General features: G+C 47.4%; 2 protein-coding genes across 3 annotated transcripts in view; both read right to left on the bottom strand.

Moving 5' to 3' along the window:
• Positions 1-2074, bottom strand: part of LOC115091454 (tachylectin-2-like) — a 29992-nt gene extending 27918 nt beyond the window's left edge. Inside the window, exon 1 of the mRNA XM_029601674.1 lies at positions 1965-2074. Coding sequence (XP_029457534.1) covers positions 1965-1977 — 13 coding nt within the window. The 5' untranslated portion in view covers positions 1978-2074. The remainder of the gene's footprint in view (positions 1-1964) is intronic.
• A 50128-nt stretch (positions 2075-52202) lies between these two features.
• On the bottom strand, positions 52203-264081 carry FAM160A2 (family with sequence similarity 160 member A2). Of its 2 annotated transcripts, none has more exons than XM_029601916.1 (13): positions 264012-264081; positions 227859-228239; positions 204392-204782; positions 200558-201172; positions 138032-138190; positions 121622-121708; positions 119863-120030; positions 112848-112927; positions 112154-112323; positions 95989-97269; positions 79488-79666; positions 68040-68202; positions 52203-58783 (listed from the first exon to the last, which is right to left on the bottom strand). In XM_029601916.1, exons 3-13 carry the CDS (start codon positions 204527-204529, stop codon positions 58488-58490), a joined length of 3336 nt encoding a protein of 1111 aa, XP_029457776.1. In that variant the 5' UTR covers positions 204530-204782; positions 227859-228239; positions 264012-264081; the 3' UTR covers positions 52203-58487. The 2 variants fall into 2 exon arrangements, with proteins under 2 accessions (XP_029457776.1, XP_029457777.1); XM_029601917.1 differs by lacking the exon at positions 264012-264081 and adding an exon at positions 262348-263285.
• Between the last annotated feature and the right edge of the window lie 19799 nt (positions 264082-283880).

Below are 283880 nucleotides of genomic sequence, written 5' to 3'. Positions count from 1 at the left end.
AGACGTTTACTTCTACCAGATAAGTGTTTTTATCTGCAAGATATTAAAATATGATTATACAATTAGAAACATATTACTTGAACATAAGAAGATAAGATATGACATACTGGGTCAGACCAAGGGTCCATCAAGCCCAGCATCCTGTTTCCAACAGTGGCCAATCCAGGCCATAAGAACCTGGCAAGTACCCAAAAACTAAGTCTATCCCATGCTACTAATGTGGGCAACAATCAGTGGCTATTCCCTATTGATTAATAGTTTATGGACTTCTCCTCCAGGAACTTATCCAGACCCCTTTTAAAGCCAGCTACATTAACTTCCTTAATCACATCCTCTGGAAATGAATTCCAGAGCCTAATTGTGCATTGAGTGAAAAATAATTTTTTCCAATTTGTTTTAAATGTGCTACTTGCTAACTTCATGGAGTGCCCCCTAGTCCTTATCAGAACAAGTAAATAACCGATTCACATCTACCCGTTCAAGTCCTTTCATCATTTTATAGACCTCTATCATAAGCTCCCCTCAGCCGTCTCTTCTCCAAGTTGAAAAGTCCTAACCATTTCTGGAAGATTGGTGTGACAAGCTCAGGCGTCTTCAATCCATAAATTACCTTAAGCGCTATCTCTTGCAGGAGTTGTAATTTATTTAGATCGAGTTAATGGATACCAATAAGAAATTAATTACAGTAATCAGTTCTGGACATATTACTGAGTGCATGAAACAGAAGCCATAAGTCATAAGATTTTAAGAAAGGATGAATTGCAAACAGATATATCTGAGAAAAAACAAGATTCATTTTATATAATGAATGAGATATGAGAGACCATCGATAGTTTAGATTCCAAGTAAAATCCCTTGATTTCCCTACCTGCACAAAATCTGCACCAAACCTCACACAGTGATATCAGTTGTACACACAGTGAGAGGGTAGAAGATCACAGCAAGCACCCAGAGAGAGCCAGGGATCTCCTGCCTGCCTGTGCCCACATATCAGATTGTGCCATGCTGCTCCTGCCACTCCTCTCCAGTTATAGCCTGCGACAGAGAGTGCTGGGGTCTGTTAATACGTCGTGTCAGGAGGAAACTTATATACCTCACACAGTGAGAGGATAGAAGATCACAGCAAGCACCCAGGGACACCCAGGGATCTCCTGCCTGCCTGTGCCCACATACCAGATTGTGCCATGCTGCTCCTGCCACTCCTCTCCAGTTATAGCCTGCGACAGAGAGTGCTGGGGTCTGTTAATACGTCGTGTCAGGAGGAAACTTATATACCTCACACAGTGAGAGGATAGAAGATCACAGCAAGCACCCAGAGAGAGCCAGGGATCTCCTGCCTGCCTGTGCCCACATACCAGATTGTGCCATGCTGCTCCTGCCACTCCTCTCCAGTTATAGCCTGCGACAGAGAGTGCTGGGGTCTGTTAATACCTCGTGTCAGGAGGAAACTTATAAACCTCACACAGTGATATCAGTTGTACACACAGTGAGAGGGTAGAAGATCACAGCAAGCACCCAGGGACAGCCAGGGATCTCCTGCCTGCCTGTGCCCACATACCAGATTGTGCCATGCTGCTCCTGCCACTCCTCTCCAGTTATAGCCTGCGACAGAGAGTGCTGGGGTCTGTTAATACGTCGTGTCAGGAGGAAACTTATAAACCTCACACAGTGATATCAGTTGTACACACAGTGAGAGGATAGAAGATCACAGCAAGCACCCAGGGACAGCCAGGGATCTCCTGCCTGCCTGTGCCCACGTACCAGATTGTGCCATGCTGCTCCTGCCACTCCTCTCCAGTTGTAGCCTGCGACAGAGAGTGCTGGGGTCTGTTAATACGTCGTGTCAGGAGGAAACCTATATACCTCACACAGTGATATCAGTTGTACACACAGTGAGAGGATAGAAGATCACAGCAAGCACCCAGAGAGAGCCAGGGATCTCCTGCCTGCCTGTGCCCACTTACCAGATTGTGCCATGCTGCTGCCACTCCTCTCCAGTTGTAGCCTGCGACAGAGAGTGCTGGGGTCTGTTAATACGTCCTGTCAGGAGGAAACTTATATACCTCACACAGTGATGAAATACGCCTCCTTCCAGTTCTCGGAAACTGCTCACTGACCTCTGATTAGTGTGCAGCAGCAGCAGCCAAGAGAGCAAATAGAAAGCTGGGGATTATTAGGAAAGGAATGGAGAATAAACAGAGAATATCCTAACACCTCCTGGTGCACAAGAAATTAGGTCGGGCAAAGTCTAATCTGATTTCCTAGGAATTTCTAGAGGATTGGCTCCGAGCCTACCAAAGTTATCTTCCTGGCTAGCATACGGGCTGATACAGTACAGTGCGCTCCGACGGTGCGCACTGTTAATCCGCCATTGGATGCGCGTTTTCCCTTACCCGCAACATGCAAATGCATGTTCATGGTCCTATTAGGTATTCCCGTGTGATTCAGAAAACAAAATGTGCAGCTAAGCCGCACATTTTGCTTTCAGAAATTAGTGCCTACCCAAAGGTAGGCACTAATTTCTTCGGACACCGGGAAAGTGCATAGAAAAGCAGTAAAAACTGCTTTTCTGTGCACCCTCCGAGTTAATATCATGGCGATATTAACTCGGAGGTCCCGAAGGCGGCTGTCGGGTCGAAAACCGGATGCTCAATTTTGCCAGCGTCCAGTTTCCGAGCCCATGGCTGTTAGCGGGTTCGAGAACCGACTCCGGCAAAATTGAGCGTCGGCTGTCAAACCCGCTGACAGCCGACGCTCCGGGCCAAAAGGAGGCGCTAGGGACGCGCTAGTGTCCCTAGCGCCTCCTTTTGCCTGTTTCTACTGCCGGACCTAATTTAAATACTGAATCGCGCACACAGGCGAGTGGCCTGTGCGTGTGCCGGGAGAGCGGGTGTTTGCCCGCGGACTTTACTGAATCGGCCCGATAGTAATGATGACAAATGATCCATCCAGCCTTCCCAGTAATTTGTTTAAAGTAAACTGGCATCCCATGCAGATTACCCCCATGTTTCTGTTAAGGGCAGTAACTGCCGCTCCGTGCAGGTCACCCCCATGTTTCTGTTAAGGGTAGTAACTGCCGCTCCGTGCAGGTCACCCTCATGTTTCTGTTAAGGGCAGTAACTGCCGCTCCGTGCAGGTTACCCCCATGTTTCTGTTAAGGGCAGTAACTGCCGCTCCGTGCAGGTTACCCCCATGTTTCTGTTAAGGGCAGTAACTGCCGCTCCGTGCAGGTTACCCCCATGTTTCTGTTAAGGGCAGTAACTGCCGCTCCGTGCAGGTTACCCCCATGATTCTGTTAAGGGCAGTAACTGCCGCTCCGTGCAGGTTACCCCCATGTTTCTGTTAAGGGCAGTAACTGCCGCTCCGTGCAGGTTACCCCCATGTTTCTGTTAAGGGCAGTAACTGCCGCTCCGTGCAGGTTACCCCCATGATTCTGTTAAGGGCAGTAACTGCCGCTCCGTGCAGGTTACCCCCATGTTTCTGTTAAGGGCAGTAACTGCCGCTCCGTGCAGGTTACCCCCATGTTTCTGTTAAGGGCAGTAACTGCCGCACCGTGCAGGTTACCCCCATGTTTCTGTTAAGGGCAGTAACTGCCGCTCCGTGCAGGTTACCCCCATGTTTCTGTTAAGGGCAGTAACTGCCGCTCCGTGCAGGTTACCCCCATGTTTCTGTTAAGGGCAGTAACTGCCGCTCCGTGCAGGTTACCCCCATGTTTCTGTTAAGGGCAGTAACTGCCGCTCCGTGCAGGTTACCCCCAAGTTTCTGTTAAGGGCAGTAACTGCCGCTCCGTGCAGGTTACCCCCATGTTTCTGTTAAGGGAGGTCTGCCTATGAATTGGAACCCCTTGCTCAGGGGCTTGCAGGATGTTTAAAGGTATGTGTGTGTGTAAGCACAAGCGTATGTGAGACAGGAAAGCTGGAATAATGTTAAGAAAAGCACAAACAACACCCGAGTTAGACAACAGAGAGGGGGAAAAGAAGTACAACTCCCAAGCTCTTAGGGCCGAGCTTGACCCATGGGAGGGGGAAGAAACAGAGCAGCCCGCTGTGCACAACAATAGTGAACCCATGGTAATGGCAGAGGAGGGTGTACCCCAGTGCTGGGGGTGCATGGAGACGCCTGCTCTTCAGGGGAGGAAGGGGATGGCCTGGACATAGAGGAGTTAAAACACTAAGAGGAATGTTTTTTTTCTCTGTGTAAAGAGTAGGTTCTTGTGTGTTTGGCTAGGGAAGGCTGCTACTTACAGCACAACGGAGGAGAGTTGTGCAACCCCAAGCAAGGCGGCTATTGGGGTTGTAACCTTATATTAATAAGGAATTTTGCAGAGCTATTGCAAACTGCTGATCAAGGAACTGGATAAGGGAAACTATTGCTTTTGTGTCTCATCTGGGGGACGGTACTTGGCGGGACTGGGAGTCAGGCAGTCCTGGAGCATAAAGAGGTCAAGAGACCTGAGGCCAGGCTGGGCTGAAGTAAAAAGGCTGCTAGGAACAGCAGCCAAGGTTACCAGAAAGGAGACGACTTCCAGTGCTAATTCCAGGCCTTACCCCTCACTCCCCCACAGCTAAGGATCCTCTGTGCTTATCCCAGGCTTTACCCCTCACTCCCCCACAGCTAAGGATCCTCTGTGCTTATCCCAGGCTTTACCCCTCACTCCCTCACAGCTAAGGATCCTCTGTGCTTATCCCAGGCTTTACCTCTCACTCCCCCACAGCTAAGGATCCTCTGTGCTTATCCCAGGCTTTACCTCTCACTCCCCCACAGCTAAGGATCCTCTGTGCTTATCCCAGGCTTTACCCCTCACTCCCCCACAGCTCAGGATCCTCTGTGCTTATCCCAGGCTTTACCTCTCACTCCCTCACAGCTAAGGATCCTCTGTGCTTATCCCAGGCTTTACCTCTCACTCCCTCACAGCTAAGGATCCTCTGTGCTTATCCCAGGCTTTACCTCTCACTCCCTCACAGCTAAGGATCCTCTGTGCTTATCCCAGGCTTTACCTCTCACTCCCCCACAGCTAAGGATCCTCTGTGCTTATCCCAGGCTTTACCTCTCACTCCCCCACAGCTAAGGATCCTCTGTGCTTATCCCAGGCTTTACCCCTCACTCCCTCACAGCTAAGGATCCTCTGTGCTTATCCCAGGCTTTACCCCTCACTCCCTCACAGCTAAGGATCCTCTGTGCTTATCCCAGGCTTTACCTCTCACTCCCCCACAGCTAAGGATCCTCTGTGCTTATCCCAGGCTTTACCTCTCACTCCCCCACAGCTAAGGATCCTCTGTGCTTATCCCAGGCTTTACCTCTCACTCCCTCACAGCTAAGGATCCTCTGTGCTTATCCCAGGCTTTACCCCTCACTCCCCCACAGCTAAGGATCCTCTGTGCTTATCCCAGGCTTTACCTCTCACCCCCCACAGCTAAGGATCCTCTGTGCTTATCCCAGGCTTTACCCCTCACTCCCTCACAGCTAAGGATCCTCTGTGCTTATCCCAGGCTTTACCCCTCTGTCCCTCACAGCTAAGGATCCTCTGTGCTTATCCCAGGCTTTACCTCTCACTCCCTCACAGCTAAGGATCCTCTGTGCTTATCCCAGGCTTTACCCCTCACTCCCACACAGCTAAGGATTCTCTGTGCTTATCCCAGGCTTTACCTCTCACTCCCTCACAGCTAAGGATCCTCTGTGCTTATCCCAGGCTTTACCTCTCACTCCCCCACAGCTAAGGATCCTCTGTGCTTATCCCAGGCTTTACCCCTCACTCCTCACAGCTAAGGATCCTCTGTGCTTATCCCAGGCTTTACCCCTCACTCCTCACAGCTAAGGATCCTCTGTGCTTATCCCAGGCTTTACCCCTCACTCCCTCACAGCTAAGGATCCTCTGTGCTTATCCCAGGCTTTACCCCTCACTCCCTCACAGCTAAGGATCCTCTGTGCTTATCCCAGGCTTTACCCCTCACTCCCTCACAGCTAAGGATCCTCTGTGCTTATCCCAGGCTTTACCCCTCACTCCCTCACAGCTAAGGATCCTCTGTGCTTATCCCAGGCTTTATCCCTCACTCCCTCACAGCTAAGGATCCTCTGTGCTTATCCCAGGCTTTACCCCTCACTCCCTCACAGCTAAGGATCCTCTGTGCTTATCCCAGGCTTTATCCCTCACTCCCTCACAGCTAAGGATCCTCTGTGCTTATCCCAGGCTTTACCTCTCACTCCCTCACAGCTAAGGATCCTCTGTGCTTATCCCAGGCTTTACCTCTCACTCCCTCACAGCTAAGGATCCTCTGTGCTTATCCCAGGCTTTACCTCTCACTCCCTCACAGCTAAGGATCCTCTGTGCTTATCCCAGGCTTTATCCCTCACTCCCTCACAGCTAAGGATCCTCTGTGCTTATCCCAGGCTTTACCCCTCACTCCCTCACAGCTAAGGATCCTCTGTGCTTATCCCAGGCTTTATCCCTCACTCCCTCACAGCTAAGGATCCTCTGTGCTTATCCCAGGCTTTACCTCTCACTCCCTCACAGCTAAGGATCCTCTGTGCTTATCCCAGGCTTTACCCCTCACTGCCCCACAGCTAAGGATCCTCTGTGCTTATCCCAGGCTTTACCCCTCACTCCCTCACAGCTAAGGATCCTCTGTGCTTATCCCAGGCTTTACCTCTCACTTCCTCACAGCTAAGGATCCTCTGTGCTTATCCCAGGCTTTACCCCTCACTCCCTCACAGCTAAGGATCCTCTGTGCTTATCCCAGGCTTTACCTCTCACTCCCCCACAGCTAAGGATCCACTGTGCTTATCCCAGGCTTTACCCCTCACTCCCCCACAGCTAAGGATCCTCTGTGCTTATCCCAGGCTTTACCCCTCACTCCCTCACAGCTAAGGATCCTCTGTGCTTATCCCAGGCTTTACCCCTCACTCCCTCACAGCTAAGGATCCTCTGTGCTTATCCCAGGCTTTACCCCTCACTCCCTCACAGCTAAGGATCCTCTGTGCTTATCCCAGTCTTTACCTCTCACTCCCCCACAGCTAAGGATCCTCTGTGCTTATCCCAGGCTTTACCCCTCACTCCCTCACAGCTAAGGATCCTCTGTGCTTATCCCAGGCTTTACCCCTCACTCCCTCACAGCTAAGGATCCTCTGTGCTTATCCCAGGCTTTACCCCTCATTCCCCCACAGCTAAGGATCCTCTGTGCTTATCCCAGGCTTTACCCCTCACTCCCCCACAGCTAAGGATCCTCTGTGCTTATCCCAGGCTTTACCTCTCACTCCCCCACAGCTCAGGATCCTCTGTGCTTATCCCAGGCTTTACCCCTCACTCCCCCACAGCTAAGGATCCTCTGTGCTTATCCCAGGCTTTACCTCTCACTCCCTCACAGCTAAGGATCCTCTGTGCTTATCCCAGGCTTTATCCCTCACTCCCCCACAGCAAGGATCCTCTGTGCTTATCCCAGGCTTTACCTCTCACTCCCCCACAGCTAAGGATCCTCTGTGCTTATCCCAGGCTTTACCCCTCACTCCCTCACAGCTAAGGATCCTCTGTGCTTATCCCAGGCTTTACCTCTCACTCCCCCACAGCTAAGGATCCTCTGTGCTTATCCCAGGCTTTACCCCTCACTCCCTCACAGCTAAGGATCCTCTGTGCTTATCCCAGGCTTTACCCCTCACTCCCTCACAGCTAAGGATCCTCTGTGCTTATCCCAGGCTTTATCCCTCACTCCCCCACAGCTAAGGATCCTCTGTGCTTATCCCAGGCTTTACCCCTCACTCCCCCACAGCTAAGGATCCTCTGTGCTTATCCCAGGCTTTACCTCTCACTCCCCCACAGCTCAGGATCCTCTGTGCTTATCCCAGGCTTTATCCCTCACTCCCCCACAGCAAGGATCCTCTGTGCTTATCCCAGGCTTTACCTCTCACTCCCCCACAGCTAAGGATCCTCTGTGCTTATCCCAGGCTTTACCTCTCACTCCCTCACAGCTAAGGATCCTCTGTGCTTATCCCAGGCTTTACCCCTCACTCCCTCACAGCTAAGGATCCTCTGTGCTTATCCCAGGCTTTACCTCTCACTCCCCCACAGCTCAGGATCCTCTGTGCTTATCCCAGGCTTTACCCCTCACTCCCTCACAGCTAAGGATCCTCTGTGCTTATCCCAGGCTCTACCCCTCCCTCCCTCACAGCTAAGGATCCTCTGTGCTTATCCCAGGCTTTACCCCTCACTCCCTCACAGCTAAGGATCCTCTGTGCTTATCCCAGCTTTACCTCTCACTCCCTCACAGCTAAGGATCCTCTGTGCTTATCCCAGGCTTTACCTCTCACTCCCTCACAGCTAAGGATCCTCTGTGCTTATCCCAGGCTTTACCTCTCACTCCCTCACAGCTAAGGATCCTCTGTGCTTATCCCAGGCTTTACCTCTCACTCCCCTACAGCTAAGGATCCTCTGTGCTTATCCCAGGCTTTACCTCTCACTCCCCCACAGCTAAGGATCCTCTGTGCTTATCCCAGGCTTTACCTCTCACTCCCCCACAGCTAAGGATCCTCTGTGCTTATCCCAGGCTTTACTCCTCACTCCCCCACAGATAAAGATCCTCTGTGCTTATCCCAGGCTTTACCTCTCACTCCCTCACAGCTAAGGATCCTCTGTGCTTATCACAGGCTTTACCTCTCACTCCCCCACAGCTAAGGATCCTCTGTGCTTATCCCAGGCTTTACTCCTCACTCCCCCACAGCTAAGGATCCTCTGTGCTTATCCCAGGCTTTACCTCTCACTCCCTCACAGCTAAGGATCCTCTGTGCTTATCCCAGGCTTTACCTCTCACTCCCCCACAGCTAAGGATCCTCTGTGCTTATCCCAGGCTTTACCCCTCAATCCCCCACAGCTAAGGATCCTCTGTGCTTATCCCAGGCTTTACCTCTCAGTCCCCCACAGCTAAGGATCCTCTGTGCCTATCCCAGGCTTTACCTCTCACTCCCTCACAGCTAAGGATCCTCTGTGCTTATCCCAGGCTTTACCTCTCACTCCCTCACAGCTAAGGATCCTCTGTGCTTATCCCAGGCTTTACCCCTCACTCCCTCTCAGCTAAGGATCCTCTGTGCTTATCCCAGGCTTTACCCCTCACTCCCCCACAGCTAAGGATCCTCTGTGCTTATCCCAGGCTTTACCCCTCACTCCCTCACAGCTAAGGATCCTCTGTGCTTATCCCAGGCTTTACCTCTCACTCCCTCACAGCTAAGGATCCTCTGTGCTTATCCCAGGCTTTACCCCTCACTCCCCCACAGCTAAGGATCCTCTGTGCTTATCCCAGGCTTTACCCCTCACTCCCTCACAACTAAGGATCCTCTGTGCTTATCCCAGGCTTTACCCCTCACACCCCCACAGCTAAGGATCCTCTGTGCTTATCCCAGACTTTACCCCTCACTCCCCCACCCCCCACAGCTAAGGATCCTCTGTGCTTATCCCAGGCTTTACCCCTCACTCCCTCACAGCTAAGGATCCTCTGTGCTTATCCCAGGCTTTACCTCTCACTCCCCCACAGCTAAGGATCCTCTGTGCTTATCCCAGGCTTTACCCCTCACTCCCCCACAGCTAAGGATCCTCTGTGCTTATCCCAGGCTTTACCCCTCACTCCCCCACAGCTAAGAATCCTCTGTGCTTATCCCAGGCTTTACCCCTCACTCCCCCACAGCTAAGGATCCTCTGTGCTTATCCCAGGCTTTACCCCTCACTCCCCCACAGCTAAGGATCCTCTGTGCTTATCCCAGGCTTTACCCCTCACTGCCCCACAGCTAAGGATCCTCTGTGCTTATCCCAGGCTTTACCCCTCACTCCCTCACAGCTAAGGATCCTCTGTGCTTACCCCAGGCTTTACCCCTCACTCCCCCACAGCTAAGGATCCTCTGTGCTTATCCCAGGCTTTACCCCTCACTCCCTCACAGCTAAGGATCCTCTGTGCTTATCCCAGGCTTTACCTCTCACTCCCCCACAGCTAAGGATCCTCTGTGCTTATCCCAGGCTTTACCTCTCACTCCCTCACAGCTAAGGATCCTCTGTGCTTATCCCAGGCTTTACCCCTCACTCCCTCACAGCTAAGGATCCTCTGTGCTTATCCCAGGCTTTACCCCTCACTCCCTCACAGCTAAGGATCCTCTGTGCTTATCCCAGGCTTTACCCCTCACTCCCCCACAGCTAAGGATCCTCTGTGCTTATCCCAGGCTTTACCCCTCACTCCCTCACAGCTAAGGATCCTCTGTGCTTATCCCAGGCTTTACCCCTCACTCCCTCACAGCTAAGGATCCTCTGTGCTTATCCCAGGCTTTACCCCTCACTCCCCCACAGCTAAGGATCCTCTGTGCTTATCCCAGGCTTTACCTCTCACTCCCTCACAGCTAAGGATCCTCTGTGCTTATCCCAGGCTTTACCCCTCACTCCCCCACAGCTAAGGATCCTCTGTGCTTATCCCAGGCTTTACCCCTCACTCCCTCACAGCTAAGGATCCTCTGTGCTTATCCCAGGCTTTACCCCTCACTCCCTCACAGCTAAGGATCCTCTGTGCTTATCCCAGGCTTTACCTCTCACTCCCTCACAGCTAAGGATCCTCTGTGCTTATCCCAGGCTTTACCCCTCACTCCCTCACAGCTAAGGATCCTCTGTGCTTATCCCAGCTTTACCTCTCACTCCCTCACAGCTAAGGATCCTCTGTGCTTATCCCAGGCTTTACCTCTCACTCCCTCACAGCTAAGGATCCTCTGTGCTTATCCCAGGCTTTACCTCTCACTCCCCCACAGCTAAGGATCCTCTGTGCTTATCCCAGGCTTTACCTCTCACTCCCCCACAGCTAAGGATCCTCTGTGCTTATCCCAGGCTTTACTCCTCACTCCCCCACAGATAAAGATCCTCTGTGCTTATCCCAGGCTTTACCTCTCACTCCCTCACAGCTAAGGATCCTCTGTGCTTATCCCAGGCTTTACCTCTCACTCCCCCACAGCTAAGGATCCTCTGTGCTTATCCCAGGCTTTACTCCTCACTCCCCCACAGCTAAGGATCCTCTGTGCTTATCCCAGGCTTTACCTCTCACTCTCTCACAGCTAAGGATCCTCTGTGCTTATCCCAGGCTTTACCTCTCACTCCCCCACAGCTAAGGATACTCTGTGCTTATCCCAGGCTTTACCCCTCACTCCCCCACAGCTAAGGATCCTCTGTGCTTATCCCAGGCTTTACCTCTCACTCCCCCACAGCTAAGGATCCTCTGTGCTTATCCCAGGCTTTACCTCTCACTCCCTCACAGCTAAGGATCCTCTGTGCTTATCCCAGGCTTTACCTCTCACTCCCTCACAGCTAAGGATCCTCTGTGCTTATCCCAGGCTTTACCCCTCACTCCCTCCCAGCTAAGGATCCTCTGTGCTTATCCCAGGCTTTACCCCTCACTCCCCCACAGCTAAGGATCCTCTGTGCTTATCCCAGGCTTTACCCCTCACTCCCTCACAGCTAAGGATCCTCTGTGCTTATCCCAGGCTTTACCTCTCACTCCCCTCACAGCTAAGGATCCTCTGTGCTTATCCCAGGCTTTACCCCTCACTCCCCCACAGCTAAGGATCCTCTGTGCTTATCCCAGGCTTTACCCCTCACTCCCTCACAACTAAGGATCCTCTGTGCTTATCCCAGGCTTTACCCCTCACACCCCCACAGCTAAGGATCCTCTGTGCTTATCCCAGACTTTACCCCTCACTCCCCCACCCCCCACAGCTAAGGATCCTCTGTGCTTATCCCAGGCTTTACCCCTCCCTCCCTCACAGCTAAGGATCCTCTGTGCTTATCCCAGGCTTTACCTCTCACTCCCCCACAGCTAAGGATCCTCTGTGCTTATCCCAGGCTTTACCCCTCACTCCCCCACAGCTAAGGATCCTCTGTGCTTATCCCAGGCTTTACCTCTCACTCCCCCACAGCTAAGGATCCTCTGTGCTTATCCCAGGCTTTATCTCTCACTCCCCTCACAGCTAAGGATCCTCTGTGCTTATCCCAGGCTTTACCCCTCACTCCCTCCCACAGCTAAGGATCCCCTGTGCTTATCCCAGGCTTTACCTCTCACTCCCCCACAGCTAAGGATCCTCTGTGCTTATCCCAGGCTTTACCTCTCACTCCCTCACAGCTAAGGATCCCCTGTGCTTATCCCAGGCTTTACCTCTCACTCCCCCACAGCTAAGGATCCTCTGTGCTTCTCCCAGTCTTTACCCCTCACTCCCTCACAGCTAAGGATCCTCTGTGCTTATCCCAGGCTTTACCCCTCACTCCCCCACAGCTAAGGATCCTCTGTGCTTATCCCAGGCTTTACCCCTCACTCCCCCACAGCTAAGGATCCTCTGTGCTTATCCCAGGCTTTACCCCTCACTCCCTCACAGCTAAGGATCCTCTGTGCTTATCCCAGGCTTTACCCCTCACTCCCCCACAGCTAAGGATCCTCTGTGCTTATCCCAGGCTTTACCCCTCACTCCCCCACAGCTAAGGATCCTCTGTGCTTATCCCAGGCTTTACCCCTCACTGCCCCACAGCTAAGGATCCTCTGTGCTTATCCCAGCCTTTACCCCTCACTCCCTCACAGCTAAGGATCCTCTGTGCTTATCCCAGGCTTTACCTCTCACTCCCTCACAGCTAAGGATCCTCTGTGCTTATCCCAGGCTTTACCTCTCACTCCCTCACAGCTAAGGATCCTCTGTGCTTATCCCAGGCTTTACCCCTCACTCCCTCACAGCTAAGGATCCTCTGTGCTTATCCCAGGCTTTACCCCTCACTCCCCCACAGCTAAGGATCCTCTGTGCTTATCCCAGGCTTTACCCCTCACTCCCCCACAGCTAAGGATCCTCTGTGCTTATCCCAGGCTTTACCCCTCACTCCCTCACAGCTAAGGATCCTCTGTGCTTATCCCAGGCTTTACCCCTCACTCCCCCACAGCTAAGGATCCTCTGTGCTTATCCCAGGCTTTACCCCTCACTCCCCCACAGCTAAGGATCCTCTGTGCTTATCCCAGGCTTTACCCCTCACTCCCCCACAGCTAAGGATCCTCTGTGCTTATCCCAGGCTTTACCCCTCACTCCCCCACAGCTAAGGATCCTCTGTGCTTATCCCAGGCTTTACCCCTCACTCCCCCACAGCTAAGGATCCTCTGTGCTTATCCCAGGCTTTACCCCTCACTCCCCCACAGCTAAGGATCCTCTGTGCTTATCCCAGGCTTTACCCCTCACTCCCTCACAGCTAAGGATCCTCTGTGCTTATCCCAGGCTTTACCCCTCACTCCCTCACAGCTAAGGATCCTCTGTGCTTATCCCAGGCTTTACCCCTCACTCCCCCACAGCTAAGGATCCTCTGTGCTTATCCCAGGCTTTACCCCTCACTCCCTCACAGCTAAGGATCCTCTGTGCTTACCCCAGGCTTTACCCCTCACTCCCCCACAGCTAAGGATCCTCTGTGCTTATCCCAGGCTTTACCCCTCACTCCCTCACAGCTAAGGATCCTCTGTGCTTATCCCAGGCTTTACCTCTCACTCCCCCACAGCTAAGGATCCTCTGTGCTTATCCCAGGCTTTACCCCTCACTCCCTCACAGCTAAGGATCCTCTGTGCTTATCCCAGGCTTTACCTCTCACTCCCCCACAGCTAAGGATCCTCTGTGCTTATCCCAGGCTTTACCCCTCACTCCCCCACAGCTAAGGATCCTCTGTGCTTATCCCAGGCTTTACCCCTCACTCCCTCACAGCTAAGGATCCTCTGTGCTTACCCCAGGCTTTACCCCTCACTCCCCCACAGCTAAGGATCCTCTGTGCTTATCCCAGGCTTTACCCCTCACTCCCTCACAGCTAAGGATCCTCTGTGCTTATCCCAGGCTTTACCTCTCACTCCCCCACAGCTAAGGATCCTCTGTGCTTATCCCAGGCTTTACCCCTCACTCCCTCACAGCTAAGGATCCTCTGTGCTTATCCCAGGCTTTACACCTCTCACTCCCCCACTCGGACAAGGAGTGATATCCTACAGCTGTGATACATACTTACTAGTGTAGACAGGAAAAACTGGGCAGAGGATATTTCTAGCTCTTCTGGGGCATTTCTTACAGTCTTGTATGTTGCTCTTCTCTATAGGTTGTGGAGAAATTGTTTGGCGCAGATATCATTCCCTTTACATACCAGGATCAGTCCAGACTGCTGGGTTATGCCTCCAGTCCAGCAGATGGAGTCAGAGAGAAACTGAAAAGGCACCACCCATATACCCTTGTGCGCCCCCTGCGATCCTTCAGTATATCTCTGACTCCAGCAGATGAGAGAGCATAACCTGCGGTTCTGATCTCCTGGAAAAAAAAAAAAGACAAAGAGTGAAGTGAGGTTTCCTCTTCCAGGTTTGGTTTAAGTTATCTGGGGAACTCCTGTGACTAGAACAAGGTAGAATCTGACGCAAGGAGCCGTAGCAGGCAAGGCAGGGCTTTGCCCTGGAGCCTTTTCCCGGAGTGCATTCCTGCCCTGCCCAGTGAGAGGAGGGGGAGGATTCATCGGTGGGCCAGTCACTCTCCCCCTCCGCCTCCAGAGACGTTTGATTCCTCGGAGAAGTTTGGCAGAAGGAGCTCCTCCTCTCTGCAGGCTCCAAAAGTAAAAAAACAAAAACAAAAAAAAACAACCCACTTGTGCTGCATTTATTAGCTGCCGGTGGCAGCGCTGTTGAGACTCTAAAAAAAATAAAAATAAAAACACGAGGTGCTTTTTTCTAGTTCCCCCTGCCTGCTGTCCTCCCTGGGCCTCCGGAGGGGGTGGCCTGCCACCCGTCCCCGTTTCGCGCCTTTTTTACTTTCAGGGGGAGTGGTTTGCACCGCGTGCGGGGAGTCGGGGCTCCAGCTCTCGCGCGAAGGCCTCTGCTCCCGGTGCATCCTTGGGGACGAGGGGCCTTCGCGGAGAGCAGCCACGGCCGAGAAGTCCCTCCCTTTGAGGTAGAATGACTCGGGCAGGCTGGTTCATGGCTCGCTCCCAATTTCAGGAGCGGCGGACATTTTGAATCATGTGGCGGCCATTTTAGAACGGCCCGATCGAGAAGCAGATTCTTCAGGGGAGGGAGAGGATGACGATCCTCTGTCTCCACCAGATTTGAGCCCACACAGGCCCCGCGTTTCATTTGGGAATGTCGGTTTGCCGCCTCTGGGTGCCAAGGGGGATCCTTGGAAGAGGCCACACCCCTTCTCCTCTCAATTTGTGCTGTTACTTCACAAAGCTTATCTGGAAGCTGAAGCAGATTGGGAGCAGGAGGCTCCGTCTCCCGATAAGCAGGGGAAAGTTTCTACAGGTCTCGAGGGACTGGGGTTAGGAAACTCTGGTCCAGTCCTGGCTCCTAAGCCTCCGCAGCACACTCCGGTGGATCCTGTCCCCCAGGATCCCCACGCCCCGGACTCAGGGGCAGACATGGGGGGCACGGATTTCGTGGAAGGGGATGATCTGCTGGTCCTCCGGTTGTTCCACAAGGAGGAGTTGGACCCCTTGATCTCGCATGTCCTTCAGGAACTGGGGATTCCAGTTCCGCAGATTGACTCAGATTCCTTACCAGGTGACTTAGAGTTGGCGGGGCTCTGTGCGCCTTCCCACGCGTTTCCTTATTATAACAAACTTTCTCAAATCGTGTCCCGGGAGTGGGATGCTCCGGAGGCTACCTTGAGAGTTAGCCGAGCTATGGATAAGCTTTACCCGCTCCCTCTTGAGGCATTGGAGCTGCTTAAGGTGCCTAAAGTGGATTCGGCGGTTACGGCCATCGCTAAGCATACCACCATCCCAGTTACGGGTGGCATGGCCCTTAAGGATCTCCAAGATAGGAAATTGGAAGTGTTGCTCAAGCAAATTTTTGAGGTGTCAGCCCTGGGGGTGCGGTGGCGGTTTGCAGCTGCATGGTACAGAGGGCTACTCTCCACTGAGTGCAGCAAATGTTAACATCTCAAGATCTGCCTCCAGGAGAAGCAGAAGAGGCAAACCGAATGGAATCTGCAGTAGCCTATGCGGCGGACGCCTTGTATGATCTTCTCCGTACTTCAGCCCACTCCATGGCGTCAGCGGTTTCCACGCGACGCCTCCTATGGCTCCGCCATTGGGCAGCGGATTTGTCTTCCAAAGCGCAACTTGGTTCCTTCCCTTTTCGGGGTAAACTTCTATTTGGGGACGAGTTGGAGCAGCTTATTAGGTCCTTGGGAGAGAACAAGTTGCCGGAAGACAAGCCAAAATCGTTCCGTTCTTCGAGCTCCTTTTGTGGTTGTTTTCGTGGACAGCGCCGGTATCGCTCCGGAAGAGGTGCTTCGTCCTATGCCCCATGGCAACTGCCCGCACGCTCTCAAGGATGTTCTCATTCCTTTTGTGGCCGGCGACAATCACACACGGGGGCAGGTCATGCCTTCGCCAACAATAAGACGACCCAATGAGGGGATGCTGGTCCATCCCTCCGTTCCCGAAGTTGGAGGTCGACTTTTTCACTTTCGGGAGGAATGGGCCAGAATAACCTCAGACCAGTGGGTCCTCGACATTATAAACCATGGCTACGCTTTGGAGTTTGCACGACCCCTGCGCGATTTCTTCCTGATTTCTCCCTGCGGGTCGCGGGACAAACAAAAGGTGATTTCGCAAACGCTAGTGCGGTTACAGGCTCTGGGGCCTATAGTTCCAGTACTGCTAGCCGAGCAGGGCACAGGTCGCTACTCCATCTATTTCATCGTCCCAAAGAAGGAGGGCACCTTTCGACCCATTCTGGATCTAAAACAGGTCAACAGAGCTCTAAGAATCCCGCGCTTTCGGATGGAGACTCTGCGTTCCGTCATTGCGGCGGTCCACAAAGGCGAATTTTTGGCTTCTTTGGATCTCACAGAGGCTTCCCTGCACATAGGGATACAGGAATTTCATCAGCGGTTCCTACGATTCATGATCCTGGGATCTCATTACCAGTTCTGTGCTCTTCCGTTTGGTCTCGCTACAGCCCCAAGGGTCTTCACCAAGGTAACGGTAGTCGTCACCGCGAGCCTCCGGAGAGAAGGAGTGCTCATACATCCATACTTGGACGACTGGCTCATTTGGGCAAAATCAAGACGGCTTTGCGAGGAGGCAGTGCAGACGGTCCTATACCGTCTGAGCTCTCTTGGTTGGGTCGTCAACCACCCCAAGAGCCAGCTGATTCCCTCCCAGAGCCTGGAGTTTCTGGGAGACTTGTCCGACACCGAGTTGGGCAAGGTTTTCCTGCCACAGGCAAGGATGGAGCGTCTGATGGCGCAGGTTCGTCTATTAGCTCTGCCTTTGCCGGTGGTATGGGATTATTTGCAGGTTCTTGGATATATGGCGTCCACCCTGGAGTTGGTTCCTTGGGCTTTTGCGCATATGCGACCCTTACAGAGAGCGCTATTATCTCGGTGGGACCCCAAATCGGAGGAAGTCCGGGTGCCTTTACCACTCCTAGACCCGGCCAGGGCCAGTCTGCAATGGTGGTTGCAGCCAACCCATTTGCTCCAGGGAGTCGATTTGGAGCCCCCGCAATGTATCATCGTCACGACGGATGCCAGTCTGTCAGGTTGGGGGGCGGTCTGCCACTCTCAGTCTGCGCAGGGGCGTTGGACGCCTCCACAGACCAAGTGGTCCATCAATCGTCTGGAGACCAGGGCGGTTCACTTGGCGCTGCAGCGTTTTCTCCCTCTGATTCGACGTCAAGCAGTTCGGGTTTTGTCAGACAATGCGACTATGGTGGCTTATATAAATTGCCAAGGGGGCACCAGGAGTCATTTGGTTGCGTCCGAGGCGAGCAAGTTAATGGATTGGGTGGAAAAGCATCTGTCTCGCATAGCGGCATCCCACATAGCCGGAGTCGACAACATTCTGGCGGACTCTCTCAGCCACCAGTAATTAGATCCGGGGGAGTGGGAACTGTCAAGAGGCACTCAAACTCATCGTTCAAAGATGGGGAATGCCCCGAGTGGATCTCATGGTGATGCACCTAAATGCAAAGGCAGCTCACTTCTTCAGCCGCAGACGAGAGCACGGAGCGGAAGGCGTGGACGCCCTGGTTCTTCCATGGTCCGAGCATGTTCTGTACGTGTTCCCTCCATGGCCACTGGTAGGCAAAGTGTTGCATCGGATAGAATCCCACAAGGGTCCGGTCATTCTCGTGGCGCCAGAGTGGCCAAGGAGGCCGTGGTTCGCCGATCTGATCAACCTAGCGGTGGACGGTCCCTTGCGTCTCGATCACCTGCTTCGCCTCTTGTGGCAGGGTCCAGTGTTTTTCAACCAGGCCGATCGCTTCTGTCTAGCGGCTTGGCTTATGAGAGGCATCAATTGAGGAAGAAGGGATATTCTGATTCGGTCATCACTACTCTTCTTCAAGCTCGTAAACCGTCTACCTCGGTTACCTATGTGCATGTATGGAAGGTGTTCGACTCTTGGTGTCACGGATTCTTCATGTCTCCGAGGCAGGCTACAGTGTCTCAGGTCCTACAATTCTGCAGGAGGGCCTAAAGAAGGGCTTATCCTATAATTCCCTTCGCGTGCAGGTGGCGGCCTTAGTCTATTTTCGTGGCAAAATTGACGGAGTTTCCATTGCCATGCACCCCGATGTAGCCAGATTTTTGAAGGAGGTCAAGCATTTGCGACCGCCAGTGAGACCTACCTGTCCCGCTTGGAGTCTGAATTTGATTCTTCGTGGCCTTTGTACTTCTCCTTTTGAACCGCTGAAGCGGTCTACACTCAAGGATCTCACTCTCAAGACGGTTTTCTTGGTGGCTATTTGTTCTGCGAGGCGCATTTCAGAGCTTCAAGCGTTGTCATGCAGGGAACCTTTCCTCCGTATATCAGACTTGGGAGTTTTGCTTCGAACTGTCCCTTCCTTCTTGCCAAAGGTAGTTTCGGCTTTTCATGTGAATCAAACGGTAGAACTACCAGCCTTTTCTGCAGATGGCAGTGAGGCATCGGAACTTAAGAGGTTGGATGTTCGGGCATTATTACGATACTTGGAAGTCACCAATCCTTTTCGATTGTCTGATCACCTTTTCGTTTTATGGAGTGGCCCTAAGAAGGGGTTCAAAGCTTCTAAAATGACTATAGCCCGCTGGCTGAAGGACGCTATTGCTTCAGCTTACATTTGTTGGGGGCGTGCCATTCCGGAAGGTCTTAAGGCTCATTCTCTGCGTTCCCAGGCGGCGTCTTGGGCGGAGAGTGCCTTTGTTTCTTCTCAGGAAATTTGCCGGGCGGCGACTTGGAAATCCTTGCACACTTTTGCTAAACATTACCGTTTGGACGTGCAAGATCCGGCGGTACCTTCGTTTGGCAGTGGCGTGCTTCGAGCAGGACTGTCGAGATCCCACCCCTTTTAGGGCAGCTTGGGTACTTCCCAGCAGTCTGGACTGATCCTGGTACGTACAGGGAAAGGAAAATTAGTGCTTACCTGATAATTTTCGTTCCTGTAGTACCAAGGATCAGTCCAGACGCCCACCCATGTTAGAAGCAGTACCGTCAGTGTATACTTGTATTTCAGAATTCCTTTATGGAGAGCTTACACAGGTATCTTATCGTTTAGTTCAGTGGCATTTTCAGCCGGGGTTTTTCCTCGTTTTTTTTTCACTTGTTCTAGTCGCGGGTTTTTTTTCACTTGTTCTTGCCTAAGATTTCTTCTATCATTCTGCTTTGTTATCGATTTATACTGAAGGATCGCAGGAGGCGCACCAGGGTATATGGGTGGTGCCTTTTCAGTTTCTCTCTGACTCCATCTGCTGGACGGGAGGCATAACCCAGCAGTCTGGACTGATCCTTGGTACTACAGGAACGAAAATTATCAGGTAAGCACTAATTTTCCTTTCCTGGAAGATGCAGCCAGTTATGGCCTACTCCATGTTGTTATAAAGCAGTCTCGCACCTCTGGATGGTGAGGAGTCTGATCCCTGTGGGATCCCTGAAGAGCCTGGTGGAGGCCAGCCAGGGTGATCAATTGAACTTTGTTCACAGTGTAGACCACATCTCCAAGCTGAGCTCAGACTTTCAACATGAGGAGGCATGCCTCATGAATGGCTTCAGCAAATACATCCAAGTGGCCATCAGAGACATCAATAAGAAGATTGTTCTTTTTGTTTTGAATCCAGGAGACATCACCTTGCGGCATGACCTGCCCTGGCTGCCTGTGAAAAACATCTCTGTAATCTATGAGGTCTTCCAGTGCTGTTTCTTTCAGCTCATGGTGACAGAAGGGAAAGAGCGCAAGGAACTCAAGCTGGACCAGCCCACCCCAATAGCCTTCTCTTACCTAAAGTTCTCTGTAAACTCTAAAGGTGTGGTTGGTCAGCAAAAGAACATGGGAAAGGCTAAGCTACCGAGAGGAGCATTGTGGGTAAAGAGGTCCACATTGATTGCCATGCCACAGTCCACCTTAAGTCCACCGAGAAAAAGTAAATCCTCAGAGCCTGCATACAAAGAACACAATCCCTTCTCAAACCGCAATAAATCATTCAAAGGTAAAGAGGTTCGATTCTAGCTTGGATTGATGCAAACCTTTCTAGTTTCAAAATAAAAAGATGCATAGAAATTGCTTTATCATGATAAACTGTGGGATGCTGTTAACTAATATAAGAACTGTACTCAAAGCTTCATAATGTCTCTTTAAAAGGCTCCCAAGACTCCCTAGAACTGAAGGATATGAGTCTAAGGCTCCCTGGAGCTGAGTTATAGATGGTTAAATTGGTCACCATGGCACCTACATACAGCATCACCTCACTGAGATCTGGAGACTGAAAAGTCATACCAACATAGAATATGAGGGCAGAGAAGGACCGTACGGCACATCTAGTCTGCCCAGTGTCATTCCTGGAGCAATGCAGCAGAACCCAGTTGATCTCTGGCTTTCACTTCTTCACAAATAGGTATCCTCTGTGCTTCTTCTATGCATCCTTGAGTTCCATTAGCCTTCCATGAAGAAATATTTTCTGATGTTGCTCCTATATCTATCCCCATGGAGCCTCATCGCGTGAGCTCTTGATCTAAAAGTCATTGTATTTAGTGTTGAGAGTGGGTCCCACATGGATACGTCTGGGTCCCAGCCACTAGAATGGAACCTCCTGCCGGCTTCTTCTCCCTTTCAGTAACTGATGCTCAGGGGCAGGATTGGGAATGGAAATCATTGGAATGAGCCAGTGTAACTGTAGGGTCATTGTAAGTCACTGCAGATAATCCTACATTATATCAGACACTTGCTGCCATCTCCCTGAGTCCCCTTCCCTCTTTTGTCTCCCATGATCTAATGAACTGGCCGTTTCGCAGCTCTTCCGATCCCGACACCTCTGAATCCACCTACGTGAAACAGGACAAGTACTCCATGTCTCTGCCCCTGCTGCCCAGCGCTTCCAGTGACACTAAAGAGGAGACTTCCTGAGAGTGACCACAGGGCCCGTAGCTCCCACTCTCCATTATGTAAAGCATCCATAGTAAAATGAAAATAAAGATCTGATTTTCCCATTCAGTAATTTTTGTTGCATTGATAATGGTTACTGGTACTCAGATCTCAGAAGGTTGTCCAAGAGTACGACATGCAGGGATTAGGCAGGAAACAATCTGTAGCAGGGACCTGCCCTTAAGGTGATTTAGTATTCTCTCGCACCAAGGATATGTCTCCAGGGGCACGTGCCAGGAGGGAAGAGTTAGGACAGCTATTATAGTTGATGATTTTATTATTAGAAATGTAGATACATGGGTAGCTGGTGGACATTAGGATCACTTTGTAACTTGTCTGCCTGGCGTGAAGGTGGCGAACCTTCATGTGTAATAAAGATAGGATTTTAGAGACTGCTGGGGTGAAGCCGGCTGTCTTGATATATGTGAGTCCCAATGATATAAGAAACTGCAGGAGGGATGTTCTGGAAACCAAATTTAGGATTTAGGTAGAAATTTGAAATCCAGAACCTCCAGGGTGGCATTCTCTGAAATGTTCCTCGTTCCACGTGCAGGTCCCCAGAAGCAGGCAGAGCTCCGGAGTCTCAATGCGTGGATGAGATGATGGTGCAAGGAAGAGGATTTTAGGTTTGTTAGGAACTGGGCTTCATATTGGGGGAGGGGAGGCATTTTCTAAAAGGATGAGCTCCACGTTAACCAGAGAAGAACCAGGCAGCTGGCATTAACCTTTAAAAAGGAGATGGTACAGTTTTTAAACTGCATCAGCTTGATGAGGCAGGAAGCAATCCTGTAGCTAGGACCTGCTCTCTAGGTACTGTAGTATCCTCTTCCACCAAGGATAGGTCTCTCCAAGGGCACATGCCCAGGAGCGAAGGGTTAGGACGGCTGATATAGTTGGTGATTCAATTATTAGAAAGGTTGATAGCTGGCTGGCTGGCAGACATGAGGATCGCTTGGTAAGATGCCTGCCTGATGCAAAGGTGGCAGACCTTATGCACATGTGGTTATCAATAACATAAGAAACTGCAGGAGGGATGTTCTGGAAGCCAAATTTAGGCTCTTAGGTAGCTTAGATCCAGAACCTCCAGGGTAGCATTCTCTGAAATGCTCCCTGTTCCACGCGCAGGTCACCAGAGGCAGGCAGAGCTCCGGAGTCTCAATGCGTGGATGAGACGATGGTGCAAGGAAGAGGGATTCAGTTTTGTTAGGAACTGGGGAACCTTTTGGGGAAGGGGGAGTCTCTTCCGAAGGGATGGGCTCCACCTTAACCAGAGTGGATCCAGGCTGCTGGCATTAACCTTTAAAAAGGAGATAGTGATACATTTAAAGTAGTTGATGGGGAAAAGCCAATAGTCACTTAGAAGCGCATGGTTCGGAATGATGATTCTTTGAAGGATACTAAGAGAACAGGGAAAACAGGGCAGCCCAGTACAGAAGTTGCAATAAATGCCAAAATGGCCCAGATGTCTAAGTAAAATGGAGAAAGATTCCAAATTACTCCATCATCTGATGAGCAAGTTGATAATACAAAGAAGAAACATACTTTGAAATATCTGTATGCAAATGCTGGAAGTCTAAGAAATAAGATGGGAGAATTAGAGTGCCCAGCAGTGGATGAAGAGGAAGATATAATTGGCATCTCAGAGACCTGGTGGAAGGAAGATAACCAATGGGACACTGAGATACCAGGGTACATAATATAGAGAATTGATAGGATGGATCAAATTGCTGGAGGGTGGCACTATCTGTTAAAGAGAGCATTGAGTCAAACAGGATAAAAGCTCTGCAGGACACAAATTGCAATGTTGAATATTTATGGATAGAAATTCCACGTAAAAAAAAGAATAAAATAGCAATGGGGGTGTATTACCATCCAACTGGCCAGAATGAACTAGCAAACAATGAAATGCTAAAAGAAAGTAGGGAAGATAAACTCAGCAGCACAGTAATAATGGGGGATTTCAGTTACCCCGGTATAGATTGGGTGAATGTTACATCACGGCATGCTAGAGAGGTAAAGTTCCTGGATGAAATAAATGACGGCTTCATGGAACAACTGGTGCAGGAACCAACAGGAGAGGAAACTATTTCAGACCCAGTCCTTAGTGGAAAACAGGATTTGATGCGAGAAGTAACAGAGTTGGAGCCACTTTGCAATAGTGATCATAACATTATCAAATTTGACTTAATAACTGGAGGGAGAGCACTAAAGAAATCTACTAATATAGAATTTAACTTTCAAAAAGATGACTATGATAAAATGAGGAAAATGGTAAGGAAAAAACTGAAAGGAGCAACTGCAAAGGTTAAGAGTTCAGCTCAGGCATGGATGTTGTTTAAAAATATGATCTTGGAAGCCCATGCATTAGAAAAGGAAGAAGGAAGTCTAAACGACTACTGGCATGGTTAAAAGGTGAGGTGAGAGAGGCTATCATAGCTAAGAGAAAACCTTTCAAGAAATGGAAAAAGGATCCGAATGAAGACAACAGGAAATAGCATAAGCCCTGGCAAGGCAGATGCAAAGCATTGATAAGGAAGGCAAGAGAGAATTTGAAAAGAAGCTTGGCGTGGAAGCAAAAACGCATTATAAAAACTTTTTCAGGTACATTCAATGGAGTCAGTTGGAATATTAGATGATCAAGGGATAAAAGGAGCACTTAGGGATGACAAGGCCATAGCAGAGAGACTAAATGAATTCTTTACTTTGTCTTCACTGAGGAAGATATGAGAGATATGCATACCAGAAATGATATCCAAAAGTGATGATTCACAGAACTGAAACAAATCTCAGTGTACCTGGAAGGTGTTATAGGACAAATTGAGAAACTCAAGAGTAGCAAATCACCTGGACCCGATGGTACACATTCCAGAGTGCTGAAAGAACTGCAAAATGAAGTGAATCTGATATGTGTGCCAGGAAAAATGGTAAAAACACCCTGAAGTAGAAAAAATGATTAGGCAATTAAACCCTGCTACCCACAAAAGCGACACCATACCCATTACAGAACTTAAAAAAATAGCCGACACAATAACCCCAACCTTAACTAAAATCATCAACCTCTCACTAGATGAAGGAGTAATGCCGGATACCTTGAAAGGAGCCATAATCAAGCCAATTATTAAGAAAAAGAACCTTGACCCCTTAAATCTTAGCAACTACAGACCAGTCTCCAACTTACCCCTAATAGCCAAACTAATCGAAAAATCAGTTCAAAAATAACTATCGAAGCACCTTGAAAATAACAACATACTATATCCAGCACAACATGGATTCCGCAAACACTACAGTACAGAAATGTTGCTATTAGCTCTATCAGATAATATCTTAAGAGGATTCGACACAGGAACACACTACATTCTGGTTCTATTAGATCTCTCTGCAGCATTTGACACTGTAAATCACAGAATACTAATTAATAGACTGAAAGAAATAGGACTCACTAACAAAACACTAAAATGGTTCGAGTCATACTTAAACAATAGATTTTTTCAGGTACAAATAAAAAATGCTCTTTCAGACAAAGTCAAACTGCTAACTGGTGTCCCACAGGGATCAGCCCTATCTGCAACACTCTTTAACATCTACCTCCTCCCAGTATGTCACTTACTAGCAGGACTGGGAATCTTACATTACATTTATGCAGATGATATACAATTAGTGTTACCCATTCCAAACACCATTGAAGAAACAATGAAACTAGCCAATATGTACCTAGAAATAATCAAACAGCTCCTAAACCAGATGGAATTGGTAATAAACATTGACAAAACTGAATTCTTACACCTTGAACGTAAAAACACTCACCACACACAACCAACATTCACAATCAAAAATATTCAAACCACCGAGTTAGCAACAAAAGTTAGGAATCTAGGAGTAATAATTGACCCTGAACTAAACATGAAACAACACATCTCACAGAAAATAAAAGAAGGTTATGCAAAACTAATGATCCTAAGAAGACTAAAACCTCTATTAACGATTAACAATTTTCGCACAGTTCTACAAGCAATGATATTCGCTAGCACAGATTATTGTAACTCCCTGCTGTTAGGACTACCTCAATCTACAATTCGACCTCTGCAAATATTGCAAAATTCCGCTGCCAGAGTTTTGACAGGCAAAAAAAAGAGTGACCATATTACAGGAACACTTGCTGAACTCCACTGGCTTCCAATTGAACAAAGAATACAATATAAGGCACTTTGTATAATCCATAAACTAATCCACGATGATAAAGCCAACTGGCTTAACACGGCACTGCGTGTGCACGTACCACAAAGAAACCTGAGATCTGCAAATAAAGCTCTACTAACTGTCCCCTCTGTCAAATCAGCACATCTCACGCAAGTAAGGGAAAGAGCACCGTCACTGGCTGGTCCTGTACTCTGGAATACCATGCCACTCGAAATAAGACTACAGACAAATCTGAAATTATTCAAAACTAATCTGAAAACCTGGCTTTTTAAACAAGCATTTTATAAAGATAAAGAAAAGGAGAAAAATAGTTGAGCAATAAGGATGCACCAAGCTAGAAGTTATTAGTAACCTACATAAGCATATTAATGTTAAAATCAAACTGCCTAATTTGTTCTTAACAATCAGGTTTAACTTACACATCTAGTTTATTATTTTAAATTGTTACTGTACTATGATGGCACACGAGCAATTTGTAATCTATACCACCCATATTTCTCTTTATCGTGCCCTTCTGTAAACCATTGGATTGGTTATTTAACTTAACGACGGTATAGAAAATTTTTAAATAAATAAATAAATAAAACTATCACAAAGAACAAAATTACTGAACATATAGATAATCATAGTTTAAAAAGACAAAGCTAACATGGATTTAGCCAAGGCAAGTCTTGCCTCACAAATTTGCTACATTTTTTTTAAGGGCGTAAATAAACGTGGATAAAGGTGAGCCAGCGGATACAGTGTATCTGGATTTCCAGAAAGCATTTGACAAAATCTCTCACGAGAGACTTCCTAGCAAATTCAAAAATCAGGGATAGGTGGTGGTGTCCTATTGTGGATTGCCAACTGGTTAAAAGATAGAAAACAGAGAGTAGAGTTAAATGGTACATTTTCCCAATGGAGAAAGATGAATAGTGGAGGCCCCAGGGATCTGTGCTGGGACCGGTGCTTTTCAATCTACTAGATAAATGAAGCTTGACCGACGTGCTGCAAATGCGCAGTAGAGAGCAACTCTACCGCGCATGCGCGGGCAGCACATCGGTCGGAGCTTGCCTGTAACAAAAATGGCGCAGCGAGGAGCAGTAGCGGCGGCGGCGCGCGCGAGGAAGGGAGGGACCTCCCCCGGATATCTTCCATCGGCACCATCCAAAGGGGTTGTGAATGAGCTGAGAAAGGGGGAGCGACTAAGGGGAGGGAGGAGGGAGTGACTGAGGGGAGGGAGGAGGGAGTGACTGAGGGGAGGGAGGAGGGGGGAGAGAGTGACTGAGGGGAGGGGGTGGAGGAGAGAGTGAGGGGAGGGAGGAGAGAGTGAGGGGAGGAGAGGGGGAGGGGGAAGAGTGGGGGTGGGAGGACAGAGGGAGGGGAGGGGGGAGGGAGACTAGAGGGGGAGGGGGAGAATGAGGGGAGGGAGGGAAGAATGAGGGGTAAGGAAATGTACTGAAAAAAAATGTTAATGTAGCCTGTTGTTATGGGCTTAACGGCTAGTATATTTATAAATAACCTGAAAATAGAACAATGAGTGAGGTGACCAAATTTGCGATTATTCAACTTATTCAAAGTTGTTAAATCCAAAGAGGATTGTGAGAAATTGCAAGAGGACCTTGCAAAACTGGGAGACTGGGCATGCAAATGGCAAATGAAAATTAATGTGGACAAGTGCAAAGTGATACAGTTAGGGAAGGCTAACCCTAATTATAGCTTCAAAATGCAAGGGTCCACATTAGGAGTCACCACTCAGGAAAAGGATCGAGGCGTCATCACTGATAATACATTGAAATCTCCTGCTCAGTGTTCAGCAGCAGCCAAGAAAGCAAAGAGAACGCTAGGGATTATTAGGAAAGGAATGGAGAATAAAACAGAGAATATCATAATGCCTCTGTATCACTCCATGGTGCATCCTCATCTTGTGTTCATATATCATACACACACAGAATGCTGGGGATTATTAGGAAAGGAATGGAGAATAAAACAGGGAATATCATAATGTCTCTGTATCACTCCATGGTGCATCCTCATCTTCTGTTCATATATCATACACAAACAGAATGCTGGGGATTATTAGGAAAGGAATGGAGAATAAAACAGAGAATATCATAATGCCTCTGTATCACTCCATGGTGTGACCTCATCTTGTGTTCATATATCATACACAAACAGAATGCTGGGGATTATTAGGAAAGGAATGGGGAATAAAACAGAGAATATCATAATGCCTCTGTATCACTCCATGGTGCATCCTCATCTTGTGTTCATATATCATACACAAACAGAATGCTGGGGATTATTAGGAAAGGAATGGAGAATACAACAGAGAATATCATAATGCCTCTGTATCACTCCATGGTGTGACCTCATCTTGTGTTCATATATCATACACAAACAGAATGCTGGGGATTATTAGGAAAGGAATGGAGAATAAAACAGAGAATATCCTAATGCCTCTGTATCGCTCCATGGTGCATCCTCATCTTGTGTTCATATATCATACACAAACAGAATGCTGGGGATTATTAGGAAAGGAATGGAGAATAAAACAGAGAATATCCTAATGCCTCTGTATCACTCCATGGTGCATCCTCATCTTGTGTTCATATATCATACACACACAGAATGCTGGGGATTATTAGGAAAGGAATGGAGAATAAAACAGAGAATATCCTAATGTCTCTGTATCACTCCATGGTGCATCCTCATCTTGTGTTCATATATCATACACAAACAGAATGCTGGGGATTATTAGGAAAGGAATGGAGAATAAAACAGAGAATATCCTAATGCCTCTGTATCACTCCATGATGAGACCTCATCTTGTGTTCATATATCATACACAAACAGAATGCTGGGGATTATTAGGGAAGGAATGGAGAATAAAACAGAGAATATCCTAATGTCTCTGTATCACTCCATGGTGCATCCTCATCTTGTGTTCATATATCATACACAAACAGAATGCTGGGGATTATTAGGAAAGGAATGGAGAATAAAACAGAGAATATCCTAATGTCCTCTGTATCACTCCATGGTGCATCCTCATCTTGTGTTCATATATCATACACAAACAGAATGCTGGGGATTATTAGGAAAGGAATGGAGAATAAAACAGAGAATATCATAATGTCTCTGTATCACTCCATGGTGCATCCTCATCTTGTGTTCATATATCATACACAAACAGAATGCTGGGGATTATTAGGAAAGGAATGGAGAATAAAACAGAGAATATCATAATGCCTCTGTATTACTCCATGGTGCATCCTCATCTTGTGTTCATATATCATACACAAACAGAATGCTGGGGATTATTAGGAAAGGAATGGAGAATAAAACAGAGAATATCCTAATGTCCTCTGTATCACTCCATGGTGCATCCTCATCTTGTGTTCATATATCATACACAAACAGAATGCTGGGGATTATTAGGAAAGGAATGGAGAATAAAACAGAGAATATCATAATGCCTCTGTATCACTCCATGGTGCATCCTCATCTTGTGTTCATATATCATACACAAACAGAGTGCTGGGGATTATTAGGAAAGGAATGGAGAATAAAACAGAGAATATCATAATGCCTCTGTATCACTCCATGGTGCATCCTCATCTTGTGTTCATATATCATACACAAACAGAATGCTGGGGATTATTAGGAAAGGAATGGAGAATAAAACAGAGAATATCCTAATGCCTCTGTATCGCTCCATGGTGCATCCTCATCTTGTGTTCATATATCATACACAAACAGAATGCTAGGGATTATTAGGAAAGGAATGGAGAATAAAACAGAGAATATCATAATGTCTCTGTATCACTCCATGGTGCATCCTCATCTTGTGTTCATATATCATACACAAACAGAATGCTGGGGATTATTAGGAAAGGAATGGAGAATAAAACAGAGAATATCATAATGCCTCTGTATCACTCCATGGTGCATCCTCATCTTGTGTTCATATATCATACACACACAGAATGCTGGGGATTATTAGGAAAGGAATGGAGAATAAAACAGAGAATATCCTAATGCCTCTGTATCACTCCATGGTGCATCCTCATCTTGTGTTCATATATCATACACACACAGAATGCTGGGGATTATTAGGAAAGGAATGGAGAATAAACAGAGAATATCATAATGCCTCTGTATCACTCCATGGTGCATCCTCATCTTGTGTTCATATATCATACACAAACAGAATGCTGGGGATTATTAGGAAAGGAATGGAGAATAAAACAGAGAATATCCTAATGCCTCTGTATCACTCCATGGTGCATCCTCATCTTGTGTTCATATATCATACACAAACAGAATGCTGGGGATTATTAGGAAAGGACTGGAGAATAAAGCAGAGAATATCCTAATGCCTCTGTATCGCTCCATGGTGTATCCTCACCTTGAGTATTGTGTGCAGTTCTGGTCACCACATCTCAAGAAAGATAGAGCAGAATCAGAAAAGGTGCAGAGAAGGGAGACTAAAGTGACAAAGGGGATGGAACAATTCCCCTATGAGGAAAGGTTAAAGAGGTTAGGACTCTTCAGCTAGGAGAAGAGACAACTGAGGAGGGATATGATAGAGGTTTATAAAATAATGAGTGGAATGGAATGAGTAAACGTTAATCAGTTGTTTCAAAAAGTACAAAGACCAGGGAACGCACAATGAAAACTACTGAGAAAATATTTTTTTTTACTCAATGCATAATTAAGCTCTGGAATTCATTGCTAGAAGATGTGGTGAAAGCTATCACTGTAGTTGTATTTAAAAAAGTTTTGGACAAGTTCCTGGAATGAAAATCCATAAATTATTATTAGGTTTGAGTTGCAGAAATCTCCTGCTGATTCCTGGGATAAGCAGCTTGGAATCTATTGACCTTTTGGGATCCTACCAGGTACTTGTGCCCTGGATTGGCCACTGTTGGAAACAGATACTGGGCTTGATGGACCTTTGATCTGATCCAGTTCGGTAAACCGTGTGTTCTTATTTTCTTAAGGAACTAGATATTGCAAGTTATGGTAGAGGGAGGAAATGCAATTGGGGTAAATTTTCAAACATACGCGCGGGTGTACGTGCGCATGTTATAAAATGGTGGGTTGGCGCGGGTAAGGGGGTGCACACTAGTGCTCCTTGCGCGTGCCGACACTCGCGGCCTTCCATTCCCACGGAGCGGGCTGGGAGGGAACTTCCCTTCCCCCTATTCTAACCTTCGCATCCCTTCCCCCTTCCCTAAACCCCCCCACCGACCTGTCTTACCTTTTGCGCCTGGTCTGGGCAGGCGCCGGCACGCGATCCTCTGACACAGAGGCAAATGGCCGCTGTGCCGGAGGCCTCTGGCCCCGCCCCCTCCCCACCCCTTTTGAAGGGCCCTGGGACTTAAACATGTCCCAGGGCTTTAGGCCCTGTGCACGCAAGGCTTTTAAAATCCGCCCCTTAGCATTTATATTTGTGTCATCTACTGATCTTCAGTTCAGACAGAGGAGCTGGATAAAGATTCAGTTGGTGACACACAAAAGACTTTGCTGAAGGGGAAGGTGGTGTTGGTGGGAGATCTGCAGTATTGGTTAGAAGCAGACAGATCCTGGATCATACAAACCGTCACAGAACTCATGAGGGAAGGGATGATACTGGCCCTGTTAACTAATGTCCAGGCAAGTGGTCACCTGAGCTCCAGCAGTTTAAGAGTAAAGGCAGAGAGGAGTTACCTACAGGTCAGGGTTCTGGAGTTGTAGGAAGTTTTAATTTGCAACGTACACAGACACTTTCAGCCCATGGACACTGTAGTCGATTTTCAAAATTAGCTACCACAAAGTATGTGTGAAAGTGTCCAGCTACGTTGCACGTGCTGAGAGGGGCCTGTGTCCCCCAGACACAAAGACATCCTGGGATTGCCTCTACATAACCTGACTGAAAGCATGCTCACTGGCGGAGGAGGAGATTAACCCAGGTGAATGGCTTTGGAAGTTGCCTCCCTGAGGAGGGTGGGAGAAGCTTTCTGAAGCAGAAGTCCAGTAGGCAAAAGTGAAAGGAGCTATAGGAAGGGAAGGAAATCTTTAACATTATGAAGTAAAGAAAAGTAAGAGGGAAAAAAAATGTGATTTCCAAGAGAAGTGGCCAAAAAGGTAAAGCAAAAAATGATCGGCATGCAAAAGGTGGAAGGGACGTGAGAAAGCGGCAGACAGGGAAGAGTATCTGGAAACGCGGCAGAAAAGGTCACAGACACAGGGAAGGTAGTCAGGAAGGTAGCTGGCTCTCTGGATGGCCTGAGGGCTAGCAAAGATGATAAGACCATTGCAGGTGGGGAAGATGTTGGGGCGATTCCTTAAGTAGTGTGGAGAGAGAACATGTGAGAAGTGTTCTGTCTTTGCTCCACCTCTTCTTTTCCCACAGATAATCTGGGATCCAACTTTACATAAGAACATAAGAAAATGCCATACTGGGTCAGACCAAGGGTCCATCAAGCTCAGCATCCTGTTTCCAACAGTGGCCAATCCAGCCCATAAGAACCTGGCAAGTACCCAAAAACTAAGTCTATCCCATGTTACTGTTGCTAGTAATAGCAGTGGCTATTTTCTAAGTCAACTTAATAGCAGGTAATGGACTTCTCCTCCAAGAACTTATCCAATCCTTTTTTAAACACAGCTATACTAACTGCACTAACCACATTCTCTGGCAACAAATTCCAGAGTTTAATTGTGCGTTGAGTAAAAAAGAACTTTCTCCGATTAGTTTTAAATGTGCCCCATGCTAACTTCATGGAGTGCCCCCTAGTCTTTCTACTATCCGAAAGAGTAAATACCGATTCACATCCACCCGTTCTAGACCTCTCGTGATTTTAAACACCTCTATCATATCCCCCCTCAGTCGTCTCTTCTCCAAGCTGAAAAGTCCTAACCTCTTTAGCCTTTCCTCATAGGGGAGTTGTTCCATTCCCCTTATCATTTTGGTAGCCCTTCTCTGTACCTTCTCCATCACAATTATATCTTTTTTGATATGCGGCGACCAGAATTGTACACAGTATTCAAGGTGCGGTCTCACCATGGAGCGATACAGAGGCATTATGACATTTTCCGTTTTATTCACCATTCCCTTTCTAATAATTCCTAACATTCTGTTTGCTTTTTTGACTGCCGCAGCACACTGCACCGACGATTTCAATGTGTTATCCACTATGACGCCTAGATCTCTTTCTTGGGTTGTAGCACCTAATATGGAACCCAACATTGTGTAATTATAGCATGGGTTATTTTTCCCTATATGCATCACCTTGCACTTATCCACATTAAATTTCATCTGCCATTTGGATGCCCAATTTTCCAGTCTCACAAGGTCTTCCTGCAATTTATCACAATCTGCTTGTGATTTAACTACTCTGAACAATTTTGTGTCATCTGCAAATTTGATTATCTCACTCGTCGTATTTCTTTCCAGATCATTTATAAATATATTGAACAGTAAGGGTCCCAATACAGATCCCTGAGGCACTCCACTGTCCACTCCCTTCCACTGAGAAAATTGCCCATTTAATCCTACTCTCTGTTTCCTGTCTTTTAGCCAGTTTGCAATCCATGAAAGGACATCGCCACCTATCCCATGACTTTTTACTTTTCCTAGAAGCCTCTCATGAGGAACTTTTCAAACGCCTTCTGAAAATCCAAGTACACTACATCTACCGGTTCACCTTTATCCACATGTTTATTAACTCCTTCAAAAAAGTGAAGCAGATTTGTGAGGCAAGACTTGCCCTGGGTAAAGCCATGCTGACTTTGTTCCATTAAACCATGTCTTTCTATATGTTCTGTGATTTTGATGTTTAGAACACTTTCCACTATTTTTCCTGGCACTGAAGTCAGGCTAACCGGTCTATAGTTTCCCGGATCGCCCCTGGAGCCCTTTTTAAATATTGGGGTTACATTTGCTATCCTCCAGTCTTCAGGTACAATGGATGATTTTAATGATAAGTTACAAATTTTTACTAATAGGTCTGAAATTTCATTTTTTAGTTCCTTCAGAACTCTGGGGGTATACCATCCCGTCCAGGTGATTTACTACTCTTCAGTTTGTCAATCAGGCATATTCAGTGACTTGCTTTTTAATTTCCAAAACATTTATTTCAGGACAATGAATAAACATCAGACTTAGTGTAAGATGAAATGGAATCAAGACTGTGCCAATTCTCTGGATTGTTACAACTGTAAAGATTTTCTGGAATACTGTAGTAGAAACTAGTGGGATGCAATTGTGAATTGATAAAAAGTTAATGCATCTTTGTGTTATGCATGTCAGTCACAGATGGCTGCGACCGCTCCTGCTTACCTCCTGCTTCACCTCTCCTATCTCAATTGGACGCCTCGCAGCCTTTGGCAGTCATCACTGGTCTGGGTTTGCCTGTTCCCAGGTCTCCCGGGCCTACCTGGATGCTGCTGACCGCCATCTTCTCTCTTGGACACCTTAGGTGCGTGCGCTCGGGCCAGCTATGTGCACATCATGGAGGGAACCTCGGGGGTGTCCCCCTTGGATGACGTCAGACTTTCAGGACATTTAAACCCACTGGTCCTCTCTGCCTACGACTTGGTAAGGTTTCCTCTTGCTGAATCCAACTCGCTTGTACTGCCGTTCCAGTTTCTGCTTCCGGTGCAAGACGCTACAGGTACCCGCTCCTCGGGGGCCTCCTCTCCATCTTGGTTATCTGTTACTCGGAGGGCCCTGCACCCTGCACTTCAGTGTCTCTGCTCTCAGGGCTCCTTCTGGAACCAGCGCTACTTCAGTGAGTACCCCGCTCTGCGGACCTTCGCTGCTTCTTCCTGTGAGAACCTCCCCTCGGTGTACCCCGCTCTGCGGACCATTGCCGAACCTGCTGCTGAGGATCTCCTTTGGTGTACCCCGCTCTACGGACCATTGCCGAACTTGCTATGGAGGACCCTCTCCGTTGTACCCCGTGCTGCGGGCCACTGCCACTTCATCCACCTCTCTGCAGGCCTGTCATACCAACTACTGGAGGTCTTCTCATCGGCGAACCCCACTTCGTGGATCGCTACTCTACTACTACAGACTACCTTTGGGTCTACTCGACCCCTTCCTCTCACCCCACTTCTCAGGGTGCAACACGCTATCCTTGGACAGAGACTGTAAACTCGAGCTGAGTCTTGCCAGTGCTCTGTACTGACTATTTGGCTCCACCCCTTGGAGTCAATCTCCTCAGTTCTCACTATTTTTCTCTGCCTATACCCTCTATCTTTCATTCTCCATTATTGCTGTACAAACGCATACTCCTGCTGAGACCTCGCCTCCCCGACAGTGAGGCTCACTGGGCTCCTCTCCATGGGCAGAGACATCTCTCACTTCGGCCCAGGGGCCCACACACGCTCAGATCCTAACACTTTGGGGCTTGGACAGAGAGAAGGGGTGTTGCTGGTTGAGCTCGTAGCCTTTGTCTAAAATGGAGAATTCTCTGACTGAGAAACAACTGCTCCAGGATGACTTGGGGTCTTCTAGGGGACCAACTGGGGAATAAAATAAAATAATAAACCATAGGAGTAATCCAACTCCGTGGGGTGGTGGGCAGGTTTCATAAGGACTAACATCCTGCTGTCCTAGAAGAATACCTGTTACAGGTAATCAACTCTGCTTTCTCCATTAATCCTAGGACATGTCACAAACTCTATCTCCTGGATTCCATCCTTGCATAGGACAAGCAGGATAGTATCCTCACACAAGGGTGAATCCCTAGCTACAGGCTGTTCCCCAACACAAAAGGGGACCAACATGCACCAACCAGGTGCCAACGGGCATAATAACAACAGTGTTGTTGGGAACAAAGGGGAAGACAGCTTGAACTCAAACAAAGGGCCCTAGGTAGGGAGATTTGGGTTCTACACCTCAAACAGGTTCTGGAGGACAGACTGGCCGAACCTAATGTCACATCGACCATCCCTTTCCAGACAGTAGTGTGATGCGAAAATGTGGAGAGAAATCCATGTCACAGCCCTGTAGATCTCCTCCACGGGAACTACTCACAAGTGGGCCACCAATGTTGCCATGGCTCTGACAAAATGAGCCTTGACATGACCCCCAAGATGCAGTCCTGCCTGAGCATAACAGAGGGAGATGCAATCTACTAGCCAATTGGATAGTGTCTGTTTGGCAACTGCAACTCCCAACCTATTCCTATCAAAAGAAATAAAAAGTTGAGTGGACTGTCTATGGGCTTCTGTCCACTCCAGGTAGAAGGCTAAGGCTCTCTTGCAATCCAAACTGTGCAGTGCTCATTTACCTTGGTGTGAATGGGGCCTAAGAAAGAATGTTGGCAGGATGATTGACTGGTCAAGATGGAAATCTGTCACACCTTAGGCAATAACTTAGGGTGCGTTGCCAAGACCACTCTGTCATGATAAAACTTGGTATAAGGTGGATAAGTCACTAGGGCCTGGAGTTCGCTGACCCTGTGCGCTGAAGTGTCTGCCACAAAAATGTGACCTTCCAGGTCAGGTACTTCATGTCACAGGTGTGAAGTGGCTCAAAAGGAGCTTTCATCAGCTGAGCGAGCACCATGTTGAGGTTCCAAGACACAGCGGGAGGCTTCAACTGAAGCAGACCCAGCATGTAGCATACAACTGTGGGTTGTACAGAGATGGGCATACCATCTACACTGTGGTGGTATGCTCCAATAGCCTCTGATAGGTGCAGAAGGTAGTCAAGCATTTTTTGGGTGGAGCAGGAGAAAACATCTACGGCTTTTTGCTCACACCAGATGGAAAACCTCCTCCAATTTAGACCGTAGGACTTCCTAGGGGAAGGCTTTCTAGAAGCTACCACGACCCGAGACACATCGTGAGACAGATCAAGCGGCTGCAGGATCAGCGTCTCCACATCCAGGCTGTGAGTGACAGAACCTGGAAGTTGGTATGCCGCAGCCTGCCCTGATCATGCGTGATGAGATCTGGGGAAGTCCCCAGACTGATCGGTTTCTGGAAGGACAACTCCCGGTAGGAGTGGGACCCAGACCTGTCTCGGCCAATGTGGGGCTATGAGGATCATGGTCTCCCGGTCCTGTTGGAGCTTCAGAAGAGTCTTCGTGACCAGAGGGAATGCTTCATTTTTTTGAAGAGGTTAATAAACGTGGATAAAGGTGAAACGGTAGATGTAATGTATTTGGATTTTCAGAAGGCGTTTGACAAAGTCCCTCATGAGAGGCTTCTAAGAAAAACTAAAAAGTCATGGGATAGGAGGCGATGTCCTTTCGTGGATTACAAACTGGTTAAAAGACAGGAAACAGAGAGTAGAATTAAATGGTCAATTTTCTCAGTGGAAAAGGGTAAACAGAGGAGTGCCTCAGGATCTGTACTTGGACCAGTGCTTTTCAATATATATATATATATATATATATATATAAAAATGATCTGGAAAAGATTACTACGAGTGAGGTTATCAAATTTGCGGATGATGCAAAATTATTCAGAGTAGTTAAATCACAAGCGGATTGTGATACATTATAGGAGGACCTTGCAAGACTGGAAGATTGGGTATCCAAATGGCAGATGAAATTTAATGTGGACAAGTGCAAGGTGTTGCATATAGGGAAAAATAACCCTTGCTGTAGTTACACGATGTTAGGTTCCATATTAGGTGTCCAAGAGAGAAGATGGCGGTCAGCAGCATCCGGGTAGGCCCGGGAGACCTGGGAACAGGAAAAAGATCTAGGCATCCTAGTGGATGACACTTTAAAGTCGTTGGCTCAGTGTGCTGCAGCAGTCAAAAAAGCAAACAGAGTGTTATGAATTATTAGGAAGGGAATGGTTAATAAAACGGAAAATGTCATAATGCCTCTATATCGCTCCATGGTGAGACCGTACCTTGAATACTATGTACAATTCTGGTCGCCGCATCTCAAAAAAGATATAGTTGCGATGGAGAAGGTACAAAGAAGGGCAACCAAAATGATAAAGGGGATGGAACAGCTCCCCTATGAGGAAAGGCTGAACAGGTTAGGACTTTTCAGCTTGGAGAAGAGACGGCTGAGGGGGGGATATGATAGAGGTCTTTAAGATCATGAGAGGTCTTGAATGAGTAGATGTGAATTGGTTATTTACATTTTTGAATAATAGAAGGACTAGGGGGCATTCCATGAAGTTAGCAAGTAGCACATTTAAGACTAATCGGAGAAAATGCTTTTTCACTCAACGCACAATAAAGCTCTTGAATTTGTTGCCAGAGGATGTGGTTAGTGTAGCTGAGTTCAAAAAAGGTTTGGATAAGTTCTTGGAGGAGAAGTCCATTAACAGCTATTAATCAAGTTTACTTAGGGAATAGCCACTGCTATTAATTGCATCAGTAGCATGGGATCTTCTTAGTGTTTGGGTACTTGCCAGGTTCTTGTGGCCTGGTTTGGCGACTGTTGGAAACAGGATGCTGGGCTCGATGGACCCTTGGTCTGACCCAGCATGGCGTAAGAAGACACTTGCCCCAATGGTGGGCAAAGGCGACTGAGGCTGGTTTGCCATCTGACCTATACAGGGAACAGAACTGAGTCACCTTTCTGTTGCAGGGGGATACGAACAGATCCATGTCTGGGTTCTCCCTAGAGACTGAAGATCCGGTTCTCTAACCCCTGGAGTGACCACTCATGGGGCCTGAAGTTCCATCTCAGTCTGTCCGCTATGCCGTTCTCCATTCTGACCAGGTACATGGCCCGGAGCACCATCCCATGGGACAGAGTCCAGGACGAGATCTGTACCGCTTCCTGACGCAGGAGGTAAGACCTCATGATTCCCTGCTTCTTGACATACCACATGGCAACTTGGTTGTCTGTTTGGATCAGGGCAATTTTATTAGACAGCCGATCCCTGAAAGCCCATAGAGCATACCTGATCGCCTGGAGCTCCAGGAAGTTGATTTGACACTGAACTTCCTGAGCGGACCAGAGACCCTGGGTGTGGAGCCCCTCTACATGGCCATTCCACCCCAGGGTGGATGCTTCTGTGGTAAGGACAATTTGGGTAGGGGAATTTTGGAAAGACATTCCCTGCTCCAAATTGGAAAGAATGCGCCACTAGGACAAGGAGTCCCAGAGGGACGGCCTGATGTGGATGCAGTCCTGATGTGGATGCAGTTCTTAAGGTCCATTGGGCTCTGCGCATGTGCAAATGTGCCAAGGTAGTGACATGGATGGTTGTGGCCATATGGCCCAGCAGCTTCAACATGTGCTGGACCGACACCTGCTGGCTCTGTAGAGACACATCCGCTATGGACGCCAAGGACACCACCCTGGTGCACGGCAGGAAGGCCTTCGCCTGAGTCTTATCGAGCAGGGCTCCTATAAACTCCAACTAAGGTGAAGGGCTGAAGTGAGACTTTGGGTAATTGATGACGAACCCTAGTGACTCCAGCACCCAATGGTCAAGTGCAAGGACCAATCTGCCCCAGCCTGAGAGGCGCTCTTGACCAGATAAGGAAAAACATGCAGTCCCAATCTTCGGAGGTGTGCCTCCACCATGGCCAGACATTTCATAAAGACACATGGGGCTGATGCTAGCTCGAACGGAAACACTGTACTGGAAATGCTGTTTTCCCATAACAAATTTGAGATACTTCCTGTGACCTGGGAAGATCTCTATGTGAGTGAACATGTCCTTTAAATCGAGGGAGCACAGCCAGCCCCCTTTTTTGCAGGAGGGGAATCGGTGCCCTGGGAAACCATCTTGAACTTTTCTTTTCTTAGAAACTTATTCAAGGCCCTCAGGTCTAGGATGGGATGGAGTCCCCCTGTTCTCTTTGGAATCAGGAAGTACAGGGAGTAAATCCCTGCCCTCTTTGCCCTAATGGGACAGGCTTGACCGCTCTGGCCGTTAAGAGGGCAGAGAGCTCCCGAAGCACCTCCTGATGTACTACTGGCCCCCAAAACGGGCAAGGAGGGTTTAGAGGGGCACCCAATAGGTTCAATTAGTATCCCTACTGGACAACTGATAGAACCCACTGGTCTGAAGTTATACTGGGCCACCGATTTGCAAAGAACCATAGCCTGCCCCTGACGGAGTGTCTAGCGTCTCGGGTATGGGCAGCTGGCTGATGATCCCTATGATCCAGTCCAGAACCCCATCCTGGGATTTGGCTGGAGAGCCAGCTGGGGCTTGGGAGCCTACTGCTGCCCTGGACAACCATGAGAGCTCACCTTCTGGGAATGTAAGCGAGGGGCCAAAGGATAGTACTTCCTCTGGTGGTAGAAAGACTTCTTTGGAACTGGCACCGATGAGGCTTCCTCCTCGGAGGAATCGGGACAATCACCGCATCAGTCAGGAAAGGCATTGGTGCTCTACCGGGCATCGATGGTACCCTGAGAACTGGCACTAGATCGATCGGTAACATATTGATGAGCACACTGAGATGCTCTGGCAGTGGTTCCAGCAGGGAGAGCCCAGGCACCGACACCGTCAGTGCCACCGGCTTGATGCCCTGCAACACCCAGTTGATCACTAGCTGGACTCTGTGCTCCAACTCCTCCTCGAAAGTTGCCGATGCCAAAACGGACTGGGAGTTAGGAGGGGTGGCCAGATCTTCCTTGGAACTTCAAGGTAGATTGGCGATGGACACCTGGACCGGTGGAGACCGCCTGGGACTCCTGATATCGATGGAAGATAGGCACTCCTCGCTGCGGGTTTGCTTTAGGGGCATTGCGTAAAGAGCCGATGCCAACCTGCGCCTGGCACCATGCATCGAGGGCGGCCGGTGCCAATGCTTCCTTGACTTCCCTTGGTGCTCGGCCATGTCTTTTCTTGGTGCTGAGGTTGAAGACAACAAACCTGATGTCCTCTACCTGGAAGAGACTGAGAGGGGCCAGTCCCCAGCGCCACTATCCACTGCCTGCATTAATGGAGTGGACGGCCCCGCCGAGGTCAATGGTTCGATGTCCATTGGTGCATTTTTGTGGGCCTTCAGCGTTGATGCCACCGAGGTTGAAGTTGATGGCTTGGACTTCCTCACCCCAAAGAGCTTCTCCATCTTGTCGAAGTGAGTGCGACGTCCATTAAGTGTCATTTGGGCACACATGCCGTACCCCTGAACATCGTGCAATGCCCCCAGGCAGAGGATGCACAGCATGTGTGGGTCCATGATGGACATGGTCCTTGGGCACTGAGGGCATTGACGAAAATCCGACAAGGTCATGATGAGATGAACTGAAGGGGTGAAAAATGAAGTGAATGCTTCGGGTGACTGATGCCAACAGGCACCAAAGCACCACCGCCATGGGACAACGGAGTGAAAGAAAATTTACCGAGCCATCAAAAACCCTGACCTGAAGTGACCGAGATGGACCCACGATTGAGAAAAAACATGCGATACACACCGAAAAAAAGGTGAAAGTTTTCCATAACGTTACTGTAAGAAAATTTACACAAGCTCAAGAACCTCGATGTGATAGCTCCATGGAAAAAGAGAGAATGAAGAGGGACCCCGATTGGACGCTTGGATTAGGGCATGCTGGGCATGCTCAGAGTGCCTAGTCAAAGTTCCAGAAACTTTGACAAAAGTTTTCCGCACCAGGCTCTTTCCGTTGATGTCATCCATGTGTGAGGACTAACATCCTTCTTGCCTAGGAGAAAATAACAAGGCACTGCTGTATAGATAAGAATATAAAAACACAAGACTTGCCATACTGGGTCAGACCAAAGGTCCATCAAGCCCAGTATTTTGTTTCCAACAGTGGCCAAGCTAGGTCACAAGTACCTAGTAGGATCCCAAGAGTAGATAGATTCCAAGCTGTTTATCCCAAGAATAAGCAGTGGGCTTCTCCAATTCTAACTTAATAATGGTTTATGGACTTTTCTTCCAGGAACTTGTCCAAACCTCGTCTCGTCTCGTCTTTGTACTTTTTGAAAGAGTAAACAACCAATTCATGTTTACTCATTCCATTCCACTCTTTATTTAATAGACCTCTAGCATATCTCCTCTCAGCCATCTCTTCTCCAAGCTGGAGTCCTAACCTCTTTAGCCTTTTTTCAAAGGGTAATTGTACATAAGAACATGCCATACTGGGTCAGACCAAGGGTCCATCAAGCCCAGCATCCTGTTTCCAACAGTGGCCAATCTAAGCCATAAGAACCTGGCAAGTATCCAAAAAATAAGTCTATTCCATGTTACCGTTGCTAGTAACAGCAGTGGCTATTTTCTAAGTCAACATAATTAATAGCAGCTAATGGACTTCTCCTCCAAGAACTTATCCAATCCTTTTTTAAACATAACTATACTAATTGCACTAACCACATCCTCTGGCAACAAATTCCAGAGTTTAATTGTGCGTTGAGTGAAAAAGAACTTTTTTCGATTAGTTTTAAATGTGCCACATGCTAACTTCATGGAGTGCCCCCTAGTCTTTCTATTATCTAAAAGAGTAAATAACCGATTCACATTCACCTGTTCTAGACCTCTCATGATTTTAAACACCTCTATCATATCCCCCCTCAACCGTCTCTTCTCCAAGCTGAAAAGTCCTAACCTCTTTAGTCTTTCCTCATAGGGGAGCTGTTCCATTCCCCTTATCATTTTGGTCGCCCTTCTCTGAACCTTCTCCATCTCAATTATATCTTTTTTGAGATGCGGCGACCAGAATTGTACACAGTATTCAAGGTGCGGTCTTCACCATGGAGCGATGCAGAGGCATTATGATATTTTCCATTTTATTCACCATTCCATTTCTAATAATTTCCAACATTCTGTTTGCTTTTTTGACTGCCGCAGCACACTGAACCGATGATTTCAATGTGTTATCCACTATGAAGCCTAGATCTCTTTCTTGGGTAGTAGCACCTAATATGGAACCTAACATTGTGTAACTATAGCATGGGTTATTTATCACAATCTGCCTGTGATTTAACTAATCTGAACAATTTTGTATCATCTGCAAATTTGATTACCTCACTTGTCGTATTTCTTTCCAGATCATTTATAAATATATTGAAAAGTAAGGGTCCCAATACAGATCCCTGAGGCACTCCACTGCCCACACCCTTCCACTGAGAAAATTGTCCATTTAATCCTACTCTCTGTTTCCTGTCTTTTAGCCAGTTTGTAATCCACGAAAGGACATCGCCACCTATCCCATGACTTTTTATTTTTCCTAGAAGCCTCTCATGAGGAACTTTGTCAAATGCCTTCTGAAAATCCAAGTACACTACATCTACAGGTTCACCTTTATCCACATGTTTATTAACTCCTTCAAAAGAAGTGAAGCAGATTTGTGAGGCAAGACTTGCCTTGGGTAAAACCATGCTGACATTGTTGCATTAAACCATGTCTTTCTATATGTTCTGTGATTTTAATGTTTAGAATACTTTCCACTATGTTTCCTAGCACTGAAGTCAGGCTAACCGGTCTATACTTTCCCGGATCGCCCCTGGAGCCCTTTTTAAATATGGGGGTTACATTAGCTATCCTCCAGTCTTCAGGTAGAATGGATGATTTTAATGACAGGTTACAAATTTTTACTAATAGGTCTGAAATTTCATTTTTCAGTTCCTTCAGAACTCTGGGGTATATACCATCTGGTCCAGGTGATTTACTACTCTTAAGTTTGTCAATCAGGTCTACCACATCTTCTAGGTTCACCGTGATTTGGTTCAGTCCATCTGAATCATTACCCATGAAAACCTTCTCCAGTATGGGTACCTCCCCAACATCCTCTTCAGTAAACACCAAAGAAAATAAATCATTTAATCTTTCTGCGATGGCCTTATCTTCTCTAAGTGCCCCTTTAACCTCTCGATCATCTAATGGTCCAACTGACTCCCTCACAGGCTTTCTGCTTCGGATATATTTAAAAAAGTTTTTACTGTGAGTTTTTGCCTCTACGGCCAACTTCTTTTCAAATTCTCTCTTAGCCTGTCTTATCAATGTCTTACATACAATTAATTTATCTGAGATCTTTCACAAGGTTCATGATTTATAGTGTATATAAAATTGTACCAGTTGCCATTGAATTTGATGTGTGTTTACATTTTGGAGGTTTCTGGAATAGAGTTTAGGGCTTATTTAGTGTGATTTAGTGTTACATTTAACTTGCCAACGTTTATGCATTATCCTATTTTCTTCTGTTGGATCCTTCTTCCAATTTTTGAATGAAGATCTTTGGCTAAAATAGCTTCTTTCACCTCCCCTTTTAACCATGCTGGTAATCATTTTGCCTTCTTTCCACCTTTCTTAATGTGGGGAATACATCTGGACTGTGCTTCTGGGATGGTATTTTTTAACAATGACCACACCTCTTGCACACTTTTTACTTTTGTAGCTGCTCCTTTCAGCTTTTTTCTAACTATTTTTCTCATTTTATCAAAGTTTCCCTTTTGAAAGTTTAGCACGAGAGCCATGGATTTGCTTACTGTCCCCCTTCCAGTCATTAAATCAAATTTGATCATATTATGATCACTATTGCCAAGCGGCCCCACCACCGTTACCTCTCTCACCAAATCCTGTTCTCCACTGAGAATTAGATCTAAAATTGCTCCCTCTTTCGTCAGTTCCTGAACCAATTGCTCCATAAAGCTATCATTTATTCCATCCAAGAACTTTCTCTCTCTAGCGTGTCCAGATGATACATTTACCCAGTCAATATTGTGGTAATTGAAGTCTTTGGGTCCGTATGAATCTCGTGATGAATTCCCGTTTCGCGCCTTTCTTCCTCTTTAAATGTCTGTCACCTATGAGGGCGTTCGCGCTCCCTTGAATGTTACAAAAGGTATGTGTTTATACTGTTGTTTGAAATTTAGTAGCTACCCCCTTTTTTGTTCCACTATTTGTATGTGTATTTTCTTGCAGATCATATTGAAATGTGTGGTCCCTCCCGATGCAGCCACAGCGAAACACGGGACCGTGTCGGGGGACTTCTATAAGTTACTTGTTGTTATAAGTGGAGTTGCCAGTTCAACATTTTGAAATAAATATACATTATTTGAAATATTTGGTGGAACCTAGACTTGTCCTTGCACTATTGTTCTCTAGTACTTGCTTATGTGCAAGGTGTCGCTTAGTTGGATTTCTGGATTTGGGCCCTTTGATTGAAGCATTAAATGGCTACTGTTGATGAGCAGACTTTCAGTTACACAGAAGAAGCCGTGAACGCGGTGTTGACAGATACACCATTCTTCTCAGAATCTTCTACAGAGAATATTCCTTCAGTATCATGGATTGATGTGATTAATGTTCAGAAACGTTTGACCCGGGCTGAACTTCATTCCTCAACTTTAATTGAATATTGCCGTGTGAGACGCATACCAAGGCGTCTTCGTATTCAGAAGGAGCCGAGACTACATACGGATAATTCATCTTTCTTGACACGGTGGAACCAAATTTTAAATAAGTGCTCGCTCGACCTTATGGTCCTGATTATTGAGACCACCAAGGAACTACAGGAAACTTTACAGGAGGAGCTGTCACAAAATTGGACATCATTAAACAGTCTTCTTCTCTTGAATCCTTTGATCGACAACTTGGTGAGTTTCAGGAGAACCTCACTAAGTTCCGTAATGACCTAAAATCTGTCAAGTTTAGCAAGTTTCAGCGTGACGAAACGGATTATAAGACTGGGTACGTTTATAAATGGATGTCCAAGAAACCCCAGAAGAAGGTAACTTTTGCACAGGATTCATCTTCCTCAGAAGACTCTTCGGGAGAGGAATTGCAACTGAGTCGAGGACATGGCCGCCGAAATCGCGCAAATGCCGCTCCTGCACAAGATCCCTCAGCAACAACTACAGCACCGGCACCAGCTTCTTTACGTTATTCATCTATTGCTGCCTCTTTTTAGATGCAGGACGAGTACCCCGAGACAACCGCAACACGTGGTCTCGGGGGGCATCAGCAGTACAAACCACACAGAGAACTACTCGAGCGACCCGTTTACAGGCAGACCCCTGGCAGTAATTTCTGAGACTGTATTTAATTTGTCATCTCGTCCTTTAACTGCTTTTGAATCGGGGGCATTACACAAGGGACTTTCTTTGGTACCTACAGTAAAGTGCAATGTATTTGATTTACATGTTAATTTGTACCGGTTTTTCAGACTTCTTAAACTTAAACTGTTTTTTGCAGACTCTCCACCCTCACAAGATGGCTCTGTAGTTTTTAATAAGTCCCGATGGATTCCTCCTGGCCCTACAGATCCATTACTTGGTGCTTTTGAACATTTGGTATGTACGGATGTTCAGACTTTAGTTTCTCGGAAGCAGTGGGGTAGATTTTCAAACCGCGCGAATTGGCGTACTTTTGCTGGCGCATCAGGCGCCAGCAAAAGTACGCGGGATTTTAGTAGATACGCGTGTAGCCGCGTGTATCCGCTAAAATCTGGGATCGGCGCGCGCAAGGCTATCGATTCCGTATAGCCGGTGCGCGCCGAGCCGCGCAGCCTACCTCCGTTCCCTCCAAGGCCGCTCTGAAATCGGAGCGGCCTCGGAGGGAATTCTCTAACTCCCTCCCCTCACCTTCCCCTCCCTTCCTCTACCTAACCCACCCGCCCGGCCCTGTCTAAACCCCCCCTTACCTTTGTCGGGGGATTTACGCCTCCCGGAGGGAGACGTAAATCCCTGCGCGCCAGCGGGCCGCTAGCGCGCCGGGATGCGACCTGGGGGCGGGTCCGGAGGGCATGGCCACGCCCCCGGACTGCCCCGGGCCGTAACCACACCCCCGGGCCCGCCCCGAAAACGCCACGCGGATCGGGCCCGCCCCCTCGACACACCCCCAACACGCCCCCCTTGGACAACCCCGGGACTTACGCGAGTCCCGGGGTCTGCGCGCGCCGGTAGGCCTATTGAACATAGGCGCACCGGCGCGCAGGGCTCTGAAAATCCGCCCCAGTATGTACGCTATAACCTCTCTAAAAAAGAGGAACTAGCAATATGTAGTCTTGCTAAAGATGACTCTATTGTGATTAAACCTGCCGATAAAGGGGGCGGGATTGTGGTCCAGGATAGGGCTGAATATGAGGTCGAGGTGTTGCGACAGTTAAGCGATTCTTCATTCTATGTACCATTGCCGGGGGATCCGACAGAATCACTCATGAAAGATATTAAGTTGTTAGTCCAGCAAGCGGTAGACTGTAGAATGATCACGAATAGGGAGACCAAATTTTTGGTTGCTTCCTCCCCGATTATGCCAGTCTTCTATACTCTTCCTAAAATCCATAAAACACTTACCCCGGCCACCGGGTCGTCCAATAGTATCTGGGATTGGCTCCTTTCTGGAGCCTCTGTCGAAATTTGTGGATGTTTTTTTAAAACCCTTTGTACCGCTGATTCGGTCATATGTCAGAGACTCCTCTCATCTAATTTCTATTCTATCTGATTTAGTGGTGCCAACTGAGAAGTTTTTCTTTGTTACCCTGGATGTGATTTCGCTTTACTCGAACATCCCCCAGGATGCTGCCCTCCGAGTTATAGAGGATGTTTTGAACTCACATCCTGCCCCCCACCATGTCTCCACTGCTTTTTTGGTACAGCTTTCAGAATTAGCCCTTACTAAAAAGTTTTTTCAGTTTGATAAGATTTTTTACCAACAAATAAAAGGCACAGCCACGGGGGCCACTATGGCCCCTAGTTTGGCGTGCCTGTATATGGCTCATTTTGAATCGTCCTTTATTTACCCCTCTGAGTGGTACCACTTCATACATTTATGGCTGCGGTTCATTGATGATGTGTTTATCATTTGAGTGGGTACTGACTTACAATTCTATATGTTTATGGATTGGTTGAATGCATTGAGTTGTCATCTTCAATTTAATTTCTGTATTAATTCATCTCAAATCTCCTTTCTGGACATTTTGATTTCAGTGGAGGGGGATAATTTTGTGACTACATTATTCCAAAAAGACACAGACCGAAATACGTTGTTGTCATACCACAGTTGTCACCCGAAGGCTTTACGGGATAACATTCCAACCGATCAGTTTTTAAGACTCCGCAGTTTGTGCTCATCTCGGTCTGATTTTTTAATTCAAGCTCAGGTGATGACTGCTCGATTCATGGAAAGGGGATATCCGACGCGAGTGATTAAAAGGGCGTTTAAACGAGCCCTGTATACCAATCGTGATTGGCTTTTTCTTCCCCCGCCGGTGTCAGATGAGGAGTGTAAAAACTGTATTCTTCCATTTTCAATTTTGAGCAAATCGGTTGCGGACATGATCCGGAGGCATTGGCACGCGTTATCACTGTCAAACCTATTTCAGGGTCCCCTGCAGTTCACGTTTCGGAGGGGTAGAAATTTTCGTGACCAATTAGTTCATACTGTGTTTCCTAGGATTGTCACACTACCACGTTCAGGAGGGACACATAGACCCTGTGGGCATTGCACGATGTGCAGCCATACAGACACGGTTTCATCGTTTGAACATCCTATCACTAAACGGTATCTTTCAATTACGTTTTGACTCAGATTGTACTACTAAAGGTGTTGTATATGTAGTGAGATGCCCTTGTTCCCTCCTGTACATGGGTAAGACTATTAGGATGGTAAAAACACGCATGATTGAGCACTGTTCCAATATTCGGCATCAGAGAGAGGACGAACCCTTGGTAGCTCATTGGTCTCACAAAGGGCATTCCATCTCTGATCTCTTCTTCTTCTTCGGGCCGTGGTGATGTAAGCTCCACCACTGCCCGCCGATCTTCCTGCTATAGTTCCCTGCTTCCGCCGGCCCTGTGGACCGGGCGACACACCTCCACACTACAGGCGACACACTAATGTGTCCCGACACACACTTTGGAAAGCTCTGACTTAGAGAATAGCCACTGCCATTAGCAATGGTTACATGGAATAGACTTAGTTTTTGGGTACTTGCCAGATTCTTATGGCCTGGATTGGCCACTGTTGGAAACAGGATGCTGGGCTTGATGGACCCTTGGTCTGACCCAGTATGGCATTTTCTTATGTTCTTATGTGGTGGAGGTGGTCACCCGCTCACCCCAGGGGGTGTGCGTGTGTGTGTGATTTCACCGAACTACTGGGTCGAAGGGAACAGAGATGGATACATACCCTAGATACTGTTTGTCCAAAAGGCCTGAACAAAGAGATTGAGTGGTATCTGTTTGTTTGAGTGGGCAGTCCTTTGTTCTGTAGTGATTGGTCCGTATGAATCTCGTGATGAATTCCCGTTTCGCGCCTTTCTTCCTCTTTAAATGTCTGTCACCTATGAGGGCGTTCGCGCTCCCTTGAATGTCATAACAGAAGGTATGTGTTTATACTGTTGTTTGAAATTTAGTAGCTACCCCCTTTTTTGTTCCACTATTTGTATGTGTATTTTCTTGCAGATCATATTGAAATGTGTGGTCCGTCCCGATGCAGCCATAGCGAAACACGGGACCGTGTCGGGGAACTTCTATAAGTTACTTGTTGTTACAAGTGGAGTTGCCAGTTCAACATTTTGAAATAAATATACATTATTTGAAATATTTGGTGGAACCTAGACTTGTCCTTGCACTATTGTTCTCTAGTACTTGCTTATGTGCAAGGTATCGCTTCGTTGGATTTTCGGTAATTGAAGTCTCCCATTATTACCACACTACCAATTTGGTTAGCTTCCCTAATTTCTCTTAGCATTTCACTGTCAGTCTCACCATCTTGACTAGGTGGAGAGTAGTATACTCCTATCACTATACTCTTCCCCGACACACAAGGGATTTCTACCCATAAAGATTCAATTGTGCATTTAGTCTCATGCAGGATGTTTATCCTGTTGGACTCTATGCCATTCCGGACATAAAGCACCACACCACACTATGAGGTAGATTTTAAAAACATATGTGCACGCGAACAAAAGTACGCTGGATTTTATAAGATACGCGCATAGCCGCACATATCTTATAAAATCTGGGGTCGGCGCGCGCAAGGGGGTGCACATTTGTGCAACTTGCGTGCACCGAGCCCTGTGCGCGCTGCCCGTTCCCTCCGAGGTCGCTCCGGAATCGGAATGGCCTCGGAGGGAACTTTTTTTCTATTCCCCCCCGCACTTTCCCTTCCCTTCCCCTACCTAACCCACCCCCCGTCCCTATCTAGACCCCCCCCCTAGCTTTATCAGAGAAGATACTACTGCCTCCGGGCAGTAGTAACTTACACGCGCCGGTGTGGCAGGCCCCGACACAGGCCGCTGTGTCGGGGCACTCGGCCACGCCCCCGGACCACCCACACGCCCCCAATCCCTAACCGTGCTCCCTGGCCATGCCCCCGACCACCCCTTTTTGCGCGTCCCGGGGCTCGGCGTGCGCAGGGGGGGGGTTTGGGGTAGGTTTTCGGGGGTACACGCATATCTTACGCGCATACCCCTTTGAAAATCTACCCCTATATGTCTAGTAGTGGCCTACAGGGGACATGACCAAACTCTCAATAAAGTTTTTTTTTTTTTGTGAAAGTGGCACCTGCCTATTAAATTAAAGGATGAGCTAGGGGTGGATGGGTGAGGGGTGGGAGGGATGGGAAACACAAACAGTCTAACTTCAGTTAGTCAGCCTGAGTGACTCACTGCTCCCTTGATTAACAAATGTTGGCACCTAATCAAACCAAATCACACTACCTCAACACCTTTCCAAGGTGAGTAACTGAACTTTTCAACCTTTTTACTTAGGTATACACTGCTCCTAGCTTATTTCTAGCTTTTGGCTACTTTTATTTTTTTAAATATACAAACACTCTAACATCTACTTACTAGCTGCCTTACAGACTTTTAAAAATAAACACACTAACTACTGCTTACTAGCTGCCTTACTATTTAAAAATACAGTCTAACTTCTGTTTATTTGCTGCCTTACTGACTATTAAAAGCACAAACACACTAAATAATATTACAAAATAGTTAACTTTGCCCCAATACTTTTAAAAAAGACAATGTCCCAAGCAAAAACTTACTGATTCCTTTTACCCACCAGCAAGGTGATCCTCTCCTCTCAGTGCTCCCATCCCCTTTATTATTTTGGTCACCCTTTTCTGTACCTTTTCTAATTCTTCTTTATCTTTTTTGAGATGTAGTGACCAGAACTGCACACAATATTCAAGATGAGGTCGCACCATGGAGTGATACAGAGGCATTAGGATATTCTCTGTTTTATTCTCCATTCCTTTCCTAATAATCCTGAGCATTTTATTTAGTTTATTGGCTGCTGCTGCACACTGAGCAGAAGATTTCAACGTATTTTCAACTATGACACCTCGATCCTTTTCCTGAGTGGTGACTGCTACTGTGGAACTTTGCATTGCGTAGCTATAATTTGGGTTACTCTTCCCTAAGTGCATCACTTTGCACTTGTCCACATTAAATTTCATTTGCCATTTTCATGACATCTTCCAGTTTTGCAAGGTCCTCTTGAAATTTCTCACAATCCTCTTGTGATTTAACAACTTTGAATAATTTTATGTTATTGGCAAATTTGATCATTTCACTTGTTGCTCCTATTTCCAGGTTGTTTATAAGCATATTAAAAAGCAGTGATCCCAGAACAGATCCATGAGGCGCTCCACTATTCACCTTTCTCCACTGGGAAAATTTACCATTTAGCCCTAGTCTCTGATTTCTATCTTTTAAATAGGAGGCAATGACACCAGGACTCTGCCCCTTATTCCATGATTTTCTAATTTCCTAAGATGTCTCTCATGAGGGACTTTGTCAAATGCTCATCTTTATCCACGTTTATTTATGCCCTCAAAAAAACAAATGTAGCAAATTTGTGAGGCAAGACTTCCCTTGGCTAAATCCATTTTGGCTTTATCCCATCAAACTATGCTTATCTATATGTTCAGCAATTTTGTACTTTATGATAGTTTCTACCATTTTGCCTGGCACAGACATCAAACTCATGGGTCTGTAGTTTCCTGGATCACCCCTTAATCCTTTACATTTTTATTTTTTTTTTTTTTAACATGTTTTGTATACCATATATTCGGTTTTGCCATCATAACGGTTTACATTAGGAGAATGACATTAGAGTTTTAACAAATACAATTTAAAGATAAAGTTGGGTAGCAATGGGGGTAAAAGAGGGTTAGATTATACAGGGAAACTTTTTAGATTTCTGTTATAGAGTTCGTGGTTTGATTAGTCTGTCGTAAGTTGATAGGATGGTGTCTTTGTTTTCTTTGGAGTTGTCTGGTTGGGAGTTTGTTGGTTTTGATAGTTGAGATCTTCTGAAAAAGCTCTGGTAAAAAGCCAGGTTTTTAATTCTTTTTTGAAAGTTTTGGTGTCAACTTGGGTTCTTAGATTTAGGGGTAAGGCGTTCCATAGCGATGGGCTGGCGATGGATATAGCTCTCTTTCTCGGGTTGATACCAGGTGCATTATTTTAGCATGAGGAATTTTGAGGTGGCCTTTATTCATTGAGCGAAGATTCCTTTTTGGAGCATGTAGTTCAATGTGTTCAGTTAGCCAATGGTTTTGTTGTCCTGTGATAAATTTATGGAGGATTGATAAAACTTTGTATTCTATTCTGAATGTGTCCATTCATATGTAAGGGTCTGAAAAATCAGGTCGTCTACCCTAGGCTTGTTTCAGTATGGAGAAAACATAAATATGAAAGAAAACAGGGATTAAGTACATGAGAATGGAAGAATAGATTAAATACTGGAGTATGTATAAAATATAAGGAAATGCAGATACTATTGCACATCATAAATGTTTATTTCATCCCTTTTTAGGTTTACAAATGTTTTCATTTTTACAAGATAAAATTCTGACACCCCTGATAGGTGACAATGATAGGCTCTCACCTCCCCAAAATACAAGAAATCAGGTCCATAGTGCATGCTACGAAGAGAATAAAAAGCAAACAGAGCATCAGTGCTCTCTCACCATCTGTATAGCCAGGCAGAGGGAGCATGGAGCCGTGAAATAAGCTGCTCCCACCACAATGAAAACGCACTCAAGCCTGTTAGCTCTGAGGCTGAGGCAGAAAGAGTAGGCAATTATTGCTGTACTGCGCTCTGTGTAGTAAAGAAATCCAATCTGATTATTCCCTTTTGATATAGCAGCTGAAAGAGGCATCTCATCTGCGCCAGGAAATGCAGAAAGCCGTCTTGTCGCCTTCCTCGGGGGTCTCTCACTGAGCAGCAGAGGAAGAGCACACAGGAACCACATTAATCTGGTGCTTCTGACAGGAGAGGATCTACAGAGCTTCACACCAGGTTTGTAGAAAAATCTCCATAAAGGGATGGGGCAGTCCCATCTCCCCAAGCTCTCCTTAGCTTCCAGTAGGGCCTAGATTTCTTCAAAACATTTCCCTTCTTTTTATGATTTAGCAAAATGAAGTTTACAGTGAAAATGGCCATAGTTTCTCCAAACAGAGGCCCAGAGCATGTCTCAGCCATAGAAACCACATTCCTTTTCCTAACTTAAGCCTTCCATTAACACTCTCTATCGCTGGAGACCTTGGTATGAGCACAGGAACCTGTCCATTCATCTCCTCAGAACAGGTGAGGACCAAAGAAGTTTGCCAACAAAACTGGTATGTTTGACAGCTGGGAGATATCCTTGGCAAGAGAAGGGTAGGCGGAGGCAACCAGGCGGGCCAATGAGCTCATGCCTGCTAACATCTACTAAACTATTGTGTACAGGAAGGGTTTGAGGAACAAACCTGCTAAGCCTGAGCTGGCTACCTCTTCCTAGACTATGACCTTTTCCCCTCGTTTAAGAGTCTTCAGCTGGTGGAACGTCACTTTTATCTGGAACGGTTTGAGATGTGTTAATTGGGAGTTGCAGTAAATTTTGAAAAAAAGCATTTTACAAAAGCTGGTAAAAAGAGATGTGCCCAGGATGTGATCAATTGAAACTGGTTTAGATAAATTATTCATTTTAAACTGGCTTTAAGATAACGTAGACAGGGTGTGATCATTTTATACTGGTTTAAACTCCTTGTGCTGTGGACATAGCTGAGACAGTTTAAGTCTCAGGAGCAGAAGGGGCTCTGAAGATGTCCTTCACTGGATGCTCTGTGGTCCAGGCTGGGTTTAATATACTTTTCCAGCAAGATAAGCAATGCAGGGCAGGACATCCGCAGAGGGTGTCACAGTTAAATACAAAACAATGCTATCTACACTGAAACCCGACCAAATTACAAACATTGTGGAGACATTCTCAGAAAGCCGTGGAAGTTCCAAACTATAGCAAGTCAGAAAATTATGGCTCCCTTCCCACTGATCTCCTGTACGGAGTTATGTAGCCGCTACCATCACTGCACTATAATCTCATAGCAGTGCAGTCACCCTTACGGTTATCACCACTGCATTATAGCAATAGTCACATGCTGCAAGCTCTATTTCTCTGCCTTTTTAGTAAAATCAAACGTAAGGTCTGAGCCATGAGCTGAGGACGGCCTTCTCAGCTGAAATTCACAATCTGTAAAACACAGGTTAATACATCGCCATTTCACCCTGCTGGGAGATAAAACAGTTTGGACCCTCTCTTCTGACCCAGGCTCTAAGCAGCCTCTTCCTCCCTCCTTGGCAAGCGTCATGCCATATAAATGATCCTTTTGGGTGCAGCAGCTGTTTACTCATAAAATTCATCATTAGGGACTACGAGGCCAATTTTCAAAGGGTTTCGGCTCCTACATTGCCCCATTTGAAAATTATCTAGGACTGAATGCCTACACTTAGGCTCCTAGTTTCACTAAACACTGGGGGGCTATGGGGTGGAGTTAGGGCAGGGAGAGAAAGTTAGGGGCTTTGCACTGATTTTCAGCTCTAGGAGCCTAAATCTGGGCAAGTGAATAGCAGCCCTAACTTTCAGCTGAAAACTTAGGACCCCTCAGGCCTAGATTCATCATTTTCCTATAATTTTTGCATGAATAGCACCTGTGATAATTTGGGAGAGACTCTATATAAAGCTCTCATACAAGTCAACTATATCACTGTGGGAGGGTCAACTAGGAACTCAGGGTGAGGCTTTGGTGGTGGTCTAGGGTTTTGGGGCCAGATTTACATTCACAGTGAGATGTACAAATCAGTGAAGATTGGTTGTGATTTGGAATGATAAACTCTCTACCCAGGTGCTATCAAACTAGGAAGAGAGTACATCGTAGAAATCTCAACTCTGTGTCCCTTTCCTCGTTCCAAATCACATCAAATCTTCACTGATTTGTACTATGCTGTTCGTACATCTCACTGTGAATGTAAAACTGGCCCCAAAACCTCACCTTGAGATCCTAGTTGACCCTCCTACAGTGGTATAATTAGTTGACTAATATCTCTCCATCTTCATTCCACTCCAATTCACTCGTTCTCCCCTCTCCTGCCCAAAACGGGATTTGCAATAAATATCGCGAAGCCCATTTTGGGTATATCGCACAGCTTAATGACAGGAAAAAAGGTGTACTTATTTCCAGTGTTGAAACGTGCGATAACGTGCGTGACACTATTGCACGTAAAGTTTGATCAACCCTGCCCAAACTCCTTCCCTTTGACTAAAATAAAAAATTTGCATATGCATCTCGCAATGCGATAAATAACGCATGCGTTATGGCCCTAACGCAGTTTGATGAACGACCCTGTAAGTTTGGCTGGAATAGGCGCCTAACTCAGGTGTCTGAATTTAAAAGCTTAGCTTATTTGAATATCAGGAGGGTGTGAATTCAGCTGTCCTGTCAACCAAGCAGATGCTCTGAGCGAGAGCCTCCTCCAGCAGGAGCACTGCATGTCCCTAAGCCTTTGGTAGAATAACAGTCCTGGAGCACCTGCTTTGTGACAGTTTGCTACTTTCTGCCAACGACGCTTCCTCTGTTTTGAGACATCCTATTATTGTGCTTGAAGCACAGACACCCTTATCTCAGCAAAACACCCATGAGGACATCTCCTATGCTAAGAGTAAATATTTCTAATTACAGGTTTGGTTCCATATGACCCAGTTACCGTCACTATTTTGCTCTAGTTGCCACTCAGCCACAAACAAACCACACTCCCACTATTTATATGAAATCAGATATTTCTTTGTTCGCTTCTATGAACTCGAGCGCCTGCCAGTGGCCTGGTGATAGGCCCTGCTTGGCTGTGTGTTTGAGCATCTGAGCCCACGTCTGCTCCTTCAGCCTCACATTAGGGGGCGAGGTGGGGATCTGGGGCAATGCAGGAGAGCCAGAGGCTGTTTGTGCTGTGCATGACTTAGGATTCCTCAGGCTCTCATGGGGCCTCAGTTTCTGACTATTCCCTCCACCCCTTAAAGGCAGGTGAGAAGGGTTGAGACAGGGCTCACATCCAGAGAATAAAACACATGGATACATAAAAGGATATAAAAAGGAAGTCATCTTCACCTCAGTGACCACAAGCCAGGAAGCCCGGCTGTCACTGGACAGTAAGGCTTGTTTGGACAGACTAACAAGGCTTCTATGTCTATTCTTTTTCTGAATGAGGCTGGGCAGCGCATCTTCCACAGAATCCCTAACATGAGCAGTTCAAATCACACGCACGTAAAAATGAGGAGTATTAAGCCAGCCCAGGTGGTGCTTTGCCTGCATATTGCAGCATGAGGTGAGACAGAGCCTGGAGTGCCACCGTTTCAGCTCAGGCCAGAACTAGCAGGTGGGAGTGCGTTTAGGTCAAAACCCCTCTATAAGGCACAACTGTAACAGGATGGTAATGCAAAGCAGCAAGATGGGTCTGTATGTGTAACGTGATGCTGGAGAGTGCTCGAGAGGTACCACCACCATAAGTGAAGGCAGGGCACCTACCAGTCATCTCCTAACTCCTATTATGAAATGGTCAGGCTGCTTTGTGATGTCGCACTGGCCCTTAATGATCAGGTAAAAGCACTGGTGACATAATAACATTTAAAATCAAATGAAGCCCATGCTCCTTATAACAGCACAGTGTCTTTGCTGGCTGTGGCTTACCAGCAAGGTGCAGGAGTTTCCTGGCCAGCTTTGAGCTTTGTGGCACAGCAGGATCTGGAGAGGTTTTTTTTTTTGCTACAATCACATGACAACACTGCTAAGCTAGCATTTACGCACTATTGCATGGAAAAAAATCCTGTGCATCTATCTGGGTACTAAGCAGGGGCAAGAGACGCTTTTATGACGCTTCATAACATCACCAACCTGAAATGTGGCACTCCAGCAGAAAAACCTTACACTCATCATCAATGACCCGACTGGCTGAATGTTCCAACAAGTTGCACACATTACATACACACTCATTTCAATCTGGATTTAGCAAAGACTGCAATCTAACCACGTCAGAAGGGACAGACCAGTTTGGCTGCTCAGAATACACTTGCCAGTTAGAAAACAGCTGAAACAATGACCGATGCCATCACAACACTGCCACACGTCACAGTATCACATTCTGACTGGTCATGGACAGCTCATTTAATAACATCCTCCCCTCTAACGCAGAACGCATCATCATTAATATTCCCCTGCAGAAAGGCTCAGGAGGGGAGAGGCTCATCCCAGGATGAGACCTGCTGTGTGCTCGTCACCTCCCAGCTCAGGCCAACCCAGCATGTCAGGATGGACGGCCGTGCGTACGCCTTCAACAGCACTCTACCCAGCATCTCCCACCCTCTCTAGCTCCCGTTTCAGGGCGATTGCACTGAGAGACTGCACCTCTATCTGGGACATTGATCTGAAGGATGCTCTACAAAATTGTGCTGTGTGGGCAGCAATACGCCACTGTCACTGAAATCCTCTTGCCAAACTGAGAGAGGGGTGGATTCCCTTCTCCCCATAAAAATGATTAAATATCTACAAAGCATGCCAGAAGCTCGGAGCCATGATACATTCTGACTAGCTTTCTATAAGCAAGGGTACCGTCCCATTAGCAAAGAAACGACTTCAGTAAATGGGCTTGGCAGCCATGCATCAGTCTGCAGGACCAGGAGACCCTTTGTGAACAATGGCGTGGGCGCATGGGCTAACGTGGGGCTTGCAGACGGAAGTCACATACACATACGTGGGATGATGCAGCAGATCTGGGAGTGCCAAGCTCTGTGCTGGAGTGTCTGCTTTCAGCTGAGTAATGAGCACTGCAGCTCTTAAAATAAAATTTGCAGTATATACAGATAGTATATATTACATATACAAGTACAGTATAGATTGTACATATATATTGCAGCAAGTTCTCCATAAAACATTCTTTTTTCAATAAATAAGAAAGTTATTTTTACATGATAAAAAGGTCTGGGTGCACAGCACAGAGCCTGTATATGTACAAGGCTGGACGTAGCTGAAGGTTTCCAGTTATAAGGAATAGGCTCTGGAACTCCAGCCTGCAGTGTCCATGGGAGAGGAGTGAGGTCAAGGGGCACACGTCCAGCAGGAACAGGAAGGCAGTACACTGGCAGGAGAGAGAAGGGGACTGATCTGTGTATAATACATGGAAATAAGCAGTTTCCATCACCTCACAGAACAGCAGTAACTTCTCTTTCAGCTCTTGAAATCAGACTTCTTGGGTCCTCTGTGGACGATGTCTGTCTTGTCCATGCTCTTCTTAGTCATTCTGCCATGGCCGCCAGCAGGAAAGGCAAGATGACCACATCCCTCCCTCACTTTTTCATGGACTCTCTCACTGGCCGGTCTCTTTTCCATAGTCTCAATCAATAGGAAAGACGAGGTAACAGTGCTGCTATCCTCTCACAATCACTTCCCACTCCTTCATTCACAGGCAGTCTTTCTTATGGTCTCCAGATATGGCAGATAACATGTCCCTGAGTACGCTTTCTCCCTTTTAGATAATCTCTTCTTCAGGGACTTTAAGCTGGAAATGCAAAGTATCTGTCTGTTCCTAGATAATCATCCTCCCTCTCAGGCAGTTTCTCCTCCATGGCTTTCATCAAGAAAGGCAACGTAACTGCCTCTTCCTACAAATGCATCCTCTCTCTCACTGGGTTGTCACTCTTCCATTGCTCCAGCAGGAAAGGCGAGGTACCCCGCAAACACCTGTGCTCTCGTTGGGCGGTCACTCCTCCATGGTCTCCAGCACAAAAGGGGAAGTCACCGCATGCTCCTGTGTAATAGCCGCAAGCTCTTTCAAGAACTCGGAGAAGATGACTGCACAGTACACGGCATTCTTGACTCTCAGCGCTTCATTCTGCTTCTCAGCCGAGCTCTTGAAGATGGATGTGCCAGAGAGGGCGTGAAGCACCTGGCCATCTCGCATGTGCTGGAAGGCGAGCTGGGCAGCTTGCCGTGCTCGTGTTGGGCTGTTGGTGTGACGCAGGATTAGTTCTCCAATTGATGGCTTCCGACTCTTCACTTCAAAAAAAGGAAAAAAGAATCAGAATGAGAAATAGCAGAAAGGAAGGGATACAGAGAACCAACATGCATACATTAGTTGCACAGTGCTGTTAATTATACGATGTTCCCTTCACCGTTGACAGTACTATGTCCTCACTAGCTTGCTGAGACATGTCTCCCAGAAAAGTAATAAATGATTCACAATTTGTTGCAGAGAATAAATCAACTCATTTTATGCCCTTCCCAATTAACCTCATTCCACTCTCAATTAAGACCCTATGGCAGTACACGTAGAATAACTAACATTATTGGAGAAATTACTTAACTGATAATTTCATTTTCCTTAGTATAGACAGATGGACTCAGGACCAATGGATTGTGCTCCCCTGCCAACAGATGGAGATGGAGTCAGATTTCAAAGCTGACGTCACCCTAGATATACGTCTCATTTTATTTATATGTTGTTAATTTCTGATCTGCCTACTTCCTGGCTACTACAGCCCCCAAGTTCTATGTCCCTGTTATATGTAACTTTGCTTGCTTCAGCCTTCTTGTTCGGTTATACTTGTTATTCCCTAGTTCCATGTAAACCGGCCTGATGTGAATTTTATTCATGAAGTCCGGTATAGAAATATATACTAAATAAATAAATAAAATATAACCCTGCAGTGACCTCAGCCCTTCAGTATTCTCTGCAAAAGCCACTGTGGACATGCTATTGAAAAAACAATTAAAAACCTTGATTAAAAACGGATAACTGTAACTGTACTAAACCAAACATAAACACTGAACCCCTGTAAGATTAAAGATGCCCTGATCTAGGGACTGGATGACTGCATACTCGTAATCTCTTGGAATCGATATCCACTCCATGGGTGAATCCTTGGCACCATTCTTGGGCAGCCGGGGCCGGGATGCTGAGTCCATCTGTCTACACTAAGGAAAACAAAATTATCAGGTAAGTAATTTCTCTATTTCCTAGTGTGTAGCCAGATGGACTCAGGACCAATGGGATGTACAAAATCTACTACCGATCGTGGCAGGAGGCTGCAAGCAGTCCAGTTAATACCGCCCTTGCAAAGGCTGTATCTTCTCGGGCCTATACGTCCAGGCAATAGAACCTGGAGAAAGTGTGCAAAGAGGACCACGTTGCCGCTCGGGAGATATCGATGAGGGACAGCAGTCTAACTTCCTCCTATGAGACTACCTGAGTCCTGGTGGAATGAACTTTAACCTGAGAAGGTAATGGCTTTCCTGCCTCCACAAAGGCTCCCGTGACCACCTCCTTAATCCAGCGAGCTAGGGTAGCCTGCGAAGCTGGTTCTCCCTGCTTCCTTCCACTGTGAAGGACAAACAGGCGGTCTGTCTTTTGGACCAGCTCTGAAACTTCCAGATACCGCATCAGAGGTCTACAGACATTCAAATGACGGAGGAGGCAGTATTCCTCAATGTCCCTGTGCTTATGTAGGGAAGGCAACGAAATGGACTGATTCAAATGAAACTCCAAGATTACCTTGGGCAAGAAGGATGGAACAGTACAAAGCTGTAATGCTCCTGGAGTCATCCGGAGGAACGGTTCCCGACACAATGCCTGCAGTTCAGAGATGCGATGCACCAAGCATATAGCCACCAGAAACACAGTTTTCAAAGTTAATAAATGCAAGGAAAGACTGCGCAGCGGCCAAAAGGAGGGACCTGCCAAAACATTCCAATACTAGATTAAGATTCCACAAGGGAATCGGTCACCGTAGGGGTGGCCGAAGGTTCTTCACTCCTTTCAGAAAATGGGCCACGTCCGGATGAGCCAACAGGGAGGTTCCGTTCATCTCACCCCTGAAACAGGAGAGAGCCGCTACTTGCACTTTCAAAGAGTTAAGGGCCAAACCTTTATTCAAGCCGACTTGCAAAAATTGCAGAATAAGTGGGATTTTGACTGCCCGACGGGAGACACTGCATTCCTCGTACCAGGCCTCAAATACTCTCCAAACCCGCACATACGCTAGGGACATAGAGAACTTCTCAGCTCGGAGTAAGGTGGCAATTACTGCTGCAGAATATCCTCGCTTCATCAGGTAAGCCTTCTCAAGGTCCAGACCATAGACAGAATTGAGTTGGATCCTTGTGAAGGACTGGTCCCTGCTGTAGCAGGTCCTTGTGTGGTGGGAGGCACAGGGGAGTCTCTACCAGGAGTCTCCACATGTTCGCATACCATGGATGCCTGGGTCAATCTGGAGCTACCAATAGGACTAATCCCCTGTGGTGCTTGATTCTGCTAATGATCCTGCCGAGCAGTGGCCATGGAGGGAAAGCATAAGAACATAAGAACATAAGAACATGCCATACTGGGTCAGGCCAAGGGTCCATCAAGCCCAGCATCCTGTTTCCAACAGTGGCCAATCCAGGCCATAAGAACCTGGCAAGTACCCAAAAACTAAGTCTATTCCATGTAACCATTGCTAATGGCAGTGGCTATTCTCTAAGTGAACTTAATAGCAGGTAATGGACTTCTCCTCCAAGAACTTATCCAATCCTTTTTTAAACCCAGCTATACTAACTGCACGAACCACATCCTCTGGCAACAAATTCCAGAGTTTAATTGTGCGTTGAGTAAAAATGAACTTTCTCCGATTAGTTTTAAATGTGCCCCATGCTAACTTCATGGAGTGTCCCCTAGTCTTTCTACTATCCGAAAGAGTAAATAACCGATTCACATCTACCCGTTCTAGACCTCTCATGATTTTAAACACCTCTATCATATCCCCCCTCAGCCGTCTCTTCTCCAAGCTGAAAAGTCCTAACCTCTTTAGTCTTTCCTCATAGGGGAGTTGTTCCATTCCCCTTATCATTTTGGTTGCCCTTCTCTGTACCTTCTCCATCGCAATTATATCTTTTTTTGAGATGCGGCAACCAGAATTGTACACAGTATTCAAGCTGCGGTCTCACCATGGAGCGATACAGAGGCATTATGACATTTTCCGTTTTATTCACCATTCCCTTTCTAATAATTCCCAACATTCAGTTTGCTTTTTTGACTGCCGCAGCACACTGCACCGACGATTTCAATGTGTTATCCACTATGACACCTAGATCTCTTTCTTGGGTTGTAGCACCTAATATGGAACCCAACAGTGTGTAATTATAGCATGGGTTATTTTTCCCTATATGCATCACCTTGCACTTATCCAAATTGCTCCCTCTCTCGTCGGTTCCTGAACCAATTGCTCCATAAAGCTATCATTTATTCCATCCAGGAATATAGCAACTCTTCTTCCGGCCAGGTCTGAACAAGAGCTTCGATCCCCAGGGACCATGGATCTCTTCTGAGACTGAAGAACTGGGGAACTTTTGCATCGTGAGATGCAGCCAGCAGGTCGATGGATGGGAGGCCCCAGTGATCTACTGTCAGTTGAAAGGCTTCGGCTGACAACACCCACTCTCCTGGATCCAGACTCTCCCTGCTTAGAAAGCCTGCTCTGACGTTGTCTTTTCCTGCTATGTGTGAGGCTGAGATCATCTGTAGATATATTTCCACCCATTCAATAAGGAGGTCTATCTCCTGAGACACTTGCTGGCTCTTGGTTCCTCCCTGGCGGTTGATGCAGGCTACCATCGTTGCGTTGTCCGACATTATGCGGACTGCTTGTCCCTGGAGTCTGTGGCTGAATTGCAAGCATGCCAGCCTCTACTTGGGCTTCCAGGTGATTGATGTTCCAATGGGCCTCTTCCTCCATCCAACATCTCTGGGCCGTGAGTTCCTGACAGTGAGCTCCCCAGTCCCGGAGACTCGTGTCCGCTGTAAGAACCAGCCAGTTCGGGGAGGAGAGGGACACCCCCTGCTCAGATGAGTCGCTTGAGGTGACAGCAGACTACCATAGGTAAGTGGAGCCGAATCAAGTAATTTGGAGACTGCGTGTTCCAATGTGACAGCAGCGAACGTTGAAGTGGGTGCATGTGTGCTCTCGCCCATGGCACTACTTCTAAGGTTGCCGCCATCAAACCAAGAACTTTTGAGATAGCTCCACACCATCGGGCATATTTTGTTCATCAAATGACGCACCTGGGACATCAACTTCCGTATCTGTGTGGTTGGGAGGAAGGCCTTGCCCTGCCTGGTGTCTAACCAGGCTCCCAGATACTCCAACGACTGGGAAGGCTTGAGATTGCTCTTGTCCAGGTTTACTACCCAACCAAGGTCCTGAAGCAAGGAGGTCATTCTGTTGGTCACGCAGTCGTCCAAGTATGGGTGTGCCAGGATTCCTTCTCTTCTCAATGCTGCCGCCACGAACACCATAATCTTGGAAAATGTTCTTGGGGTAGTGGCTAGGTCAAAGGGCAGTGCCTGGAACTGATAATGGCGATCCAGTAAGGCAAAGTATAAGAAGCATTGGTGTTGTTTTTTTTTCCTTTATTTTCAAGATTTTGAGCAAATTACAGTCATAATATTGACATTAAAGAATAACGACAATCAATATTCAATTCAAAAAAGAAAAAGAAAAAGTATTATCTAGTGAGATCACAAGAAAGGGGACTGAAACATATAAGAAACAAAATAAAAGAAAGAGCTCTTCAATTTACATTATATCCTCCTATTTAACATAGAGACCCAAGGAATAGCCAACTAAGGAAGTACAGTCGGGGGTCTTTTCCTATTTTGCAAGAAATCTTCCAACTGGCAGGATCAAAGAAAATATACTTAAAAGTACCACGTTTAACAATACACTTACACTATTACATTTTCATTTCATTTCATTTATTAAAATGTATTAATCGCCTAACACTTAACAAGGCCTAAGCGATATACAAGAATACATACATAATAAAAACAAAATAAAATACAAATAACAAATTTCAGCTTCACAGAAACCAAGAAGCAAAATACCAAATATTAATGGTACATTTACTATTTTAGGCATAGAAGCATATTCCAAAAATGGAATATTCAATTATTAAATCATCATATTTACTTTAATAAGCAGATTAAGAACATTCATGCCGCCTCATTTATCATTGAACGCACGCTGGAGCAGATATTCCTTAAATGCCGTTTTGAACTTTTTAACATCTTCTAAAGATCTGAGGTCAAAAGGAAGGACTAGTTGTCTTTTAAGTAAGAATGCTTTCCTTCTCAATTGGGTCGCTCTAGCAACTTCAGGAAAGATAACAAGAGACTGACCTAGGAAATTTTTAATCAGTAACTTTAAAAAACATTTTCATCATCCAAATTCTATCAGATTCAAGGGCAAAGTCAACAAGTAAGGTTGCATAACCTGAAATTTCAATTTGAGAATCTTGAATCAAAGCAGTAAGATTATCTAAGGGATTAATTTGCAAGGAGGAACTACCAGAAGATGGAGATACCTGCCTTGATGACAAATAGAAAGCTTTAGTGATAGGTGGAATAGAAGATTGAGGAAATTTAAGAACCTCGGTATAAAACTTCCTAAGCAACTCAATTGAAGATAAACAGATTTAGGAAAATTTAATATTCTCAGATGCAAAGGTCTAGAATTATTCTCTAAAGCTTCTAATTTATGTTGACAAACTTCTTGACCCTTAACCAAGGTCACATATCTGTTTTACCTAAAGTCTCACATTTCTGTTCCAAAAGGGAAATATGTTGTGTGGTATCGTTTAAAACTTGGTCTTGCCCAGAAATCTGATTTTCAATTTGAGCAACAGTAGCAACTAAATTGTCAAATCTAGTCCCCATCGATTGTTCCAATCCCTTGATGGCAAACCAAAGTGACTCCATTGTGATCTGCGCAGGTCTCCCAGAAGAGTTAACAGTATGTAAATTACCAAAGGTAAGAGATCCAGAAACCATCCGGGAAGACAACAAAGCTGGAACTCCCCCCTCCCCCAAGGAGAATCATTTGGAACATCTTGTATAAGTTCCTGATTCACCTGAAGACCAGATAAAGATGCAGATTCTAAAACAGGTGGTGATCAGAGGTCAGGGCTGAGAGAAATTGAGCTCGTAGAAGTGATGGGATTAGTCCTGCCTAGCTGATCCAGCCCTGAAGGAGTACTCGAGCTCGAAGCTTGAAAAAATCCCAGAATGGTCAATTGGGACATTGAAGAGGAAGCTGGAAGATTAGGTGGGGGACATCGAACAGATCCCTTTCTCTTCTTCCCCATTAGAACTTACGAGAAAACAACCAAAAGAAATAAATGAAATGTAAGGACGAGACCACTTACTTGAAAAAGTTCACAAAAAAGGCAACAAATATTCCAACAATTCAAATATTCCAAACAACAAGGCAAGCCGTGCGGCTTAGGCAGCATGCTGCAACATGTCGAAATTTAAAGCCCCTCCTGATGTCCCGGGGAAATGACGCAGACACCCAGGACAGCCAGGGAACACGATTGAAACAGGCACCTGGCAAGTAAGGGCTCAGGCAACAGAGTGGTAAAGTGCTCTCCTCTCAGTCCCCAAGCGTTGGTGTTCTTGATGGATTGGAATATGTAGGTAGGCCTCGGATAGGTTCAGAGAGGTTAGGAACTCTCCTGGTTGTTCAGCCATTCCCACAGAGCGTAAGGTTTCCATGCAGAAAAGAGTCACTCGTGACAGTTGCCACTCTTGAGGTCCAGGATGGGGCGAAAGGAATCTTCCTTCTTGGGTATGATGAAATAGATGGAATAACATCCTGTATTTTCCTGAGGCATAGGTACTGGGATTACAGCCCTCATCCTGAGGAGCCTTAAAGCGTAATCTCCACTGCCTGCTTTTTGTGATGGGAGTAGCAAGGAGACATCATGAATACGTCCCGAGGAGTGCTGCAAAATTCCAGCGCATATCCTTCTCGTATGACTTCCAGTACCCACTTGTCCGAAGTGATCGCGACCCATCTTTGGTAAAACAAAACAGTCGATCCCCTATCTCCTCAATCCAAAGATGGGTTGGTAACATTTCACTGGGAGGTTCTGCCCTTCTCTTGACTATGAAAAGACTGAGTTCTTCCAAAGGGCCAAGACCTCTGAAATGTCGAGTTTCTGTAGGGGCAAAAACGTTGAAAGCCCTTGTACTGGCCCCTCATAGGCGAGGGGCACTGCAACTGCTTCATCTTCCAGTAGCCGGGGGACTGGAAATTCGCCCCATTTACTGGCCAGTTTTTCCAATTCGTTTCCGAATAGGAGTGATCCTTTAAAAGGCATCTTTGTAAGGTCAGCCTTAGAGGTTGCATTGACTAACCAATTCCGCAGCCATAGCTGTCTTCTGGCCGCTAACACTGAGGCCACTCCTCTGGCTGAAGTACGGACTAAATCCGAGCCCGTGTCTTCTAAAAAGGCGGGGCGGGTTCCATAGCCGCTATGGAGTTCACCCCCGAGTCATCCACCTCCTGAGAGAGAAGTAGACACAAACGCATTACCAGGGCACAACAAGAAGCAATCTGTAAGGTCATTGCTACTGCATCAAAGGCTTGCTTAAGGATAGACTCTAACCATCTGATGTGCGCATCCTTTAAGGCCGCTTCTCCCTCCACTGGGATAGTTCGCTTAGAGACAGAGCAGACCAGTGCATTCACTTTAAGGAAATGCAAATGTTCTCTCTCTGCAGGATCCAGGTACAGAGCTTCTAACGCTTGACCCCCCTTTAAAACTTGCTTCTGGGGCATCCCATTCCAGGTCAATCAACGCCTGGATGGTTTCCAGTACTGGGAAGTAGCAAGAAGCTTTGTGCAAGGAAATCAGAATAGGACTCTTCTTTGGTTCTGTCATAGATTCTGCTCTAGGAACTCCCAGCGTTTTCAGGGTCTAGGAAACCAAGGCTGGCAATTCAACTCTAAGAAAGAACCATAACATGGTTCGACATGGTTCTATTCCTGAGGGAATTTCCCCTTCTTCAAAGGGATCTTGCTCTTCGTCTGTGCCATCAGAGTCCCCACTAGGGAAATCCTTGGTCAGGCAGGGCATGCCTTGAGGTCTGCCAAGACAAATGGGAGAGGGAGAGGGGGCTGGCTGGGGTTCTGTCTGGACAGGGGCAAGCGAGGGAAGTAGACTGCACCTGTACAAAGGCCTGTAGTCCCAGGAAATATTCCACCCAAGAAAAGGCCGTTGGGGTCCATGCCTAGCCCAAGGAGAACTGGGGTGGGCCCAGCCAAGGGGTTACACAGATTCAGGGTACTTCCAGTTGCCAATCCATCACCTGAATGGATTGAGCCAGGCTCAGCAAAATCCGAGGAGGCCAGATACCCTTGGGCTTCCTCACAGTGCTGACACAAGTTGGAATCCAAGCTGAGAAGCACTCAGGGGCGGATTGGCCTATCGGGGCTTCGGGCATGCCCTGGTGGGCCAGTCACCTCAATCACGTGATAGGTGTTGGTCGCGGCAACCTGTGCCTAGGGCACCGAGACTTAGGGGGTGCTGCGGCAGGTGGCAGAATTTTGAGAGAAGTGAGTGTGTGCTTTGGATGTTTATAGTCCATGTGTAGTGTTACTGAGTGCCTCGGGCACAGAACTATATCCCTGTGAGAGAAGTGAGTGTGTGCTTTGGATGTTTATAGCCCCATGTGTAGTGTTACTGAGTGCCTCAGGCACAGACCTATATCCCTGTGAGAGAAGTGAGTGTGTGCTTTGCATGTTTATAGCCCCATGTGTAGTGTTACTGAGTGCCTCAGGCACAGACCTATATCCCTGTGAGAGAAGTGAGTGTGTGCTTTGCATGTTTATAGCCCCATGTGTAGTGTTACTGAGTGCCTCAGGCACAGACCTATATCCCTGTGAGAGAAGTGAGTGTGTGCTTTGCATGTTTATAGTCCATGTGTAGTGTTACTGAGTGCCTCAGGCACAGACCTATATCCCTGTGAGAGAAGTGAGTGTGTGCTTTGCATGTTTATAGTCCATGTGTAGTGTTACTGAGTGCCTCAGGCACAGACCTATATCCCTGTGAGAGAAGTGAGTGTGTGCTTTGCATGTTTATAGTCCATGTGTAGTGTTACTGAGTGCCTCAGGCACAGACCTATATCCCTGTGAGAGAAGTGAGTGTGTGCTTTGCATGTTTATAGTCCATGTGTAGTGTTACTGAGTGCCTCAGGCACAGACCTATATCCCTGTGAGAGAAGTGAATGTGTGCTTTGCATGTTTATAGTCCATGTGTAGTGTTACTGAGTGCCTCAGGCACAGACCTATATCCCTGTGAGAGAAGTGAATGTGTGCTTTGCATGTTTATAGTCCATGTGTAGTGTTACTGAGTGCCTCAGGCACAGACCTATATCCCTGTGAGAGAAGTGAATGTGTGCTTTGCATGTTCATAGGCCCACGTGTTGGGTTCTCACCTAGTGTTTCTGAGCGTCTCAGGGATGGAGCCATATTCTGAGACTCATTCCAGTCCAGTTTCCCTCTAGCAATCAAGTACTTTTTGGCTTTGAACAGCAAGGCAGGAAAATCCTCTTGAGATGCAGCAAAGGTTTCTATTTTATTTTTTACTGATCCTAAGACCTGTGGAAGAAAACAGAAAACATTGTTGGCTCCAGTACAGCTCATTCACAGGTTAACATAACCTAGCTGAGTTTGGACAATGGCATAAACACCAGGATTCAGTTATATCGTGGCCTGAAGATGAGAAGTTAAGCCCACTATTTAGTTAGCTCTTACACGACCATGACTTAGCAGTCTCTGATGCTAATCAGCAGATCAGTAGGCTCCAATGAACTGCAAGGCTTTAAAAGAAAACCCTGCCCTCTGACTACCCTGAAGCACTGCAAGCTGTAATACTCACCCTGTTACTCAAGGTGGGATTAGCAAGTGACATGGTGTCTAGGTCCCCTGTATCTCTAAAAAGCAGAATATTGAAAGACAATAACCTCTGAATCCCAAACATGACTTGTTCTGCCTTCCTATTTTTATTTTTGCTTTCTTTTCACTCTTCCATTGATACGGCACAGCTGGTAGACTGGGAAGATAGCCAATGCTTTGTTAAGGTATGAAGCTGATAATGACACCTTCATCATTAGTGTAGTTTAGCCTGGCAAATCTCCCAGAGCTTGGGTCTTAATTGGCACCAGACTCCAGAGAAACAATTGAGTTTTCAACTTTTAAGATCTGTTACAAACATATGCCTGCTGCAAGCAGTATTTACATATCTAGTCATTAGGAGTTTAAATGCTAAATGCTTATGAGATTATAACATTTCTTTACTTAATCGCTGAAGCTAGAAATATGTAATCAGGTGCTCTTCTGCTAATAAAATGGAGATAAGTGCTTCTAATTCTAATTATATATTTAATTAGTTGAATAATGGTAAAAGGAAAACAAAGCACGCAGCTTGACTAAGCACATATAATGCAATCTATTATGTTCATATATCTGAGATCAATGAATTTTTGTAGCTAAATTCTCCTGGCCATGTAACTTGACTTATATACACTGAATATTGGAAATTATGTGATTTTTAGTAATTAAAATACATGAGGTCATGTGTCTCTGAGATAATAAGACTTGACCTATATTGAAATAAATTCAGTACTTAAATCCTTGGACCATGAGTTCATGAATTGTCAACAAGAAAAAGAGTATATATATATGCAGTGAAGTGTAAGAGCTTGAGGCTGCTATACTATACAGAGTATGGTATGCCCGGAACCTTGGCAATATTAACTTGTATTCGGTAAGAAACAATCTTTTATTTTTTAATTATTTCTGTATCTATGACATGACTTGATCAATTAAATACTTTCCTCATGTAAAATAAAAATCATATTCTTTTTTAAGAATATATCTTAACTTGACTATGACCTTGTTCTTATGACATTATAGTTCACTTGTTGTTTGTTCCTATGCTTCTCTGCTCTCCTATTGGTTTTTTGTACCCCTTACCCTTCCCCTGTTACTTGTAATTTCCGTTGCTTTTGTTCCATGTAAACAGAGGTGATGTTTCGACTAACATCGGTATAGAAAACTCTTTAAATAAATAAATAAATAAATATCTCTGACTGAGTTATCGATGTGGCTCTGATCTCATAATAAAAACAATTAACTGAGCTCAACATAATGCATCAACTCTGAGGAGCACTGATGTGTTAAACTTATGTGATATGGTGTTCTAAGGTAAAGAGGATAACCTTTAAGAGAAGTCCTTATTAACATTTCTCTTACTTAGAACTACCTATCAGAGCAGAACTGAGACACAAGAGACTTAATGAATTATAACACATACAGTGGCTATGATGGCAGAAAAGACATATTACACCCTGCATGATCCGAAACTACATTATTGTGGGTGTGGTAACTTGTGAGACTCCTGCCCAGATGATCCCAGGGACCAGACAATAATATATAATAGGTTGCAAATAACATACGCTGGTACTGCAGTAATTTAGCACAAGGCATCTATGGATCAGTTAATATGAGCTGACATCTTGAGTACCAAAAGTGAAATCTCTTTCTGTACTTTTGGATCTCAGAGAGAAGGAGTAATGTCAGCAGGAGTAAGTAATAGTAACCCGTCTACTTGAATGATGCCACCTTGTGTGACAGTCTGCTCACTAGTCAAAAAAGCTATAGGATGTTTCTGCCTTTCTCAAAATGGAAGCACTTGTACCTGAACAGAGGAACTCACAGCTCCACCTTAAAACATTAACAGATTTGTACTTGCTTTCCAATTAAAATAAAGCTCTCTGTGCTTGCCTTGTGGCTGAGACTCTAGTGCTGTATATTCTGGCATGGGGATTTGGCTTCCAATGTCCCATTAGTTGGGGGGAGAGTAAAATAAGTCCGCCTGTAACTGCTGTACCCAGCGCAGACTGGCTTGCAGCATAAAACTGCTGTACACCGTCGCTCGTATGCCAAGAGCCGAGACCTCAAATATCTTCTTGAGGTGAACTTCTAGCTTCCTATCCTGAAGGTCTTTCAGCGCTGTAGAACCAGCCACAGGAATGGTCATCTTCTTAGTAACAGTTGAAACCGAGGCATCCACCTTTGGAACTTTCAGGAGCTCAAGCGTATCCTCTGGCAAAGAATATAACTTGTCCATGGCTCTGCTAATCTTCAAGCTGGATTCAGGAGTATCCCACTTCCTAAATACCAATGTTTTGACCGATTTGTGGAAGGGAAAGGACTTTGCCGGACCCCGAAGGCCATCTATCACTGGATCCACCTCTTCCTGATCCGATTCCTCTCGCCAAATTTTTATACCTAATTCCTCCGGAACATAGGGTATCAGGGGGACTCGGCTCCTCCTTGTGGAAGAGCCGCACCACTTTAGGATCATCCCCTTCCTCGGCTGTGGCTTTCCCCCACACCTCATCTGGATCGCAATCTAAATCCATGTCCTGTGCTGGCGGATCCCTGAAACCTCAGAAGAACTATCCACTGCGACTGGCAGAACCAGGGCTCCTGGAACGCGCCGAAATCTTGCAGCCCCAGAAAGCTTAACCCTCTTAGAAGGCCCAGGCTGCACCAGTGCCACCTGCTCAGCCCTACGCCACCCCATGGCCTTCCAGGCTGTATAAGCCCTGTGTAAAAACAGGACAAGATTGGCAGAAAATTCAGAAGAGTCATCTGACTCTCCCAGCAGGTCTTCCTCACTGCTTGAGTGAGTTTCCACAGCATATATTCACTGTAAATGCGTTTTACTATGTAAATATTCCTGTCCCTTTTCTCTTTTCTCCTCCTATCCCAGTTGGTAATTTCCTTGTTCATTGTAACTATTATTTTCTGCACCAGTTCAATTACCCTAGTTCTATGTTTATTACACGACTTGTTAAATGTAAACCGACTTGATGCAACCTTTGGTCGTGAAAGCCGGTATAGAAATTAATAAATAAATAAAATAAATAAAATTATGACCTCCCCTGGAAGCCCCAACCACCGGGGACAATGGAGGAGGGAAATCTCCCTCCTCCCCCCCATGGCCCGTGAAACAGCTGTGAAGGAGGACAAAATGGCCACCATTCCCACGCTTAGCAGGAATGGGCAGTCTGCCAGCTGCCTTGCCGTTGAAGTGTCCTCTCCCCCAGAGAGAGACTTAGAGCATTTAACGTCCCGGGAAAGACGCACGCACATGTCTCCACAACTAGAACAGCTCAAGCCACATGGCATTGTAGCAGGGCGCAGAACTGCGATGATTGCATCCGCATCCACATCAGAGTCAGCTCCCTGTAAATCAAGAGGATCTTCCGGCACACCATCAGAGTCCTCTACATCCCTGGGGTTGGCCTCCGAACCTGCTCGACCCAAACCCAGGCGTCGCAACAGGTCCCTGGATCCTCCTGCAGGGGCCACCTTAGGGGTCTTGGAAGCACAAAAGGGCAGCCTCCCCTTCGGACACTTGATCCCCACTCTCTTCTTCGCCAGGAAGGCCTTCTGTAGGACTAGAACGAACTCTGGGGAAAAATCTTCGAGGTCCTCAGCCCCACCACAGGGATGGTGGTACGTTTCGTCACAGCAGTGACAGAAGAATCTACTTTAGGAACATAAGAACATAAGAAATTGCCATGCTGGGTCAGACCAAGGGTCCATCAAGCCCAGCATCCTGTTTCCAACAGAGGCCAAAAACCAGGCCACAAGAACCTGGCAATTACCCAAACACTAAGAAGATCCCATGCTACTGATGCAATTAATAGCAGTGGCTATTCCCTAAGTAAAATTGATTAATAGCCATTAATGGACTTCTCCTCCAAGAACTTATCCAAAGCTTTTTTGAACCCAGCTACACTAACTGCACTAACCACATCCTCTGGCAACAAATTCCAGAGCTTTATTGTGCATTGAGTGAAAAAGAATTTTCTCCGATTAGTCTTAAATGTGCTACTTGCTAACTTCATGGAATGCCCCCTAGTCCTTCTATTATTCGAAAGTGAAAATAAGCGAGTCACATCTACTCGTTCAAGACCTCTCATGATCTTAAAGACCTCTATCATATCTCCTCTCAGCCGTCTCTTCTCCAAGCTGAACAGCCCTAACCTCTTCAGCCTTTCCTCATAGGGAAGCTGTTCCATCCCCTTTATCATTTTGGTTGCCCTTCTCTGTTCCTTCTCCATCGCAACTATATCTTTTTTGAGATGCGGCGACCAGAATTATACACAGTATTCAAGGTGTGGTCTCACCATGGAGCGATATAGAGGCATTATGACATTTTCCGTTCTATTAACCATTCCCTTCCTAATAATTCCTAACATTCTATTTGCTTTTTTGACTGCTGCAGCACACTGAGCTTACGATTTTAAAGTATTATCCACTATGATGCCTAGATCTTTTTCCTGGGTGGTAGCTCCTAATATGGAACCTAACATCGTGTAACTACAGCAACGGTTATTTTTCCCTATATGCAACACCTTGCACTTGTCCACATTAAATTTCATCTGCCATTTGGATGCCCAATCTTCAAGTCTTGCAAGGTCCTCCTGCAATGTATCACAGTCTGCTTGTGATTTAACTACTCTGAATAATTTTGTATCATCTGCAAATTTGATAACCTCACTCATCGTATTCCTTTCCAGATCATTTATATATATATTGAAAAGCACCGGTCCAAGTACAGATCCCTGAGGCACTCCACTGTTTACCCTTTTCCACTGAGAAAATTGACCATTTAATCCTACTCTCTGTTTCCTGTCTTTTAACCAGCTTGTAATCCACGAAAGGACATCGCCTCCTATCCCATGACTTTTTAGTTTTCGTAGAAGCCTCTCATGAGGGACTTTGTCAAACGCCTTCTGAAAATCCAAATACACTACATCTACCGGTTCACCTTTATCCACATGTTTATTAACCCCTTCAAAAAAATGAAGCAGATTTGTTAGGCAAGACTTCCCTTGGGTAAATCCATGTTGACTGTGTCCCATTAAATCAGGTCTTTCTATATGCTCTACGATTTTGTTCTTGAGAATAGTTTCCACTATTTTTCCCGGCACTGAAGTCAAGCTCACTGGTATATAGTTACCCGGATCACCCCTGGAGCCTTTTTTAAATATTGGGGTTACATTGGCCACCCTCCAGTTTTCAGGTACAATGGATGATTTTAATGAGGAATCTTTAACATGTCCAGGCAGTCCTCAGGTAGCGGGTATAGCTTGCATTGGATGAAACGGGAAAGTACACGGTAACACCCTGAGTCCTGCCAGGACCGGGTCCGCGTTTGGTGTCATCGCTGCCGCCACAGAATCATCTGGTGGGGCATCAATTCCCAATTCTTGGAGAATGAAAGGAATAAGGGGCTCCAGTTCCTCTCGCTGGAATAAGTACAAGACACAGGGGTCGTCGCCCTCCAGCGCGGGGGCTTGGGCTGTGGTATCATTATCCCCTACATCAAACGGGTCTAAGGGAGGCGGGGGGGGGGGGGGGGCACCCGGGACCACATGAACCCTAACCGGGTCCTGAGGGTCCGGAACCACATCAGGTGATGGCACAGGAAAAGGAGGAGGATTCGGAAGAAGGGGGAACAACTGGGGGGGGGGTGTACCTCCCTCTGTAAGCTGCCCAAGTAAGATTCATGCAATAAAAGGACAAATTCTGATGAAAAACGGGTCCGGGCCGAAATTTTTTTTTTTGTGTGGGGGAAGGGGGGGGGGGGTGGGAGAGGTGAAGGGGGGGGGTCCGAGCCATGCACACCCCACCCAAGGTTGGATGCGTCTGTTAAGATAATTTGAGGATCTGGAGCCTGAGGCCTTGAATGAGATTGGAGTGGTGCAGGCTAGTGACAGATGGAGCTGTTTGGTAACCTGGATAATGCTGGACATTGGCTGACAAGCTTGAATCCACTGGCATTTTTATGTTTAAATGGTTTTTATTGATTTTTCAAAATTACAGCAACAACAACATTCCTAGGGAGAACAGGGCTCTTGGCTCTCCCCAGCGGCAATCAACACATACAGTTACAAGTATCTCACTAATCCCCTAAACACCTGCCCCCCGCCCCCGGCCCCCCCCCTACGAAGAAGAGAAGCAAGCTGATATACCAGAACATCAAGAGCAGCATGACACTATTACATAAAAGGTGATACATCAATACTGTCATAGAAATTTAGTCGTTAATCGCCAAGCTGCGCGCCCTCGAGGAAAGCGATTGGATATAGGGTTGCCACACCTTCAGAAACCTCTGTCTATGCCGTGGGGAAATCCTGGCCTCCAAATTTTCCATTGTCATCATAAGATGCCAATGATTCCTCCAGGCCCAATAGGACGGGGCCTCCGGCGAGCGCCATACCAAGAGTATCAATTTTTTCCCCACCAGAGTAGCCTTTTGAAAAAGTACTCGAAGACCCGGATCCCTAATTCGGATAGGAGATATACATCCAAAAAGCATCCACATAGGGGTGACTGGGAAAGAAATATCTATCAAGTCCGCTAGATAAGCTGCAATTCTGCGCCAAAAACGTTGTACTAAGGCGCACGCCCAGAACATATGGGAAAGAGTCCCCACAGCCGCGCCACACTTAGGACAGGCCGCTGTGTTTGCTATGGTCGATTGATGGGCCGCCTGCGGCGACATATAGGCACGGCTCAAAAATTTAAACTGGAGTTCACGATAGCTCGTGTTGTTCGAGAGCCCTGCTATTCGTCGAAATGCCCTGCGCAGTATTGTCTGGCTAACTAGAAAGGTCCCATCCCTATTCCAGCGGGCCTCCAACACTATGTACATATCCACCTCCACCATACGAACCAGGGCCTTATAGTATATAGATAATGTTGGAGCATTAACTGCTTCAACCCTGAAGACACGATCAATGGTATGAAAGGTTGAGGGGAGTCTTGTAGCGTCTGGTAATGCATTTATGTAATCCACTGGCATTTTAAGGTCCCCTGCATTATTCTCATGGCTAGGCGAGCCATCGGAGTGACATGCACCGAGGACGTCATGTGACCCAACAGTATGAGGAAGTGACGAGCAGTTGAAGATACTCGAGTCTGTAGTTGATGTGCCAGAGATGTTATGGTGAAAGCGCGATCCTGGGGAAGGAAGGCTTTCGCCTGTATAGTGTTTAGGTCGGCCCCTATAAAGGATAGGGTTTGGGATGGAACTATCTTGGATTTGGGATAGTTGATTAGAAACCCTAAGGAGATCAGGGTGTTGATAGTGAGACACAGGGAGGTTAATACGCCCTGCTGAGTCGGAGTTCTTATCAACCAATCGTCGAGATAAGGGTAGACATGCACACCCTGATTCCTGAGGAAGGCTGCGACTACCACCAGGCACTTGGTGAATACTTGTTGAGCGGACATCAGGCCGAATGGTAGTACCTGGTACTGGAAATGATTAGGGCCAACCAGGAATCGCAGGTACTTGCGATGAGATGGAGCACATTACCACTGGAATTAAGACTAATGAAAGAATTAAAACTCTTTAAAAAAGGCTTAAAAACATGGCTCTTCAAAAAAGCAATTCACAGTGAGGTAGCTGAATAACATCACATAAAAACAGCTGAAAGTCACCTGAAAAAAGCAGAACTACTTATTTTATTATTTTTCTCATATTTAAGTATTAAATTGGAAAGACAGTATAAACATATGATTACTCTAAAAATCATAAATGGTAATCACACCCATTCCCCATTTAGAGTATATTATTGAACTATGTAACTGTATAACACTGGCACCTTTTGGATAATTTAGAAACCAACCCAAACATATTTGTGCCTAGCTGTAAACCGTTGTGATGGTGCTCAACTAAACGACGGTATAGAAAAGTTTTAAATAAAATAAAATAAATAAATAAAATTGAGATGTGTGTGTAAGCGTCTTGGAGATCTAGAGAGCATAGCCAATCTCCTCTTTGTAGAAGAGGAAGTAGAGAGCCCAAGGTTACCATTTTGAATTTTTCTCTGTGCAAAAATTTATTTAGTGCGCGGAGGTCCAGTATCGGGGGTACACCACCTGACTTTTTTGGTATTAGAAAATACCGGGAATAAAACCCCTGCCCCTGCTGGGATAGGGGCACTGGTTCTATTGCTCGGGATTTGAGGAGGGATGAGACCTCCTGTTCGAGCAAGGGAGAGTGGTCGGACATCCCCATGTCAGCCGAGGTGGAGAGTCCGCTGGAACAGTCAGGAAATTTAGGAGGTAACCCTGAGTGACTACTGCAAGTACCCACTGGTCTGTGATGACTGTATGCTAAGCGCTGTTGAAGTGGCAGAGCCGACTGCCGACCGGTATGGATGGAAGAGGAGGTTGGCTTACACTCTCTAGGAAGGAGTCAAAACCCTGACGCTGGTCCAGGCTGAGACTTTTGAGGCCGAGTCTGCCTGGATTGACCTTTTTGGTAAGGTCTGGAAGGGCGTCCTCTAGAAGCCGGAGGATAAAATTTCCTTGGCTTGTAGGTCGGCCGCTTAGAATCACGTCTGAAAGTTCTCTTAGAGGCGGAAGGGAACTCAGACGGCACAGAAGAAAGCTGGCGCAGCGTTTCATGGTGGTCATTCAACTGCGCCACAGTCTCTCAGATCTTTTCCTCAAAGAGATTATCGCCCACACAGGGTAGATCTGCTAACCTGTCTTGGACTTCTGGTCTTAAGTCCAAGGATTTGAGTCAGGCCCATCTTCTTGTACTAATTCCCGCTGCAAACACTCTAGAGGCAGTGTCGAAGATAGCATATGCAGCGCGGACCTCGTGCTTTCCAGCATCTAGACCTTTCTGAGCAAGAATATGAAGTTGAGTCTAGAGTTGCTCTGGTAAAGAATCAGAGAAGTTCTGGATTCTTTTAAAAAGGTCTCTGTTATACTGGATCATGTATAACTGGTAAGAGGCAATGCAAGATATCAGCATTGAGCCATGGAAGACATGCCTGCCAAAAGCATCCAGGGACTTTTGTTCCTCCTTGGAGGTATGGAGGAATGAGGTTTTGAACGTCATGCCTTCTTCTGGGCTGATTCAACAACCACAGAATGATGATCCAACTGTGACTTTTGGAATCCAGGAGCTGACTGCACCAGATAGGTGGCATCTGTCTTGCGATTGACAGGTGGGGCCGAACATGGGTGTTCCCAGTTTCTCTTCAGGAGATCAAGCAGCATTTCATGGATAGGTATAGACATGATTTCCTTAGGAGCATCTAGAAATTGGAGTACTTCCAGCATCTTGTGCCTAGAGTCCTCTTCCATCTGAAGCTGAAAGGGAATGGTTTCAGACATTTCCTTGATGAAAATAATAAAAGACAGATCTTCTGGTGGAGAGCGTCATCTTTCATCTGGGGGAGAGAGCTTTGATGGTAGATCATCCGTATCCTGGGCCGAATCATCAGTCCAAGGATTATAGGGCTGATCTCCAGCACCTAGTGGGTCTCTAGCAGGAAGAAATGGTGCTAATCCTGAAGGACCAGGCCTAGGCATCGACGGCATCAGAGGTGGCACTGACAGCATCAAAGGAGGCATTGATTGAGGCACTCACGGCATCGATAGATGAACCGATGGCAGCACCGAAGGGACCGGTGACATTGATGGACGAGTCAGTGGTAAGATCCCAGATGGTGGAATGGGTATCGGTGTTTCCTCATCACCCGATGATAATGGAATCGGTGTAGAAGGCACTGGACCCACTGGTGCTCTCGGTTCAATTGGAGGCAGGGCACCGATCAATGCATCCAGTCTACCCGGTAGCGGTGCGATCGCTACGGGAATCGGATCGGTGACCGGTTCAGGGACCGGTACCGGCATCTATGGAGGTTGGAAGCCCTGAATTGCTTTACCGATGGCCTCTTGGATCATCCGATCCAATTCCTCACGGAAGCCTGGGGCATGGAACCCCAGAACTGGAATAGGAGGCAGCACTGGCACATCCGGAGGGTCCACCGGTGAAGGTGGAATCGCGGATCCCAGCACCACTGAAGGTGGGGAATGCCTCGGTGACAGGGTCACAGAAGAGGATGGGGCCTTTTCTGGACGGGGCTTCTTTGTCGGTGGCTCTATCGACGTCAATGCCGAGGACTTGCCTGGATCGATGGACTGAGCTTTCCAATGCCAGTGTCAACGCTTTTTGCGATGTTCTCCTCGGTCCTTTTCTTGAGGAGGCAATCGACACCTTTGGAATCGTCGACGCCGGTCGAACAGCAGCGGTGTCCCGGTGCTGGCAAGAAGTCAATGGCACCAGCTAGGACGACGTCGAAGCTATCGATGGAGTCGGGGTTTTTAACTGAAAGAGAAAGTCCATTTTCTCTAATGTGCCATTTGGGCACATTTGGTGCAAGTTAGGACATCGTGGTCGGACCCCAAACACATAACACAGACCCCTTGCGGGTCACTGATGGACACTGTTCAAGTACAGTTGGGACACCGACAAAAACCCAATGCCGAGGCTCCGACAAAAATTTAGCCGCGGTGCGGTCGATGGCCAGTAGACCCCGAAGGGATATCTCGACAGGAATCAACCGCAATAAGGGTAAAACCTTACCTTTCGACCGCGGAGCATGGATATCGATAGGGGGACCTCTATGGGGTACAATTTTTTTTGAAAATTTTGAAAGAAGTTCTGTGAGGAAAATTCCTGTCAGGAATCTCAAGAGAGCTCCTTAACCTGCGTGGCTACTGCTGCGCGGAAAAAAGAAGACTGAAGGGGGACCCCTGCTGGATGCAGGGTCAGTGCATTACTGGGCATGCCCAGTAGGTGCCAGTCAAAGTTCTAGAAACTGACAAAAGTGTTCTGTGATTGGGCTCCATCCTGATGATGTCACCCATATGTGAGGACTACCATCCTGCTTGTCCTGTGAGAAAAGGCCAATGTGGTCTTTTTCTGCCCTCATGCCATTCTAGTCGGATACAGATATAGCAGTGCATGGGCACTAAAAACCTGGTCCTACCTGGATCAGAGACTTCACGCTGGGCTGGAAGACCATGTTGGTGTTGAGTAAGAAGGAACGGAGGAGCGGCTGGGGGTAGCAAGCAAGATGTGCAATGATCCCTGTGAGTAAGACATTGACATACAGCGAGTTCTGTATCATGTTCTCCAGCTTGGCAAACAGAACGGCAACAAAGGGACCTGTGGACATGGAGGGGAAGAGACATTAAAACCTGCGCACCTCATTCTTCATGGATACTGAAGCTTGGGAAACAGCAACCAGAACAATCAGCATTTGGGGTCTTTTCTAAATCTCTCTTGATTGGCAGATTTTCAGACATATGTTTAAGAGATATCGAGGTCCATATTCAAAAGACATTTAGATGGATAACATAATAGTTATCCGTCTAAATAGCTTACCTGGATATATTCAGATTTTATCCGGCTAAATTCTAGTCAGCAAATAAGTCAGGGGGCTATAATTTAGCCAGATAAGTTATTGGCAGTACAGAGGCGTAACTGGGAGGAGCTGACTTAGCTGGCTACCTCTAGTCAAGTCAAAGAGCTGTCCTAAAGTTAGCTGGCTAACTAATTAAAATAGATGGCTATATTCAATAGTGTGGCTGCACTGCTGAATATGCTTCCAAAGTTAGCCAGATAAGTTTATTGGGATAACTCTGCTATCTGGACTGCGTCTGAATATAGACCTTGATGTGTTTATTGACCAGCGGTAGGCAATCCTTGGTCCTTGAGTGCTACATGTCAGTTGGATTTTCAAAGTATCAACACTTAATATTCATGAGATGCATTTGCATGCACTGCTTCCATTGCATGCAAATACATTCTATGCATATCCATTATGGATATTTACCTAAAAGTTCCACTTAATCAATAAAATTATTCTAAGCAGATAACTATTAGCAACATATAGCAATGTAATATCAGAAACAACAAATACAGGCAATGCTATAAAATCAGAGAAATCTGCAAATAAATCCGTATAGTTCATAAAAAACAATTTAAGAGGCAGAGTTAAAAGATTTAGAAACATAAAATGCCTTACGCTGCTTATGCTTAAGTTGCATCTCTTACAGGGAGAGCCACAGAGCTCCAGAAAGGAGGACGTGCCACGGAAAGATGCGCATTCGTGTTTCCTGTAGACAAACCTCCTTAAAAGTGGGACGGATGAGCAACAGAGAATGCAGTGAATGAAGGCCACGGGAGGTAGGTTATCTTTTGGTTAAATTAGTGATAGCCTGAAAACCCAACCTGCTTGTGGCACTCAAGGCCTGGAGTTGCCTACCCCTCCTACAGACAACCCCCAAGAAATACAGTTCATAAATCAAAGCCCTTACATCAGTTTTAACAACCTATTATACAGTGCCCTCCGCCTTCCTTGAGCACTTACATTAGCAGGCTCCATTTTGAATAATCTCACGCACATGTTCAAATACTTCAGTAAAACTGCATAGATACGGAGACCAAGGAGTCATAAAACTCAAGAGAGGTGGCAGTGAGAGGCCCTGACATACCAAGCACTATCCTGAAATGTTTGCAAACGCCGAGGTCCATGTTTAAAGGGGCTTGGCCCCAGGCGAACACACCCTGTGTTTTCAGTGTCCCACCCCAGCAAATGGGTGTTAGCTGGGCTGGGTCATTACCTGGATCAAAAAGAGAGGTCCTGCAGGGGCGTCACGGAGAGCTCACTATTCATCTCTCTGTTGCTTATCTGCATGAGTGACCGTAAAGGGTTTTCTTTTATTATCAAACAAATAAAAATCATCATCTCAATCATTGAGGAGATGCAAATATACAAGCCTGAAGGAGGAGAGACTTTCCAAGGGAAGGACATTTTACCTGTGGACTCCGCACCGATTTTCAGAGGGAAACCTTTCCTTGTGAGCAGGGCACGAGGAACAGCACTGGCACAACTTTGCACCTGCTTTTTGCGTGGCTACTTTTCCATGGGAGTCTGCACGTCTATAGCAGAGTTGCTTGCCTGTAACAGCACACGTGGGAGACATCGTCAGATGGAGCCCAGCACGGAAAATGATGTCAAAGTTTCCAGAACTGAGCACATGGGGAGCCCATAGTCTGCTTATTCAGTTTAACTTGAAAAACCCAACTCCAAGGGGAGGCAGGCGGGTGGGAATCGTGAGGACTGCCACTCTGCTGTCCCGGGAGAACACCTGTTACAGGTAAGCAACTCTGCTTTCTCCAAGGACAAGCAGAAAGGCAGGCCTCACAAGTACAGCTAGCTACAGAAAAGGGAGGACTAAATCAGGGCCAAATGGCACAAAAACAATGTTTTTTCTTAGCAACTGGCCTTTTTTCTTCTATATAGATATATATATATATATTTATAGGGACATAAGAACATAAGAATTGCCATACTGGGTCAGACCAAGGGTCCATCAAGCCCAGCATCCTGTTTCCAACAGAGGCCAAACCAAGCTATAAGAACCTGGCAAGTACCCAAACATTAGATAAATCACAAGCTGCTATTGCTAATTAATTACCGTAACAGCAGGTTATGGATTTAACCTCTAGGAACTTATCCAAAGCTTTTTTAAACCCAGTTACACTAACTGTAGTAACCACATCCTCTGGCAATGAATTCCAGAGCTTAATTATGTGCTGAGTGAAAAAGAATTTGTTGCAACCGTCGCTGCCCGATGGCTTCACTCCGCCTACCTTTCTTTTCTGCGACGACTCCTGCTCCTTGTGGACGTCTGGCTGCCGCGGCGTCTGCCCGCCATCCTCTCCGGCGTCCCCGGACCGGCTTGGGCGCTGCCTCCCGCCATGCTCCGCTGGAACCTTAGGGCGCGTGTGCGCCGCGCGGCCCTCACTCTTATTTCCTACTTGGAGTGAACCTCAGGGACGTCCCCCTGTGATGACGTCACGCTGCCCGGATATTTAAGGCTGTTGTTTATTGCTAGCCGTTGAGTTCGCATGGGGAATTCTTATGGATGGGAGTCACTCTCCGTACCCAGCTACTCTGCCTCTCCAACTTCTATTTGGACTCTTTGCTGTTAACGAGGTACCTGCTCCTCGGGGCTTCTCTGCTTCTTTCAGGTCGCTATCAGGAACCAGTACTCGCTCCTCGAGGGCCCATGTTCCCTGACTCGCTGCCTGTGTCCATCTCCTCTTCTACTTGGAAGAATTCTCTACAGACACCATCAGTGAGTACTACTACCATCCACTCCTCAGAGCTGTCTCCCTGGAACCACAATTCAGCTGTCAAGAATAATTTATTATTATTATTTTTTTTTATCTGACGAACCGGACCCCAGGAGCTGCTCCAAGTAGGGTGAGTGAGCCGGGCCCCCCGGTATCACCCCTGCCAGGAGTGGTTGCTGGGTTCAAAACCTCCCCAACTCCGGCAGCCTCAACTAGGAGGGATAGTCCCCCCAGGACTTGGCAACCTCCCGGGAGGCAGTGAGAACGGCTGTGAAGAAAATAAACCCCCCTTTTTTTTTAAATAACTTAAATGAAAAGAACAGCCTCTCTTCAAGAGAAAAAGAAAGTCTACAAAAAAATGAACTCCTAAACTACCTGACTAAAAAATAACAAACTACCACAGACAGCAGGGCTTAGGGACGTCCACTTCTGCTGGGAGACAGAGAAATACTGAGGGACTGCAGGTGGTGCTCCAGGGTATACGTCAGAGTCAGTCGAACGTTTCTCTGCCTCCCTCTGCTGGATTGGTGACATAACCCAGGGTCTGGACTGATCCAGGTACGTACAGGGAACTGAAATTTTCTCTTTTTAGGTACTTGTTCAAGGCTCTAAGTTCTAGGATGGGATGGGAATCAGGAAGTAGTTGGAATAAAATCCCTACCCTCTTTCGTTTGGTGGAACAGGTTCAACTGCATTGGTCAGTAAGAGGAAAACAAACTCCTTCTGAAGCACATCCTGATGAGGAGGCTTCCCACAAGTAGAATCCAGAGGCCAAAAATGTAATTTGTCTCTTCTTCATATTATACTGAGGAACTATGAGTGTGAAGGTATTCTGGCCAATAGTTTACAAAAACCTAGACTGTCTTTGACTGAAAGGGCCTCTGGCCCAGATACTAGAATTCACACTATGCTCCCTGGTTGTGACTGGGGTGCTGGCTGTGGCTTGGACCCCTCTGCGGCCTCAGATGTTGCATACTGGACCACAGAGGGTGGAAGATAATGCCTCCTCAATTGGAACAAGTGTCATCTCGGCCCTCCACACAGGAATCTCCTGGCAGAGAAGAGTGGACTGGAGAGGCTGTGAAGAGCTGCAAAAGCACTGCACAATGTTTCCTGGACCTCAGGTCAGAACAGGCGAGCCTGTGAATAAGAACATGCCATACTGGGTCAGACCAAGGGTCCATCAAGCCCAGCATCCTGTTTCCAACATTGGCCAATCCAGGCCATAAGAACCTGGCAAGTACCCAAAAACTAAGTCTATTCCATGTAACCATTGCTAATGGCAGTGGCTATTCTCTAAGTGAACTTAATAGCAGGTAATGGACTTCTACTCCAAGAACATATCCAATCCTTTTTTAAACACAGCTATACTAACTGCACTAACCACATCCTCTGGCAACAAATTCCAGAGTTTAATTGTGCGTTGAGTGAAAAAGAACTTTCTCCGATTAGTTTTAAATGTGCCCCATGCTAACTTCATGGAGTGCCCCCTAGTCTTTCTACTATCCGAAAGAGTAAATAACCGATTCACATCTACCCGTTCTAGACCTCTCATGATTTTAAACACCTCTATTAAATTCCCCACACAGCCATCTCTTCTCCAAGCTGAAAAGTCCTAACCTCTTTAGTCTTTCCTCATAGGGGAGTTGTTCCATTCCCCTTATCATTTTGGTTGCCCTTCTCTGTACCTTCTCCATCGCAATTATATCTTTTTTGAGATGCGGCGACCAGAATTGTACACAGTATTCACGGTAGGGTCTCACCATGGAGTGACACAGAAGCATTATGACATTTTCCGTTTTGTTCACCATTTCCTTTCTAATAATTCCCAACATTCAGTTTGCTTTTTTGACTGCTGCAGCACACTGAGCCGACGATTTCAATGTGTTATCCACTATGACGCCAAGATCTCTTTCTTGGGTAGTAGCACCTAATTTGGAACCTAACATTTTGTAATTATAGCATGGGTTGTTTTTCCCTATATGCATAACCTTGCACTTATCCACATTAAATTTCATCTGCCATTTGGATGCCCAATTTTGCAGTCTCATACGGTCCTTCTGCAATTTATCACAATCCGCTTGTGTTTTAACTACTCTGAATAATTTTGTATCATCCACAAATTTGATAACCTCACTCGTCTTATTCCTTTCCAGATCATTTATATATATATATTGAAAAGCACCGGTCCCAATACAGATCCCTGAGGCACTCCACTGTCCACTCCCTTCCACTGAGAAAATTGCCCATTTAATCCTACTCTCTGTTTCCTGTCTTTTAGCCAGTTTGCAATCCACGAAAGGACACCGCCACCTATCCCATGACTTTTTACTTTTCCTAGAAGCCTCTCATGAGGAACTTTGTCAAACGCCTTCTGAAAATCCAAGTATACTATATCTACTGGTTCACCTTTATCCACATGTTTATTAACTCCTTCAAAAAAGTGAAGCAGATTTGTGAGGCAAGACTTGCCTTGGGTAAAGCCATGCTGACTTTGTTCCATTAAACCATGTCTTTCTATATGTTCTGTGATTTTGATGTTTAGAACACTTCCCACTATTTTTCCTGGCACTGAAGTCAGGCTAACCGGTCTGTAGTTTCCCGGATCACCCATGGAGCCCTTTTTAAATATTGGGGTTACATTAGCTATCCTCCAGTCTTCAGGTACAATGGATGATTTTAATGATAGGCTAGAAATTTATACTAATAGGCTGAAATTTCATTTTTTAGTTCCTTCAGAACTCTGGGGTGTATACCATCCGGTCCAGGTGATTTACTACTCTTCAGTTTGTCAATCAGGTCTACCACATCTTCTAGGTTCAACGTGATTTTATTCAGTCCATCTGAATTATTACCCATGAAAACCTTGTCCATTGTGGGTACCTCCCCAACATCCTCTTCAGAAAACACCGAAACAAAGAAATCATTTAATCTTTCCGCGATGGCCTTATCTTCTCTAAGTGCCCCTTTAACCCCTCGATCATCTAATGGTCCAACTGACTCCCTCACAGGCTTTCTGCTTTGGATATATATAAAAAAGTTTTTACTGTGAGTTTTTGCCTCTACGGCCAACTTCTTTTCAAATTTTCTCTTAGCCTGTCTTATCAAACTCTTACATTTAACTTGCCAACGCTTATTCATTATCCTATTTTCTTCTGTAGGATCCTTTTTCCAATTTTTGAATGAAGATCTTTTGGCTAAAATAGCTTCTTTCACCTGCCCTTTTAACCATGCCGGTAATCATTTTGCCTTCTTTCCACCTTTTATTATGTGTGGAATAGATCTGGACTGTGCTTAGAGGATGGTATTTTTTAACAATGACCACGCCTCTTGGACATTTTTTACTTTTGTAGCTGCTCCTTTCAGTTTTTTTCTAACAATGTTTCTCATTTTATCAAAGTTTCCCTTTTGAAAGTTTAGCACGAGAGCCGTGGATTTGCTTACTGTCCCAATTCCAGACATTAATTCAAATTTGCTCATATTATGATCACTATTGCCAAGCGGCTCCACCATTACCGCTCTCACCAAATCCTGTGCTCCACTGAGAATTAGATCTAAAATTGTTCCCTCTCTTGTTGGTTCCTGAACCAATTGCTCCATAAAGCTATCATTTATTCCATCCAGGAACGTTATCTCTCTAGCTTGACCCGATGATACATTTACCCAGTCTATATTGGGGTAATTGAAGTCTCTCATTATTACTGCACTACCAATTTGGTTAACTTCCCTAATTTCTCTTAGCATTTCAGTGTCCGTCTCACCATCTTGACCAGGTGGATGGTAGTATACTCCTATCACTATAGTCTTCCCTGACACACAAGGGTGCCAATTTTCATGGCAGAGACTCTCCATGCCATTTCAAAAAAAATCAAAGCTCAACCTGATTATGTGTTTTTCACATTCTATTCCCTTTTCCACCAGTGACTGAAGGTATAGCACAGGCAGCAGCAGTGCAAGCTTCTCTCTCTCATATACACACTGCCCCAGCTTAGAACAGGAACAGCACAGGCAGCAGCAGTGCAAGCTTCCCTCGCACACACACATGGTGCCTCACCCACAGAGCAGCAGTACAAGCTTCTGTCAGTCTCACATGCATACACACTGCCCCAGCATAGAACAGGAACAGCACAGGCAGCAGCAGTGCAAGCTTCCCTGGAACCCACACCCTGCCCCAACACAGACAGATCTAGCAGTAGCTTCCCCTCACACTGATCTGCCAATGTGCCTTAAACCTGCTGTTGAAGGACCCCCCCCCCCCCCCCACTCTGGCAGCAAGAGGAGTTCAGTTTGCTCGCTCATTCAGTTCTTGCTCTCTCTGCTTAGATTGCTGGAAGGGGTATCAAGTGTTCTTTCACATTCTGCTGTTTTATGATTTCTTCTGAGGCCTTCATGTTTTTTTGTTTTGTTTTAATTTTAAGACCATCTGTAAAAAGATCTGACCCCCTCCCCCAGTTTGTTAGACTGAAGAAAAGGATAGTAGAAGTTTTATGTGGCACAGAGTGAAGACGTTTCTCCCTCTCCTTAAGCACAGGAGGCAGCGGGCTGTGCTGGGATCTGCACTCTCAGGTGAGTAAGGCGCAGCCTGTTCAGTGCCCAGGTAAGCAGGAAGAAGTGAGAGGCAAGCCAGAGATCAGCTGGAGTCTGTGGCACTGCACCAGGGACCAAGCCGTCATATTCTGTGCTTCTGTTTGCCTTTGTCTGGTAAATGAAAAGGTTTGCTACGGACAGGTTGCTCCCCTTGTACCGAGTGGCACAAAAAGTCCTGGTTCAGGCTCTGAGGCGCACACAGAGTCCCTGCCTTGTTTGCTGCCTGGTGTCAGAGGAAGGAACTTGAGCAGTAGGTAGTGATCCTCTCTCGCCTGCTGGGCTGGACATTAAGTGGCCTTGTTTGCTGCCTGGTGTCAGAGGAAGGAACTTGAGCAGTAGGTAGTGATCCTCTCTCGCCTGCTGGACATTAAGTGGCCTTGTTTGCTGCCTGGTGGCAGAGGAAGGAATTTGAGCAGTAGGTAGTGATCCTCTCTCGCCTGCTGGGCTGGACATTAAGTGGCCTTGTTTGCTGCCTGGTGGCAGAGGAAGGAACTTGAGCAGTAGGTAGTGATCCTCTCTCGCCTGCTGGGCTGGACATTAAGTGGCCTTGTTTGCTGCCTGGTGGCAGAGGAAGGAATTTGAGCAGTAGGTTGTGATCCTCTCTCGCCTGCTGGGCTGGACATTAAGTGGCCTTGTGGTTAGCACCATGGGCCCAATGTAATAAGACAGGAGAAACAAACGTGCATGCATCTTCTTAACATGCTGGCTAAAAGCAAAAGTTAACTGCCGATGCAGTAAGCTAATAGTATGCAAGGGAATTAGTCACGGTTGTTATGTTAAAAATGTGTGCAGAAATACGAATAGTGCACATTATGTAGATTTTGTCAGCTTTTCTCTGTACAACCTATGAACACAAATTTTATGCATTTACTTTTTCAGGGCATAATTTGTGCCCCTAACTCATGTTTTGTGTGCCTAACTTTTAGGGGCAGAAATCATGCTTATGCTCTGATGAGTGGGCCTGAACAGAAAACCGACATAGAGAAGGAAATCCCCAGAATCCTCTGCTTTTCTTTAGCCTGCCTGAGCATGACTTTCTGAGAATGACTTGCAGAATTTCCCTGGATATCTATAAAGGCAGACAAGCTGGCACCAGAAAGGTGAGGCCTATTCATAGGGTCACAAAGAAGAAACCAAGGGCTGGAGCTTCAGGCACTCTTCTCAGGAGTTTTTATCAACACAGCCACAGATGTGTTAATTATCTTGACCAGTAAGATTTTAACGGAACAAAGGACTATCTGGAGAGTGAGGGCAAATGGGCCACGCTTGGGGGGAAGTGATCAGGGCAGTTCAGAGATAGTCACATCATGCTGTTGACATGACAACCTATGTAAATGATTCTTTGGGCAGTCACGCAAGTCTAGAAGCTTCCACAATATTGTGTGTTATCTATAAAAGAAGGATCACTTCCTGTATACGAGGAGATGCTGGTGGACAGGTTATCAGAGGCATGGCATCAGCATCTCCCGAGAATACTTACATTGTTCAATGAAAGATTATGTTTTTCACTCAAAATCCAAGTGTTCTTGTCTCCCTGGCCATAAGCGTCATAAAAAATGGCACGGCTCCTAAACAGTTTGATGCGGGCAAAATACAAAGCCATGTTTTGTGCCCCTAAGTCATGTTTCTTAAAGATAAACCTTGGTCTGTTCTCTTTGAGTCTCAGCTTACTGCTGTTGCACTCTCCAGTACTGACATCAAGCCTATGCACCTCTCTGTATGGGGGAGTAATAGCTGATGCCTTCAATCACATGGGATTTGCATGGAGGACTGTATTTTACTCAGGTTTGTGCACAAAACTGCTTGCTAAATCAGAATTAAAGTTCTATGCATGAAAATGTGCGCAGAATCACATGCCAGCATGTGCAGACAGCCTTGCTAATACAGCACACAGCCGCTAGAGGGTGTAATATATCCACCAAATATGGATATGACTCACCAAAACTTCAGATATGCATCGTCTACTCTCCACCAGGAGCACTTGAGAAAAACTGCTCACCTCTAATTGAATTTCTAATAAATAACATCTCCCTCAACAAACCCATCATCTTACTTGGCGACTTCAATATACACTTCAACTTACCCTCCCAATCTAAAACCTGCCAAAATCTTAAACAAATAATCCAACTCACAAAGCAGGCCACACAATTGACCTCATCTTTATCAATACTGAAATTTGGAAATCTTTCTCTACTCACACCAAAGAAATACCTTGGTCTGACCATCACCTAATCCAAGCTGAACTACTCGCCAACCTCAACCTAAAAACGCCTCAAAGCACCCCAAAAGTAATATCTTACCGTCCACCATTTAACACAGATCTCCTACAAAAAACTCTTCAATCAGAACTAATAAACATCAACCTATCTATCGCCGATAATGCTATCTTATCATGGCTAAATTCACAAAAAAAGTAGCAGACAATATTAATCCCACCATTACAAAATATAAACAACAGTCCAAACACAACAACCAATGGTACAATGAAAATATCAGAACTGCCAAACGTCTACTCAGAAAAAAAGAAAGAGAATGGCGGAAAAACAAAAACCCTACCACACTAAATAACTATCGGAACAACCTTACTCAATACAAAAATATCATCAACAATGCAAAAAAGAATTTTTTCTCCAATAAACTCTCCAAATTTCATCATAACCCCAGAATGCTATTCACAATAGTTCAAAAACTTACCAAAACCACCCAAGATTCTACATGCACCAAACATGGAAGTGATGACTTTGCGGACTTCTTCAACAACAAAATAGCTCATCTCATCCAATCCAACATAACCAACAACAACCAGAACATCAAACTCAACAGCATGATAACTTCATCCTGGTCAAACTTTGACATCTCCTCCACTCTTGAAATTAGAACTATAATAAACAAAATGAACCCAGCCAACAATCCATTGGACACCATCCCAATAACCTCCCTCAAAACAATCGAACCAACCATTTCTAAAACCATCACCAAAATCGTCAATTTATCATTGACTGAAGGCTACTACCCCAAATGCCTCAAATCTGCTATCATCAAACCAATCCTCAAAAAGAACAACCTAGATCCAGAAATCCTCACCAACTACCGCCCTATATCAAACCTTTCATTCCTGGCCAAAACCATTGAAAAAGTTGTACACACTCAACTAGATGATTATCTCGAGACAAACAACATCCTACATCCATCCCAATATGGATTTAGAAAAAACCTAAATACAGAATCTCTCCTCATCTCCCTAAATGACATTATCATCAGAGGCTTTGACAAAGGTGAAAAATACCTACTCATACTCCTTGACCTATCAGCCGTTTTTGACACAGTAAACCACAATATACTGTTAGAACGACTGTCAAACATTGGCCTTTCCGGTACTACATTACAATGGTTCTCGTCCTACCTCTCTGATCGTTCATACCAAGTAGTGATCAACAACACCCCATCAAAAATGATTGACCTCAAAACTGGAGTTCCACAAGGTTCAGCCTTATCCGCTACCCTCTTCAACATTTACCTCCTACCCATCTGCCAACTACTAAAAGATCATGGAATCTCACATTTCCTCTAAGCTGATGACATTCAGCTTCTAATTCCCATTCAAAACTCAATTGAAGACGCATACAAAAAAACATCAGATTTACTTATCTCAATCAAGCACTTACTAAACTCCCTGAAACTCATAATCAACTTCGACAAAACTGAAATCATACTCATGGATAAAAAACCCAATCCAACTCTGCCACCCCTGACAATCCTAGATAAACAAATGACAACGATAATCCCTACCACCCATACCAGAAACCTTGGAGTTACCATCGATGCTGAACTCTCTTTCAAACCCCACATTGTAAATAAAATGAAAGAAGGATACCATAAGCTACTAACCCTAAGACACATAAAGCCATTTCTCAACCCTTCTGACTTCAGAACCGTCCTCCAACTGCTTATTTTCTCCACCTTCGATTACTGCAACTCATTACTTATTGGAATCCCTTCATCATCCCTCAAACCACTCCAAATACTGCAGAACTCAGCTGCCAGAATCCTTACCGGAAAAAAAAGAAACGAACACATTACACCCATTTTAACCTCTCTTCACTGGCTTCCTATTTCTGCACGAATTACCTACAAATCTATGACCATCATTCATAAAATCTTAAATGATGATCTTCATGGACTAAAAGGCTTAAACATAACCCCCCAAAACCCACAAAGAAACCTACGCTCCAACAACACAGGATTCCTAAACATCCCCACCTTAAGAGACGCTCATCTTTCAACTAAGCGAGAAAGAGCATTTTCCATTGCTTCCCCCAAAACTTGGAACACCCTACCCATAGAACTGAGGACCCAGCACATCCAAAAAACATTTAAAAAAGACCTAAACTCATTTTTATTCCACAAACTCTATTCTAACTATATGACACCTGATCAACCCAGCACTCAACAGAACTTGCAAGCATAATCCTCCTCCTTCATGCTCTCCTGATGTACCCTCCTTTTCTACCCCTCCCTGCTCACTCCCTTGATCCGTTAAGTTCTTTGAAAATGTTCTCTGCAATATTCTGTTATTCAACGACTAAGAAAATATGTTGATTGTTCACAAAACCCTACTGTTCCCAACTACTATGTTAACTCCATTTGATTGTAAGATAATTGCAGATTTGTAAACAGTTATGATGGCTCTACCGAATAACGGTATATAAAACCCTACAAATAAATAAATAAATAAATCCATACAGCAACATCATGTGCCCACATCTGCTCTCCAGGCAATGTGTGCAGAATCACATGCCGACATGTGCAGACAGCCTTGCGCACCTTTATTACATTGGAGCCGATGTGATGCTCAGTGCTGGTGCTCTGGCTCCTGCTAATACAGCACACAGCCGCTAGAGGGTGTAATATATCCATACAGCAACATCATGTGCCCACATCTGCTCTCCAGGCAATGAGCTGGTACGCTGAAGGAAATGCTGGGGTCTGTATTGGGAGTCACCACCCAGGACGAGGATCTTGGAGGCCTTGAGAGAGTACGTTCAAATCCTCTGCTTAGTGTGCACTGATGCTCATGAGAGCAAACAGAAAGATAGAGATTATTAGGAAAGGAATGGAGAATAAAGCAGAGAATATCCTAATGCCTCTGTATCACTCCATGGTGCGACCTCATCCTGAGTACTGGGTGCAGTTCTGGTCACCACATCTCAAGAAAGATACAGCAGAATTAGAAAAGGTACAGAGAAGGGCGACCAAGATGGTAAAGGGGATGGAACAATTCCCCTATGAGGAAAGACTAAAGAGGTTAGGACTCTTCAAGCTTGGAGAAAATATTGAGTTCAATTTTTTCATTAAAAATAAATAGCGTATCAGCATAGGAAAATATAAGACAGATCAAAAGAAGAAAACATGGGAGTGCTGCATTTCAAGGAATCAAACAGTCCAAAGATAATCGCTTATTGGCTACCAGACTTCCTATATTTTACATTTTCACATGCAACACTCTCAGATCTGTACATTGGTTCATGAGGCTACGATCTTTCCAATTGCTAATAAGAACCGCCATGCTGGGTCAGAACAAGGTCCATGGAGCCGAGTATCCTGTGTCCAACAGTGACCAATCTAGGTCACAAGAACCTGGCAGATCCCATCAAGTGGTCCCCTCACTCCCGGGGATAGCAAGAGCTTTCTTTCTTTCAAAGCCCGCTGTGCTGCTCACCTTGACCACGTCCTCTGGCCACAATTTCCACAGAATGACAAACTCCTTTCTAGGATTTGTTTTAAACCTGGAGTGTCCCCTTGTTTTAGGATTATCTGAAAGGGTAAATAACCTTTATTTACTCGTTCCAGCCCACTCACGATTGTATAAACCTCTATCCTGTCCCCTCTCAGCCGTCTCTCTTCCAGGCTGAAGAGCCCTCGCCTGCGAAGCCCTCTTATCACAGGAGAGACGTTCCCTCCCCTTTATCATTTCTGTCGCTCTCCTCTGCACCTTTTCTAGTTCTGCTAGGTCTTTCTTGAGATGCGGTGACCAGAACTGCACCCAGTACTCACGGCTGGATTCAGAAGCAATATGATAGTATCTGTTTTACTCTCCATTCCTTTTCATATTGTTTCTATAATTCTATTTGCATTTTTGATCACCACCGCACACTGAGCTGAGGATTTCAATGTACTGTCCACAAGGACTCCAAGGTCCTTCTCCTGGGCAGAGACTCCCAACACAGAACCCAGCATCGGATTACGTTTCCCTGTGTTCAACACTTTGCACTTTTCCACATTAAATTCAGTCTCCAGTCACACAAGGACCCTCTGCGGTTCCTCACAATCTGCTGCCATTTTACTAAGTTTGAAAAATTTTGTGTCATCGGCAACTTTGATCACCTCGCCCGTTGTTTCCTTTTGCAGATCATTTATGAATTTGTTAAACAGCAGAGGTCCCAGTGCCGATCCCTGTGATACGTCCCTAATGACCTTTCTCTATGTGGAAAACTGACCATTTGGTCCTACCCTCTCTTTAATCTGTTACCAATCCACCACAGAATACTGATTTCTAATGCAATAGCAATTAAAATATTCAATAATTTACAATGATTTGAGTCAAGATGGTATGGAAAAAGCAAGACCTAAGTATGACAATGTGATACAAGATAGGGGTGCGGGGGTGCCCGCTCTCAGGCTTTGCTTAGTTGCCGCCTGGTAGGCCGCGGCACCGTTTACGCACTTTTCTGCAGCGAAACAGTGTCTGATGTCAGTGTGCACTCGGGTGGGTGCTCAGGTGGAAGCTTAGGGGCGCTCGGGTGAGCCATCAGATGGGTGCCTACCTGAATCACATATTGGGTGCCTACATTTTGGGCATCCGTTGTAAGCAGTTATTGCGAGCACAGCTGGTCACACAGTCACCCCGGCAAGTCGCCATGACTCCAAAAGCTCCTCCGAAGATGGTTTCGGACATCAGATTGACGCGCAGAGCTCAGAGACCAGCAGGGGGATGGAATCCCTAAAATTAACTCCCCTTTTTCTTTACTACTCTTTACCTGAGCTCAGCCCATCCTGGCCGAGTACAGAGTTGATCTCCAGCTGTGGGGAAAGAGGGCAAAGGCCTTCACGGCCGCACTTGGCTCCTGTACCCACTATCTTCTCAGCTAAGTCCATGCTGGAAAACCAGCTACCGGACCGAGGCACTCGTCTGAAGAAGGGATCCACAGATATTACCTCAGGAAAACTCGAATGAGGGAGGGACCGTAAGGTATCACCACAGGAGAGCAAGGCAAATTCATTTCCTTCTTCTTTGCTCCTTCCACAAATTTGTTTTTTTAAGTAATCCCCAATAGGGAGATGACGTCCACCATCTGCTGGAGACGGAGAATACTGGTGAGCTGATGTCAGTGCAGGGGTATGTATATATATACCCTGACATCAGCTTTGCTCTGCCTCCATCTGCTGGTAGATTTGCATAACCCACTGGTCATGGATCCACCTATCTGAATACTACGAAACAGCACCACACATTTTCCAAGATGTCCAATTAGCCTTATAAATCAAAAGGCTGGCTGAAATGGAGCCCTGTATAGAGGAGATCCAATACTTATTCCAGGGGACTGATTGTGCTGCAATTTGCAACTCATTTTCCCAAAATTTCTCCATGAAAAAGTCCAATTGTCTCTTATTTTTCTACAGCAACCATGCCTCATGCCCCAAGGAACAGACTAAGGCAGAAAGTTAGATGCTGCGGATCAACGAGCTGCTGATGCAGGTTTACTACCCTGTGAATGATGCAATGCATCAGTGGTATCCACCAAAATCTCTGGGAGATTGGAACACTAAATTGGGATGCCAGGAAATAATAAGAGAGCATCTTTCTATTTTCAGGGATCTGTCCCATACACCAATAACGTTTGACTGCCACAATGGCCCATAATCACTTCCTTATTTATCAGAAGTGCAGGATTATACTGGAAAGAAGCATTAAACACTTATCAAGCTCCCCTAAAGCCTGGTGAGTAGGAAAAACAGCAGGAATAACCTTCAAGCACGTAGGTAACATCAAAGCTGGTAAGAGATCAATGCATGCTTCAAAGACAACCATTTAGGAATACAAACACTTTTTCTTCATACATAAACCATCTAATGCCATATCTTAATAGGAAAGCCCTATGACTGTTATACAATCTGAGAAGCCTGGGAACCCCACCCCCATACGAGGGGCCTTCCATTCATAAAAACATACTGCGCTGCCTAGCAATTTCCTTATACGATAGCTTAGAGAAGAGGGCACTGAGAGGGGACTTATAGAGGTTTATAAAATCTTGAGTGGGATGGAACAGGTAATTTATCCTTTAAACAGTAGTAGGACTAGAGGACACCCCATGAAGCTAGAAGGTGGCACATTTAAAACAAACTGAAGAAAGTATTTTTTTTCCCTAAATGCATAATCAGGCTGTGGAATTTATTGCTGAAGGCCATGGTCAAGGCATCTAGCACAGTAGGATTTAAAAGGGGTTTGGACCAGCTCTTGGAAAAAATGTCCATAAACAATTTTTAGCAACACTTATCCCTGGGAGTGAGCCATAAGAAAATGGATCCACTCTTTGGGATCCTGCTGGGTACTTATGATCTGAATTGGACAGGACTTTGGCTCTGACCCAACAAGGCACATCTTATATTCCTAAATGTGGGAGGAAAGCAGGACACACAATAAGGATCAAGCAGGAGGCTTGGGAATGAACAAAGAGAAGCTGATTGAGGGAGGTTACCTGTGAAAGGCTGCGAGGGAGGCTGTCCAGGTGTTCGCAGAGGACTCATGAGGATCTGGGACAAGGTGTCCGACTTTGGTAGCCCACGGCTGTTCTCCCCTGTTGGTGACTCATGCTCCGGATGGCTCGCAAACCTCTCATAAGCCTCCTCCTCCTCTCTGGACAAGGCAGGGTCCTGCTGCACAGACGCGTCTTCCTCTCCTGCCTGCCCATTCATCTCGTCCTCAATCTCTCGCAATTCCTCAGTGAACTTCTCAATGTTGATTGCTGCTCCATTGACCTCGGCTGGCGCCTTCTCCAAAAGTTCATCAATCAGGCTGTCCACGGACTTTGGCAGCTGACTGATCAGGGAAGCATTTTCCGCACTAGCTGACAGGCATGCTCCGTTCTCTGTAACTGCTGGTGGTCTCTCTGTGGCGTCGTCCTCTTGGACAGGTATTGACCCTGAGCCGTCACTCATTCCATCCCTCCTAGGCAGTTGCTCCAGTTCGCCCTGGTTCTGCACCTCGGTGGGGGAAGCCGTCTCTTTCCTGTGGCATGGCTCTTCATCTGTGTCCCTTTTTACTTTTTTTACTGCCAAGTCTCCATCGGCCCTGCTAGGTTCAGTCCTGTCTGGGTTTTGTTGGAGAGCAGTGTCAAGGTCATGTGATCCATTTAGTAAAGGGCTGGAATCCGTCCTATCCACTGCAGAATCTGGATTGTTCCTCAGGTTCCCCTCACTCTCCCCTGCTGGCACCCTTTGCTCTATTACCACTTCCTCCTGCAGGCTCCTTTTTTTGTTTCGAGGGGTGATGCTGCTGCTGGTGTTCTTGTTAAACCGATTTCCTTGCCTGTCCCTGCTTTCCGTGCTCTGGCCGGGGGGTCCAGAGTGACAGCAGGAAGTTGAGAAGCCTTTGCGATCTGCACCGAAGTAATCGGTGTTGAGGGTGAGAGAATTCTCATCCGGCGGCAGGAGGCCTGAGTTGCCTGGCTTAGGCTCCTCTCCATCATAGGGCGCAGACCAGGCCTGGGATGCCTGCACACATTGGTCTATTCCAGCCCTGGCCTCCTGCAGGTAATCCAGGTAATTAGATTCCAGTTCAGACACTTCCTCCCACCTGAGGGCTGTGTGTCGAGGGCTTCCCGTTGGGGTATCTGGCGCCATGAACCCTGGGGAGCGGGGTGTGGGGATGCTCTCAGAGCCGACGCTCTGCTGACGCAGGAAGAAGGAGATGCGGGAGGGGGTGGATGGCTTTGGCACGGTTGTGACAGATGAGGTGTCGATGCTTGGGCTTCCATGACCTGAATGTAAGGCAAAAAACAGAAGATGAACATGACTGACACAGAGATTTGTTTCATTCCCTGCATCCTTAACAGCACCAGACTGTACCTGCTAGCTCTCTGCACCCTGTGCCACCTCCACCCCAGCAACCTGCAAGAATGACTCTGGTCACGGGAGCACGGCCGTTTAGCATTATTTCTGAAACAGCTGATTGAGGTCAAGCACTGTAATAAGTTATATGGCATTCAGGCCACTCACCTTCCAGATTATGTCATGGTATCCTCGTGTACTAATTATAATGGTTATAGCACTACTGAACATACACAGCGCTGTGCAAAGGTGATAAGGATTCAGGTAAAACAAAATCCCTGCCACAAAGAGCTTACAATCTACGTGGGTACTGAGGCAACTAGAGAGAACGTAATTTGCCCTAGATCATGGGATTTGAACTCTGGTTCTCACCCATTGCTCTTGGCCTTTGCCATTTTCACAGCATTTTAATGTTCAAAATGTTTTTTGAAATAAAGCAAATATGAACAAAAAACATCCAGTGTACATTGTTCCTTTGCACACCAAACACTGCTGCATAAATCAATTATTTTACAATTCTATCCCTTCATAAAGAAAGATCCAAGCAACATCATATTAATATAAAAACACTGCACCCATCCTCCCTCCCACCTATCTCTACTCTTATCCCAAAAACAGTCAAAGACAAAACGTTCAAAGAAAATATCTAGGGGAGGAAACAACAAAATATTATAATCACATCCAGAGTTTCCAAAAACTCTTACACAAAGGCTTATTTAAATTCTATCCAAGAGAAAACTATTAGTAACATGAAACAACGTTATGGAAAATTAATCACATCACGCCTAGCTCTTGGAGCAAGCATGTTTGCTCACCGTAAACAGTGCTTTCCATAGTTAGCAGGATGAATTAATCAATATATGTGGGTAATGTCACCTGGTGGCAGTGAATGGACTTGTTTCTCCTAGCTTCTAGAGCTTTAGTTCTACTGGGCATGTGCGGGAGTTCCTGTGCGGGTACTGCCTCAAGAGCTTCCTCAGTCCATATCATAGTAGATGTAGATAGGTAATCAACTTTCCAGGGAGGTAGGGGGATATTCCATGGCTAATTCATTCTGTTATTTATGGAAAATACTATTTACGGTGAGGCACAACCCCTCCATTATCTCCCCTCTGAAAGGAGAGATTATGGAGGAGGCTATGGAAACAGAGTGACCTGGAGTAGTGCAAAGGGGAAGAGACAAGAGCCTGCACCCAGGTACAGGAAAAGCTGTTAGTGGGAGGCTGTGGCGGAGCTGAACCTAAACGAGGAAGGAGCAGGAAAACATTCCTGTATGGTCAAGCTCTACCACAGGAGGGAAGTGATAAAACCTGCTCAGGTTGAGAGCGAGGTAAAAGAAACTGTTTCTTTCCTTGTTTAAGAGGACTGTGATTAAATATGGGGCTTTTTTTTGTTTGTTTGTTTGCAAACCCTGGTGCTAAGGAGTGCTCCAATTAAAAAAAAAAAGGTTTTTTAGTCCCCGACGGCACTTGAAGGAGGAGCAGCCTAGCCCAGTTGGCAAAGACGCTAGGAAAAGGAGAGCTCCTTACTTTTACTCTCTCTCTTCAGTGTGATTTGAGGCCTGAACAGAGCCCCGGAGACCTGCAGAGTGGAAGAGGCTTTGGAAGACCTATCCGTGTTCTGCCGGAGAAGGTGTGCCAGGCTGCCGTGGAAATGGAGCAGGAGGTGGATCTGAAGAATATGAGGATTTACTAACCCAGGACCCCAAGGATGAATTGGGGCTGTTCTGGTTGCCTCAAGAGGAAAAACAAAAACCTCTGGGCCTCCAGCTCCGAGTGACCTGACTGCTGCAGCCTTGTTACAAGGTACTGGCGATGCGTTCACCCCAAGGTATGAGGTAGGGCTGCAGCAGTGCTGGAGAAGAGCCACTGGATTAGATAAAATATTAGAGAAATAGATCTCACAAGACCTGCAATCTGGTCGAGTGACTGATGTGTCCCCTGACCTGGGGGAGGCGGTGGAACATCCTCTTCAGGTGCAAGGATAGGTTCCTACACTGCAATAAGAGATTTGTTGTTTTTTGGAGGCAAGCAATGGTAAGAGAGCTGGACTTTCTAATGGAACATAGAGTAAGGATTTCTTTAAATTCTGAGATGTACACATCAGTTGCATTGGAGTAATAGGCGGTGTGCTATTACTGGCTCATCTGGTATGCTTGTTACACGCTTCCTGCATGCTTGCTGCACACTTCCTATGCACTAATGTCATGCTTCTTGCATGCTACCTAAGTGCTACTAGCACAGTTCCCGTGCACACATCGGCACTCTTCCCTTCCAGCCTAAATGCTTCTCGTGCATCATTGCATCAAGTGTTTTGAGACCTTCGACACTTTTGAGTGCTTCGATGTATTCGTCGGCAAACCATGCGATATGTGTTTTGGTGCACTGCACATTAACGGTGCCGATGCTGACTTAGTTCCTTTTATGCCAGCTCTGGTTTGGTGCAGGGCGAATATATTATTTATTATTTATTTATTTATTTATTTACTTACTTTTATATACCGGTGTTCGATTTTACATATCACATATTTACATATTACTTGCTTTGATGTGGTCTGATGGGGAATCCTTGAGGAGATCATGCTCAACTCAAGTCCCTCTGAGGAAGATGATGCTGCACTGCAGGAGGAGGATCTATTGTTGCTTCTGAGACACTTACGTGGTTCTTCAATGCTTTGGAGCATTGAACACACGGGACATCTGTGCACAGACATAAAAGTTTGCCTGTGCATGGTCCAGAGAAAAGCAAGGAGGACAGTCAGTATGGGAATCACCGCACCATGGATGCAGTTCTGGAATCCATCCACTGTGGGCTTCTTCCCATTGGTCATGTTGAGGAAGCAAAAGGGTTTTTTTTTGTTTTCTTTCTGTAGCACTAAATAGTGCTGTCGTGGTTGCTGCAGTGCAGCAAGGCAACTAAAAGTAGAAAAAGTGAATAATGAAAAAGATAGGAAACAGAGAGTAGGATTAAATGGTCAATTTTCTCAGTGGAAAAGGGTAAACAGTGGAGTGCCTCAGGGATCTGTATTGGGACCCTTACTTTTCAATATATTTATAAATGATCTGGAAAGGAATACGTCGAGTGAGGTTATCAAATTTGCAGATGATACAAAATTATTCAGAGTAGTTAAATCACAAGCAGACTGTGATACATTACAGGAGGATCTTGCAAGACTGGAAGATTGGGCATCCAAATGGCAGATGAAATTTAATGTGGACAAGTGCAAGGTGATGCATATAGGGAAAAATAAGCCTTGCTGTAGTCATACGATGTTAGGTTCCATATTAGGAACTACCACCCAGGAAAAAGATCTAGGCGTCATAGTGGATAATACTTTAAAATCGTCAGCTCAGTGTGCTGCAGCATTCAAAAAAGCAAACAGAATGTTAGGAATTATTAGGAAGGGAATGGTTAATAAAATGGAAAATGTCATAATGCCTCTATATCGCTCCATGGTGAGACCGCACCTTGAATACTGTGTACAATTCTGGTTGCCGCATCTAAAAAAAGATATAATTGCGATGGAGAAGATACAGAGAAGGGCTACCAAAATGATAAGGGGGATGTAACAGCTCCCCTATGAGGAAAGGCTGAAGAGGTTAGGACTGTTCAGCTTGGAGAAGAGACGGCTGAGGGGGGATATGATAGAGGTCTTTAAGATCATGAGAGGTCTTGAACGAGTAGATGTGACTCGGTTATTTTCACTTTCACATAATAGAAGGACTAGGGGGCACTCCATGAAGTTAGCAAGTAGCACATTTAAGACTAATCAGAAAAAATTCTTTTTCACTCAACGCACAATAAAGCTCTGGAATTTGTTGCCAGAGGATGTGGTTAGTGCAGTTAGTGTAGCTGGGTTCAAAAAAGGTTTGGATAAGTTCTTGGAGGAGAAGTCCATTAATGGCTATTAATCAATTTTACTTAGGGAATAGCCACTGTTATTAATTGCATCAGTAGCATGGGATCTTCTTAGTGTTTGGGTAATTGCCAGGTTCTTGTGGCCTGGTTTTTGGCCTCTGTTGGAAACAGGATGCTGGGCTTGATGGACCCTTGGTCTGACCCAGCATGGCAATTTCTTATGTTCTTAATGTCTCCCTGTCTTTACTGCATTTCTGGCATTTAACTGTTTCTGAAATATTGGCTCGGAATGCTTGGGCAGGTGCTATATAAGCTCTTCTAAACAATTTGTACTGTGTGCCTTTTAAATTCGCATTACACACCAAACCTGGAAGGTTTTTGAAGGTCCGAGTCATGAAAGATTCAATAAAATTAAGCTGAATGTCTCTTTTGCATTTATCAAAGAATTAAATTCAGTATCTGAACCAAGTCCAGAAAGAGATATATGCATTTTGGAAATTGATATCCTTTCTTGTGTGTCAATATGGAAAAAAGGAAAATTAGTTTCTTACCTGATAATTTTCGTTCCTGTAGTACCAAGGATCAGTCCAGGACACCTGGGTTGTGACTCCGCACCAGTAGATGGAGACAGACTAAAACTTGTGGGCGGAGCATATATGCCCCTGTGCCAGTCATAGCCCCTCAGTCATACGTAATGTCAAAGTAGACAAAAGCCAAAAGGCAACCATAGCTAACCATACAACTTGGTAGGGAAAAGAAAACCAACACTCCTACAGGAACCAGACTCCCCAACCGGAAGAGCGAATGGATCAGCGTACTGAAAAACACAATAATGAGCGGACTCTCCGTTACTATAACGCAACACTGCGGGCGGGATCCTGGACTGATCCTTGGTACTACAGGAACGAAAATTATCAGGTAAGAAACTAATTTTCCTTTCCCTGTACGTACCAGGATCAGTCCAGGACACCTGGGATGTACCAGAGCTAACTTACCGAGGGTGGGAAGCAGAGAGTCCCGCTCGGAGTACCCTCTCTCCAAAAACCCCCAGCTTCAGTAGCCTGAACATCCAACCGGTAATGTTTAATGAAGGTATGCAACGACTTCCAGGTAGCCGCCCTGCAAATCTCTTGAGGCGACACCTGAGAAGATGCCGCCCAAGACGCAGCGTGAGACCGTGTCGAATGAGCCCGAAGACCCACCGGCGGCGATTTTCCGCGCAGAATGTACGCAGAACCAATGGCTTCCTTGAGCCAACGGGCAATTGTCGTGCGGGACGCCGCAGCACCTTTCTTTGGACCCGAAGTTAACACAAACAGAAGATCCGTCACCCGAACAGAAGATCCGTCACCCGAAACGGATTAGTAACCTCCAGATAGCGAAGCAGGGACCTCCGCACATCTAGTTTTCTCAAGTCTTTTGTTTTCGGGTCCGAAGACTCCGCAACCGAGAAAGCGGGAAGTTCAATTGACTGATTCAAATGGAACGACGACACGACCTTAGGAAGGAAGGAGGGAACCGTCCGCAAGGAGACCCCCGAATCGGAGATGCGCAAGAAGGTCTCCCTACAGGACAACGCCTGTAATTCTGAAAACACGACGGGCCGATGCAATCGCCACTAGGAATACGGTCTTCAAGGTGAGATCCTTGAGCGTAGAACGTTTCAGGGGCTCAAAACGGCACTGAGCATAAGGCTGAGAGTACCCAGTTGAGGTTCCAAGACGGGCAAGGGGGCCGCAACGGAGGACGGAGGTGCTTAGCCCCCCTAAGAAAGCGGGAGATATCCGGGTGGAGAGCCAGAGAGATCCCCCGGACCTTACCACGCAAACAGCCAAGCGCCGCCACTTGAACCCGAAGGGAATTACACGCTAACCTTCGGCGAGCCCCGCCTGGAGAAAAGCCAGAATATCGGGAATAGAAGCGGAAGTGGGGTCTAGGCCCCACTCCATGCACCATTCCTCAAAAACTACCCAGACCCGAACATAAGCTAGGGACGTAGACTGTTTTCTGGATCTCAGCAACGTAGCAACGACCGCATCCGAGTAGCCTTTTCTCTTCAACCGATACCTCTCAAAAACCATGCTGCGAGACAGAAGTGAGCCGCATCCTCCAAACAGACGGGGCCCTGACGAAGGAACCCCGGGAATCCCTGTAGACGAAGGGGTGCGGCCACTGACAGCTGGACCAGGTCCGCAAACCACGGACGGCGTGGCCACTCCGGCGCCACCATGATCACATTGGATGGATGCAATTCTATGCGCCGTAGGATCTTTCCGATCATGGGCCACGGTGGGAACACATACAGAAGCACATCCACCGGCCAGGGAAGCACCAACGCGTCGACTCCTTCTGCTCCCCTATCGCGACGTCGACTGTAAAATCGCGGAGCCTTCGCGTCGTGCCAGGTGGCCATCAGATCCATGTGGGGCGTTCCCCAAGTCCGGCGAATGAAGAGAAACGCCTCGGCCGCCAACTCCCACTCTCCGGGATCCAAGCGGTGACGACTGAGAAAATCCGCCTGGACGTTGTCGATTCCCACTATGTGGGAAGCCAGGAGATGGCTGAGATGCTGTTCTGCCCAGAGCATCAAGAGCCGCGTCTCCTCCGCCACTAGAGGACTTCTTGTCCCTCCCTGGCGATTGATGTAAGCCACGGTGGTAGCGTTGTCCGACAATACCCGGACCGCCTGTCCGTGCACGAGGGGTAGAAAAGCTTGCAGCGCCAGACGGACCGCTCTGGTCTCCAGCCGGTTGATAGACCACCGGGTCTGCGACTCTGACCACAGACCCTGAACCGACTTCCAGCTCAGGCTGGATCGCGCCTGCCCCTCGAGAGGTAGAGATAGATAGAAATCCTCGGAAACCGGTTTCCAGCGGGAAAGCAATGAGGACTGCAGCGGCCATAGATGAGCGAACGCCCAAGGGACTAACGCCAGCGTGGATGCCATAGACCCCAGAACCGTCAGGTAATCGCAGACTCGTGGCCGGTGTAGCGACAAAAGACATAGCGCCTGAGACTGCAGTGTGCATATCCGGTCCTGCGAGAGAATCACACTGCCTCGCTTCGTGTCGAACAGGGCTCCAAGATATTCCAAGGACTGAGAGGGTTCGAGATAACTCTTGTTGAAGTTGACCACCCAGCCCAGGGACTGCAAGAGCTGTAACACCCTGGCCACCGCCTGCCGACACAGACTCTGAGACTTCGCCCGGCTCAGCCAATCGTCGAGGTAAGGGTGAACCAGCAGGCCTTCCCGCCGCAACTGCGCCGCCACGACCACCATCACTTTCGTGAATGTCCGAGGCGCTGTCGCCAGGCCGAACGGAAGCGCCCGGAACTGGAAGTGCCTGCCCAGAATGCCAAACCTCAGAAACCGCTGAAACGCTGGTTGAATTCCCACATGAAGGTATGCTTCTGTGAGATCTAGGGACGCCAGGAATTCGCCGGGACGCACTGACGCGATCACTGACCGAATGGTCTCCATTTGAAGTGAGGGACTCGAAGGCATCTGTTGACTCCTTTCAGATCCAGAATTGGGCGGAAAGTGCCGTCTTTCTTGGGGACTAAGAAGTAAATGGAGTACCGGCCCTTGCCGTACTGAGCGGCCGGAACCGGCGAGATGGCTCCCAGTCTTTCTAGTCTTTGGATGGTATCTAGCACCGCCGCCTTCTTCTTGGGATCCTTGCAGGGTGAGACCAGGAATTTGTCCGTTGGGATGCGAGCAAAATCTAACTCGTAGCCATGTTTTATCACGTCGAGTACCCATTGATCCGATGTCACGCTGACCCATTCCTCGAGGAATAAGGATAGACGCGCCCCCACGTTTGGAACAGCGTGCCGAGGACACGACGAGGGATGGGCCGGCCGAACTTCATTGCGAAGGCTTGGACCCCGCACCCGACGGGGCCCCTCCTTGCCGGCCAAAACGTTTGCCCCGAAAGGACTGCTGCCACTGGGTGTTCCGAGAGGAAGACGGCCTATACGAGGGTCCAGAGGATCTTTGCGGCCTAGACTTCCTGGGCCCCCTGAACCGGGCTCTGCCTGAAAAGGAAGATCTCGACCGGGTCCTATCCTCCGGCAGCTTAAACGCTCGGTTCTCCCCCAGGGAAACCATCAAATCGTCCAACTCCTTGCCGAACCGCAATGTCCCCTTAAAAGGCAAAGCCCCCGAGGTGAGCCTTGTAAGAGCCATCCGCTGTCCAATTGCACAGCCAAAGGAGACGACGTGCCGACACCGCTGCCACCATGGGCCTAGCTGAGGTGCGCAAAAGATCATGGAATGCATCCGCGCCATAGGCAATGGCCGCCTCCAATCTGTCAGCTTGGGAAGCCTCCTCTGAAGAGAGACCCGCATTCGCCTGCAGGACTTGAGCCCAGCGCAGACTAGCACGCATAGCAAAATTTGTGCAACTGGCGGCACGCACCCCTAGGGCAGAAACCTCAAAATTCTTTTGAGTTGAACCTCCAACTTACGGTCTTGAATATCCCGGAGGGCTGTCGCTCCCGTGACCGGGATGGTAGACCTCTTCGTGACAGCTGACACTGCCGAATCCACCCTTTGGGAGTCGGAGGAGCTCTAGCGCATCCTCCGGCAAAGGGTAAGTTTGTCCAGGGCCTTGCTGACCTTCAGACCTAACTCCGGAGTATCTCATTCCTTGAAGAGGATATCCGTGGACGAAAAAATGAAAAACGACCGCCGGCCCTGTGAACCCAATCAGAACAGGATCCATATTTGCCTCCTGGCGGACCACCACCGGAGGAGCCTCAATCCCCAGATCCTGGAGAAAGGCCGGAATGAGTGGCGACAGTTCCTCTCTGCGGAACAGACGCACCACCTTGGGGTCATCCCCGTCGACGGCCTGCGCTCCTTTACCTGTACTGGGCGGCGCCGAGCCATCTGCTGCTGCCGTCCCGGCCCCAGGCAGGGGCTCTTCGGAGGCCTCTGTGTCCGCCCCGGAGGTATCTTCGGAATCCGAGTTCTGCGGCACCCCTCGGGGAAGCCGTTTGCCCCAGGCCGCGCTCTGGGTGGTCTTCGCCACCCTCCTTGCCATCTTCTTCTGCGGCGGGGACCGGTGGACCCTTGAACGCGAGGCGTCCCCCCGTCTGCGCTTGCTGCGCTTATAACGGAGACCTTTGCGCAGCAAAAGCGCCAAATCTTCAGAAAACTTGCCCGAATCCGTTGCGTCGCTTTCCGAATGTCCCCGGGACTGGGGCCCCTCTGAAGGGACCTCCACCGCCGCACCCCGCTGCGGGGAAAGCGTAGGAGGTAAAACCGAGGCCCCCACCGTTTCCCGCGAAGCTACCCGGCCGGTAGGCAAAATGGCCGCCATTCCCGCGCTGACCAGGAACGGGTCAGGAGGCCTATCAGGGGGACCCCCCCCCTTGCGACGGCGATCGCGCGACCCGGGAACGGGCCCCCCGAGGAGCCGCCGACGATCCCTCGTCTCCCGGGACGCAGGCCGAGCAAAGGCCGTCCCGGGAGAGACGCGCGCGCGCCGAGTCGCAGGCCCTGCACTGCGAGCCGCGCGGCCTTGCAAAAAAAAAAACCGCGGGAAACCAAAGACGCGCCGAAAAGCACTGAGGGACGCCGAATAAACACAAAAATTCAACGCGGCGAAAATCGGCGACCACCCCCCTGCCGAAGACGCCCCCCCTCGAGCGGAACGGAGCGCAACGCCAAGGAACGGAGAGCCGACTGAAAACAAAAGTAAAAACACTTTTTTTTTTTTTTTTTTTTTAAATAAGAAAAAAACGCTGTCCCAGGTGCTGAAAAGCCCTATGTCCTGCAGGGGTGAGTGAACCGGGCTCCCCGGTGTCACCCCTGACGCTGCTACTAGTCCAGCCGGGTCCTCAACCCTAGCAGCGGCCTCAACCTGGGGAGGGTAATCCCCTCAGGACCTCACAACTCCCCAGGGAGGTAGGGCAACCGGGACTAAAGTAACCAAATTAAACAAAAACCCCAATTTACAGTAAAAAACCAAGGTCTAATAGAAAAAAACAAAACCCCAAAAAGCGAACCTGACTAAGAACCAGAATCAGGCCCGACAGGGCTGTGACCGGACCTGCACCACCTACTGGAGACAGAGTAAGACTGAGGGGCTGTGACTGGCACAGGGGCATATATGCTCCGCCCACAAGTTTTAGTCTGTCTCCATCTACTGGTGCGGAGTCACAACCCAGGTGTCCTGGACTGATCCTGGTACGTACAGGGAATCTTCAATTTTTCCCCTGAAATTGTTCCTGTCGAGTTAACATAATGTCTCAACGGGAAAGCAGTTCCCTTGAACAAGATTATTCTTCCCTTTCAGCTTCTGAAATGGAAACATTTTGCCGTCATGGTTAACCACCTGCGTAATGTGTTGAATTCCCTTAGAAACCCAACTCTCAAACATTTTTTATTGCCTGTCATGAAATTGGAATTCCCTTGTACTGGCAAAAATAATGACAGTCTACACGTATGCCCAAGCAAATAAATTTCTAGGCAGTTCTAACAGACGCAGACAGCACATTATTTTTTAACATGAAATGAAAGTGCTGAGGACTTAGAATGCAGAACATGGATGGGCTCAACTTTTCTCAATCTCAGGTGGAATAAAATGAGTTGTTTCAAATAACCCATCCTTGAAATGCCTCAATATGCTCTAGCGGGCCGATACAGTAAAGTCTGGCGGTAAAAACATATAAAAGGAGGCGCTAGGGACACTAGCGCGTCCCTAGCGCTTCCTTTTGGACCGGAGCGGCGGCTGTCAGCGGGTTTGACAGCAGACGCTCAATTTTGCCGGCGTCGGTTCTCGAGCCCGCTGACAGCCACGGGTTTGGAAACCGGACGCCGGCAAAATTGAGCGTCCGGTTTTCGACCCTCGAGCCGCTTTTCTGTGCACTTTCCCGGTGCCCGAAGAAATTAGTGCCTACCTTTGGGTAATTTCTGAAAGTAAAATGTGCGCGGGAATACCTAATAGGACCATCAACTTGCATTTGCATGTTGCGGGCGCTATTAGGTTCGGGGGGGGGGGGGGGGGGGTGGACGCGCGTTTTTGGCCCCTTACTGAATAAGGGGTAACGCTAGCGCATCGAAAACGCGCGTGCAATCGAGGGTTAACAGTGCGTTCCGACTGTATCGGCTCGTAGGTTAGGGAGGCCAGAGGGGCCCTGGCTAGATCCCCTTCCAAAGAAACCTAGACATCAAATCATGAATGATTTTTACATCTTTTTTTGAGACTACGCAACCCCTTGGGTAACATAAGCATTTTGAAAAGATTCCCTCTCCCTGACAAGGGAAGTGGTAAAGATTTCTACTATTGCAATGTATTTTTCATATCTTTGATAAGCAGGGGATATTCATGCTATATAACTGTTATGTATCTGCGGAGCCAGCCAGGATGAAAGTGCCTGTACTTGTCCTCTTTCCTCAATCTTATGTGGGTCCTGGATTTGTGGATGAGAGGAGGTGATCCCTCCAGGCTGGGTGAAAGTGAATAACTGGTCATGAGCTTAGCTGTGCTGGAATCACTAAGAGCTAAACAAAAAAGAAAAGGAATTGTAAGAAGACCTTACACAACTGGGAGGCTGGGCATGCAAATGGCAAATGAAATTTAATGTGGACAAGTGCAAAGTAATACACTTAGGGGTAGATCTTAAAAAAATACTCAGGGAGAAACCCCATCAGCCCTTCTTAGGATTCTAGGGATGAAGGAGCACTAACCCAGGATCCTAGTGATGATGCAGGTGACTGGAGCAGGGCCCTTGGTATTCTTGTAGGGGAATATTCCTGGGGGATTGGCTGGACTGTGCAGCTAGAAAATGGTGTGAACTAGATTTCACTCTTGGAATCTCTGATGAGACATCGCTCAAGCATGAAGATAAAAGAGGCTCCGACACTCTGGACAGGAAAGGCTGAAGACTGTACACTTTGACCCTAGATGCCAGTGAGGCAAATAAAATCTTCACCAATTCTGCTACATGGTCTATGGTCTATTGAGTCCTTTGGCTAGGAGTTGGGAGAGGAACCTCCTGGGGCAACCTTTGAATTTCTTGACGTCACTTTTGTTTCCCTTTAAATAAAGCGTCTTTCCTTAGGGGGTCATTTTCTAAAGGGATCGCGGCGGAGTCCGCACCGGAAGGGGAGGAGTCGGGGTGGCGTTGGGGGTGGACTCCGCGACGACTTCGCTGACGGCGAAGGTAAGACTCCTTATCGCCGCCAGTAGCACGCCCAATAGCGCCATCTTTCACGGTGGCGCTATTGGGTGCGAAAGCCGGCAGCGATAACACCACGGTGGTGCGGTCGCCGCCGGCTTTCGCAGGCCCGGTCCCCAGCCAGATTCTCTAAGGTCTGTGACCTTAGAAAATCCAGGCCTTAGTTTGCAGAGACTTACAAATTTGACAGAAGGACCGCTGTACGACACAGCGATCAATTCCAACATGTGTGGGATTACAAAAGGATCAATCATCCCCCTGATGCACAACTGATGAAACATGGCAGCGTGTCAGGGATTTGTGGGATCAATGCTGCATTTTTGAAGATAAGTTGATTTTTCTGTGACATTCATTTCTTTTGACATAGATGTGACTCACACATTTTTTTTAAATTCATTGTTCATTTGACTTTATTTGCAACAAGGAAAATTTACGAAAAAAACAATATAAAAAACCACAATATATTAATATGGACAATTAAGGTTGTTTCAGCCTATACTAAGTTATATTGTGGCTGATCTACATAGTGGTTCTACATATATTGAGGTTTTACCTTATTAAATATTGACCAGGAGAATTATTATTTTTCTGGTTGCACATTTTCTGTTTCTTGGTTACCTGGGTGTACATAGGGTGTCTTTTGTGCATTTTGTCAATATTTAAAAGCCATTTAGATGGATATCAAAGTTTTCCATCTAAACGGCATGATTTGAGATATTCAGCCCCTTGTCCGGCTAGCTGGCACATTTAACAAATAGCTACCATAAAAACTGCATTTACAGTAAGATCCTTCAGTGAAATCTGTTTCAGGAGCTGAAAAGGAGGCAAGGACAGAGCCTTTAAAACCAGATTCAAGTCCTACTGAGGAAGCAGAGGCCTGAAGGGTCATGGAGAATTAGATCAGAAAGAAATTAGTCACATCTGTCTGACATGATCTCATGCTGCCTCAGAGCCTGAACTATTTCATGATCCCTTCCACAGAGATTCCATTCACTTTCCCGCCACCAGTAAAACTGGCTGTAGTCACCAGCCTCTTTTCTACTCCACATCTTGTGAAGAGGGAACATGTCAGGCCCTTTCTAGATCTCCAAAGAACAGCTCAGCACTCTCTCCCTCACCCTCAGGTCGATACAGTAACGTTGAGTTAAAGATTCCCGGTCTGTAACGTGCTGGGAGCGCACAATACAGACGAGTAAGGCCATCCAGCCATACAGTCTCCAGTTTCACGCGTCCTTAGCGCTTCCTAAACCCTTTCCTAAACCCTTTCCGCACCCGGCATGTAAATGAACGAAAAAGCTGTATAATGAAGGAATTAGCTATTCCCCTGCGATACTGTAACGGGCGCTGATATTATCTCCTCCGTAACCCGCTGTTCTGCCGCGGCCTTAACCTGCTAGTTTACCGCCTCCCCCTAGTAGGAGTTAGTGTAGTGTAGTGTAGGGTAAAAACATTGCTTACCCGCCCTGGTCCCGTCCGGTCTCCTGCAGCCCCGTCCGGTCCCCTCCTCCCGAAGCAAAAAAAAAACCAAACGGAAAAGTAGCAAGGCTCGGGCCTGCTATGGTAAGTGTAAAAAGTGTAAAAAACAAAAAACCTGTGTGTTATATAAAAAAATAAAACAATTTTAAATACCTGTCGGAGGGCCGTGGGTCCAGGCGGCCGGCGGGCGGCCATCAGCGGCATCCGGTAGTCCCTTCTCCCTTCCTCCCTCCCTCCCCTGCCTGGATGAGCGCCAAAATCGCACGGGCGGGTCAGCAGCGGGGGGGGGGGGGGGGGGGGAGGGGGGGACGGCAGCAGGATCCGGGAGCGGCGGGTAGGCAGCAGCGGGGTCCGGGGGGGCAGCGGCAGCGGGGTCCGGGGGGGCAGCGGCAGCAGGATCCAGGGGCGGCAGCGAGATCCGGGGAGCCAGCAGCGGCAGCGTGTTCGATCGGGCAGGCAGGTAGGTGGCAAAATAAAGATGGCCGCCTGCACGGGAAAATCGTGCAATTGGCCGCTGAAGACGTGACGTCACGACGTTTGGCGTCACGGGGTGTGACGTCACGTCTTCAGCGGCCAATTGCAGCTTTCCCCGTGCAGGCGGCCATCTTTTTTTCCCACCTACCTGCCCGATCGAACACGCTGCCGCTACTCGCCCCCCGGATCTCGCTGCCACTGCCGCCCCTGGATCCTGCTGCCGCTGCCCCCCGGACCCCGCTGCTGCCTACCCGCCGCCCCCCGATCCTGCTGCCGCCCCCCCCGCTGCCGCCCCCCCCGCCCGTGCGATTTTGGCGCTCATCCAGGCAGGGGAGGGAGGGAGGAAGGGAGAAGGGACTACCGGATGCCGCTGATGGCCGCCCGCCGCCCACCGGGACCCACGGCCCTCCGACAGGTATTTAAAATTGTTTTATTTTTTTATATAACACACAGGTTTTTTGTTTTTTAAACTTTTTTACACTTCCTGGTACCTGTCATTTCAAATGTCATTTGAAATGACAGGTACCAGCGCACCCAGGTTACTGTATAGGCGCTGTTACAGCGCCTATACAGTAAAATGGGTTGCGCGGGCATAACCCTTCCCTACCGCTTCACAGCCGCGGCATGCATTTGCATGCGATTAGAGGAGAGTATCGGGGAGTTAGTGAAGAGAACTGTGCGTGCGGGGAGGAAGGGTGGGCCTGACACTACCTCACTGTTTTTACCGCGGCCTTACTGGATCGAGCCGCCTGTGAGCAGACACACGTGCTCTCTCCCCTCTGGGTCTGAGCGCCCTCTCTCTCTCTTTCTCGTTACCTTTGGACCACGTTGCATGCTCCTCCTCTCTCTCAGACAGTGGGAAGCTTTCTTTCCGGCAGCAGTGTGGGATCAGTGACAGGAACTTATCTGCTGTCTTCCCATAGAAATCCAGATCCTTCACAGCTCTTTTCTGGCTCAGCATGACATGATTGCAGGGGATGAGATACCTGGCAGGAAGAGGAACACCACAATCATTGCCCTGCAGCTGTACTGAAACGCGGTGCAGACGGGCACAAAATTACCTCGTGATGTGATGGGAAATGATCTCAGATTGCATAGTCCAGCTCTGACTGCCAGGCATTCAGGGAAGGGAGTATCAGATCCTTTGCTTGTACAGACAAACCACCATGGCCTCAGTCATCTTTAGAGCATTTCAGCTAGAGCAGCAACATTATGGCTTATTTACAAAATGATTTAACGTGATTTATCAAACCTGGCTTATGTTTTTGGTTATTATTCTTGGTTAGTACAGATAAGAATGGAAGGGAATTCCTGTAACGCAATCCTCACTGTGCAGAATACTAACATGGCCCATGATCTATAGGGTCTCAGACATTCACATGTTAGCATGAGCTTTCTCTCATCTCATTTTGCAGAAGGCAGCTTTTAAACGAGCAGAACACTAGCACCTCAGATAGGACCTTTTTTCCTCTTCCTTTCTTAGCTCGGTTTTGGCTACAGGATCACTTACCTGAGCACCAGCTGAAGCAAAACATCTTCACAGTTTAGATTCAGAAGAGTCCTGAAGAGACTCAGGGACACCATACACAGCTAGAAACAAAAATAAACACATGTAAAAGGACACAGTGCCGAGGGAGCAGGAGTAAAGTGATAGAGCACAAGTATAGAAAGTCTGCTCCTGGGGGGACCTGTGCCCTCACGCAGAACTCTCCTCCTGCACAAAATTCTGAATTTGCCCCCCAGATAAGGTCCAGAAAAGAGCTGGAGAGTCAGTGGCAGGCTCTGCCTCAGCCTTGTCCTGTGTGGGTTGAACGTAGAAGGGAGCAGGGAGGTCTGGTGGAGCCTAAACCAGAGAGGTAGACAGTAAGCTTGGGGGAAGCAAGGAGACAGCTGGCATCTTGCTAAAGAGAGGGAAGCAGACAGAGAGGAAGCTGGGGGTCTTGCTGGGGTGAAGGCAGAGAACTGGGGGATGGGGGATTTCCTCTCTGCCCCCAACCCAGGAGTGGGCAGGAAGAGCAAGCTGGGGGTCTTACTGGGGTGAGGGAAGGAGCAGAGAGAGAGAGAGAGAGAGAGCTGGGGAGAGGTTCAAGCCTCGTGAGGGGCTCGAGCCTGGTGGGGCAGAGAGAAAAATCCGGTGGGGGAAAAGGGATGGGAGAGGGGTCAACCCTAGGGGGAGAGGGAGATAGTGAGTGAACAGGGGAGCTGACCCGAAGGAGAGGAGAGATGGGGAAGGGATTCAAGCCATAAGGGGAGAGCAAACTTGAGAGGCCAGACATGATGGGGCAAATCTGCACAAAAAAATACACATTTTGCCTCTTTGTATTGCATTAAACATGAACTACTACTCAGAGACAATGATTCTAGTGCGTTCCCTGGACAAATAAAGCCTGCCGAATTGTAAAAGATTGTGTGCGGAATTCATACGTTTGTTTGCACAGAATTTCCCCAGGAGTGAAAGTCAGAATGTGCAGAGAGGGAGGGTAGAGCGACCGAATGATACCAATTATATCCAAGGACAGAGAGCACAGGAAGGAAGAGCAAACAGACTGCTAAAGGAATAAAGTGTGCAGGGAGAGTAAAGAGACTGAAAATATAGGATGAATATGTATAAGGGCAGAGAGAGAAGATACAGGCTGAGTACAGAAGACAGTGTGCAGAGAGGAAGATGCAGGGAATGACAGGAGGATGTTTAAGTACAGCCTGTGCAGAGGTGGTAAAGAGACTGAATGTACACGATGAGTGTGTAAAAGAACAGAAAGAATGTATAGGGTGAGTGTGCAGAAGGGTACAGAGAAAGAATGCACAGAAAGCAGAGTTGCTTGCCTGTAGCAGCTGTTCTCTGAGGACAGCAGGGTGTCAGTCCTCACATGTAGGTGACATCATCAGATGGAGCCTGGCAGGAACCATTTACTTGAACGTTTGTAGGATTTTGATCATGCCCTACTGGGCAATGCTGCCACGCATCCACACGGGGGCCCCTTCAGCCTAAAATTTAGCTTAATTATGGAGAAGACAACTCTAAGGTGGGTTTCTTAAGGACTGACATCCTGCTGTCCTTGGAGAACACCTGTTACAGATAAATAACTCTGCTTTCTCTGAGGTCAAGCAGGATGGCAATCCTCACAGATGGAGAAGCCCTTGCTACAGACTGCCCATAATGAAAAAGGGGAAAACCTGAAACAGTACCAATGGGTAAAAACTGTTTTTGATGGCATCAAGGGATTTTGTATTACCAGATGTTTTATAGGGACAGCCTGGAACAAAATCAATAGGCCATAGGAGGGATGGAGTTGGATTCTACACCTCCAAGAGATTCCGTAGGACAGATTGGCCGAACGTACGGTTGCGTCGGGAGTCCCAGTCCAAACAATAGTGCAATGTGAACGTGTGGCGAGAATTCCACGTCGCAGCTTTGCAGATCTCCTCCTTGGAGGTCGCTCCGAGGTGGGCTACCTACACTGTCATGGCTCTAACACTATGCGCTTTGACATGGCCAATTAGATTTAGGCCCACTTGTGCATAACAAAAGGAAATCCAATCCGCTAGCCAATTCAATGAAGAGTATTTGGCAAAGGCAATGCCAGGTTTTGTGGTGTCAAAAGAAATGAAAGTTGAGTGGATTTTCTAAGGGCTTCAGTCTGCTCCAAAAGAAAGCTAAGGCTCTTTTGCAGTCCAAACTGTGCAGTGCTTGTTCACCTTTGTGGATATAGGGCCTAAGAAAGAATGTTGGAAGGACGATCGACTGATTTAGGTGGAAGTCCAGGAACTTAGGATGCGTACAGAGTCGTCCTATTCTGAAAAAACTTGGTTTAAGGTGGATAAATCAGTAGGGCCAGGAGCTCACTGACTTTGCAGACTGAAGTGAACATCACCTTCCAGGTCACGTACTTCAGCTAACAGGAGCCCAGAGACTCAAAGGGAGCTTTCATCAGCTGAGCCAAAACCACACTGAGGTCCCAAGACACAGAGGGCAACTTGAAGGGAGGTCCCACATGAATTGAACAACTAAAGGCTGTACCGAGATGGGTCTGCCTTCTAAATGGTGGTAGTAGGTGCCAACTGCATTAAGGTGAATTCTTATCAAATTGGTCTTAAGACCCAGCTCTAAAAGACGTAGAAGATAATGAAGCAGTTTTTGTGTGCAGCAGGATTAAGGATCTAGAGCCTTTTCTTCACACGAAAAGGCTAATCTCTATTTCGACCCACAGGACTTCCTTGTGGAGTCCTTCTTGGAAGCCATTAGAACATGAGACATATCTTCAGAAATATTCAGAGGTTGTAGAACTACCCTCTCAGCATCCAGGCTGTGAGGGGCCAGGGACAGCCCCTGATCTCGAATAATGAAGGCTGGTAAATTCCTAAGGCTGATTGGATCCCTGATTGACACCTCCCACAGGAGACATAAACTAATCCATCTCAGACAAAAGGGTGCTATGAGAATCATAGTTTCGTAGTCTCTTCTGAGTTTCAACAAGTTCTGCAATGAGAGGCATTGGAGGATACACATACAGCAAGCCCTGACCCTAATTCAAGACAATGGTGTCAGAGGCTAGTTTGACTTGAATCCCTCTCCTGGAGCAGGAAAGGGGGTGCAAACAAGTCCACCATGAGTATGCCCCATTCACAGCACACCTGGTTTGCTATCTCCCAGTATAGAGGCTATCCGTGGGGTTCCATGATCCGACTTAATCTGTCTGCCAGGCCATTCTCCTCACCTGCCAGATATGTGGTCCTGAGAATCGTTGTTTGATTCTCACATTTGGACAGCTTCTTGACCCAGGAAGTAAAGCTCCATTCCTCCCTACTTGTTGATACAAAACATCAGCACTTGAATGTTTAGACCAGAATCACTTTGTTGGTCAATCTGGACTCTGAAAGCCTTTAAACATACCAAATTGCCCTTAGCTCTAGGAAATTGATCTGATGAAGCTTTTCCTAAGCTGACCAGTGCCACTGGGTGCAGAGTGCCTCTACTTGGGCCCCCCGCCCCTGTAATCAGGACAAATTTTACTGGAGGAATTTGGAAGGGTATACCCCTGGTCAGACTGAATGGATCAGCCACCAGGACAGAGAGTGCTGCAGTCGCTGGATGCTACCTCGATCCCACTGTGATCTGAGGGGCCATTGTTTTTTTCTCATTTAACATAGTTACGGCAAAAATAAGACCAAATGGTCCATCCAATTTGCCCAGCAAGTTTCTTATGGAAGTAACTGCCACTCCGTGCTGGTTACCCCCAAGCCTTATGTTAACAGCAGTAATGTTTACAATCAAAACCAAGCAACTGTCAAACCCATAACAAAATTACTGCTAGCAACATTTTTACGTGGAGAGCAGCCTTCCTGATAATTCAGTCAATGCTGCTGCTTGAAAGGGCTTTGCTTTAGGACTTAGCTGTAGCAGCAGTCCTGTGCTTTTTCCCTAATGTCTGTGTATCAGTAACCCGGACCGTAAAAGTTGGGCCAAGCGTTGGCTTTCGTCTGAATCCAATTCTCCTTTTAACCCCTGCCTTCGAAGCGGAGCGTAACATTGCAGTTGCGTCAAAAGCATCAAGGCTTCTGTTAAGGGTAATAACTGCCTCTCTGTGCAGGTTACCCCCACACCCCCTTTTCTTGATTTCCAACTTCTAGCCTTTAGGGATTCACAGTGTGTATCCCATGTCCCTTTGAATTTATTTTATTTATTCATTTAAGATTGCTTATATTTCGTTACTTCAAAAAAAAAAATTGGTTCAGTGCAGGTTACAATAAAACATTCACAAATTAACACAATATAATAAGATTAAAACACAAAAATAGTAATTAAGATTTAAATAAGTATAAAATGTTACATTCTCATTAAGTTACTTATGTACAGAAGAAAGCCAGTCAATCTGCCTCCCTGAACACCTGAATGTCTTTATATCCTGCTGCTGCCGATGCTCAGCCGGAAGTTTTTCCATTCAGTGGCAGCCAATGAGGAAAAAGCTCTAGCTCTAGTTTGCACCCATCTGTACTTTTAACCAGCGGGATGGCTAATAAGCAAGAATTCTTAATGATCGCCGTGGGATATACAAATTAATGGAATCTCTTAAAACACAAGGGAAAGCATTCCTCAAACTAGGCTGACATATGCCTTCTTAGGTTGCATTCTATGCCAACTGCAATACATGCATCAATTTATCCAGGAGCCCAATGTATAATATCTCACAACAGTCTAGATGACTTAGGACCAAGGCTTGTACCACTGCCCGAAAATAAGCAGGGGGAAACAAGCTTTTTAGCAGACATACCAACTTAAGGTCTAGATTTATCAAAATGCGATAATTTTCGCATGAATAATGCCCACGATAAGGAAAACGGGCTTGGCTATGATAATTTCAGAGTTACCGCACTGTGTGCTATCTTAGCGCTTCACATAGGTAGTTTATCGTGATGCACGTTACAGTTTTCACTCCCGTGGTATTTGTAGTTTGCCACCTGTGAAGTAGCTCAGACAAGCATTTTCTTACTTGGGGAGAGGGAGACAGAGCAATATAGGAGGGCCAGGGAGGTGAGGATTTGGTGGTAGTCTAGGGTTTTGGGGCCAGTTTTACATGAAGAGTGAGACGTACGAACAGCACAGCAGACCTCGATGAAGATCTGACATGGTTTGAGTGAGGAAAGTCACACAAAGATGAGATTTCTACATTGTCCTCTCACCCAAGCTTGATAGTACCCTGGTAGAGAGTCCAACAATCTAGAATGGGAGAACACTGTAGAAATATAATGTTTGTGTGACTTTCCTCACTCCAAATCTTCACCGAGGTCTACTGTGCTGTTCGTACGGCCCCAAAACCGTACACCACTCCCAAATCCTGATCTCGTGTTACTAGCTGGCCATTCTATAGTAGTATAAATAGTTGACTACTATGTGTGCCGCCCTAGAGGCGCCATCTCTCTCTCTCTCAGTTTGTAGAAAGAAACTTTGGTAATATGAGAAATTTGTTGCTTCATTGATAATTGCGAATCCAAGTAGATTCCCAAATTTTTTATTTTGGATTGGATAGGAACAGCTAGGTCTTTAGACAGCCAAATCTCTCCCTGTGTTTTAGTCCCATAATTTTTCACTACCCAGAGAATCTTAGTCTTCTTCATGTTTAAGAATGATTGATGGCTTAACAGCCACTCCCTGCAATCTTATTATATCCTGCAATATTTCCTCTGGGATAACTCCACTGGAATTACATGGCAGAAAGAACTGAATGTCAGCATACATAAAATATTTTACATTCATTTGGGCCGATACAGTAAAAACGCGGGAGAGCGGGCGCCAGAACGTCGGTCCACCTGGCGGACCGACGTTCTGACGTCGAAGGACGGCCCCGGAGGTGGAACCCGGAAGTGCCCCTACTTAAGCGGGGCGCTCTGCGGCGCGCCGCTAAAGCCACACGCGCTTAAGGGGCGCGCGGCGTAACGGCTTAGCCTGGATTCGCCGGGACGTCGGCAGAACATACGCATACGATGGTCCATTGAAGGTATTTAAGACCCCTTCAGATTTTTCTAGTCTCTCTGGTTTAGTCATTCTGTTGCACTACGATTTGGTGGCATCATAGACTGAGCAAAACTGTAGATTGTCCTGTTTTAAGTTTCCAATAATATCATGCCTCCTAAACGGAAAGGGAAGGTGAGGGTTTTTCCCTCACTCCTGTTGCCTTCGCCGATACAACAGGAAACCCAAATGCTTTTTTATAAGGTCAAGCTGGGACCAACAATCCTTAGGAGTCATGGTTGCACAAAGATGACACCACTGGGCATACTGACTGGCCCCCAGGCCCAAGATATATCTATAATGGGGATCCGTGACAGATGTAACCTTGATATATAGGTGTTACCTTTGGAAGTCCTTGTAGACTTATCTATTCTGGTGCCAAACAGTACAGCGAAATCAAATGACACAAAACTGCGATCAATGCTGGTGAACCATATGGATGCTGGAAAAAAAGGAAACTTAAAAACCAACCAAAAACCTATCTAGAAGACTAAAAGGGAGAAAAATAAGATTGTGGGCCCCGCAACAAATGATTTTTGCTTCACAGAACATAGGGATCCAACAATAGCAGGAGAACGAACATCCACAATTGGTGGGCTCTGCAGAAAAGATGAAACTGAACGGGCCCCTGGTGGATGCTGCACATGCCTAGCAGGGCATTCTCAAAGTTGAAGTAAAAGTTCTGTGCCAGACTCCACCTTCTAATGCCACCTATGTAAACGGACTATTGCTCTACTTGTCCTCGGAGAGTGAGTGTGTTATAAGGACAGAGCATGCATGGCGAGAGGGTAAAGAGTCAGAAGGTACAGGAAGAGTGTGTTCAAGGCCAGAATGTGCAGTCTTCTTCCTGCAGGGTAGAAGCATCTCCATTATCTGGAAGCATCTTGCTTTCCTAAAGAGGAGAAAGTTTGGTCTAAGTCCCATGAGCTAAAGCCTCCGTCCTCATGCTAGTCCCCAATGACAGACACTCCCAAACCCTCTTTCCCCGACAGAAAGGGAATAATATGTGGCTGCTCACTCTTGAGTTGCTGCTAATTCGACTGACAAGGGTATCCAGGATTGTGCTGTTGTCATAGCGATGGAGAAGTACAAATCGCAAGAAGGTTTTCACCAGAGCCGTCTCACTGATGCTGCGCAGGAAGAGATCCAAGTACGCTGTGCTGGCAATCATTTCTTCAATAGAGGTCTGCGAGAAAAGAGGAAGGAGAGCACCTCTCTTACACATTGTATCCCATGGCATTGTACAGAAGGAACCTCCCTTATAAACTATCCCCTATCATTCCACCCAGACGGAGCCCCCCTTAAAAATTATCCCATGGCACTCTACACAGACAGAGTTTCCCATACAGACTTTCCCATAGACTAGAAGCCCCCCTTCCAAATTATCTTATGGTGGTCTAAAGAGACAGAGCCTTCCTTACAAACCAGCCCATGGTGCTCTAGACAGCGCCTGCCTTACAGATGGCATCCTACAGAGATGGAGCCCACCTTAAAAACTATCCTATGGCGCTCCACAGAGACAGAATCTCCTTTACAGACTATCCCATGGCGCTCTATAGAGATGGAACCTTCCTTACAGAATCCCATGGTGCTCTATAGAGATGGAACCTTCCTTACGGAATCCCATGGTGCTCTATAGAGATGGAACCTTCCTTACGGAATCCCATGGCGCTCTGTAGAGAAGAAGCCCCCCTTACATATTATCTTATGGTGGTCTAAAGAGACAGAGCCTTCCTTACAAACCAGCCCATGGTGCTCTAGACAGCGCCTGCCTTACAGATGGCATCCTACAGAGATGGAGCCCACCTTAAAAACTATCCTACGGCGCTCCAAAGAGACAGAATCTCCTTTACAGACTATCCCATGGAGCTCTATAGAGATGGAACCTTCCTTATGGTATCACATGGTGCTCTATAGAGATGGAACCTTCCTTACAAAATCCCATGGTGCTCTACAGAGATGGAGACCCTTTTACAAACTCTTCCCGAAAGTGCTTTGTATAATTGACAGTAGAAACTTTCTATGCCAATCCAGATTCAGTCCTAGAGATGAAAGGCTCTGTATCCTTATGTCAATTCAATGAGTCATCCAGTCCTAGAGATGACAGGTTCTGTATCCCCATGACCTCCCCCCTGAGCTCTCCAGCCTACGATTTTGGGAAAGACAACATAAACCAGACTTTATATAACCACATTACTGTCTCATCTTGTTGGCTGCAGAAACTCAGGAAACCCTTTTACTGCAGCACATTCTATTTTAGTTTAGTTTACCTCAATATGGAGCATTTCACAGATAACTCAAAATGGTTTATTTATTAAAACATTTAATAACCGCTGATTACAGGCTTTGCTTGAAGCGGTTTACAAAATCTTTAACATAATTGAATACAATAATTAAAAGCTACATGCACATACAATAATTCCTTGAGCATGTCTTATTGGCCAAGTGAGATCAGTCTACTCTCTATTGAGGTGGCAGGGGCTTTTCTGAGATATAACTAGGGATGGTACTCGCATCGTGGCTGGATAGGAGCGAGGGTACATAGGAGTAAGCATTCATTCTAATTATTCTGTTTTATTACTTCATTGTATACTGAGTAAATAAGACTCTCCAGCTGGCCTGAGCCCGCACAGTCCTCACGTCTGCTGCAAATAAAATACAACGAGCATTGCCCCAGGACAGGGAGATGATTCTGGGTGCCTACTATGGATGTCAATATTATGACACCTTTGCAGACCAGCCTCCTGCCAAGCTGTAAGAGCAGAGTGAAGGGTTACCTTGTGCAGGGCTGGGCCCATGACAGGCACCAGAAATCCATTATGGATATAATCCACCAGCTGATTCTGAACCAGGGGATGCGCCACCTACAGAGGAAACAGCACAGAAGAACCAGTTCAGCCGGGAGCATTGTGAATTAGCACAGAGGGAGAGGAGTTTGAAAGGGGTTTCTGAGATCAACGCCATAGCCAAGCGAAAAAGTGTGCCCTTATTCTGCATACAAAACACTGCCACAAGCTGGGAGACTCTCTTAAATGCGTTTTCAAAATGTAAAACACTATTCATAATCTATAATTAGATGTAAGTGTGGTCTTGTTCCCATAGCTCTGTATGGATATGATCCTTAACCTCTATTATAACTGAATCTTAAACTCTACCTGACTGATTAGTAACATCTACTTTGTTAAGCAGCAGGGGTTGAAAACAGGGTGTGATTTTTTTTTTTAAATTATATTAAACCAATTATGTTCATTAACGGCAAAGCAAAGTCCCTCCACTACCAGACATATTGTGAAGCAACCACAAAATTCTGTCAAAAAACCCCTCGGAACCTTTGTAACAAACTTTCTCTACCATATTTATTTAGACATTTTATATACCGTCGTTCCATGTATAGATCAAAACGGTTTAACAAATAACATTCATATTAACTATATATCTATGAGGTAAGAAGTGCAGAAATAAGTTAACAATAACATAGTCAGTTTGTTGAGCTTTTGGCCTCTTTCTCTGAAAAGTTTCTCTCTCAACTGTACCTTAATTTTTGAGCTCTTTCATCTTTTGTATTTATACTGTACTCACACTCCATTTACTCTATCTCTTTTATATTTATTTTCTATATAATATTTATTACTACATTACTATGTTTAATTGGTTATCTATTCTATTTGTTCCATCATTATTGTTAGTTCTATTGTTACCTGTTTTATTGTTCAACTGTTCTATGTAAAGCCCACTACTCTTTTTGGGCATTTAAAAGTTGTATGTAAACCGGATTGATTTGTAGTTCCTACAAGAACTTCGGTCTATAAAAATTAAAAATAAATAAATAAATAAAATAAAAGGCAGTACTGCAATGTAGCATTAGGCCCTCGAACACCCAGGGCTGGAAACAGAGGCCTATGCCTAGGGCACCAAATTCTTCTGGTCTCTGGGCACCATAATCTTAAATCCTGCCCTGAGAATACCAATACATGCCCTAGTGAGAACCGAATACAGATCCCTACGCAGAAAGTGCATGCTAGCAGAGTCCCTCACCCAGGCAGAACACAGAAAGACCCTCATCAGACAAAAGCTGAAATGGAAACTCTACGACGCCAGACTCTGAATGACACAGAGAAAGAGAAATGCACTGAGCAAAATACATATCAAATGTGCACAGCTCCAGTCACTAAACTGAAAATAACATACTTTTTCCTAACCTTGATGCTTGCCATTTTAATTGTTCTAAATGCGTTGGTCTTAATCTTTTCCCTCACCCCTCCTCTCTCAACCTCCATCCTTTTCACCTCAGCTTTCCAACTCCTCTCACCTACTTTCTGGCCTATTTCTCCATACTTCCACCCTTCCATTTCCCCTGCGTCTCACTCTCTCAGTCCTCTCATCTTTCCCCCATTCCCCAGTCCCAAGTTTCCACTCTCTTTTACCTCCACCATCTTCTCCACATTCCTCCATGTTCTTCACAACATCCCTTCAGCCCCCAACGCACATGTCACAGCTAACAGCCCCTAGCTCAAGGCTTCCCAAACTTTTAGCTAATCTTACCCCATGATGCCAGAGGATGACCAAAATAAATTAGCAGATAGTGCAGTCTCCTTCCAACAATCAATCCATTCTGTACTCCAGCTGATCCTCCCTCTAAAATTCTGCCCCTCCAGCTGATCCTCCCTTAAACTCTGCCCAAGCTGATCCTCCCTCAAACCCCGCCCTCCAGCTGATCCTCCCTCAAACTCTGCCCCAGCTGATCCTCCCTCAAACTCCGCCCCTACAGCTGATCCTCCCTCAAACTACGCCCAAGCTGATCCTCCCTCAAACTCTGCCCAAGCTGATCCTCCCTCAAACTCTGCCCTCCAGCTGATCCTCCCTCAAACTCCACCCCTCAAGCTGATCCTCCCTCAAACTCCGCCCTCCAGCTGATCCTCCCTCAAACTCCGCCCCTCCAGCTGATCCTCCCCCTAAAACGCCCCTCCAGATGATCCTCCTTCTAAAACACCGCCCCTCCAGCTGTTCATCTCTCAAACCCCACCCTCCAGCTAATCCTCTCTCAAACTCTATCCCTTCAGCTGATCCTCTCTCTAAAACTTTCTCCTCCAACTGATCCTCTCTCAAACTGACTCTCCAGCTGATCTTCTCTCCAAAACTCCACATCTCCAGCTGATTCTCTCTTAAACTATGCCCCTCCAGCTGATCATCTCTCCCAAACTCTGACCCTCCAGCTGATCCTCTAACTCTGCTCCTCTATCTGATCATCTCTCTCAAACTCCAGCTGATCTTGTCTCTCAAACTCTAATCCTTCAGTTGAGCCTCTCTCAAACTGAGCCTCCAGCTGATCTTCTCTCCAAAACTCCACATCTCCAGCTGATCCTCTCTCAAACTCTGACCCTCCAGCTGATCCTCTAACTCTGCTCCTCTATCTGATCATCTCTCTCAAATTCCACCTCTCCAGCTGATCCTGTCTCTCAAACTCCAACCCTTCAGTTGAGCCTCTCTCAAACTCTGCCCCTCCAGCTGATCCTCTCTCTCAAATGTGCTGATAGCTGATTTATGTTTTGGCCCCGGCGAGGGCTTTAGCAGGTGACACGATGGAGTAGGAGCAGATTCTTCTTCAGTCCCACACGAATGGGATCAGGAAATGGCAGCAGTGCTTTTTATTTTCTGTCCCAAAAGACCATATCAGAGTTGCAGTGGGGCAGCGGCCTCATGATACCCCTAGAAGCGCAATGCCAGGGGACGTTGCGCCTCTCTCCTCTTCTACCTTCCCCTCATCCTGACAATTTCCGGGCCTGCAGGATGCACAGCCATAGGACAGTGGCACCTATGGCCATGTTGCTGTCAAAGACTGTCAGAGAATGTCTCACTCCCAGCTGGAGTTTTTCGGATCGGGGCCAGTTAAAGAAAAAAATGGGAAAGAAGAGAGGGAGGGGGGGGGGGGGGGGAGGTCATGCATTCAGTTTAGGGGCTGAAATTCTCCTAGATGGGCCAGATGGGAATAAGAAGGTATGCCTCTGACAAATCAAGAAACATCAGAAACTTCCCTGACTGTACTGCTGTTATCAATGAGAGCAAGGTCTCCATGCAAAAACAAGTAACCCGCAAATGACGGTTAACTACTTTGAGATCTGGGATGGGGCAAAAGGAGCCCTCCTTCGTGGGCGCAATGAAATAAATGAAATATCGGCCCATATTTTCTTGAGACCTGGGCACTGAAACTACAAACTGCAGGCTGAGGAGCCTTGACCACGTATACTCCCCTGCTTGTCTCTTCTGCAGAGAGTTGCTGGGATACACCATGAAGACGTCCCGAGGGGGAGATGATTTAGGGATTTCTCTCTCCTCCAGTCTCCAGTCTCGGTGAGGTGCTTGCAGGACTCGGGGAGCCTGGCGGGTTAGAACATAAGAAATGCCATGCTGGGTCAGACCAAGGGTCCATTGAGCCCAGTATCCTGTGTTCAACAGTGGCCAACAAGGTCACAAGTACCTGGCAAGTACCCAAACATTAAATGAATAAATCCCAAGCTACTAATCCTTACTGATTAATAGTAGTTTATGGACTTCTGCTATAGAACTTATGCAAACTTTTTTAAAACCCAGATACGCTAACTGCTGTAACCACATCCTCTGGCAATGAATTCCAGAGCTTAATTATGCATTGAGTAAAAAAGAATTTTCTCTGATTTGTTTTAAATGAGTTACTTGCTAACTTCATGGAGTACCCCCTAGTCCTTTCATTGTCTGAGAGATTAAAGAACTGATTTTCATTTAGCTATTCAAGTCCTTTCTTGATTTTGTAGACCTCTATCATATCCCCCCTCAACGTCTCTTCTCCATACTGAACAGCCCTAACCTCTTTAGCCTTTCTTCATAAAGGGGATGGAACAGATCCTTTATCATTTTGGTAGCCCTTCTCTGTACTTTCTACAGTGCAAGTATCTCTTTTTTGAGATGCGGCGACCAGAACTGTACACAGTATTCAAGGTGCGGTCTCACCATGGAGCGATACAGAGGCATTATGACATCCACCATTTTGTTCGACATTCCCTTCCAAACAATTCCTAATATTCTGTTTGCTTTTTTGACCGCCACAGTACAATGAGTCGATGATTTCAATGTGTTATCCACTATGATGCCTAGATCTTTTTCCTGGGTGGTAGTTCCTAATATGGAACCTAACATTGTGTAACTACAGCAAGGGTTATTTTTCCCTATATGCATCACCTTGCACTTGTCCACATTAATTTCATCTGCCATTTGGATGCTCAATCTTGCAGTCTAACAAGGTCCTTCTGCAATTTATCACAATCTGCTTGTGGTTTAACTACTCTGAATAATTTTGTATCATCTGCAAATTAATTACCTCACTCGTTGTAGTCCTTTCGAGATCTTTTATAAATATATTGGAAAGGACTGGTCCAAGTACAAATTCCTGAGGCACTCCACTGTTTACTCTTATCCACTGAAAACATAAGAACATGCCATACTGGGTCAGACCAAGGGTCCATCAAGCCCAGCATCCTGTTTCCAACAGTGGCCAATCCAGGCCATAAGAACCTGCCAAGTTCTTGAGGAACTTTGTCCCACTGCAACTCTGATATGGTCTTTTGGGACAGTTACAAAAAAGAGCATATACTATATAACTTGAATCACAAGTAGTATGGGACTTTCGTGTGATTCTATACCTAGATACTGGATCTTCCCATACATGACCCTCAATACAATTGTTACAATGACTACACTGGCCACATTTAAAATGACCATTTTTGTCTTGATCACTATTCATCCGATTCTGATAGGGATGCTTTGTTAACATATAAGCCCAAAAAGCAAGAACCTAATTTGGTATGTGTGCTAAAACAAACTACTGCATTTTCAGCCATATCAACATCTATCAGAAGACATTGGCATATATTGGGTATTCACAATATATTTCAAGAACCGCCACTAATTGTAACATCAAGGGGCAGCAATATTAGAGATCAGTTAGTACATGCACTGGCTCGGATGAACAGATTTAAAAAAGGTGAATATCGCTCTAAAGGTTCCTCGGTTTTGGATGGAAACCTTACATTCGGTGGTTGCCTCGGTGCACAAAGGGGAGTATCTGGCGTCTTTGGATTTGACCAAGGTGTACTTGCACATTGGAATCCGGCCCAATCATCAGAGATATCTGAGATTCATGATTCTGGGGGAGTATTTTCAGTTTTGCACCCTGCCTTTCGGTCTGGCAACGGCGCCCAGGACCTTTACCAAGGTGATGGTTGTGGTGGCGGCAGCGCTCCAGAGGGATGGGGTCCTAGTCCACCCTTATCTGGACGAGTGGTTGATTCGGGCCAAGTTGGAGATCCTTTGTCAGAAGGCAATGGATGTTGTCCTCGACCGACTGCACTCTCTCTAGGTTGGATAGTCAATCTGAGCAACAGTCATCTTGTTCCTTCCCAGGATTTGGAATTCTTGGGGGCGCGTTTTGATACCAAAGTGGGGAGGGTTTTCCTCACCGAAGACTGGATATCCAAGTTGCAAAAGCAAGTTCGCGGAATATTGCAGAAGCAAGTACTAAGGATATGGGATTACTTGCAAGTTTTCAGGTCTATGGTTTCAACCTTAGAGTTGGTTCCATGGGCATTTGCTCATATGAGGCCTCTGCAGTCAGCTTTGCTATCCTGCTGGGACCCGTTGTCAGAGCAGTTTTGGATTCCACTTCCCCTTAGGGAGTTTGCTCAATCCAGTCTCTTTTGGTGGCTCTTGCCGGACAAGTTACGGTGGGGTGTGGACTTGGAAATCCCAACCTGGACGATCATCACCACCGATGCCAGTCTCTCCAAGTGGGGAGTGGTGTGCTGGAACCAGTCTGTGCAAAGTTGGTGGGCGGCAGAGGGAGACGAGAGCTGTATACTTAGCCCTTCAGGCATTTCTGCCCCTGGTGAGGGGAGAGCCAGTGAGGATCTTGTCGGATAATGTGACAACAGTAGCTTACATTAATCGACAGGGGGGCACCAAAAGCCTGGCAGTGGCTCAGGAAGCCCGAGAGTTAATTTGCTGGGTGGAACATTACCCGGAGCGGCTAGTAGCCTCCCACATAGCGGGCACGGACAATGTACAAGCCATATTAGCTAGATCCTGGAGAGTGGGAGCTGTCTAAGGAAGCAGTATGCCTCATCCATCAAAGGTGGGGTACGCTGTGCATGGATCTAATGGTGATTTTTCACAATGCCAAGGCCCCACGATTCTTCAGTTGGCGAAGAAAAAGAGGAGCAGAAGGAGGTGATGCCTGAGTTCTGCCTTGGCCGACGGGGATCCTTCTGTGTTTCCACCTTGGCCATTGGTTGGCTAGGTGATTCTCGTTGCCTCAGAGTGGCCGAGGTGTCCGTGGTTTGCAGACTCAGTCAACCTAGCAGTGGACAGTCCGTTGCGGCTAGCGCATCTGCCCAATCTGCTGTGTCAGGGACCCCTTTATTTGGATCAGGCAGCTCACTATTGTCTAGCGACTTGGCTTTTGAGAGGGAGCAATTAAGGAATAAGGGTTATTCTGAAGGAGTCATTGCTACCCTCTTGCAGTCTAGAAAGACTTCCACTTCCCTGGCATATGTGAGAGTAAGGAAAGTGTTTGAGTCCTGGTGTACGGGGTAGAAGATGGAGCCTCGATGAGCCTCGGTGGTTGATGTTCTAGCCTTCCTGTAGGAGGGATTGGTTAAAGGTCTGTCCTTTAATTCCCTCAGGGTTCAAGTGGCGGCTTTAGACTGCTTTCATGGCAAAGTTCATGGATTATCTCTGGCGGCACATTTATTTATTTATTTTTATTTATTTGTGTTTTTCTATACCGGCATTCACGGGAGTACGTATCATGTCGGTTTACATAAAACAAGGGGTGATCAATACATTATAACTACATAACTAAAACATAAGAGTATACATTACAGGAGTATAAACAAGTGCACGGAAGAGAAAGTTACAATAAAACAGGGGTTATTCTAACTGGGATTAGAGTTAAAGGAAAGATAAACAAGTTTAACAAGAAGTAAAACATTGTAGTGATTGTAGTGAAGAAAGCGCACAACATCCGGATGTTGTGTGCTTTCTTCGGGGGGTTAAATATCTGCGTCCTCTGGTTCTGAAACCTTGCCCGTCCTGGAACCTTAATGAAGCCCTTAAGAGCATGTGTGTGCCTCTGTTCGAACCCCTGAAGTGAGCTACTTTGAAGGATCTCACTTTGAAGGTAGTTTTCCTGGTGGCAATTTGTTTGGCTCTCCCAATCTCCGAACTTCAGGCCTTATCATGTAGAGAGCCCTATTTGGAGAATTTCAGATGCATGAGTTTCCATGGCAGGAACCTCTAGGGCGTCCCCACCGCATGACGTCATCCGCTTACCATACTTAAACTCAGCTGACCTCTTGCTATACGAGTTAGCAAGGATTCCTTCCTGCTATTTCCGCCATGCTGGGACTTCGTCTCTCTGGGTGTCCTAAGTTCCCGCTCCTCGGGGGCCTTGCCGCACTCAGGGCTATCCGCTCCTCGGAGAGCCATTTCTCTATTTCTCATTCCAGTGAGTCCTGCATCATTCCTGGGCGGTCCTCACTGTTCCTTATCTGGACCGCCTTGGTGCCTGATTTTCCATCTACGTCTACAGAACCGGTGTGAATACAGAACCTGCTCTTCTACCTTTGTCACTGGATGTGGGACATATGGAAACAGATTTACTGTGATAATCCAGCAACTGTCCCACATCCAGTGAGAAATTAGTATATGTGTGTTTATGATTTGGTTTTTTCTCACTTTAAGAGGTTTTTTCAAATACAGTGCTTCTACCTTTGTGGCATGGATTATCTGGTTACCCCGCTTGCGGGCCACTACCGGATCCCTCCTGTCTTGTGCACGCCATCGGCTTCCGGCCTACCCCGTGCTACGGACCACTACCGGAGTTGCCAGAACAAGCTACGCCTAGAAAAGGTATTCACCGGACTACTCCGCGCTGCGGACTACTATCTGGACTGACTCCAATGATCCGCTTCTCGGATCACCGTTGGCTGTATAATAAAGTTATTCCTCTGTTGTCCTTTACTGCTGAGACCTTGCTTGTTGGATTTTGGAGAGTTTCCACTCTCCACAACCTAAGGGTCCACTTCCAGTTCAAAGTCACACCGAACGTAACAGATTGCTAACTCCTTGGACCCGGCTCAGCTCTCAGCCTTGCAGGCCATTCCTGGCCTGGCCCAACGGATCACTGAGCAACAGAGGTCTCTTGACACTTTGGTACTGCCTTTAATTAGCTGAATTCCAGACTGAAGGATTCTTCTACTTCCAGCAAGAATGCATCACCCCCAATGGTTACCGGGTGAACTACAGTTCCTCTTCCAGCCCCCACGCATTTCACAGGAGACTCCCTGTTGTGTAGGGGTTTCCTAAATCAGTGCTGTATGCGCTTTACAACCAGCTTACTTTCCTACTGCTACTACCAAGGTTACCTACATTTTGTCCCTGTTGGATGGGAAAGCCCTGGCCTGGGCTTCACCCTTGTGGGAGCGCAATGATCCAATCCTAAATGACTTGCCTGGGTTTCTGGCTCTCTTTAAGTCAGTTTTTGATGACCCCGCTCGCCAGTCCATTGCCGGTTCAGCACTCCTGGATTTACAACAGGGAACTAAACCACTCCCGGACTACGTGATTGAATTCAAGACCTTGTCTTCCGAACTCTTATGGGATTCAGGTTGCCTAGGAGCTATATTTCTACGAGGACTTAATTCCCGCATAAAAGATGAACTTGCCGATCGGGAGTTACCTGATATCTTAAGCTCACTGATGGACCTTGCTGGGTGAATTGACCACTGTATCCGTGAATGCTTGGCCGAAGTAAAACCTCTGAAGAAGCATGTATCCAGTGGCACCCGTTCACGGAATTTACCGCCCACTTCGGTCCAGGTTGAACTAGCCCTGAAGAGGTGCTTTCATAAAAAGATGGGCCTGTGCATGTATTGGGGGAAGACCGGTCATAAAGTTCAAACCTGCCCTATCTGTCCGGGAAACACGCAGACCTAGGATCCGCTGTAGGACTCTTCACAGGTCTAACTGCTCCTTCTCCTCCATTGACACTCCCTGTTCTCCATCATCTCTGGGCCTCTTGAATTTGCCACTCAAGCCTTGGTTGACTCGGGTGCAGGTGGGAATTTTATTCTCAAAAGATTGGTAGAACACCTACAACTTCCTACTGAGCCAGTACCTACACCGCTGCTCCTCTTGTCCATCCACGGCGATCCCTTGCCCAGAGAAGTTACGATCACAACACAGCCCATTTGCCTTCGCTTGGGATCCTTGCATACAGAGACCATCACGTTCCTGGTTCTTGAAAAGGCCATACACCCCATTGTGCTTGGCATACCCTGGTTACAAGATCATTCTCCACAATTTAATTGGTCATCTATGGAACTATCGCAATGGGGCCCTGACTGCCATAACAGATGTCTAAAAAAAAATAACTCCATTGCCATGTATAGCTACCACTCTCGCTCCTTCTGGTCTACCACCACAATACGCTTCCTTTCAAGCCGTATTCTCAAAACAAGCTGCAGATGTACTTCCATCGCATAGATCCTTCGACTGTGCCAACAATTTAAAGCCCAACTCCGAGCCACCCAGAGGAAGAGTTTATCCACTCTCCTTATCTGAAACTGAGGCCATGTTGGCTTATTTCCAAAAGAATCTGCAGAAAGGGTTTATTCGACCCTCCAAATCTCCAGCAGGAGCTGGATTCTTTTTTGTAGGCAAGAAGGATGGATCCCTTCGCCCTTGCATTGACTACAGAGGTCTGAACGAGATCACCATCAAAGACAGGTATCCCTTACCGTTAATTTCAGAGCTATTTGATCAGCTCCAGGGGGCGAAGATCTTCACAAAATTGGATCTAAAAGGCGCTACAATCTCATTCGTATCCGACATAGGGATGAGTGGAAAACGGCCTTTAATACTCGCGATGGCCACTTCGAATATTTGGTAATGCCTTTTGGCCTCTGCAATGCCCCGGTCGTATTTCAAAATATGATGAACGACATTTTACATGACCTACTGTATCAGTGTGTGGTCGTTTACCTAGATGACATCATCCCCTTTTCCTATGATGTGCGAACCCACCAAAATGATGTTATTACTGTCTTACAGTGGCTTCGGGAAAACCGCTTGTACGCCAAGCTCAAGAAGTGTGCCTTTCATCAAGAGTCTGTTCCATTCCTTGGGTACATCATGCCCAGTAAGGGTTTTCAGATGGATCTCCAGAAGACACAGGGCATACAAGATTGGCCTCAACCCACTGGTATCAAGGCTCTACGCTGCCTCCTTGGCTTTACAAATTATTATCGCACCTTTATCAAGGACTACTCAACCTTGACCACTCCCCTCACCGCTATGACGAAAAAAGGGGCTAACCCTTCACAATGGTCTCCAGAAGCCATCTCTGCATTCCAAGAGCTAAAAGAGACTTTCCTCCAGAAACCCTGCTTACGCCACCCTGATCCTCACAAACCATTCATTGTCGAGATAGATGCCTCAGATGTCGGCGTCGGGGCCGTATTTAGCCAGCACAGTGATACTCTTGTTCTACATCCCTGCTCGTTCTTCTCGAGGGGCTTCTCACCAGCAGAGAGAAGTTACGGCATCGGCGATAAGGAACTGCTTGCCATTAAGCTTGCGTTTGAAGAGTGGCGTCCCTGGTCAGAGGGTGCCCAGCATCAGATAACCGTGTTCACTGACCACAAGAACCTGGAATATCTTTGCCATGCTCAGAGATTTAATCATTGCCAAGCCAGATGGTCCCTGTTCTTTAACAGGTTCAACTTTCTACTCAAATATCGCCCAGCTGAGAAGAATGTTCGCGCAGATGCTCTCTCCCGGTCCTTTACATCTGATAATGTTCCAGACGAACCGCGTCACATCATTGACCCTGAGAAGATAATGATGGCCGCTACCCATTCAATTCCCACAGGCAAAATGGTGGTTTCACTGTCTCTAAGGAAGAAGCTGCTGAATTGGGCTCATGACTAAGTTAGCAGGCCACCCAAGACAAGCCCGTACCTTGCTACCCTACGGCGATTTTATTGGTAGCCATCTATGAGAAAAGACGTGCAAGCGTACGTGGAATCCTGCAGCTCCTGCACCAGGCAAAAGCCTCCGGCTGGTCATCCTTGGGGTCTGCTCCAACTTTTGCCCATTCCTGATGAACCTTGATCGAACATAGCAACCGACTTCGTGGTCGATCTGCCTCCTTCTGGTGGGAACAATATGAAATGGGTTACCGTGGACCGGTTCTCGAAAATGGCGCACTTCGTTGCTCTTCTGGGACTGCCATCTGCCTGAGAACTAGCCAAACTATTTGTGCAGCATACTTTTCGTTTACACGGGAAGCTGAAACACATCGTATCAGACAGGGGTGTTCAGTTCACCGCCAAGTTCTGGAAGGCACTATGTCGAAAATTCAATATCTTTTTGGATTTGACTTCTGCATATCACCCCCAATCTAATGGACAAACGGGGAGAATGAATAGAACCCTTAAGCAGTTCATCCGCGCCTATGTCAACTCTAGGCAGAATGATTGGGCAGAACATCTACCCTGGGCTGAGACCGCCTTGAATTTGCATCCTGCGTCCGCCACAGGATCCACGCCATTTCAAATTGTATGGCCGTCAGCCGCTTCCACCACTTCCCATACCATTGACTGGTACATCGCTTGCCGCTCAAGCTGATGTACTGCTGATGAGATTCATCAACTCTGGACTCAGACCAAGGAGCTTCTACAGAAGGCTGGGCAATGGGCAAAAAGATTCTATGATGCTCATCATCAAGCTCCTCCCCAGTTTAAAGTAGGAGATAAGGTATGGCTCAGGACCAAATATATCCAGCTCAAGCTACCTTCGGTTCTATTCGCTCCACGATTCATTGTACCCTTCACCGTCCTCCGATGTTTGGGACCCTTGACTTACAGCTTGAGGTTGCCACCCTCAATGAAAATACACAATGCTTTCCATGTTTCACTCCTGAAACCACTTATCCTTTCAGAATTCTCTCAGAAGACTCCTGATCCACAACCCGTTGATGCTGAGGATGACATCGCGTACAAAGTGGATGACATACTGGATGTCCGTAAAAGAGGAAAGCACTGGGAGTACCTCATTTCTTGGGAAGGATACGGATCAGAGGAAAACAGCTGGGAACCGGCTGCCAACATACTGGACAAAGAGATGCTACATTGCTTCTATCTTGCTTTCCTAGGAAGCCGAAACCCTCTGGGAGGGGCCCTAAGAAGGGGAGTACTGTTGCCCGTCGGTCGCAGGCAGCTGCGACCTTTGCTGCTCACTTCCTTTCTATATGCAGCTCCGAGTCTGGGGAGAATGGCGGCCTCCGCTTCCACCCTCCGACCCTCATGGCACGCCCGGGACGGCATGGGAGCTCCCGGCAGCCATCTTACATCCGGGTTCACCTAAGGCGTGTGCGCCTACCCCCTTCTTAACCACATCATGGCGTCATCCGCTTACCATACTTAAACTCAGCTGATCTCTTGCTATATGAGTTAGCAAGGATTCCTTCCTGCTATTTCCGCCAAGCTGGGACTTCGACTTTCTGGGTGTCCTAGGTACCCGCTCCTCGGGGGCCTTGCCGCACTCAGGGCTATCTGCTCCTCAGAGAGCCATTTCTCTATCTCTCATTCCAGTGAGTCCTGCATCGTCCCTGGATGGCCCTCGCTATTCCTTATCCGGACCGCCTCGGTGCCTGATCTTCCATCTACATCTACAGAACCGGTGTGAGTACAGAACCTGCTCTTCTACCTTTGTGGCATGGATTCTCGGGTTACCCCGCTTGCGGGCTACTACCGGATCCCTCCTGTCATGTGTATGCCATTGGCTTCCGGCCTACTCCGTGCTGCGGACCATTACCGGAGTTGCCAGCACAAGCTACACCTAGAGAAGGAATTCACCGGACTACTCCGTGCTGCGGACTATCTGGACTGACTCCATTGATCCACTTCTCGGATCACCATTGGCTGTATAATAAAGTTATTCCTCTGTTGTCGTGATAAGGGCCCACAGGGCTCCTCCCTGTGGGCAGAGTTTCCACTCTCCACAACCCAAGGGTTCACTTCTAGTTCAAAGACACACCGAACGTAATCAGTCGGATCATCTTTTTGTGCTATGAAGTGGTGCCAAGAAGGGTCATAAGGCATCAAAAGCCACCATTGCATGGTGGTTGAAAGAGGCTATTAGCTCTGCGTATATCTGTCAAGGTCGCCCTGTTCCAGTGGGGGTAAGGGTGCATTCTACTAGTTCTCAGGCGACCTTTTGGTCCGAGTGTCAATATGTTTCGCTACAGGAGATCAGTAGAGCAGTTACTTGGAAATCATTGCACCCTTTCGCCAGGCATTACCACTTAGATGTCCAGGCCCCTGAGGCCATGGGTTTTGGTGAAAGTATACTTCAAGCGAGACTCTCACAGTCCCACCCTGTCTAGGGAAGCTTTGGTACATCCCACAGTCTGCACTGATCCGGGTACGTACAGGGAAAAGAAAATTGGTTCTTACCTGCTAATTTTCGTTCCTGTAGTACCACAGATCAGTCCAGAGTGCCCGCCCTCTATAGGAGAGGGGGAATTGGAGAGTCCGCTTGATCTGCTGTGATTACTCAGAAGAATGGCATAAGTTTTTTGTTAGTCCTATATAGAGTTGTATGGACGAGTTTGGCGTTACCAGGTTTCCTCTTCCCACTGCTCATTTTGCTTTGTTTGGTCATTTGGCTTGGGTACAGTTCAATAAGGAGGGACTGCAGGTGGCACCTTGGGTTAAGCGTCAGTGTCAGTAAAACTTTCTCTGTCTCCATCCGCTGGAAGGGAGGCAAAACCCAGGAGTCTGGACTGATCTGTGGTACTACAGGAATGAAAATTAGCAGGTGAGAACCAATTTTCCTATATGGACCGATCATGTACAGCTCAGATTTTAAAAGTGGCAAACTATGTGCGTATATGCACGTGCACGATTAACAGAGTATGCATAAAAAAGGGGCATTCCAAGGCAGGGCCTTCCTGCCAGACTGATGCACCTAAGGCTTTTATTTGCATATATTACTGCCGCTTAGTATCAGCTGTTAAGTGATGGTAAACATTTTAAAGTGACAAAATGACTGGTGAGGGGTCTGGGTGACATGGAGGGACATCAGGCTGAAAAGTCAGGAGGGTGTTGGTGAGCTATTAGACTGGGCAAACTGGTGAACTATTTGGTAAAACCGGTAATTTCCTTCTTGCGCACATTTTACAACCATTGCTAAGAAAATTATGCGAGTTAAATCTTCTCGCATAAATGATTAAAATTAGGAGCACAACTACATGCACAGAACAGATTTGCACCACTTAGCCAGATAAGTCTGAAAAACTGCTGCTTATACTGCTAACTGGGTGATGCATTAAGCCACGGTAGTGCTTTAACATGGTGATATTGCGTGATATATGTGATAATTTGCATGGCCCTTCCCATGCAATGGCTTAATTTGCATGAAATATGCATGCATGAGTAATGCAAATGCATGCAAAGAAGGTCATTAATAGGCAATTTTTTGTTAATATGTTATTGTGGCTGACTGAGAAAGTGGTCAGCTGTGATAAAATAACACCACCTCCTGGAGAATCGGTAAATGTAATGCAAGAGCCCTGGGACCCTAAAGTGGGGCCAAAGGGTCCCGCATTACATTTAAAGGGCCTTGCAAACGCTGAAAAAAGTGCTGCGGCAAAAAGTAACAGTTGAGTGGAGGTCAGGGCTGACCCCTGGCTCGAAGGGGCAGTGACAGCCCCCCTCCACCCCCCAACCTTGTCGTCTCCAAATAAATAGGGCCCCTCCTCCACCCAAAAGGTTAAAAAAAATCATTGTGGTTCAGGGGGAAACTCCTGGTGGTATAGTGCCCCCTCCTATCAAAGGTATTACGTATCATCAGTGGGGTTCAGCCTCCGCCCCTCAAACCTTTAAAAAAGGAACAGTGTTATTTTCCAGGTTAGCTCTCTAGCCTTCGAGGCAATGTAATTTGTTTCAGGCTGATGTCAGATTCCTCCCGTGGAAGGCGGTGCTGCACATAAAGAGTTACGCTTCACGTTTTCTCTTCAGCTATCTGTACGGACGGCACCTGCGCTAGGTGTGTGGCAAGAACCTTGTTCAGCAGAAAGCTGATCAGACGGCTCAGCTTGAATCCGTAGCCGCTCATCATTCGGACCAAGAATTTGTGAGTTCTTGGAAATCACTAGCAGGTTAGGAACTAGGCGTCTTCTATGACTCGCGCTTTAGGCTACCGGTTCTTGCTCCAAATTGCATCTTTGCAAAACGTCTCGCACAGAAAGTTTATTTGGTGAGATACTTGAAAGATTAGTCCTCAGCCTTGATGAATTAAAACCACAGACGCTTCCTGAGAATAGGCCACTTTTTTAGATTTTACAGAGGGTGCCGGAAAAGCTAGAACTAATCTTTTACAAGGAGTGGATGTACACTGCCAGAGACTGGTAAGTCTGGGAGATCATTTAAAATGTTTATGCCCCAACACTCACCACATTCGAGGCTTTTTTTCCATGTGCGTCACCCAGTGAAGATGACGAGGATGTTAATCATTACGCTTTGAAGTGCCGGCCTGACCTCGCCCCTGTCATGTGACTGCAGCAAGGTCCGGGGGAAGGAAGTAAATAAATAAATAAGATGGCAGAGGATCCAGTACCTGGGAAACTGCACGTGTAGCAAAGGCAAAACCTGCACTTTACAGAAAGTGGTGTTTATCAGAACTTAATAGCTTCACCAAAATAAGTAATCTGCCCACAGGGAAGCTCTACAATTTCTGTCGTCCTCTCTCGTGCTGCGGGAGAGGAAAGGAGTTTTTCTGCTCAGCACAGAACTCGTTTCATTTTCAGCTGAGCCTGTGGTCCAGCCTAAAAGACCCATTTTGGGTGTTTTCTGTGCTATTGTGACTAGTAGGACAAGATATAAAATGAAAAAAAAAATAACTAAACAGATAAGGAAGAGGTCCAGGTGACAGAAACCCTGGGCCTCCACAGACAAAACCAGCAACGTGAAGCCGATTGCACCTGCTTAGTCCAAGGTGCTGGCAGAATCTGATGCATGTGTGTGTGTGCGCTTTTATAATGCCACAGAATGGGAGAAAAGCCTTGGCGAGTCAGGCCCGAAATGCCCGCGTACCTGGGTGACAGCATTGCAGAACTCCAGGGAATTCATGAAGAGGACGAGGGAGGACACCCCGATCCAGTCCTCCCGCCGCAGGAAATGCCAGTCATCCCCTCGCACCTCGATCTTCCGTGGTAACGAGGAGTACAGTGCACTCAGCCCCGTAGCGAGCACCTGAAGACAGACAGACAGAAAGGAAAGGGCTCAGCTTTTTGTGCCAGAGATAATAAAGCGGTTTCAGCCTGGGGAAGTGCTGAAGGATTATCTGCGGAAGAAGAACATCTATTGCCAGAAAACATTACAGCAGGTGACATTTAACATGCACTGCTACACCTCCCCATCATGACGAGAATCAAGCACAGCGTGTGCAAACAGCACTGCAGGACTGGGGTGACCTCCACCCCAAGAGCTAAGGTCAGGGCATGACCCAGAGAGAGCAATCACTCCCGTTTTCTATTAATCACGTGGTGGGTCTTACAAACGAGTGTGGTCCCTATGTAGTGATCCTACAACGGCAGCCTGTGAGAGGCCCAGGAACTCTCTCTGTATGCATGCAGGAAGCACTCCAGCAAAACCACCGACATTTCCTGCCATGCACACAGCTCAAATTCTATTTCATGACCTAAGATTATTCTGTTCTGCGACTTCTCTGAATATTTTTCTTTGCTCTGTTTGCAATGACCTATTACAGACCTATTATTTCTTTAAACTGTAGCCTGGGTTAATTTGCATTTATTTGGGTGAAGCCACTGACTGGCTCCCATTATGAACAATTTTTTCCCAACTCCCTAACTGGGCAGTAGTCTATATCTATTATAAACATTTATATCCACCTTTCCTCCATAAAGTGGCAGACAAAACATGCTACACATATGCAACAAGATTTGGGGTAGATTTTAAATGCCCTGCACGCCGGCGCGCACAAAGCCCCAGGACGCGCGTAAGTCCCGGGGCTTTGCTTGGGGGGCGTGTCGTGGGCGTGTCGGAGGCGACGCGGCATTTGGGGCGGGTCCGGGGGCGTGGCCGCAGGCGTGGTTCCAGCCCGGGGGCATTCCGGGGGGTGGGCACGGCCTCCGAACCAGCCCCCCAGACCGGAACACGGCCGCCGGCAGCCTGATCGGGCAGGCGTAACATGGAATAAAGGTGGGGGTGGGTTAGGTAGGGGAAGGGAGGGAAAGGTGGGGAGGGACGACAAAAAAAGAAGTTCCCTCCGAGGCCGCTTCAATTTCGGAGCGGCCTCGGAGGGAACGGAGCCAGGCTGCGCAGCTCGGCGCGCGCAGGCTGCCGATTTTGCGCAGCCTGCGCGCGCCGACCCCGGATTTAAATGGCTACGCACGTATCTATTAAAATCCGGCATACTTTTTTAAAATCAGCCTCTTTGAGTCTCTGGTGTTGCAGGTTGTTTTAATAAAATTGAGTTTTTATACAGACTTGATCAAAAAAAGCAAGCAGTCAAAATTATGGAAAGAGCCTGAGTGGACCATCTCACAGGCATAGGGGTAGTGGGCAGGGGAGCTTTCACATCAGGCTGGGAGGAAGGTGTAGCTGAGTACTGCCATCCACTTGGGAAGCAACAACTTTATCCAAACAAAAGGCATCAATCTGAAGATAAAAGTGAAAAAGGCCCTGGTGCTTACAAAGAAGCTCTTGGCTTTCTATGTCCTGAGCTTAAATGTGCATTAAGATTTTTTCTGATTTGTTTTAAATGTGCTACTTAGTAACATCAAAGAGTGCCCCCTAGTCCTTCTATTATCCGAAAGAGTAAATAACCGATTCACATCTACCCGTTCTAGACCTCTCATGATCTTAAAGACCTCTATCATATCCCCCCCTCAGTCGTCTCTTCTCCAAGCTGAAAAGTCCTAACCTCTTTAGTCTTTCCTCATAGGGGAGCTTTTCCATCCCCTTATCATTTTGGTAGCCCTTCTCTGTACCTTCTCCATCGCAATTATATCTTTTTTGAGATGCAGCAACCAGAATTGTGCACAGTATTCAAGGTGTGGTCTCACCATGGAGCGATACAGAGGCATTATGACATTTTCCGTTTTATTCACCATTCCCTTCCTAATAATTCCTAACTTTCTGTTTGCTTTTTTGATCCCCGCAGCACACTGAACCGACGAATTCAATGTGTTATCCACTATGATGCCCAGATCTTTTTCCTGGGTGGTAGCTCCCACTAGTGAACCTAATATTGTGTAACTATAGTTTGGATTATTTTTCTCTATCTGCATTACTTTGCACTTGTCCACATTAAATTTCATCTGCCTTTTGGATGCCCTATCTCCCAGTCTTGTAAGGTCCTCCTGCAATTTCATGCACAAGACTAAGAGCCTACAGCTTCTATGCTCCCTAGATCTGCCAGGAACCAATCTACCTTGCTTTTTGGAAACAAAGCCAAGGCATGGCTATTTAACCAGGCCATTCCCCAGCTGGTGCATTAGGCATCTTAACATTTTTCCAGATTTGGTCCTTATGCCATACTATGGCACTCAGTGTTATCTACATTAACCATATTATAGCTGTCTAAGTCTTAATATTTGTAATCCTCTTTGAGACCAAACTTGGCAAAATGCAGAATATCAAACGTTGGCAAATAAATAAATCTGCTTGTGATTTAACAACTTGGAATAATTTTGTCTCATCTACCAATCTTGACCACCTCACATGCTCCCTTTCTGTATCATTTATTATAAAGCACCGGTCCCAGTACAGACTGCTGGGGCCTTCCTCCTTTGACAAAACCAACCATTTGTTCCTACTCTCTGTTTCCTGTCTTTTAAAGAGTTTGCCTATTCCATGACATTTTAATTTTCTCAGGAGTTTCTCATGAAGGACTTTGACAAATGCCTTCTCAAAATGCTTCAACAAAATCCAAATATACTACATCCACTGGCTCATCATTGTCCACATGTTTATTCATCCCTTCAAAAAAACACAGGGCTCCAGGAGCGATCCAGGAAACTACAGACCGGTTAGCCTGACTTCAGTGCCAGGAAAAATAGTGGAAAGTGTTCTAAACATCAAAAACCCAGAACATATAGAAAGACATGGTTTAATGGAACAAAGTCAGCATGGCTTTACCCAGGGCAAGTCTTGCCTCACAAATCTGCTTCACTTTTTTGAAGGAGTTAATAAAACATGTGGATAAAGGTGAACCTGTAGATGTAATGTATTTGGATTTTCAGAAGGCGTTTGACAAAGTCCCTCATAAGAAGCTTCTAGGAAAACTAAAAAGTCATGGGATAGGAGGCAATGTCCTTTCGTGGATTACAAACTGGCTAAAAGACAGGAAACAGAGAGTAGGATTAAATGGGCAATTTTCTCAGTGGAAGGGAGTGGACAGTGGAGTGCCTCAGGGATCTGGACTGGGACCCTTACTTTTCAATATATTTATAAATGATCTGGAAAGAAATACGACGAGTGAGATAATCAAATTTGCAGATGATACAAAATTGTTCAGAGTAGTTAAATCACAAGCAGATTGTGATAAATTGCAGGAAGACCTTGTGAGACTGGAAAATTGGGCATCAAAATGTCAGATGAAATTTAATGTGGATAAGTGCAAGGTGATGCATATAGGGAAAAATAACCTATGCTATAGTTACACAATGTTAGGTTCCATATTAGGTGCTACAACCCAAGAAAGAGTGGATAACACATTGAAATCGGTGCAGTGTGCTGCGACAGTCAAAAAAGCAAACAGAATGTTGGGAATTATTAGGAAGGGAATGGTGAATAAAACGGAAAATGTCATAATGCCTCTGTATCGCTCCATGGTGAGACCGCACCTTGAATACTGTGTACAATTCTGGTCACCGCATCTCAAAAAAGATATAATTGCAATGGAGAAGGTACCGAGAAGGGCTACCAAAATGATAAGGGGAATGGAACAGCTCCCCTATGAGGAAAGACTAAAGAGGTTAGGACTTTTCAGCTTGGAGAAGAGACGGCTGAGGGGGGATATGACAGAGGTGTTTAAAATCATGAGAGGTCTAGAACGGGTAGATGTGAATCGGTTATTCACTCTTTCAGATAATAGAAAGACTAGGGGGTACTCCATGAAGTTAGCATGGGGCACATTTAAAACTAATCGGAGAAAGTTCTTCTTCACTCAATGCACAATAAAGCTCTGGAATTTGTTGCCAGAGGATGTGGTTAGTGCAGTTAGTATAGCTGTGTTTAAATAATAATTGAATAAGTTCTTGGAGAAGTCCATTACCTGCTATTTATTAAGCTGACTTAGAAAATAGCCACTGCTATTACTAGCAATGGTAACATGGAATAGACTTAGTTTTTGGGTACTTGCCAGGTTCTTATGGCCTGGATTGGCCACTGTTGGAAACAGGATGCTGGGCTTGATGGACCCTTGGTCTGACCCAGCATGGCAAGTTCTTATGTTCTTATGTAAGTGTAGTAGATTTGTGAGGCAAGACTTCCCTTGGGAATATCCATGCTGGCTAAGCCCCATTAAACCAGGTCTATCCATATGTTCTGCCATTTTCTTCTTTAGAATAGTTTCTATGATTTTTCTTGGCACTTATGTCAGGTTTACTGGTCTATACTTTCCAAGAGCCCTTTTAAGAGATTGGCATTACTGTGGCAACTCTCCAATCTTCAGGTTGAATAGATGTTTATAAGAATAGGTTACAAGTTATTAATAACAGGTCTGCACTTTCATTTTTTAATTCTTTCAGAACTCTAAGTTGTGTACCATCTGGTCCAGGTAATTTGCTGCTCCTTAATTATAAATTTGCTCTATCACATCTTTCAGGTTCACCATGATTTGTTTCAGTTCCTCTGAATCATCACTGGAGTAACAGAATGTCAAATTCTATCCCCTGTAGAGGTGGATGCCCTTTCGTGGAATGGCAATTGTGGCCTCAACAGATCATCCTGTCAGCAGTGTAATTCAGAGGACTCCATCCAGATCCTGCCCCCGTGTGTGATGACAGTGTACTGAAAGTATGTTATCGTAGTGTGACACAAGGGAGTCAAGAATGAGCTTTAGTTCAGGGCTGAGGAATGGCCAGAGGACTGAGCAGAGGATTCTAAGCACTGGAGACCCATTGGAGTGGAGGAGAAGGATTTGAGGAAAGGCGTTCCTAGAAGTCCTGAAGTTGATGAAGGGTTGCTGAAATGCCAGAGGAAGGGTAGTCTGCCTTGGAAAATCTACTAGGGTGAAGTTGGGAGCCCTAAGGAAAAGAGGATTTCCCTGGAGAGTGTATTGAGAGGTGCCAGAGGAGGGGCAGTCTGCCTGGGAAAGCTCACCAGAATCTGACTGATTCATCTACAATCAGCATGAGACACCAGAGAAAGAGAGAGAAGGCCCTTGGAGGAAAAGATGACAGCTACCAAACAGATACTGGGATGGCCCAGGTTGGAAGGGGTACCAGTCCCAAAGAGCTGACCTGTCTCAGGGTGAAGAGAGATTGTGTTTATTTTTGGTGACTCCTTTTGTATTGAATTACAGTGTGAGAACTATTCAGAAATGTTTTTTTTAGGCTTTGTGTTTTCCCTGCCATTAGTTAATAAAGATTTTTATTTTGAACAATAGAGTTGGTATGGACGTGGTCTTTTTCTTTTTTTTTTAAAGAGTGCGTGACTGGTGTGCAGGAAGAGCTCCCATGAATACAAAACCCCAAGGTTCTTGAAAAGAGTGAACTTTTCCCTCCTATGCAGGAACTCTGGGACATCATGGGGCCTTGCATGGTCCATGGTCCTCCCTGTGTGTCCCCATTAACAGGACCAGAATGGGATGTGGTCTACACCATTTCTGATAGAAGATCACCCCCCCCCCCCCAAAAAAAAACAAAACAAAAAGAAAAAGCAAACGCCCTATCTCAAAAGACTACGTCCAATCACCACAGAGAGATAGGGAAACATTTTCAAATTAAACACATCATGTAAATCATGAAAGTCACATTAAGGGGTGTTAGCAAGCCAGATGTAGTTTGTATACATAACACTGCCAGTCATCTCAATCATTTGCCCAACTCATATATATTTTTTTAGCTGCAAGTAAAAAAAATGTCCATAAATCTATATCAGAATCTGTAGCGTACATGAACTTTAGCAATCCCAGTCAACAATGACCCAATATCCCAACATTAGCTAATATTTTGCCTTGGGATTGCTTCAGGGGGCAAAAAAACTTTAACGAGGAAACTTCCAAACTTATCTGCTGATGCTCAGTGCCAGACCAAGTATCAGTCTCAGAGAGCTGTATAAATACAATCTATCTTTTTACTTGCAGCTAAAAATATATATAAGATGGGTAAATCATTGACAAGATCGGGAGTCTATGTGTATATACTACGTCTGGCTTGCTGACACTCTTTATTTTATTTATTTATTTATTTAATGACTTTTATATACCGGTATTAGTGGGGGACATCATACCGGTTTACATTCGAACTTTTAAGCTTGGAAAATACATATTAACAGGGAGTTGACAACTGGGAGGGGGGTAACAAGAAGAAGCAGTATGGAAAAACAGATTAAAAAACAAAACTAGAAATCCTTAACATAAGGCACGTAATAATCACATTATAAGGGGCTTTTGGGCTGATGGATGGGGAAAACTATTCTTGATATGCTCTTTTAGATCTATTCTGGATAAGCTCGTGTAAATAACCAGGATTTTAGATACTTTTTAAATTTAATCGTGCATGGTTCAAGACGTAGGTTGGGCGGCAGGGAGTTCCAAAGGGCGGGACCAGCAATTTATTTTATTTATTTAACACTTTTTTTTTATACCGGCATTCGTAGGACACATCATGTCGGTTTACAAGTAACTGAGAAAGGAAATTACAATGAACGAGGAAAAAGGGCTAACTGGATAATATACAAAAGTACAAGTGAAGAGAGAGAATGACTTTAATATGACTTATATGATTTCCATCGTGTGTTTATTCTGAAAACCTTTCCCCATCTCTCTGTGGTAACAGGATTCTCCCCAACATCCTCCTCTGTAAACACTGAAGCAAAGAGTTAAGCCAGCCTTTCCACTATGGCCTTATCTTCCATAAGTGCCTCTTTTGCCCTATGATCATCTGAAAGGTCAAAGTGACTTCTTTACAGGAGTCCTGCTTCAGACGCATTTGGAGAAGTTTTTATTAGGAATTTTCACCTCTACAGCAAGCTTCTTTTCAAATTCCTGTTTTGCCTGCCTTATCAATGCTTTGCATCTAAAACTTGCCAGTGTTTATGCTTTTTCCTATTTTCTTCATTTGGATTCCGTTTTTTTTTTTTTTTTTAAACTTTCTATTTAAATTTGTCAGCCATAAACATGAGAAAAAACACATGTGAGAACAACACAAAAGTACATTAATATATCCCTACAATGGGACACCCCCAGACTCAGGGGCGGATTGATCTATCAGGGGATCGGGCTTCCCCCAGTAGGCCAGTCGCTCCCATCACATGATTTTGTTTTTTAAACTTCCTGGCCAAAGAGAAGAGGGGCTGCTACGGCCCAAAGAGAAACCTGCATGGCCGCGGCAGAGCCCATCCTGCTGCAGCTGGAAGACAGCCATGCAGGGCCAGGAAAGAGGCCTGCAAGGCCGCAGCAGAGCCCATCCTGCCACGACTGGAAGGTAGGCCTCCAAGGCTGCGCAGTAGCAGTTGGCTCCTTACACCTCCCTTCCAGCAGTGAACAGCAACGCTGCCATCCAACAGCAGCAAAGACAAGGCCCAGAAGAAAGGCGGAGGCCTGAAAGCTATAGGAGTGTATACTTGTGTGTGTGTATGTGTGAGAGAGCGCCTGCATGTATGTGTATCAGAGCCTGCATGTGTGTGTGAGATCCTGTGTGTGTATAAGTGAGCGAGAGAGCCTGCGTAAGTATGAGAGAGCCTGCACGTGTCTGTGAGAGTCTTAGTGTATGTGAAAACGAGAGAGACTGCGTGGGTGTGTGAGAGAGCGCCTGCATGTATATCAGAGCCTGCATGTGTGTGTGAGATCCTGTGAGTGGATAAGTGAGCAAGAGAGCCAGCATAAGTATGAGAGAGCCTGCATGTGTCTATGAAAGTCTTAGTGTATGTGAAAACGAGAGAGACTGCGTGGGTGTGTGAGAACAACAGAGAGCATATGTATGTGACAACATATATGTGAGTGAGAGAGAGCCTGTGTGTGTGTGACAGCATGTGTGTGTGTGTGGGAGGGGGGAAATGGAGCGGATAAAAATTGTGAGGCTCCCTTCCTCAAACCACAACAATCTTTGGATGACTGGAAATCACAAGATCCCAGGTTTGGAATGCTGGAGATTTTTAATCCTATTATTTTAAATTTCATGTGTCTGCTTTTTGAAATATTTGGTGTTTGGGAAATATTTAAAAAGTGAGTCATTTTAATTACTGGATGTTCACTGTCTATTGCCTGCTTGACATTAACTCTTTTCATTAGTATGATTTAATATTATATTTCTTGACTTTATTGCTTAATGTTTTATGAGGAATGATGCTGTTTCTGTTTTTCCATAATACAGCAGTCAGGCTTGTGGTTTCCAGAGCATGTGTGTGTGAGAGAGTGTGAGTGAGCCAGTGAGCATGTGAGTGAGAGAGAATGAGTGAGTGAATGAGCATATATGTGAGCAAGAAGACTATTTAAACCAGTGAGCAAGACCGAGTCTGTGAACATGTGTGTGAGCCAGAGCTTCTGACAGAGTCCGCATGTGTGTGAGAGAATACAAGGGAGTTTGTATAAGAATGAACATGTATGTTAGAGAGTGTGTATATATGAGAGAGAGGAGAAAGCCTGTGCACACCTATCCCTGACTAATCCATGAGTCTAAAGTTCCCAGGCATGAACAGCAGGGGATTTTTTTTTAGCTTTAGTTTTAATTATTGGGTGATATTTGATGTTTTTGCTGTTTCGAAATATTTTATTAATGTTTGGAAAATTAAAAAAAACCAATGCTATATGTTTTTAATCATTAGATGTTCTATTCATCAGCTACTTTGAAATATGTATTCTTTTTATAAGTATAGTTTTACTAGAATGATTGATGATTTATATATCTTGATTTTATTGTTTGATGTTTAATAAGGAATGGTGATGTTTCTGTTTTTCCATTGTTGCGCTGCATATGGAGTCTGACTTGTTATGGTTTCCAATTCAATTTTTGTCTGCATGTTTCTAGTTATACTTTGTCTCTTTATTCTGCATTTAGTGAGGTTCTGTGTGTTCTACATGTGTGACCGAGGTGAGCTATTTTGCTGGCCTGTATTTTCTGTGTAGGGATCTATAGCAGCCTGGCTTGTTCTGTTTTCCTAATATCAGGTGTACTGGTGTTTTAGGGCCTGGTGTAATATTTGCAATGCTGTCTTTTCATAGGCAGAGTTGTTACTGTATGAATACTGACAGTTAGTGCTGTTTTTGTATGGGAAGTTTACTATATTGTAATTCAGTTTATTTAAAGCTTTCTGAGGGCTGACCTGCTTTACAGTGGTCCCAATTACATATGGCTGCAGGTGTTTGTTTGTTTTTTTTTGCAGAGTCTTCTGGTTGGTACCACAGCAGTGCATGTAAATAATGCACATATTATAAGTGATATTTTTACTTTAGAACACTGAATATTATTTTTCATGTAACATCTGTTACTATAAATGCACAATTCTAAATTATTTATGGGAAGGTTGGGGTCAGGAGTGTGTGCAAGGCAGAAAGGTTCGCCTATGATACCTAATGCCCTTGCACCAGCCCTGGCTGCACTGCACCACAGAGAAAGCAGGATTGCATCTGGAGCTGCACTGCTCTGGGTTAGTGGCTCTCCCCAGTCTCGGCCAGAGCTTAACTTTCTCTTTTTATAAGCCCAGGGAACAGTATGGATCACTTCTGATCCCCCCTTCTCTGGTGTCAGTAGGCAGAGCCGAGCCTGGGGAAGCATAAAAGCAGCAGCCTGTGTAGCCTGCAGTTAATGGGAATGCATTAGAGGGGTGGGAGGGTTGCACAAGCTACAGGCACAGGAAGGAAGGAAGGGGGAAGCCAGGAGGAAGTGCCTGTGCAGTGCTGGGGAGGTTTCTGTCTGAGGTGACTGCACTGAGCTCTGAGAGAAGCAGCGGCTGTGGAACCAGCGAGTCTCCTAGAGAATGAGATTGGGAAAGGGAGGAGGCTGCTGGAGAATGGGGAAGGGCTGGCAGCAAGCAAGAGCTTTACACCGTGATGCAGCAGTGCTGGACTGGGGGCACTCACTGTGTAAGCAGTACATAAGTAACCTTTCAGAGAGAGTGTGTGTGCGTCTGTGTCAGAGAGTGAGAGAGAGAGACATAACCATACATAGTTTGTCTGTGAGAGAGAGTGTGTGTGCATCTGTGTCAGAGAGAGTGAGAGAGAGAGAGACATAACCATACATAGTTTGTCTGTGAGAGAGAGAGTGTGTGCGTCTGTGTCAGAGAGAGTGAGAGAGAGAGAGACATAACCATACATAGTTTGTCTGTGAGAGAGAGTGTGTGTGCGTCTGTGTCAGAGAGAGTGAGAGAGAGAGACATAACCATACATAGTTTGTCTGTGAGAGAGAGTGTATGTGCATCTGTGTCAGAGAGAGAGAGAGAGAGAGACACCCATACATAGTTTGTCTGTGAGAGAGAGTGTGTGTGTGCGTCTGTGTCAGAGAGAGTGAGAGAGAGAGAGCCATAACCATACATAGTTTGTCTATGAGAGAGAGAGTGTGTGTGCGTCTGTGTCAGAGTGAGAGAGAGAGACACCCATACATAGTTTGTCTGTGAGAGAGAGTGTGTGTGTGCGTCTGTGTCAGAGAGAGTGAGAGAGAGAGAGACATAACCATACATAGTTTGTCTATGAGAGAGAGAGTGTGTGTGCGTCTGTGTCAGAGAGAGTGAGACAGAGAGACATAACCATACATAGTTTGTCTGTGAGAGAGAGTATGTGTGTTTGTCTTTCTCTCTGACATAGACACACACACACACACTCTATCTCTCTCTCTCTCAGTGTGTGTATGTGTTTTTGTGTCTGAGAAAGAGTATGTGTCTTTGTGGGTGTCAGTGTGTACGTGCCAATAAAGTTTCTGCAATCTAACAATCTGCTTGTGATTGAGTGTGGTGTGTTTGACGCTGGCTGGCAGTGTCATTATTTGGAAATGGTTCAAGAGCCAGACCAGGAATCCAGGTTATATCTGTATAAGAGATTTAAGCAAATATGTAGGGGGTCCAACCAATTTGAATGGATGGAACAGGAGCTGCATCTCTGCTCATCTCTGGTCTAGAATGTCCACAACTTCTTAGTTATTTAGGAAAGATGATGTTTATTTTGGAGATATTTTAGCTCAATTCTACCAGGTTCCAGGGTTGACTTGGCATGCTTTGTAGAGAAAGTGCATGAGGGCGTTAGATACCCCATGGGTTAGTTTTGAAAAAATCCCCTGGGCTGATATTTTCCTGAAATCCACCCCTGGCCAGACCCATTAAACATCTTCCAATATGTCCTCCATATTTTATCGTATAGTTCCATCCGATCTTTCTACCTATATGTCAGCTTTTCAATTAGAGCTATATCGTGCACCTGTGCCCTCCAATGTGCTACACTAGAAGCTGATTTTCATTTAGTTGCTATTACAAATCTGGTTACAAGTAACATATGGTGGATCAATTTCTTCTTAAATTTATCAACCACTTTATTATCCCACCAATCCAACAATCCCAACACAGGAGTAAGAGTACCCCCAAAGATTGCATCCTCGTCCAAAAGGACTGTACGTTTGGGCACTTCCACCACACATGCATGCACGACCCTACTTGCCTCCAAGCTCTCCAACAGAGAGGAGATGATCATGTACAAAATTTATGGGAAAAAGGGAGATACTGATAAGAATTAGTTTAACCATACATTCAGCTCTGTGTGCAATGCACCAGATCCATTGCAAGTCTGTTTCCCAGTGATCATCTACCTGCAACGAGGGTTCCCGCTCCAAAGCAATTTTAGTAAAAGCTCTGTATAGCACTGAACTGGCTTTACGATAAAGTGGGCCCAGCAATGGCACCTGTACTATTGGATTAGGGTCCACCCAGGACCACCCCTCAGCTTGAAGTTTATCCAATTCCCGCACAATCTTGTTACAATGTGATCGTGCCTACTCTTGTATCTCAAACTCGTCCTGGAGGTCAGCAAAAGATTTCAATTGCCCTTCCTCATATAAGTGACCTAAGCATTTCAGGTTTGCCTCCCAACATTACTTGGCATCTGGGCCAAAGGTATGGACAGAAAAACAGGGTTACCCCATAAGAGTGAAATAGCAGTTAGCCCATACATTCCAGCTCTCAAACCAAGACCTCTACACATAGCTGTCCAAACCCGTACCATGCAAGCAATTACAGGACCTTTTCCTCACGCTCTTCATTTCCCCTGGGACAGTGGAGACTGCAGGATAAGTGACATAAGATTGGTCTTTCCAGCCAATTCAACTTCCAGTTCTGTCTTTGTGTAGCCATGTGAACAGAGCCAACAGTCTGGCAGCCCAAAAATAAACTTGCAAATTCGGGAAGGCCCTGCCTCCCCTGCCTTTAGACCTCCATAGGGTTTTCAACTTCACCCTTGGGGGTTTTCCTTCCCAGAGAAATTGGGAGAGTACCCCATTTACTGGACTGAAAAAACTATCGGATAAAAAACAAGGGTCATGTTGAAACAGATAAAACAATCTCAGTAACACATGGATTTTTATAACTTTCATCCTCCCTGCCCAAGAAATATAATGCCCTTTCCATTCCTTCAGGTCGCTCTAAATCTTAGTAAACACAGGCGTATAGTTTAATTTATACAAATCACTTACTGAACGAGGAACATTTATGCCCAAATACTTAATATAGTAAGCTGCCTTCCTAAAGGGGGATAGACATGCAGGAATGTCTTTCGGAGTACATGAGCCAATAGGAAATATCTCGGACTTATGGTCGTTAACACGATAGCCCACCACCCTTCCAAAGGCAGATAAAATCTGCAATAGCCAAGGTCCCGAACTTCTAGGGATGGACAAAAAGAGGAGGACATCATCCGCATAGACAGAAATAATATGTTTCCTGCCCCCTCCCCAAAACCCTTGTAAAAAGAGATCAGTTTCTATCTGGCAGGCTAACAACTGAATGGCAAGGCCAAAAAGAAGGGGCGGCAGTGGACATCCCTGTCGTGTGCCCTGCTGAATTGAGAAAAGTTCTGACAAGGAGCTATTAATAAGAACCCGAGTCCTAGGCTTCACATATAACGCTCTTATCTATTGACAAAACTGGCCCAAGAGGCCAAACTTTCCCAGCACCGCAAATAAACACGACCATCTCAGCCTGTCAAGAGCCTTCTCTTCTTTTCTAATCTTTGTAATTAATGTCTTTTGAACTCTAGGTCTTAACCAACAGACCAACATGGCCCCTGTTTTATTTCCATGTTCATATATCCTCTGTTGCGCATATCACATTGACCTCTCAACATTAACTGTAGGCCCTTGAGATCTGGATGACATTTCTCCAATGCTCTATAAATCCTATACAAACCCATATGTTTGTGTGCACGCTCTAACTGACATATTTTCTTTTTTAACAATTGCTCCCTCCTTCTTCTCGCTCTCTTAGCATGCGAGGCATAGCTAATAATCTTACCTCTCCATACAGTTTTTAAAGTCTCCCAAAGAAGAACTGGAGAATAATCACCACTATTGTGTATCTCAAAGAATTCTCTGGTCACTTCACGTATCATTCTCCCAAAAGCTTTTTGAAAAAGCAATGCAGTGTTAAGTCTCCAACTGCAACCCACCCCACACATGTTGTAAGATGCAAAGGAAGAAGAGTACTGATATCTGAAAAAAAACTAGGCGAGATGTCCGCCATCCCTGACTTACACATCAAAGACCCAGAGCACAAGAAAAAATCAATACGACTATATGTCGTGTCACAGAGATTAGTATGTATAATCTCTCCCCGATGGGTTCTGAGTACTCCAGGCATCTACCAATCCCAGGCGCTGCAACATAAATGTAAGAGAATCTACTAGACCTGCAGATTGGCCCTTTGAGGTTCTGTTTAGTTGTACATCCAAACAGAGATTCCAATCACCACCCATCACCACAAAGAGATTTGAAAAAGATTCCTCTTTCTCCAGGACCCATTCATAAAAGGCTGACTGAGAAATATTAGGGCCTTACACAAAAGCTAGTACAAAGTTCAACTCATAGAGCGAGCATTCCAGCATTACAAGCCTCCCCTCTGGATCTTGATATACCTTATCTATCCTCAGAGGGAGGGATTTTGTAACAAGAACATAAGAACATAAGAACATAAGAAATTGCCATACTAGGTCAGACCAAGGGTCCATCAAGCCCAGCATTCGCTTTCCAACAGTGGTCAAACCAGGCTACAAGAACCTGGCAATTATCAAAACACTAAGTAGATCCCAAGCTACTGATGCAATTAATAGCAGTGGTTATTCCCTAAGCCAACTTGATTAATAGCAGGAATTGGACTTCTCCTCCAAGAACTTATCCAAACCTTTTTTTAAATCCAGCTACACTAACTGCACTAACCACATCTTCTGGCAACAAATTCCAGAGCTTAATTGTGCGTTGGGTGGAAAAGAATTTTCTACGATTAGTTTTAAATGTGCTATTTGCTAACATCATAGAGTGACCCCGAGTCCTTCTATTATCCGAAAGAGTAAATAACAGATTCACATCTACCCGTTCTAGACCTCTCATGATTTTTAAAGACCTTTTATCATATCCCCCCTCAGTCGTCTCTTCTCCAAGCTGAACAGCCCTAACCTCTTCAGTCTTTCCTCATAGGGAAGCTGTTCCATCCCCTTTATCATTTTGGTTGCCCTTCTCTGTACCTCCTCCAGTGCAACTATATCTTTTTTGAGATGCGGTGAATTATATGAGACATATTACACGTGCCCTACCCAATTCCAGACCAGTTTGTGATATTCCTTAGCACTGAGATAAGTTTCTTGTAAAAGAGCAATTTGTATCCCCTTCTTCTTGAGATATCCCAAGATTCTGCATCCTTTTATTAGGGTCCCAATGCCCTGCACATTAAGAGAAACAATATTAATCGGAAGATTAGCCAGATCAGATCAGAAGGAAAAAAGTGGAGAAAAAACCCAACTGAGCAATTAAAAGACAGATATAAAACCATTCTCTATGTATATAAAAATTATATTAACAAAGCCAAAAAAGATTTCTATTCCGATAAAATACACAAATATCAATTTAATCCTAAAGAATTATTCAATTGTATTAAAGAACTCACTCATCATAACATATGTCCTCCACCAAAGAGCCAACATTTAATCACTAATAGCAAAATTAATAGAAAAAATCGTTCAGAAACAATTAGCTGAACACCTAGACAACAATAATATACTGTACCCATCACAGCACGGATTTTGCAAACATTACAGCACCGAAACCTTACTTCTCTCATTGACTGACAGCATAATGAGAGGTTTTGACAACAGTAAACATTACATCCTTCTAATGCTTGACCTATCCTCTGCCTTTGACACAGTAAATCATGACATATTGCTAAAAAGACTTGACGAAATTGGATTAAAGGAAAAAACTAAAGCCTGGTTCAGATCATATCTAAGTAACAGATATTATCAAGTTCAAATAAAAAACACATTGTCAGAGAAAATAAATCTACTAACTGGAGTACCACAAGGATCAGCACTCTCCGCCACACTCTAATATCTACCTACTTCCACTATGCCATCTGCTTGCGGGCATGGGTATCATACACTACATATACGTGGATGATATTCAAATATTACTACCAATCGAAGACTCACTAGAAAAAACACTAAACCTAGCAATCATGTACCTTGACATCATTAAACAACTACTAAATCAAATGGAGCTAGTCATTAACATAGAAAAAACCGAATTCCTCCATCTTGAACGAAAAAACATGACAGTCATCCAATCTCCGATACTACTAAAAAACAATCAGAAAATTGAAATAGCCGAGAAAGTACGGAACCTCGGTGTAATAATAGACACTGAACTCAGCCTCAAACAACACATATCATTAAAAGTCAAAGAAGGATATGCCAAACTAATGGTCCTCAGAAAACTTAAACCGTTACTAAATCAAACTAACTTCCGAACTGTCCTACAAGCTTTAATATTTGCCAGCACCAACTACTGTAATGCCCTACTATTAGGATTACCATACACGACAATAAGACCACTCCAAATACTCCAAAACTCAGCCGCAAGAATTTTAACAGGCGAAAGAAAAAGAGATCATATCACTGAAACACTGGCTGAACTGTATTCAACTGGCAATTGAATACAGGGTAAAACATAAAACCCTTTGCACTATACATAAGCTAATCCATGATGAGAAAGCTGAATGGCTAAACACAGCACTCCGCGTCCATGTCCCACACAGGAACCTGAGATCTGCCAACAAAGCCCTCCTAACCATCCCCTCAGTAAAAACTGCAAAACTAACACAAGTCAGAGAAAGAGCACTATCATTGGCCGGGCCGATACTATGGAACACCATGCCCACAGAGGTAAGGTTACAGAGAGATTTCAAGACTTTCAAAAAGAGCCTAAAGACATGGCTCTTTAGAGAAGCCTTTTCACAAAGAGAGCGAGAAAGAGAGAAACGCTGAAAGCTATACACACAAAATCTTTATACAGCACTAGCACATTATATGTATGTACGTCATGGTTTGTTTACTACACCCTTAATTGAATGTATAAATTAATAGTCCTTATTGTAATGACAGGTCAGATTAAACAACACTGAACATATAGCCTTTATTATGAAACTATGTTACCAAGCTTATAAGGTACCTTCACTACTAATATGAACAGATACATGTACAATTTACTATATGTGCCTCTATGTAAACCGTTGTGACGGTAATATACTGAACGACGGTATAGAAAAGATTTTAAATAAATAAATAAATACATTGTGATGACTTTGCTTCCTTTTTTAAAGATAAAATTCTTAAGCTTATCAAGAACATACCAATAATTAATGGACACTAATCCACTTCTTAACAATTTAAATTTAATATGGTCAGCCTTCGATTCTATAACCTCATCTGAAGTTCAAAATATGATTTTAAAAATGAATTCTGCCAATTGATTTAATTTATTGCAAATATATAGAATATATATATTCTAAACGGAATATATATATTGTAAATATATATTCTATATATTTGCAATAAATCCTCTCCTGAAATGGACATTCATCTTAATAACTTTCTACCTAATAATAATATTCTATTTAATGCACGAGACCTTAGAGTTACTTTGGATTTGGACTTCTGCTTCAAACAACATATTAATAACATCATCAAAGATTGTTTCTACAAACTCCAAATTTTAAAAAGAATTAAACCACTCCATCATCACGATTTCCGTTTAGTCTTACAAGCTCTACTATTCTCCAAATTAGACTATTGCAATACTATAACTGCCTGTTATTACCATCACTCCACTTCAGCTCTTGCAAAATGCAGCTGCTCGACTGCTTAACAATTACAAAAAATCGGATCACATCTCTCCAGTGCTCAAAGAGCTTCATTGTTACCTATTCTTTATAGAATACAGTACAAGACTATCTCTCATTCACAAACTTTTTATAATAATAAGACAAACTGGATGGATACAACAATATTTTTCCAAGTTTCAAGGAGATCTTTACAATCCTCAAATACTGGTCTCCTCGAAATTCCATCTACTAAATTTTCCCATCTTACCTCAACAAAACAACGTGCCTTTTCAATAGCTGGTCCGATCTTGTGCAACGCCCTTCCTACTGAATTAAGACTGGAATCCTCTACTAAAACTTTTAAGAAGAATTTAAAAACTTTACTTTTTCTAAAAGCTTTTCCAACATGATCAATTTAATTATATACTAATTTTTTTTTCTCTATTACTTTTCCTTTTCTCTTTCTTCTTTCCCCTTTAATTCTCTCCATTATATTGTATAATTCCATTATCGCTATTCTCTACATTGTAACTTTTTATCATTGTTGTTATATGTGAACCGATGTGATGGCTATGGTTGAATATCGGTACACAAACAAACAAACAAACAAATAAATAAATAAATAAATGTCTGCCAATGAAAACTACCACACAACGGGAAAGAGAAAGAAAAAGGAATATTCCCACATATTGTACGCATCTCTCAAACCGTATGACCGCAGTGCATGTCCAGCTTTTTGTAAAACAAAACCTCAAAACCAAACCCGAACCAAGCCCCCAACAGATCCCCCAGATTAAACAACCTAATAGTAACCAGAAAGGAAAGCAACCCTCAAAAACCGAGCCCCAACAACCCCACTTCTCTCCCTCCACCTCCTAACCAGGAGCGAAACAGGTGGGGAATTCCTGAGACCCCAGAGCTGCTATAAAACTCACCCCACAGAGCAAATCATCCAACCCATCCACCCCCATTTCTAAACCCAAACCCTGCCGCTCCCCCGTTCCCCCCAGATATCAACAGAATTCCAAACCGCCTGCTCATAAGCAAGTCCATTTTCCTTGCTGCATGTGTTGTGAAATCTGAGAAATCACCCGTGATAGCCTTCCAAGGCCTCTGCGTCCATTCTCCAGCAGTGAAACTATTCTTCACTCACAGGGAGCCAATATTCAAATCTTTCCCTCCACGCCATATTAACTTGTATATCAGTGCAACACATGACAGGAAAAACCATTTCACAGATAAACCAACCCCCTTCCCCCCATTCCTTCATCCCTTGCTCCTCAATTATCCCTTACAGAACCCATCCCCCCAGCTGCCTTGGCTCATGCCCAGCTCCCTGTCATTCAAAACAAAAGAAACCTTATCCTCTCCGTCCCTGTTCCATCAGAATGTAAAGCAGAAAAAAGAAAGCCTTACTAGCCATCCATTTCCTAACAAAATGGCAGCAACTTATAGGAATCAAAATGAAAGGCACAAGAAAAAGATATAGATTGATCGAGTAATTCAGGGTACTGCATCGGAGAGCTCTTCTCAAATCCTCTGCAGGAAGGCCTTCACCTCCTTCACAGATCCAAATAGCATAGCTTTTCCAGCGTGAACCACCCTCAGGCAAGCAAGGTAAAGCACTGCATATGTTAACCTCTTTGTTGTAATTCACGCTTCACCTCCATATCTTCCATTCTTTTACGCTGAACTTCTGCAGAGTAATCTTGAAAGATGTATATACTCTGCCCCATGTATCTCAAGTCCTTTTTCTTTCTGCTCGCCTCTACTACGTGGCTTTTATCTCCAAAACTGTGTACCCAAATTACAAGCGCTCTTGGTTTTCCATTCTCCTTTGGGTGGCGCTAAGGCCCTGTGAGCCCGATGCAGCTTGATTCTACCATTCTTGAAGGAGCGTTGGTATCCATGTTGATAAAAGTTGCACAGCATCTGGCCCTTCTACTTGTTTGTGTAAACCAACAATTCTCAAATTTTTCCTCCTATTCCTTTTCTCCAGGTCATCTTGTTTCTCCTGTGTGTGCACTTGTGCTTGTTCCAACGTCTCCAGGTGCTGCCATGTGGCAGTTAGGGAGAGCTCTAATTCCTCCACCTGCTCAGTAATGTCTAGGCGGGCAGTAGTTTCACTTACTCTAGAGACCAACTGGGTCACTTGGTCAACTACTTATGCAAGTTTAGCATCCAGGCTTGTATGAATTTTGTCCCCACTTGAGCCATCGCTGTTTTCATTGTGTCAGCGATTTTGGCAGGGAGAGCTGCATCGACCATATTTTCCTCATCGGAGACTTGCTCCTTGCTGCAGGCCACCTTCTCCGATGTTGTTTTGCGGCACGCTCTCTTCGCCTTGAGGTTTTAATCTCCCCGCATCATGAGCAGTGATTTCTTAGGAGCTTTGTCTGCAATTCAGAGATCTTGCAAAAGTACTTGAAACGAAGATAAGGTAAAGCGATGAGCCCAGGGTCGGGGGCAGTAGAGATCAGCATCTGCTCAGCTCAGATGCACCACGTGATCTCCTCATTTTTTCATTTTTTGAAAGAAGTGCTTTTGGTGATAATAGCCTCTTTCACCTCACTTTTTAACCATACCAACAGTTGTTTGGCCTTATTTCTGCATTTTTTAATACAAGGAATACACCTGGTCTGAGCTTCCATAAATGGTATTTTTAAACAATGTTCATATATGATGTAAAGACTTAACCATTGCAACTGCACCTTTTATGTACTTTCTAGGATTAAATGGACAATTTCCTCAGTGGAAGGGAGTGGGCAGTGGAGTGCCTCAGGGATCTGTATTGGGACCCTTACTTAAGAACAAGAACATAAGAAAATGCCATACTGGGTCAGACCAAGGGTCCATCAAGCCCAGCGTCCTGTTTCTAACAGTGGCCAATCCAGGCCATAAGAACCTGGCAAGTACCCAAAAACTAAGTCTATTCCATGTAACCATTGCTAATGGCAGTGGCTATTCTCTAAGTAAACTTAATAGCAGGTAATGGACTTCTACTCCAAGAACTTATCCAATCCTTTTTTAAACACAGCTATACTAACTGCACTAACCACATCCTCTGGCAACAAATTCCAGAGTTTAATTGTGCGTTGAGTGAAAAAGAACTTTCTCCGATTAGTTTTAAATGTGCCCCATGCTAACTTCATGGAGTGCCCCCTAGTCTTTCTACTATCCGAAAGAGTAAATAACCGATTCACATCTACCCGTTCTAGACCTCTCATGATTTTAAACACATCTATCATATCCCCCCTCAGTCATCTCTTCTCCAAGCTGAAAAGTCCTAACCTCTTTAGTCTTTCCTCATAGGGGAGCTGTTCCATTCCCCTTATCATTTTGGTAGCCCTTCTCTGTACCTTCTCCATCGCAATTATATCTTTTTTGAGATGCGGCGACCAGAATTGTACACAGTATTCAAGGTGCGGTCTCACCATGGAGCGATACAGAGGCATTATGACATTTTCCGTTTTATTCATCATTCCCTTTCTAATAATTCCCAACATTCTGTTTGCTTTTTTGACTGCGGCAGCACACTGAACCGACGATTTCAATGTGTTATCCACTATGACACCTAGATCTCTTTCTTGGGTTGTAGCACCTAATAGGGAACCCAACATTGTGTAATTATAGCATGGGTTATTTTTCCCTATATGCATCACCTTGCACTTATCCACATTAAATTTCATCTGCCATTTGGATGCCCAATTTTCCAGTCTCACAAGGTCTTTCTGCAATTTATAATAATCTGCTTGTGATTTAACTACTCTTAACAATTTTGTGTCATCTGCAAATTTGATTATCTCACTCGTCGTATTTCTTTCCAGATCATTTATAAATATATTGAAAAGTAAGGGTCCCAATACAGATCCCTGAGGCACTCCACTGTCCACTCCCTTCCACTGAGAAAATTGACCATTTAATCCTACTCTCTGTTTCCTGTCTTTTAGCCAGTTTGCAATCCACGAAAGGACATCGCCACCTATCCCATGACTTTTTACTTTTCCTAGAAGCCTCTCATGAGGAACTTTGTCAAACGCCTTCTGAAAATCCAAGTATACTATATCTACCGGTTCACCTTTATCCACATGTTTATTAACTCCTTCAAAAAAGTGAAGCAGATTTGTGAGGCAAGACTTGCCCTGGGTAAAGCCATGCTGACTTTGTTCCATTAAACCAAGTCTTTCTATATGTTCTATGATTTTGATGTTTAGAACACTTTCCACTATTTTTCCTGGCACTGAAATCAGGCTAACCGGTCTGTAGTTTCCCGGATCACCCCTGGAGCCCTTTTTAAATATTGGGGTTACATTTACTATCCCTCCAGTCTTCAGGTACAATGGATGATTTTAATGATAAGTTACAAATTTTTACTAATAGGTCTGAAATTTCATTTTTTAGTTCCTTCAGAACTCTGGGGTGTATACCATCCGGTCCGGGTGATTTACTACTCTTCAGTTTGTCAATCAGGCCTACCACATCTTCTAGGTTCACCGTGATTTGATTCAGTCCATCTGAATCTTTACCCATGAAAACCTTCTCCATTACGGGTACCTCCCCAACATCCTCTTCAGTAAACACCAAAGCAAAGAAATCATTTAATCTTTCCGCGATGGCCTTATCTTCTCTAAGTGCCCCTTTAACCCCTCGATCATCTAACGGTCCAACTGACTCCCTCACAGGCTTTCTGCTTCGGATATATTTTAAAAAGTTTTTACTGTGAGTTTTTGCCTCTACAGCCAATTTCTTTTCAAATTCGCTCTTAGCCTGTCTTATCAACGTTTTACATTTAACTTGCCAATGTTTATGCTTTATCCTATTTTTTTCTGTTGGATCCTTCTTCCAATTTTTGAATGAAGATCTTTTGGCTAAAATAGCTTCTTTCACCTCCCCTTTTAACCAAGTCGGTAATCGTTTTGCCTTCTTTCCACCTTTCTTAATGTGTGGAATACATCTGGACTGTGCTTCTATAATGGTATTTTTTAACAATGACCACGCCTCTTGGACATTTTTTACTTACATATTTATAAATGATCTGGAAAGAAATACGACAAGTGAAGTAATCAAATTTGCAGATGATACAAAATTGTTCAGAGTAGTTAAATCACAAGCAGATTGTGATAAATTGCAGGAAGACCTTATGAGACTGGAAAATTGGACATCAAAATGGCAGATGAAATTTAATGTGGACAAGTGCAAGGTGATGCATATAGGAAAAAATAACCCATGCTATAGTTACACAATGTTAGGTTCCATATTAGGAGCAACCACCCAAGAAAGAGATCTAGGTGTCATAGTGGATAACACATTGAAATCGTCGGTTCAGTGTGCTGCGACAGTCAAAAAAGCAAATAGAATGTTGGGAATTATTAGAAAGGGAATAGTGAATAAAACGGAAAATGTCATAATGCCTCTGTATCGCTCCATGCTGAGACCGCGGCTTGAATACTGTGTACACTTCTGGTTGCCACATCTCAAAAAAGATATAATTGCAATGAAGAAGATACAGAGAAGGGCGACCAAAATGATAAGGGGAATGGAACAGATCCCCTATGAGGAAAGACTAAAGAGGTTAGGACTTTTCAGCTTGGAGAAGAGACGGCTGAGGGGGGATATGATAGAGGACTTTAAGATCATGAGAAGTCTTGAATGGGTAGATGTGAATCGGTTATTTACTCTTTCAGATAATAGAAAGACTAGGGGGCACTCCATGAAGTTAGCATGTGGCACATTTAAAACTAATCGGAGAAAGTTCTTTTTCACTCAGCACACAATTAAACTCTGGAATTTGTTGCCAGAGGATGTGGTTAGTGCAGTTAGTATAGCTGTGTTTAAAGGACTGGATAAGTTCTTGGAGGAGAAGTCCATTACCTGCTATTAATTAAGTTGACAGCCACTGCTATTACTAGCAACAAGTAACATGGAATAGATTTAGGTTTTGGGTACTTGCCAGGTTCTTATGGCCTAGATTGGCCACTGTTAGAAGCAGGATGCTGGGCTTGATGGACTCTTGGTCTGACCCAGTATGGCATGTTCTTATGTTCCTCATTTTATCAGTCTCCCTTTTGAAACTTAAATGCTAGAGCAGTAGTTTTCCTTAAAGTCCTCCCTCCAGTTATCAAGTCAAATGTGATCACATTATGATCACTGTTGTCAAGTGACCCTACTACCATTACCTTTTGCACAAAATTCTGCGTTCCACTAAGAATTAGATCTAAAATGGATCTCCCTTTCATCGGTTCCCAGACCAGCTGCTCCATAAAGCAGTATTTATTTTATCTAGAATCTTTACCTCTCTAGCATTTTCTGATGTGACATTTGCCTAGTCAATATTGTAATTGAAATCTCCCATTATTACTGTACTGCCAAGTTTGTTAGCTTCCCTAATCTCTGTTAGCATTCCATTGACCATCTGTTCATTTTGGCCAAGTGGTTTTTAGTATATCCCCACTGCTATACTCTTCCCGTCACATATAGAATTTCAATCTGCAAATACGCCACAGTGCATTTAGTCTCCTGCAAGATCCTGTTTTGACTCTATGCCATCACTAACATATTGTGCCATTCATTCCATCATCAGTTTGATTCATCCTATAATTGTGATATAATTAGTAGCCTGGTATCGCATTATCCCATTGGTTATCTTCCTTCTACCAGGTCTGTGAGATGCCAGTTATATCTATCTCTTCATTTAGTGCTATACATTCTAATTCTTCCATCTATTTTTTAGACTTTTGGCATTAGCATACAGATATTTCAAAGTGAGTTTTTTATTTTTATATACAACCTTCTAGGCAGTCAACAGAGATAATTTGGAATATTTTAACTCAATCTACTCTTTATTTAAAGGCACCTGGGCTACTCTTGCCTTTATTGGTACCTTTCTGTTGGGATGCTCTAAATTCCCTGTTTTGTTAGTATCTTTTGAAGATAACGCCCTCTGAACCATGCGCTGCTAAGTGATGGTTGGCTTTCTCCCATGTTCTTGTTTAAACTAGGATCATTAGGAAGGGTGAACAATATAAATATAACATATATGTACTCCGAATGTCCTTTTTCATGTAAAAACTAATGAATAAGGTAGAATATACATTTTAAAATAAATAATTACAAAATGTATAATTTTTAATTCTGTGTTGGGAGGGGAGGGCTGGGAGTGCATAAGGCTGCAAGGTTTGCTAGGGTGCCTAGTACCTTTGCACCAGATCTGCCTGGGAGTAACAGGAAATAGGCCTCCTTCATAGGATCTACCAGGTACATGTGACCCAGATTGGCCATGGTCGGACAAAAGATCTATGGACCTTGGTCTGACCCAAAATGGCATTTCTTATGTTCAAGAAGGAACTGAACAGGGAGTTGAGGCACTGGCATGGTAACTTCAGGTTTTATCTATGAATTGAACAGGTCTGTACAGATTTAATACATCACTGTAAATGATAATTGAGGAGTAGATGGGTCAGGGGATTAGAGGGTAGAAGTGAAGATCCTTCCCAGTCATGGTACCTCACTGGTAGGGACAATGCAATAAGGTCCTGTTAGAGCCACTATTGGGGATCTGGAGCTTTTTCTACTCCTATCAGTTAGGGAGGGACCAAACAAGCTGAAATAAAATTGGTAGACAATATAATGCCTATTAAATAATTTTGAGGGCCGTATTCAAAAGCCATTTAGACGGATAACTCAAAGGTTATCCGTCTAAATGGCAAATCTGACACATTCAGCCCTTTATCCTTCATCCCCAAGCTCCTCCAAAATTTCCAGTAATGTGCTGCTCCACAGATCGGGCCCCTTGCTGCTTTTCCTGTTCTATTCCTTAAGTAAGGCTGCCCTCTGACTGCCCCCCCTCCCCATTCCGTAGGTACCATTTCAGGCAGTATCCCCCAATTCCCCTATGGAACTCTCCTGGACCCCTCCCTATCCTCCCCAATAGCAAAGAAGTCCCACTGGAAGCAAAGTACAACACTTAGTGCTCCAGCGAATGCCTGTGGCACTCTCAGCGCAGGAAGCGTTGTGGGCAGATTACTTTTCCAGTGCTATTATTGGAGGGGATTTGGGGGTAAGGGGTAGACAAACCAATGGGGCCTTATTTGCAAGTCTGACATGGAAGAGGGATCAGCCACAGCTCGTTTACATGTTTTCTTTTTTATGTTAACAGTGCTACTTACCTAGCTATCTTTTGAAGATATTCAGATCGGTAGAAAATTATCTGGCCATACAAGGCCGGATTACTTTTAAGCCTAACTGGTTATATTCAAACACAGCCGCTTAGTTTCTTTTGTTATCCGGCTATATGTAGCCAGATAACTTTAGGCTATTAGATTCGGCAGGACGTTTCTACTGCTGAATATACGGGACAAGTTATCCGTCTAACTTTAGCCAGATCACTGAATATAGACCTCTTTATTTCTGTCGCAGGCACCCTTATCCAGGATGCATGCATGTTAGATGGTGCAGAATAAAATCTTTGTGTAATTGTATTATAAATCTATTTTTTTGCAAATCGCTTAGGGCCTTGGCTTAAGCGATCAATACATTTTATTAAAAAAAAAACAAAAACGTGTTGTTCCAATATACTTGAAAGTGAGATGGAAAATAATTGTAGTTCTCATTATGTAGTTTGTGACTGTAATGAAACTAGGATCCTAATCTGGGGTGATGTTGGTAGGGGTTAACTAGCAGAAGCTTGAACCTGCCAATCTAGCATGGAGATGCTGTTTTGCCCCATGTTTGAGTGGCCGGGATGAAAATAACCAACGTTACATGTGGTTAAATTAAATTGAGCAGGTGTGTTGTGATATAAATCTTGCTTGGGCGCAGTCTGATGATTTCTCCCCATGTACTGTATTGTTAAAGATTTGTTTTATCTTGTTCCATTTGTTTTTACCTATTGTTTTATATGTTGAGTTGTAATCCATTTAGCACAGAATTTTGATATGTGCTAAATGTGATAATTTTAAATAAAAAAATATGAGGACTGTGATGTTGCTTGTATTCGGAGAAAGACTGGTTCAGCAGTTTTGAGGAAAGATGAAATCAAATGAAAAATCTTTCGTTGATTTTGCCTTTGACCAGATTAAAGATGAGCGAGTCTTAACATCAGCTTTCCCTCCATCCCGCACACACATCTTACTTGTGTTGATTGCATGCGGTCACTGCTGTTCTCTTCCTTTCCGATGCAGAATTATGCACCCCCAAAAAGTCACACTATGGCTCTAACAGAAATGCAGGGTCCACATGCCAACTCTAATTCTTTCTGCCTCGGCAGTATTTGATTTTTAATAACATTTATTGATCACTTAAACCAAGGCCCTAAGCGTTTAAAAAAAATGTGTATAATAAAAATACAAAAAGATACTATACAGCAATAACAAACATCTCCATTTACAAATAGTATAACTTTAAATACCAACATGAGGACTCTTCTGCCTGAATAGAAATCAGTAAATCAATGAAATGCCTGTTTTAGAAGGCCTTTACCACAGATTGAACAGTCCTAGTACAATCGGTGTGCAGTAACGTTATAGGAAGGGTGTTCCAAAGTTGAGGAGCTGCCACTGAGAATGCCCAGTCCCTGGTCTCTGCAAGACGTGCCTGTTTCAGAGAAATAACAGCCAGCATTTCAAGCTGAAAAGATTGTAGGGATCCAGTGACTTGGTAAATCTGGAAGCAAGGCGTTGACCCAAGGAAATGATATGGCTTTTAAGAGTTTCTGCAGGGAATTCTGAACCGAACCGGTAACCACTGAAACTTGTGTAACACAGGAGTAATACGTTCACTACGGTTTTTTGCCCTCAGTTAATCTAGCAATGGCATTTTGCAGAAGTTGCAATGGCCTAAGCGCTACAGTGCACTGCAGTAATCTAGTGAGGGAATCATGATGGCCTGTAATACCAGAGGAAAACTGAAGTAATGAAGGAGACGTTTAAGAGCATACGTACAGAACTCGCAACTGAAAGAAGATGCAGCTCTAATTACACTCTAGTGTAAGTATTTATTAAAAAAATGCACACATGGTAAGGATGAGAGGAGAGCCTGATAACATCATGGCTGGACTGCCATACAATGGCTTCAGCTTGACTGACAGAGGGGGCAAGTAGTACGACCACATCACCCAGCCTGCAAAGACTCCACGGGCTGCCCGTGCTCCGCAAGGCCAAATCTAAAACCCTCTCTCTCTACTTTCCAAAGCCTTGACAGGAAAAAGACCAGGTCACTTGAAAAGACTTTAAAAGTCATCGCAAGGAGCAGCCCGATTCCCGCCTTCACCAAAGGAAATTAATCAGGCCGACATCGTCCAGCAAGCTTTCTCGGGAGCTGCCTCCACTCTGGAGTTAGTCCACCGAAAGCCCGACTTTTCTGCCCAGCATTTTAAGGAAAGATCCACCCCAACTGACCCGAGCTTACCAGCAATTCATGCATATTTCATGTGTCTGTCTCTGTTATTCCAGTCTTATACCGTTTTAACTTGCTGGCCCTTTCAAACAGGCGGTTAACAACGCTAATTAAATAAAATGCATTTGAGATATGTGAATATTTGTCATGGCCCCTCTTTGCACAGATTACAAACATGTCAGATGAAATGTTAAGATGTGCAAGCCAGCTGTCACCTTGGTTTGTGTGGTAAATTTGCGTGACCTCCTATCACCTCTCAGGTAACAGCTCTGCGTCACTGCTGCTTTTATCCTCGGCACTTCCTGTGCCTCCACGAGCCCTCTCTAATGTTTCACGGGTGTTTGATTTCCGTTCTTCATACATTATAAATGCTCCATCTGCCTTTTGTTGAAAGGGAGGCTCAGGATACATAAAACCACATGTGATAGTACTCACAATGAACTGAGCTCCTGGGAGCAGCCTCACACACACGCTTACAAGGAACGTATGATAACACTTGCAATGTCATTTATACACAACCTGTCGGGAAGAGGTAATGGGCCTCAGGACCCTTGCTGTGAAATAATGGGACAAGCACTCATTAAAACATGAACCTCTCATCCCTTTATAATGCAAGGCCCAGCCGGACTCCTGATTTACTTCTTTTACCTTCCTCAAGGGCCGACGTAAGAAGGTGCTCTTGGTAGAGTGCACCGTTTATCCCACAGCTGAGTGCACATTTTTTGTGTGCAAACTTTACTGCTGATGCAGCAAGGAGTTGTGAGCACAGTATGCATGGAAATTAGCGTCCTTTCATGTCAATGAGAGCATTAGCTATTATGTGCATCCCACTGCTGCCTTACCTCGTGTTTTCTTAGTGCTGGAAACTTAATTCCCCAGTCCAAGGGGGAGTGAAGTTTCCAGGGCTAATGTTAGCCCATGAGCAGAACCTGGAGTCGGGAATTTTTGCACTAAAAACAGTTTTGTGCACAACAAATATGATTTATACACACAACAAATGCTTACTTGAGCTAAATGTTATTCTTATACATGCCCTCCAGACCACTAAGATCTTCTCTCAGAGCCTCCATAACAATCTCATCAACAAAAAAAACCTCAAAAGGACAGACGCGCTCCAATGATCCTCCTGGGGAGCAGCAACTGCCCTGTAGAAGTCTCTCCCATGCCTACTCCCACTACATTAAGCAGGTAAAAGCCTGGCCCCTCCGCCAAACCTGCAACCCAAAGAGAAACTGATTAGGGGGAGCCATCTGGCATTTGTCTGGAATCCCTTTCACGTGTTGCTCCGGCACTTGTGCATTCTTCAGCTCCTCACTACTATTAGAGCTTAATCAGGATTGTTGGCCAATTTAAAGTTAGGCCTGCAGATGCATTCACTTGTAATCCCTTGCACGTGTTGCTCCGGCACTTGTGCATTCTTCAGCTCCTCACTACTATTAGAGCTTAATCAGGATTGTTGGCCAATTTAAAGTTAGGCCTGCAGGTGCATTCGCTTGGAATCCCTTTCACGTGTTGCTCCGGCACTTGTGCATTCTTCAGCTCCTCACTACTATTACAGCTTAATCAGGATTGTTGGCCAATTTAAAGTTAGGCCTGCAGCTGCATTCACTTGTAATCCTTTGCACGTGTTGCTCCGGCACTTGTGCATTCTTCAGCTCCTCACTACTATTACAGCTTAATCGGGATTGTTGGCCAATTTAAAGTTAGGCCTGCAGGTGCATTCGCTTGGAATCCCTTTCACGCGTTGCTCTGGCACTTGTGCATTCTTCAGCTCCTCACTACTATTACAGCTTAATAGGGATTGTTGGCCAATTTAAAGTTAGTCCAATGAACAACTAAATGGGGAATCAATAGAATGTAATGTGTTCTGGTGTTCGGTAGCACTTGTGAATTTGATAACCATGTGGTGGTTATAACACTTAGCTAGTGTGTACCGCCTTTATTTTCAAGAATTTTTGATTTTTCAATTTCATACTTCAATTGTAGTGCTTCAGCATTGGCTTATACGATGTTTAACAATGTTCACTCTCCTTGTTGATCAACCCAACTCACTCATATGAAATTTTTCAAAGCAGTACTGTCCTTATCTTTATAGAGTATAGTGGAACACTGTCCCTCTTGCTGTTTTGAACTTTTTCTACATGAGTTGGGGTCATCTGCCCGACATCGGCTGTGTTTTGACATTACCAATGGCGTCGAGATGAAATCTTTGACCATATTTAATGCTCTTCTAAGTCCCTGAAGCAGACAGCTTCAGGGCCCATTGTTGTTTGTGGTTAACACTATTTAAAGTTAGGTCTGCAGGTGCATTCCCTGGAATCCTTTACACGTGCTGCTCCAGCACTTATGCATTCTTCAGCTCCTCACTACTATTAGAGCTTAATCGGGATTGTTGGCCTATTGAAAGTTAGGCCTGCAGGTGCATTCCCTGGAATCCCTTACACGTGCTGCTCCGGCACTTATGCATTCTTCAGCTCCTCACTACTATTAGAGCTTAATCGGGATTGTTGGCCTATTGAAAGTTAGGCCTGCAGGTGCATTCCCTGGAATCCCTTACACGTGCTGCTCCGGCACTTATGCATTCTTCAGCTCCTCACTACTATTAGAGCTTAAATCGGGATTGTTGGCCTATTGAAAGTTAGGCCTGCAGGTGCATTCCCTGGAATCCCTTACACGTGCTGCTCCGGCACTTATGCATTCTTCAGCTCCTCACTACTATTAGAGCTTAATCGGGATTGTTGGCCTATTGAAAGTTAGGCCTGCAGGTGCATTCCCTGGAATCCCTTACACGTGCTGCTCCGGCACTTATGCATTCTTCAGCTCCTCACTACTATTAGAGCTTAATCGGGATGTTGGCCTATTGAAAGTTAGGCCTGCAGGTGCATTCCCTGGAATCCCTTACACGTGCTGCTCCGGCACTTATGCATTCTTCAGCTCCTCACTACTATTAGAGCTTAAATCGGGATTGTTGGCCTATTGAAAGTTAGGCCTGCAGGTGCATTCCCTGGAATCCCTTACACGTGGTGCTCCGGCACTTATGCATTCTTCAGCTCCTCACTACTATTAGAGCTTAATCGGGATTGTTGGCCTATTGAAAGTTAGGCCTGCAGGTGCATTCCCTGGAATCCCTTACACGTGCTGCTCCGGCACTTATGCATTCTTCAGCTCCTCACTACTATTAGAGCTTAATCGGGATTGTTGGTCTATTTAAAGTTAGGCCTGCAGGTGTTTCTTATTTTTTTTTACTTGTAATGTGTTGGTGTCGCTGTTCAAATTTCTTTACACCTTTGTAGAGTGTCTTGTTTGTAAGCTAAAATTCTAATACGCTGTAAGCCACTTAAAATGAATTCCGTATTGAAAAAGGCGAGTAATAAAAAATAAATACACATCCATATATGTTAATATCCAACTAGTTTCTTATGACTTTTCCACCATACTTCCTGCAATGCTGAATCACATGGCCCATTGTACTTACACTAAACTGTAGGTTCTCAGATTGGGGCTTCCTGGACACACCGATAGTGCTTTACAAATTATAATTATGATATATTCTATTGAATCATAACCCCCAGTGCATTACAGATGGACACAAGTCAAGGCAGAATCACGCCATCATGCTTCGCGCATGCCCAAGTCATTAACTGGATTGCAGGGGCTTGAATGCAAATCAGTGCAGGAACAAGGAGGGAGCTCTCCAGCAGACACATTATGTACCAGGTGGCGGCGGTGGCGGCAATCAGAAGTCACTTCAGCATAGCCTGCATGCACTGCATTAATATGCATGAAAGCACAAGGGGCAGTAGGCTATCATTAGGACAATAACAGACAGCATGGAATTAGCTGCATTGATTAGCGAATCAGGATATGCAATTGATTTCTTCTGTTCTTATAGTTTTACTGAATTTACAAGAATCCTTTTAGGCAGTTTCGTTTTAATGAACAAATTAACAACCCCTCTGGGAGGACACTACAGTCATACTATACAACAGAATTTATCTAATGATGCAATATAGAAGGATGCAATTACAGGCCCTGGGATACAGAATAAGAAAATTATTTCCTTACCTGCTAATTTTCGTTCCTGTAGTACCATGGCTCAGTCCAGACCGTGGGTTATGTCCCCCTTCCAGCAGATTGAGTCAGAGCAAAAACTGAGAGGGCGGTCCCTCATGACTGGTGCGCCCTCTGCAAACCTTCAATTTTAAGAATATCCAAGCAACAAAGGAAAACCCCTTGGATGGATCAATACAAAAATGAATATCAACTAAATTGAACATCAAACTGTAAATCTGAATAGGCAAACTTGCAATGTGAACTCTCAGTCCGTCCCAAACAGGTCCTGAAATGATTACACAGTCGAGCTGAAGGATTAACCCAAAGAAAAAACCCCAAAATCTTTAGGGTGGGATCTGGACTGATCCATGGTACTACAGGAACGAAAATTAGCAGGTAAGGAAGTAATTTTCTTTTCCCTGTAGGTACCAGGATCAGTCCAGACCGTGGGATGTACCAAAGCTTCCCTTAAATAGGGTGGGCCACTGATATCCCAGCTCGAATGACCCGAGCCCCAAAAGAACTCGAGGTCATTGATTGCAGAGTCAAGCGATAGTGATGCGCAAAAGTGTGCAAAGACTTCCAAGTGGCCGCTCGGCAAAATTCCTGTGGAGAGACTGCTCAGCTTTCTGCCCAGGAAACTGCCTGAGCTCGGAGAGAATGAGCTTTAATACCATCTGGGGGCTAACACCCCACGCCAATGTATGCGGTAGAGATTACTTCCTTCATCCATCGGGCAATGGTGGTCTTTGAAGCCTAGTGCCCCCTTCTTGGAACCAGAAGACAAAAAAATGATCTGATAAGCGGAAGTCGTTAGTAACCTCCAGATATAGGAGGAGGATTCGCTAGACATCTAGGCGCCGGAGCTCCTTGGAATCCTCAGCCTGGAATGATGGCTGTTCCACCAACTGATTGAAGGAAAGATTGAAGGAAAGATGTTACGATACCCGAGGATACTCCGGGATCCGTAGAGCGTAGAAAAGGCTCTCTACATTTATTTATTTTATTTTATTTATTTAGGTTTTTTATATACCGGCATTCATGAACAGGTCACATCATGCTGGTTTACATGGAAACAAGGGGTGCATAGAACAGTAGAACTAAACTGGTGCAAAGGGGAAGCAGTTACAAAGAACCAGGGGTAGAATAACTGGGAGAGAGAAAAAAGAGGAACAGTGGGGAGTAAAAAGAATTGTATGGGGATAAGATAAATAACTTAATGACTATTTACAGTACCAAATAGTAACATTGTTACAGGAGTTGGAGGAGGTTATGAGTTATCCGGGAAGGCTTGTTTGAACAGCCAGGTTTTCAATCTTTTGCGGAAAGTTGGTAGGCATGGTTCTAGGCGCAGATTTGTGGGGATGGTGTTCCAGAGTGAGGGTCCGGCTGTCGAGAATGCCCGATCTCTTGCCGTTGTGTCGGGTGGATTTTGTGTTCGGTACCTGGAGGGATCCTCGGTGGACTTCTCTGATTGGTCTTTGAGAGATATGAAGGCCTGACAAGGCCTGCAGCTCTGAGATTCTGCGAGTGGAATAGATGGCAAACAAGGAAACTGTCTTAAGAGTCAGGTCCTTGAGGGTAGCGCTCTACAGCGGTTCAAAGGGCGGCCCGCCAAGAATACGAAGGATCAAAAACTCCATGAGGGGCATAAATTACGAATCGGTGTTTCACATGCTTTACTCCCTTCAAGAACCGGACCATGTCCGGGTGTGTCGCAAGAGGAGGGCCATCCCGATGAGGAACTAGAGCACCTAAGTCTGCCATCGAAACCCGGAGAAAATTGTAGGCTAAACCCCTCTCCAGCCCTCACTGTAGATCTGGGCTATGGTCGCACGTCATGGAGAGAGACATGAGGACTGGCAGCAAGCCTCAAACACTTTCCAAGCTCGGATATAGGACATGGAGGTGGAAGGCTTCCTAGCCTTGAGAAGAGTAGAGATACCCTCATCTCCTCAGCCAACGCTGTTCCAAAAGCCAGGCTACTAGACAGAAGCAATCTACCTGGTCGAAAAATACTGGTCCCTGCTGTAGGAGGGTCGACAGATGCCCCAGGCGCAGTGGGCTGTCCACCACTAGGTTGGCTAAGTCTGCAAATCTTGGCCGACGAGGCCACTCCGGAGCCACGAGGATCACGGGCCCCTGGTGACCCTCTATTCTTCGGAGCACTCTTCCCACCTGGGGCCAAGGCGGGAACACGGAACGTAGGATGTACCTCTGCCACGGGAGGGCTAGGGCATCGACGCCTGCTGCTCTGTGCTCCCTTCTGCGGCTGAAAAAGCACGGAGCCTTTGCTTTCCTTTGCATGGCCATCAGATCCAGATGGGGAGTCCCCCATCGCGTGACAAGTAGTGCCACTGCCTCCTGGGACAGTTCCCATTCTCTGGGATCTAAGTGCTGACGACTTAAAAAAATCTGCCTGAACATTGTCCACCCCTGCAATGTGAGACGCCGCCAGATGAGACAGGTGGAGTTCCGCCCACGGCATCAGCTTGTTCGTCTGCTGAGTAACATGAAGACTTCTTATTCCTCCCTGACATTTGATGTATGCCACTGTTGTGGCATTATCGGAGAGGATCTGGACTGCTCTGCCTTGCAGCGGAAGATGGACCACTCTTGTTTCTAGACAGTGGATTGGCCAAGTTGCCTATTCTGGTGTCCACTGACCCTGCGTCGAGTGCTGACCGCACACAGGTAAGGCTGGCGTCTGCTGTAACGAGTACCCATTGTGGAACCTCGAGCTCTACTCCTCGAAGCAAATGATCCAGGTCGAGCCACCAGGTCAGGCTGTCCATGGGTAGGGGTGGTATCGGCAACCAAAATGATAAAGGGGATGGAACAGCTCCCCTATGAGGAAAGGCTGAAAAGGTTAGGGCTGTTCAGCTTGGAGAAGAGACGGCTGAGGGGGGATATGATAGAGGTCTTTAAGATCATGAGAGGTCTTGAACGAGTAGATGTGACTCGGTTATTTACACTTTCGAATAATAGAAGGACTAGGGGGCATTCCATGAAGTTAGCACATTTAAGACTAATCGGAGAAATTTCTTTTTCACTCAACGCACAATAAAGCTCTGGAATTTGTTACCAGAGTATGTGGTTAGTGCAGTTAGTGTAGCTGGGTTCAAAAAAGGTTTGGATAAGTTCTTGGAGGAGAAGTCTATTAACGGCTATTAATCAAGTTTACTTAGGGAATAGCCACTGCTATTAATTGCATCAGTAGCATGGGATCTACTTAGTGTTTGGATAATTGCCAGGTTCTTGTGGCCTGGTTTGGCCTCTGTTGGAAACAGGATGCTGGGCTTGATGGACCCTTGGTCTGACCCAGCATGGCAATTTCTTATGTTCTTAAGATACCGGCTTTCAACGGGAGAGTAATGCCCTTTGTAAGGGGCGCATGTGGGCAAAGGCCCAAGGCACAACATCTATCGTGGAGGCCGTGGAACCTAGCAACTGGAGATAGTCCCAGGCTGTGGGAAGTCGGAGGTCCCGAAAATGCTGAACCTGAGCAAGGAGTGATTGGGCCTGCTCCAGACGAAGAGAGCCTGTGCCTACTTTGATGTCAAAATGAGCTCCCAGAAAGTCGAGGGATCAGGATCCCTTCCTTCCTCAGGGCCACCGCCACCACTACCATCACCTTGGTAAAGGTGCGAGGAGTGGTTGCCAGGCCGAATGGCAGGACCTGGAACTGGAAGTGCTGCCCCAAAATCTTGAAGCGAAGGAAGTGCTGATGCTCCTTCAGGATGGGGATATGACGATAAGCCTCCGTCAAGTCCAAGGACGCCAGGAACTCTCTCCGGTGCATCCCAGCAATCCCTGAGTGCAGAGTTTCCATCCTGAAGTGTGGTATCTTGAGCGTCCTGTTGACCATCTTGAGATCCAGGATCAGCCGGAAGGAGTCTTCTTGCTTGGTGGCTACGAAGTAGACGGAATAATGGCCGAGTCCTTGGTCCGGTAGTGGCACCGGAAGAATTGCTCCCAGATCCAGGAGGCGGTCTAGCGTTTGATGTACTGCGCCCTGTTTCCTTAGTCCGCATGGAGAAAAGACAAACCTGTCTCTGTAGAATATCCAGGATGCCCTGGTCTGAGGTGATTGTGACCCACTCCTCGTAGAAGAGCGACAGGCGTCCTCCTCCTATCCGGGGAATCGAAGAGTGGGCTGGCAATGTTTCATTGTGAAGATGTAGTGGCAATCCCTTGGGTGAGGGTGTCTCGGGCTGATCTTCATCCCCGAAAGGAATGAGACCAGGACTGTGATCTAGACGAGGGTGGCCTGTGGGGCACTGGCCGCACCTGGTGGAAGCGCCGTTGTCCTCTGAAATGGTTCCGCACGGAATTGTATGTTTTGGATCTCCGAGGACAATCTGCCGGTAACCTAAGTACCTTATCTCCCCGAGCGACTTAATAAGTTGCTCCATCTCCTCTCCAAACAACAACTTATCCTTGAAGGGAAGGGAGCCGAGTTGAGACTAGGAGGAGGAATCCGCGGACCAGGTCCTGAGCCAGAGGAGGCGCCGAGCTGAGACTACGGAAATCATCGACCTGGCCAGCAACCGAGAAGATCATACAGCGTGTCCGTGCCATACGCTATGACGGCTTCTAGCCTTTCCGCCTGTTGTGCCTCCCTTGGAGGCAGGTCCTAATAGTTGTTGGACCCACCGGAGTCATGCATGCTGCCTCCGGGAGCTACAAACAGCAGCCTGAACTCCCAAGGCGGACGCCTCAAACACTCTCTTCAAATACACCTCAAGTTTGCGGTCCTGCAAATCCCTGAGGGCTGCTCCTCCAGTCACAGGAATAGGTGTCCTAGCCATGACTGCTGATACCGATGCACCCACCTTCGGTACCTTAAGTAGTTCCAGGGACTCCTCGGGGAGTGGATACAGTTTGTCCATTACTCTGTCAAACCGCAGAGAGGCCTCCAGAGTCTCCCACCCCCTGGACAGCAATTGGAGGAGCCTAGGATGAAAAGGAAAGTCTTCGAAGGTGGCTTGAGCCCTAGTAGGATGGGATCCCCTCTCTTCAGTGCAGTGCTGACGGCAGAAGCCTCCTGGTGGGCCTCAATATCTAATCCAGTCAGGACATGTGAGATAAACGGAACCATCTCTTCGCTCTGGAAAAGGCGTAGAACCCGAGGAACGTCCCCTTCGACTTGCATCGAGGGCGTCGGGTCATCTAGATCAGGGTCCGTCGGGGGTGGAGGGTCAGGACCGGTTGGATGGGCAACCGGCTGAACCCTAGAGAATCCCGAAGGGGCCACTGGAATGGCAGGGCCAGAAATACTGGTGCTGTACCGGGCCGTGACGGTACCAATCCCCGAATACCCCCTGCCACATCCGGGAGTTCCCCCACACTGACCACTTTAGGAGGAGGGGGAGCCAAAACCACATCCTGGTGCTGGCTGAGCTTTGCCAAATAAACCCCATACATCAGCAGAATAAATTCTGTGGAAAAAGGCTCCGGGAGAGGGATGGACGGAGGGGGGGGGGGGGGCGGAGGGTCCTCTGAGGGCGGTTCTGTGTTGGGGAGGTGCGTCGGAAAGAGAACCGGAGGAGAATGAGGTCAGTCCGGGACTGAATCCCTGGGAGGCAGCGCTGGAGCAGCAAGTAGTGGATCCAAGATGGCCACCGTTCCCGCGATGGACTGGAATGGGGCCAACCTCCTCAGAGCTGGCACGCATTTGCGCGTGAACCAGACCGCCCTCTAGGGCTCGAGGTGCCCTCCCCACCGGGGAGGCACCAAGCACACAGGCTGTCCCGGGAGAGCCGCGATCCGGCCTCCCTGTAGGCGCTGCATCGCGTCAGCCGCGGTATGGAGGAAAGTAAAGAAGGGCTCGGAAACCAGACCTCCGAAAACCTTTGATAGCAGGAAAGAAATCAAAGTCCTGCGCTGCCTGATGAACTTTAACGACCTGTTCCGTTTTTGTGTTTTTCCAAGCCAGAGGGATGTCGCTTCTCTGAAGCTTAGGGGCTGCCCTGAGGAAATGACATCTCCAGGCAGCGAGTCGATATCGAGGGGGAGAGGTTGGACCAACAACTTCAATCCTAAAGGCAGCAAATGACAGCCCTGTAAAAGGAAAGCTAACAAACTTACCTCCAAAACGATACAGCAATAAATAAAAAAGATGACAGATCTGCCACTGAATGAAAGCTCTGCCTGCAGCAGGACAGTCCATAGAAAGTAGAGCAAAGCTACAATGAAAACCCTTTGCTTTTCTTTTCTTTCTTTTTTTTTTTTTTTAAATAAGATACATCCAAGTAAAAAGTGTTAACAAGAAAACAGGAGAAATAAATCAACAAATGGGAGAACCGAAAGTGCAACCCGAAGCTGCTGGAGTCAGAGAAATACTGAAGGTTTACAGAGGGCGCACCAGTCATGAGGGACCGCCCTCTCAGTTTTTGCTCTGACTCCACCTGCTGGAAGGGGGACATAACCCACGGTCTGGACTGATCCTGGTACAGGGAATATCTCGTTTCCCATATTTCCTGAAACTTTCAGTCTATTTTTCAGCTGTATTTGTAGATCAAACATACTTTTCCATCATAGTTATCTCTATGATGAATCCATTTGTTAAGGATGTATTTTAAGGCCAAGGATAGTAAAGTATCTTCCATAATTACAACCACAGGCAGGTGCTGAGTGACTTGTTTGGGGAGGCTGAATAGGAGAAGCAGCCTTCACAGAGACCATCCTGCAGTGACAGGAGACCGCAGGACCGTGTGGCCAGTGGAGGCCATCCCAGGTTGCTCCCTGGAAAGACATGACAGCACAGTCAGCGCTGCCCATCCTGTGCGCCTGAGTAGGCAGGCGCTAAACATGGGCTGGCTATGCTAATCTTCTGATGCGCAAGATTCTGCGTTGCGAGATTAGCATAGCTGGCCTGTGAGTTTTAAGCACGACTGCTCCGTGCTGGCCTAATCAGCAGCCAGCACTGTGGGATAAACTCTGCTGGCCACCATAAGAACAGAAGATATTTATTTTATTTATTAGATATTTTATATACCGTCGTTCCATGTATAGATCACAACGATTTACAAAGTGACAATCATAGTTATAACTCAACAAACAAAGAAAGATTGGTTACAGAGGTGGTGTTCATAGATAGGCATTAATATTTTTCAAGAGAAATTTCTAGTAGATATTAATAATAGAGCTGGTAGGTAAGGCAAGGATTATTGAAAAATAAATCACAGTGATAGTTTTCACATCTTAGTCTGTGGATTGTTTTGAGAATCTTATGCTCTCTCCTTTGATTTTTTTTCTTCACGGTTCGATTATCTTATGTCCTTCTTGTCTTTGTGGTTCGGTATATTTTGATGTTTTTAAGTTAAATTATATGCGTTTTTGAACAGCCATGTTTTTAATTCACATTTGAATCACTTTCTATCTGATAAAGTACGTAACATCTCAGGCACAGAATTTCAGAGCTTTGGACCCGCTATGGAAAACACTCGATCTCTTATTTGCATCAGACGTGTGCTCCGTATTGTGGGAATAGTCAGTAGTCCTTTATTTTGAGATCTTAGTGTTTGTTGTGGACTGTAAGGTTGTAGTGTCACTCCTAACAAGCCTGTGCTATTGGAATGAATGAATATTATCATTTAAAGCTTTATGGTAGATTCTGGATTGTACTGGTAACCATGCAGTGACATCAGCGAAGGTGTAATATGATCATATTTCCTAGATCCTATTAAGAGTCTTGCTGCGGTATTTTTTGATAGTTGTAGAGGCTTTAAGTGGCACGCTGGAAGACCTAGTAATAAGGAGTTACAGTAGTCTGGGTTTGAGAAGATTAAAGTTTGCAGTACAGTAGTCCTGAAAAGTTTATAATGGCTTCAACCAATGAAGTATACGCAACTTATTTTATTTATTTATTTAGTGTTTTTATATCCCGGCATTCGCGAGAATAGTTCACATCATGCTGGTTTACATTTAACAAAGGGTGTAAAATGAAAATAACACAGAACTGTAACAAGTGAGGAGAAAGTCTGCAGTTACAATAAAACAGGGATGTTTAAAACTGGGAGAAGGAAAAAAAAAAGGTGAGCAAAATTTAACAGAAGAGCAATTATTTACAATTAATTACAGTGTTCTAAGGAAGTCTGACTGGGGGTTGTCGGAGAATTAGGGATCAGTTGTTGTCTGGAAAGGCTTGCTTGAACAACCACGTCTTAAGACTTTTTCTGAAAGTTAGCAGGCACGGTTCCTGTCGAAGATCCGGTGGGATGGAGTTCCATAGCGCTGGTCCTGCTGTAGAGAAAGCCCGGTCTCTAAATGTTATATGTTGAGAGGTTTTGGTATGGGGTACATGTAGTGATTCTCTGTAAGCTTCTCTAATGGGTCTGGAGGAGGTATGTTTTAAGAACATAAGAAAATGCCATGCTGGGTCAGACCAAGAGTCCATCAAGCCCAGCATCCTGTTTCCAACAGAGGCCAAACCAGGCCATAAGAACCTGGCAAGTACCCAAACACTAAGTCTATTCCATGTTACCATTGCTAATGGCAGTGGCTATTCTATAAGTGAACTTAATAGCAGGTAATGGACTTCTCCTCCAAGAACTTATCCAATCCTTTTTTAAACACAGCTACACTAACTGCACAGACCACAACCTCTGGCAACAAATTCCAGAGTTTAATTGTGCGTTGAGTAAAAAAGAACTTCTCCGATTAGTTTTAAATGTGCCCCATGCTAACTTCATGGAGTGTCCCCTAGTCTTTCTACTATCCGAAAGAGTAAATAACCGATTCACATCTACCCGTTCTAGACCTCTCATGATTTTAAACACCTCTATCATATCCCCCCTCAGTCGTCTCCTCTCCAAGCTGAAAAGTCCTAACCTCTTTAGTCTTTCCTCATAGGGGAGCTGTTCCATTCCCCTTATCATTTTGGTAGCCCTTTTCTGTACCTTCTCCATCGCAATTATATCTTTTTTGAGATGCGGCGACCAGAATTGTACACAGTATTCAAGGTGCGGTCTCACCATGGAGCAATACAGAGGCATTATGACATTTTCCGTTTTATTCACCATTCCCTTTCTAATAATTCCTAACATTCTATTTGCTTTTTTTGACTGCCGCAGCACACTGAACCGACGATTTCAATGTGTTATCCACTATGACACCTAGATCTCTTTCTTGGGTTGTAGCACCTAATATGGAACCCAACATTGTGTAATTATAGCATGGGTTATTTTCCCTATATGCATCACCTTGCACTTATCCACATTTCTGAATGGGATTTGTAGGTTGAGTGGAGCCTGATGATGGATGGCTTTGTAGACAGTGGTAATGGACTTATGAATGATTTTGTAGTGAATTGGCAGCCAGTGAAGGTCTTTGAGGATGGGAGATATGTGTTCTCTTCTCCTCGTGTTTGTCAATATTCTGGCTGCCGTGTTTTGGACCATCTGAAGAGGTTTGGTGTGAGACGAGGGGAGACCTAATAAGATAGCGTTACAGTAGTCTATCTTAGAGAAGATTATTGCTTGCAGAACTGTTCTGTAATCGTGAAAGTGGAAGAGTGGTTCTATTCTTTTCAGGACATGTAGCTTATGAAAACAGTCCTTAGTTGTTTGGTTAATGAATGATTTTAGGTTTAAACGGTTATCAACTTGGCGTAACCTGCTTGATTAATTTACTGATGTGCACTTTCATTGTAAGATATGCCAAACTGGGTCAGACCAAGGGTCCATCAAGCCCGGCATCCTGTTTCCAACAGTGGCCAATCCAAGTCACAAGTACCTTGCAAGTACCCAAACATAAAATAGATTTCAAACTACTATTGCTTATTAATTAATAGCAGTTTATGGATTTTTCCCCTAGGAACTTATCCAAACCTTTTTTAAACCCAGTTACATTAACTGCTGTAACCACATCCCCTGGCAATGAATTCCAGAGCTTAATTATGTGCTGAGTGAAAAAGAATTTTCTTCAAGTTGTTTTAACATAAGAACATGCCATACTGGGTCAGACCAAGGGTCCATCAAGCCCAGCATCCTGTTTCTAAGAGTGGCCAATCCAGGCCACAAGAACCTGGCAATTACCCAGACACTAAGAAGATCCCATGCTACTGATGCAATTAATAGCAGTGGATATTCCCTAAGTAAACTTGATTAATAGCAGTTCATGGACTTCTCCTCCAAGAACTTATCCAAACCTTTTTTTAAACACAGCTACACTAACTGCACTAACCACATCCTCTGGCAACAAATTCCAGAGTTTAATTGTGCGTTGAGTGAAAAAGAACTTTCTCCGATTAGTTTTAAATGCGCTACTTGCTAACTTCATGGAGTGCCCCCTAGTCTTTCTACTATCCGAAAGAGTAAATAACCGATTCACATCTACCCGTTCTAGAACTCTCATGATTTTAAACACGATGAGCTACTTGCTAACTTCATGGAGTGCCCCCTGGTCCTATTATCTGAGAAAGTAAATAACCAATTTACATTAACCTGTTCAAGTCTTTTCATGATTTTGTAGACCCCCTAATCTATTCAGCAGGGGACAGAAGGGGATGGGCTCTGCCGGCCACCCTCCCCACTTCCAGCAGTAACTCTTAGCCACTGTCCACTCCTGCTCCAGTTCATCACCACGGGCTGGGGCTCTCAGCCAAAAACCCAGGCTAAAATGCAAGAAAAACCCATGGTAGGCTTAGCGTTCCTTAAACCATCGGCCCCATAGTAAATTATTTTGAGGAAGCCTCGTCTACCAGCTGCCTATGTTGCAATCCATTTCCAAATATTAATTGAGTATATCCTTAATCCTTCCCTGTACCCCCATCCAAACTTTCCTTATACGCAACAAAATTTCTCTACCTGTGCAGAAAAAACAACATTTAAGGTCTTCCTGGGCACCAAGTTTGGAGACTGTATCCAGGGTCCAGTCAAGCAGTCCAAAAAGACCACATCCACACCAGCTCTCTTGTTCAAAATAAAAAGCTTTACTGACTGATGGCAGGGAAAACACAAAATCCAAAAATACCCTTCAATCCAAAAACAAACACAGCCTCTCTTCATCTCGTCACCCCCAAGACAGGTCAGCTCTTTGGGACGGGGACTCTTCCTACCCTGAGCCCTTCCATCGTTTTCTCCAATCTCCTTCCTCTCTTGTTCCTGCTGTCTCAGCTTGATTATTCTCCGCTGTGGGGACCCTATAAGAAGCTGACTTCATGTCGTCTTCATCTCGTCACCTACAAGACAGATCAGCTCTTTGGGACGGGGACTCTTCCTACCCTGAGCCCTTCCATCGTTTTCTCCAATCTCCTTCCTCTCTTGTTCCTGCTGTCTCAGCTTGATTATTCTCCGCTGTGGGGACCCTATAAGAAGCTGACTTCATGTCGTCTTCATCTTGTCACCTACAAGACAGGTCAGCTCTTTGGGACGGGGACTCCTCCTACCCTGAGCCCTTCCATCGTTTTCTCCAGTCTCCTTCCTCTTGTTCCTGCTGTGGGGACCCTGTAAGAAGCTGCCAGCGTCAGAGGAGGACGGACTTTCAGGAGACTCTGTTTTCCTAGAGGACGTTTCCCTGCAGAAGTGTTTGAACTTTCTCATTCTTCTTTATGCACCTCTGGCTCCTGCACTTTTTTAGACTTTTTTATTTCTCTTCTTCTTTTTGTTGTTCCTCGTGTTTGTGTTGTTTATGTGTCTTATATTGCAATTTAAAACATCTTTATGCTGAAGATCTATTTGCTACTCATTTCTGTTATAAACATTGTTTGCGGAATTGTTTACGTTTAATTTCTAACATCTGGATTTCTGGATCTTGTTCTGGATGATATAATTTATAGCCATTTTTGTACTACAGAGTCTCCCAGCTTGTGATGGCACGTGCTGTGTACAGGTGGAGGGCTCACCTTTTTGCGTGGCCATAGGTGCCACGTTTCCCGGCACTTGAAACGTGGCGTTAGAGAAGAATTCTGAAGATTAGCTGGAAGGGGATGCAAGGGGTCAGGGAGATACTTCCTGTATCTGAATGTAAGTAATCAGGGATGGGAGAACCTGCAGCTCCGGTCAAAAGGAGAATGAGATTTACTGATCGTGCACCCAGAGAGTCTGCTGGCACATTAGCTAATCTGGAACTAGAGGGAGCAGAGCTACAGGAAAGCAGCAGAGAGAAATCCGAGGTGATCAGCAGGTTTCAGAGCCTGGGTAGGGGTGAAGCCTGATTTATACACCACTTGAGCACCTTGGAAATTCCTGGGCTGTGCTGCTACGCCCGTGAACGTACGTGCAGGAAGCTGCACGTGTAATTCTTTGCATGCACGTTTGCACGCAGACTCTGGAAAATCAAAGGTTTTCCTGTAAAACTTTTCCCCGCCCTGCCCGTGCAAGTGCAGGGAAATGTAAGTGCATAACAGAGCTACTCTCGCACTTCTCCCTGCATGACCCCCCCTTAGTGACAAGATTCAGAATCAGAGAGGAACAGGTGCACCATGGGTGCCAAACTCGGTATCCAAGACAATGAGGTTACCTTTCTTGAACCAACAGAAGAATAGAATGCAAAGATTTTGTAACTCAAGAGCTTTCAAGAAGAGTTTACAGGAACTAACGTAACGTCTAAGCTCGCCTGCTATATTCTTATGTTGGTGAAATAAAATCGCCAGCTTGCTAAAATGTCAGTCATCCACAGCAAGAGCTGTTTGCTGCCTTCCTGCCCCTGGCTTCCCTGCATTTGAATGCTAAGTATGACTATAAATACTGCTGTGCGTGCTCCCCGGCAGCCGGTTCGGTGGTGCGACTTCTGGTGCATTACTAAGCAACGGTATCTGTTGCCAAGCGCCGGGGACACGCCGCGACGTAGATGGTTGCCAAGTGACTAGTAAACACACAGCTGGGTGGCCCTGAAGCTCCTGCCTGCAGGGAGCGGCTAGCCACCATCTCGTGGGTCAGCCCTGCAGCTGGTCTCTCATTCCAAGGAGATAACTTAACCAGCGGACCTTGCTCTTACTTTAAAAATAGCCCTTGCCCTCTCTCTCATCATTTAAAAAGGAGATAAGGAATGCCTGCTCTTCCTCTCCCACTACAATTAATATTCCTGCCCTGTGTATTCTTTCCCCAAGGCCCCGGCGTCTGGGAGGGGACGTTCATGAGCTCTGCACCCGCACCTCTCCCAGAGCTGAGCCTCAGGACTGCCCCCACAGGGCGGCGCAGGAGGGGAGGGCTAGGAAAGGTCTCTGCTGGCCACAGAGCAGGGAGCAGGGCAGGAGGGGAGGGCTAGGAAAGGCCAGGGAGCAGGGAGCAGGGCAGGGCAGGAGGGGAGGGCTAGGAAAGGCCAGGGAGCAGGGAGCAGGGCAGGGCAGGAGGGGAGGGCTAGGAAAGGCCAGGGAGCAGGGAGCAGGGCAGGGCAGGAGGGGAGGGCTAGGAAAGGCCAGGGAGCAGGGAGCAGGGCAGGGCAGGAGGGGAGGGCTAGGAAAGGCCAGGGAGCAGGGAGCAGGGCAGGGCAGGAGGGGAGGGCTAGGAAAGGCCAGGGAGCAGGGAGCAGGGCAGGGCAGGAGGGGAGGGCTAGGAAAGGCCAGGGAGCAGGGAGCAGGGCAGGGCAGGAGGGGAGGGCTAGGAAAGGCCAGGGAGCAGGGAGCAGGGCAGGGCAGGAGGGGAGGGCTAGGAAAGGCCAGGGAGCAGGGAGCAGGGCAGGGCAGGAGGGGAGGGCTAGGAAAGGCCAGGGAGCAGGGAGCAGGGAGCAGGGCAGGGCAGGAGGGGAGGGCTAGGAAAGGCCAGGGAGCAGGGAGCAGTGCAGGGCAGGAGGGGAGGGCTAGGAAAGGCCAGGGAGCAGGGAGCAGTGCAGGGCAGGAGGGGAGGGCTAGGAAAGGCCAGGGAGCAGGGAGCAGGGCAGGGCAGGAGGGGAGGGCTAGGAAAGGCCAGGGAGCAGGGAGCAGTGCAGGGCAGGAGGGGAGGGCTAGGAAAGGCCAGGGAGCAGGGAGCAGTGCAGGGCAGGGCAGGTCCTGCTGCTTCTTCATCCTCCTGCAGTCACGGTCGCTCTGGGCACCACAGGCTAGATAAGCACTCGAACAGAGAAGGGCCCTACGGTACCGACACAGGAGAGCAAGCCTGAGACTATAAATGCTGAGCTGGGAAGGGGAGAAGGGGCACCAGGAAAGGTGTGAGTGAGTGACGGACTCCGCTCAGACCCGTTCAGCTTGCCGTCAGAGACCAGGGAGGTCTGCAGGCCCATCAAACATCAGCTCTGGGCAAAGCTATGGAAATGGGGAGTGCAGGGCCTTGCGACAACTGGACTACGGTTTCACAGAGGGAAGGACCTGACAGGAGTGGGAGAGAGAGAGGCTCTGTTGATGCTCCCTATTTACACTTCAGTAAAGCTTCTGACACCGTTTCACTCCCGGGGAAACTTTGTGCAAATAAAAGTCAAAGCTTGTGTGCAGAAGATTTCTGCTTGCTTTATGTCTGCAAAACACCACAATATAAGTAAGAATCATTAAGTGATTCACGTAAAATACAGTGACTGCGTACAGAGGCAGGATTGTTAGTATTAGGAGTGCACTGCCCATCCCTTCCTACTCTCTTCACTCCACTCCACCTCAAGGCTGAACCCCTAATCTCTCCCCTATCTCCAGCCATCAATCCCCTAGCACCTGACACCCCCCGGGCCTGAACCACTCACTCACACAGTCCCTTCTGCACTCTCTCCACCCCAGGGGCCTGATCCACTCTCCCCCCCCCCTCCCAATTTCCTGAGGTCAAATCCCTTTGCAGACCCAGTCTTGCTCTCTCACCCCATCAAGGCCTGACTCCTTCCATGCGCTCTCTCTTCCTTCACCCCACCCCCAAAGTCCTGATTCTTTCCATGATCTCCCTCCCCCAAGGCCTGATCCTCTTTTCTCTCTGTCTCCCCCTCCACTAAACCCACCCTCTCTCTCTGCTTTAGCAGCCTCCTTCCCACTGGTGTAGGCTGAAGCTGCCATGGTAAAAGTCCATCCTGACATTGCCGCCTCCTCAACTGCCGGGGTGCCAGACCCAACGTTAGGGCCTCCAAGCTTCAGCTGCTGGCGTGGCCGATGCAGACACTAAAGCCGCCTCCATCAGGCCATGTGGCCAAGCTTAGAGCCTCTCCCTCCAGCCTGCATAGCCTCAGGCCAACTCCCTACAGCTGGCCCGGTCCTCACTGATGCCGCCTTCCTGCCACTGCAGCTATACCTGGATTGTAGGCGGCTCGCCGACCTGCAGCCCGATTCTTCCCTGCAGGGGAGAGGAATTCTGCACAAATTCCCCCAGAATAAAGACTGGTAAACAAGGTTTGAAAGCTGTGCTTCATGCAAAACAAGATTGGAAAGATATATTCCATGGAGTGCACAACATTTCTAGAGGTGTTCGTTACCTGCCCCAGAGTCAATCCCTTCTCGGGCCTGGACACTCTGAAGATCTCAGCATCATTTGCAAAACCGCAAGGTTTTCCTTTGAATCCCAGTATCACATCGCTCACAAGACATTGACTAGAACTGGCTCCAGTTCTTATCCCGAGGCGCTCCACTAATCACTTTTCTTGCTTCAGAGTGGACTCAGTTTACCTCTATGCTTTGATCACTTGTGACCCAGTGGCCAGATGGAGACAGGGTGCTGGACCCAATGAACCTGGCTCTGAACCAGCAGGACACTTCTTATGTTCTTAACTCCGGTTGCACCACTATACCCTGCTCTATCCCTCAACCCTAGATCCCACCACTAGAATTATTAAAGGATTTGCTGAAATCCAAGCACAGCACATCCAGATCTACTTCTCTGGTCACCTAACTGAAGAAACTGATCGGATTCATCTGTCACAATCTCCCTCTGGTTAAACCCTATCACCTCGCATTCTGCAAGCTTCACTATCCTTTCCTTCAGAGGAGTCTCCATTCATTTTCACACCAGCAGAGTAACTAGTCTGTAATTTCAGTTTTATAGAGCGATACTACATCCCTCCTTCAGAGATCGACTGAACAGGTCCTTCAAAGGACTCCCCAGTACCTCTCAAGCTACCTTCATATTCAAGGATGTATCCCATCTGGCCTCCAAGTTTCTTCCACTGTAAGTACTTCTAGTTGCACATGAAACGGCAGCGATCCTGCGACCATATCTAACCTTTCCAGCGATGCTTTCTTCAGTGAATACCAAAAAGCAGTAACGGTTTAGCATTTCTGCTTCTCCTTCTCCCCTCAGACTTACAAAGCCACCTCTGTCCTGCCTCCTTCCACTGACATACATGAAAAAAGTCATCTCCTCGCTTTAACTTTTCAGTCATCTATTCTTCTACTCATGCCTTGGCCATCCTGACTACGTTCTCTGCCATTTCCAATTTATCAGATCTTCTTCCCTGTGCACCTCCATCTTAACTCTTCTAGTTAAAAGAACATAAGAAATTGCCATGCTGGGTCAGACCAAGGGTCCACCAAGCCCAGCATCCTGTTTCCAACAGAGGCCAATCCAGGCCATAAGAACCTGGCAATTACCCAAACACTAAGAGAAGTGGACTCTGTCCTCGAAAGCTCATGCTTTAATAAATTAGTCTATAAGGTGCCACCCGAATCCTGTCATTTTCGCTACACCAGACTAACACAGCTATTCCTCTGAGGATGATTCATAGTAGTTTATAGACTTCTCCTCCAGGAATCTGCCCAAACCTTTTTTAAACCCAACTATGCTAACTGACTTTATCACATCCTCTAGCAATGAATTCCAGAGCTGAATTGTGCATTGAGTGACAGAATGCTCTTCAGTTTGTTTTAATGTGCTACTTGCTAATGTCATGGAGTGCTCCCTAGCCCTTGTATTATCTAAAAGAGTAAACACAAATTCACATTTACCCTTTCTAATCCTCTCATGATTTTATAGACCTCTATCATATTCCTCCTCAGCCGTCTCTTCTCCAAGCTGAACAGCCCTAACCTCTTCAGCCTTTCCTCATAAGGGAGCTGTTCCATCCCCTTTATCATTTTGGTTGCCCTTCTCTGTACCTTCTCCATCGCAATTATATCTTTTTTGAGATGCGGCGACCAGAATTGTACACAGTATTCAAGGTGTGGTCTCACCATGGAGCGATACAGAGGCATTATGACATTTTCCCTTCTATTAACCATTCCCTTCCTAATAATTCCTAACATTCTGTTTGCTTTTTTGACTGCTGCAGCACACTGAGCCGACGATTTTAAAGTATTATCCACTATGACGCCTAGATCTCTTTCCTGGGTGGTAGCTCCTAATACGGAACCTAACATCGTGTAACTACAGCAAGGGTTATTTTTCCCTATATGCAACACCTTGCACTTGTCCACATTAAATTTCATCTGCCATTTGGATGCCCAATCTTCCAGTCTCACAAGGTCTTCCTGTAATGTATCACAATCTGCTTGTGATTTAACTACTCTGAATAATTTTGTATCATCCGCAAATTTAATAACCTCACTCGTATTCCTTTCCAGATCATTTATAAATATATTGAAAAGCACCGGTCCAAGTACAGATCCCTGAGGCACTCCACTGTTTACCCTTTTCCACTGAGAAAATTGTCCCTTTAATCCTACTCTCTGTTTCCTGTCTTTTAACCAGTTTGTAATCCACGAAAGGACATCACCTCCTATCCCATCACTTATCCCATGAGGAACTTTGTCAAACGCCTTCTGAAAATCCAAATGAACAATAATCTTTTTGTCCTTGCTTTTTCAACCACCTCCTTTTCCTTCTTACATTTATTTTTGACATAAATATTTGTTGCCCTCACTATAGCTCCTTTTAGTTTAACCCACTCTTCTTCCACTTCCTCTACGTCCTCCCAACCTGCTGATCATTACGAATTTAGATAGCTGGGTGGCTGGTGGGTGTGAGAATCACTTTAAACCTGCATGCCTGTTGCAACTGTGGCAAACATCACGCGTCACCTGGATGGGATTTTAGACATCGCTGCAGAGGAGCCAGCTGTCGTGGAACATGTGGGCACCAATGACTTAGAATGGTATGGGAGGGATGCTCTGGAAGCCAAATGTACATTTTTAGGTAGAACATTAAAATGCAGAGCCTCCATAGTAGCAATTTCATGCAGGATCCCACAGGTTGGCAGAGTTCTGGAGTCTCAATGCATGGATGAGAGGAAGGTGCAGGGAAGAGGGATTCAGGGGAAAGGGGCTACGGAGGAGGCTTATTCCAAAAACAATAACACAATCCAAGTGTGTCTGGGATAAGCACAGAGGACCCCTAGTTGCAGAAGAGTGAGGGAAAAGCTAAAAAGGTCTACTGGGGTTTCTCCTATTTTACACAGAAACATAAAAATGTGAGGGCAGAAAAAGACTATTTAGCCTGTCTGGTCTGCCCATCCACACCAAGCAACCAAACCTTTTGTCCTTGATGAAGTGAAACGTTCTTACCTACAACTTGCGATGTCTGAATAACAGTATTCGGAGAGCATGCTAATCCCTGAAGTATCTGCAGCTATAAAGGAGAGCAGAGGCTGCTGGTACGGAGAGGAACGGCCTCACACATGGAGCCAGACGGGCACGTCTGACCCTGCAATGCACACTGTAACTGCAGAAATGCTGGCAGTGCTCCCAGATCACACTATCCGACACCACGCACCTCCTCTGCCCACAGGCTGCAGTCACAACATTATTCAGTGGTCTGAGCTTCCAGGAGAAGAGGGGATTGCACACTGCATGCACATATACACACACTCCACGCAGGACAAGACCAGACCCCAAGTATACACACACTCCTTAGGGAACAATCATTCAACTCCACGTAAAACTGGCCTATAACCTGTCTAGGCCCACAGCAGCTACCTGCCATCTCACCTACAGATATCTGCTTACACCTGACAGCAACTCACACCGTTTTACAAAAATCAGCAACACATCTCACTAAGCCTACTATCAAATTCACAATGATCACAGTTGCCTGGTCTGGGCAGCCAGCAAGGGATGAGTACCAGAAGACTTAAAATACATTTCCAAAATTCCCTCACAGTAAAAAAGATCCGCTGAGCTTAATCCAGGCTTTACCCCTCACTCACCCACAGCTAAGGATCCTCTGTGCTTATCCCAGGCTTTACCTCTCACTCCCCCACAGCTAAGGATCCTCTGTGCTTATCCCAGGCTTTACCCCTCACTCCCTCACAGCTAAGGATCCTCTGTGCTTATCCCCTCACTCCCCCACAGCTAAGGATCCTCTGTGCTTATCCCAGGCTTTACCCCTCACTCCCTCACAGCTAAGGATCCTCTGTGCTTATCCCCTCACTCCCCCACAGCTAAGGATCCTCTGTGCTTATCCCAGGCTTTACCTCTCACTCCCTCACAGCTAAGGATCCTCTGTGCTTATCCCCTCACTCCCCCACAGCTAAGGATCCTCTGTGCTTATCCCAGGCTTTACCTCTCACTCCCCCACAGCTAAGGATCCTCTGTGCTTATCCCAGGCTTTACCCCTCACAGCTAAGGATCCTCTGTTCTTATCCCAGGCTTTACCCCTCACTCCCCCACAGATAAGGATCCTCTGTGCTTATCCCAGGCTTTACCCCTCACTCCCCCACAGATAAGGATCCTCTGTGCTTATCCCAGGCTTTACCCCTCACTCCCCCACAGCTAAGGATCCTCTGTGCTTATCCCAGGCTTTACCCCTCACTCCCTCACAGCTAAGGATCCTCTGTGCTTATCCCAGGCTTTACCTCTCACTCCCTCACAGCTAAGGATCCTCTGTGCCTATCCCAGGCTTTACCCCTCACTCCCTCACAGCTAAGGATCCTCTGTGCCTATCCCAGGCTTTACCCCTCACTCCCTCACAGCTAAGGATCCTCTGTGCTTATCCCAGGCTTTACCCCTCACTCCCTCACAGCTAAGGATCTTCTGTGCTTATCCCAGGCTTTACCCCTCACTCCCCCACAGCTAAGGATCCTCTGTGCCTATCCCAGGCTTTACCCCTCACTCCCCCACAGCTAAGGATCCTCTGTGCTTATCCCAGGCTTTACCTCTCACTCCCTCACAGCTAAGGATCCTCTGTGCTTATCCCAGGCTTTACCTCTCACTCCCCCACAGCTAAGGATCCTCTGTGCTTATCCCAGGCTTTACCTCTCACTCCCTCACAGCTAAGGATCCTCTGTGCTTATCCCAGGGCTTTACCCCTCACTCCCTCACAGCTAAGGATCCTCTGTGCTTATCCCAGGCTTTACCTCTCACTCCCTCACAGCTAAGGATCCTCTGTGCCTATCCCAGGCTTTACCCCTCACTCCCCCACAGCTAAGGATCCTCTGTGCTTATCCCAGGCTTTACCTCTCACTCCCCCACAGCTAAGGATCCTCTGTGCTTATCCCAGGCTTTACCCCTCACTCCCTCACAGCTAAGGATCCTCTGTGCTTATCCCCAGGCTTTACCTCTCACTCCCCCACAGCTAAGGATCCTCTGTGCTTATCCCAGGCTTTACCCCTCACTCCCTCACAGCTAAGGATCCTCTGTGCTTATCCCAGGCTTTACCTCTCACTCCCTCACAGCTAAGGATCCTCTGTGCTTATCCCAGGCTTTACCTCTCACTCCCTCACAGCTAAGGATCCTCTGTGCTTATCCCAGGCTTTACCTCTCACTCCCTCACAGCTAAGGATCCTCTGTGCCTATCCCAGGCTTTACCCCTCACTCCCCCACAGCTAAGGATCCTCTGTGCTTATCCCAGGCTTTACCTCTCACTCCCCACAGCTAAGGATCCTCTGTGCTTATCCCAGGCTTTACCTCTCACTCCCTCACAGCTAAGGATCCTCTGTGCTTATCCCAGGCTTTACCTCTCACTCCCTCACAGCTAAGGATCCTCTGTGCTTATCCCAGGCTTTACCCCTCACTCCCTCACAGCTAAGGATCCTCTGTGCTTATCCCAGGCTTTACCTCTCACTCCCTCACAGCTAAGGATCCTCTGTGCTTATCCCAGGCTTTACCTCTCACTCCCCCACAGCTAAGGATCCTCTGTGCTTATCCCAGGCTTTACCTCTCACTCCCTCACAGCTAAGGATCCTCTGCGCTTATCCCAGGCTTTACCTCTCACTCCCCCACAGCTAAGGATCCTCTGTGTTTATCCCAGGCTTTACCCCTCACTCCCCCACAGCTAAGGATCCTCTGCGCTTATCCCAGGCTTTACCTCTCACTCCCCCACAGCTAAGGATCCTCTGTGCTTATCCCAGGCTTTACCCCTCACTCCCCCACAGCTAAGGATCCTCTGCGCTTATCCCAGGCTTTACCTCTCACTCCCCCACAGCTAAGGATCCTCTGTGCTTATCCCAGGCTTTACCCCTCACTCCTCACAGCTAAGGATCCTCTGTGCTTATTCCAGGCTTTACCCCTCACTCCCCCACAGCTAAGGATCCTCTGTGCTTATCCCAGGCTTTACCTCTCACTCCCCCACAGCTAAGGATCCTCTGTGCTTATCCCAGGCTTTACCTCTCACTCCCCCACAGCTAAGGATCCTCTGTGCTTATCCCAGGCTTTACCCCTCACTCCCTCACAGCTAAGGATCCTCTGTGCTTATCCCAGGCTTTACCCCTCTCTCCCCCACAGCTCAGGATCCTCTGTGCTTATCCCAAACATGCCTGATAGGTGTGAAAAGATGGACAGCATCTCCATTCTGAGCAGGGCAGGGGAAAGACCAGATGGATTAATAATGCTATTCACAGTACAAGGCAGAGCTATTTCAAATTCTGCTGACTCAAAGAGAGGAGGAAATCCTGTAAAGAGAGTGGAAGGACTCCATCCTGAAATGAGGGCCTTGCAGGGATTTTTTTCTTCAGCAGGCCTGACGCCCCTGCATTTTTTGGGACCAGAAAGGAACTGTAATGAAGCTCAGGTACCATGTCCTGAGTAAGAGGGCTGCGACGATGCCTTTCCCGTTTCAAACTTGTGAAAAACCTCTGATCCTTGCCTCTCTCACATCAGCATAGGACTGGCCAGGAATGAGGAAGAGGAGGCAGGGCAGAACATGCTGTGATGCAGATCAGGGCTTTCAAGGTGAGCTTCTTTACTATCAGTCTCTCTCCAGTGCAACCATTCAAAACTCAGCAGCGTCTCAGGAGGCTGGGAAGTAGGAGACAATTTCTGTCCCAGTGCAGAAGGGGTCACCATTAGTTCCTGTGTCTTTTCAGGCTCGGAGAAAGACGTGCCATGCGGTTTCATGTCCTCAAGCTTTACTGATCGTTCTTTTCAGCTCCCGCTATCTGAGTGAGCACTGCAGGAAGCGGCCTGGGCTCTGAGCACACAGCAGAGCGAGCAGCACATTAACGGCAAGGGGAGGGATTTCCAAATTCCAAAACATTCTGCACATTCCAGGATATCCCACGGAGACTGGGAGGGGACCCAGGCACTCAGCCACTTCCACCCAGTCCTAAGGAAAGTGGCATCTCTTACAGGGCAGGAGAATTTCAGAGCGTAGGCTGCCCGAGCCATTCCTTTTTATAAACCACCTCTCTGCACATCTATAAGGAAGAAATTAGGATGTGCAGAGAGCAATGTGCCTGTCGGCTCTAGGAGTGGGTTTTAAGTATGTCAACAGCTTTGAAAATTACTCTGCACCCATGGGGGAGAAGAGCTTATTAAATCAGCACCCAAAACCCCCTGCCACCTCCTCCAGAAAAATGCTGACAGTCCCAATAGCTGCACCTGAGGCAAATGACTCTCTGCTTCTCCTATCAACATGGCCTGGGTCCCCAGCAGTCCCCCCCCTTCTCTCTCTCTCATCCCCATACCCTGTCCCAAACCATCCATCTCACCCAGTGCCTCCCATTATCCCCAGTTCTCTCCCTCTCATCCCGCATCACCCATCCCTAACCAGCCATCCCCACCAGGCATTTCCCTGCTCCCCCATCCCATCAGTCAGTCTGCCACACTCTATCTTCCAACTAGCCACCCTCACAATGGGTTACGTCAGCCACAACCCGAAACTCCAGCCACCTACCTCTCCACCTCACCTTGCCAACTGCTGCTCCTGTCCCAGGCAGAACAAATGCTCCTCTCTGGTCAGCACTGGGCAGCTCTCTGAGAGTTTGAGCCATGTGGTGCTGCAACTCCAGCACTGGTGCAGTGGTTTCAACTCTTGCAAGACTAACACCAGTGCGAGAGTTCAGGCAGCACATGGGAGGGGCCTCAGTCAGGGCTGTGAGGTGACAACACAAGTGAGAAATGGCTCCAGTGGCAACGACAGTGGGGAGAGAGACTGACAAACTGAAGAGTAGTAAATCACCCGGACCGGATGAAGGAACTAAAAAATGAAATTTCAGACCTATTAGTTAAAATTTGTAACTTATCATTAAAATCATCCATTGTACCTGAAGACTGGGGGATAGCAAATGTAACCCCAATATATTTTTCCCTATATGCAAGGCATTGCATATAGGGAAAAATAACCCTTGCTGTAGTTACACGATGTTAGGTTCCATATTAGGAGCTACCACCCAGGAAAAAGATCTAGGTGTCATAGTGGATAATACTTTAAAATCGTCAGCTCTCTGTGCTGCAGCAGTCAAAAAAGCAAACAGAATGTTAGGAATTATTAGGAAGGGAATGGTGAATAAAACGGAAAATGTCATAATGCCTCTGTATCGCTCCATGGTGAGACCGCACCTTGAATACTGTGTACAATTCTGGTCGCCACATCTCAAAAAAGATATAATTGCGATGGAGAAGGTACAGAGAAGGGCAACCAAAATGATAAAGGGGAATGGAACAGCTCCCCTATGAGGAAAGACTAAAGAGGTTAGAACTGTTCATCGTGGCTTATTTTTCCCTATATGCATCACCTTGCACTTGTCCACATTAAATTTCATCTGCCATTTGGATGCCCAATCTTCCAGTCTTGCAAGGTCCTCCTGTAATGTATCACAGTCTGCTTGTGATTTAACTACTCTGATAATTTTGTATCATTCGAAAATTTGATCACCTCACTCGTCGTATTCCTTTCCAGATCATTTATAAATATATTGAAAAGCACCGGTCCAAGTACAGATCCCTGAGGCACTCCACTGTTTACCCTTTTCCACTGAGAAAGTTGACCATTTAATCCTACTCTCTGTTTCCTGTCTTTAACCAGTTTGTAATCCACGAAAGGACATCGCCTCCTATCCCATGACTTTTTACTTTTCCAAGAAGCCTCTCATGAGGGACTTTGTCAAACACCTTCTGAAAATCCAAATACACTACATCTACCGGTTCACCTTTATCCACATGTTTATTAACCCCTTCAAAAAAAAGAAGCAGATTTACTAAGCAAGACTTCCCTTGGGTAAATCCATGTTGACTGCTCCATTAAACCATGTCTTTCTATATGCTCTACGATTTTGATCTTTAGAATAGTTTCACTATTTTTCCTGGCACTGAAGTCAGGCTAATTGGTCTGTAGTTTCCCGGCTCACCCCTGGAGCCCTTTTTAAATATTGGGGTTACATTGTCCTCCCTCCAGTCTTCAGGTACAATGGATGATTTTAATGATAGGTTACAAATTTTAACTAATAGATCAGAAATTTCATTTTTGAGTTCCTTCAGTACCCTAGGATGCATACCATCTGGTCCAGGTGATTTGCTACTCTTTAGTTTGTCAATCTGGCCTACCACATCTTCCAGGTTTCAGTGATATGGTTCAGTTCATGTAACTCATCACTCCTGAAAACCACCTCCGGTACTGGTATCTCCCCAGCATCCTCATTAGTAAACATGGAAGCAAATAATTCATTTAGTCTTTCTGCAATGGCCTTAACTTCCCTAAGAGCCCCTTTAACCCCTCGGTCATCTAAAGGTCCAACCGACTCCCTCACAGGTTTCTTGCTTCGGATATATTTTAACAAGTTTTTATTATGAGTTTTTGCCTCTACGGCCAACTTCATTTCAAATTCTCTCTTTGCCTGTCTTATCAATGTTTTACACTGAACTTGACAATGCTTATGTTTTATCCTATTTTCTTCAGATGGATCCAATTTTTGAAGGATTTTTTTTTTTTAGCTAAAATAGCCTCTTTCACCTCACCTTTTAACCATGCCAGTAATCATTTTGCCTTCCTTCCACCTTTCTTAATGCACAGAATACATCTGGACTGCACGTCTAGGTTTGTATTTTTAAACAATGAAAGAATGCTAAGGCTCGCTTGCAGTCCAAACTGTGCAGTGCTCATTTGCCTGGGGCCTGGGAAAGAATATTGGCAGGACGACTGACTGGTTAAGATGGAAATCCATCACCACCTTAGGCAGGAATTTAGGGTGCTTATGCAAGACCACCCCATCATGATAAAATTTAGTATAAGGTGGATAAGTCGCTAAGGCCTGGGCTCGCTGATCCTGCAGGCTGAAGTCACTGCCAGCAAAAGTATGACTGTCCAGGTCAGGTACTTCAGGTCACAGGAGTGCTGTGGCTCAAAAGGAGCTTTCATCAGCTGAGCTAACACCATGTTGAGGTCCCAAGACAGAGCAGGAGGCCTTAGGGAAAGCTTCAATTGAAGCAGTTCCCACATGAAGCATACAACTAAGGGTTATACAGAGATGGGCGTACCATCTACACCTAGGTGGTATGCACCAATTGCACTGAAATGAAGTCTAACAGATTTGGTTTTTAAGCCAGACTCCGATTGTGGAGAAGGTAATCAAGTATTTTTTGTGTGGGGCAGGAGAACGCATCTAGGGTCTTCTGCTTCTGAAAACCTCTTCTACGTAAGTCCCTAGGACTTTCTAGTGAAAAGCTTTCTAAAAGCCACCAGGACCTAAGACACATCTTCTGAAAGATCGAGCGGCTGCAGAATTTACCTCTCAACATCCAGATTGTGAGCAACAGGGCCTGGAGGGTGGGATGCCACAGCCTGCCCTGATCCTGTGTGATGAGATCTGAGGAATTCCCCAGACGGATCAGTCTCCGGATGGACAACTCCCGAAGGAGTGGAAACCGGACCTGACTCGGTCAATGAGGGGCTATGAGGATCATAGTCCCTCTGTCCTCACGAAGCTTCAAGAGATTCTTTGCCACTTAGGGAATCAGAGGATATGCATACAGAAGACCTGTGCCCCAGTGGCAGGCAAGGGCATCTGAGGCTGGTTTGCCATTTATCCTGTGCAAGTAGAATTGAGGCACCTTCCTGTTGCAGGGGAACGCAAACAGATCTATGTCCAATTCGTTACCTCCTGGTCCAGGGACCACTCGTGGGGTCTGAAAGCTCGACTCAGCCTATCCACATCCACAGTCTCCGTCCCGGCCAGGTACATGGCCCTGAGCATCATCCCATGGGACAGGGCCCATGACCAGATCTGGACCGCTTCCTGACAGAGGAGGTACGATCCTGTGCCTCCCTGATTACTGACATATCACATTGCTACTTGGCTGTCAGTCTGGATCAGGATAACTTTGTTGCACAGCCGATCTCTGAAAGCTCATAGCGAGTACCTGATTGCCCAGAGCTCAAGGCAGTTGATGTGACATGAATGTTCCTGAGCAGACCATAAGCCCTGGGTGCCGAGCCCATCCATCAGAGCTCCCCATTCCAGGGTAGATGCATCCGTGGTGAACACAATTTCAGTGGGAAGACACCAAAAGGAGATTCCCTGTTCCAGAATGGAAAGTATCCATTACCAGGACAAGGAGTCCCAGAGGAATGGGTGACTTGGATGCGATCTTGGATGCTCTGTGTGGCTTGCCACCACCAAGACATCAGGGTCCATTGAACTCTGCGCACGTGTAATTGTGCCAAGGGCGTAATGTAGATGGTCGTGACCATGTGGCCCAATAACATCAACATGTGCCAAGCCAATACCCGCTGGCTCTGTTGAACTTCTGCTGCCATGGCCACTATTAAGACAGTCCTCTTTTGCGGCAGAAAGGACTTGACTTGCGCCATGTCTAGCAGGGCCCTGATGAAGTCCAATTGATGTGACTTATTGAGATGAGACTTTGGATAGTTGAGAACGAACCCTAGTGACCAACACACGAATGGTCAAGCGCATGAACCCGACTGCCCCTGCCTGAGACATGCTCACGAACAGCTAATTGTCCAGATAGGGAAAAACATGCACTTCTAATCTTCAGAGGTGTGCTGCCACCACAGCAAGGCATTTTGTGAATACCCGAGGGGCGGACACAAGCCCGAAAGGCAACACCTGGTACTGGAAGTGCTGTTTTCCCACCATGAATCTGAGATTCTTCCTCTGACCTGGAAAGATCTCGATATGGGTGTATGCGTCCTTTAGGTCGAGGGAGCATAGCCAGTCCCCCCTTTGCAAAAAGGGGGATCAAGGTGCCCAGGGAAATCATCTTGAACTTTTCCATGTTTATATATTTGTTCAAGGCCCTCAGGTCTAGGATGGGACAAAGTCCTCCTGTTCTCTTTGGAATCAGGAAGTACCTTGAGTAAAAACCCCACCCTCTCTGCCATTGTGGGACGGGCTCGACAGCTCTGGCTGTTAAGAGGGAGAAGAGCTCCACTAGCAGTACCTCCTGATGCACTACCAGCCCCCAATTCAGGCATGGTGGGCAATTTAGTGGGACACCCAATAAATTTAATTGGTACCCCTTATGGACGATGGACAGAACCCACTGGTCTGAGGTTATACTGGGCCACTGGTTCATGAAGAACCGCAGCCTGCCCCCGACCAGAGAGTCCATCACCCTGGGTACAGGCATTGGCCGATACACTTGTGGCCCAGTCAAAACCCCATCCCCAGGTTTGACTGAGGAACCGGCTGGGGCTTGGGAGCTCTCTGCTGCCTGGGACGGCCACGAGAGTTCTGATGATGAGGATGGGATAGAGGAGGCGGAGGATAGTACTTTCTTTGGAGAAAGGAGGACTTCCTTGGCCCCTGCCTCGATGGCCTCCTAGAAGAGGAGGATGGGTCCAGAGCACTGGCAGAGAGTTGTTGCAGAGTCTCATGATGGTCCCGAAGTTCGTCCACAGTGTCCCTCACCCTAACTCCAAAGAGATTTCTCTCCTATATATGGCACATCAGCAAGTCATTCCTGTACCTCCGATCGAAGATCAGAGGCCCGCAGCCATGCCATTCTGTGGGCACTGATTCCCCGCTACAGAGATTCTCAATGCCATATCAAAAACATCCTAGGCCATACAGGCCTCGTGTTTTCCACACTCCAAACACTTGCGTACCAGCAACATGAGGGCGTCTTGCTGCTGAGGCAGCTTCTTAGCTACCTCCTGCACCTGTTTCCAGATGTCCCACAAATACTGAATCATGTAGAGCTAGTAGGCGGTGATGCGGGCAATAATCATGGCACCTTGGAACACCTTCCTCCCAAGAGCATCCATCGCTCTGTGGTCCTTCCATGGGGGTGCTGAGTAGTGAGTCTGAAAGCGCTTAGCCCTCTTGAGAGTGGATTCGACCATCACCGACAGGTGGGGTAGCTGATGCTTATCAAATCCAACAGCCTTCTGGATGAGGTAAACCCCTTCCACCTTCTTACTGACAGGAGACACTGTGAGGGGGTGTTTCCAAATCCTCAGCAACTCCAAAAGGATCTTGTGTACCGCGATCACCACAATCTCCTTAGGAGCCTCCACAAATTGAAGGATCTCAAGCATCTTGTGTCTGGCATCATCCTCCATCAACAGCTAAAACAGGATGGCCTCTGCCATCAACCTCACAAAATCTGTGAAGGTTAAGTCCTCAAGCAAAGACTTCCTTCACTCCTCTGGAGGAGAAAAGTCTGACAGGAGACTGTCTGAGTTCTCAGAGGAAAACTCTGTCTGGTCATCCCCCCAGGGGCCATAGGGATCTGCGTCCTCACTGTATGTCACAGGGGAAGGGGTCCTAGGTGCTTATCAACATCCAGAAGTGCAGGCACCGATGGAACTGGATAGGGGGCTACAGGACTCAGCGATTTCACCAGCCTTAGTGGAGCTTCCTCGGAAGAGGAATTGGCAGCGACCACCGTAGCAGTCAGAAGCCCCGGTGCCCCGCCGTGCACTGATGCCGGCCTGGGAACTGATGCCAGCTAGGTCAGTAAGGTACTGATGAGCACACTGAGCTTCTCCAGAAGCTGTACAAGAACGGGCGGTACCGGCTCCAGTTCTGTCGGTGCCACAGGACCATGGTCCTGCAGTGCCCGCTCCACCGTCAGCTGGATTCAGACGCACCAGATCCTCCTCGAACATTGCTGATGTCAGCACCGGGAGGAAGTCGGGGTGGCCAGATCTTCCTTGGACCCTTGAGGGGTATCGGCAACTGGCATTTATTTATTTATTTTATTTATTTATTTAACAACTTTTAATATACCGACGTTCGTATGGCACATCACGCCGGTTTACAAGTAACTCAATTAAAGGAGGAAATTACAATGAACAGGGGGCAGGGGATGGGAGCAGGCCAGAAAAAAGGAGGGGGGTAAGGGAGACAGGAGAAGAGAGAGAAAGATAGGTAGCGTGAAAGAGAGTAAGGAACAACTGTCAAAAATAAGAAATAGGAGGAACTTATTTACAGAAGGGACTATTTACAGCAGTTACAACTAGCAATAGATTAATTACATCGGATACACTGAGCAATTTTGTAAAATAGTAGAACGAGGGCGGGCAAAGGAGAGGCGATAAGGAGGTGCCTTAAAGGGCTGGCAGGGTGTGAGGGATTAAGGCTGGGGGCTGTAAGAGAGGAACTAGGGTAGGAGTGACTAGGTTTGATTGGTTTCCGGATAGGCCTTTCTGAAAAGCCAGGACCAGTGGAGACCGTCGCATATCCCGGGCATCAATGGAGGACTGGAGCTCAGTCAACGCGAGGCTCACAGCTCTGTGGAAAAGAAAAGGCGCATGGCAAAGGGCGTGCTGAGCATGCTCAGTGTGCCTAGCTTTCCAAATCGGGCTCCATCTGATGATGTCACCATATGTGAGGACCACCATCCTGCTTGTCCTTGGAGAAAGCAGTACTCTGCTTTACCAGAAACACATTGTGAGACCCGTAATTCAAGGACAGACTGCCAGAGCTTTGTGGATTCTGGAGAGGAAAGAGCTTAAGAAAAGGCTTTAAACATTTCTTAGAAATCTGCCCCCAAGATGCATATGGCATGAAATCTGAGCAGTCAGGATGTCTTTCAGGATTTATTTCTTCACTCTCTCTCAAGGAAGAGGCTCTGTACATGGTCACACCCCTTAGGCATACATAGGTTTAATGTAATTCTGTGTCACTACTGGTTGGAAAGAAGCAAGGAACAAAGAGACCAAGGAGACAGGAGAAGGAAAAGGTCAAAGCAAGTACTGGCAAGAGAGATTGTGGAAAGACAGAGCACGGAGAAATGGGAAGAAATAGCTGCAGTCTTCAAGCTACGATAAGGATTGGGTAAAAATAAGAAAAAAAGCTGGAGGTCTGTCTCTTCTCTATCATTTCTGGGAGAGAAAAAAATCCCGCAGAAAATCCTTGTGTAAAGCGCACTGGCAGCGTTAAGGATGAGGATAAAAACCCCCAGTATTTTTTTTGCCCAAGGTTTGGGATTCCCCCATTCCCCAAACGTTGCAGGAAATTGAGATCTGCCCCAGCAGAATGACCTACGGCTCTTTGTGCACCACTTCTGGCCTGCAGTGTACGACCCAGGCTTTCATGATTTCGGTTACAGCTGCGGTCACCCCTGCCTCCCCCCCTAGGAGGCCGCACCATGCATCTACCACCTTTTCTGTAAAAAGCGTTTCTTATTTTACTCGTCAACCCGAAACGTTTCTCATTAAAGCAAAAGTGAGCAGTACTAACCGGGCAGAAGTAGGAGTTTTCGGTGATGTACCTTGCTACAGTCTGGTTGCTGGCAGACATTGCCATGATAAGGAGCAGGGCGTCCCTGGCCTGCTGCCCGATAACTCCTTCCTGATGGATAAAGGGGATGAGGAGAGAGAAGATGATAAGGTTGGTGGGGCCTTGTTCTGCTGGGCTGGCAAAGAAGAGCTCAAGAATGGATGGCTCTTTAACCATGGAGACGCACAGCTGGTTCAGCAAGAGCACCAGGTTATTCTCCAGGACGGGCGAGGCTGGCTGGGGCGAGAAGGTGCTCAGCAGGTTCACCAGCGGCTGCAGCACCGGCTTGTGCCTCAGCAAGGGCTGCCGGGACTGGCTGATGAGCATCTCGTACAGCTTCAGCTGCTCCACCTTCTTCTCCTCGCTGAAGTCCCACTGCAGGTGCCAGCGCAGCAGCCGCTCCAGGATGTTCTCCGACACCACAAAGCCCAGAATGGGGCCCATGGCCACCTCATCTCGTGGACGGTCCTCGGCTAGCAAGTTCATCATCTGGTACGTGTTGTTCCGCACGGCACTCAGATCGTCTGCCGCCACCTGCTCCAGCCTGGAGCTGCTCTTCTCAAGTATTCTGAGCACCTACAAAGAGGGACACAGATGCAGAGCTGATGTGTATATACATAAACTAATGTGGCACATGGGCAGTAATAACTCAATCATTGATAGTTACCCTCCTGCCCACACATCTGGATAAGCTTACATACAATTACATGCACTCTCTAACCCACAATCATAGCCGAAGGAAGATCTGTGCAAGAGAAGGAGCATTTGCTAAATAAGCAGCAATAGCCAATCCCTGGAAAACCTGCTGCACCAATGGTTAATGTGCTGGAGCGCCAGGCAGACGACCTAGCGTTCCTTCCTACTCTTTGGGTTGGATGGGGCTGAGAATGCTACTGAAAGACCTTTACAAGGACATCCGGCAGCTGGCCACAGAGGAGCACTGAAGAGAGGTGTCAGCACCCCACTCTACAGCGCAGCAGAGCTGCTCGTCAGGAAAGGATCAGCAGTTATGATGGTCTGGGAAGAATTAGAGACAGGGGTAGGCAATTCTGCTCCTCGAGTGCCCCAGACAGGTCTGATTGTCAGGAAATGCACAGAGAACATGCATGAGATGTATCCGCATACAAAGGAGGCAGTGCATGCAGATATACCTCATTCATTCATTTATTTGTTTTTATATACCGGTGTTCGACTTACATATCCCATCGCTTTACAAATAATTTGAAAGGTGCGGGAAGGAAGTCCTTTCCTTTAGACAGGTACAGTAAATGATTAGAGAAATGTCATAAGATGTTATAGCAGCAATATGGGTAAAATCAGTGCCAATATAGATAGCATAAATAATAAGTGTGATAGAAGGGAATAGATGGTATAAATAGTGTTATAGTAGCAGTGGTTAGCATTAGAGTAACAGGGTAGCAGAGATTATCATTAGGTATATATAGCAGCAACAGGGGTAAAAACAGTGCCAATATAGATAGCATAACTAATAATAGTGTGACAAGAGGGGAATGGATGGCATAAATAGTGGTATCATATCATTGATTAGCATTAGAGTAACAGGGAAACAATAATTATCATTAGATATAATTTGTATCAAGGACATTGCTAGGAATAGATTGCATAAGTGAATGGATAGCATAATTAGAAATGTAATGGCAGTAATTAGCATTCGAGTAACAGGGCGAATTTATTGGTGTGGTGGTGCAGTGTTAGGGTCTGGTTTCGGGTTGGTTCGTGTGTGATGTTGGAAAGGCTTTGCGGAATAGCCATGTCTTAAGATTTTTCTTGAAGGATTGGGTGGATGGGCCTGTTCTTAGTTCTGTGGGGAGTTTGTTCCACAGGATGGGGCCCGGCATAGGAGATTGCTTGTTCCCTTGTTGATGTCCATTGAGTGGCTTTAGGGGGCGGTGTTTGTAGGAGGCTGGAGTTTGAGGAGCGCAGAGTCCGTGTGGGAAGAGAAGGGGGGTGGGCAGCCAGTTGGTTTGGTTGTTGGGGACGATGGTTAGAGTTTTGTACTGTGCTCGCTGAGGGACTGGAAGCCAGTGTAGGTCTTTGAGGATGGGTGTGATGTGGTCTGATCTCTTGCTGTTTGTGAGTGCTCTGGCCGCTGCGTTCTGGAGTAGTTGGATGGGTTTGAGGGTGGAGGCTGGGAGGCCCAGTAGTAGGGTATTGCAGTAGTCAAGTTTAGAGAAGAGAAGGGCCTGTAGAACTGTTCAAAAGCCTTGAGGTTATAGCAGTGGCTTGAGCTTTCTTAGGATTTGGAGTTTGTAAAATCCGTCTTTTAGTATATTTCAGCAAGGCTGTGTGGTCAAGAAGGCACAGGCCTGAGTTATGACTCATGCATATTCCTTGTGGATACACTGAAAAGCCAGCCTGTTTGCAGCACTGTAGGACTGCGGTTGCCCACTCCCTTATTATGCAATAAGAAGAGATGTGCCTGGGTTGGCAGATTGTAGATCAAACATCTCTTCCATTGATTGGGAGTTTTCACCCATTTGCTGGGATATCAAACAAAAACAAAACACCAAAAGGAACTAATCTGGTTCCTTTTGGGAGAGAAGTATTGCTTTGGTGTTCTGGAGAATTTAGTTATAACTCAGGCCTGTGCCTTCTTGACCCCACACAGCCTTGCTGAAATATACTGAGGAATAGTGAGTGAGAAATTACCTGGATATTCAGCAGAACGGACTCAGACACAGCCTCATATATTTAGGACCAGTATTTTCCTTGTGCGGGTAGCACGGAAGGGAATTTTCACATCTCTGGGCAAAGCCTTTGAGTGTCGTGCTCTCTGCTGCTGTTTAATTCTCACCTTCCCTTTCTTACTGAAGTGAGAGTGGAGAAAACCGCATGAATCCTGGGCTGCATGCACGCCCTGTGGCTGTCTCCTTATGTCGGCTACGGCACCCGCTGTGATGTTTCATTGCGTGATCAGGAGCAAGATGAGCGTCTCTGACAGGAGTCAGTATTCTCCCCTGCAGCTCACAGCAGCTTGGCCTGGAGCCTGGGCCCAGTGCATCAAACCCAATAATCGCCTGCGTTTCCTCTAGCACCCCACATCACCGCTGTGCCCGCTACTGCCTCCTATCCAGTGACAGCACCTCAGATCTGATGCAGATACCAGGGAGTCTGTGATAGTAAATGGCAAGAAGCAGCATATTGCTTTCATTATTTACGTTTTATATCTATTTTGTCCGTCTTGTTGTTACCTAATTTGAGCTTGCCTGGAAAGGTGAGAATATAAACCTCTATACCCGGGCACTTAAATATGGGAGTTAAAAGGGAAGCAGTAGAAACTGAGAGCAAGACATTTAGTTCCTCTCCCGTTTTTCCATGGCTTATTATACAGTTGTATTGCTCCATGATTTCCTAATATGTGATTTAATGTGCATAACTTATGTTTGAATTGTAAATATTTCTGTAGACATGATGTATGCATTGTATATTTTAAATGTTGGGAGCCACCTGAACTCCCCAGAAAAAAGCAGGATATAACTGGAAGTCATATAAACAAAATACCTAAAGAAAAGGTGTTTTTATAAATGGTGTCTCCCCCAGATGATCTGCAAGCCCAGGAATGTCCTTCAGCAGTTATCTGCGGGCGCCGCCGGGGAGGTGCAATACATTCGCCTGCCTCTTTTCTCCTTCCTGCCTGGTATGGAGTACCTGCCCTTTCACCCTGGCTGCCTGCAATCGCACAGCAGCAGCCCAGGCCTTAAATAAATCACCTGCCTGGGGACTCCTGCGCTGCTGAGAAAGGTCCAGCCTTACCACAATGTCAGGCCTCCTTACCTGGGACCAGTGGTTTTTAAAGACCATCAGGCAGGTCTCGGGGTCGGCAGTCACAGGTGTCTGAAGGCTGGCATTGCGGTGCGCCCGACTTCCAGATCCCCGGGGGTTCAGCTTACTGAGCCAGCTGATCCTCTCCATCAGGATGGGGCAAAGGTCAAATGCCGAGATGCCAAAAAGGTGTGGGTGGAAAGGGGGAGCAGTTAAAAACCATGGGTGCTGAACAGAAGGCGAAAGATTAAAGAAGGGATGGAGGCGGATAAAATGGATGAACGGCAAAGGTCCGCGGCCTCCACGACGTCGGTATCCAGTTGCCAGAGAGGCTAGCGCTGCCCGTTGGTGTCATCCAGTCTGAAGGCACAGTCGGTCCATGCTGCCTTATGCGGACGCCACACTGCAGAGAAAGAAAAGCATCCTGAATTATTACAGCCTTATGGGGAGGGTAGGCACTGGGGGAGAGGATACCCCGAGTTCTTACACTACTGCAGGATTAGGAGGAGCAGGTGCTATCCCAAATCATTACAGCACTGGCAGGGGAGCTTGGGGAAGGAGACCCTCACCCATCATCATACAGCTGCACAGCACTAACAAAGCTTTCTAGCATTCACCAGAGCCACAGGCATTCGACGTTTATTTCTGGAGAACCATTGGGAAAACATAATACTGACTCCTCAGGTTACTCTCTGACTCTATAGGGTGACTGAAAACAGGTGAAAAGAGCAGAAACTACTCTGTGCAAGAGTAACTTACATTCAGAGGAGCTCGAGCATTAGACATCACTTTATTGTGCACATGAGCACATGTAAGTCACGTCTACCTCACAGGAATCAGGACACTGAATGAACTGCTTCTGCTCTATTAAGGACACTGCAGCGGACCTAGGACTGCAGGTGAGGGAGAAAATCAAAGTTCAGCCACACCCAAGACTGCAGGGGGAGGAGGCTGGAGGCCAGCGAGCGCGGCAGCAGTTGGTGCTAGCTCCTCACATTTCCTCTTTCCCTGCGGCCCTCCTGCTCAGGTATCCCAGACGTTTGGGACCCCTCACTGCTTCAGGGTTTGGAGGCAGGTCGGGGCTGTCACACACAATCAGGACCAGCCCTGCCAGCAGGGTGGGGGCATTCTCCTTATCTGCCCCCATCTTCCCTCACCAGGGCCGCAGATGCCAAAATCCATCTCTGGAAAGAGTGACTAAGAGTGCCCAGGGCTTGTATGGACGCTATCTGAGCTGGACGCCAGCACAAACACTGCCAAGGAAGCAGGAGGGGCCTGGGCAATGCTTTCAGGATTCATGGACAGAGGCAGAGAGCTGTGGCAGAAAGGAGGGAAGGCATCAGCTCCTGAACGTCAAGAGGCAGGTGAGAATAAGGAAAGCCCACAAGAACGAAGCACCCAAGGATGTGTTCTGCCATTTCAAGGCCTCTCTCCGGACCAATAGAAAAATGCTGCAAATATACAGCACTGAAAAAAGTTTGTGAACCCCAATGAGAACTACAGGTTCTTATCAGGACCGGCCTTTTCTATGCATTAAAAAGGGCATTCATTAAAGAAGTCCACGTGTGCTGAGACACCACAAGACACCGAGCAGGATTCAGAGTCGGCGCGTGTGAAACAGTAAGCCAGTCCCTGGTTTCTTAGCACAATTAATTGGCTTAACTAGAATCAGGTATTTAAATAACTGGATAACAAACGGGCCGATTCAGTAAAACCCGCGGGAGGGTCGGCGCTCAGAGGCGAGCGTCCAGGCCCCTCCCTCCTGGGTGCGCGATTCTGTATGCAAATGAGGGCCTCCTTATGGGCAGAAGCGGCGGCTGTCAGCGGGTTTGACAGCCGATCCTCAATTTCACCGGCATCAGTTCTCGAAGCCACGGGTTCGGAAACCGGACGCTGGCAAAATTGAGCATCTGTTTTCCAACCCGTGAGCAGAATTTTATTTATTTATTTAAGATTTTTTATTTTATTTTTTTATTTTTGGGACCTCCGACTTAATAACGCCATGATATTAAGTCGGAGGGTGTATAGAAAAGCTGTTCTTTCTGCTTTTCTGTGCACTTCCCCGGTGCCGGCCAAAATTAGTGCCTACCTTTGGGCAGGAGTTAATTTCTAAAAGTAAAATGTACAGCTTGACTGCACATTTTATTTTCTGTATCTCGCTGGACTAACTAATAGGCTCATCAACATGCATTTGTATGTAGAGGGCACTATTAGTTTCGTGGGGGTTGGACGCGCGTTTTCCATGCGCTATTATCCCTTACTGTATAAGGGGTAATAATAGCGCGTAGAAAACGTGCGTCCAACCCCCACGAAACTAATAGTGCCCTCAATATACAAATGCATGTTGATGAGCCTATTAGTTAGTCCCGCGCGATACAGAAAGTATAAGGGGTAATAATAGTGTGTGGAAAACGCGCGTCCAAACGGGGGCTGACGATGCGCTCGGCCTGAGCACGCCGTACTGAACTGGCCTGAAAGTAAACCACTCTGCAGAGTAAATCTGCATGGCTGAATCTGGGCATCCTGTGCTCTGTAAAGGTCTATAAGGCTCTGGAGTTTGGTCTTCACCATCTAAGCGGCTGATGCAATAACTCGCAGTTGGAATAAGGGGATTAGCTCCTCTACAACCCACATCCAACACGGAGTGAATCTATTAGTGCTCACCACATGCATGCATGCATGTGAATAAGGCTATTAGCTATTCTCTCCCTATGGAAAAAAAATGTGCGTCTAGGACGCACATTTAGCGATCGCAAATTAACACCTGCCTTAAAAATTAACGCCCCTTAAAATTTTCATTTCTCTACCCCTACTCCTCCCAGTTCTGCCCTCTCCCTGCCTACCCCACGTGTATACTATAGCCTCAACTCCATGTTTTGCTTATAGTTATTATCTACTTGATCTTTCTGAATACTCTCCAAGTTCCACCTATCTCCCTGTTTAATGTATTTCCCTGCTGTTACAAGTTACATGTAAACAGATATGATGCTTCGACAAAAACCAGTATATAAAAACCTTAAACAAATAAATAAATAAATAAATAAATAATAGCTCAGCACTCCCTAAACCAGTACTGAAAAGCAGAAAAAACTGCTTTTCTGTACCGCCTCCTACTTAATATCGTTGCCTAAAGCTAATGTCTGAGCTGTACTACTACTTACTGTGAAGGAATTAACGTTATTTGAATGGTCATCTTGTCTTTCACATTGCTCTTATATATATATATATATATATATATAGCCCCTGAAGCAGCCCACGCTGTATGGGCGAAACTCAGCCCGAGTCGGGCACTGGTTTTTACCTTTAATTAAAGTATTTTCTGATCCCAACCTAATGTTGTTCTGGTTGCATTGCTGCTTAGAAATAATATGTCACCAATAGAAAGGAACAGTGATACTATTTTTGCAGAGCGAAAGTGTGGTTATAGAATCGCTCTACTAAAACAGCATCACTGTTCCATTCTATTGGTGGCACGATTAAAAAAAATGTTAAAGGACTTATGAAAAAGAATAGTTAATGCTCATCTGTCTGGGTTACAAGGTCATTTCTAAACATTTAGGGCTCCATCCATCCATTGTCAGACAGATAGTCTACAAGTGGAAAAAGCTGAAAACTAAAGTGACTCTTCCCTGGAGAGGCTGTCCTGTTGAGATTACCCCAAGAGGAAACAGGAAAAATCATCCATGAAGTCATGAAGAACCTAGTCTAACATATAAAGAAGCCCAGACCAAATGTATTCCACGCATTAGAAAAGGAGGAAGGACATCTAAACGACTACCCACATGGTTAAAAGGTGAGGTAAGCGAGGCTATAATAGCTAAAAAAAAAAAAAAAGGAAAAAGGATCCAAATGAAGAAAAAAGGAAACAGCATAAATACTGGCAAGTCAGATGCAAAGCTGTTCCTACAGGCCTTTCCCTCGATTACTCCCTGCTAATAAGAATAATGTTGAAAATCGTAATGTGAATTGCCACTGCTGATTAATGTATATAATGTAAATACCTGGATGTCTCCAATTTTCTTATAACTATATCCTCTGCTAAGTAGATTTTTCCCCTCTCCCATTCCTGTTTCTCGACCTACCCCCTTATTTGCCCCTTCTTCACCTCTAGCTTCGCCCCTTATCCCCCTCAAGTTCTCCTTTGCCTAGTCTCCTTCTTTGCTAAAATTAGCTAGCCATCATTGTACCCTAAAATGTTTGACCTTATATTCCTAATGTTCCTCAGTTTTTGGTTCTCAAAATGTTTCAGGCAGTTCTATGTTCCATTGTTTTCTCTGTTCCTTGTAAATGCATCACATGTTTTTCCCAGTGATGCTACCTATGTTCTCTGTAAACTGACACAATGTGCAAACGGTTGTCGGTATATAAAAAAATGGCAAATAAATAAATAAAGCTTTGATAAGGAAGGCAAAGAGAGAATTTGAAAAGAAGCTTGGCGTGGAAGCAAAAACTCATAATAAAAACTTTTTTAGGTACATTCGAGGTAAAAAGCCTGCGAGGGAGTCACTTGGACCATTAGATGATCAAGGAATAAAAGGGGAATTTAGGGATGATAAAGCCATAGCAGAGAGACTAAATGAATTCTTTGCTTCGATATTCACCGAGGAAGATGCAAAAGATATACCCATGCCAGAAATGATATTCAAAGGTGATGATTTAGAGGACATTAAACAAATCTCAGTGAATCTCAAAGATGTACTAGGGCAAATTGACAAACTAAAGAGTAGCAAATCACCTGGACCAGATGCTGAAAAAACAGAGAAATGAAATTGCAGACCTGCTATTGGAAATTTGTAAACTATCATTAGCATAGTCCATGGTACCTGAAGACAGGAGGGTTGGCAATTCAACGCCAATTTTTAAAAAGGGATCAAGGTGTGATCCAAGAAACTACAGTCTGCAATCCGTGCCAGGCAAAATGGTAAAACCTATCATAAAGAACATATATTGCCATAGTTTAATGGAGCAAAGCCAACATGGATTTAGCCAGGGGAAGTCTTGCCTAGCCAATTTGCCATATTTATTTGAGGGCATAAATAAATATGTGGGTAAGCCAGGGCAAGTCTTGCCTCACAAATCTGCTTCACTTTTTTGAAGGAGTTAATAAACATGTGGATAAAGGTGAACCGGTAGATATAGTATACTTGGATTTTCAGAAGGCGTTTGACAAAGTTCCTCATGAGAGGCTTCTAGGAAAAGTAAAAAGTCATGGGATAGGTGGCGATGTCCTTTCGTGGATTGCAAACTGGCTAAAAGACAGGAAACAGAGAGTAGGATTAAATGGTCAATTTTCTCAGTGGAAGGGAGTGGACAGTGGAGTGCCTCAGGGATCTGTATTGGGACCCTTACTGTTCAATATATTTATAAATGATCTGGAAAGAAATACGACGAGTGAGATAATCAAATTTGCAGATGACACAAAATTGTTCAGAGTAGTTAAATCACAAGCAGATTGTGATAAATTGCAGGAAGACCTTGTGAGACTGGAAAATTGAGCATCCAAATGGCAGATGAAATTTAATGTGGATAAGTGCAAGGTGATGCATATAGGGAAAAATAACCCATGCTATTAATTACACAATGTTGGGTGTGTTGGGTGCTACAACCCAAGAAAGAGATCTAGGCATCATAGTGGATAACACATTGAAATCGTCGGTTCAGTGTGCTGCGGCAGTCAAAAAAGCAAACAGAATGTTGGGAATTATTAGGAAGGGAATGGTGAATAAAACTGAAAATGTCATAATGCCTCTGTATCGCTCCATGGTGAGACCATGTACAATTCTGGTCGCTGCATCTCAAAAAAGATATAATTGCGATGGAGAAGGTACAGAGAAGGGCTACCAAAATGATAAGGGGAATGGATCAACTCCCCTATGAGGAAAGACTAAAGAGGTTAGGACTTTTCAGCTTGGAGAAGAGACGACTGAGGGGGGATATGATAGAGGTGTTTAAAATCATGAGAGGTCTAGAACGGGTAGATGTGAATCGGTTATTTACTCTTTCGGATAATAGAAGGACTAGGGGACACTCCATGAAGTTAGCATGGGGCACATTTAAAACTAATCGGAGAAAGTTCTTTTTTACTCAACGCACAATTAAACTCTGGAATTTGTTGCCAGAGGATGTGGTTAATGCAGTTAGTATAGCTGTGTTTAAAAAAGGATTGGATAAGTTCTTGGAGGAGAAGTCCATTACCTGCTGTTAAGTTCACTTAGAGAATAGCCACTGCCATTAGCAATGGTTACATGGAATAGACTTAGTTTTTGGGTACTTGCCAGGTTCTTATGGCCTGGATTGGCCACTGTTGGAAACAGGATGCTGGGCTTGATGGACCCTTGGTCTGACCCAGTATGGCATTTTCTTATGTTCTTATGTTCTTAAAGATGAGCCAACTGATTTAGGGTACCTGAATTTCCAGAAAGCATTTGACAAAGTCCCTCATGAGAGACTTCTTAGGAAATTAAAATGTCATCAGATAGGGGGAGGTATCCTAATGTGGATTGCCATTTGGCTAAACAATAGAAATCAGAGAGTAGGGCTAAATAGAACATTTTCTCAATGGAAAAAGGTGAACAGTGGAGTGCCCCAGGGATCTGTTCTGGGACCAGTGCTTTTTAATATATTTATAAATGACCTGGAAATGGGAACAAGTAGTGAGATGATCAAATTTGCCAATGATACAAAATTATTCAAAGTTGTTAATTGGGAGACTGGGCATGCAAATAGCAAATGAAATTTAATGTGGACATGTGGAAAGTTAATCACTTAAGGAAGAGTAACCCAAATTATAGCTACACAATGCGAGGTTCCACATTAGGAGTCAGCACTCAGGAAAAGGATTGAGGTGTCATCATTGATAATATGTTGTAATCTTCTGCTCAGCGTGCAGCAGCAGCCAAGAAAGCAAAGAGAACACTAGGGATTATTAGGAAAGGAATGGAGAATAAAACAGAGAATATCATAATGTCTCTGTATCACTCCATGGTGTGACCTCATCTTGTGTTCATATATCATACACAAACAGAATGCTGGGGATTATTAGGAAAGGAATGGAGAATAAAACAGAGAATATCATAATGTCTCTGTATCACTCCATGGAGCATCCTCATCCTGTGTTCATATATCATACACAAACAGAATGCTGGGGATTATTAGGAAAGGAATGGAGAATAAAACAGAGAATATCATAATGTCTCTGTATCACTCCATGGTGCATCCTCATCTTGTGTTCATATATCATACACAAACAGAATGCTGGGGATTATTAGGAAAGGAATGGAGAATAAAATAGAGAATATCATAATGTCTCTGTATCACTCCATGGTGCATCCTCATCTTGTGTTCATATATCATACACAAACAGAATGCTGGGGATTATTAGGAAAGGAATGGAGAATAAAACAGAGAATATCCTAATGCCTCTGTATCACTCCATGGTGCATCCTCATCTTGTGTTCATATATCATACACAAACAGAATGCTGGGGATTATTAGGAAAGGAATGGAGAATAAAACAGAGAATATCATAATGTCTCTGTATCACTCCATGGTGCATCCTCATCTTGTGCTCATATATCATACACAAACAGAATGCTGGGGATTATTAGGAAAGGAATGGAGAATAAAACAGAGAATATCATAATGTCTCTGTATCACTCCATGGTGCATCCTCATCTTGTGCTCATATATCATACACAAACAGAATGCTGGGGATTATTAGGAAAGGAATGGAGAATAAAACAGAGAATATCATAATGTCTCTGTATCACTCCATGGTGCGTCCTCATCTTGTGTTCCTATATCATACACAAACAGAATGCTGGGGATTATTAGGAAAGGAAAGGAGAATAAAACAGAGAATATCATAATGCCTCTGTATCGCTCCATGGTGCATCCTCATCTTGTGTTCATATATCATACACAAACAGAATGCTGGGGATTATTAGGAAAGGAATGGAGAATAAAACAGAGAATATCATAATGTCTCTGTATCACTCCATGGTGCATCCTCATCTTGTGTTCATATATCATACACAAACAGAATGCTGGGGATTATTAGGAAAGGAAAGGAGAATAAAACAGAGAATATCATAATGCCTCTGTATCGCTCCATGGTGCAACCCCATCTTGAGTATTGTGTGCAGTTCTGGTCACCACATCTCAAGAAAGATAGAGCAGAATCAGAAAAGGTACAGAGAAGGGTACCAAGATGATAAAGGGGATGGAACAATTCCCCTATGAAGAAAGGCTAAAGAGGTTAGGATTCTTCAGCTTGGAGAAGAGACGGCTGAGGGAGGATATGACAGAGGTCTATAAAATAATGAATGGAGTGAATGACAAAACGTTTAGTTGTTTACTCTTTCAGGATCCTGGGCTTCATGGCCCCTTGGTCTGACCCAGTATGGCAAATCTTATGTCAAGATCTTCAGACCTCTCTTGCTGCAGCTGACGCGAGGGTTCATGAATCAACCATCAGGAAATAACTGAATGGGAATTGTGTTCATGGGATAGCTAGGAAGAAACCATCTTTATTGAAAAGAACACTACTCCCTGACTCAGGTTTGCCAAAGAGCATCTGCACGACCCACAAGACTTCTGGAATAATGTTCTCTGGACAGAAAGCTCAAAAATTTAACTTTTCAGACACAACAACCAATATCACTTTTCAAATTAAGAACCTCATCCCCACTGGCAAGCATGGAGGCAGAGGTGGGGGTCTTGGATGACTCCCCATGACTGGTGGAACCATAAATTCTTATCAGAAAATTCTAGAGAAGATTATTAGGCCATCTCTTCATGAACTCAAGCTGGCAACGACCCTAAACATTCAAGTACATTTAATCATAGAATGGCTGAAGACTACGACATTAGGTCAGTCATGACCTAAACTCTACTGAAATGTTGTAGCTGGACATGAAGGAAACTGTTCATGCACGGAAGTCCTCCAATGTCAGAGTTAAAATAGTTCAGTATTCAGAAAAGCAGACCAAAATTTCTCAAGGGCGATGGAGAGAATGATTAAGGAAAAGTTTAGTTCAGGATCTTAAGAAATGAAATTGCCAGTGTCTCATATATCATTTATGTCTGAGTTATTTATTCAATGGGGTTATCAGGGTTTAGATTAGGTTCTAATCATGTTCTGAGTATAAAGCTTTGCTCAGCACTTGTTCATGACAAGAGAGGTCTCGCCTGCTGGTTATGGGCAGAGAAATCAGTACAACCTTTAAGCAATTGCATGTCAGGACTTGCTGCTGGGTGCGGCAGAAGCAGGAAGCTCAGTGCCAACTCTCCCAATGAAGTGTCCTGGAGGAAGGGATCAGTTTGCATTCCTGCAAGTACAGTAAGCGGTGAAGCAGGCACCACCCTGCAGCCCACCTTCAGCATCTGCAGCGCCTTCTCAAAGGTGGAGTGCCGAAAACCTCAGCTTCCCCGTTTCTTAGCTCTCCGACTTCACCCGACTTCTCCTTTGCTTTAGGCCTAACGAATTTTATTTTTGGACTGGTTTCAAATAAAATTACAGCTGCTAACAGAGACACCGCTCCTTCTAAAAAAATCTCCTTCCCCGATCATATAAGGGGGCAGAAATGTAATTAAATGTTGCGGCTATGACCATTGCGGGACATCAGCAGGTTTTAACTGCATGTATTTAGTGTATTGTACCTCTCCCATCTGAGATTACAAGATTGTGGGAAGGATTTTACCTGTATTTATTTGATTGCAATTATTTTCTGCTACATCCAATGAAACTGAGCAGTGTGGTTTACAAGGAAACATTTCATAAACTATGACAACATACAATAATAATACAAATATTAAATAGAAGAAAACCTTTTCCTCCCAAAACACAGTAGAGGAATGACCCTTGTAGACCGGCTGTTTCATTGCATTCACTTGCCTAAACATACTAGAGCAATATTCAGCGCTGGTCGGGTAAGTTACGATGTATAATCAGCGGCAGGGCAAAGCCAATGAATATCCACGTATATGTGTACGTTTACCCGGCTAAGTTTACACTTGCCTTATGCTGCATCTAAACTTATACGGCTAACTCCAAATATCGGTAATTACACATCCAACTCACTCCGCTCCCGATCCGCCTAGTATCGCCTCTTTATGCGCGGACATTTTAGCCGCATACGGGACTGATAAGGCTAAGTGGCAGCCACTGAATACGGGCGCATATTCAGCAGATAAATCCCGCTTATCCGGCTAAATAGCACTGAATGAATATTGACCTCCATATCTTCAGGAAACAATGTGCAATCTTCGTGCATCCCAAGCCCAGGATCCAGAGAACTGTACAGTACCGGAGCTCTCCCTCGTATTTCCTGGCTGAGACGAATCTTTCGGCCGGGAACTGCCAAAAGCCACTGAAGATCAGAACGAGCAGGAAGATACGGTTTGCTCTTTCAAGGCTCTGTGAAGGTAAGCACAGGCGTCATGCAGTCAGCGAGGACGCGGGCTTCCCCGCTCAGTTTCTCTATCCTGCGCTGCTGTATTTGTTGTGTGTTCTTTCCTTAGCTGCCTGCGGTTTCTCCTTTTCTTATGTGATATTGTCTTTCACTTCCCCAGTGAGAGTAAGGCATGTAGTTGGTTGCATTAGGGATTTCTATTTGTTTATTATGCTGTCTTGATGTATATTATTCTGTTTATGATGTAAACTGCTTGGGTCCTTTTTTTGGGGGTGGGGGAATGAATGCATTATAAAAGTAAAACAGAACTGAATAGGAAGTGAACCTTTCAGCTGCCTGTGCCGCACTCCAGCTTTACAAGTCGCTGTGCGATGCCTGCACGGGGCTCCTCAGTTATCCAGTGCTATAATTCATGCTTTACATGTGGCAATGTGACGCCCGAGGTCTCTCCATCCTAGGCAGAGAGACTTTACAGACAGGGTCAGCAGTAAATGGAGGTATTCCAACCGTGTAATAACCAGAAACAAACAACAAAACACCAGGTAAGGATCATAAGAACATAAGAACATGCCTTGCTGGGTCAGACCAAGGGTCCATCAAGCCCAGCATCCTGTTTCCAACAGACGCCAAACCAGGCCATAAGAACCTGGCAAGTACCCAAAAACTAAGAAGATCCCAAGCTACTATTCCTTATTAATTAATAGCAGGTAATGGACTTCTCCTCCAAGAACTTATCCAAACCTTTTTTAAACACAGCTACACTAACTGCACTAACCACATCCTCTGGCAACAAATTCCAGAGTTTAATTGTGCGTTGAGTAAAAAAGAATTTTCTCCGATTAGTCTTAAATGTGCCCCATGCTAACTTCATGGAGTGCCCCCTAGTCCTTCTATTATTAGAAAGTGTAAATAACCGAGTCACATCTACTCGTTCTAGACCTCTCATGATTTTAAACACCTCTAACATATCCCCCCTCAGCCGTCTCTTCTCCAAGCTGAATAGCCCTAACCTCTTTAGTCTTTCCTCATAGGGGAGCTGTTCCATCCCCTTTATCATTTTGGTTGCCCTTCTCTGTACCTTCTCCATCGCAATTATATCTTTTTTGAGATGCGACGACCAGAATTGTACACAGAATTCAAGGTGCGGTCTCACCACGGAGCGATACAGAGGCATTATGATATTTTCCGTTTTATTTACCATTCCCTTCCTAATAATTCCCAACATTCTGTTTGCTTTTTTGACTGCCGCAGCACACTGAACCGACGATTTTAAAGTATTATCCACTATGATGCCTAGATCTTTTTCCTGGGTGGTAGCTCCTAATATGGAACCTAACATTGTGTAACTATAGTATGGGTTATTTTTCCCTATATGCAACACCTTGCACTTATCTACATTACATTTTTCTGCCATTTGGATGCCCAATCTTCCAGTCTTGCAAGGTCCTCCTGTAATGTATCACAATCCGCTTCTGATTTAACTGCTCTGAATAATTTTGTATCATCCGCAAATTTGATAACCTCACTCGTCGTATTCCTTTCAGATCATTTATATATATATTGAAAAGCACTGGTCCAAGTACAGATCCCTGAAGCACTCCACTGTTTACCCTTTTCCACTAAGAAAATTGACCATTTAATCCTACTCTCTGTTTCCTGTCTTTTAACCAGTTTTGTAATCCACGAAAGGACATCGCCTCCTATCCCATGACTTTTTAGTTTTCTTAGAAGCCTCTCATGAGGGACTGTGTCAAATGCCTTCTGAAAATCCAAATACACTACATTTACCTGTTCACCTTTATTCACATGTTTATTAACCCCTTCAAAAAAATGAAGATTTGTTAGGCAAGACTTCCCTTGGGTAAAGCCATGTTGACTGTGTTCCATTAAACCATGTCTTTCTATATGCTCTATGATTTTGATCTTGAGAATAGTTTCCACTATTTTTCCCGGCACTGAAGTCAGGTTCACTGGTCTATAGTTACCTGGATCGCCCCTGGAGCCCTTTTTAAATATTGGGGTTACATTGGCCACCCTCCAGTCTTCAGGTACAATGGATGATTTTAATGATAGGTTACAATTTTAACTAATAGATCAGAAATTTCATTTTTGAGTTCCTTCAGTACCCTAGGATGCATACCATCCTGTCCAGGCGATTTGCTACTCTTTAGTTTGTCAATCTGACCTACTACATCTTCCAGGTTCACAGTGATTTCGTTCAGTTCGTCTGACTCATCACTCCTGAAAGCCATCTCCGGAACTGGTATCTCCCCAACATCCTCATTAGTAAACACGGAGGCAAAGAATTAATTTAGTCTTTCTGCAATGTCCTTATCTTCCCTAAGAGCCCCTTTAACCCCTCGGTCATCTAATGGTCCAACCGACTCCCTCACAGGTTTCTTGCTTCAGATATATTCTAAAAAGATTTTATTATGAGTTTTTCCCTCCATGGCCAACTTCATTTCAAATTCTCTCTTCGCCTTTCTTATCAATGTTTTACACTTAACTCGACAATGCTTATGTTTTACCCTATTTTCTTCAGATGGATCCTTCTTCCAAATTTTGAAGGATTTTTTTTTTTTTTTTTACCTAAAATAGCCTCTTTCACCTCACCTTTTAACCGTGACGGTAATCGTTTTGCCTTCCTTCCATCTTTCTTAATGCGTGGAATACATCTGGACTGCGCCTCTAGGATTGTATTTTTAAACAATGTCCAAGCCTGTTGAACACTTTTAACCTTTGCAGCTGCACCTTTCAGTTTTTTTCTAACTATTTTCCTCATTTTATCAAAGTTTCCCTTTTGAAAGTTTAGTGTTAGAGCTGCAGATTTACTTATTGTCCCCCTTCCAGTTATTAGTTTAAATTTGATCATATTATGATCACTGTTGCCAAGTGGCCCCACCACCGTTACCTTCTCTCACCAAATCATGTGTTCCACTAAGAATTAAATCTAAAATAGCTCCCTCTCTTGTTGGTTCCTGAACCAATTGCTCCATGAAGCAGTCATTTATCACATCCAGGGACTTTATGTCTCTAGCAAGCCCTGATGTTACATTTACCCAGTCAATATTGAGGTAATTCAAATCTTCCATTATTATTGCACTGCCAAATTGGTTAGCTTCCGTGATTTCTCTTAGCATTTCATCATCTGTCTGACCATTTTGTCCAGGTGGACGGTAGTATACTCCTATCACTATACTCTTACCCAACACACATGGGATTTCTACCCATATAGATTCTACTGAGCATTTAATCTCTTGTGTGATCTTTATCCTGTTGGACTCTATACCCTCCCGGACATAAAGTGCCACACCCCCACCAAGTTGATCCTCCCTATCATTGCGATATAATTTGTACCCTGATATAGCACTGTCCCACTGGTTATCCTCCTTCCACCAGGTCTCTGTGATGCCAATTATGTCAATCTCACCATTTGCTGCTATACACTCTAACTCTCCCATCTTACTTCTTAGACTTCTGGCATTGGCATGCAGACATTTCAAAGTGTGTTTTTTGTTTGTATTAACAACCTGCTTTTCAGTTGTTAGGGATAATTCGGAAATCATTAGCTTTGGTGATTTTTTACAAATAGGCACATGGACTCGTTTGCTTTTATTGGAACCTCTCTGTTGGGATGCCCTAACTCTCCTGTTTCATTAGTATCCTTCAAGGATACATTTCTCCGAACCATGCACTGCTGAGTGACTGTCAGCTTTCCCCCTTGTTCTAGTTTAAAATCTGCTCTATCTCCTTTTTGAAATTAGTGCCAGCAGCTTGGTTCCACCCTGGTTAAGGTGGAGCCCATCCTTTCGGAAAAGTCTCCCTCTTCCCTAAAATTTTCCCCAGTTCCTTACAAAACTGAATCCCTCTTCCTTGCACCATCGTCTCATCCACGCATTGAAACTCTGGAGCTCTGCCTGCCTCTGGGGACCTGCACGTGGAACAGGGAGCAATTCAGAGAAAGCCACCCTGGGAGTTCTGGATTTCAGCTTCCTACGTAAAATCCTAAATTTGGCTTCCAGAAAATCTCTCCCACATTTTCCTATGTCGTTGGTGCCCACATGTACCACAACAGCCGGCACCTCCCCAGCACTGTCTATAATCCTATCTAGTTGACGCGTGAGGTCTGCCACCTTCACACAGGCAGGCAAGTTACCAGGCGGTCCTCATATCTACCAGCCACCCTGCTATCTACATTTTTAATAATTGAATCACCAACTATGATGTCTGGCCTAACCCTTCCCTCCTAGGCAGTAGCCCTGGGAGACTTGTCCTCAGTGCAAGAGGACAATGCATCACCTGGAAAGCAGGTCCTTACTACAGGATCCCTTCCTGCTACACCAGGGTGATGTTCTCCTACTGGGAGACCTTTCTGATCCAAGGCAGGACTGGGGCTGCCAGACTGGATTTGGGACTTGGCTACTATGTCCCTGAAGGTCTCATCAATGTACCTCTCTGTCTGCCTCAGCTCCTCCAAGTCTGCTACTCTAGCCTCCAGAGATCGGACTCGTTCCCTGAGAGCCAGGAGCTCTTTGCACTGAGTGCACACATACAATCTCTCACCAGTGGGTAAAAAAAATCATACATGTGACACTCAATGCAAAAGACTGGAAAGCCCCCCTCTTGCTGCTGGACTGCTGCCTTCATCTTAGTTTTATTGAGTTCCTAGTTAAGTTTAGGTTACTAAGGGAGTTGGAATGAGAGTACTTTAAATTTAGAGGTGAATTTACTAATTAATCAGCTAGTGTCCTACAAGGGGATGATTAAACTTTCAATAAGGGCTGGGTCAATGGTATGCTTTAGTTAAGACCCTGATTGATTTTTAATGAGAAAGTGTCTCATGCCTAAAAATCAAGGGCTGGGTGGGTGGGAAAGACAGACACTAGAATTAACTATCTCTGGCTTGCTTATTACCTCAGACACACATACCCTAAAGAACATATCCCTCTATTTCACCTTTCACCAAAGATTTCCGAAAACTATATTTAACCACCGTTAATCTTCATTCAGTTAATTGAAGGGTTTGAGATTTGTGCGCCGTTAGGCGCACAAGCTTCCGGACCTCCTCTACTGCAAAGGGTGCGGGGCCTCTGGAAGCTGGGGCTGTGGACGTCAATCCCTGGATCACTTGTGGTGACCTCTGGACTCCTCTCCCGGCGGTTGCTGGGAGTAGTATGCAGATGAGCCTTCTGGTCCTCCTCTACTGCGCCATAAGGTCCATCTAGTCCACTCAAGCTACTTCCTCGCACAATGACAGACACACCCACTGTCCCTTCGCTTCTTTGCTACTTATTCCAGGCTTCCTTGAATTCTGTTTCTGCTTTTCCCTCCACCGGGAGACCCTTCAGTGCATCCCCCACCCTTTCCATAAAGAAATATTTTCTGATGTGGGTTCTGAGTCTGCCACCTCCTTGGGGTCTCAGACTTGATTCTAGAGCATTTTCCTTTAGTCTGAAAAAGATTTTCTTCTTTTGCATTTATAATTTGAGGTGATTGAATATCCCTTTCATATCCCCCTGCTCACAATTTCTCCTCTAGGGTTTTAAAGCAGTCTCTGGTCTACAATTCCACGGCCGGGGCTGCAAAATCCGACCTTCACGGACTGGGAAAGCAGAGGCTGAATGGCTTCCTGGCAGGCAGAAAGAGGAGGAGAAGAGCAGGAGTTCAGACCACGATCTTCTCCTTTGCCACCTGGGGCTTGACTGCCACTTTGATTGCGTCGCAGGATGGTGCCCTATGTAGGCCCAGCTACAGTCAAGCTCTGGGCAAAAGGGGCAAATGCAGCCCAAGGTGCTACTGTTCCCCCTCCTCCTACCAGCCCAATCCACAGAGGGGGAGGGGGAAGGGGTTAGGCGACTGACCAAGAGGACAGGGCCCAATCAGGCCCTGCGTAGCAAAATGCCTGGCTCTTACAAGGGCATCACCCCTACAAAAAAGAAACTTAAACTCCACCCTATTTACACATACTAATAGTCTCTGAATTTGGCTGGCATTACCAAGTAGAGAAGATCTGTTACATAGCAAGAGAGAGAGGAAGATTGCTGGGGATGGGGAGGGGGAGGGATTGAGAGAGGAAGATTGCTGATGATGGGGAGGGAATGAGAGAGGAAGATTGCTGGGGATAGGGAGGGATTGAGAGAGGAGATTGCTGGGGAGGGGGAGGGATTGAGAGAGGAGATTGCTGGGGAGGGGGAGGGATTGAGAGAGGAGATTGCTGGGGGAGGGGAGGGATTGAGAGAGGAAGATTGCTGGGGGAGGGGAGGGATTGAGAGAGGAGATTGCTGGGGACGGGGAGGGATTGAGAGAGGAAGATTGCTGGGGATGGGGAGGGATTGAGAGAGGAAGATTGCTGGGGAGGGGGAGGGATTGAGAGAGGAGATTGCTGGGGAGGGGAGGAATTGAGAGAGGAAGATTGCTGGGGAGGGGGAGGGATTGAGAGAGGAAGATTGCTGGGGAGGGGAGGGAGTGAGAGAGGAGATTGCTGGGGAGGGGAGGGATTGAGAGAGGAAGATTGCTGGGGAGGGGGAGGGAGTGAGAGAGGAAGATTGCTGGGGAGGGGGAGGGAGTGAGAGAGCAGATTGTTGGGGATGGATTAAAGGAAGGTTGTTTGGGTGGGGGGAGGTACTATTGAGAGGGAGAGTGATAAGAGGAGGGGAGGGATTGAGAGAGGAGATTGCTGGGGGAGGGGGAAGGATTGAGAGAGATTGCTGGGGAGTGGGAGGTATTGAGAGAGGAAGATTGCTGGGGAGGGGGAGGGAGTGAGAGAGGAGATTGTTGGCGATGGGGAGGGATTGAGAGAGGAGATTGCTGGGGAGGGGAGGAATTGAGAGAGGAGATTCCTGGGGAGGGGGAGGGAGTGAGAGAGGAGATTGCTGGGGGAGGGGGAGGGATTGAGTGAGAGAATAAGATTGCTGGGGGAGGGATTGAGTGAGAGAGGAAGATTGCTGGGGGAGGGATTGAGTGAGAGAGGAAGATTGCTGGGGAGGGGGAGGGAGTGAGAGAGGAGATTGTTGGGGATGGATGAAAGGAAGGTTGTTTGGGTGGAGGGGAGGTACTATTGAGAGAGAGAGAGTGATAAGGGGAGGGGCAGCTGCAGTGATGGTCACTTGTGTGGGGAGTGGGTTGGTGCTCTCAGTCCTCAGAGCTGGTCAGCAGTGTGCATGGGTCTCCAATGCCCCGCCAGCCTGGGGCCAGCCCTGGCTTAGAAACCCCTTCTGACCTGTTTTACCCTTCCCTTTCTAGCTTGCTGTCTCCTCATCAAGGTGGAGACTGCGATGGAGTTTCCTCCTCTTCCTCGCCACTGCTCAGGCTCCCCTCTGCTCTCTTCCTCTCCTTCCTCATAGATTCTCTCTCCTCTCTCACTGCCTTGCTCGCGTTCACTTTCTGGTTTCTGTATGCGCATGGGCACTTCCAGCAGTGCAAACATTTCAGAGCTACATTTACAGTCCTTTCCCGCTAATCAGTTGTGTTTTCCACCCCAGCCCTTTCCTTAGGAGGGGTTCTGTCTCCCACTCAGATAAGGGCATTTTGGTCCTGCTCCTCCCAGTTACAAATGTCAGTTTTGCTTCCTGTGTAATATAACAACCCTTCTCCTTCTGGGTGCCTGAGATTGTACTGACGCAGAGCAGGTTCCTGCGCCCCTCACACTCCCCCTGTGCTTCACAGCCCCGGCACTGCCACGCGGTGCTGCCAGTTACCATTATATCCAGAGGGACCTGCTCCTGCACCCCTCACACTCCCCCTGTGCTTCACAGCCCCGGCACTGCCAGGCGGTGCTGCCAGTTACCATTATATCCAGAGGGACCTGCTCCTGCACACCTCACACTCCCCCCGTGCTTCACAGCCCCGGCGCCCTGCCACGCGGTGCTGCCAGTTACCATTATATCCAGAGGGACCTGCTCCTGCACCCCTCACACTCCCCCCGTGCTTCACAGCCCCGGCACTGCCACGCGGTGCTGCCAGTTACCATTATATCCAGAGGGACCTGCTCCTGCACCCCTCACACTCCCCCCGTGCCTCACAGCCCCGGCGCTCTGCTACGCGGTGCTGCCAGTTACCATTATATCCAGAGGGACCTGCTCCTGCACCCCTCACACTCCCCCCGTGCTTCACAGCCCCGGCACTGCCACGCGGTGCTGCCAGTTACCATTATATCCAGAGGGACCTGCTCCTGCACCCATCACACTCCCCCGTGCTTCACAGCCCCGGCGCTCTGCCACGCGGTGCTGCCAGTTACCATTATATCCAGAGGGACCTGCTCCTGCACCCCTCACACTCCCCCCGTGCTTCACAGCCCCGGCGCCCTGCCACGCGGTGCTGCCAGTTACCATTATATCCAGAGGGACCTGCTCCTGCACCCCTCACACTCCCCCTGTGCCTCACAGCCCCGGCACTGCCACGCGGTGCTGCCAGTTACCATTATATCCAGAGGGACCTGCTCCTGCACCCCTCACACTCCCCCTGTGCTTCACAGCCCCGGCACTGCCACGCGGTGCTGCCAGTTACCATTATATCCAGAGGGACCTGCTCCTGCACCCCTCACACTCCCCCTGTGCCTCACAGCCCCGGCGCTCTGCCACGCGGTGCTGCCAGTTACCATTATATCCAGAGGGACCTGCTCCTGCACCCCTCACACTCCCCCTGTGCTTCACAGCCCCGGCACTCTGCCACGCGGTGCTGCCAGTTACCATTATATCCAGAGGGACCTGCTCCTGCGGCCCTCACACTCCCCCTGTGCTTCACAGCCCCGGCGCTCTGCCACGCGGTGCTGCCAGTTACCTTATATCCAGAGGGACCTGCTCCTGCACCCCTCACACTCCCCCTGTGCTTCACAGCCCCGGCACTGCCACGCGGTGCTGCCAGTTACCATTATATCCAGAGGGACCTGCTCCTGCACCCCTCACACTCCCCCCGTGCCTCACAGCCCCGGCGCTCTGCCACGCGGTGCTGCCAGTTACCATTATATCCAGAGGGACCTGCTCCTGCACCCCTCACACTCCCCCCGTGCCTCACAGCCCCGGCGCTCTGCCACGCGGTGCTGCCAGTTACCATTATATCCAGAGGGACCTGCTCCTGCACCCCTCACACTCCCCCCCGTGCTTCACAGCCCCGGCACTGCCACGCGGTGCTGCCAGTTACCATTATATCCAGAGGGACCTGCTCCTGCACCCCTCACACTCCCCCTGTGCTTCACAGCCCCGGCACTGCCACGCGGTGCTGCCAGTTACCATTATATCCAGAGGGACCTGCTCCTGCACCCCTCACACTCCCCCTGTGCCTCACAGCCCCGGCGCTCTGCCACGCGGTGCTGCCAGTTACCATTATATCCAGAGGGACCTGCTCCTGCACCCCTCACACTCCCCCTGTGCTTCACAGCCCCGGCACTCTGCCACGCGGTGCTGCCAGTTACCATTATATCCAGAGGGACCTGCTCCTGCGGCCCTCACACTCCCCCTGTGCTTCACAGCCCCGGCGCTCTGCCACGCGGTGCTGCCAGTTACCTTATATCCAGAGGGACCTGCTCCTGCACCCCTCACACTCCCCCTGTGCTTCACAGCCCCGGCACTGCCACGCGGTGCTGCCAGTTACCATTATATCCAGAGGGACCTGCTCCTGCACCCCTCACACTCCCCCCGTGCCTCACAGCCCCGGCGCTCTGCCACGCGGTGCTGCCAGTTACCATTATATCCAGAGGGACCTGCTCCTGCACCCCTCACACTCCCCCCGTGCCTCACAGCCCCGGCGCTCTGCCACGCGGTGCTGCCAGTTACCATTATATCCAGAGGGACCTGCTCCTGCACCCCTCACACTCCCCCCGTGCTTCACAGCCCCGGCGCTCTGCCACGCGGTGCTGCCAGTTACCATTATATCCAGAGGGACCTGCTCCTGCACCCCTCACACTCCCCCCGTGCTTCACAGCCCCGGCACTGCCACGCGGTGCTGCCAGTTACCATTATATCCAGAGGGACCTGCTCCTGCACCCCTCACACTCCCCCCGTGCTTCACAGCCCCGGCGCCCTGCCACGCGGTGCTGCCAGTTACCATTATATCCAGAGGGACCTGCTCCTGCACCCCTCACACTCCCCCCGTGCTTCACAGCCCCGGCGCCCTGCCACGCGGTGCTGCCAGTTACCATTATATCCAGAGGGACCTGCTCCTGCACCCCTCACACTCCCCCCCGTGCTTCACAGCCCCGGCGCCCTGCCACGCGGTGCTGCCAGTTACCATTATATCCAGAGGGACCTGCTCCTGCACCCCTCACACTCCCCCCGTGCTTCACAGCCCCGGCGCCCTGCCACGCGGTGCTGCCAGTTACCATTATATCCAGAGGGACCTGCTCCTGCACCCCACACACTCCCCCCGTGCTTCACAGCCCCGGCGCTCTGCCACGCGGTGCTGCCAGTTACCATTATATCCAGAGGGACCTGCTCCTGCACCCCTCACACTCCCCCCGTGCTTCACAGCCCCGGCGCTCTGCCACGCGGTGCTGCCAGTTACCATTATATCCAGAGGGACCTGCTCCTGCACCCCTCACACTCCCCCCGTGCTTCACAGCCCCGGCGCCCTGCCACGCGGTGCTGCCAGTTACCATTATATCCAGAGGGACCTGCTCCTGCACCCCTCACACTCCCCCCGTGCTTCACAGCCCCGGCGCTCTGCCACGCGGTGCTGCCAGTTACCATTATATCCAGAGGGACCTGCTCCTGCACCCCTCACACTCCCCCTGTGCTTCACAGCCCCGGCACTGCCACGCGGTGCTGCCAGTTACCATTACATCCAGAGGGACCTGCTCCTGCACCCCTCACACTCCCCCTCCCCCTGTGCCTCACAGCCCCGGCGCTCTGCCACGCGGTGCTGCCAGTTACCATTATATCCAGAGGGACCTGCTCCTGCACCCCTCACGCTCCCCCTGTGCTTCACAGCCCCGGTACTGCCACGCGGTGCTGCCAGTTACCATTATATCCAGAGGGACCTGCTCCTGCACCCCTCACACTCCCCCTGTGCTTCACAGCCCCGGCGCTCTGCCACGCGGTGCTGCCAGTTACCATTATATCCAGAGGGAACTGCTCCTGCGGCCCTCACACTCCCCCTGTGCCTCACAGCCCCGGCACTCTGCCACGCGGTGCTGCCAGTTACCTTATATCCAGAGGGACCTGCTCCTGCACCCCTCACACTCCCCTGTGCTTCACAGCCCCGGCACTGCCACGCGGTGCTGCCAGTTACCATTATATCCAGAGGGACCTGCTCCTGCACCCCTCACACTCCCCCCGTGCCTCACAGCCCCGGCGCTCTGCCACGCGGTGCTGCCAGTTACCATTATATCCAGAGGGACCTGCTCCTGCACCCCTCACACTCACCCTGTGCTTCACAGCCCCGGCACTGCCACGCGGTGCTGCCAGTTACCATTATATCCAGAGGGACCTGCTCCTGCACCCCTCACACTCCCCCTGTGCTTCACAGCCCCGGCACTGCCACGCGGTGCTGCCAGTTACCATTATATCCAGAGGGACCTGCTCCTGCACCCCTCACACTCCCCCCGTGCCTCACAGCCCCGGCGCTCTGCCACGCGGTGCTGCCAGTTACCATTATATCCAGAGGGACCTGCTCCTGCACCCCTCACACTCCCCCCGTGCCTCACAGCCCCGGCGCTCTGCCACGCGGTGCTGCCAGTTACCATTATATCCAGAGGGACCTGCTCCTGCACCCCTCACACTCCCCCCGTGCCTCACAGCCCCGGCGCTCTGCCACGCGGTGCTGCCAGTTACCATTATATCCAGAGGGACCTGCTCCTGCACCCCTCACACTCCCCCCCGTGCCTCACAGCCCCGGCGCTCTGCCACGCGGTGCTGCCAGTTACCATTATATCCAGAGGGACCTGCTCCTGCACCCCTCACACTCCCCCCGTGCCTCACAGCCCCGGCGCTCTGCCACGCGGTGCTGCCAGTTACCATTATATCCAGAGGGACCTGCTCCTGCACCCCTCACACTCCCCCCGTGCTTCACAGCCCCGGCGCTCTGCCACGCGGTGCTGCCAGTTACCATTATATCCAGAGGGACCTGCTCCTGCACCCCTCACACTCCCCCCGTGCTTCACAGCCCCGGCACTGCCACGCGGTGCTGCCAGTTACCATTATATCCAGAGGGACCTGCTCCTGCACCCCTCACACTCCCCCCGTGCTTCACAGCCCCGGCGCCCTGCCACGCGGTGCTGCCAGTTACCATTATATCCAGAGGGACCTGCTCCTGCACCCCTCACACTCCCCCGTGCTTCACAGCCCCGGCGCTCTGCCACGCGGTGCTGCCAGTTACCATTATATCCAGAGGGACCTGCTCCTGCACCCCTCACACTCCCCCTGTGCTTCACAGCCCCGGCACTCTGCCACGCGGTGCTGCCAGTTACCATTATATCCAGAGGGACCTGCTCCTGCACCCCTCACACTCCCCCTGTGCCTCACAGCCCCGGCACTGCCACGCGGTGCTGCCAGTTACCATTACATCCAGAGGGACCTGCTCCTGCACCCCTCACACTCCCCCCGTGCCTCACAGCCCCGGCACTGCCACGCGGTGCTGCCAGTTACCATTATATCCAGAGGGACCTGCTCCTGCACCCCTCACACTCCCCCCGTGCCTCACAGCCCCGGCACTGCCACGCGGTGCTGCCAGTTACCATTATATCCAGAGGGACCTGCTCCTGCACCCCTCACACTCCCCCTGTGCTTCACAGCCCCGGCGCTCTGCCACGCGGTGCTGCCAGTTACCATTATATCCAGAGGGACCTGCTCCTGCACGTCACAGACCTCCATGTACTGAACGTGTAAACTTCACTCCCTTGTGATTGCAAGTGACCCTCAACCAAGGCACTGGAGGTTAGGGGGCAGAATATCAAATGCCTATAAATACATTTCTAGAGAGCTGTACGTATACATGTAAGACATGGACCTTGCATTTCATTTATTAAAATTTTAAATTCCAAGCATTACCTCACTAGTTTATGGCAGATCACAGCAATAATAAGAGCAAGCAAAATTATAGTAAAAAAAAAAAAGAGCATAGGAAACACAACTTACAGTAAAACGAGAAAGAAGCAGAGCCTTGAAGGCAGATGAAAAGAAACCGGGTCTTCAGATCTTCCTTAAAAGATCTTAGCGTGGGCAGTAATCGTAGTCGCCTGCCGCGGGTACCGTCCTATGCTGCTGGCCAGCTTGACTGTTGGCTCTTCCAGGAGGATTTTCTTGGCTGATTGGAGTTGTCTTGAAGGTTTATTATACTGGAAGGTTTGAACGTAGCCACGTGGATGAATCTTTGTGATTGATCCCATAAATGGGTGTCAATATTTTGTGTTGAGCTCGCCAGGCCAGTGGAAGGCAGCACAGCGTTGCGAGAACCGGAGAAATAGGATCTTTAGGTTTTGTCTCCGTAAGGCGTCAGGCTGCAGAGTTCAGGGCTATCTGAAAAGACCACAGTACAAAGAATTACAGTAATCTAAGGTATTTAGAACAAGGATCCTGGGCCTCAAGTAATGGTTTAATGTGTTTCAATAAATGCAACTTTTAGAAGGAAGATTTAACCACAGCAGAAAGATGGCTCCTCATAAACAGATTCGTCTCACCAAGTATTATGCCAACATTTCTGATAGTTAGTTCTTCCAAAGGTTAATGTAGTAGGAACTGAATCTGACAGAGACCTGACTGCTGATGATACTATCATTTCAGGGATTTTATTTTTGTTTACAATCTAGCCAAGATACACAGAGAACAGAAATAGGTTTCAGGGAATGGACTTATTACTGTGAAGCCTTTGAACAGAAAAAGCCAGTGTCAAGCTGCCTCAAACAAGGTGGATTTTTAGGAAGAAGGAAAGCGGGATTATGACGCAGTAAATCACCGACCAACTGCCCTTCCTCAGACTGATTTCCCCTTAGCACAGGACCCATGCAAAAGGCTGCTAACGTAATTACCAAGCTAGTGGCCTGTCACGAGCACTGGAACACCGTACCCCGAGAACCTGTCATGAGCACTGGAACACCGTACCCCGAGAACCTGTCACAAGCACTGGAACACCATACCCCGAGAACCTGTCACGAGCACTGGAACACCGTACCCCGAGAACCTGTCACGAGCACTGGAACACCGTACCCCGAGAACCTGTCACGAGCACTGGAACACCGTACCCCGAGAACCTGTCACGAGCACTGGAACACCGTACCCCGAGAACCTGTCACGAGCACTGGAACACCGTACCCCGAGAACCTGTCACGAGCACTGGAACACCGTACCCCGAGAACCTGTCCCGAGCACTGGATCACCGTACCCCGAGAACCTGTCACGAGCACTGGAACACCGTACCCCGAGAACCTGTCACGAGCACTGGAACACCGTACCCCGAGAACCTGTCACGAGCACTGGAACACCGTACCCCGAGAACCTGTCACGAGCACTGGAACACCGTACCCTGAGAACCTGTCACGAGCACTGGAATATCAGCCTCTGAGAGCCTGGGACCTCACAGCATTTCTCTCCACTAACCCACCCCTACCACAAGCACTGGAACACCATACCTTGAGAACCTGTCACGAGCACTGGAATATCAGCCTCAGAGCCTGGGACCTCACAGCATTTCTCTCCACTAACCCACCCCTACCACAAGCACTGGAACACCGTACCCCGAGAACCTGTCACGAGCACTGGAACACCGTACCCCGAGAACCTGTCACGAGCACTGGAACACCGTACCCCGAGAACCTGTCACGAGCACTGGAACACCGTACCCCGAGAACCTGTCACGAGCACTGGAACACCGTACCCCGAGAACCTGTCACGAGCACTAGAACACCGTACCCTGAGAACCTGTCACGAGCACTAGAACACCGTACCCTGAGAACCTGTCACGAGCACTGGAACACCGTACCCTGAGAACCTGTCACGAGCACTAGAACACCGTACCCTGAGAACCTGTCACGAGCACTAGAACACCGTACCCTGAGAACCTGTCACAAGCACTGGAACACCGTACCCTGAGAACCTGTCACGAGCACTAGAACACCGTACCCTGAGAACCTGTCACGAGCACTAGAACACCGTACCCTGAGAACCTGTCACAAGCACTGGAATATCAGCCTCAGAGCCTGGGGACCTCACAGCATTTCTCTCCACTAACCCACCCCTACCACAAGCACTGCAACACCATACCCTGAGAACCTGTCTCAAGCACTGGAATATCAGCCTCTGAGAGCCTGGGGACCTCACAGCATCTCTCCCCACTAGCACTGAAATGTGCTACCCTGAGAGCCTGGCAGCCTTATAGCAGGTCTCTCCCTTATAAGCTTCCCCTTATCACATACATAGAGCCAAAACCCTGTCAATATTTCCTCAAGAGAGCATGCTGATGTACTCCCTCCTACTGGGGTCTGGAGACTTTGATGAGTTGCTCCTATATGGAGGGGGTGGGGAGCCCTGCTGGACTGCTGCCGCAGTGTCTCCATCCCTCATTCTACCTAGCAGGGAAGAGGCTGGGGACAGGAGAAATCCCCTGATTAAATGCTCCTATCTGTGGTCCTGGGGCTGGGGCCTGGCCTCCTGGTGCTGCCCTTCCCTTCGCTGTCTGTACAGCTCGCTTCCCTTCTACCTCATGCCGTTCCAGTGACCCTTTTCCCTGGACCGCGGGATGCCCGGGACTCTTACTCACTTCCTGTTTTAGATATTGGTGCCATATAAGGTAGAGGAGGATAGGGCCTGCATGCCAATCAAAACCCTCTTGTGTGCCAGAGGTTGCTGACCCCTGTTCTAAAACAAAGTATAATGATAAGAGGATGAAAGGGAGGCGAGGTAGGGAGCAATATAAGGAAACATTTATTCACAGACAGGGCAGCAGATGTGTAGAACAGCCTTCCAGTGCAGGCAAAAACAATACAAGGTGGTCAAGGATTAGCACAGAGGATGTTTATCAGTGAATAAATGAAGGAAAAGTCTGAAATCAAACTGGGTCTATAGCAGGGCTTCCCAAACCTGTCCTGGCAAATTTTCAGCATAGCCACGCTGAAAATGCATGAGAGAAATCTACATTCATGGGAGATCCAGGACGTGCAAATTCACTGTGACTGTGGGAAGTCAGTCTGTGGAGTTAAAAAAGAACAAAAACAATTTGGATAGATAGAGGGGCTTTAGGATCCTTATCTACACATAAAATACACTCACGCCTGTGTCTGTCGCCCCAATGTGACTGCAAAGGCTTTTTAACTATAAGGTTTACCAAATGAACCGACGTAAGGATGTTTGGAAAGGTTTTGGGTTTTGATTAGGTGACTCTCTCCCCTTCCTTCTGCGAGTTCACGTGCCTTAGAAACTATCAGGCCCATTCAGTAAAAGTCGCGGGAGAGCGGGCGAGCGCGATTCAGGGGGGAAGAAGATGCAAATTAGGGCCCGCTCTGTTCTCGAGCCCCATGACAGCTACGGGTTCGGAAAACGGACGCCGGCATAATTGAGCGTCCATCTTCCGACCCGCGGGCCGTCAGCCGATTAAAATTTATTTTTTTTTTAATTTTACATTTTTTTTTAAATTTTGGGGCCTCCGACTTAATATTGCTATGATATTAATAATGATATTAATGATAATTATTAATGATATTAATATCGCTATGATATTAATAATGATATTAATATTAATGATAATTATTAATGATATTAATATCGCTATATTAATAATGATATTAATATTAATAATGATAATTAATGATATTAATATCGCTATGATATTAATGATATTAATAATGATAATTATTAATGATATTAATATCGCTATATTAATAATGATATTAATAATAATAATTAATGATATTAATATCGCTATGATATTAATAATGATATTAATATTAATAATGATAATTGATATTAATATCGCTATGATATTAATGATATTAATATTAATAATGATAATTATTAATAATGATATTAATATTGCTATGATATTAAGTCGGAGCCCTTGGGTAGGCGCTAATTTCTGAAAGTAAAATGTGCGGCTTGGCTGCACATTTTACTTTCTGGATCGCGTGGGAATGACTAATAAAGCCATCAGCATACATTTGCATGTTGCGGGTGCTATTCGTTTCGGGGGGGGGGGGGGTTGGACGCACGTTTTCGATGCGCTATTACCCCTTACTGTATAAGGGGCAAAGCTAGCGAGTCAAAAACGCACGTCCAAACCCAGGCTAACAGAGCGCGAAAGGGTGGTTAAAGGGTGTCAAATGCCACTGATACGTCTAATAAAATCAAAACATAACTTTGACCACTATTAAATTCGTGCCAGAATAGATCCAGACTTAACGGCAGCAAAATATCTGTGCTGAAGGCTTTACGAAACCTGAATTGGCACTGACCAAGAACTGAACGCTATTAAGAACATAAGAAGCACCAAGGGCCCTCGAGCCCAGTGTTCTGTCCCCAACCGGGGCCAGTCTGGGCCACCTTTCCCGTCACATCCCCAATAGTGAATCCATATCTTGTATCTCACTCCCAGGGCTTTCCCAAGTCTACCTGGCTGATAACTGTTTATGGCCTTTTCCTTCAGGAACTCGTCCAACCCTCTTTTGAACCCACTATGTTAGTTGCCTTCACCACATCCTCTGGCACCAGATTCCAAAGCTCGATTGTGCGCCGAGTGACAAAATACTTCCTACAATTTCTTGTAAATCTTTCATGGAGCGCCCCTAGTCCTAGTGTTTGGAAGGGTAAATAACCGCTCTCTATTTACCCGTCCCATCCCCACTCATGATTTTATAAATCTCAATCATAATCTCCAAGCTAAAGAGCCCCAATCTGTTTCGCCTTTCTCCGTAAGAGCTTTTCCATTCTCTTTATCACCCTCCTTTGTACCTTTTCTATGCAAAGCGTTTTCAATCATCTTTGCCCAGAAAGGCAGGGATGATAGAGGACGATAATCTGAAAAACATGAAGTATCCACAGTGGATTGTTTTGCTTTTTTAAAGTTTATTTATTTATTTTATATATACCGACGTTTTGATCTATCACACCGGTTTACATTCAGGTACTGTAGGTATCTCCCTATCCCCAGAGGGCTTACAATCTAAGTTTGTACCTGAGGTAACGGAGGGTAAAGTGACTTGCCCAAGGTCACAAGGAGCGACTGCGGGACTCGAACCCTGGTCTCCAGGTTCATAGCCACTGCTCTCACCACTAGGCTATTCCTCCTCCCTCTAACCACTAGGCTTCAGGTTGGCAGGAAATGTGCCTTCCTCAAGTAAAAGATCAACAATTCTTTTTAAATTTAATAGGGCTGCTGGCTTTGCAAAACACTTTGATAAATCCAGTCACACAGATTTAAAGGAGAGGTAGAAGGATTCATTATAGCTATATTTACAATTTCAGGCCCAGACAAGGAAGAAAAATGATCCCATTTCATGACTACTACTTCTGGCAGAGACACAGAAACAGGGACGTTGAGTACGTGAGGAAACTTATCACAGACTTTTTTGCAGAGCACAAAACAGTATTCTCCCCCAGAATATCAGCCATTGGAGCATGATTCGGATACCTGACGATTTGAAACTATACACGTGGCATGCTCCCAGCTAGCTGTATCATATTAGCATGGTAGGCTCTCTTGGCGCTATCAGTTGCTGTTCTATATTTTGCTAATGTAATAATATGCCTCCAAGTCACACGGTGCCATAGTCTCTGCTTCTGTTTGCATAAAGGAGCAGAAAACCAGGCCGAGCTGCCTGTAAAAGTTGGCGTGAGCCCTTGGTGCTTGGACGAGACAAGATGACAGGAACACTAGTAACGCACACTGCTCTGACAGGAGAACCATTGCTGAGGTGCTGGCATCATCAGAGGGCACCGCAGGGATTTTCCCGCCACGGGCTCTATAAAGCAGGGAGTGGTGCGTGCTCCCGCGCCCTAGGGGAGGCCCGGATGTCGGCTGCAAGTGGTATGGGGGAACACGTTTGGCAACGTTCACGCTGCGTTGGAGCCTGGCAGAGTCCGGGTGAGTCTAGTGGCCCCGAATCCTAACACTGACACAATCTTCATAGGGCCAACTTGCCTATCACATCTTGTAAAACTGAATGCCAGGAACTGGAGGAAGTAACAATATTAACAAAAATGTACATTAGTAAGGTGTGGCAGCAAATCGTCACATAACTGATCCATGTCAATGTGTCCCCTTTTAAGAAAAAGAGGATGACATTTTTGAAAAGTGTCTGAACTTATTATAAGGCTACAGCTGAAACAAAGTAGATTATGGTCAGACTATGGGACAGATTTCATGGACAGGAAATATGAATTCAAAGTAAATATTTGTAGATTTATAAAAATTAGGTCGCGTATGAAAATGTCTGCGAGAACTCGATGCCAACCCAACAGTTCCTTTGTGTACGCGAGCAGAGTGCACGCATGCCCCAGTGTGTAGCACCTCTGGCATCGACTTGGGCCCTGTAGCCACAATGTCGTCACAGGGGGGCAGGTTTAGCTTCTCTAGCTCGATGAGATTAGCAAAGCACAGAGGGAGCAGTAGATGGTCAGACGGCAGCAAGCAGCAGCAGATCGATGGCTCAGTCACTGGCTTAGCAGTCACTCTGGGCTCCAACACAGCAGGCTGTGTTCTTCCGTGGTCAGGACTCCTGCATGCACTCTGCAGCACTTCTGGGCCTTATTTTGTTATGTGTCGGACAGCCTTGGAAGGCCTTGCATGCTGTTACGTGCTCTGTCATGTGACAGGTTTTTCGTGTGCCCTTGGGCCTCGGCCCGACCCCAGATGAATCTAGGACCAAACCGAGGGTTGGCGGCGTGTCCCAGCATGGCTAAGACAAGGTCTTACCCTCTGCCGGACCTGCATGCTCCCGGAACCAACAAGTTGATGTTGGTAGATGAACAGTCCTCAGACCGTTCCCAGCCCTTTCAGACCTGCCGCTTTGGATCGGCATGGAGCAGCATGCCGGACTGAGGATGAGGGCAGACAGAGGCCTTGTGACACAAAGACTTTGGACTAGGACTAAGGCGAAGACATCACAGACGAGGGCTGATGCGAAGACATCACAGACGAGGCGAGGAACTTGGAAGACTCAAGACGAGACGAGAAGCTGGGGTCAGACATTGGCACTGTCTCTCAGGGCGCCCTACAACAGCCCACCTTCACGGGCAGACCCAATGGGCTGGTCGCGGACCACCCTGTCCCACTGCGCGCCCTACACAGCCTGAGGAGGCTGGTCACGGACCACGCGGAGAGCAGGATGAGCACAGGAAGGAATCCAGCCGAGGCGAGACTTCGATGACGGAGCCGGTGTCATCCGGAGAACCACAAGAGCTGGTAAGGTCAGGAAGGCTCAGGAGCGTAGGACATGAATCCAGCTGCAGGCAACTCCACTGATGGAGACGCGTCACCCGGAGAACCATGGAGCTGGCAGGACAAGAAGGCTCAAGAGCACCGGAGAACTTGGAAAGAACTGGAGAAGATCATCAAGGAACCTGGGACATCAGGAAGCGAGACATCGGGAGACGAGACATCAGGAAACCTGGACGAGGACCTCAAGAGACGAAGACATGGCACAAGAAGCAGACAAGACATGGAGCTCCAACGATGAACGAGAAGGACCTGACGGAGTGCTGGAAGACAGGAGCTCCCAGAAGCGAAGTAACTCCGATGCAAGGCAAAGGTGGAATGCAGGAGCAGCCCTTTTATAGGGCTAGCACAGGAAACAGTCTCTAGGTGGGGCCCAGGGCATATCCGGCCGTGGGCCCTTTAAATCTTGAAGAGAGGCGTGGCCGTGCGCCTAAGGACAGAAGCAGGAAGCTGGGCAGGACTGTGGACAGCGGCCCTGCACCAATGTCGGCGTGGAGAAGCAGGGCTAGGCCGAGGAGCAGGCCCTGACGTCAGCAGTGGCTCCCGCTGCTGCAGGAGGATCCGAGGGCAGCTCCGGTCGCCAGGCAAGCCCGAGGACTGCGGCCTCCAGTCGCGAAGATGCCCGTGATGTCGGCGGCGGCTCCAGCCGCGAAGAAGCACGGCAGCAAGCCGGCCGTGCCGGGGAGGTAGCCCAAAGTCCGCGGCTCCTGCCGCAGTGAAGACGGACCCGAAGGGCGGCCTTCGGGCTGCAAGAGGAAAACAGAGTCCACGGCTCCGGCCGCACAGAAGGCCTGACGTCGGCGGCCGCATTGGAAGGCAGCAAAGGTGAGGAGCCTGCTCGCGGGGGAATCGCGGGCAGGATTCATAATATATTTTCCCTCTAAATATCAGTCCTTGGTTTGCTTCACAGTTTATATTTTTTATTAAATTCTGGGAAAGTTAGTCAGCCTAAGGGGCTGGAGATGTCAGCGTAAAATAAAATCTGGTAGATGAGTATAGGGCTTCCAAATTAAGTCCTGGAGTTGCTCTTTAGGTCTAAGGGGCATCTTCCATGGAAATTTTTTATTACAAAAATTGGAAAGCGATTAATACATTTTATAAATAAATACATAAAATAATGAGACAGCTAGCTTCTCCAATTCGCTGTCAAATAAGTGTGAGCCTTTAAAGGACAGTTTCATAAGATTAGCTTTAGATACCGCATCTGCTAAAAATGTGGCGGGTTCCATAACTGCCCTGGAATTCACTCCAGTCATCGACCTCCTGAGAGAGAAGCAAACAAGCGAGCCACCAGGGAACAACAGGAAACTATCTGCAAGGTCACTGCTACTGCTTCAAATGCTTGCTTAAGGATGGCCTCGATTCTCCTATCATGCACATCCTTCAAGGCCGCTCCTCCTTCCACAGGAATACTTGTCCGTTTAGAAATGGCACAAATAAGCGCATCCACTCTTGGGAAATGCAAATGCTCTCTTGCCACTGGATCCAGGGGGATACAGGCCTTCCAAGGTCCAACCCCGGGGCATTCCACTCAAGATCAAATCAATTCCTGAACGGTCTCCATAACCGGGAAAAAACAAGAGCTTTACAGAAAGAAACCAAAATGGGATTCTTCTTTAGCTCGGCCATGGAATCTGCCCCAGGGTCTCCCAGCATCTTCAGTGTCTGGGAACTCATCGCTATGAAAGAACCGTACCATAGTCCTGTATGGTTCCAATTCCAGAGGGACTTCTCCATTCTCCAGAGAGTGCCCTCCGGATCCCTGTCAGGAACACTGAACGCCATCCCTTAAATAAAATGGCAGAAGAGGATCCGACCTGACATGACTGGACGGAACTGAGGACTGCGCCTGAAGAAAGGACTGAAATCCCTAAAACATTCTACCCCAGAAAAGGCAGAAGGATCCATACCATAGCCAGGAGGCACTTGAGCTGCCGTCCCCTGCTGAGTCCCAATATCAGGTGTCCCTCCTGACACATCTTTACTCAGAACCTCATCAGGCTGGGAAGAACCAGGCTCAGTAAAATCAGATGAAGATAATTCTCCTTGAGTCTTTGAACAGAGACAAGTTAGAGGGCAGGCCAGGCTAAGATGCCCAAAAATGACCGGCAGCAGTCAGGGCAAGGCGCTTAGTTTTCTTAGCTATAGGCACCATTTTTTTTATGCATCTAAAATTTTAGGCATCCAAAATTTTGGCGTCCAAGGGTTAGGCGTCTAAAGCTTAGGCATCCCAAGACTAGGCGCTGCAAGGCTAGGCATCTCAACCTAAGCGCACACAAACGAATGCCTGATTTGTGCAACCAGGATAAGCGTACATCCAAACTGGTGTTGCATCCGTCTGTCTCAGACGGCTTCGACCTCTGCGCCTCACCTTGGCCACTGTTGGAAACAGGATGCTGGGCTTGATGGACCCTTGGTCTGACCCAGTATGGCATGTTCTTATGTTTTTAAGCCTAGGGAAAATGGCTGCTGCCGCGTCTTCATGCCGCTCTCTCCGGCGTCACCGGAACGGCAACGGCGACAATGTTCGTCATGTTTCTCCTGAGGGCTTCCTAGGGTGTGCGCGCGCATGCCACCCACGTCTTTATCCACATCATGGCGGGAACCTCAGGGGCGTCCCCTCTGAGTGACGTCACACCATCCGGGTATTTAGCCTGCCCTTCGTTTGCTAACAAACTGAGTTAGCAAGGATAGTGAATGGATTGGAACTCCTCCGGTCGAAGCTGCTCTGCCGCTTCCTTGCACAAAAAAGCTCTGGAATTTGTTACCAGAGGATGTGGTTAATGTAGTTAGTGTAGCTGGGTTCAAAAAAGGTTTGGAGAAGTTCTTGGAGAAGTCCATTAACGGCTATTAATCAAGTTTACTTAGGGAATAGCCACTGCTATTATTTGCATCAGTAGCATGGGATCTTCTTAGTGTTTGGGTAATTGCCAGGTTCTTGTGGCCTGGTTTGGCCTCTGTTGGAAACAGGATGCTGGGCTTGATGGACCCTTGGTCTGACCCAGCATGGCAATTTCTTATATTCTTATGTACTCCATGGTGTCATCGGGACCCTCATCCTCACTGTAAGCCATAGGATATGGGGCCCTAGGCGCTCGGCCTTTGACAAGGGGTATAGGCACCGTTAGAGTTGGACAGGGGGCTAAGGGCCTCTGCGTCTCTGCCGGCCTGGGCGGAGCTTCCTCCTCTGAGGAAACGGCATCGGCCACCGTATCGGTAGAGGGAGGCTGCGGTACCCCAATGGGCACGACACTGTTCCGGGAACAGACGCCAGCTGGGTCGGTAACACACTGATGAGCGCATTGAGCTTCTCCAGCAGCGGTTCCAGGATGGAAGGAGCCAGCTCTGGTGCCTTGCATCACTCGTTCCACCACCACCTGGAGTTACCGCTCCAGCTCCTCCTCGAACGTTGTTGATGCTAACACCAACTGGGAGGAAGGAGGGGTGATCAGATTCTTTTTAGACCCATGAGGCAGATCGGTGACTGGCATCAGGACCAAAGGAGACCATCGCAGACCCCCGGCACTGATGGAGGACTGGTGCTCCTCGCCGCAGGGTCTCTTTGGGGGCATCATAGCATGTGCCGGTGCATCCCCGTGCCCAGCACTGTGCATTGACAGGGACCAGTGCCAATGCTTGGCCTGGTCCTTCCTCGGTGTCAAGGCTGATGACAAGGAACCTAATATCCACAGCCTGCAGGAGCTAGACAGTGGTCGGTCTCTGGTGTCCCTATCTGCCGATAGCACAGACGGAACCACCGATGTCGATGGCGCTGTGTCCATCGGTGCGGCTCCAAGGTCCATCAATTCATATGCTGCCAATGCCGATGGCTTGGACTTCTTCGACCCAAAGAGTTGCTCATCTTGTCAAGCCGAAGATGTCCCCCTCTTTGGGATCATTTGTGTGCAACCCCGGATGTCTTGCGATGCCCCCAGGCAGAGGACACATCTCATAAGGGTTTGTAATGGACACGGTCTTCAGGCACCTAAGGCATCGCAGGAAACCAGACATGGCCATGATAGGACGAAATAAAAGGGCCACAAAATCAAAATCGATGGCTGATGGGCACGAAGCAATGCTACTGCGGGGGAATTGATTACAAAAAGAAACTTACTGATAAACTACAAAAACCCTGCCTAGGAACGCTATCGGGGATGGTCTGAGAGGGACCCGGCAAACGTCGAAAAAGACACAAAAAGCAGCAAAAAAGAGAAAGTTTTCCAAAAACAGGCCAAAAAAATACCAGATTAGAGCTCGCCAACCACAATGTTGCAGTTCCGTAGAATGAGAGACTGGAGAGGGACCCTGCATGGATGCGTCATATAGGACATTACTGGGCTTTCTCAGTGTGTCTGGTCAAAAGAAAGTTTGCCCTACGTGTTCTGTGTTTGGGTTCTATCTGATGATGTCAACCACGTGTGAGGACTACCATCCTGCTTGTCCTTGGAGAAAGTTTCCCTCCTTCTGCCTTCCCCTTACTGGCACCAACTCCTGCCTATATACAAAATGGGGCGGATTTTCAGAGCCCTGCGCGCCTAAATCCGCCCAAAACCGGGCAGATTTAGGCGAGCAGGGCCCTGCGCGCCTAAATCCGCCCAAAACCGGGCAGATTTAGGCGAGCAGGGCCCTGCGCGCCGGTGAGCCTATTTTACATAGGCCTACCGGCGCGCGCAGAGCCCCGGGACTCGCGTAAGTCCCGGGGTTCTCAGAGGGGGGCGTGTCGGGGGCGGGCCCGGTCGTCACGGTGTTTCGGGGGCGTGTCAGCAGCGTTTTGGGGGCAGGTACGGGGGCGTGGCTACGGCCCGGGGCGGTCCGGGGGCGTGGCCGCGCCCTCCGTACCCGCCCCCAGGTCGCGGCCCGGCGCGCAGGAGGCCCGCTCGCGCGCGGGGATTTACTTCTCCCTCCGGGAGGCGTAAATCCCCAGAGAAAGGTAAGGGGGGGTGTAGACAGGGCCGGGTGGGTGGGTTAGGTAGAGGAAGGGAGGGGAAGGTGAGGGGAGGGCGTTAGAGGATTCCCTCCAAGGCCGCTCTGATTTCGGAGCGGCCTTGGAGGGAACGGGGGTAGGTTGCCCGGCTCGGCGCACGCCGGCTATACAAAATCGATAGCCTTGCGCTCGCCGATCCAGGTTTTTAGCAGATACGTGCGTATCTACTAAAATCCAGTGTACTTTTGTTTGCGCCTGGAGCGCAAACAAAAGTAGGCTTATTCGCGGAGTCTGAAAATCCGCCCCAATGTTACCTGTTTCTGATGTTTAATTGCATTCAGTATACTGCCCAATTTCTAACCGAATCCTTTGTTGCAAGGCCCCTTGCTCAGAATACCTCTATGTAAAGCTCTCTGGCCCAGCATTTCAATGCCATTTGGCCATTAACTCTCTGGCCTGATTCTAGGTTATTGCTCCTGAGTTTTAATCCCTGGCTCTGTCACTGACATACTAATGTAACCTTGGGGTGAATCACTTTCTTCCTCTCTGCCGCACCCTTGGACAAATTACTTTTATCTCCCAGGTCCTCAGTTTTCTCGACTATAGCTGGGCAAGACTAATCCTGTTTCTTTTCTCTCATCAAAAGCCGTCACAGGAATAAGGCCTGCGAGCCCAGAGTCAGGCTTCCTCTCCCAGAGGTGACGGGATTCTGCTTGAATGAAAGGCAGCATTATTATGGGTTTTCTCCGCCACGTGTTGGCCAAGATTGAGCTTTTATTAGGTGTAGGAGCTCTGCACACAGCCACTTGTTTTCTCACAGCTCAGGTTGCATTCAGCTGCTCCCTCAATCATGGGCTGAACGGCTCCCTGTAAGCTGATAGTGCTGCTAACCCTCTCTTTTAGTGCTGCTCTGTACCTAGCAGGATGAATTACAACCTTGTTTTGATTGCTGGAGGCCACCCGAGGCCAGGCAATTGCACGGTAAAGCAGAGGGCGTGTGCGGCTTCCCAGCCAGCAGAGCCCTGCCGCACACCCAGACCTGGGACCCGGACAGCAGAAGATGCGTTTGAAGGAAAGCAGCTGGAAATGGGCCAGGACATGGTATGAGGACACCTTTTTATTTATTTATCCACTGTTATAAGCCATCCTTGCAATCAGCTCAAAGGGGGCTACAAATAAATTATGCATAGCATAAAACAAACAATCCCATTAAATGGCACACCTTGGACATACGGCTTATAAAATGCACTCCAACCATCAGTTAAGTATAACCTGCCTCAGCCATGAAACTCACAGCCCTAGAACCAAAACAAATAATCTTCCACACTGAAGACCAGGGCACCCCTGGAAGTGAATTCAAAGGGCGACCGCTGAAAATAACAGCAAGCCTGGCCTTTTTCCCATTCTGTCTCATTATTCTTTCCTTCAGATACGCCGGGCCCAAGCCTTGATCCATCTTGCAGGCAAGGATCAGAGCCTTAAAAGCAGGGCCGATGTAATAAAGCAGCGCTAAAGCTGCCGCAGGTTTTTGCTCGCTTTTTCCCGCGCTAGACTTAACGCGGGAGTGTAATAAAGCGTTCAGCCTGGGAAAAGCGCGCATGAACCCACTGTAAAACACGTGGCGGGTTTAGCGCGCGTTCATGCAAACGAGGCAGTTAACTATTCAGGGGCTGTGCAGGGAGCCGCGCGTCGGTTAGTGCGGGTTTCTCAGCGCCTGGGTCAGGGCAGGAGTCCGGGGTACTCTGGGGTAATCAGGGGTCACCTTCACTTTCTCTGCATCGATGGTACCTTTAGTGGGTCGGCTGCAGACGTCTCTGCTGCAGTCCAGCGCCTGCCGGCATCCACCGCTTGGAGACGGGACAGGAAGGGGTCGGACATTGCTCTACCCACCTTCAGTCCCGCTCCCGGACCTCTAACTGCTTCATTGCTTTATGAAAGGGAAAGGCTTTCTCCCCGTGAATCCCTCGCGGGGCAGCGCATCAGTACGGGTTTCTGCGCGGTTTATCACATAGGACCGCAGCGAGCGCGCGTTCTTGCACAGGTTTCACGTGTGTGCGGGCTCTCTGCGTGCACCTCATTTGCTTACGGGACCTTTATTGCATCCCACGGAGGCTCCTGCCCTTGGTGCGCTCTCTAAAAAATAAAATAAAAGGTGCTGAATCAGTGCTGATTTCACCGCAGGTCTTATTATTACATGGGCTCCGCTCTCCCCAGCCGCTGGGCTTCCATCCACCACGACTTCAGACGTTCATCACAGTTGTGCAAATGACAGAGACCGTGGCATGCAGAGCGGTCACAAAAGTTTTATGATCGAAGAAAAGCCAAATGGATCGCAAGCGGCTCAGGTGGAAAAAGAAAATCTGCCAAACGTATCCCGGATTAACAGGGTTTTCCCGTCTGAAGGAAGGAGCGCCCGCACTTCCTAATCCTCAGGGTTACGGGGCATCCACAAAGCAATAACAGAAGAGCAGAGACTCTGCTGTGACGTGAAAAGGCCGCCTAGCAATTAGCACTGTGTTATTCAAAGGCAGGCCCCCGGGGCCAGTGGCGGCTCCTCGGCACTTCCAGTGCTGTCCCCGCTCACTGTTCAGCACCCATCACTGCGGGTAAAGAGCGGGCGATGGCCCGCAGCAGCGAGAGAGAGAGAGGGAAGGAGGCAGTAACGAGGGAGGACTCAGCGGCAGGGCCAGTGATGAAGCTGCTGATCTCCCATGCTGCGGCGTTCAGCACCCATCACTGCGGGTAAAGAGCGGGCGATGGCCCGCAGCAGCGAGAGAGAGAGAGGGAAGGAGGCAGTAACGAGGGAGGACTCAGCGGCAGGGCCAGTGATGAAGCTGCTGATCTCCCATGCTGCGGCGTTCAGCACCCATCACTGCGGGTAAAGAGCGGGCGATGGCCCGCAGCAGCGAGAGAGAGAGAGAGAGGAGGCGGCAGTAACGAGGGAGGACTCAGCGGCAGGGCCAGTGATGAAGCTGCTGATCTCCCATGCTGCGGCGTTCAGCACCCATCACTGCGGGTAAAGAGCGGGCGATGGCCCGCAGCAGCGAGAGAGAGAGAGAGAGGAGGCGGCAGTAACGAGGGAGGACTCAGCGGCAGGGCCAGTGATGAAGCTGCTGATCTCCCATGCTGCGGCGTTCAGCACCCATCACTGCGGGTAAAGAGCGGGCGATGGCCCGCAGCAGCGAGAGAGAGAGAGAGAGAGAGGAGGCGGCAGTAACGAGGGAGGACTCAGCGGCAGGGCCAGTGATGAAGCTGCTGATCTCCCATGCTGCGGCGTTCAGCACCCATCACTGCGGGTAAAGAGCGGGCGATGGCCCGCAGCAGCGAGAGAGAGAGAGAGGAGGCGGCAGTAACGAGGGAGGACTCAGCGGCAGGGCCAGTGATGAAGCTGCTGATCTCCCATGCTGCGGCGTTCAGCACCCATCACTGCGGGTAAAGAGCGGGCGATGGCCTGCAGCAGCGAGAGAGAGAGAGAGAGGAGGCGGCAGTAACGAGGGAGGACTCAGCGGCAGGGCCAGTGATGAAGCTGCTGATCTCCCATGCTGCGGCGTTCAGCACCCATCACTGCGGGTAAAGAGCGGGCGATGGCCCGCAGCAGCGAGAGAGAGAGAGAGGAGGCGGCAGTAACGAGGGAAGACTCAGCGGCAGGGCCAGTGATGAAGCTGCTGATCTCCCATGCTGCGGCGTTCAGCACCCATCACTGCGGGTAAAGAGCGGGCGATGGCCCGCAGCAGCGAGAGAGAGAGAGAGGAGGCGGCAGTAACGAGGGAGGACTCAGCGGCAGGGCCAGTGATGAAGCTGCTGATCTCCCATGCTGCGGCGTTCAGCACCCATCACTGCGGGTAAAGAGCGGGCGATGGCCCTGCAGCAGCGAGAGAGAGAGAGAGAGGAGGCGGCAGTAACGAGGGAGGACTCAGCGGCAGGGCCAGTGATGAAGCTGCTGATCTCCCATGCTGCGGCGTTCAGCACCCATCACTGCGGGTAAAGAGCGGGCGATGGCCCGCAGCAGCGAGAGAGAGAGAGAGAGGAGGCGGCAGTAACGAGGGAGGACTCAGCGGCAGGGCCAGTGATGAAGCTGCTGATCTCCCATGCTGCGGCGTTCAGCACCCATCACTGCGGGTAAAGAGCGGGCGATGGCCCGCAGCAGCGAGAGAGAGAGAGAGGAGGCGGCAGTAACGAGGGAAGACTCAGCGGCAGGGCCAGTGATGAAGCTGCTGATCTCCCATGCTGCGGCGTTCAGGCACCCATCACTGCGGGTAAAGAGCGGGCGATGGCCCGCAGCAGCGAGAGAGAGAGAGAGAGGAGGCGGCAGTAACGAGGGAGGACTCAGCGGCAGGGCCAGTGATGAAGCTGCTGATCTCCCATGCTGCGGCGTTCAGCACCCATCACTGCGGGTAAAGAGCGGGCGATGGCCCGCAGCAGCGAGAGAGAGAGAGAGGAGGCGGCAGTAACGAGGGAGGACTCAGCGGCAGGGCCAGTGATGAAGCTGCTGATCTCCCATGCTGCGGCGTTCAGCACCCATCACTGCGGGTAAAGAGCGGGCGATGGCCCGCAGCAGCGAGAGAGAGAGAGAGGAGGCGGCAGTAACGAGGGAGGACTCAGCGGCAGGGCCAGTGATGAAGCTGCTGATCTCCCATGCTGCGGCGTTCAGCACCCATCACTGCGGGTAAAGAGCGGGCGATGGCCTGCAGCAGCAGCGAGAGAGAGAGAGAGGAGGTGGCAGTAACGAGGGAGGACTCAGCGGCAGGGCCAGTGATGAAGCTGCTGATCTCCCATGCTGCGGCGTTCAGCACCCATCACTGCGGGTAAAGAGCGGGCGATGGCCTGCAGCAGCGAGAGAGAGAGAGAGGAGGCGGCAGTAACGAGGGAGGACTCAGCGGCAGGGCCAGTGATGAAGCTGCTGATCTCCCATGCTGCGGCGTTCAGCACTCATCACTGCGGGTAAAGAGCGGGCGATGGCCTGCACCAGCGAGAGAGAGAGAGAGAAGGAGGCAGTAACAAGGGAGGACTCAGCGGCAGGGCCAGTGATGAAGCTGCTGATCTCCCATGCTGCGGCGTTCAGCACCCATCACTGCGGGTAAAGAGCGGGCGATGGCCTGCACCAGCGAGAGAGAGAGAGAGAAGGAGGCAGTAACGAGGGAGGACTCAGCGGCAGGGCCAGTGATGAAGCTGCTGATCTCCCATGCTGCGGCGTTCAGCACTCATCACTGCGGGTAAAGAGCGGGCGATGGCCCGCAGCAGCGAGAGAGAGAGAGGGAAGGAGGCAGTAACGAGGGAGGACTCAGCGGCAGGGCCAGTGATGAAGCTGCTGATCTCCCATGCTGCGGCGTTCAGCACCCATCACTGCGGGTAAAGAGCGGGCGATGGCCCGCACCAGCGAGAGAGAGAGAGGGAAGGAGGCAGTAACGAGGGAGGACTCAGCGGCAGGGCCAGTGATGAAGCTGCTGATCTCCCATGCTGCGGCGTTCAGCACCCATCACTGCGGGTAAAGAGCGGGCGATGGCCCGCAGCAGCGAGAGAGAGAAGGAGGCAGTAACGAGGGAGGACTCAGCGGCAGGGCCAGTGATGAAGCTGCTGATCTCCCATGCTGCGGCCAGGCTCCTGCACGCTCCACGTTATATGAGAGGCTCTGAAGGGTAGGAGGGGGGTGAGAGGCTGGGGCTTAGCTGCTGCTGCACTAGAGAGGTGGTGGGAGGTGAAAGGTCACTGCTGCTCTTGTGGGCAGCTGGAGGGCGAGACCTTGATGGCCGTGAATAAGGAGTTGTTGGGTGGATTGACAGTGGGGGATGGGTGTGGGAGTTTGAGAAAGAGAGAGAAAGAGAGCGTGGTGGGACAAGGAAGAAGGAAGGGGTCTGCGAGAGGGTGATAGTGGGGACAAGATGTCATTGGCTTATGCCGCTCAGTAGTGTTGCTGGCCCATAGCCATGGGTGAGAAAATCTATAGGGTCATCCTCCAGCCTCCCTGGATCCACTTAAAAATTAGTGATGGCGGTGAGAACAGGCTGCGAATCAGGGCAGCCAGGGCGCAAATCCCACTGCTGCCCCTTGTGACTTTGGGCAGGTCACTTCCCCCTCCACTGCCTCAGGTATAAAAACTTACGGGCAGATGCAGAAAGCCGTACTCAGTCCAACGCACCTTTCTGCTACGCTTGATTACTACCAATGCAGCAAGGAGTTGTGCGTGCAGAAAATGCATATTTATACACGAGAGTGCTGCTTAGCGCCCTCGCAAGGAAATCCCATGCAAATCAGGGCATTAAGCAGTCCTCCCCCGGGTCAGGGCTGGAGTTAAGCTTCCGGCACTACTGCACTGGCAATTCAAACCCCTAAAAACGAGGAAAGAGTTTTAAAATGCCCACGGATAAGTCAGTACTTACCTGGCTATGAGGCGGCTGCTATCTGGCAGAGGTTAACAGCTGCAAGGCAGCTGAATAAGTTCGGACTTGACTGGCTTTCTGGAGCGGGTCGCCGGACAAAAACTGGTTATCTGGTTAGAAATTAGCGAGGTAAGTGAGGGGAGCTCCAGGGAGGAGCGGCATCAGCCGGGTGAGTGATCCGGCCACTTCTGGTCAGCCACAGACCCGTGCTGTAGACAGCCGGCTCCTGCCGCTGGCTGGACAAAATTATCCTGGTAACCAGCCAAGCCACACAGTGGCTGAATATGGACCCCAACAAAACTAAGGTTGTATCAGTAATTGCGGTGGAACTTCAGAGATCCAGACGGATACGGATCAATGACGTTCTGCAACTAAGGCGCCGGCACCTTTTCTAAACTTTCCCTAACCCGGGCGGTAATTCCCAGAGAAAGCAGAGGCTAGATCTGGGGGTTCTGGTTTGGGTTTTTTTTCTAGGAACGGCCTAACCTCGCCTCCTTCTCTCAAGGATGCATTAAGAATCAATCACAAAGCATCCAAGAGCTGCTATTCAAGGAAGCAAGGAAACTGCAGGAGAAAGAAACCCAGGTTCCACCAAAGCAACGAGGCTGAATTCTAGCAGACAAGGAACCAGCCAAAGAATCTGCGCCGGCTGCACACCGGGAGCAATTTCAAATAGGACTTCAGAGAGACTCCCTGCCTTCAGAATAATACAACCCAAGAAACTTCTCTTCCCTTCTCAAATGGCAGCTTGATAAGCCTTAGCAAAGTCTCTGAAAACTCTGCTGTCCTGCACAGCTCTCAGCTTTCTGAGCAATGCACCTCTTATGATTGCACAGCTCCACCAAGTCCCACAGGTTGTCCCCGGTGCTTGTCCAGGGGCTGACGGATACAAGCAGGCTCCTGCTTGCCAGCCAAAGACACAGGTAAACCCCACAAAAAGCAAAAGAAATAATCGAAGTCCAGCATACACGCATCCCTAACTTTCTGGCAAACTTTCCGAGAATCTAACGTGCTACCCACTCCCACCTTCTAAAATAAGACAGGAGAAGAAGGCGGATCTCGAACAAGCCATGCATTTCCCCAGTCCATGTAAAGGAAGAACATGCGCCTCGTCAGACATGAAAGAAAACCAAAGTATGGTCATCACCTGCATCAACAAACTGATGCAACCCACGATCCTTCACAGCTACCAAAATCCAGCAGCAAGAGCTGAATCCATGTAAAGGAAGAACAGGCATCTCGTCAGACAGAACCCAATCATGAAAGAAAACCAAAGTATGGCCCTCATCACCTGCATCAACAAACTGATGCAACCCACGATCCTTCACAGCTACCAAAATCCAGCAGCAAGAGCTGAATCCATGTAAAGGAAGAACAGGCGTCTCGTCAGACATGAAAGAAAACCAAAGTATGGTCCTCATCACCTGCATCAACAAACTGATGCAACCCACGATCCTTCACAGCTACCAAAATCCAGCAGCAAGAGCTGAATCCATGTAAAGGAAGAACAGGCGTCTCGTCAGACAGAACCCGATCATGAAAGAAAACCAAAGTATGGCCCTCATCACCTGCATCAACAAACTGATGCAACCCACGATCCTTCAGAGCTACCAAAATCCAGCAGCAAGAGCTGAATCCATGAAAAGGAAGAACAGGCGTCTCGTCAGACAGAACCCGATCATGAAAGAAAACCAAAGTATGGCCCTCATCACCTGCATCAACAAACTGATGCAACCCACGATCCTTCAGAGCTACCAAAATCCAGCAGCAAGAGCTGAATCCATGTAAAGGAAGGACACGCGTCTCGTCAGACAGAACCCGATCATGAAAGAAAACCAAAGTATGGCCCTCATCACCTGCATCAACAAACTGATGCAACCCACGATCCTTCAAAGCTACCAAAATCCTGCAACAAGAGCTGAATCCATGTAAAGGAAGAACATGCGTCTCGTCAGAACCCAATCATGAAAGAAAACCAAAGTATGGCCCTCATCACGTGCATCCACAAACTGATGCAACCCAGATCCTTCAGAGCTACCAAAATCCAGCAGCAAGAGCTGAATCCATGTAAAGGAAGAACACGCGTCTCGTCAGACAGAACCCGATCATGAAAGAAAACCAAAGTATGGCCCTCATCACCTGCATCAACAAACTGATGCAACCCACGATCCTTCAAAGCTACCAAAATCCTGCAACAAGAGCCGAATCCATGTAAAGGAAGAACATGCGTCTCGTCAGAACCCAATCATGAAAGAAAACCAAAGTATGGCCCTCATCACCTGCATCCACAAACTGATCCAACCCACAATCCTTCAGAGCTACCAAAATCCACAGCAAGAGCTGAATCCATGGGAATGTTAACATCTCCCAATATGACTAACACGCTCATTATCACATCGAACGGATGATGAGCAAAGTGAGAAGGTACTAGCTGAGCCCCACCTTCTCATGCACATTCAGCGTGGATATCCTGAAATCATGGCACGTTTGGGACCCCTCTAGACACTCCATTGAGGTTCTGGGTTCTCCCCTCCCCAGCTCCCACCAGGAGACAGCAAGCAGCCCTCCTATGCCAGCTGCCTTCTGAAACCAGAACCGCACGGCCCACTGGTGCCATTCAGTTCCGACAGAAGCAGAAAGCCGGCAGAAGAGGCAGGGGTAGCAGGATAGGAGCACTGCTCAGTAGATTCCTCTTCCTATCCAAAAGAATGGAAAGGAACTTGATACCAGAGGTGGGTAGGAAGGGAAGGGGTGATCCTAAAAGGGTGGAAAGAAAGGGAAGGGGTGATGCCAAGAGTGCTGGGAGGGGAGGGAAGGTGCTAATGGGAGAGTAGGAGAGGAAAGGCGGTGCTGATACCAGTGAGGTGGGAGGGAAGGGAGGATGATAGTGATGCCAGAGGGTAGGCGATGGTGCCAGGGGGTGGGAAGGAGAAGGAAGGGAAGGCAATGGTGCCAGGGGGTGGGAAGGAGAAGGAAGGGAAGGGGATGGTGCCGGGGGGCGGGAGGGAGAAGGAAGGGAAGGCGATGGTGCCGGGGGGCGGGAGGGAGAAGGAAGGGAAGGCGATGGTGCCGGGGGGCGGGAGGGAGAAGGAAGGGAAGGCGATGGTGCCGGGGGGTGGGAGGGAGAAGGAAGGGAAGGCGATGGTGCCGGGGGGTGGGAGGGAGAAGGAAGGGAAGGGAATGGTGCCAGGGGAACGGGAGGGAGAAGGAAGGGAAGGGGATGGTGCCAGGGGAACGGGAGGGAGAAGGAAGGGAAGGGGATGGTGCCAGGGGAACAGGAGGGAGAAGGAAGGGAAGGGGATGGTGCCAGGGAAAAGCAGGGCCAGTCTTGGGTGTGGCATCGCTGTGAAGCATCAGGACCCTTCTCTCCTCCAGAACTCCAGAGATAGCAGAGCTGAGCCAGGCTGCAGGTTAAAGGCTCAATCTCAGGTCTCTGCACCTCACAGCACACGCTCAGGCCAGCCATGCGCCTCACAGCACACGCTCAGGCCAGCCATGCGCCTCATAGCACACCCTCAGGCCAGCCATGCGCCTCACAGCACACACACTCGGGCCAGCCATGCGCCTCACAGCACACACACTCAGGCCAGCCATGCGCCTCACAGCACACACACTCAGGCCAGCCATGCGCCTTTCAGCACACACTCAGGCCAGCCATGCACCTCATAGCACACACTCAGGCCAGCCATGCACCTTTCAGCACACACTCAAGCCAGCCATGCGCCTCATAGCACACACTCAGGCCAGCCGTGTGCCTCATAGCACACACTCAGGCCAGCCATGCACCTTTCAGCACACACTCAAGCCAGCCATGCGCCTCATAGCACACACTCAGGCCAGCCGTGTGCCTCATAGCACACACTCAGGCCAGCCGTGTGCCTCATAGCACACACTCAGGCCAGCCGTGTGCCTCATAGCACACACTCAGGCCAGCCGTGTGCCTCATAGCACACACTCAGGCCAGCCATGCACCTTTCATCACACATCTGGACTGCTTGCTAGCTGTACAATGTCAGGCCAGCAGCACCTCATAGCACACACTCAGGCCAGCCATGCACCTTTCACCACACATCTGGACTGCTTGCTAGCTGTACAATGTCAGGCCAGCAGCACCTCATAGCACACACTCAGGCCAGCCATGCACCTTTCAGCACACATCTGGACTGCTTGCTAGCTGTACAATGTCAGGCCAGCAGCACCTCATAGCACACACTCAGGCCAGCCATGCACCTTTCATCACACATCTGGACTGCTTGCTAGCTGTACAATCTCAGGCCAGCAGCACACAGAGACTGCACCTCATGGCACACACTCAGGGCAGCCATGCACCTTTCATCACACATCTGGACTGCTTGCTAGCTGTACAATGTCAGGCCAGCAGCACACAGAGACTGCACCTCATAACACACACTCAGGCCAGCCATGCACCTTTCATCACACATCTGGACTGCTTGCTAGCTGTACAATGTCAGGCCAGCAGCACACAGAGATGCACCTCATAGCACACACTCAGGCCAGCCATGCACCTTTCATCACACATCTGGACTGCTTGCTAGCTGTACAATGTCAGGCCTGCAGCACACACAGACTGCACCTCATAACACACACTCAGGCCAGCCATGCACCTTTCATCACACATCTGGACTGCTTGCTAGCTGTACAATGTCAGGCCAGCAGCACCTCATAGCACACACTCAGGGCAGCCATGCACCTTTCATCACACATCTGGACTGCTTGCTAGCTGTACAATGTCAGGCCAGCAGCACACAGAGATTGCACCTCATAGCACACACTCAGGCCAGCCATGCACCTTTCATCACACATCTGGACTGCTTGCTAGCTGTATAATGTCAGGCCAGCAGCACACAGAGACTGCACCTCATAACACACACTCAGGCCAGCCATGCACCTTTCATCACACATCTGGACTGCTTGCTAGCTGTACAATGTCAGGCCAGCAGCACCTCATAGCACACACTCAGGCCAGCCATGCACCTTTCAGCACACATCTGGACTGCTTGCTAGCTGTACAATGTCAGGCCAGCAGCACCTCATAGCACACACTCAGGCCAGCCATGCACCTTTCATCACACATCTGGACTGCTTGCTAGCTGTACAATGTCAGGCCAGCAGCACCTCATAGCACACACTCAGGCCAGCCATGCACCTTTCATCACACATCTGGACTGCTTGCTAGCTGTACAATGTCAGGCCAGCAGCACACAGAGAAAGGCACCAATATTACAGGATGAGAGGTAACCTTTACAACACATTTTAATCTATCAGACCTCTGCAGACTAAGTGTAAGTGAAAAGTACTCTGCTAATGTCATTAAAAGACAGAGGACAATGGGTGCCTGCTCTTATCTTAGGCTCCTGCAGCAGTCGGTAATCAGAGCTTGCCTTCTGCCTGCTTCATCTGCTTCCATCCATCTCTGGGAGCCACCGTCACCGTAAGCACTGCCTCCCAGCCCCCTCACCTGCAGCACCTTTCACTACATTGGCCCTGCTTGGTATGTTCTGTATTTTACCTTCTAAAAATAAAGCAGGATTCCAACTTTGCTTGTGGATCTTTTATTATTAAGTTGTTCTCGGTTATCAGAGTAGGGGAGAGGGAAGGACGAGCACTGATGAGGAGGAAAACAGGAGCAGAAGAACCTGGGTAAGAGAGGGGGAGGAAGGGGAAGCAATCTGGGGTCTAGGAAGGATGCAAACAGGAAGGGGAGTCCCTCCCCCAGAGCCCTCCCTGCCCAGCCCTGCACTCTGTACTGTAAGAGACCCCCTGCACCTCTCCCCCTCCCCCTCCTCTCAGCTGGACTGGCAGGGAAAGGAAGACTCCCTGGAGGATTGAAGGGGGGGGGGGGGGGAGATGGACGCTTTCCCCCTTGAATTAGGCTTGGGGCTTCCTGCGATTCTGAGAGGATGGGAATAAACCTGAAAACGATGTGAGGTGACCTCAGCCGTGGACGTCCACCTGCTCCTGCCCCCTCATTACGCCCGTGGGCAGCGTTTTAGGGATGAGGCTGCTCTGTGCATGGCCTCCAGCTGGCAGACCATGACCAGGCCGCTGCCCTCTCAGACGCCGCACCTTGCGCAGAAGACCCTCCTGCTAAATCAAGCAGTGCAAGGAGCGAGGCACTGCAAGCTTTCTAACCTGCCCCAGGCAGTCGAGTTTCACAGGGGGTAATTAGGGAATAATGAAATCCGACCTTCCCCCATCCTGCAGCCCAGAGACCAGCACAGCCATCCCCCAGCGAGATGAGAGAGAGAGAGAAAGTGCTTTGGCTGATCTGCTGCCGCCTCCTTCCCAGGGAGGGACCCGGGAGGGCTGCAGCTCTCCTCTCACAGTGCAGTGCGTCCCAGGTCTGCAGAGGAGCTGAGAGCTGCCACCACGGTGCACTGTGCAAACACCGCCAGGAGACCCGGCCAATGAATACAGCACAAACAGCTGAAGTGAACCCTCGGGAGAGGAGGCCGCAGCCAATGAATACAGCACAAACAGCTGAAGTGAACCCTCGGGAGAGGAGGCCGCAGCCAATGAATACAGCACAAACAGCTGAAGTGAACCCTCGGGAGAGGAGGCCGCAGCCAATGAATACAGCACAAACAGCTGAAGTGAACCCTCGGGAGAGGAGGCCGCAGCTCCAGGACAGAGGATTAAGTAGTAGGACATCAGAAGAAAGCCTTAAAAGAAGCATTTGAATGGTTTGTATTGGGTGGGTGCTGGGATTTGGCTGCTGCTCCGGCCCACCACCTGTTCATGTCCTCTCTTTACAGAGCGTATTTTTAACCTGTAACTCCCGAGAGCCTGCACTGGCTACCGATTCAGTCCCACATCCATTCTCACAGCCCCAGGAAGGCAGGGGAGGCGCTGCAAGCAGACAAGCCTCAGAGATCTCATGATAAAGCAGGGCTAGCTGTGCCATCACTTCAGGATACACATCAGACAAAAATAGAGAGACTGTGCGTTCTCCCTAGCAGGCCCTATACTCCTGCAACGCTCTACCCAAGGCGGTGCCTTCTCCCTAGCAGGCCCTATACTCCTGCAACGCTCTACCCAAGGCGGTGCCTTCTCCATAGCAGGCCCTATACTCCTGCAACGCTCTACCCAAGGCGGTGCCTTCTCCCTAGCAGGCCCTATACTCCTGCAACGCTCTACCCAAGGCGGCGCCTTCTCCCTCGCAGGCCCCATACTCCTGCAATGCTCTACCCAAGGCGGCGCCTTCTCCCTCGCAGGCCCCATACTCCTGCAATGCTCTACCCAAGGCGGCGCCTTCTCCCTCGCAGGCCCTATACTCCTGCAACGCTCTACCCAAGGCGGTGCCTTCTCCCTCGCAGGCCCTATACTCCTGCAACGCTCTACCCAAGGCGGTGCCTTCTCCATAGCAGGCCCTATACTCCTGCAACGCTCTACCCAAGGCGGCGCCTTCTCCCTCGCAGGCCCTATACTCCTGCAACGCTCTACCCAAGGCAGCGCCTTCTCCCTCGCAGGCCCTATACTCCTGCAACGCTCTACCCAAGGCGGTGCCTTCTCCCTAGCAGGCCCTATACTCCTGCAACGCTCTACCCAAGGCGGTGCGTTCTCCCTCGCAGGCCCTATACTCCTGCAATGCTCTACCCAAGGCGGTGCCTTCTCCCTAGCAGGCCCTATACTCCTGCAACGCTCTACCCAAGGCGGTGCCTTCTCCCTCGCAGGCCCTATACTCCTGCAACGCTCTACCCAAGGCGGTGCCTTCTCCCTCGCAGGCCCTATACTCCTGCAACGCTCTACCCAAGGCGGTGCCTTCTCCATAGCAGGCCCTATACTCCTGCAATGCTCTACCCAAGGCGGCGCCTTCTCCCTCGCAGGCCCTATACTCCTGCAACGCTCTACCCAAGGCGGTGCCTTCTCCCTAGCAGGCCCTATACTCCTGCAACGCTCTACCCAAGGCGGTGCGTTCTCCCTCGCAGGCCCTATACTCCTGCAACGCTCTACCCAAGGCGGTGCCTTCTCCCTAGCAGGCCCTATACTCCTGCAACGCTCTACCCAAGGCGGTGCCTTCTCCCTCGCAGGCCCTATACTCCTGCAACGCTCTACCCAAGGCGGTGCCTTCTCCATAGCAGGCCCTATACTCCTGCAACGCTCTACCCAAGGCGGCGCCTTCTCCCTTGCAGGCCCTATACTCCTGCAACGCTCTACCCAAGGCGGTGCCTTCTCCCTAGCAGGCCCTATACTCCTGCAACGCTCTACCCAAGGCGGTGCCTTCTCCCTAGCAGGCCCTAGACTCCTGCAACGCTCTACTCAAGGCGGTGCGTTCTCCCTAGCAGGCCCTAGACTCCTGCAACGCTCTACCCAAGGCGGTGCCTTCTCCCTAGCAGGCCCTATACTCCTGCAACGCTCTACCCAAGGCGGTGCCTTCTCCCTAGCAGGCCCTAGACTCCTGCAACGCTCTACTCAAGGCGGTGCGTTCTCCCTAGCAGGCCCTATACTCCTGCAACGCTCTACCCAAGGCGGTGCCTTCTCCCTAGCAGGCCCTATACTCCTGCAACGCTCTACCCAAGGCGGTGCCTTCTCCCTCGCAGGCCCTATACTCCTGCAACGCTCTACCCAAGGCGGTGCCTTCTCCCTAGCAGGCCCTATACTCCTGCAACGCTCTACCCAAGGCGGTGCCTTCTCCCTAGCAGGCCCTATACTCCTGCAATGCTCTACCCAAGGCGGTGCGTTCTCCCTCGCAGGCCCTATACTCCTGCAACGCTCTACCCAAGGCGGTGCCTTCTCCCTAGCAGGCCCTATACTCCTGCAACGCTCTACCCAAGGCGGTGCCTTCTCCCTAGCAGGCCCTATACTCCTGCAACGCTCTACCCAAGGCGGTGCCTTCTCCCTAGCAGGCCCTATACTCCTGCAACGCTCCTACCCAAGGCGGTGCCTTCTCCCTAGCAGGCCCTATACTCCTGCAACGCTCTACCCAAGGCGGTGCCTTCTCCCTAGCAGGCCCTATACTCCTGCAACGCTCTACCCAAGGCGGTGCCTTCTCCCTAGCAGGCCCTATACTCCTGCAACGCTCTACCCAAGGCGGTGCCTTCTCCCTCGCAGGCCCTATACTCCTGCAACGCTCTACCCAAGGCGGTGCCTTCTCCCTAGCAGGCCCTATACTCCTGCAACGCTCTACCCAAGGCGGTGCCTTCTCCCTAGCAGGCCCTATACTCCTGCAACGCTCTACCCAAGGCGGTGCCCGTTCTCCCTAGCAGGCCCTATACTCCTGCAACGCTCTACCCAAGGCGGTGCCCGTTCTCCCTAGCAGGCCCTATACTCCTGCAATGCTCTACCCAAGGCGGTGCCTTCTCCCTAGCAGGCCCTATACTCCTGCAATGCTCTACCCAAGGCCCTACCACTGACCCCTGAAACGGGACCGTAAAACATGGTAATCTCACAATACACATAACCTAAATGAGGTTTTCTGAAATCAGTACTTGCTCCTTCATGGACACATTCAATACCAACCTAACTAAACAACTCAATGGCGCTTTACTTTCCAACCCCGCCCAAATGATTATGGCAAGTGATTCTCTCTACCCCTTTATTTATATCCCTCCGACACCTTGTCCCGGCCCATCCTTCTTCCCCCTCCCACCTTCAGTCAATGTATGAGCCTTTCGCTAAAATGCATGTTACATGAACTCATCAAGTGAACGTCTACCTATGATGTAAACCGCTGTGACCTTCACTTGGAAGGAGGGTATATAACGAGGCTACATAAATGAATTTACAAGCATTTGGTCCAGGCTGTGCTTACAGCCCTGCACATCCCAGGTGCTGGGATCACAGGATGCAGGACGATCTTTGGACCGTATCTAATAAAATGTAAATAAAACATGGGAACTACATTTCACTCGCACTTTCTTTACTCGTGCAGTAAAAACAGAGTTTACTCCTGATGCAGTAAGCTAATGGCAGCTGATACACTGGAATTTTTCACCAACCTGAAAATGCGCGCAGAAGACGTGCTCAGCACACAAACAGAAAATACGATTTAAGCACGGAAAATATATTTTGTGCCTGCTGCGCAGAAAAAAGATTTATGTGCAAAAAACACAATTTGCAAAAAAAAAAAAAAAAAATTATGCACAACAAAAAGGTTAATCTTAAAAGCCCAGCAATCGCCGAAACTGGGAGATGCGCACACAGGTCAGGCCAGCGATCGCAGACTGGATTTTAAAAGCTGCCCGGATACACGCGTGCTTGCCACTGCGCGCAGAAATGAAAAGTTCAAAAGAGGGGCAGGGCATGGGCACGCCTGGATTTTAAGTTGAGATTAGCACGTAAATACGTTCACGCGCAGGCGAGCTCCGGGGTCCCCTGACGCGCAACTTTAATTGTTGTAAAACCAAAACTTCTGGGCAGGTCAGCGGGGTTTTAAAAGTCAGGGTTAACACGGGAGAAAGGAGGCTGGAAAACTAGGGGGGGTTTGCAAGTTCTGTTCCTTACCTGGGCGTAATGGCGTCAGCGGGCGCGGCTTTTAAAATTCTCCCACTTTCACGGCAGGAGCAGCATTTGCGTGCACAGGTGCGCGTCCGCTTAAAATTGCGCGCACATTTGCGTGGGGGTCAAACTGTTTTAGAAGAAGCGCGCATATACGCATGTAGGTCATGAAACGGCCCGCATCCCTTGGTGCAGGCCGAACGCGCGCACATGTGCGCCCGCGTCAGAGCACGTTACCGTCAGAGCGTGTTAGGGATGCGCATTCCTTTAACAGGAATGTGACAAACAGGACAAATCAAGCCAGTTTTGATTCGTTATGAAGGGAACGTATATAAAAAAAAAAAAAGCCTCTCACACAAACGTTTCAGGTATTTTTATAAAAAATAAATAAAATAAAAAGGGGCATCTTTTGAAGCCCTCCAAAACCCCCTCTTACCCAATAAAAATCTGTCCTCGGACTCGGGCCTAGCCTCCAGGAAACATGGGAGCGGGGTCTCCCTCCCCAGTGCAGGACAGGAGCGAGCCCACTGCTCCTACCCCAAGTGACTGCACTTTATTTATTTATTATTATTTTTATATACCGACATTCGATCTGAGATATCACATGGGTTTACATTCAGGTACTGTGGGTATTTCCCTATCCCCAGAGGCCTCACAATCTAAGTTTGTACCTGAGGCAATGGAGGGTAAAGTGACCTGCGCAAGGTCACAAGGAGCGACAGCAGGACTGGAAGCCTGGTCTCCTGGTTCATAGCCACTGCTCTCACCACTAGGCTGTTCCTCCTCCCACTTCAGAACCAGCCTCGGGTGTGGCCGGCGCCATTTTAAAGATTCAGGTGCAGGGCACTTACTTCTGCCCTTTTTATCCTCTTAATTCCAGATCTGCGGCACGGGAGTAAGTGGGGGAGGTCCCCAGCCCATGTTTCTAGGGGATGCGAGGGGCCCAGGGAGGCCCGGACGGTTTGGCCTGGGCCCCAGGCTAGATTTTTGTTTTTAGTGTGGGGGCACTGGAAGGCCCAAGCCAGGTCTGTCTCAGCCCAGCTGGGTAGGGCTGGGCCTTGGAGATGTCTGGGAGGTGGGAGAAGGGTTGGAGAGCCTCAGAGAGGCCCGGTTTGGTTGTTCTTTTGTTTTGGGGGTGTTTAGTTTCACGTTTTTTCATTTTAATCGGCAATGAACCGTACACCAGAAGAAAGATTAAACAAAATGAAAAATGACCCCCCCCCCCCACCCTCAGAAACATAAAAACAAACCAAATCGAAACTCTTGAGCTGCTCATCCCTAAAGCATATTTTCCGTACCTGCTTGATTTATGCACAATGTGTGTTTAATGTACAGAAATTGCAGGGACAGGACCCCCCCCACACACCACGAACTCCAGGTTCAACCCCCATAGACTGCCATGAGCTCCCGAAACTTTACTCCAGCTCAGGAAACAGTCTCTGGTGCCAAATTCGGATAGCTGCCCAAGCATCCTCGCTGCGGCCTACGTCTATCTGGGCCTCCTTCCGAACCACTTACCAACAACGGTGCCGTCCCGGTCCCATGAGATGCAGCGAGGGCCTGCATGTTCACGGCTGGGTGCGCTCACCACCTCCCCCAGCCCTGCTCCTACTCTGACCCGGAGTTACATTTCCACTGTTCAGAAACCACGAGTTAAGGCAACGTCATTAAGATAGGAACAGAATGCAGGAGTGCTAGCTCGTGCACACAGTTTTTCTGCATTAAGAGTGAAGTCTGTACACAATAAATGTGCCTGCATTTGTGAGTAACACTGAGTACACAGCCCACTGCACCTGATTACATCGAGACCTTACAGGGCATATCAGTAAGAAACCTGCTCCCACTCGTATTGCAAACCCATTACTGAAGGCCTCAGAGCACTGAATCACAACCCGATTCATTTCCTCTCTAATCCTTGGTATTCATTTTAAACCAACCATGAGCATGCACATATATGAAACAGAACAGTAATTGCACAAATATGAATTGGTGTATACTGCAACTGGTGCCATTTGTGGTGCTGCACTAAACGGTGATCGCTAACTCCGCAATATCTGATCATTAACCATGAACATGTATGCGGATCTTGTAAGCCATTGTGATCTACTTTTGGGACGCGTAAATAAATAATCCCCAAAACTCCTAGCACTTCTTCCCTATTTCATTCATCAGGTTATGTCTGTACCACCCCCACCCTGCCGCAGCACAGCCCAGGGCTCTTGTTCCAGCTTCACAAGCCCTACAGGCATTTATTCCCACTGGTCTCCCGCTCTGCGGCACCCTGTGATCTCCCTGGCCTCGCCCTTCTCACTCCAGGCCGCATCACCAGCAGGTCTGACACCTCCATCAACCACTCATCCTCATTTCCTGCAGGCTGCCCTTGCCACACACAGGGCCTGTAAGCTCTTTGGCCAGAGCCCTCCCTCTGCTACCATATCCGTATGAATCATCATTTATGGGGGCTTATTTTGTAGAGAACTGTAGTGCTCTCTCTTAGTGAAGCCCACCTAACCGGTGGAGTTGTCAGGATTTCTGGCTCTTAACATGTTAGATAAGTAAAATAGTTTTTCGTACTATGATATTATATTTGGGGATGGTGGGGAAGGGGTTCATTCTTTGCTCCCTTCCCTCATCTCCCAAACTCGAGGCCTTGCACAACAACCCTTCCTCTTCTCCAGAGCTCCAGAAATCACCGGGAGACCTGGAATCCAGGATTTTTCCATCCTCAGTTTAGAGAGCAGCATATAATCACACAGTATGTGGTGAAGGGGTGGGCAACGCCGGTCCTGGAGTGCCACACACAGGCCAGGTTTCCAGGACACCCACACTGAATATGCAGAGGAAATATCTGTAAACAATGGAGGCAGTGCCTGCAAATGTACCTCAGGCATATTCACCGGGAACATCCTAAAAAGCAGACCCGTCCGTGGCACTCTGGGACCAGAGCCCCTATCCCTGATGTATCACTTTATTATAATGAACAAAAACAGGAGGAAAGCATAAAATGACTCCTTTTATCCACTGATTTTCTCCCAGGAAAAAATAAAATCTGAATATGAAGGTTCCTAGAAATAGTGCAGCATATACCTTACAGCGGCTCAACAGACGCCCAAGCACCAGCAGAACAGTATAATCCATACCCAGGCCCTTCACGCAGAGCACAATATAGAATACAGCCATGCTCCAGACTCCCAAACACAGAATGAGAAAAAGGTCTTTGCAGATCAGGCCCCCAGTATAATACGAGGTTTCCTAGCCCTTAGCCAGCCAGGACTTCAGGATTGCCACAATGAATATGCATGAGATAAATGTGTATGCATTGGGTCTACAATGTGAAAACATTTGCTTCTTGTTTTATTTGTAAGATGTCTGTATAATTTTATGTAAAACCTTATGCATGTTATTTTGTACATCGCCTAGTATTTAGGCGATTAACAGATTTTAATGAAGATAAAGATAAAATCTCTCATATGCATATTCATTGTAGATATCCTAAAAAAAAAAAAACAACAACAAACAAACCCACAGACCAGTGAGGTGTGCTTCCAGGAGGGGATTGAGGAGCATTGGTATAATGTGCAAAATATGTCCAGACAGCAGCTCTTCAGACTGCTGAACACACACAGACAGTAGAGAGTAGCATTTAGCAGCTAGTCAGAATCCGGCCTATACCTGAATACCATGTTTACCACGGGACCTGCTTTTCTCTCACAATCCCTGCTCTTGTGTTTGGCAAAGTAGCAAAACAAACATGCACTCACATAGCAGCTCTCCCTTCATTGTTCCCCCTGGGACTAGGGAGTCCTAGAAAAGATGCAGTTTAACTCAGTGGCTCTCAAACCCATCCAGATCGCTTCATCACTCCAGCTCAGGGGCCAAGGCTGCGGTCACTACAACTGCCAGACACCTCTCAAGTCTAGACTGAGGGAACAGTCACCACATTCAAAGGTTCACCATCTGTCTGTAACAGCCAAAGGAGGGTAATTATCCCGGCTCAGTACCAGCAGCAGCCAGAAGGGGTCAGTATCGTCTATTATAAGAGGATACTGGAACTCTGGGCCTGCCACCTGTAACACGGCTGGGAAATCATAGCACAGGTACTGGGGGGGGGAACACCCAGAGCAGGGGCACTGGGGCTAGTGCGAGCAAGGGCCTGCTGATCCGATCTGCCCCCAAGCTCTATGAATCAGCACCAGGTGACAGGAGAAAGGCAACACTGCTTCTCTCCTGTATAGTACCAAGAGTCAACTGTTTTAACCACACAGCGCGGTGCACATACAGAACGGGGATGACTGGAGGGTAGGGGAAATCTTGAAAGAGGATGGCTGGAGGCAGATGAGCATGAAAGGAAATGGCTGGAAGAAGCTGAGAGGTTGGTTGGAAAACAATCAGCTTCAGGATGATGGGGAGCAGGATGAGAGAGCACCAGAAAGCAGGCAGCCCAGAGGAAGTCAAGGGAGCCAGATAAGCTGGACACTGGTAAGGGCAGCAAAGTAATGCAGGGCAGGAGGGGTGCCAAGAGTTGTCAAAGGAGGAAGAGTCAGGGAGATGGAGGTTGGAGACAGGAAGAACAGCAATAAAGATTTTAAGCTGCAGGTTTCAGCTACTGTACATAATTCCAGGTGTGCTCCCAAAGTTTATCTATGCCTTCAGTAATGTGAACCAGATAAAGGTAGCCACGGCATCACAGCAGCTCACCGCCATAACATTGTATTTGACATATTAAAATGTAAAACGCCTAAAACTACCTATTCTGAATAGGCAAAACAGAAAAAGCTTTTCAAATAAAAAGTGTTTGTTTTTATTTTAAATAAATGGTTATTTCCAACCTGTGCACTAAATGCACACACTACAGAAATGAAATCTGAATCATAAGCAACTTCCATTTATATTCCACTGCTAAATTAAATTAGTTATCAGCACATTTTTTCTGACAAAAGGTTATCAGAAAAACAACCAAATTATATTAAATGTGCAAGCAATTGAACATCATATAAAGAAAGCCCAGGTTTCAGTCACACCACCATTTCTCATTCTGTGTAGATTTCAAGGTAGCAAATCCCAAGATCATAAGAAATTGCCATGCTGGGTCAGACCAAGGGTCCATCAAGCCCAGCATCCTGTTTCCAACAGTGGCCAATCCAGGCCACAAGAACCTGGCAAGTACCCAGACATTAAGAAGATCCCTAAAAGTTTCTGAGCTGGAAACATTAACTGAGGGCGGATAATGCTACACACAGAAACTGAATTTGACAGCAGGTAAGGACCGTACAACCCATCTAAGCTGCACGTCCAAAAGCAGAAAATACATTTATGGACAGAACATTTCTAATCCACAGGTTCCATACAATTGCCACCTGCGAGGAACAAGCAAACACCCATAAATTAAAACATAAAATCATGTTTATAAGCCCGAGATTGCCATCACAACATAGACAAGCTTACATCATAAAAGTTATTTTCTCCCCAGTGCTGTGTACCCAGTAAGCACCATGCAAAGCTCGCATCTCTCCGTGCCAAGGTGAGCAGCAAGAGCGACCGAGGCAAAGCGCAGGCTGACCAGGCCCCTTTCTGATTGGCTGTGGCGTGGCTCACCCATGTCTGCAGGGCAGTGGTCTCCAACCCTGTCCTGGGGGCCCACCAGCCATCGGGTTTTCAGAATAGCCACAATGAATATGCATGACAGGGGCACTAACCCCTTCCTGGCCCGAGGTAAGAGGTCACACAGGTGCAGGAAGTCAGCAGCACAGGTGTGCGCCGTGTGCCAGTCACTGAAAGTGCCAGCCAGCAGGAGCAGGGGAAGGGAGATCTGGGAGGGGGGGCTGGCTGGCCTGTCCTGGGGGCCCACCAGCCATCGGGTTTTCAGGATAGCCACAATGAATATGCATGACAGGGGCACCTAACCCCTTCCTGGCCCGAGGTAAGAGGTCACACAGGTGCAGGAAGTCAGCAGCACAGGTGTGCGCCGTGTGCCAGTCACTGAAAGTGCCAGCCAGCAGGAGCAGGGGAAGGGAGATCTGGGAGGGGGGGCTGGCTGGCCTGTCCTGGGGGCCCACCAGCCATCGGGTTTTCAGGATAGCCACAATGAATATGCATGACAGGGGCACCTAACCCCTTTCTGGCCCGAGATAAGAAGTCACACAGGTGCAGGAAGTCAGCAGCACAGGTGTGCGCCGTGTGCCAGTCACTGAAAGTGCCAACCAGCAGGAGCAGGGGAAGGGAGATCTGGGAGGGGGGGCTGGCTGGCCTGTCCTGGGGGCCCACCAGCCATCGGGTTTTCAGGATAGCCACAATGAATATGCATGACAGGGGCACCTAACCCCTTCCTGGCCCGAGGTAAGAGGTCACACAGGTGCAGGAAGTCAGCAGCACAGGTGTGCGCCGTGTGCCAGTCACTGAAAGTGCCGGCCAGCAGGAGCAGGGGAAGGGAGATCCGGGGGGGCTGGGCTGGCTGGCCTGTCCTGGGGGCCCACCAGCCATCGGGTTTTCAGGATAGCCACAATGAATATGCATGACAGGGGCACTAACCCCTTCCTGGCCCGAGGTAAGAGGTCACACAGGTGCAGGAAGTCAGCAGCACAGGTGTGCGCCGTGTGCCAGTCACTGAAAGTGCCGGCCAGCAGGAGCAGGGGAAGGGAGATCTGGGAGGGGGGGCTGGCCCGGCCCGCGGGGTCCATTCTTAGCATTCAGGGAGAGGAGAGGCGGCGAGCAGGAAAGGGCGGGCAGTCTGCAGCGCTCCCCGAACCTCTGACAGGCGGCTCGGGGTTCAAATCCCGCCCCCGCTCCTGGTGACCTTGGGCAGTCCCTGCACCTTGCTCAGGTACAAGCGGTGAGTTCAGCCGCACCTGAGAGATGATTAAACCCCCGCCACACAGCGACTTCATCAGCTATGCAAATGCGCCTCATGCATATTCATTGCGGGCATCGCCACAGCCCCCCGACTGGCAGAAGGGATCCCAGGACAGGTTCGGAGGGGGGAGGGAGCGCTGCGGAAAGCGGGAAAAGAAGGAAGGGGCCGGAGGTCTCCGCCTGCGCCCTCCCCCTCAGCGCCACCGGACGCGGCCTGCTGCTAACGACGCCCCCTCTCCTCGGCCCCGGCCCGCACTCACCGTCCGTCTCACCGGCGCTCCAACGCGGGGTCCTGGCGGGGGCGGGGCCTGCGCGGCGCGCTGACGTCAGGCGCAGGGAGGGGAGAGCGTGCGCGCGCGCATGCGCGGCGGGAGGAGGGGAGCGTGCGGAGCGGCGCTGAGCCGCGTGCAGAGCCGAGGTGCGAGGAGCGGGGCGGGGCCGTCTACACTCCCTCCCTCCCACCCCCCGCCCGCTCCGGGGGGGAGGCGCTGCCCCCGGCCCTGCCCCCACCCCCCGCCCGCTCCGGGGGGGAGGCTCTGCCCCCGGCCCTGCCCCCACCCCCACAGCTGCACCTAGCGGCTGCCGGGCAGCCGGGGCCCCTCCTGCTTCCTAGCTGACTTTTCATCAAGGAGACTGCAGGTGACCTAGGCAGGACCTCGTTTCCCTTCCTGCACTCCTCAGTGTGGCAGAGCCCGGGAACATGACAGGAAGCACCTGCATTACATCCTGTTAACATGAAACACGTGCCGGACATCCTTGTAACGTGAAGCCCGCGCCGGTCATCCTTTTAACGTGAAGCCCGCACCGGTCATCCTTTCAACGAGAAGCCCGCGCCAGTCATCCTTTTAACGAAAAGCCCGCGCCAATCACCCTTTTATTTATTTATATTTATTTATTTATTTGCTTTTATATACCGACATTCAATCGAGATATCACATCGGTTTACATATAACTCGGTGAATAGGGCAGGGTCTGCCTTATTTTAACAAGAAGCCCCCACCGGTCATCCTTTTAACGAGAAGCCCGCACCGGTCATGCTTGTAACGTGAAGCCCGCATCGGTCATCCTTTTAATGTGAAGCCCGCATCGGTCATCCTTTTAATGTGAAGCTCGTGCTGGTCATGCTTGTAACGTGAAGCCCGCGCCGGTCATCCTTTTAACGAGAAGCCCGCGCCAGTCATCCTTTTAACGTGAAGCCCGCGCCAATCACCCTTTTATTTATTTTTATTTATTTATTTATTTGCTTTTATATACCGACATTCAATCGAGATATCACATCGGTTTACATATAACTCGGTGAATAGGGCAGGGTCTGCCTTATTTTAACAAGAAGCCCGCACCGGTCATCCTTTTAACGAGAAGCCCGCACCGGTCATGCTTGTAACGTGAAGCCCGCATCGGTCATCCTTTTAATGTGAAGCTCGTGCTGGTCATGCTTGTAACGTGAAGCCTGCGTCGATCATCCTTTTAACGTGAAGCAAGCGCCGGTCATGCTTGTAACGTGAAGCCCGCATCGGTCATCCTTTTAATGTGAAGCTCGTGCTGGTCATGCTTGTAACGTGAAGCCCGCGTCGGTCATCCTTTTAATGTGAAGCTCGTGCTGGTCATGCTTGTAACGTGAAGCCCGCGTCGGTCATCCTTTTAATGTGAAGCTCATGCTGGTCATGCTTGTAACGTGAAGCCCGCGTCGGTCATCCTTTTAATGTGAAGCTCGTGCTGGTCATGCTTGTAACGTGAAGCCTGCGTCGGTCATCCTTTTAACGTGAAGCCCGCGCCAGTCATCCTTTTAACGTGAAGCCCGCGCCGGTCATCCTTGTAACAAGAAGCATGTACCGGTCATCCTTTTAATGTGAAGCCCGCGCCAGTCATCCTTTTAATGTGAAGCCCACGCTGGTCATCCTTTTAACGAGAAGCAAACGCCAGTCATCCTTTTAACGTGAAGCCCGCACCGGTCATGCTTGTAACGTGAAGTCCACGTCGGTCATCCTTTTAACGTGAAGCCCGCGCCGGTCATGCTTGTAACGTGAAGCCTGCGTCGGTCATCCTTTTAATGTGAAGCAAGCGCCAGTCATCCTTTTAACGAGAAGCAGGTGTTACGCTCTCCTCCTCCAGAGGGGAGGAGCTAGCAATCTGTTATCGCTCACCCCGCCAGGAGGGCGGAGTTAGCAATCTGTTCTGCTTTCCTCTTGAAAGGGGGAGGAGTAGCAATCGGTCATGATCTGTAGTGCTTACACCGCCAGGAGGGCGGAGTTAGTAATCTGTTAGCGAACTGCTGTTAGATGCTCCTGTAAGGGAAGGAGGTAGCAATCTGATATGGATCAACTCTCCAGGGAAGAGGAGTTGGCAATCTGTTCAATGATATTCTTCTGAAGAGAGGAGCTAACAATAAGTATATTGTACTTCGCCACTGAGATAGCAATCTATCATGCCTCCGCTATGGAGTAGCAATCTGTTATATATAGACTGCAGGCAAGTCCCATAGAAAGAGAAGTTAGCTATCTATATAGTACTTCCGTAAGTGGTGTTAGTGGTGGGTAGTGGTTGGCTCCCACAGAGTGATAGTAGTGTAAGGAATGACCACTTAGAGGAAATGGTGAATCCATGGGCCGATGGCAGATGAAAGCGCCCCCAGGAAGAGATCCTGAGAGGTACCACCGGCTAGGCTGGAATATGAAATAAACACAAATAGTTCTTTATTAGGCTGGAAGCTGAACCACCAGTGGTGGCAGTAGTGAGTCGATGTATCCGGCAGGGCTGAAGTCCTTCTGATACTGGAATGTAATCTCTGGGTCGCTGAGCTGTAGAGAGAGACTAGAAGTAGTGAGTAGATAGGGTATACTGGATACAAAATGGTACAATCACAATAGTAGATGTCTGCAATGGTCTCTATGCCACAGAGGGTCTTCAGTACATTCAGGAACAGGAGCCGTAGGCGAGCACTGGTTCCTATAAACAGTCTGTAATAAGAACTCACAATAGCTGTATATGAAATGGCTTCTAGAGTAGAAGAGAGTCTGTAAAGGATTCTAGGAACATGGGCCCTCTTGGCGCGAGTACCGATTCCTATCTGCAATCTTGCCAATATAACTCACGATCTCCATACCTGTGATAACGTCTTGGACAGAAGGGAGACTACAGAGCTATAGGAATGTAGGCCCTCGTGCAGCGAGTACCGACTCCTATCTACAATAGAACTCACTGTGTTCATGTCTGCGATCGCTTCCAGGCAATGAGGAGTCTTCTGAGTATTAAGGGACGTAGGTCCTCGAGGAGTGAGTACCGGATCCCGTCTTGGCAATCTGAAATCAAGAAGAGAGAGCGGAGCCCCCATGGAGCGGGTACTCCTGGTAAGTTTGAAAAGGCCGAGCAGTAGAGAAGGATTCCCCGGGTTGACTCGGTTCGTTGTTGCAAGTATTGTGGACTGCCGAAGCAAGTCCAAATGGAGTTCCTTGCTAACTCATTAGAGGTTAGCAAACAAAGACCTTTTAAAGTGAAAATGGATGATGTCACTACGGGGGACGCCTCCGAGGTTCGCGCCCTTGCTGGTACAAGCCTGGAGCGCGCATGCGCACCCTTACGTCATCAGGAACATGGCGGATCCATAGCATCAAGCCAGCCCGGGGACACCGGGACCAAGAGGCAGAGAGAAGCCACAGCTGCATCTGTCCGTCAGAGCCAAAGGGAGTCGCTCCAAGGTAGAGAGGGTTAGAGCGAGGGGCGAGAAAGAGGCATGAACGCAACAGCAGGTGCCGGTCATCCTTTTAATGTGACGCCCACGCCGGTCATCTTTTTAACGTGAAGAACGGGCTGGTCATCTTTTTTAACATGAAGCCCGCGCCGGTCATCCTTTTAACGTGAAGCAAGCGCCGGTCATCCTTCTAGTGTGAAACAGGCACCAGTCATCCTTTTAACGAGAAGCAGGTGCCGGTCATCCTTTTAGTGTGAAACAGGCGCCGGTCATCCTTTTAACGTGAAGCCCACGCCGGTCATCCTTTTAATGAGAAGCAGGTGCCGGTCATCCTTTTATCATGAAGCAAGCTCTGGTCATCCTTTTAACGAGAAGCAGGTGCCGGTCATCCTTTTAGTGTGAAACAGACACCAGTCATCCTTTCAACGTGAAGCCCGCGCCGGTCATCCTTTTAACGAGAAGCAGGTGCCGGTCATCCTTTTAGCGTGAAGCCCGCGCCGGTCATCCTTTTAACGAGAAGCAGGTGCCGGTCATCCTTTTAGCGTGAAGCCCGTGCCGGTCATCCTTTTAACGAGAAGCAGGTGCCGGTCATCCTTTTAGCATGAAGCCCGCGCCGGTCATCCTTTTAACGAGAAGCAGGTGCCGGTCATCCTTTTAGCGTGAAGCCCGCGCTGGTCATCCTTTTAACGAGAAGCAAGCGCTGGTCATCCTTTTATTTATTTATTTTATTTAACACTTTTTTATATCGACCTTCATAGTAATAACCATATCGGATCGGTTTACATAGAACAAGGGTATAACTGAAGCAATAAATAAAATAGTAATTAACAAGAGAGGTGAATAAGGCAAAGTTACATTTAACAAGGAGTAAAAAAACTTGGGAAGCTTAAAGCTGGAAGAAAGAAAGGCAGGAGGAATAATAACATAAACAAAAGGAATTTAGGTTAGAGCATAATGTGCTTTAACCTGTGATTGTCCTTCGTTCAAAAGGATAGTGGACCTCTATCCTCTATGACCAGGAGAGATAAAATATGATTAGTGATTGTCTGGAGGGTCATTGAATGCTTGGTGAAATAGCCACGTCTTGAGTTTTTTTCTGAACGTAATTAGACAAGGTTCTAATCGGAGGCTTGAAGGAATGTTGTTCCATATAGCTGGTCCTGCTATTGAAAAAGCTCTGTCTTTTGTCGAGGAAAGGCGTGAGGCTTTGGTAGGGGGGAAATTCAACGTGCCTTTGTGAATATCTCTAATTGGTCTGTTGAAGAGTGTAATTGAAGGGGATTTCAAGGTCGAGTTGGAGTTGATGATGGATAGATTTGTGTATTAGGGTGATTGATTTGTAGAGGAATCTAAAATTTACTGGTAACCAATGTAGTTTTCTGAGGATGGGTGAAATGTGATCTCCACGGCTGGTGTTGGATAGTAATCTCGCTGCCGCATTTTGTATCATCTGCAGTGGTTTGGTGGTCGATTTGGGGAGGCCGAGGAGAAGGGCACTGCAGTAGTCTATCTTGGCAAATAGTAGCGCTTGGAGGACTGTCCTAAAGTCTTGGAAAAAAAGAAGTGGTTTGAGACGTTTCAGAACCTGGAGTCTATAAAAGCAGTCTTTGGATGTGGTGTTGACCATTTTCTTTAGGTTTAGTCTATTATCCAGCAGTACCCCTAGATCTCTCACATGCTTGTGGGTGATGAGTGCGTTGTGTGAGGATGATAGGTGAATATTTTAATCGTTTGAAGAGATGAAGCCCGCGCTGGTCATCCTTTTAACGAGAAGCAGGTGCCGGTCATCCTTTTAGCGTGAAGCCCACGCTGGTCATCCTTTTAACGAGAAGCAAGCGCTGGTCATCCTTTTAGCGTGAAGCCCGCGACAGTCATCCTTTTAACGAGAAGCAGGTGCCGGTTATTTTTTAACTTGAATCAGGTGCCATCGTCTTTTTAACGTGAAGCAGGTGCTGAGTCATCCCAGGGCTTGCGAGCATCGCAGTTGAAGGCTCCCAGTCTCATGGTGCTCAGTTTAGCAGAGGTCAGGGGTGGGAAGGAATGAAGGGTCTTCCATGAGATCAGAGGTCTCTAGAAAGGGTGTGTAGAACAGAAGGAGGCGAGAGAGATACTCCGGGGCCTGGTTCTTCACACATTTGAAGACGTAGCAGAGGACTGTGAATTTGATTCTGGTTTCAGTCAGTAGCCAGGGCATTTTGTAAAGGATAGGCCTTCTCTGGTCTGATGATTTGGCTGCTACCAGGATTTTGGCTGCCATGTTTTGCACAAGTTGACGTTGTTTCTTGGAGGTCAGAGATAGACTGACGAGCAGAGAGTTACAGTAATCTAAGCGGCTGGTGATTAGCGCATGGATTACCAATGAAAGGTTGTGACAGCTGAGGAAGTTACGTAGTTGCCTAATCTGACAGAGGTACATGAAGGAGGCTCTCACTGCTTCGAGATGTGGGATCCCCTCCTCAGAGCAGGATCATGTTTATTTATTTATTTAGATGAACTTCTGTTCCGCAATCTTATAAACATTGCGGATTACAAAAAACATGCATAATAAAATGACATACAATACATAAAATCACATCAATACAATTATCTATAGATAAAAATAAAAGCTAGAAAAATGCCAGAAGAATCATATTTACATATTTAAAACTTGAGAAAATAGGTACACATTCAACATTGTTCTAAATCTGAAATAATCCTACTGGCTACGAATCCCAAATGTTAAGGAATTCTCCAGTTCAGGCCCGCAGATAGAAAAAGCTTTAGTTTACCATTAGCAGCTGAGGGCACACAAAATAGTTGCTGAGAAGGTGATCAGAGGAACCTGTCAAGAAATGTTTTTGTTTCAAACAATATTTATCTAAAAATAAGTAGCTTTGTGTAATAGCGTTAAATTTCACTCTGTGCAGAACTGGTAACCAATGTAAGTCCCTCAGGAATGGAGGATACATTCTCACCATTGTAGACCAAAAATTAACCCAAACTGCGGCATTCTTGCGGGGCAAAACTATAGAACACACTACCGATTAATGTGAGATTACAAACTGATTTTAAGAAGTTTAAACGTGGCTGTTCGAAAAGGCGTTTACGGCTGGAAAATGAGATGGCATCTAACTTTTACTGTTCATTTCTTTTAACCCTTTTACTTTTTTATTTCTTCTATCTTTTTACTTCTTTATTCCTTTTATTTTTTACATTTAGTTACTGTATCTTCTTATTATTATTGTTAGTTTAAATGCCAGCTGTTTATTAACGTATGTTTTATCCTATGTATTTTATAATGTGTAAACTGTTGTGATGGCTCGCTTTAATGATAGTATAGAAAATCTGATAAACTAAATAAACATTCTGCACCAATTGCAAAATATATATTAAATATTTTGGAATACCCATGTTCAAAGCATTAGCATTAGCATTGCCACCTGCCCTGACCCAGCCTGGACTCTGACACTGTTACTTGCTGCCTGCCCTAACCCAGCCTGGACTCTGACACTATTACTTGCCGCCGCCCTGACCCAGCCTGGACTCTGACACTGTTACTTGCCGCCTGCCCTGACCCAGCCTGGACTCTGACACTGTTACTTGCCGCCTGCCTGACCCAGCTTGGACTCTGACACTGTTACTTGCCGCCTGCCCTGACCCAGCCCGGGCTCTGACACTGTTTCCAGCCATCCCTGTCTCTCTCACCTGGAGCCACCCTTCTGGGTGGTGTTCACTACACCAGAACACCGCCCGAGCGTAACAATTTGACAGGGTAGAGTGGCCATATCTGTGGTGGGGTATTAGAGAAATTCAGATGTTTCAGAAAACATTTCCTGAAATGGGTCAAGCTCTTGTATGAGAAGCCTATGGCGCAGAGAAGAATTAATGGAGAGATATCGGAGCATTTTCGACTTTACAGAGGAACCAGGCAGAAATGCCCATTATCACCCCTACTGTATTTGTTTTACAGGCATTTATGTTGAGCGTATAAATATCAAAGTAAGTCTCTTTGCTGCTGATATGTTGTTGTTCATTGGCAACCCTACAGAAGGTCTGGAGAGATCACCAGAGCCAGAGACCTTTGGGATTTTTTGGGGATTAAAAATAAATCTGAGGCTTTCTCCCTTCAGGTATCTTAAAAGGATGGTTGGAATGCCCCTTTTCCTTTGAAATGGAATGTAAATACTATGAAGTTCAGCTTGGAGAAGAGACGACTGAGGGGGGGATATGATAGAAGTCTACAAAATCATGAAAGGACTTGAACAAGTTAATGTAAATCGGTTATTTACTCTCTCAGATAATAGAAGGACTAGGGGGCATTCCATGAAGTTAGCAATTAGATTATTTAAAACAAATCAAAGAAAATTCTTCTTCCCTCAGTGCATAGTTAAGCTCTGGAATTCATTTCCAGAGGATGTGGTTACAGCAGTTAGTGTAACTGGGTTTAAAAAAGGTTTGGATAAGTTCCTAGAGAAAAAAAATCCATAAACTGCTATTACGGTAATTAATAAGCAATTGTAGCTTGTGATTTATCTAATGTTTGGGTACTTGCCAGGTACTTGTGACTTGGATTGGCCACTGTTGGAAACAGGATACTGGGCTTGATGGACCCTTGGTATGACCCAGAATGGCAATTTCTTATGTTCTTATGTTCTTATATCTTAAGTTCTTATGTGCAGGTGGACCAAAATGATACTGATGATGGTGGTAGTGGCTCCCCTGGTGAGGAAGGGGAGATTCCCCCAGATTTGGAGCCACATTGAACTCTTCTCCGTTTCTTTCATAGAAATGAGTTGCCAGGCTTGCTCTCTCAGACTTTGAAGGCACTCAGAGTGGCTCTGACTGACTCCTTGGGGGGTCCAGAAGAAGGACCCCATCTTGGTCACCCTACACAAGGCCTCATGTTTCTTTCCCCTCCTGTATGCGATTCAAGTGTTGATTGATCTGGAATGGAGTGTTCCAGAAGCATCCTTTAAAGGAGGGCGTACCTTGGCGAGTTTATACCCCTTGGATCCACGGGCAGAGAGCAGTTGTGTTTCCCTAAGGTGGATGCTTTGGTATGTTCTGACACAAAATGAGCCACCATTCCAGTAGAGGGGATGCAGCTCTGAAGGATGCTTAGGATAGAAGAATTGAAGCTATCCTAAACCAAGTCTTTGAGGCAGTGACGATGAATTTACAAATTGCGTCTCATTGTGCCCTGATAGCTTGGGCTACCTTGCGTCTTTCTCAAGAATCTGGAAATGCTGCTTCCAATAACTGACATGTGGTAGAGCCAGGGGCTGCCTTAGCTGATGCAGGCTGTGACCTGGTTCGTACAACCGCCAGAGTATCTGCTTCTGTGTTTGCGGTCAGGTGACTGCTGTGGCTGGGCAACTGGATGGCAGATACTATTTCAAAGTCCAGTCTTACCAGGCTGCGCTTCAAGGGTTCGCTTTTATTTGGCAGTAAATTGGAGAAAATGGTGGGTAAATGGGGAGAAACCCAGGGCCCTCGCTTACCAGAGGACAAGACTCTAGTTTCCCGGACCTTTCAGGTAACTGAGACTACCAGCATTTTCAGCCTTATAGGGGACGTTCTTCCCAGAGATCCCGTTCTTTCCATAGATCTTAGTCTTTTCACCCCAAGGGTCTCGAAAGGATGAGGGCTCTGGAGGTGGAGCCCCTCAATCTGCTCAGTGAAGATTTGTAAGCTATTCTGTTGGTGCAGGAGATAGATGGCTGCCTATCTCGCTCTTATCACAGGAGGGTCCAGATTACTTCGGGTCTTCAAAGTGGTTCGAGACAGGTATGCTCTAGAATTTCTTTGCATTCTTCTGGAGGCCTTTATGATATCTCTAATCAACCCCCCTCAGAAGAGGGTAGAAGTGGAAACTACATTACAAAGGTTTTTGGACTTGAAAGTTGTGATTCCCGTTTCCAAATCACAGCAAAATACGGGCTGTTATTCCATTAATTTTGTCGTAAGGCAGTGTTATTTTGACCCATACTGGATCTTAAGGGCATCAGTCGTCATTTGCAAGTCATGCATTTCAGATTGGAAATGATGCAATCTGTCATAATGGCAGTTCAAGCAGGGGAATACCTCAAGTCTCTGAATCTGATAGAGGCATATCTGCATATTTGCATTCACTGAGAACATCAACGGTTCCTTTGGTTTGCCATTCTGGATTGTCATTACCAGTTTCAAGCCTTGCCTTTCGGGCTGGCCACAGTGCCCAGGGCCTTTTCCAAGGTCGTGGTGGTAGCGGCATTCTAGTTCATCCCTATCTGGATGACTGGTTGATTCGAACCAAGAGCATGGAAGAGAGTCTTTGTGCATCTCACAAGGTGGTTCCATTTCTCCAGGAACTAGGCTAGTGGTGAATCTGGCCAAGAGCAATTTGCAGCTGACTCAGACTCTGGAGTATCTCGGGATTTGCTTTGCTACAAAACAGGGCAGAGTATTTCTGCCAGAGAAGCTGAATCCAAAGGTTGATGGCACGAGTTTGAACCCTGATGAACACTGTTCACCCAACTGTGTGGTCTTAGCTGCAGATCCTGGGTTTGATGGCTGCCACATTGGAATTAGTTCCCTGGGCAAGGGCACATATGTGACCTCTTCAGCATGTGTTGCTTTCCTGCTGGAACCCGCAGTCGCAAGATTATTCAGTGAGGCTGCTCCTTCCATTGGAGGTGAGGTCTCAATTGAACTGGTGGTTACAGGCAGATCATCTCAGGAAGAGAGTTGGACTGGAGATGCTGGATTGGTTGCTACTCACAACAGATGTGTGCCTTCTGGGCTGGGGTGCTCACTGTCAGGAGTTGATGGTACAAGTTTGCTGGAATGCAGAGGAGTGACAGTGGAAAATCAATAGATTGGAAGCATGAGTGATTCGGTTAGCGTGCGTGCGGTTCACCGAGCCTCAGGCAGTTCAAATAATGTCAGACAATGTGATGATGGTGGCTTACATCAATCTTCAGGGTAGAACCAAGAGTCAACAGGTGTTGGAGGAAATAGATGTGCTCATGGTGTGGGCAGAGCAACATTTTCTAGGCATATCTGCCTCTCACATTGCCGGAAAGGACAATAACAAGCCAACTTGCTCAGCAGGAGAATGGGAGCCAGTAGATGAAGCTTTTCAGCTCCTTGTGGACCGCTGGGGCCTACTGGACTTAGACCTGTTGATTATTTTCAACAACGCGAAGGTTCCACACTTTTTCAATCCCAGACGGGACCCAGAAGTGCTGGGCATCAACGCTGTCATTCAGGAGTGGCTATTCAGTGCCCTGCTGTATGTGTTTCCACCGTGGCCTCTGATAGGCAGGGTTGTCTGGCAGATTGCAAGTCAATCTCATACCATCCTTTTAGTGGATCCAGATTGGCCTCGGAGGCCATGGTATGCAGATCTCCAGAGACTGCTGGTGGGCATTTCTGTGCGTGTTGGGTGTGTGTCAAATTTTACCTCCCACTCTCAAATCAGTTGTATAAAGGGACTTCCTTAAGTTAAGACTTTTGCATACATTGAAACCCTGACTTTCAACCAGTTTTGCATTCTCTTGTCCTGACAAACCTTGATTGCTGTAACTATTTATCTTGGTCTCCTCACATCCATGACGGATGATTCAGAACTCGGGCGCTGGCACAGCCTGATGATTTCATACCCGCGCTACTTTAGTTCAAGGCCCGCTCCGTAGTGATGGTATCCACCATGGTATCCGCTCGCTCCCGAGAGTGGGGGCTTGGGTTCCACTCCCCGTTGCCTCCTGGATGTCCCTAGCGCACGGATGATCCTCTAGCCCTCAGCCTCCCAGCTCCCTGCCCAAACAGCTCCAGCAGGACTCAGCCCAAGCCGCACCTCTCGGTCCTGAGCACTTTCTAAGGCAGTGCCACACGCATGCCAGAGCTCGCTCGCCCCGCTTCGATAACGCGGGGTTCATCTCATTTATTTAACTCGATTCATTGCCTTTCTTTCATGAGTAAGTCAAAGTGATGCCCAAAAGAAAAATATTGTAAAATACAGGTTCCATCTTAGGGCAGTGCTGTTTTCAGAAAGGATGGTCCGGCCTATAAATAAATAATACTTTAATATACAAATAGAGCTGAATAGCAGGCTCAGCGTGGATGGGGGGGGATGAATAGTGGGGTCTGTGGTCGCCTGAGATGGGGACAGGAAGCGGTCGGGGGATAAACGGGGATTTGCCGCAGAAATTGCGCACTCTTTGCCGCAGAACCTGAAAAGCGTGCCGCAGGATGGCGGGGGAGCCCTGGTTCTGCGAGCTCAGTGGGTGGCGGCGGGTGGTGAAAGGTTTAAGTCGCGCGGCTGGATTTAGGATGGATTGCACTGGGGAGCCAGGGCTCGCTGGGAGGGGCAGGGAGCAGGAGGGTAAGCAGGAAGTGATGAGAGAGCGGATAAGGCTTCTGAGAAAGGAAGGGCAGAGAAAGAAACTCGCCCCGGGACCAGAGTCGGTGATGAGGGCGGTCTTAGATCAGAGGCAGGGGGGTGGAGGGGGACCTGAGATGATCGCACCCCTCTGTGGGCCACTAAGCCAGGCCGGGTGTCTCTCTGCAGCAGTCGCCTCCCAGGGTGCTATCACCAGCTCTTTAATTAGGGCCTTCTGGTGGATTTCCTCCTCATTAGTTTCTGGTTACAATCTTTTATGTCAGCAGCTGGGGCTCAGGTGCGCTCTCTCTGGCCCCTGGGGCTCAGTCAGTTCTCTGTCTTTGGTTGCTAAGATTCACCTTGAAGGCACACATCCCGAGAAAGTGCCGGGGAGCAGGCGTCGGGCCTCGTCGGGCACTGCAGGAGGGCAAGTGACATTCCCTGCTTCTGCCCCCCCCCCCCCTTCAGTCAGGATGAACACCCTGACCCAGATGGTTTCCCATCGTGGGGCCCAGATAAGGTTGGAGCACTCTTCGAAGGAAGAGACTGCCAAGAAGGATGGGAAGCCAGCAAAGGAAGAGACTGCCAAGAAGGATGAGAGAGCAGCCAACGAGGAGAAATCCAAAAAAGAAGTCATCGAATCCTGGAGCAAACCAATGGAGAGCTCAATGCAGCAGAGGTAAGCGAGAGAGAGGAGTCAGCTGGAGCCTGGGGGCTGGGACGGGAGGAGGCGAGAGTGACTGCATCCACGGGCAGGTCCGCTCCCAGCCCTGGCCAGTAAGAGCCTCCAGTCCCTCCTGCAGTAACCCAGCAGTGCTATTGGGCTTTGGGGCTTGTAAATGCCGTTAGAACGAGCTGTTCTCCTATAGGCGGAAGATAAAACGTTTTACAGTAATAAACAGAAGTGAGAGGTACAAGGTACAGTGGGAGGAGGGAGGGCAGAGCGTGGCAGAAGGAAAGGAAGGACCAGGTTAGGCACCGAGCAGGAGGAGGAAGGGAGTGGAGAAGGGGAATAGGGGAGGGCGTGATAGGGCGTAAACAGGAAGGAAAGGCGCCAGCTGCACTCTTCTGGCTTCTGGGCCATGGGGAGGAAAATCGCTGGGTGTCCGACTATGGTTTTTGGCCCTGGCAACGGCTGCCGCAGATTCTTCGGCCCTGCATGGGCTGGATTGAGGGGAGGGGGCAGTGGCAGACTACTTTCCGCCCCATAGGCCAAATCACAATTAGTGGCGGGGTAGTAGCTTGATGACATCCCTAGAGGTGCAATGCTTGGAGGTAGCGCTCCTCTCCCATCCCCTGTCTCCTCCTGACAATGATCCAGGTCTGCGGGATTGGTGTGGTATGACAGTGTCCCTAGGACAGTAATGCACGTGGCTGCTGCTGCCACGTGGGCCATAAGTTAGCTATGGTTCTGATTGCATCCACTGCATTCGGTGTCACCGAGCCACTTCCTGCCACAACATCCCCTCCACTGAGTCACAGTGTCACTTCCTGCCACAACATCCTCTCCACTGAGTGTCACAGCGTCACTTTCTACCATAACATCCCCTCCACTGAGTGTCACAGTCAGTTCCTGCCACAACATCCCCTGCAGTTTTTTGTGTTTCTGGCCACTGCGCAGCCTCCCCTCCACTAGAGGACCTCGGTGAGCCCATCTCCGAACTATATTCTCTAGCATGTCTCTATTTCCTATCCTTAGCCAGTTCTATAGCCTCCAAGCCAGCAAGGGACCTCCATGAGCTCCTTCCCCTGTCTAGCCAAGCCCTTTCCTTGTGCCCGACTCCTGCCCTACTTAATCCTACCTCTTCCATGCTTCAATGCTTAGGCTTCAAGGCCTCCTTGGCTCCCTGCTTTAGCCAGTCCAAGGCCTTTTCTGGTATTTCTTTGTGGCTTTCGGGCCTTCTGTTCCCTGCCTTTTGTGTTTCTGTGGCCTTTGGGCCTTCTGACTCTGCCTTTGTTGTTGTCTACTGGCCATGTGACCTTCTGCCTTGCTCTATGACTGTGGGCCTTCTGACCCTTCCTTGTTTTATGGCCTACTCTAGGCCTCTCTGTTTCCTGGCACCTGGACTAGGCCTGAGTTCTGTGTTACTAGGCCTCTCTGTTTCCTGGCCCCTAGCCTAGTCCTGAGACTCCCAGGTTTCTTTTATGTTACTAGGCCTCTCTGTTTCCTGGCCTAAGCCCTGAAACTCCCAGGTCTCTTCTATGTTACTAGGCCTCTGGCCCCTGGCCTAAGGCTGAGACTCCTAGGTCTCTTCTATGCTACTAGGCCTGTTTCCTGGCCCCTGGCCTAAGCCCTGAGACTCCCAGGTCTCTTCTGATTCTAGGTCTCTCTGTTTCCTGGCTTCTGGCCTAACCTGAGACATCCTAGATCCCTTCTCTGTCATTAGGTCTCTCTTTGCCTAGCCCCTTGGGGCTTTTCTTCTGGCTCTGTGTTTTATGTTCTGTGTTTGACCTGTCTGGTTCTGTCCTGTGTTCCAGTCTGTTCCTGAGTTCACTCCTACTTCCACTCAGCCCCAGTGTGTTCCAGTTTACCCTTACCTCCACTCAGTTCCTGTGTGTTCCAGTTCACTCCTATCTCCACTCAGTTCCTGTGTGTTCCAGTTCACTCCTATCTCCACTCAGTTCCTGTGTGTTCCAGTTCACTCCTACCTCCACTCAGTTCCTGTGTGTTCCAGTTCACTCCTATCTCCACTCAGTTCCTGTGTGTTCCAGTTCACTCCTACCTCCACTCAGCTCCAGTGTGATCCAGTTCACTCCTACCTACACTCAGTTCCTGTGTGTTCCAGTTCACTCCTACCTCCACTCAGCTCCAGTGTGTTCCAGTTCACTCCTACCTACACTCAGTTCCAGTGTGTTCCAGTTCACTCCTATCTCCACTCAGCTCCAATGTGTTCCAGTTTACCCTTACCTCCACTCAGTTCCTGTGTGTTCCAGTTCACTCCTACCTCCACTCAGTTCCTGTGTGTTCCAGTTCACTCCTACCTCCACTCAGTTCCAGTGTGTTCCATTTCACTCCTATCTCCACTGTTCCAGTGTGTTCCAGTTCACTCCTATCTCCACTCAGCTCCAATGTGTTCCAGTTTACCCTTACCTCCACTCAGTTCCTGTGTGTTCCAGTTCACTCCTATCTCCACTCAGTTCCTGTGTGTTCCAGTTCACTCCTACCTCCACTCAGCTCCAGTGTGATCCAGTTCACTCCTACCTACACTCAGTTCCTGTGTGTTCCAGTTCACTCCTACCTCCACTCAGCTCCAGTGTGTTCCAGTTCACTCCTACCTACACTCAGTTCCTGTGTGTTCCAGTTCACTCCTACCTCCACTCAGCTCCAGTGTGTTCCAGTTCACTCCTACCTACACTCAGTTCCAGTGTGTTCCAGTTCACTCCTATCTCCACTCAGCTCCAATGTGTTCCAGTTTACCCTTACCTCCACTCAGTTCCTGTGTGTTCCAGTTCACTCCTACCTCCACTCAGTTCCTGTGTGTTCCAGTTCACTCCTATCTCCACTCAGCTCCAGTGTGATCCAGTTCACTCCTACCTCCACTCAGTTCCAGTGTGTTCCATTTCACTCCTATCTCCACTGTTCCAGTGTGTTCCAGTTCACTCCTATCTCCACTCAGCTCCAATGTGTTCCAGTTTACCCTTACCTCCACTCAGTTCCAGTGTGTTCCAGTTCACTCCTATCTCCACTCATTTCCTGTGTGTTCCAGTTCACTCCTACCTCCACTCAGCTCCAGTGTGATCCAGTTCACTCCTACCTACACTCAGTTCCTGTGTGTTCCAGTTCACTCCTACCTACACTCAGTTCCTGTGTGTTCCAGTTCACTCCTACCTCCACTCAGCTCCAGTGTGATCCAGTTCACTCCTACCTACACTCAGTTCCTGTGTGTTCCAGTTCACTCCTACCTTCACTCAGTTCCTGTGTGTTCCAGTTCACTCCTACCTCCACTCAGCTGCAATGTGTTCCAGTTCACTCTTACCTCCAAGCAGCTCCAGTCTATTCCAGTTGTTCCAGTCCACTCTTACCTGCACTCAGATCCTGCCTGTTCTGGTGTTCCAGCCTTCCAGGACTACAGCTCAGCCTGCACTCTGGACCAGTACTCCACTGCAACCTCTACTCCATTCCTGAGCTCCAACCCAGCCTGCACTTACTTTTTTTCCAGTCGCACCAGACCACCCACTCCCAGTTCTGTTCCTGCACCACTCCAGGAGGTGGTGTCTACAACAACCCCTTTCCAGCTGCCTTTCACAACACATTCAGTATCACAGCGTCTGTTTCTCCCATAACATTCCCTACATTCAGTGGCACAAAGCCACTTCCTGCCACGGCATCCCCTGCATTCAGTGTCACAGAGTCACTTTGTGCCACATCATCCCCTGCATTCAGTGTCACAGAGCCACTTCCTGCCACAGCATTCCTGCTTTCAGTGTTATAGAGCCACGTTCTGCATAAACATCCCCTATATTCAGTGGCACAGAACCACTTTCTACTATAACATCCCCTACATTCAGTGCCTCAGAACCACTTCCTGCCATGGCATCCCTTGCATACAGTGTCACAGAGGCACTTCCAGCCACAGCATCCCCTGCATAGAGTGCCTCAGAACAACTTCCTGCCATGGCATTCCCTGCATACAGTGGCACAGAGCCACTTCCTGCCACGGCATTCCCTGCATACAGTGTCACAGAGCCACTTCCTGCTACAGCATCCCCTGCATACAGTGTCACAGAGGCACTTCCTGCCACGGCATCCCCTACATTCAGTGGCACAGAGCCACTTCCTGCTACAGCATCCCCTGCATACAGTGTCACAGAGGCACTTCCTGCCACGGCATCCCCTACATTCAGTGGCACAGAGGCACTTCCTGCCACGGCATCCCCTGCATTCAGTGTCAGAGAGTCACTTCCTGCCATGGCATCCCCTGCATTCAGTGTCACAGAGGCACTTCCTGCCACGGCATCCCCTGCATTCAGTGTCACAGAAGCACTTCCAGTCATGGCTCTGCAGCTCTGCATTCTTTCGGTTGCACAGGAACTTTTATTAAAGTTGGGGAAAGAGAAGGGTACATTAGCCAATTAAATCACAGGATTTAACAGGAAATCAGCAAAGTATGTTAGCAGAGATGATAGTTATTAGGGATACACTGATAGAAACGGAGATCTGATTAGCCTTCTTCCCATTGAAAAGCACGCTAAATTATTTACGGACCGTTACAGTACAGTGCGCTCCAGTGGAGCTCACTGTTAGCCCCATTCGGCCGCACGTTTTCAACACGCTATTTTTACCCCTTAATAGCACGTGGAAAACGCGCAGCCTACCCCCCGAAACTAATAGATTTGCATGTTGCGGGGCCTATTAGTCATTCCCGCGCGATCCTGAAAATAAAATGTGCAGCCAAGCCACACATTTTACTTTCAGAAATTAGTGCCTGCCAAAGGTAGCCGTTAATTTCTGCCGGCAGAAATTAACGGCAGAAATTAATTTCATAGCGATATTAAGTTGGAGGCCCCAAAAGTAAAATAAAATGAAAAAAAAAAAATTAAAATCTGCCCGTGGCCCGCGGGTTGGAAGACGGAAGCTCAATTATGCTGGCGTCCAGTTTCCGAGCCCGTGGCTGTCAGCGGGTTCGAGAACCAACGCCGGTAAAATTCAGCGTCGGCTGTCAAACTCGCTGACAGCCGTCGCTTCTGTCAAAAAGGAGGCGCTAGGGACGCGCTAGTGTCCCCAGCGCCTCCTTTTACCGCGGGCCCTCATTTACGTACTTTTTCTTACTGAATCGCGTGCCCAGGAGAGTGGCCTGGGCGCGCGTCGGGAGAGCGGGCGCTCGCCGGCTCTCCCGCGGGTTTTTCGGTATTGGCCCCTTTGTGATTTATCATTTTATGTGTTTGTAAGAATCATAAAAGAAAATAAGAAAGTGTAAAAGAAAAGCAGGCTAAAAGGGGGTGAATCTTCCGAGAGGGTAAGTTTCCGGTAAACACCTGGAGAATGCCTCTTCCTCACCTCTCAGGGTCAGAGGAGCCACCCTGGGAGCAGCTGCCGGAGTCCATGCAGGGATTTAATTGTGAAATCCTCCTGCATACGTTCACTCGTCTACTTTGCAGCAGCTAGAAAAGTACCGGCTTCCCTCCCCTAGCCCGGGTTTTAAAGAGGAACCTGCGCGAGCAGGTGAGCAGCTCCCGGCGCTGATTTTCTGCCAGATCATGGCAAGCCGCCGACCTGGAACCTTTTTAAAACGTTTCCCCATTGCAGCTGGAATGGAGGGTGGAATGGGCTCAACCTTCAGTTATGAGGGCGATTTTTAAAGAGCCTTGGAAACTGCCCTCCCTGGGTATTCAGCTTAGATGAAAGGTTTATGCATTAGGAAGGATTCTGGAGTGCATCTCATTATTTCTTTTGTTATGGCAGCAACAATGAAACAGAAGTGTGTGGGGGTCTGTGAAATTTATGAAGCTGAAAAGGGGGTGCGCGTGTCCTGAAAGGTTGGGAACCCTTGCCATATACTATGAGGGGGAAATTAGCCAGCCCCCTAGATCTTCCTTCTTTAACCATTTATTATCTCTGGACCAGGATTATCTTGTTACAACCACTCTGTTGGTTTTCTTTCTTTTGGTAATCCGCTGGCTCACTGCTCACACAAGGTAGGATTTATAATACTGGGAAGTGTGTGTGAGAACCCTCCCCAGGGCCCTCCAGTGACATGCAAGGCTCTCTACACACTTTTGTTCCACTGAGCACAGCACAACACGGGAGCCTGTTCTGCCTGTGCTGTGTATTTCTATGTTCTTTATTGCACTGCCACCCTGTGTCCGTTTGAGGTATTGCTTAGCATTTCTTCGGGGTTTATTTCCCTTGCTCTGGTTATTGTTTGAATATTCCTGAGCTCCCTATTGGATCTCTTCCTGTTTTGCTCTCTCTCCTCTTCCTATGGCTCCCAATTGAGTTGCAGGTAAGGTTTAAGATCTTGTCTTTGGTTTATCGGGTAATTTATGGTAATAGCCCAGTTTACCTGGAGCAACTGGTGAGCATAAACCACCCTCAGAGGTCCCTGCGTTCTGAATCACAACACTCGTTCAGATTCCAAGTATTAAAAACACAGCAAATTTCTAAACAAGCTTTTTCTTGCCTAGCACCTACATTATGGAATAGTAATCCCTCAGGAAATATGCCTAGTAAGTGACTATAAATGTTTTAGGAAAGTGCCAAAAACCTATTTATTCAGAGAACCTTTTCGGGAGTTGGGTGTTTAGGATTTTGTTGCTTTTGGTAGACGTGTATGAATATATTTTATTACAAATAGTTTAAAGTACATATGAGTTGATGTTGTAATCTGCCTCAAACAATTTTTTTGGCAAGAGGATGGAATATAAAGGTTCAGTAAATAAATAAATAACTCTTAGCCCAGCACCAGTGTCGGATTTCAGAGGAAACTTAATACAGCTGCATTCATTTCTTCAATCTGTGCAGCTGCTCTTGGAACACCCTTCTCATCCACAGTGAGAGTTGAGCCGTTTCCCATTCAAATACATGTTGTTGGTTTTTTTTGTAACCATGAACAGTTTTTTTCTGGTATGGGAAGCTGGGAAGAAGGTTCACTTGACTGTCTAGGGCTGCATTCAAGCTAGAGCTGGAGAGCTGAGGGCAATTCAGAGCACAGCGTATGTGGTTTCACAACTCAAAGTCTCTTTCCTGTGGAAAATACTTGCAAAAAAAAAAAAAAGTTTCTTTATTGCAGCTTGAGCTATGAGACCCCCTGCCAGGTTCCTATAATATATGCGTAGGGCATTGTAAGATGGAGACTTTGCAGGAAAGGCAGGTTCAGGAAGGTGAGGTGAGGTAACGAGTGACAGGAGGCAGCCCTGGATTTGTCATTAGACGCCCATTCTGCCTGTGCCTAGCGCAGCCAACATTTAGGGGCAGTGGGTGGGCTAAGATTTGACGCCTTCCAGCTCTGCTACCCTATAAAACTGACCCTTACTGGAGGTGGATGCAAAATCCTAAATTTGCCCCTGACAGGAGGGCGGTTCCCCCAGGAGCAGGTGAGTCGTAGGAAGGGGTCATTAGCAGGAGTTAGTGTGCTGTTTTGCTGGTTTAATGTGTAACAG

Source organism: Rhinatrema bivittatum, chromosome 5, assembly GCF_901001135.1.
Source record: "Rhinatrema bivittatum chromosome 5, aRhiBiv1.1, whole genome shotgun sequence".
Classification (NCBI taxonomy): domain Eukaryota; kingdom Metazoa; phylum Chordata; class Amphibia; order Gymnophiona; family Rhinatrematidae; genus Rhinatrema; species Rhinatrema bivittatum.
This window is presented reverse-complemented; position numbering and strand designations above follow the sequence as displayed.

Excerpts from the sequence above, each read along its gene's own strand:
- FAM160A2 (XM_029601916.1), bottom strand. The coding sequence starts at position 204,529 with ATGGAGAGGATCAGCTGGCTCAGTAAGCTGAACCCCCGGGGATCTGGA. Across the intron at positions 138,191-200,557 it reads AAAACTCCTACTTCTGCCCG|GTGCTCGCTACGGGGCTGAG; the intron begins GTTAGTACTGCT and ends GTCTGTCTTCAG. Across the intron at positions 112,324-112,847 it reads TTGCTTCAGCTGGTGCTCAG|GTATCTCATCCCCTGCAATC; the intron begins GTAAGTGATCCT and ends TCTTCCTGCCAG.